The sequence below is a fragment of the Microchirus variegatus genome (assembly GCF_963457635.1).
Source record: "Microchirus variegatus genome assembly, chromosome: 15".
Classification (NCBI taxonomy): Eukaryota; Metazoa; Chordata; class Actinopteri; order Pleuronectiformes; family Soleidae; genus Microchirus; species Microchirus variegatus.
The window spans coordinates 25276297-25564654 of record NC_139816.1 but is presented as its reverse complement, the minus strand read 5'-3'; the positions used below and the strand labels follow the sequence as shown (position 1 = coordinate 25564654).

Here is a 288358-nt window from a genome sequence, read left to right as displayed (position 1 = left end):
CCTGACAGACAGCAGTGAGCTAGACTGGAACACGACGGTTATTTATGCATCGCACAGAGGGAAAGGACATTTATTAATGTCAGAATTAAAGCAAGTGAAAAGAGAGAATGAAAAAACATTGGCATTTTGAGGTAAAAAAAAAAAAAAAAAAGCCACATAAAAGCCATGAAACATCACACCACTGTAGAAAAATGCACGTTTGAACATTTGCCTAAATTGACCATGTTAACAAATACTCTTATTTCTGTGAAGTAACTCAAGTCGGCAGCATTGACTGCAGTTTGATGCTTTGTGCTCGTGTCTCAAAATGCGCAATCAGTTACAGATCTGAATAGGATATTCTATAATGCCTTGCTGATGATTTGTTGATTTGGTGCTATTTCCCTCAGTTGCATGTCTTCCCATCAGGTCCAAAGTTGTGATAGCCCGATGAAAAGACTCTGATGAAAACTCATGGATTGTATAATTTTTGGTGGAGTGCCATGTAGTGCTCTCAGGTTGGTTCAAGATCGAGTGAGGGAAACCTGGCTGTACTTATGGTTCACAGCTGTGTGGCTGGGAGTGCGTGCCAATTCATCACTGTCTGCTGTGTGAGGAACTTGGCAAATTTGAGTGTCTTTACTAGACATTATCCTTTGTCTGCAAATGAATGTATCTGCCTGTTGGCCATCAGTATCCTCTCCTCTCCAGTTTTCTGTAAATGCAAGGTGAAAATATGCAAAAAGAGCTTTAGGTTGCTCAAAAACCTTTCTGTGAATACAACATTAAGAGGAACGTTGACAGTGAATCAGTGTAAAAAGAGAGTTTAAATATAATGCTTCTTTTTTCTTTTTTTTTAAATCACATATATTTTGAGGCCAGTCAGTGAATGTTTTATTATTTTTTTTAATGTTTCATCAAATCAACGAATAGACGATTCCCTCAATTTCAATGTCAGATATAAAAAAAAAGCTCTGACCTGTTAATGCAGTTGACAAGCATATCCTGACCCACTGCCTCCCCTCTCTACCTTACACTGACTACAAAAGATCCGGTGAGTCGGCGGTTTCATTAGAAATGCCTAGATGTTGAGTGCCGTAACCGTACGCTATGAGACACGATGACTAATCTGAAATAAATCTTGCATGGAGCCTCCTCAAAACTACCCTACCTCTCATACTCAGGGGATAAAAATGTCATAAAGTCTGACTGTACGTGCTCACACACCACCAATAGAAACTTGCTAGTTACTTGGTGAAATAGGTTTTCTCAACATGTAATTTGGATCTAAACTTGTTGACCGTTTCATTTAAGAATGAATGACTGAATAATCCCCATCCATCCATCCATCCATCCATCCATCCGTTATCTACCACTTTATCCTCTACCAGAGGGTCACTATCTGTGCCTATCTCAGCTGACATAGGGCGATAGGCGGGGTACACCCTGGACAATTCACCAGTCCATCGCAGGGCCACATATAGAGACAAACAACCATTCTCTCACCTACGGTCAATTTAGAGTGACCAATCCCCAAATCTGCATGTTTTTGGACTTTGGGAGGAACCCGGAGAAAACCCACACACACACACGGGGAGAACATGCAAACTCCTTGCAGAAAGGCCCTTGTTCCAACCGGGGATCGAACCCAGGAACCGGGGTCTTCTTGCTGCAAAGGCGAGAGCGCTAGCAAGAAATTACAATAAGATGAAAGTAGCGTCTTCACCTTCACACAACCACTACACACATTGTTAGAATTCACTACACTTGTTTTGTCTGTTTCTTTTTATTTGCATGTGACTTTACAAGAAACCGGTCACATTCTCTAAATTGTACAAAATAGAAATGTTCTGTATATAAAACCAATTTATGTAAAAATGTAGTACACAGTACACAGAAGTGCAACAGTGCACTACTGTTTCAGTGTTTGTACATAACCAGAACGATATAATGCCATAGTCCTTGTGGTCATTTAAAATAGAAATTAGCTGTCAACATCACTAACAGTAGTAATTATATCTTTTTCAGACCTTTATGAAGCCATTACTCTATTATTTATTGTCATGCCAACTTGTTTGTTGCACTTAACGGAAAGGGATGTCAGGATTCATGAGTGCTGTGAAAGCTCTTTTAAAATGAAAAAAAAAAAAAAGATACCTGAAAATTGCAAATGGCTGGACAGGATGGCCCTTTGACCTTGTGAGGAGTACAGAAGACGCCGAGACCTGTGAGCATCTGAGGGATGGAAATGGATGCAGAGAGGCAGGACACTGAGCAAACATTGGGCGAGCGTGAGACGCGAGGCTCACACACCAACAGACCCGGTGGTGTGACCACGCTGTAATGGTATGAAAGCTAATTTACAGATTGAGAACAGAGGCCGTGTTCTCGCCCCTCAGCAGCCAGAGAGCACTGCTCTGCTCTGAGAGGCCGTTGTGTACGCGCATGTTTTTAATGGCTGCGTCACAAGCGAACCACGCTGCTGCTGCTGCTGCTGCTGCCACTGCTGTGCAACAGTTTGTAACTTTATATTAAAAATGGCCCTTAGATGCTCAAGGGGATGAAAAGCCACTTCTAATATTTGGAAAGGACTTTTACTGTTCATTAGTTACTTTTATGAAATATTGCTGCAGAATGCCTGGGGAGATGTGGGATCTTTAAAGAAAAACTTCAAAAGGTCAGTTCCATTTATAAACAAGTGAGCTTGTATCACAACACACAGCTCACACTCCAAAGGACAATAAAACTAAGCGATATATATATATTTATTACTAAGTCCACCCAAAATGCGGAGAGACAAAAGTCACAACTGCAGAAAAGGATATTTCCACGCATCAGTCTTGTGTAATATGTAATAAAGCCCTCAAGTGTGGTTACATCCATCACCCTGACCCTATGGGAAATGTCTGCCTCAGTCTGGACGGGGTGAAGGTCAGGCCAATGGTGAGACATACCAGTTGAGATACATGGGTGTGGCAGATGCCAGGGCCCACATGGACCTCAAAACAGGGGCAACAAACATCAGGGATATCCCTCCACTATTTCAATCCTTTCTGTGAAGCAATGAGAAGCATGGGATCTTGAACGGGCCAGAGCCGGACGTAATTGCTGCCTCTGCCGAGGCGTGGAGGCATAACCTCTAATTTCCTGTGAATAATGTCCCTGTGTCAGACAGCAAGCCAAAGAAAGTGGCAGTTTCTTTTCTCAGAGGGTTTGTGGCTCAGCTAATACACTCAACTGTGGCTTTATGACCAACAGGCCCGAGGGCCAGGCTCCTGAAAGCAACTCACGACTTCCTCTCAGCCTCTGCCATGAGCTCTGCAAGGTTCAATGTTAGGTTTAGGCAGACGAGTGGAGCACAGTTTATTTACAAATGTTTAAAGAATGATGGAGACTGTTGTAGAAAAGTAGAATTAAGAAATCGAGGATAACTGAGAAAGTCGTCTTAACTTGGCTTGGCTTAGGGTTAGGCCAAAATGAGGATGAGAAAGCACAGCTTGGTCAAGCCAGGTGTAAATGACAAAAGATCAGGACATACAGCTTGAATGTTAAAAACCTGGCATATCCTTGGTCATACATTGCACTTGCTGTGTCCGCATGTGCATACGTGCCTGAGGTTTCATTCATAAGAAACGGGGATCTGCATCATTCTAGCATTCCATGTATGTGTTCTCAACAATTTCTCAAGAGGAGTTTGCCCTCTTGTCCTTATATTCTTTGAGTGCACAGCTGTAAATGGTTGGGTATTGGTGGTCAAGCAAGTGTCTTTACCGTCCTCTTCATTGTCTCTTGCGCATACTTAAGGCCCATTTATATTCTGTGTAGGTGCAGGTATGCTTTATCCACTTAGGGTCCATGTGGACCACCACAGAAAAGGGTTTCATGATTAAACTTACAGAAGATCTTTGTGGACCCAGAAAGTATGACCTTGACATGACTCTTAATTGTTTGCGACTTTTGTCCTTTATCCAAAATTCAACCTGCCCGAGCTCAGTTAAAGTCTGTTTCAAACACAGTTACAGTACGTGACAATATGTTATTATAATGGGGTTCCTATTTTGTTTGTGTAGTTCAAATACACCTGGACAAACATGCCCATACACATGTGAAAAGAGACAGGATTGGGCAAAAGGGACATAACATAATAACATAATGACTTTACCCTGTGACTTGCTACTAAACGCAAGGCAGAAAAACATTAAAAGTGAATGTAAACAATGCAGGACTTTTAATGATTTATGAGGAAGCCAGGCAGGCAGAGACGAGCTGTTTCCCTCTGCTTTCACTCTTGAGCTAACTTAACCACATCCTGATTGTTGCTCTGTACTTAAAACACAGACATGAGTCTGATATTGATTGGATTCATCTCAATGCTCAAAAGTAAGCTAATAAGTTATTCCCCAAACTGTTCCTTTAAATCATTGAAGGTGCCCTAACTAAGACAAATAAAAGGATGAATAAGGAACTCACTGGGGGGAAAAGAAAGGGCAATGCATCCACACAAGAAGAAAACATTGCTCCCTTCTTTGTTTGTTTAACTGACTAAATGTGTTCTCCTTTTAACATTTCTTCAGAATCAGTTTTGACATTGGCCGTGCTGCAGAGGCCATAAAGCCTGCTGTGTAGAATTATAGACCCATTAATCATGGTGAATTTATTTGCTTTGAATAGTTTGGAGACAGTGGCTTCCTTCAGCTCCTTTTTTTTGGAGGAAGTTGCCTCTTCAGAGTAATAAGTTCACTCCTGCACTCTCGTCTGTCCACGCTCCTCTGGTGACCCCCGCGTGCAGCTGGTAGTGTTTAAACTTCAAAGAGTGAAAGAGATTATTCAACCACATATTGTCTATGTTTTACTAATTTTTGATTTTAGCACGTGGCCAATACTAATGATGGAAGTCCCATGAGCTTTTGTGGCAGTGTGTCTGTGGTTACTGCTGAGCATCTGAGATAACTGGGACCAGGACAGCGTGATCAGAGACAGATAGGCTGTAAGGCTAATAGACATGGAAAAGGGCCATGAAGGAGGCTTACAGCCTTTTTTTTTTTATATATTCTACTGAAATCTGCTGTCAAACCTGACATGGTCTGTTTATAATAAACAAGAACAGAAGACAAAAGGACCAGATGATGCCAGATCAGCAGCACTCATTTACTACTGCTGTGTCTAAATCTGTACACTGCTAAAAAACAAACAAAAAATGTGGTAACTAAATACAATAACTACTGTTGGGGGAAAAAAGAGGAGAGTAATTGCTGTATTTTCCAAAAATCCTTCATTAGATTGTTTTGGGCTTGCTGTTGACTGAATGCCATAAAAATGCTTAAAGTGCCAACTGGCCACATATCTACATTATTTTTGTGTTTACTGACAAAAATAATGAGCTTGTTTATTCAAATGTATTTTATTATTTATAATAAATACTCCCACAAAATCTAAAATGACTATAAATAAATTCCGAGTAATGTCGAAAATCCTGATTTAAGTTCAATCCTATACGTAATATCTGTGACGGAGACAGGTCACAGGATTGTTTCTTACCCACTTGTAAAACTACCGTTTTGTGTGTTGTAAAATGTTGTAGTATTTACTGCATACAGAACATTTGTGCAGGGTCTCTGTTTTCAACGTTGGTGCAACAAAACCAAAAGTGAGAATTTATATTTTTGTCTTTTTGCAGATTGCGTGTTTTCTGAGTTGCAAGCACAGCATGTATAAACAGTTCAAGAGGAGACTGAGTAACTGAAACAGATGTGGTCCTTGTTTAGATATTGTGGTCATGTGTGGATTACTTATGGTACGCAGCTTCAGTGTCTCACTCCGATCAACGTATGGGGTCTTTGGCAAAGGACCAAACAAGGAAAAGACACATTTATTTTTATCATCACAGTTTTGGAGCTGAGGCGGTCAGAGAGAAGAGACAATATGGCTTCTTCAAATGTTTGTATGGACTTTAGATGAGGTAACTTGTATAAGGGAAGAGCTCAGGATTCCCAACTGATGTTGGCAATAAAAATATATGCTCATCAAAATAGAGACAAAATATTGTATTTCTCATGTATTTAAGTTGGAATAATTTGCAAACTCAGTTAGTGTAGAACAAGATGTACATCAAGGCAGCCTGTCTATTTTTACTGGTAAGAGAAAAATGATTGAGGTTTTCTGGGTTTTATTGTATTTCTTCATTGTTTTGTATGTCACTCCATGTCATGTCATATTTCACATCACTTCAACAACATTATAAGACTACAACAGAAGAGTTGGACCATAACAACCAGTTTACACACATTGAAATGGAAATATAATGCAGAAACTCCAAATCTGCAACAGAGCTCCTGTCTACATGTGTTCCCTGTTCCCTTGTTCAGTAACAGAGGTCATATCTTGTTCATCCAGCACGCCGTGTTCCAGAAACAGAGAGCAGCTGGAATGTCTGGAAGTATGCAACATTTGGTATGTTTACCGTTATTCTGTGAAATGCTAATTCTACTACTAATGCGCACTTTATTCTGTTACAATGTGATTTTTCTGTTCACACTCTCAACTCAGATCAGAGTTGAGCAGTTAGGGGGAGGAGTGTTGAGAGGAAGGCCCAAAAGCAAACACTGGGGGATGGTCTTTTTATTTTAAAAAGTCAAACATAACGCTCAGCTCGTCTTCCCACCACAGTCATTTTTGTGCAGTCCCTATTGGATTTCAAGATGTTGGAATAAGTGATGGTCAATAAAATAATATGGCCTTCCTATTCGCCACAGCCAGAAGTCGGATGTTGCGTACACAGCCAGCAGCAGCTTCCTGGAGCGTCTCGTCATTAGAGCCCATGATGTGGATGAGGGGCTATGGGAGCAATAGGAGAAAGGTCACAATTATTTCCAACTTTAAAAGCCATTTTCATGCTGAGCATACTGAGACTTTTTGAATACAGGTGGAACCAATTAAAAAGGTGATTAATATTAGTGGATTCTTTTCACCCTGCACCACCCATGTGTGACAAAGCTGTTCTTTGTCTTTGAGATGTATGTGAGATGTTGTTTTTGTATGCACTATGTTTTATGTCTTAAATGTATTTTTCATTTGTTCACTTGTTTCATTTTACTACCATACAGCACTTTGGTCAACTATTAACTGTATAACAACTGTTATTAAATAAGCTTTTTTAAAGCAGACCTAGACCGGAAATTCCAATTAACGCGGTTTTTGTAGTGTGTATCTGCGTCATTACCTTGTTTAAGAAGCCCTGAAGGTTCAAAACAAACAGTTCAGCCACTGCTGAGAATGCTGTGTTTTATTGTAATCTCAGGCTCAGCGAGATCTCTGAAAAAACCCGGTCCGGTTACGTAAACACCGGTTCTCCAGAACAGCAGATCGTCCTGCTCCGGGCACTAGTCCGGGCACATCCGGTTGCGTACATTGAACCGCAGAAGAAGAATATGTCTGTTGTGGAGCTGTTTCACGAGCAACAGTGTCTTCTGACTCTGGGTCTGACTCCGGGTCAAAGTCATCAAAGGGACTGCGGCGGGGAGTCGTGACAAAACTATTTTTAAACATTGTTAAAACAATATTTTGATAATGAGTAGCAGTGCATTCACCGTTCCAGAGGGGGGAGCTGCGCTTCTGAGAGCGGATATGCTGAATATGTCACTTCCGGGTACTGGCCAATCACAAGACAGTTGGGAAGGCTCTACGCCGGCTGGCCAATCACAACACACTCTGTCTTCACGGGGGTGAGATTTATGTCTGAAGTATTGTGGCTCAGGAGAGCGTCAGAAAAGACAGATTTCTATCGGCTCGTTTACAGCAACTAGGAGGTTTTTGACCATAAAAACAAGTTAATTTATGTAAGTAGACCTCCATAACTAACATAATATGTTAGTTATGGAGGTCTACTTACATAGTGCAACAGGACCACTCTATGTGAGCTTTAATAAATTGGTTTGGACTGGATTTTACTTTGGTCATTCGTTCAAACCCAGTGGAGATTGAAAGTTTTAAAGTCAGTAACAAAATTAAATTAAGTACGATGGAATTACCTGCGATGGACAGGCGAACTGTCCAGGGTGTAGCCCGCCTATCGCCCTTATCAGCTGAGAAAGGCTCAGCACCCCCACGACCCTCCGGTGGAGGATAAAGCGGTAGATATTGGATGGATGGAAGATGAAATTACCATTATTGAGCAGTGTCCCAATTTGTAAAAAGGAGTTTTTCTAAAAACATTCATGGCTCATCCCTATGCTAAGAACCATAGCAGGAATGCGCAGCATTGCTTTGCTCCGTAAATGATGCCAGACTAATTCCAATTGGAGCAGAACTCAATATAAACACTTCTGCAATACGTACTCATTTAACCAGGGAGTGAATATCAGGAAAGGGGTATAATACAGCTGTGGAAAAACACCTATAACCTGGATGGTTAGGCTATTGTACATGTGTTGCCATCAGTCACTGCACACCTGCACCAGTGCTGAGTGCAAAGTTCAACAGCACCGTGGCTACTTGGTGACACTTTTAAGCTGCACTGTCACGTGTCCGTCTGTGTGTGTGTGCATGTGTGTATTGTATGTGGGTGTGTGTCCTATTTCCAAACCATGCCTCAGCAAAGGGGTTACAGCTGCAAGCACACATGCTTCTGTAAGTTTGTTCGGATGAAAGGCATGCAGGGCGAGCTTGACATTAAAAACCTGAGCATGAACCACACCACTCGACAGCCTTTCCGCTGCTCCAAAGGTCAGATTATATCCGACTATTAGTGGCTTGGGTAATGGATCTTGTTAGATCTTATTGCAGAACAGGGATTTTTTGCTTTCCAGAAATTCAGAGTTTCCCAAGTTTATTGTTTGGTTTCATAAAAGTGAACATTTAGAAAGATTATTGTACCTTTAAAGAGCAGCGAGTTTATATAAGACTAAGCAACAACAAAAACAAATCCCACAATGGATATTTGGAGTACCGCTGTGTGGCATGTGTTTTAAGGGGTGAGCTTTTTCCCCCCTTTTTATCTGCAGCAAAATCACTACATTATGTATGTGGGCAGTTGTGGGGCTGAATCAAAATAAAACTAAATGTAAGCATAAATACTCTAGTGCAATGGATGAAACTAAATTTTTTCAATGTGTGCTGTGTGGTAAAATCACAATAGTGTGCCACTGAGGTTTCTATAGGCCACACTTTCAATTACTCTGGATCAACTTGTTTACATCCATAATGAGCAGACAGCAACATAGCATCCTTCAGCTAAGCACATAAGGACTCCCTTCTCCTATAACGGAGCCCTGATAAATAAAGCAGAGTGCAGAGACACCACATACAGTAGATGCATCAATGCCTTGTTCTTAACTGGATGGGGGATTTAGAAAAACATTTCCTTAACAAAGAGCAGCAGGCTGACGAGTGGTGTTTGAACACCATCTGGTTAGTTTCTCTGGTTTCTCTGCAGCAATGTCACATTTCTGTTGATCCTCCACAGCAGCACAGACGATAGTACACTGTCAAAGGACTTGAATCAGTGGCTACCACATTTCAACAATAAGAACAACAATAATAATAATAATAATAATGATAATAATAATAATAATAATAATACAAAAAATCCACTCATTTAGATTTATTTTACAGCAGCAGAGTGACTCATTCAAAAATCCTGTTTAGCACTGGCTTTACAAACCAGCAAAAGTGATGAGGTTCCTTTGTCTGTTTCAGACATAATCTGCAATAACATTTTCTGTATAGACAGTTGCTAATGTCTGTCCACCTCTGTCAGAACAGAACCTGAGTTTCCCTTTCAGGTTATCATTGTGTTCAAAATGTGTGTCTGGACGGAGCTGAGGTGCACCAACCACAACCCTTCTCCATGTTACATGCTAAGTTAAAGCGCCACTCTGCACATTTGTGTGGTTAGCAAACAGCATTCCCAGGATTTCAGCACAAAGATAAACAGTAAAAAGGGAAACAGATGAAAGACGAGGTGAGCTAGCTTGGGTATGTGCACGAAAGCTTTGTCAACGTATACGCTGTGATTTCAGTCCAAAATTGAGAAAATAATATCCTTCCTGCTGATTATAATCACAACGTTTTTGGGAAACTGCATAGATCAGTCCAAGATGTCAGCTACTCTCAATGCACCAGTGTCAAGGGGTACATATACGAAACATTTGCCCTCGAGGATGGTTTTATATGATTTTTAAATAGCATCCAAAACGCCTCCAAAAGCAAACTCACATCCACAGGCTCCAGAATACATGCAGCTAACTAGACAAGTATCTTTTGTGAAAAGAGAGGATGCCTGAGAAGTGCCAGAGGCAGCATTTTTGCCAACCTCATAGCATGTTATTCAGACGTAGCCAAATAAGGTCTCCCGAAGCGCACAGCTAGGCTAAGATAAGCGTGTCTCTCTTTCCTCCCCTTTTTTCTACATTGCTCTTTCCCTCCCAGCTGGGAGCTCTAGGAATATAATACGCCACTTGTTAGTTATTCCCTCACTGTGGTAACATGAACACTTGCCCCACGTTTGAAAACTGGATCGTGAGTTTTTGAGGTTTTTTGCACTTCAGAGAGCTCCAGTGAGTCCTGACCTCCAAGAAGGGAGCCAGGGAACAAGCCCCCCACCCTCCTCCAGCTGAGGGGAGAGGGGGAGAAAGCATGTGTGGAGTCTGGGAAGGCTGCACATACTGTTGCATGTACATATACACACACATCCTATCGCACATGGAGGTGTCATGGTGTTAAGTGTGCTCTCTTGGACGGCTTCTGCCTGCAGGAGTTCAAGTTGAAATTCCCCTGTGCCGGGTCTAACAGCCATTATGGCTCCATCACCCCGTCGCCCCCAATCCCAGCATTCCCATGTTCTAGACTTGAGTGTGGAGGCAAACAGCACAGACAGACAGCAGTGTTTAGCTCGGCTGAGGGGAAGTTGGCGCGGGAAGTCAAGGTAAACAACATTCCCTGCTGCCTCCAGTGAGCTGGAGGCTGCTGCTTTTTCTGTGTCTCTAAAGAGGAAGAGGAAAAGAATCACAAAGTCAGGCTCAACCCTGAGTCTGTTCTACCTGAAAAATAGGGCTTGGCAGTAAAGGTCTGGATATAAGGGAAAAGAGGCTCAAGGCTGAAAACATTACACTACATGGATCTCAAAAACACGGTAGTCATAACAGACACACAACGCCTGTGTCATCTGTCCACCACACCCGCAACCTGAAGTTACAAACCAAGACAACTGCACAAGTTAAACCTATGATGTTCTGCTTGGTTTTTACTCCTTCCCTTATATTTGTGTAATTTTGTGCCTCCCACGATGTCTGTGCAAACTTTCACTCCCACAGTCTGAGCTGGTACAGGAGAACAAAATTAAAACCAACACCAACCGTGCTGCAGCCTACGTTTGCTCGTGGCAACAAAAGAGCAAACATTTTTCTCTTTTAGATGAATTAAAGCCTAAAATACATACCAGGACCTGGCAAAAACCACGCTCTGAAATACCCTTGCTTGAAAATTACCAATAATTACCATCCACATTTTTGCAATTTTCATCAATTTACTTCACAAAGCTTTTCTTATGAAAGAGTCTCTTTAATACAAATAGCTGGCTGAAGCTGTCTACAAGGATTTATAGTTTCAGCAAACAATACCCAGTCCTTTGGAAGCAATGAAAAACATGGGGGGTGGGGAGAACGTTTTTGTACATGACACAAAATAAAGCACATCCATACAACTGTGAGATACCAAGATTGGATGTCAATCCAATGGCTTCATATCTTAAATCTCTCTTTGCTGTTCATTTCCTGATAGATAGCTTTATCCAAAACATATTTTAACATAGTTTTTGCATATTTCTGTGGTCACATATTACTCTTGGCATTTGGATTACATAACTAATATACACAATTTGAATGTTTTGGTTGGGACAAAATAAAACTAAAATAAAAGTGGAGCTATGCAGGATTTTTACCCAAATTTAACAGCTTTGGTGTCATTGTGATGGTTAAATGACTTGTGGGAGATTGGCTGCTGTCTCCACTCACTCTACTGCCTGTTATTTGTTTTCGGTGGCCAGTTGGCTGTTCCATTGGCATGTGTTGTTGTTTCGACGAAATGTGTTCGGTATGCACATCGACAGGACAGGGCAAGGAAGGTAAACTTTTTACAACAGTGAGGATAAAGCGGGAGACCATGGCTCGATGGATGTATTGTACTCCAAAATTGTAAGGGCATCTCTGTAGAGAAAAAGGCGAAAAAGCAACCAGACTTGCAAAGTTCCATTTTAACTTATACTATCATGGCTTCCAGGATGAAATATTGGATATTGTAAACATTATTGTATAACTCTTGTTGCATCCTATGAATGCTACAGATTGGTGCTTGAGAGGTAAACTACATTTATATACCAACTTCAGAGTAAGAGGGAAGAGCAGAGAGACATTCGCTCTACATACCAGTGAATATGTTTTGAGAGTTTCACGGACAAAATATGGTTCTAATAATACAAGATGTCCAAAATTTTTCAGTGCCATAAATTAGATGCAGGACGCTCTATCAATACCCAATGAACCCTCTACAACCCATTCAAAACTATTAGAGGCATTGTTCTAACACACTGTGCACTGCTGTGCACACTGAATGGAAGGGAACGAGCAGCTCCAATCCAGGTAAGTCTGAGCCTACCCGTCCAGACCGAGTGAGACTAAGACCAGACTGAACAATGAGGGTGCCTGTGTTGTGTTTCCATGTCTGAGATTAGGAACAAATGCAGTACTGGTGCAGTTACGTGGCCTTTTGTAATTAAGCTCTTTAAAAGTCTAAAAATACATTATGGAGTTGTGTTGCAACTCCTAGCTGGTACATTAATAAGGGCAAACACTGCAGAGACAGATTAAAGAGGGCGGTATGTCTTGCATTTACACACAAACACACACACACACATGCGCGCACACACACTGAGCAAGAAGGAGGACTTGTCCAGTTTTTGTGGCTCAAACTACAAAAAGAATTCATCTTAATTACTTTTGCAAATTGGACATAACTCTTTCAGAACACCCAATGTTCAGTCCAGCTACCAATTATAACAAGTGTTGAACCACATACACTGTAACAGCAGATCAAGCTAAAGTGTACCATTTAACGAACATGGGAAAAAAATATCTGGCTGCAACAGCTGAACCACTTCATAATTTATATTGCAGTTGTTATTTAGAGGGGAAAGAAAGGATTTAAAGGCACTGTGGCCACAGAAAGATTTCTCATGTGAAAGTCTTTCTGTGTGAAACATGACTGAGAGTGATAGCAAGGTTTTCTCCAAATGCTGTATATGGGTACATGACCACCAGTGACATGATATAAATTACAGCACAATCTCAACATAAAATCTCTGCATTGCTGTCAGAGACAAACATAAACATTCTCTTGAGCATGGAAACAGCCTGACAGAGGAAAATGCAAAACATGGCTTGTTTCTATTTGGATGAATGCTACAGAACTGTCATGATGAAGAAAGGCGGCGGATGTAGAAGAGGAAAACAAATTTGGCCATAAAAAAAAATATTCTCCTTTAGCCTTGAACAGCTCTCACCGTGCTCCTTGGCCTGAACCATATCTTTGTTGCATTCTACCCTGATGTCCAGGAACAGCCCTTAGCAACGGTTACCCCCAGCTACAGCCCTTTGACTTGTGCTGTAATGGCATCTAGGGTCTACCAGAGAAATGGCACTTTGCACACACTGAGCTGTTTGCTTTTCTGAATTCCCATGACAGCTAGAAAGTGGAGTCGTGTTTCCGCCACCAAATAAAACCCACTTTGTTTCTGCACCACTGGTCAAAGGCTCTGAAAACAGTCACAGCTTTTCAACGTTTATTACTCAGTACATTTCACACATCACTAAAACAAGAGTGGTGGGAGGCCAGAGCACATTTTTTGCGATGTAATTATGCCAGATATAGTCTCCAAAGCACTAAATAAACTAGATTAATAGCTACAACTGCTACTTATCTGCAAAGAAAAAAGTGGTAAGGGAGGATTAAAACATTCAACTGACCTTGACCACTCCTTTCTCGTGCATTGTGATGCAATTACTAGGGTCCTTGGATAGCTGATACAAGGCCATAGCTGTGCTTTGGTGGACTGGGGCATCTTTAGACTTGAGGTAGCGCACCAGTGGGGCCACAGCTCCGGCTTCACCAAAGGATGCCCTGTTGCTGCCCCACATGCAGCAGTGGCCGATGGCCTCAGCAAGGTGTTGACGGAGCATGTCATCTGTCTGTAGAGAAGAGGACAGGAGGGTATTGGACTTTTGATGCCAGTTTCTTTAAAATGTAGAGAACAACATGCTCTACGTGAGAATCATGGAAATATCTACCAATGTTCTTTGTATTAGTGATATGAGATATAAGATAAAATGCACTGTAAATAGAGTCATTTCTACATTGACAATATTGACAGTGTTCTTGAATAGTACCTTGTTGTTTGTCTCCAGTGGTGAACTCTACTTACTGTGTTAGTCAACTTGGCCAACAACGGCACGACCCCATGATCAGTAAGGACTGCCAGATTCTCCTTGTCTTTGGCTATTTTGGCGATGGCAGCGCAAATGCTTGCCAGCACCTCATTGTTTGTTGACTTCAGCAAATTAACAATCAGTTCCAACCCACCAACGAGGGAGCGCACCATTTCCCCGGCATCCTACAGTCAAAGAGTTTGTTATTAGCTGGTGCTCTATGAAAGTGGACATGGAACATGTTGGGGAAGGAGGGAGTATGATGGATTAGGAAAGAGGGGAAGGAGGCAGATAAATTTAAGCTAGGCAAGCAAAACAAGAAACACTAAATAAGCACAAACAATGTATTTATATCAGCTCAGGCAACACAATCATGGACCCATTATTGCAATTCAACTCATGGAACTATCTTTATCTGTGTAAAACATATGCTTTCAAAAATAAAAACACACTCCTCCATGGTACTACTGTGTTTTGGATGAGCAAGCAATAAATCTGACATCTTTGTAAACCTCTCCTCTCACCCTAGTATGTCATAATGAAGATGAAACATAGAATTTAGAGCTTAGAAGTAACATTTAAATCTTTTGCCCGAGGCTGACACAGTGCAGACTCAAAGTTTCATGGTTTGAATTCACGGCACCAGCTGGTACCACAGGACTCTGAGCCACTTATGGGGCAAAGCCTACCAAACCAAGAGGCTGGTAGGGAGTGCTGAGGGAACCACAGCGGAAGAGCTGGCACACACACTGGATTTAGTATGGCTTGGCACATCAGGCCTCTGTTTAAAATCACAACACACCGTATCGCTGGCCACAGGAGAATACATCAAGGTGGCTGAGTCTGTAATGTTCAGTGCTTTGAAAATAGAACAGAAATTTCCCCAAAAGCATACAATTATGGATCATTGCATGCAAATCACAAAGCATGCTTAATTTGAGTCCATTTCAACATCAATCTACATGACCAGAGCTGTTGTCCGGCACCCTAGTGTGAAGTACAGCTCACAAAATGTATTATGTGCCCTGCATTGTAGTGCTTTGTTTTACAAATTATAGGATTTTATGAAATTCAGCACTAGCACAAAAACAGGAGCTGATTTACAGTTTGAGTATTCAGCGACATTGTGGGAGTGTGATGTACTGCTGTGTTGTCTCAAACAGAGCGCTCACTACTAAGATCAGGTCATGCTGCAGTGTAAAGGTTCTGTGATGCTGTGCCAGAGGATGAGCCATGTATGCAGTACAGGGCATGGAGGGGAGGGATGGGGTATGCCGGGGGCCAGGAGCTGACCCTCCGACACACAGGAAGCCCTTCCTCAGGAATACTGATGATGGCTGACCGGGAGTCCATGCGACAGAGGAAGCTCTCTCAAGCCACCAGCTGCGACAGACTAGCCAGAATCTCTTTCATGGACCAGATCTAAAAACCGCAGCATTATGAGGGAGCGCACGGAAAGGGCTTTATCGCTATCCTCACGCTCCCGTCCTCTTACCCAGGGTGAAATTAAATAGAAAACACATTATCTGCTGAGTGTGATGTGAAGCTGAGGGGAGCAAGCCATGGTAAGAAAGGTGGAGCATGTCCTGACCTCTTCTCTAAGGCAATCAGGCTTCCGTGGCATACATGTATACTAATAAAAATAAATCAAACATCTCACTGCTCCTCTGCATCCAGGCACATTAATGATAAACCCCCATTATTGTTGATCAGGGAATGAAGATGACTGAATGCTTCACTACAAATCTTATGGCATTGCGTTTTGGAACTGTGGGCATAGGACACAGTGTCTGCTTATGGAGAGGCAGCACTGTATGGAGCATCCATCTGATGCATTTATACCATAGCTCTTTCATAAATCCACCATGGAACTACTAACTCAAGCCACATGTTTTTTTTTATCTTAATAACAACTGTACAAAGCAGCTGTATCAGGTTCCTCTGCTCAATGGGCAAAGACCACTATTTAGCGCTTGTCGCTGCCCCAGCCCCCAGCCCAGAAAAATCACCCGTAGAGCATGTTCATGAATTTCCCACAAAATTCGTGCACTGACATCCAGACAAACATTGTCAAACTTTGTTAGGGCTCAATAGTGGGTCCACAGTCCCCCATCTCTCACCATATGGTTGCCATGCATCATTTTTGCTACACTTCTGGGCCAGAGAAATTCCAGCCAGTTAAAAGAAATGCTTCACTCCCAAGACACCTGCCTGGACCCAGTACATGTTAAACCTAACCAGGTTGTCTCACTGACAAGCTGTTTACCTAAATCACAGCGATAATCTAATAGAACAACATTACGTTTGTCGCTGGAAGCGAATCAAGTGCCCGGGAGATCAAAGACCTGCTAGTGTGCAACTGAAATTAGACTTGGTTGACAACATAGCTGTGTAATAGTTTGCTAAAGTTCCAGCTGACGATGGCATAATGACACACATAATGTTTTAAAAGAGAGGTCCAAAGATTTTTGAACTGCACCTATAATAACATCTGATTCACAAAAGTCTTTAATTTATTCCACACATCGCATTTCTTTGTCAAAGCCTAAATTACGAAAAATGCAAGTTGACTGCCAACAGTTCGGTGAAAGAATTGAATGTTACATACAGACTCAAACAGAGGTGAGGAGTGGGTGACAGAGGTCTGGCAAACTCATATTTATCTAACCTCTCACCTCCAGATTGTTTTTTTAAACTGAAAGTGAAGTGACATGTTTTTTTTTTCCAGAGAACATTTATCAGACTGGGGACACAAGGGGCTTCATACAACGTTGTTGTTGTATAAGACGACATGTTTTCTTCAAGAATCTACAAAATGTTATCTTATGCATTGTTATCTAAAATGACATGCAGTAAGTAATACTCAAATGCAGGTTGTAGGTTATTTTTGCTGTATTTTCATTTGAAAAGTGGGTTGATATACGCCTCTGTAACTGTTAGCACATTTGAGAAAAATATTTTCAGCTGAGAATTCAAAAGCCATGTTACAGGATATTGCTGAGTCTCCCTGCCTTTTTCACAATTCACCAATCCCAGTATGCCAAAGAGGCTTCTCTGCTTCATATTAGCTTGAGGTTCATGTAAGCCTCTACTGATGCAGTGCTGCCCCTGCTAACCTCCCAGGAGCAGCAGCACCAGCATGTGAGCTTATTTAGTGGGATAACCCTTTATTCTGACACAGCACAATCACTACAGAACTTTCTGATTTACAAGCTACCTTTGTGCATATGGTGTGCTTCACTTGTACAGACATGGGACAGAAGACGAGGACAAATCTGTTATGTTGTAGAGGAAGCAAGAACATGTGTACTGTACCTTTGCATTCTCAATGCATGGACAAAGGGCCCATGCGGCACTGGACTGAACATCTGCACTGGGGTTTTTCAATAAGGACCACACCAATCGTACTCCATCGAGCTGGTCAATGATTCTGCAGAAAGTGCAAGAGACAGAAAAGATGTGTGAGAAAGGAGAGAAAGGAATGAATGAAGATTTCATTGAGATCCTATCTTAAGAATAACCTTTGCTTATAATTCTTATTATTATTCTTAAAATGTCTAGCAGGCTGAACACTGAGAGGTGTAAATGCTGCCAGTTCGAAGTTCTTAATTATCAGCAGCAGCCTGAATACAACGATATCCAAGCAGGATCAAATAATCGGTTGATTTCAGCATTGCATTTCATCACAACCTACTTTCAGACCTGCTCATTTCCTCTCAAGCCCTAAAACCTACTCACTGTCTGTTCACTCGTGTCACTCTCCATAGAAAAGCTTGACGGAGATATGGTCAAAGGTTAACATGCATAAACCTATGTATAGTGCTTCATACACACATCTATAAATAGAAAGTGAGACAGTCATACACTTTATGTTGGTGATTTGTTTTTCAACCAAAGCAAAAAAAGAGAACCTCTTTCCAAATCAAACAGAGCCAAGACAGGTTGCCCTGTATTTCATAGGGTATGAGTGAAGTTTACTTAAGCATGAGCTATATTTCATGTTGCATACATGACTGTAGTCAAAACTGTAGTCGGAGTCTGGGAAGTCAAAGAATTACAGCACAGTGCACCCGTTGTCTGGTATAAATAACATGTAACGTGTTCCCCATGTGTGCTTCCACCAACAAGGCCGACATTGAATGCTGTCATAATTACTTAAACACTCCCTAATCACAGTATCTCCATGACTGGCAATGGGTGAACACTCATCAGGGACGTCCCCTCGCTCCATCTGTCTTCCGTTTGCACATAAATCAGTCTAGAGGGATCATAACATCAGAATTCAGTCTGCAGGGCCTCTTAAATCCAGACCAAAAACAAAAATGAAACATCATATCATCCACCAAAATAGTTCTTTTTTAGCATGACGTAGGTATATATAAAAAAAAAATGAGCAATGAAGTTGCAGCAGACATTGATGGATTAGAGGAGGAGACCACAAACCCTGGAGGCATTAAACTTTGTGTTCAGTCTTGTAGCTACATAAGATTCACTGGAGGAACTGCTGTGTCATAAAGCACTCACTGCTTACTGGTTGAGAATAAAAACAAACATAGTAGTATTTCTTGGAAAACTTGGAAGCAATCGATGTTTGTCTAGGGCTTTCAGTAGTCATGGATGACCTGAATCCAAATTATGATGACAGAATGATTGTCCTGATCAACTGAAGGTGGTATTTGAGAAAGAGATTTTGTTGGTAAAAAATGAAATGACAAGAACATTGATGGACTGTGTAGTATCATGCAAACATTATATTTGTTAGCCAACCAAACATCATCTAATCTATGGGTTTTTTGCAGAACAGCTCCAGCCATGTTTGCACAAAGTAATCAAATGTGAGCTGTGCTAATTGCTCAGCACATTACTGTACACATACATGCCTCAAAATAAGCCATCACCACAAAATATACAAAAAGCAACCATTGAAACGAGAACTCTCTGTTTACAGCTGTAAAGGCTGAAAGTTTACAAGGTCTGGCCTAAATATACTGTATATGGCGTGAGAAAATATCTAGAACATGATGAACCTATGTAAAACACTTCTCTTGTGTGAAGTTTACCACAGTTAGTGGCTTTATTTTGACATGCTTCACTTTTTAATGAACCTCTTGGTTTTTACCTCCTCACGAGTGTAATAGGCTCATATTAAACATTAAGTAACAATGAGGATTCAGGCATTACGTTGTGTTTGCGTCCAGTACTAATTAAGAAGGGTCTTGTGTTCCATAGCAGCCTTGTAAAAACAATAGGCGTGGATAAAAGGCACAATGTTCTGCAGTATTGCGGGTGAGGTTAAATGAACACAGAACAAAGACTTCTCTGGACTGTGGTTCACTGTGTTCCCCTGCAATGCTGTCTTGGACAGGGCAGGGCTTTAGGTATGTTCGTCTGACCAGCTCAAGTCTTGATGGTGACCGCAGCGCTATAGTAAAACACTGGGAATTAAACCACAACCACATTTAACACAGCAGGTACAATAAACAAAGCTTTTAAAATGTGTTATTAAGCTGGGGATGAAGGAGAAACCTACCTGCAAAATAACACATTAAAAGAACATAGATTTCTCCAAGCGATGGACCATGACAGGGTAATGATACAGGAATTGGTGTCATTCCTTTGTCAAAACAAATGACATCAAGACGTGTTTAAGAGATCTGCTTTCAGCTAATTCAGTAATGCCAGTGGGGCTGTTTGCCTTGTGTAAACTGTACTGCATATGCCAAAGACAATGTTTAGTTGGTTGAAAGATCTGAAGGAGACTCACGCCATGTTGTCCTGGTCTGTGGCACAGGCCCCCACTGTCTTTGTTACATTCACAAGCAGCTCCTGGGTAAATGAAAAAAAAAAAAACAGTCAGAAACTATGCTTTGAGCAGAAAAAGAAACATTTTCAGCAACAAAAGAAGATTTCACGTGCCGGGTTTGTTCCACTGAGCAGGTTAACTAGTGGCTTGATGCCTCCACACTGGCGGATGATAGTCTTGCTTGTAGGTATCTGGGCGAATTCTCCCAGGGCTCCCACAACATTTACCAGCACATCTTCAGGCTGATCAGTCAGCAGCTCAACCAGGGACTCCAGGACTTTGTACTCCTGAAACCTTCTCAAGGTACAAAGGAGGAAGAACGGCAGAGAATATAATCATTATTTGTTTTCACACTGGTTTATTTATATTTTTACATTAATTGATAGTGAACAGGAGACACAATGAAACAGCCATGTTATTGCCTCTAATATTTTGCGTAATTCTTGTGCAGAAGTGCTGATTTACAAGTTGCAATATGGCTGTGACAAAACATCAAAACAGCAATATTGATACCTTGGTATCAATATTTTTAAAATGTAGCAGCAAGAGAGATTTCCTCATCAGTCTGACTCACCAGTGTCAGAACATCATGACTCATACCGGCAGTGTTTTCAGTGGGACTTGGGGTAACGTGGACGGAAATTAAGTCTCAAAAATGTAGATGTATTTGCAGATTTTTCCACACCAAAGGTTTATAGGAGGAAAAGGCAGTTCTCCCCAAAGAGTGATTAAAAAATTTACCCCATGGTGGCACTAAATGAGTAATTACGGATAATAGTTATTTTTCCTCAGAAGAACATGAAGGCTGCATCAAATTTAATGGTATTCATTAATGTCAGCCTCAGTCTGTAGAATCACCTGGGAACCATGAATGTCAAGACCAAAATTGTGACCAAATGGCAGTGTTGAAAAAATAAAAAGGGGGGATCATTCAACACATGATTTACCTTATGGGGATCATGAAATTCATGGTAATTTGTTATTTCTGTAAATCTTGATGTGTAACATTATGGCCCAAAGTGGTGGTTCCACGGGCAGACAGACTGACGGACCAGTGTTTCCATCCCTAAAGCCACACCACTTGTATGGTTTTCAGTAGTCTGACAGGTGACAGGTAGCAGCAACACTGCCCTAAGCCACATGGGGACAGATCTCTTACTGCAACGCAGTGGTACAGGCAGTTTTCCCACGACTGCTCACAGTTGTCCCTTGTATGTATTTTGCATAACCAAAGCTTTGCTGCGGCTTGGAAACTCTCCCTCCCTCTTTTGCTGTGATTTTTGCCTTGTTTGCCAGTGCTATAGAGTGGTAAACTATAGTAAACATTTAAAAAGGATATAATGTGGTCGCAAAAAAACCTCAACAAACCTCTGATGTACAGTTAAGGTCTATGACTGTTTTTATTCACAGTTACGGTTGCTGGCATCATGGTCCGTAAGCTATTGTAGATGGCCAAGGTCATTTGGTTTTGGTCTGGGTCCACCGACATGCAGCCTATTCTTGCAAGTGAAAACACTGCTAATGAACAGAGGAGCTGCCAATGTTAACTTTGGTTGAATTCACCATAAAGGAAAACAATGGTTTTCCTATGCTATCACTGAAGTGTCATCCACAGTTGACTACAGCAGAATTATCTTGTAATCACAGACATAACTTTTGATAAATGAACGGTAAGTCATGTCTGTTTTTGTTAAGCCAGTCCCAACAGGAGTAATTACGTGATGGCAAGAGTAACATTACACAAAGCTGCCTGAAGCGGCTTCTACTGCAAACACTGGGCTCCACACAACTGTAAGCTCTATTAAAGCCTGTCAGAAGACACAGGAACCACAGTGGGGCTTCTGTGCAGCAGAGCTTTATGATTGATTGTCTGCCTTTTCCCTTCCTCATTCATCTGCACTAGTCACACATGAAACTAAGTGCAGAAGGCTTAAATGCTGCCTTTTATACTGGCTATGGTTTTTAACCAGGCCCAAGAGAAAGTAAGACATTTCAGAGAGCCTAAGTCACTAAGCAGTGGTCATGAAGAGAGAGATGGACCATCAATTATCCTGAAATTTAGTTTAATATGTAAAAAAGTAAATAACTTGGTGGTTCCAGTATGTTTGTGGGGTAAGGGCAAGTATAATTTGGAAGGTCAAATATGCTCCACTCACCTTAAAGGTGAAACAGAGGCACTGGACTGCACTCTACCTGTATTTCATTATTATGCTGGCAAATACAGTCAAAGACTTGGCAATTGTGACTTTCCATTGCAAAGTTACTCTGTCACTCTTTTGTTAAGAGTTTTTACTGCATTTTTTCAGAGTTCATAACACCTTTTTATATGGCCTTTCATGGCCACAAACTGATGCATCTATAAATCTGTGCAAAATTATGTTTTAGTGTTTCTTAGTAGGACTTTTACAAAGGCACATTTTGAGTATATAAGCTCAAGTAAAGTTAATTCTGCAAGACTGGGACCAAACTGATATGAAGGTCATTAACATCTTGTGTAATCTTTCAACAAACACACTTAAGTTGTTCAAGTATTCCAGGGACATCGATTATTTTTCATTTTGATGGATCAGTAATCAGGAAAATGGGTAACACATGCGGCTACTTGTCTTCATCGGATGTTTTCCCCCAACCACGATACTGTCCATGCACCATGCAAATCATCAGTCACATAAAAAAAATAATGTTGTTTGCACAAGGTCTCTTTCATTTAAACATATAATTATTGTAGGAAAAGAGGGGGATCAAAGCTCTGCCTGTTGCTGTAAGCAAACGACATTCCAAAATGATTTTCATTTCAGTTCGCCACTCAGTCTATGATTGATTCTGAAATGAGCACATGCCCCTTAAACCCTGTCACCATTAGTAGACTTTCTTTTTTGACAGTAATGGCTCGGTCACTTCATTCCAAGCTTTTTCTCGACCTCGACATTTTAAGTGAGTATGAAAAAAACAGATCCACTTGCACATACAAGCATGTATTGAATCAATTTCTGCCACTGACCTTCATCCACATCCACATCATCCAAAAAAACAAAAACAAAAAAAACAAAATAAAACATAACAGAAAACAAACATATGTTTAATTAAGAGAACGCTAGGTTATTTTGTGTTTGTTAATGAAGTGTAACTAAATGTGGTTCACATGTGACCATTACAATTATTTATATTATTGTTATATTCAGTAGTAGCAGAGCTGTTTTACATCGCAACAGTGTGACAAGTCATTACGTATGGCACGCGGCCTGTACTGGCAGTATTAAGCTGCCACATTACTCATGGTCAGTGCAGTAACTTGTTTCATCATCGTGCCAAGCTGGAGACAAAAGTCTGTGCCAAGGTGTGTGTTTTTTTTCTTTTTGTTGAAAAAGATTAAGTTTTTAACGTGTTGATATTCAAAATGTGAGTGTCGGTGTAAATAGTAACCATGCATTCATCTTTAAAGAATTATTTAAATGATTTACCCAAAATGATATATTTTCATGACGCTGGTTAAATACTGATTTGTTTATCTTGATTTAAAGGACTCCTGTCTTAACTCGATGTGGCAGCAGAGTCTCCAGCTCCAGTTGGGAGGACTTAACTTAGACTTTAAATGTAGGATATTATTCTGTCGTTTGTGATATATGAGGTGCAGAAAGATGTGCGACTGTTGCTGAGTCTTTTTCTAGTTTTTTTTTTTTTTTCCACAGCAATTTGAAATATATAGGTTTTCTGAGTCAGAAGAAAAACAGTCACACATATTCTCTCTGCTTAAATGACAGTCCTCATCTTCAGAATGAATGAAAGGCAATGTCTTATGGCTTTCTTGGCTGCACTGGATAAGAAAGATTTTGAATCGATTAAGATGTTACCAAGGTATAACACAACTCTGTGTGCTTTGCACATTATGCCCCTGGCCACACTGCAAATACAAAAATACAGCAAATCATTCTTTCAAGGGAGCACTCATGGTTGTGTGAAGCTAATGTCTGGGGCTGCCAAGGCACAATCTCATTATTAATTTTAAAGGGAAAATGGCTGACTTAAAAATCATCTGACACTAAAGAGAAAATCAAAATCCCTTCCAAAAATGTGACTGCTGACTAACCAAGCTAAATGATGCTTACATAAACTTCTACTTTACAAGACAAATGATTAAAGGCTCTGTCAGTCTCCATCTTCTGACATTAGATATCCACCATAGCACAGCAGATTCTTTCAGTTTGTCTACGATTGGTTTAATACTAACAGGCCTCGACTAACGAACCAAGTCTCGTAAATCAGCACATTTGTTGCAGTGTTTATTATTGATAAAAAGGAATTCTGGCTGCAAACATTCACATAAAAGATCAGAGCTAATAGAAAAATACTTCAAAAATACTAAACTAAGTAATCATGTCACACAGATGCCATGGTAAAAGAAAGTACATTATGACAGCATTCAAATGGGGGGGAAATGAAAGATAGTGATGAATTAAGTAAGTAAGTAATAGGATAATTCAAAGATAAAGATTATTAATGCAAGTCAGCAGAACCCATGCTTTAACTGTATCCACATGCTGTAAAACTAGCAATTCAGTCCAGCAAACCTATTCTCCAAAGGTTATGTGCACATGTGACTGAAAGACACTGAGTCTAGATTGATGTGCTTACACTACTACAGGTTCCGACCTGGTATTAATGTTTGTCTTCTAATCACGGCCAGATCGCGTCAAGTAAAAGTCTGAATGTGTCCTAATGCATCCTGAATGTGTCCTTTGTCCATATTCCTTGGAATGTAAAAAACACAATCTGTCCTCAGGATGCATTAAAGACCTCTTCCTCAGCTGACCAGTTTTTTTACACTCATCAAGGTAAATAGTTTGCATTCTTATCTTGTTTAACACTGAAAGCTGCTTTACACTACAATTCACCATCCACCTACATTATTTACTCATTCATACAGTGCATCTATAAGTGCAGTGCATTTTTCTATCACACATCTTTCGTCCACTTACAAGTCCAAGGACACATCGGCATGTAGACTGGGAATCGAACCCACAACCTTCCAGTTCAAAGACAACTTGCACTATCACTGGGTTGTACAGCATTCTTAGTGAGGAAACTCACAGACATAATGTATTCCCTGAGCCTGACCTTAGCCAATGCCTAACCCTTACCATATCCTAAACCCATTACTAACCCCAAATCTTAAAACCAAGTCTTAACACTCAAAAAGCGCTTTGGAGTTGTGAGGACCAGCCAAAAGTCCTCACAAGGTCAAAATGTCCTCATAAAGATAGGACTGAATCAAAATGTGTCCTCATAGCCTAAATACATGTAAACACAAACAGATATGTTGACAGCAGGACCATCTGTACAGCCAGAGTAAAAACAATAATATTGTTCTTACGCTGACTTTATGACTGTCAGCAAATATTATTGTGTTCTTGAATGGCAGAGGAATCCCAGATTCAATCATACGTGGTCACAGGAGATGCAACCAGGAAACATTTTAATGCCAAGTGTAAACAGTTGTACTTTGTGTGATCTGGCTGTGATTAGATCACTGAGGACAGACGTTAATACCAAGTGGGAATGGGACCTAAATCATTTGTTAAAGTCATATTAATATGTAAACAATAAATACCAAACACAGGTTAATTCTGAGTGTGACTTTCTGTGTGCATGCAAAACAAGGTGAGACTGTGATTCATACTCAGCCACATTGTCCACACTGATGGAACACTTCCAGATGGCCCCGGTGGCAGCAGCTAGGAGCTGTTTGTTGTTCACCTTGGCAAGCAAAGAAACCAGTGGCTGCAGACCTTTGTACTTACGCACCAGGTCTCGAGTCTGCTTGTCTTCTGCACACTGCAAAGCAAAAATAGAGCTGTAATTTGAGAAATAAAAAAAAAAAAAAAAAAAACTAGTCTGTCATGACAGAAAATAGCCCAAAATGCTTGGAAGTGGTTGCAATACATGAAGTGTGGAAAAGTGATACCTTGAAGATTGCATTTGCGCAATGCATTTGTAGCTCCTCATTGTCACTGTTAAGGTTTTTGACCAAATCCTTGATCATGCCTTCAGTCTGAATTGCAATCCTGTAGCTCTCCTGCATTATAACAGACCAATTATAGAAGGTCTGACTAATGTGAATATATGTCGCATACACTAGTAACCTTTTTATTCTTTTATTTTGAAATGTTTATTCAGGTACACGTCAACAATTAATCTAGTATTAGCTACATCTGTTTTACAGGCCACCGACTAGATCAGCTTTTACCATACTATACTTAACATACATATACATAACACTATAGTAACATAACACTATACTTTTACCATATGGGGATCAACTCTCTGAATATGGCAGTTTAAAGTCTTATAAATAATAAAAAGCTGGGAAAAAAGCTGCATGCCCCAACGTTATCTCTGGGAATGACTGATGTAGACAACCTGTACCACAGAAATTACAACTGTTCACCCCTCTCACCTGTGATGCACACTCCTGCAGGGTGCCCACAACAGGGACAAGCATGTTCTCATGTGGTGACTTGAGCAATCGTCCCAGCAGCGGAATACCACCAGCCTTACGGATGGCTTCCTTATTCTTTGTACATTTGCTGCAGCTCCAGAGTGCTAAAGCTCCACAGCGAGCCACCTCGACATCCTTCTGCTGGTTTGCAGTCAAGCTTGCTAAATTGGTAACACAGTGTAGCAGGTTTACCTGAGCAGAGAGGCAAGGTACACAGACGAACATGTGGATAAACACCCATAAATATGTATCCAGACAAGCAGGCAGACCACACATGTTTAAGCAGCAAACCTCCATACACACATTTACACAAACTTGATGAACTTGACATAAAGTCTAAGACTGTGAAAGATTTGCCTACAGCATTAGGGTGATAATGGATGTTGTCAGATGGGAATAGCAAGATGTTGGCTGTGATTAAAGGTGTAATTAAAATTATATTACCACCAAGTCTGCAAGAATAAAAAAAAACCAGAGATGTTAGCAGTGTAAAACTGTCAGGAAAGATGTTGACTTTAGGTTTGAAAAGCCCAGTGTGAAGGTTTATGGCCATCTTTCAGTGTTCTAATCCATCGTTCCTGACTAGTGAGAAAGAGAAGGCAAAGCTAGTACCCACAGAATAATTCAAAGGTGGTCTTGTAGCATAGCATGAAATTAATCTGCCTACATGAGTGACTCGCACATGAGAACATCCGATCTGGGGCTGAGCAAAATATACAAGACATGCAGGCTTTAATCAGAGGTTCCTTTGTCAACAAACATGAATGCAGGTCAGAGGATGTAAGGGACATTCTATCTGTTTTACCACAACACCTAGTCTGGGTTTTTGTTTTTTGTTTTTTTAAATACAGATAGGGCACAAACTGCCACCTGCTGTACAGCATGTACAGTGGGAATACATTAAATCAAAAGCAAATAGTAATTATAATTTTTGGAAATTCATCATATTCATACAAGTTTCCAACATGTCTGTGGTTTGGTACAAAAATGTTTGTATTGATTCAGTAACTAGTGTCAATTTAGCATCAACATGGAACAAAACATTATTTCCAATAATACATAAGGAGTAAGTTCCTCTTATTACTGAGGGAAGATAGAAACGTTGGACAGTTATGAGATGAACAAACTCAAAGAAAGATGTCCCTTGATTACTTACCAGTTTTTTGATACCACCATAAAGCCTGACTGTTCTCCTTGCTCTGCGGAACCGGGCCACACTGGCAATAGTCTCTGCAGCTAAAGCCTTGAGGTCCTTGACAGGTGAGTCCAGAATCTTCACGATGCTCTGCAGACCTCCCATGTCAACAATGGTCTGACGGATTTGTACGTTGTGACTGATCTTTCTCAGGATTTTCAGAGATCCAATCTAATCACAAACATACAGCAAACACAATAGTGGAGGCAAAGGCATACATGGTAAAAAAAATAAAAAAGAAAAGAAAAGACGGTGAAAAAAAAAAATACCCACACATGTCATTAGGCATAATTACTACCCTGTGTCTTTGAACAGGCACGCTCTCTGCCCAGCACTGGTGTTTCTGTAACTAAAACACAGGCTGGCACACATGGAGGGCTCTGTTCTTGCCTGCAGGACATCCAGGTCTAGCTTTGGCACAGTTACTCACTTTGCATTTGACTTCATCTGTATCCAGCAAGTTAATGAGGACTTCAAGGCCACCTACATCCCGGATGGCCAGTTGGCACGTCTCCTGCATCAAATTAAAGTCCAACATGGCGCATAGAGTGAGCACAGTGGCTGTCTGGTCGCCTCCCTGAAACAATAATGCCAAACATAAGTGAATGAAAATTGGAGACAAAAAGGAGAAAAGAGGAGTAAATTAAACACTAAACAGACAGTTGGAAAAGGGAGAAGGACAGAGAACCCCCACTACACGAGTACCCTAACCTGCCATACCCTACCCTGCTTATCTCTCATAATATGACTGCTTTATTTTGTTTATTGCACTGCCTGGTAAGTGTTTAACTATGTGGTAGAATTCACTGAGAGAAATAACACTGAGCTCACAACACTGATAAGCTCCACAATCATTAGCCACTGACTTAAAGATAGAAAAGGCCTAATAAGCCTAAATATATTAAGCTGTTTTTTGTCTTCACCAAGGGGATTTGGGGAGGATTTCCTGAGGTGTTGCTTTGAGGTGTTGCTTTTCACACATTTTTTGTTTTGTTTTTTTATTATACATTCTATGATACATAGCTTTAACTTAGAGTTGTTATGCTTGTTTGTTGTCCATCCATGTGTCCATCCTCATCTCCTAAACAGAAGATTTGGGTGATCAAAGAGTAAGGACATGACCTTCTGATTATTGAGAACAGCTGGATGATATTTTGTCAAATCTAGCACAAATATTCACTTGGACTTGTTTATTCATCTTAGAGGAAATGAGTCTGGACAGACATGGGTGTAAACTGCAAGTTCACTGGTTGGTGGAGGCGTGAAATCACACAGTAATTCTACTAATTTTTTAAGTCTAGCTACAGACATGTGACAGGAAATGAAGGGTTTCACTCGGTTTTTACCTCAACTTAACTATGATAATGACTAAATCAAGAAATAACAGATAGAGTTAAAATAGTGCATGTGTGGTCACATCCTGACATGTGCTGCTGTGGCAGCAAACCGGAATATTTGACTGTTTTCTTCTAAATTTAGGATCCAAGTGTCTTTTTTCAGAGTCTGCTCACACTGAATAAATCTCCATAATGTCCTATCTGTGGACAGATGCTGACAGCATTATGACACTTAAAACACCAGTCTCACAGTTGGTGCGTTGAGGTGGTTTAACTACTGTCCAGACAGGCAGCAGCATTGTTTTCATAACCATGACCATATTTAGTCTGTATCATATGCAGTTGCATAACACGATTTGTTGACATGCAATGGTTTTGATCACGCAAAAGGAAAAAATCAGTAGTCAGATAAAACAGCGGCAGAGTTAGCTGCAGTAATACTAGACCTGCTTCACAGCTTTGATATGTGACACTGAAATGTCTAGTCAGAAATCTTCTGGCAAGTGAATAATCAAATATTATTTCTTTTTTGCAGTGGTTTAAATGTGCCGCAGATAGAATTCTCATTTTGTGGATTCAAGGACCCCTCCATTCTGCCATGTTTGATATGCTTTTATTAGTTGCACACTTTGCACACAATTTGAGACTTCAGAGCCAGATCATTTCAACCAAACATAGGAATGTAAGATGTCCTGCTATCCCCACATAAGTAGAAAATAGCCCATCACAATATAGAAAGTTGCAGCAGTAATCTATTTCATGCAGCCGTTGGACAGTGTAGCTCATAACTGTAGGACTAGAACAAGGTTTCAAATGGTGTTTGATCATATCTCCCTCACAAAGCAGTGCTCAGACACAGCAGGATAATGGCCATGTGTTCACCATATCATGATGCCTAAATGTGAACCATTTGCCCATTAACAGCAGTGAATCTACTGCTTCCTTTTGTCTCCTACATTCTCAATCTTCAAAGGATTTCATCAGGCGAGGTTCATATCGTGTAAAAACAGCACACACACAAAAGCTATGTTGAGGAGCGATACCTGGGAGAACAGAAAACAGATATATGCTTTCATGTTTGTTGGCTTTGGTCTTGAAATAATGTCAGCATTCTTTAAAACATTGACAACATCTAACGGTCTTTTATGGTGAAAGATCTTTGACATATTCTGAGCATGATAAGGGGCAGATGTTCACAGTGGAATGGATTCAAACACTGTACTACTGCTGAACAAGAAATTTGAAATGTAGTAAATATTTCTGTAGTATCATGGCAGGCACTGAACAGTGTATGCTGCTGACTTGGCATTTCAGTCATCAAAAGTCTATACGATATGCTTAACTTGAACTTCAAATACAAAAATGCAAAGGAAATAGATCTGTGTGATAAACCTCAATGAGCTACTACGCTTACATGTAAATACTAAGATTAACAGTGAATGTTGATTTCACCAGATGCAAAAATAAGATATAAGAGAATGTGCATATAAATATGTGTGTGTATATATTTATGTATATGTATATGTATATATATATAAGATTGATATAATAGATGACAATTAATTTAGTAGTTAATTATAATTGATTAATCGTAACAGCCTTGAAATATTGAAATACATATTACTACAAGCTGAAAGGTATGATCAAAGACCCAAATTCTGGTCAAACTGAAACTAAGACTTAATGATGCCACTACAAAAAAAAAGACAGAGGATGACCAAGGCCATACCAATTAAATCCATAGAAATTGGATTATCTTAAGCATAATCTTTAAAAAAAAAATCGCCCATTTGATCCAATGGATGTCAAAAAAGAAAACCAAAGTCAGTAGGATTAACCCTGTCCAGACCATGAATGTTTGGCAGCACCTATTGAGCACATGGTGTTAATAGAGGGCCAAGACAACGACAGGATTACAGGGTGTAAATTTTACTTTACTTCATGTGAAAAAAGTTAAATCCATGGTGGCAAGGAAAAGTCAGGGGAACACTAAAGGTACAAGGACACACCATCTGGAACCATGAATGAAACAATGAATAACAACTGTGCAAGGTTTTCAATAGATGTCAAGACATTTTTTAACATAATATGTGAGAATGTCCCTTTGTTGGTGGCACCACAAAATATATTCAATGCTCCCCAAAGTCAATTTAATTAACTCCATGATGAGGTCAAGGATGTAAATGTCAGGATATTATGAGAAACCTACTTAGTCTTTTCCAGATGTATACACCAAGAGTCACTGTGTCATTTGAACCAAGCTACTGAAGGAAGTGATAATCACGATCAGAGATAATTAAAGACACTTGTATTAATGCTTTAGCCCTTTGTCTGGTGGAAGTGTACAATGCAAATTGAGTTTCAGAGGATTGAGTTCTATTTGTGAGGTGCAATCTACATAAGCCACTTAAAGATGCTTAAAGCATTTTGTCTCTTCCTTTGCTGCAGGTGTCTTAGGCTGAGCTGAAGCCTTTTGCTTGACTGAATGGAGGTCTTATTCTAGTCTGGCTGCTCTGCAGCAGCATCAGCAGACAGGATTCTCCAGACAGAGCCTGCCCTGGCTGAGCAACTCCAGGCCTATAAATCAGAGCACTAAGCACGTGGGAGCAGATACAGGGTTAACAGGGCTGTAAATGATACCCAATTGACCTCAGGCTCTTTTCGTGATGCAGTTATGTCATGTATATTTTGCGCACAAGTGTGCGTAGCTTGGACCTCACGCCAACACGGGTTACTCTGCATTACTGAATAGAAGTGTTCAGGTAATAGTGTATGTCAGGTAGACTCAGGCCACTGCCAGGGCTTCACAGAGCTTAGAGTGAGACAGAAGCGTCTCGGCAGAGGCTGAACCAGTAGATGCATGAGGTTTCAGACATCTCTGCAGTCTACAGCTGACATACTGAGGCTACTAATGACAAGAACAACCCGACCCCCTGCTCTATTATGGGGAACATGAACGCTCACTGTAGAGACAGAATGAATGATTACTGATACTTCCTTACTTCATATTCGACATAAGATACCCTATAACTTGATCACTTAATAAGCCTTGCTGCCATACAGTAGTGAGTACAGTGCATGCTGAGAGCATGTCCAGTCATGTCTTCAAGTTGAAAAGTTGCTAAAATTGAGAATTAAATGATGCAATTATTCGTGTAAGTAAATTATCCGGATTAGGCAGGTAATAAATGTATTACAAGCTGTTAAAAATAAATGTTTGAACTGTTATTAAAACAAAAAAGCCTGGATACTTACAGCATCATTAGCTACTAATTAAAATGAACAAAAATGAGCTGATATTGGCTGCTGTTCACTGAGGACAGGATCAGCAGCAGTCAGAATGTGTTTCACATGAGCAGATTGGGGCAGTAGTACTTTGACTGCCCAGCAGAGGGGGAGAAACCTTAATGAGGCCTGAGCACAAAAACATGTGTCAGGACCTGGATCAGTTTGTTAATCGATGGTATTTTACACTCAGGGTGAATATATAATTAGATATGCACATTTTTGAAATTTATCAAAAAAGGCTAAACAAAATACAGTATATAATTGAAAAAAAAAAAAAAGGGACAAATATAAATAAATTATGAAATCTGTAAAAATTAAAGAAATCGATTAAAATAAGGTGAACCAAATATTGAAATGTTTAACAGTTAACCAGTAACACATTGTATGTCAGACACAATATTTATATTTTTGAGAAAATTTAAATTGTTTAGTGTTTGGAAAGCCACCAGCCTAACCAAGAGCAGCTGTTGAGTTTTATTTTATTTAAACTCAGACAAAACACTAACATTTTTGGCTTAGTTGGCTAAATAATTATGTGAAGTACTTCAGTCCTAATTAGTAAAACAGGCCTTTCACACTTGAAACATAGCAAAATTGATCATTTGTTTCCATTCTATACCAAGGGCTGACAGTGTATACAACCACATACACACTTAATGCAGCCAATGAATATTAATAATTTTAAATTGCTCATAGTATGGCACAATCACAAACACAATCCACTGAGCACGGCTAAAATACATTCAATCTTCATGTTGGAATTTATGAGAAACAATGTAAGCATTGTACAGATGCAAATCTCCAGCCAAACAGAAATAATAAAAAAACAAATAAACACACAGCCCAAGGCAAATATTCTTCGTAAATATCATTAGAACATAAAACAGATCATCAAACACACTTCATGTAAGTGTTACACTTCCTTGAGTATAAATGGCTGTCTATAGTGCAACGGAAAAGGAGAAAAAAACATCTCCTCCTAAAATAAAACAGATATTTAACTTGGCTCACAGTAAGTTTCAGCGTCTGATGGTAATGATATTATAAAATGACTACTGGACAAAACCCATAAATAACTGTGCTGTGTGGTTTCCAGAGAGATAGAGCGCTGGGACATGTTGGTTACTGCAGTGCCGCATCTTGCTGAAGCAAAAACACAGAAAGCCTAAAGCTCACAATCCAACGAAAAAACTATAAAATGCACAAACCAGTATCTAAATTTGCCTCTTTTGCAGAGTTTACATCATCTTTTTCTCTTTTCTGGAAAAGATAGCAGCCTGGTTTAGAGTGGGAATTTCCTTCCATTATATTCTATTTTACTTAGCTAAAAATATCTACCTCAAATTAAACTTTGCAATGGCATTTTATATAAAAGTTGCACTGTGAACAATCCTATTTAGCACCAAGCCACAGAAATAAGAAAACAAATAATACTAGAATATGTTTGACATATTTGTACGGCTGATCAGAAGAGTCACCTTGCAGCAGGACACGTCCGTCAAAATAAAGTTTCTCTGTAAAAACATTTTGATGATATTGTCCAGATAAACAGATAATAGAGATGACTGAGTGAGGTAGATCATAGGTATTCATATTCAGTCTGGGTCATTGGTGTTTCTGTCCTCTTTTTTTCTTTCCTTTCCATGTTTTGACACATTAATATTCACCATATGCCCTGTCAGACCTATCACAGACTCGCTTCATTTTTAAGCTTCTGCGGTGTGGGCAAACAGTGCGTACAGCTGCTGCCGTCAGACAGCTCTTTCCCCTGTGCCTTGGCTCATGTGCAACCAAACAGGCTTGTGTCAGAAACCAGGAATCTGCGAGCCCAGCCAACCACTTCAATCGGCATCTCCCTGCAAAGCACCACGTTAAATTGGAGCAACGTATACTTTATTTCATCTGGCATCCTTTTTTTTTCTTTTTTTTTTTTATGAGTGGCACCTTGGTATGTCTGACGCAAAACAGAAAGGTGGGATTATGTGATTGGAATATTACTTTATGCGATACTATCAACTCTTAAGTTCTTCCACACATCCATGACTGAATATAATTTTCCACGCTTTGCTGTTCAGACGAGAATTTTGAAATGTAAATACTGATTTAGGTTAGCAATGGAATTCTAGTACAGATGGTAAAGGAGCATGGACTTTACTGTTTTCTCTTAGTCGTGGCCTTCCTTCACCTGCTTAAGTACAAATGTCTGGATTTAAATCAATTTAAACAGCCTAAAAGTCCAGGGTGACATTTCCATACCTTCAGGTACTTGACCAGTTTCTGGATCTGCCAGTATTCAGGGGGCAGGTCAGTGTTACTCTCCAGACGGCGCTCTGACTGCTCTTCTTCCTCCTCACTCTGAGAGGAACTCTCACTGGAAAGCTCCATGGCTCTTGCTGGGGTCTTACTGAGCAGCAAAAGAACAACAACAGTGAATGTTTGATCACAGATAACAATCTACTGTTGTGGGACAGTGTAATGTGTGGACAACACATGGTCAGGAAAGATTTATTTTCCTGTGTTTTGAAAAGAAAAACACCCTTTCTCATCCCACACAGTAAGACTGATTAAGGATGTTGAAATTCATGTGTCAGATTTGAACTTCCTCCGAATCTAAGCAACAGGAACAAGAATAATGTCAAGGGAGGACTGGAGTCATCATCATATACACAGTAAAGGCTCGAGCGAGGCTATTGATGCAGATGGTTTTTTGAAGTTGCTCGGACCGCTTGGATATCTGTATCATGAAAACTGGGCACAGTGGAGTAATGAAATTTGGGACACATGCATATGGGGCCGCTGAGAGACAGTTCTTCTGTACATAGAAATACAATTTCCAGGGGGTGCATATTATCAGATGGAGCCAGCAGATATGAGGGAATGTTTTCCAGGAAGCAACAAGATAAATCTTGAACAAGAACTTCATGAATTTGCCAGGCCTGTGTAATCAAAAGTATGAGTGAGTGAACGTACCCTATGGTCATTTTTGCACATACACCCAAAAACACTAAACAATTGCTAGACTTGATTGAGCATTGATTTCTGATGCTAGCAGAATCTATACATTAGCAGACATGAAGACAGTTTGATAGAGTTATTGCACATTGTAATTAAAAAGTATTCACAATAAGTTGATCATAATTAATACCTATTATCAAGTTAATTGTGAATTGTTAATATTTAATGGGATTTACTTGAAAATGCATTCATACAGCCCCAATTATGCATTGTGAAGTGCCAGAAAGGAGAGCCACCTGAGAATTTGGCAATAACATTGTGAATTATTTAGGTCATGGTAATCGTGTCATTAAGTCTTATTATTGTCCCATTCCCACTGATTAATTCTTTAAAATATTTTTTTGTTCAGAATATGGGTTGATATTTCTGCATGTTGTAGGTCGTGATGAAACAGTTTTCTGTTCTTCTTATATTCTTGTTTAAGTAATTTCACCTATGAGTGCAAATATAATAAATAAATATAAATATGATAAATTGAACCGTAACACAGGACACTTACATTTTCTGAGAGGAGGACAAGTGTCCAGGTAACGAGGACAAGGAAAATTCTGCTTTCATCTTGCTCTTGGCTCCCAATCCCTGCTTTTTCTTCCGTATTTCACTAGACATCTCCATTCCAGAGCTGTTCCTAGATTTCCTTTCCTCGGCTTTACTGTAATGACAGTAAAATATGAGTCATTATGCCTGCTTCTATTTTGAAAATGGTTATTTTTCTAAAATAATCATTATATAACAATTTGAGACTCTGCAGAGTTTTTTTTTAGCAGCTGATACTTTTATCGTGAGCCAGTTTCTTTTCAAATGGGTACAGATATAATATACAGCTGCAACAACTCAGCCCTTGCTAGATCTATTTATCAATCAAAGAACATATGGGATAGATCTTTTGGAGATTTAAAAAAAAAAAACTTTTTCCTATGTTTTCTGTCTGATATTGGGCAGTACGATTCCCCAACTGTGAGTCAGATCATTGTAATTGAAGATATTGTCCTAAAATTTTAAAAACATATTACAATCTCTTTATAATTTGTGACCGCAGGCTTAGAATCACTGTCATCGCACCTCTGCCCATTACACTGTAGGGCGATGATATTTCAGGACACATCTTACAGGGAATTATCACATACCCGCACGGAGACATGAGACCAAGATTCTTCCATCTTGGACATGGCTCATATTTCGTCTTGTTCAGCATATGCTGTTTTCTCGACTTGTCTTGCACATTCTTTTCCTGTTGCTCGTAACACCTTTGGAGTTCGCCTTGTTCTTCCATATCAACCGATTCCACATGCTGGTGGATGATCTGTGTTGATGGAAGTTCTTGAACTGCAGAGGTCTGTTGAAAAAAATGTTTAAAAAATATATTTTTTAATTGCTTGGTGAGATGCTGTAAACTGTACATTTTGTGTGTTAAAATAAAATTGATATGTATTTGGGTTTCCTTGAATTATGCTGAGTAAAACAAGCAAACTATTCAACACTGACTTTCAGGTGTGCTCTTCATGAAGCTGTTTATTGGCCATTTTAATTCAAGAAGAAGCATATTAAAACAACAGAAAAGCATAAGTGAGATATATATAAATACATAAAATCACATAAAACCTTTTACTCAACAATATACAGGCTTGTGTAACAATTTAGCCTTTATTGAGGTACTGGAATTAAATAATACATTCCCAGTGCTTTGCACAGAATGGGTCCCCCTCTGTTAACTGGCTGAACAATATCAAAAAGTTTATTGTTTCTGTCCAGTCCCCCCACCTAAAACCTTACAACATGGCACAGACAAAGTTCTACAAGTCTTTATACCAAACTTTACAACCTATATATGAACGCCAATGAGACGCATATGAATGGTTAGCAGCAGGCAGGAGGGTTTTTAATCACAGACACCTGCTTTGGAGAAATACGTAGCTCAGAATGTCATTGGTTGTTATGGACTCGACATTTTTGAGTTAAGGGAAAAAAATAAAATGTGTTTCTGTGGGTTGTGTTCATGCACAAACTGGAGCCAAGCATTCCCGACCGCTTTTCCAAAGACTTGTTTTTCATAAAGCACAAAGTGAGCTGCTATTGAAAACATACAATTCAATTCACCCAAGCACGGACCCAGAGTCTGACTTCGTTAGGATGACCAATCTTCTTTAATTCTATTACATTTAAAGTAGATAAACTCCATATGCACATGCACATGTTTGATACCTGATGTGCCACGGCAAGATATTCTTTTACAGGTGCCTCTATGCTTCTTAAACTACAAGCCTGCAAACAAACACTGTATTGGGCCAAATTAATGCACTCACATTTGTTTTATAGCAGGTTACATTCAATTATTAGCACTTAAGCATGCATTTGCTTCAAGCATTTAACAAAACAACCTAAACTTCAGCTACTAACATGTACTTGTGGCAGGCTTGGATCTAATTACTTGATCCATACTGATGGAAAATCAGCAGGGACAAAAATCTGAAGCTATTGGCCACGAAACATCTGTCGGTGGCAGGATTCAAGCCGTTTCTGTTGACTGATTGTGACAATGAGGCAGTCCACATTAATTTCAGGATGTGAATAACAAAAACAAATCCACAACCCGCAGAGAATTTGCCTTTCAGTGAGTGTCTTGTGCATGCAAATACACAGCATGTCCAATTTCCAATCATGCAGTGATGTCAAAACAAATCCACAACACAGAACAGAGAAGGCGAGTGTGCTTCCTCCCTGTGTTGCAGCCCTCGACTATCTTGGCTGCCTCTGCTCATTTGACTGAGGCTGTCTAATCTAATAGAACTGTTAAAAACAACCTGCTTCCTCACAGTGGAAGCGAGCAGATATGTTTGGAGATTAGGTGTTGTTATCTTTGGCTGTCGCCTTCCATCTTTGGGCTCTCTGTGCTGCGAGTCAGAGAGCTGAGCTGCAGCGATGTAGGCTTGTGATCCTGACAGACACCTCTGCTTTGGCAATCATTTTCAAGGTGGACTGGATCACGTCAGCTAGAATAACTACAATTACTTAATACCTCACACACAGAAGGCGCATAGCACCATTTAATTGCTGTTGTCAGCAATCAATCAAATACATTTCAAGATGGTGTTTTTTTTTGTTTTTTTTTAAGTTGACACTGTTACATGACGGTGATTAGCCCAAGCAGAGACGGAAAGAAAATACCCAGCAGTGAGAGTGAAACAAATGTTACAGGAAACGACCACGCACATATGAACAGTTAAATAAATCAAATAAAAAAAGACCTTGACAATGCTTTTGTGCTCCACAGACCCATTCACAGTGATATTTGCTGCAGCTGTCCATCACTTTGTGAATGTTCAGACAAAAGGCACCACATTTCAGAGAGGACTCATAAAAAAAACATCAAAATATTCTCTCTTTTTTTGTGTTTTTTTTACACAGTTCTGTCTGACACAGTTCATTGGTTCATCAAAGTCTTCAAAACCTTGACCTCATTGAATGTTGTTATTGAACCTTTAGATCTAGTAAAGAAAGATATGGACCATTTGCTGTTTCATAAGGAAAGCACTTAAGATGCACTCTAAAGGCTAAAGCTGTCAGATATAATTTAATCTCCAATCATCCCCAATTCTATAAAATAAGACACCCATTCCAAAATATAAAAAAAGGTCCACATTTAAACAAAATGGTAAATACAGTATATGGTAAACAGGGTGTGGATGCTTATTCTAAATACCAAGGTCTACATGTTCACATTGCCAACATGGAACCTTTATAAAAAGGTTCTACCTGGAACCAAAAACAGTTCTCTCTATGAGGACAAGCCATATATATATATATATATATATATATATATATATATATATATATATATATATATATATATATATATATATATATATATATATATATATATATATATATATATATATATATATATATATATATATATATATATATATATATATATATATATATTATATGGTTCTACTTAGCACTTTTATTTCTCAGAGTGTATGACAAACCTGGAGATGAAAAAAGTTCCTCCATTGGGCAATGTGAATAGCCATACACAATGTTGAGTCAATCCAATTAAAACATAAAGGTAAAAGTGAAAACTCCCACTGCTGGTGGGAAAAAAAGAAATCAAAAGCCATTAGGAATATTCATTTGGGGACCATATGTTTAATCATAATCCATCTAATAGTTGGGATTCTTGAGTCTGAACCAAAGTGGTGGATCAACAAATCAACCAAAAGAGCCATTATGTTAATGACGTTAATAAATAAAAGAGTGAGTATGAATGGCTGTCAAAGACTTAGGGCAGTCAATGCCCTGCAGTAACGATGCATGGAAAATCCTAAGGAACAATTCAAAAAGATTTTATTTTACTTTGTTCAACTGTTTCTTATGAGTAGACTTTTTGTTCCGAAAGTAACGTGGCATGACTTATGGTCTTTCAGAAGTTCATATTTTTGAATCATTGAGATGAATATGAATGACGGCATGTAAATGAGTACTAGTGATCCTTGCTTTTGGATTTGCACAACACATTATTGTTTTTCCAGCACATTTAAACGAGTAAGACTGACAAAAAAACAAACAGTATAGTCTGCATTGTAAGATAGTATAGAGTAAAATAAGCTTGTTTAAAAGAGTGTCCTTGGCTGGATTGAACTATGGTCTTTTACTTGTATAATACGCATAACCTGCGTACAGAGCAGACAGAGAGCAGTATGTGGACTTTCAAGGCTTTCAATGAGCGAGTGATGATGCCACATTTTCCTACAAACATCAGAGTGAGTGAGAGAGAAAAAAGATTGTACCTCTAAATGATTAACAGATTCTTGAGAGCAGCTGGAATATATTATCAGGGCTATTTGTTATGTCGTCAAATTACTAAAGCAGAAAATAGTACTACTGAATAAATCACGCATATTTCAATGTGTGTGTGTGTACTTGCATTTCTTACCTATTTAGGACATTTTCTGGCATAAACACTAACCTTCTCAGGACCAGTAGTCTAATGGAGACCAAAGTTTGGTCGTAATGAGGCAGTACTTAATTTCTGAGGAACTGCTAATTTCTGAATTGTGGTTAGGTTAAGGTTAGGGTTAGGCATGAACTGGTTCTGGTTAAGGCTATGGATAATACTTTGTTGGCTGTCCAAATGAACTGATATCAATGTAGCGTTCTGAGAAGAATAGCTGTGTGAACCTGTGTGTGTGTCTGTGTGTGGTATGGGGCTCAGCGTTTTTTAATGTTGGAACACGAAGGAGGTCGATTTAGACATTTTTCAAGGCAGTGACAACCAGACACTAGCTCACTAGCATTAAAGACACAGCATCAGTACAGACACTGATTACACTCCAAACTTTGTTTATGAATATGAGTCATACAGCATCAGTGATCAAGTCAGAGGTTTAGAGAGAAAGACCTCGTTCATGGGACAAAGAGGCATTTCAGCGCCCACACTGTCGCTTCAAGAGCTAAAATTCAGGGCTGCAAAAAAAGGTTTCAATGTGTTGATGATAATTGCTTCTGCCTGTATTCTGATGTACCTGCTTGTTTATGTGCTCGGCAAAATATGGAGATCGGCTCTTCAGAAGTGTTAGCAGGTCTTTGTATGTATCACTTGTTCGCTCGTAGCCACTCTCTGCCCCCTCCTGTTTTATGCCCTGTGAAAACAACGTGAAAAACAGTCTCATTAATTCTAAAAACCACAGTTATAATGCAACCCACATGCCAGCTGGAGGAGCTGAAGTTACAAGGCTCGAAGTATCTCTAGCCAGCCTCAGAGAGGAAGTGTGAAACCATGTAAACCACTAAATTTGGTGTAAGACACTGGGGTGTCTTTTGCATCAATGTCACCCATATTGTTTTTTTCACCTTGGTTCACCTATTTCCAGGGAAAAGAAACAGAGACAGGAAACCGACCGCTTGTCAGGTACTGCTGTATCCAAAATCCTATTGAAGAAATTATTGCGCACACATTCTGAATGGCTTGTGACATTTACCAAGTACCTGGAAACTTAAAGAACTATCCTCAAAGAGAGATTTATGTGAGTAACATTTGAATCAATTTAAAGTTGTTTACTGCTGCTCCAAATATTAATTACAATATATGTCTGTCTAATGACAATCCAAGTTGTTTTTTTGTTTTTTTAATAAAGCCATCTGATCTTGGTAAATGCACCAACAATGGATACTGTGAGGAATCATTCAGAACATAATATATGCATTTCACATACAGCACATACATGCTCACTTTCACTTACTTATATTTTCCTTTCACATGTGTTTGTTGTCACTCTCACACTTTCCTATTATTAGGCAAGTGATGAACGATGTCTGGTTTCTTCCAGGCATGAAGCTTGGAATTGATGCTAAACAGTTCAGTCTTGGTTTCATTAGACCAGAGAATCTTGTTCCTCACAGTTTGACAGTCCTTCAGGTTTTTTGCAAACTAGCAAAATTTCATGTGTGAGGCAAGGCCAAATACTGTAGGTGGATTCCTGCAGTGAAGTTTGAACTTCTGGATATATCTTCAATCTCCACATAATTCTGCCTGTAAGCTATGCAGGCAGCTTCACACCCTCATGGTTCGTTTTTGTTCAGATTTGAAGCTATGAATAGACAGTTCTTCTTTTCTTATTCATGCCAAACTAATTGAATTAGTAAAGTCAAGTCAACAAATGTACGTGGGTTTTCTCCAGTTTCCCATTGTAGTCCAAAAACATGCAGAGGTCATGTCGGCTTTTCACACAGCCCCGTCACTCTCATATGGAAGATAAAGCAGTAGACTAAATAAATTAATGAATGTCCCTCTAGCAATTCATACTGTAATTAGCATCTGGAGCTACTTGTGCAGTTATTAGTGATATTTATTGAATTTGTATTAGTTTTCCACCAGTGGCAGACTTGTTTGACCTTGCAAACAATGGCCCACCCTTTCACTCCTTCAACCACCCCATTATAAAGGTTTCCATCCAAAGCCCAGTTGATATTCATGTTTTTCATAATGTTTTGAAAGTATGTTTGTTTCTGTTCGATCCCGTCCAGAACTACATCACATTAAATGTGGAATATAAATGTGCATGTAAACCTATAATCAGCCTGTTATGAGCTATTGATTATCAATTGTATGCACTTTTGTATTGTATGTGGAAAGTGCCTGATTTCAATATATTCGCTACTTTATCACCTGGGAGCAGCATATCCAGCACTTGTCACTCTTCAGGGCATAGTTGGGCACCAGAAAAACATTTAAACATTCTCTGGGCTTTCTCAGAGAAGTGATCCTAATCTCAATGAGACAGCCTGAATAAATAAAGATTTAAATGTAATTTAAATCTGCTGTTCATTCCAAATGGACTAATGTACATGGGACCTAATGTTGGCAGAAGCAGTTGTTTTGCAGGTAAACTCAGGTTAGTCTAAAATGATAGAAGATAGCACTCTTGGACCTTGTGCCTGGTACAAAATGTATTATTTTTTACCTTACTGTTATAGCTTTGGAAACTCAAAACGTTGTTTCTTCTTCATATTCACATAATGAGAAACACAAGAAGAAACACCTTTTTGATGAATCCTTGTCCTTGAAACCTCACATTAGATACATCAACAACAACTAAAATAGAATACTGATATACTGGGGAAAACCGACAATTTAATAAACTCTGACATTTTTTTTCCTTACATTAATTATTGTAACATAGCCTGAACTAGTACTCATCAGACTAAACTTGAACACATTTATTGTGTTCAGAAACAAGCACTAAGAGTCATTTGTTGTGTGCATCAAAGACATTCCTCTCAGCCTGTTTCATGAACTGGGTGTTCTCAGCATTTATCAATCTTCACATGGATTTATTTGTTCACTGTTCTTTAAAAACAACCTTTCCTCCTTTTTTTCCCATGGCATGAATTTATTTATAGCCATCAACTTCAAACATATCCCACGTGTAGCTTCAGTCTCCTCAGAGCCCCTCATTTCCATACCTCTCAATTCTACATTCTCTAGTGTGGATCCAAAATTTGGAATTCTCTATCAGTGCATTTTTTTAAGATATGTCTTAACAACAGATCAAAAAAGAAAAATAATTTATTCTGTGGGCTCAATACTTTCCATGTGGCTTTCCAATATAAACTGAGTCCTGTCCTTTGGATACTGGTTGTTTTTTTGTTTCATTTTTACCTGGTTATTTGTCTCTGAACCTTTTATTTTTTTTACAACACATGAAAGTGTTTTTCCAAATTATTTTCAATGATTTGCTTTGTGAATGCTCCTTGGATGTTTAACCCTATTGTTGTTGTCATGATTTATTGGAGCAATAAGTTTGTCTTCTGATATGACGACATAACTGATATTTATCATCTAAATAATATTTAATAACTATAGTTGTTGCCTGGAGAATGCCAACTTTTTTAGCAAACCTCCTTCACATCCTTTTTGTTGTACTTGTATTTTTTATATGAGAAAATAAATAAAATCAATTAAAGTTAAATACATTAAAAGCTACTTAATAACGATATGGCACAGCATGCGTTTTGACTTTAAGGGGCCTAGATTTTTGTTGGGTTGCCAAATATGTTGTAACTCTTCCTCACTAACCTTGCAGTTGTGTGGCTCTTGCAGTAACGTATCCAGCTGAACCAGTGATCTGAGGAACTACTGTTATTTATGTGACTGTACAATAATGAAATGGTCTATCTTAAATGATTATCCAGAAAACTGGTCTTGTTAAGAAACCACCTTGAACATTTTCTCACACAAAAGGGAAGCATTGCATTGATTACTGGGGCTGATGTAGCTCACAGTGTGTTATCTTCTTACCCCATTTAGAAAAAATCCAGCAGTGCTGCAGGTGATGCAGAGGTTCTCTGTGTCACAGGGCTCAACCACAAGGTAACACACCTCACCATACACCTGTCTCCACGGAGGGGCCCGGCAGCCATTTGAAAATTCAAAATCTTAAAAATGAACAAAGAAAAAGAGCAGATAAACTCCAGCAGTCTTGTTGCAAATGTTAGTATGTGCCTACATGCCAAATCAATATTAAAAAGAGTAGCAGTGGATCCAAAAACAAAATACAAAGTACAACTTAGCAGCACAGAACAGAGCCACGGTTTCATTACAAACTTCCCTTTTACACAGCAGGGCAACACAGTGACCATTATCTTTTAAATCTGGTCTGGGGAGACAACATTTATCACTTGGTGGACACATGCCAATGAATGCTTTGTCAGAGAAGAATAAATAAACTGTCATTAGGCAAAAACATGCACTGACTAATGACTTAGTAAACTTGAATCTGACACATATAATGACTTCCATATCTGTTGTAGTGACAGAACACAGGCATTTTATGCTTTGGAATACTCAGCAATAGTGTTAATAGCAATTGCTTGTCTTGCAACACAGCGAAACGTGGAGATAATTCAAACCTGATGTGTATCGAACCGACTTCAACAACCTCTTCTCCCCTTCGCTGCAGAGCCTTTTCAGCGACTCAATGTCACTCTTTAATGCAGTGGGGTTGAGCTCGACTCTGATGAAAATGTAGAATAACAAAGCAAAACAGACATCTGATTCATCTTGTTCATTCATGTTTGATTTTATAAACCAACTGCCTGTTCCAATCAGAAACAAAAGCATGTCAGAATACATTGTAGTGGATCTATTAGACAGAGCAAAAAGATTAAAGATGGGTTGTAAATCTCATTGAATGCTCAGAGAATAGGAGATAAAAGAGAAGCACCTACTCTATTTCTTCAAGTAGCTTGCCGAGGAGCTGTTTGTCCATATGTTGGAGCAAATGAAATAAGTTGATCTTGACCTCTGGTTCTTTTGCTTGGTCTTTGTCTAGCAGATGCAGCACATCAGTGTGGGAGTCTTCTTTCTCCAAGATGTTAGCAAAGCAGGGACCAAGGACTTTAACCATGGCGTCTTTATTTTCTGAATAAAAAGAGTAACAGATGCTGTTTTGTGTATTCAAAAATGTGAATTGGGTTACTTTTTGGAGTCACAATAAAGCATATAAGTGTTTTCTTTTTTTCCACACACTTTCTTCTCTATAAAACATCTACCAGCAATGAAAATGAGTTATACCATATTCCTCTGTTAGACAAATATATTATATCTCTTTTTAGTAGCAGCCTGAAAGAAAATTCATATCCTTAAAGAATTAGCAATGGCAGGATAATTAGATGGTTGTAGAGAGTAACAAGAAGGACAAACAAATTAAATCTGTGGGTTATGGAGGTATTCATGTGGCTGGACGACTCAGGATGCAAATGATATTCAAACCTCAACTTGTGGTCGTTGTGCTTACCTTCCAGACATGCTCGAAGCTCCTCCAGCTTCTTATCAACTGCCAGATGAACTAGTTTGGAGAACTGACTGAAGCTGCGGACAGAAACAGTAGGAGGAGAGAGCTGCAGCAGTGGTTGCCCTCCAGAGTCTTTCTCATGGGACCGTACATCGATGCCACTAAGGGGGAAAAAAACTGAATAATTGTAAACCTCAATATTATTTCTGTCATCATTTAATTTGTATTAAATTAAATAAACATGGCAAAATGATTGAGGACTATCAGTCTGTATTTTTGTGTTTGGACTTCTGGTCTTTCCAGCCATCAGACTCAAAGCTAACCACAAGCTGAAAGTAGAATTTCTGATGAAATAAAAAGGAATGTCTTGCTGAAGCTGAAAAACAAATTAATTATAGCCTGGTGCCTTGAGCATGGCAAAGGTAAAATACATTTGGACACCATGGTGACAGCATATCCTGCACAGACACGTAATACTGAAAGCACTGGCCAGCCAGCTGCAAGTCTCATGATTAGACGAACCTGATGTCATAGTCTGTTTTGAAATCAGATGCCCCTAAAGTGGTACTCCATCGGAGCGGTTCCTCGAACACATGCTCTGCCTCCTGTGGGTGACGGGAGCTGAACTCCTCCACAAAGCTCAGGAGTTCTTTCAACAGGGACTCATTCATCGGTGTGAACTCCAGTTTGCCAGCAGTGGTCCACTGAGCTGCCTTGGTCAGCGATAGCCCCATCTCACTGGCCCGGGATATTCTGTAACCATACATTAACACAATCTTAATCAGTGTTTGTGGCATAAGAAGGCTCAGTGTGGTACTTCACTTGTCTCTAATTCATGTAAAAACTTGTGAATATGAGATATTAACTTGGTTTGACATTAATAAAAGAATATTTTTTTGTTACCAAGTGCTGTTAATTAAGAGACGGTAGGTCCATCGGTGGAACATTAATTTGCCTCACAATTGAATGAGTCTTACTCAATAGTGTTGACCTATTTTATTATAAATTGTATTCTATTACTTTTAACCATATTTTTGTTGAAACTCCCTCATTCTAACCTGACTATCATGGTATTACCTTTTTTTCTATGGATACAGTGATTAACTGAGCAAACTCAGCAGAAGTTTGTGCTCTTTGTGTGCGTTCTCTATTTTCAAATAATTAAAATTGTACTACAACATGCAAACAACAACACAAACAACAACATACACTTCAGGGAAAAACAACTTGTTACTATGAATCCAACAAAAATTACAAAACTAATAGATATGAGGTTCTAATTTGTCACTCATTTGTGTCATTAATACTTCCTGTAACTTAATTTAACATTTACGTTTGATTAATTCTGCATATTCCAATTATTTGAGCCTAGTAGACAGTTTCAGGTTCACTCACCAGCAAACAAACAGTGTGAGTTTCCCAATAATGTCGCAGTTTTTCACATAGAGTTTGACGTGTTTTAGCAGGAAAAGCACAGGTGTCACTGATAGCATTAATTACGGCTCGGGTTCCGTTCATAATTAATTACGTAATTAATGACAGTGTGACAGGGAGCCAACATAGTGGAACGCCATGAAAAAGTAAGCTACATGAAGTTTGCTCACGTTAGCAAAGCTGATGTTTTAGCAAGAACTATATCCCAAATACAACCGCGTTTTCCTATCATGTTAAAACATGTTTATACATTATTTATGTCGCTCATATACCAATTGAAGAACGAACCTACCGTCAATGTCGATATCTCTCTTTATCTCAAACTTTTACCGACAGGTATTAACGCGTGTCCATAGGAACAACAGGCTCGCTTCCCTTAACACCCCACCCCCGTCCGTTGCTACGATACGGTCAAACACAACGGGCAGTGCTAAGGGTCAAAATAACAAAACGCAAACATAAAAGAAAGTAAAGCAAAAGTGAACAATTAAAGCATTGACACTCTATTGACGTAGGTGTGAGAGTCGATGGTTGTTTGTCTGTAAGTTGAGATAGGCGAAAGGCCCACGTTACCCTCATGTGGGTATCCATCCATCCATCCATCCATCCATCTATCCATCCATCCATCCATCTATCTATCCATTCATCCATCTATCTATCTATCCATTCATCCATCCATCTATCTAACCATCCATCCATCCATCCATTCATCTATCTAACTTCCATTTGACCTAAGAGAGAGCGAGAGAGAGAGAGTTTTATCTACAAAATCCCATCTGTGTGAAGTCTAACTTTGGATATGGTGTGACTTGTGAGGCCAGAGACCCAAAAACCTTTAAATTAAATGTTGTCACAATAATAAAAAAAAATGTATGCCTTCCTACTAGAGTGTCCACATGACCGCATATTTGAGAGACTATTTCCTCTCTCGCTGCTGGTTTGGCACTGTCCTGCAGGCAAACATTGGTTAGTGAAAACAGTCTATTTGAGTGAATACTCTGTTTAGATACAGCAAATGAGTTCACTCAGTTCAAATTTAATAAACTTAACAGCAGTCATCACAAGACGGGGTGTGTTAAACCTTTTTTTCTTGACAGGGAGAAGCAAGGGGAATAAAATTGTTTCCACGTGGAAGTGCCAGCAATACAGAAATCCAGTTTTGGATGTAATGAAAAACAACCTTGTCACAAAATAAATCAACACAATCTTTCCTTTTCACAACAAAATCAATGCTCAATCAATGCTGTGTTGGATTATTTTTATTATTTTTATTATTATTATTGTGCACAGTGAAACCACTCTGAAGTGACATGAAGCAGAGGCAGAAAGACACTGACAGGCCATACAGCAGGCAGCTTGTACAATTTCAAACATACTCCAGGACACACGATTCATAAATAAATAAGTGCAGACTCGTTTTCATTTAATGTGATTAAACTTATTTCCTCCTAAAGAACACATTTGTTTCCGTTTTTGCGAGGCAGCCGCCCAACTATGATGTCTTAAGGCTGACTGACAGAAAAGGGATGTCTCATGACCAGTAAAACCACACATTTCCTCTGGTATATGCCCTGCTTGGCATATACTCTGTCATGAGACCTATTCTTTTCCTGCCTGGCAGCACAGCAGGTGAAAGTGCTTTATCTCCTAAACTGTTTAGGTAAGCTGGACTGAGCGTGCATGTAAATCAATCATCAGAGATCCGCCGGAGGAGAGCGGTAGCTCATCTCTATTACCAAGAGAGATCACTGTGGATGTTGTTGTTTTAAGAGGGCTGGATTTATGCGTTTCTCCTCCCCCTGCAGGTATTTTATTTGGAACAAGGCAAAGGCTGTCTAAATTAGGAAGCAATGAAGATCTGGAAAACGGATGCGGGAGCTGCATGGTGGGACTGAAGGCAGTGGAGCTCAGACATACCAGTGAGGGAATTCAGACTGAGCTGACGTAAAGCGTGTGCATCTGTGCACGTCTGCATTTGTGCCTGTCTGAAGCACTAAAGGAGGGAAAAGAAGTACAGAAGAGGGAAAACTAAAAGAAAAAAAGAGAAGAAAAAGCAGGATAAATGAGGGTCTTAATACATCTAACCAAGGGGCTCATTAGTGAGTCTAATTGCTGTTTGTTAAGGAAGATTAAATGAAACCCTCTTCCCAGTCTGGGTCTTTTACAAAGTAAAACAAATATGCTCTGAGCTCAGAAGCACCTGCTCAGTCTTAGATGTTTCTTTGACTAAAACTTAATACAGCATAATAAACATTACTGTTCTCCATGCTGTTTCTACAGAGCCCGAGTTCAGCCACTGATTAAATTCATGGAAACCGTTTGATGACACACACAGAGAGGTCCTCCAGCCGAGCCTCTTTACACATGGACATCGTGATTGCATCCGTTCACCGTCACTCCAGCCTCCACAACACTCCATTAACACTCAGATTAAACATACACAAAGGCTGTGCGTGACTAACAAGAGTGATGGAGAGGAGGTGCACTAGACTACTGTTCCTGCTCCTGGTCTGGAGAACCCCAGAGAGCGTGTCTCCGGCACTGGATTCATCCACCACAGAGTTCTGTTGTTTTTACAGGCCTTGGGTCAAATCCTGTTCATTGCAGCACAAAGCGGAGCAGCTAAAGCGGGAAAAGAAAGAGGTGATACTGGTCATCGTAATGAGCACCTGTGAAAGATGTGTTGCATTACGTTTCTGAAATAGAAAACAGTAAAAGTGAGGCTGACATGAGGCCATGACCACATCGTCTCGTTATAAAAAAAAAGCTACAGAATGCTCTGTCCTTTTCTCATAATTCTTTGTGTATTTGGGCAACGAGAACAACGGGCATGGACAACTTATAATGAAGACTAAGCTTTCTATAACTTTCTTAAAAAGAGCAGTTGTGGTAATCCACAAATACACTCTCAGTTGCTATTGATAAGTTTATCTTTGCTTGCGTTTTTTAAAATTGGACAGACTCCGATGAGATCATTCATTATTTGTGAGCAACTGCATTGTTTATTGACTGTTTAAATAAGCACTGTGGTTAAAGAGGCCAATGGACAACATGTGTTGGGCTCTGCTCACTCTGAAAAAGAGCAATAATGGAGGCAATTATCCCTCAAACACTAAACTCTGAAACTCATCACCACACTAACCGTGTGTTAATGTGTCAAAGTTCATGAAAGGTCTGCAGGATGAAATTCACGGGATTAAAATTAATCAACATCATCGCTAAATGAGTCTCAACAAACAGAACCTGATACTGTTGGGAATATTCTTTCGCAACAATGTCATTGCTTGAGCGTCTTATGAACATAAACCTGCAATTGTGGCTTTCAAATACTGTGTACAGTATGTATTTCAAGTGGGGATCGCTTAGTGCCAGTGCTTTCCTTGGAGAGGAGGATGCTTGTCAAATATAGAAGTCACAAGAGATTTATGGCCATAGGGCTTCAGGGGGAAACAAAATGACAAAGTTTGTATCTACGTGACCTAAAACACATCTTGTTTATTTTGGTTGTAATTCTGCAAGGCAACACTTGGCTCCTGTAGCAAAATCGCCGAAGCACTTTACAAGAGCTTTTATGTGCTTCCAGAAAAGTGGAAGGAGCAAATGCAGCCACAAAACATATCTTTGAGAAAATCATATTATCATAATCTTGAATATTCCCAGCCCTTGAAATGTACTTTCTTTATATTTACAGGTTGCCATTTAATATACAAATAGAAAAAAACAAAACAAAACAGCCACGTTAACATCGTGGATGTCATGAGGAGATTTTAACGGTGTCGAACAACCTTGTGTTTCTGTGGTACAGAAAAGACTTTCAAATCTGTGTTGGATATAACGTTATTAATGATGTGAAAATTTACCAGCTATTTTGTTGTCTGGCCTGCAGTGGGTTTAACAAGCACCATATAGTTCCTCAATTGATATCACATGTTTTATATAATGTCAGACAGGCTTGTGAGCTCAGTTCACGGTGCTTTAATATTTCCATGGCTGTGGATTTGACCCCTGCATTGGCCAACACCAGGTTTTTTTCTTTTGTTTTGTGGCAGAGTTTCCTTGTGAAAGGAGAGAATTTTCCACCAGCTGGCCAAATACAAAGCATTTTATGCCAAGTAGCTGGTTAAAGCTCCATGTCTTCAAGCTAACACCATGTGCCAGAGTTCTTAGGTAATTTGCTGAATCTCTATCAACACCTGGACAGCGAGCGCTGGCCCTGATCTGCAGAATCCAGCTTCTTGAAGTGAAAAACGAAGAATTTACTACTGACCAAATGACTATGACACACACATAAAGTGAGCTCTTTCAAAAGGTTTTCATCAACACTGTTGTGTTTTTCGGAGGAGCATTTTTTTTCCTTTTTAAACTGTAGTGCATAATTTTAAATATATATAAATTAGTTAAAGCAGAGAACCTAGAACGGACTTGTCCGGGCACATTCGGTTGCGTACATTGTACCGCAGAAGAACGTCCGTTGCGAAAGTGTCTTCTGACTCTGGGTCTGACTCCGGTTCAAAGTTGTAAAAGCGACTGCGGCTGGGAGTCGTGACCAAGCCATTTTTAAACATTGTTAAAACAATGTTTTGATAATGAGTAGCAGTGCATCCACCGTTCCAGAGGGGGAGCTGCGCTTCTGAGAGCTGGTGTGCTGATTATGTGTGATAGGACCACTCTATGGGAGCTTTAACACGATACTGATTAAAGCATCACAATGTAGGATTTTGACCTTCAAATAACGTGTCATGTCTCCTAGATCATTTGGATAGTACACCATCTTACAACAGGGGGAATGACATCCTCGTCAAAACCTGAGCAAGTAAGCATCGCATGTATTGGCACTACGGTACCATGATAAAAAAAGCTATAAAATCCGATACTTATACTTAACTCCAAGCTGTTCTTCCAGCTACATGGGGAAGTAGTGGTTAGCACTCTTACATTTCAGCAAAGAGACCCGGGTTTGTGAACTGGTCTGAACTAGGGCCTTTCTGCATTGAATTTGCATCACCGTGTCTGTGTTGGTTTGCTCTGGGTTCTCCAGTTTCCTCTCACAGTCAAAAAAAAGAGTTTGAAGGAACACTCTTGTCCATAGGTGTGAATGTAGGTGTTAATCTCTGTATGTTGGCCCTGCAATGGACTTGTGGCGGGGTACACATATAGTCTGGACATTAAATGTCCAGACTATATGTGTACCCCACCTTTTGTCATGTGTCAGATGAGATTGATTCCAGTTGACCCACATGAACAAAGTGGTAGACAATGAATAATGGTGTTAATCACAATTCAAATCACAAGTTTTTGCTTCCTCCGTCTATTTATCACAGCTTGAAATTCTCCTTTACTCTCATTCTTATTCCTTTATCCTTCTGGATTCTTCCACTCTCCTAAAGCTCCACTCATCTCCTCAGTCCCATCCTCCTCAACTGATACGCCCTGCAATTTCCCGCCCGATCAGTAGGGGTCGCTGCGCAAGGTTGTTGTGCTTTTGGCTACAGTGAGCAATGCCGTCCGAGAGAGAAAGACTGTTATTGTTGAAACAGTGGCCGTTTCTCACTTTTCTGTGTCACGGAATGTAGTTTTAAGATAATTTGAGGGATAATTTGTCGGCGGTGATCAGCTCCGCCTCTGTGGACGCTCGGTGCGCACTGTGAATCGGCACAGAGCAGCTTCGCTCGGCCTGTCCTGAGGATCAATCGCAGCTCTTGCCGTCTCCGTTGTCCCTTGACGGAGTGACGGACACTTAAAAAATATTTTGTGCAGTCGGAGACGACGCAGAGGCTCTGCGACAGGCTCTTCGTCGAGTATATTACGCAGGAGTATAAATTGGGCTTTATTCAAAGTCATGGACATCACATGTAAGGACGGTACCTATTCGATCCTGACAGGGGTTCTGTCGACAATCCCAAAGTAACTGCTTCAACATCACATTCTTAAAGCAACAACATGCAACTTTAAATCTTAAAATAACAAATTCAAATTCATTCAAGTCATTCAAAATTTAAATTAACTTAAAACATTTTCTTTCATCATTGACTTCACTTGTTTCATTTGCGTGATTGCTACAGCGACAGCATGCCCAGCAAAGGTTACACCGTCAAAAAAAGAAAGAGTGTTTCAGGCACTTCAAACTTGTAAGGTTGTGAGGAAGGAAATAGTTAAAAAGACATTATTATACTGGCTAAATCATGATTAAAATAGCCATTTTTGTCATAGCTCCTCATCAGAGCTTCAAAAACAGACAGCACAGATATTAGCTCACCAATTACAATAAGATTACAATCAGAAATGTTGACATAACCCTGGTAATCAGAAACAGAACAGAATTTGCATAGTGTTGATAGAAAGAAAGTTAGTTTAAGAAAATCCTACCTGGATTTTTGTGTGAAGCACCATGGATAATAGCTTGCGGTCGTGGCCCAGGTCCAGAGTCTGAGGCCCACATTGTGCTGCGTCATCTCTAAAGTCCCATCAAGCATATTTAATTGAAAATACCCAAATATCAAACAGTGCTTATGTGTTGGAATACTCTCACTCTCACTCAGCCAAAGTTATTGTGCGTCAATTGATTTGAGGTAATTGGATTAAAATCATCTTTATTTCATAATATGTACCATGTGAGCACCATATCAAATAGGTAGATTTCTACATAGGCCCTCTCTCTGAGACAGAGCTAACTGGATTAGGAGACTTTTGCAGACTTCAGGGATAAAGCAGACCTTTTTGCTGTTCTCTTTTTGCATGCTTTGTTGTGCTGCAGATTCAATTTTAAATGGGTGAAATTGCTATTTTGCGGTCTGAGTGCTTTCTGAAGCCACTGAAAGTTGTGCCAAATCACTAAAACAACTGTTATTAATCTAATAGCTACAACCAATCGACATGCAGTGAAAGTGTTTGGGCCCAACAAACAAGGGTAGTTGGCCAATTTTGGTCAAGAATGCATGTTGGAAGTCCACTTTTCCCTCGTTTCTGGTTAAGAAATGCCCCAAAATGACTCTTTAAAGCAAGCACGAGAGGTGACTTCACTTGTTTCATGTGAGGATACGTTGCCCCCACCTTGACCTGTTTACTGGATAAAGGCCTCTAAAAAAAATCCATTCTGCTGAACTGATCGCCTTGCCCCCGCTCCCCCTTCCTCTCGCAGGGAGATAACAGCTGGTTCTACTCTTTTAAGACTTTCAGCACACTTAAATAAAAACACAGATCTTCTCTCCTTTACTTTACCACTCCCTTCACCTCGCTGCTCCTCTGTCTCTCTCACTTCATCTCTTACTGCGTAATTATTATTTTGAAAGTGCGGCCTGAGAGCCCGTCCACGTTTGGCACTGCCTCACTCACTAATGCCTGTGGAGCTCTAATCCCATTTGACTTTTGCTTTTAACGTCTCCAGGAAGACATCAGGGGCCCTTTGTTCCTTTCCTCCCCTGTGTCAGGATGAAGAGGGAGCTGAGGTAGCTCCTGAGAACAGGAGAAAGGAGAGTGGCCAAGGCAAGAGGCAATACAGAAAAAGCGGAGAGAAGGGGGGGAGAGAATGGAATGAGTGGTAGGTCTGTTTTTGGAGAGGGAGGTGAAGATGTACACATGGATGAGAAGAGTGAAATGAGATGAAGATAGAAATTGAGTGGATGATGGAAATGGAAAAGGTGAGAAAGGGAGGAGGGAGTGAAAACAGATAGACAGGGAGATGTGTTAAGTGTAGTGAGATGTGAACAAAACAGGAGGCTGGTAGCTTGTCCTCCCATCATAAGAGGAAAACAGTTTGAGACCATTGTGTTGGATCAGCTCCAAGACCTGGCACAGTCAGGGAAAAAGCCAGTCAGAGAGGAACACTGCTTCTTGGGGAATAATGTGACATATAGTACTTCTGAAAGGCAGAAAGTAATAAGACTGTGAACAGACAAATACAATTTAGAGGAAACTTCGCCTGCAGACAACATTGTTGTGCGCAGAACAGTACACCGCTGTCTCTTGTCTGTGAAGACTCTGTAATCTTTTTTGTTCTTCATACGTAAGCAGTCCAGCTGAAGTGAATTTAAACTTTAATACTTATGATTCCCCCCATTTTTACGAGCATTAAAATAATAGTATTAAAACTGTAGTGCGTAACTTTATAATATTGACAAATATCTGTTCTTTATCATTCATAACATTGTCAAATGACTTAACACACTGCTGATAAAGCCTATCAACTCCACACAACTCTCGCTGTGTTTCTCAGTACTAGTGCAGTGCCCGTAGGAAGTATGTATTCCTATATTATAGCTGAAGAAGATTTTTCAGTTATGGTAATGCATGATAAGGAACGTAAAGGCTAACATAATACAAACACTGTGCTACCTCATTAGGCACAACGCAAAATTGTTGATTAGCCTTAGTGTAGCTAGCTGTTGTGACTGTCATCCACGCCAGTGGCCCTACGCTAATGCTAATCGTAGCCTGGCTAGCTTACCTTTGGAAACAGTATCGGCAAGTTAGCCGCAAAATAGTAGCATGCCAATGCTAAATAAATATGTGTTCGCGTATTGGTGAATGGACACCGTCTTTGTCGTTTCAGTATAACACCATGTTCTGTGGTGAACTGTATGAAAATGTCTCACCCACCATGAGAACAGCCTCTTCACTCTCACCTCCCCGCTCTAGGCACCGCAGCTGCTGTTGATGAGCCGCTGCCTGCCTGGTGAAGCGTGATAAATCAGCGAAATCAAGGATGCACACCATCGGGCCATGCTCAACCCATATCCAAAGTCTTAGGGCGATCTGACTAATGGTCAGCGAGATATGCCCGTCACAGACAGACAGACAGACAAACACACAGACACACCTTGCTTTATAGATAGATAGTGGTGTTAAGATATAAACTCATAGTCCCCTATACTACACACAGGAAGTGATTCATTTCATGACAAAAGAGATATAGGAAACAGCAACATTGCATGAGTAAAGCAAGGCAGATTCTAACAGGTCGGAGTATGACTTAAAACACAAAAAAGCACACAAGAAAAGTTTCAAAATTGAATTCTACTGCTTAAAAACTCATTTAGATTTTTTGACTGTATTAATGCTTCTTGACCCCACCTTTCCCTGTGCGATAGCTGTATACACACGCTCCACAGTCAGGTCTGATAGTATTGCTCGACAGTTTGTTTGCAGGTGAATGACGCAGCATGCAAATATTGTTCATTCATTATAATTTTTGTTAAATAAGACCAAACAAAATCAGAATAATAACTAACAAAAAATAACATTAACAACAAGAAAAATCACCAAAGTTTATGCACTGCAGCTTTAAAATGATAAATGATGAAAAGCTGAATTTAAATGTCTGAACTCCAAACTCTGAGAAGAAAGCACACATGAGAACATGCAAACTCCACAAAGGAAGGCCTCAGTCAAAACAGGATTGAAACTTTGATTATACACATTGTGAGGTATCCAAGGCGCCCGTTTAGTGTGATTTACAAACATAAACAAAAGCAAGTCCACAGCAGACATTTGAGCTCCTGCACATCAATGAGTTACCTATTATAAAGCCAATATTTTGTTAATTTATTTTTCTAAATCAAGTTGTAACCAGAAGAATAACACCTTGAACTTCATGTCATCACTATCACTTACCTGTCTTTTGTTACCAAACAGTAGCCTTTCTCAGGCTCAAAAAAAGGACAACTGCGCTTAAGGAGTATCACATTTGTCACTTTGAAGATGAGGAAGTTTGGAAATACTATATGTCTCTCAACAAGATTTCAACAATCCAGGAAAAGGCAGTCTGTGCCGTTCCAATGCTAACAGTGTAGTCTAATCACAAAACTCAGAGGACTAATCAGCCTGTCTGCGGCCTGAGTGTGAGCTTCACCGCTGCTCTGCTGCACAGACTGGGGGGTTGGTTTTTTTAGCCTCGCGGCTGGAGCCCCTCTAGAGGGCTGTGAAACGGTCATAGTGCCAGGCAGCCAGACGTTGGACTGTGGGCATTTCCTCTGTTCAGATGGCTTCAGTTAAAGGGGCGCACCACTCTCTCAACTCTTGGCTGGCTGCAAAGCAGCCCCTGAGGAGCGTCACTCATTAGGGCCTGTCGTCTGAAGCCAAAATCTCAACGGCTCCGTGAGCTGCTAAAGCACCACTCCCTGCCATCAACACCTGCTAACATATGACACACCGGCTTTGGCCCGACTGCTGAGAAGAAGAACTCCCTTCTGCTCTGTCGGATTTGACTAACAAGGCCCCGAGCATGTCTCTCTTTTCCTGACACTTCAGCTTGTCTGTTACTACTTTGTAACATTTTTTTTTTTACCCCAGGCTGCAGTTCCTCATAAAGTTCTGAGTTCTGAAAGTTATCACACTTGTGTGTAAAGCATTTATTACATGGCAAAGGTGAACCACTTAATGGTTTGTTTTTCTTATTGAGCCCTGGAATGTGAGTGATGACTGCTTGACTTGTTCACAGACCTATTCTCTGTCAACCAGGTCTGGCCTGGGCAAGACCCGGTAGCTCAGTCACTTTTCTCCTCGACTCATAATATACAAGCATCCTCACTGGACCTATGGCTCTATATTTGAAATTACATCACCTCATAAAGGGATGTGACCCATTATAAACTCACAGCTTGCTGTTATTCTTCTTGCTCTTTGCACTGCACTCATGCACACTAGAGAAGGCACAAACCGAAACACTGTTCATTCACTTTGAAGCACTGTTCAACCTATAAAGTCACAGCGGAAGCAGTCAAATAATTAATTAATTCATTGTCTACCATTTATTCTCCACATGAGGGTTGTGGGAAGCTGTAGCCAAACCCAGCTGACATAGGGTGAAAGATGGGGTACACCCTAGACAGATTGCTAGTCCATCACAGGGCCAACATACAGAGATTCAAACAACCAACAAACATTCACTCTTGAACTCACACCTACGGTCAATTTAGAGTGACCAATCAACCTCTGCATGTTTTTGGACTGTGGGAGGAAACCCACACACACTGGGAGAAAATGCAAACTCCATACAGAAAGGCACTTTCTGCCCGAGCCCGACCTGGGCCCGACCCAACCCCTCGATCAAGCATTTGTGTCTTTTCTCCCTCGTCGTGTTTGCGTGACATGTTATAGCATGTCGTATTGTTTGAAGGTGTAAAAACCTGTGGCCGTGAAAGCATAATTGGAAAAACCAGGAAGCGTATCGTCATTAGCAACATATGCGTTCATGGAAGCGGATCTCAGCGGCTCTATTATTGTTGTAAATTAGACTGTGGCAGCAGGTACAACAAGCTCCCGCTGTGGGGAGGACATGGACGTACGTGTACATTTACAGCTCACGAATTAAAAAAATTGTTGGGTTTAAATCGGGCTGGGGTTCGTAATTACAGTTAATGGTTGGGCCGGGTCGGTCGATTTTTTGGGCCCCATCTAAGCTCTAACTGGGTGCTAGCCACTATACCGTCATGTAGGACAAAAAAAAACCTCCTGTTTATATGTTTAAGCTCAAGCACTTGAAGGACGTTCTCCCTGTTGTCAGTGTTTTTGCTTTCACATACTGTGCCGATAACAAAGTGATGCATAAATGTAAGTGCACCCTTACTGTTATGTTGCCTACTTTCAATTTTTTCCACCAAGATTTCTTTCAACTCTTTGACCCATCTCAGACCCACATCCGTCCTCAGTGATCTGATCATGTGCAGATCCTACTAATTATAGGTGTGAATGGTCCAAATGCGTCCCAAATGCGTCCCGATTGTGTCCTCAGATCAGATCAGAGAAACCTCCTTTGTGGTCTGAGGACACATGCTCACATTCCTGAGCTGCATGAACGCCATCCATCCTCTGTTTGATGCGATTACTACACTCTTAGAAATAAGGGTTCCAAAAGTGTTCTTCTACCAGGCCTGAGGTTCTACCGAGAACCATTTGTTTTTCAAGGTTCCTTGGTAACACTTACGGTTCCAGTAAGAACCATTTTGATTCAGAGAAACTTTTAAAACCCTTTTCCTGAATAAAGAGTTTTAAAAGGGTTCTTGGTAACACTCTTATAAAAGAATCTACCTGGAACCAAAAAGGGTTCTCCTATGAGGACAAGCCGAAGAACCTTATATGGTTCTACTCAGCACTTTTATTTCTAAGAGTGTAGATAGCCATCGCTCCTACAAAACTACAACAAGCACGTCATCCGTATATCATTGGTCTAACTGGTTGTTGTTCTGTTCAATTGCATACAGAGGCATTTTATCTACGTCCGTTGGTCACTACTCTATGGCTAGATTGCCATATATTTCTATTTCTAATGTTTAGAAATAGAAACATTTTTCATGTTGCAGCAGTGTGTGTAGCGCTTTGATTTACCCAAGCGCCTCTCTCACTTTTTCACTCACACACACACAAACACACTAACATCAGACACATCTGTAAAGTCAGACTCAATAAAAACATAGTTTTGTTCTTGCAAACAGTCATGACAGTGTGTATTTGAATAAAGGGCAGGGATGCCAGATCCGTCCAAGATGCAATTTGAAGCCAGGTATGAGGGCTGTCCACATGCGATCAGGTTCAGATGTTAATACCAGGTCTTAAAGGGCCTTATATCATGCAAGCTTCAATTTTATCTCCCCGGTTGGCAGACCGGTCCACCTAGCACTTGATTTGAAACACAAACAGCATCCACTGAATGTGTGCACATGCACCCAAAGTTGTCCCTCGTCCCTTCATCCGTATAAAGATGACAGTGTTTCAATCATGTAGGTTCAGGGTCTAGAAACAAGCTGAGCAGTACATCTGTGGTAGTCATGAACTGGGTTGAGCACCTGTCAGCGCCTCACCGTGTTGATACAGAGATGCCAAGAGCTCCTAACATGTCACCGTGTTTCCCGGCACACAGCAATAACAATGTGAAATCTACATGTGTGTTACAAGGTCTTGGCATGTAGCAGGAACCCACTTTGATGAAAAGATATACAGTCTATCAACCTCTAGGGTTTCACAGGCAAGTGTATTACGCAGCTTGTTAAGTGTTTTTTTCTTCTTTTTTTCTTAAAGACAGACAGACGACTTTATTAATCCCTTTGGGAGGTTCCCTCAGAGAAATGAACAACTCCAGCATTCACACACACCACTGTTGAATTAAAATCTTTTACAGGAGACAGGAAAGAAAAACACCCCAGGTACCTGACACCATAAAATATAAGATAAAATATTAAATATGCACAGAGTATATACTGTATATGCACACACACACACACACACACACACACACACACACACACACACACACACACGCGTATATACATACATACACATATACATATATAAATAACTTACATATACACACATACAAACAAGCATGCATACATACAGTACATAAATACACATTTACATACATACACACAGGTACCCCATATTGCCCATGTGTTTATTGCACGTTTTCATGTTTTGTGAGTTTTGGTTGTGGTTATTGCACGTTTTGTAAATTGTGATTATGGACCGGTGTAAACAAACAAAATGGCGGAGCAAAAGATGAGTGATAATATTGGTAAAAGGTATGCTGTGTTTTTTTTTTAATTATTTTTGCTGAACACAAAGCAAGAACAAATTCATGGCTGACTGATTAACATTATACACTGACCCTAAATAAACACTATTCTAGTGATTATTTGACATACAAATCTAGAAACTCTTTTGGAAAGGAATGACTTTTTGTATCAATGTTTTCAAGTTTCAGCCGCAAATTCTCTTCATTTTATTGAGTAAAGGCCCATTTCCACTAAACAATTCATTATTCATCGTCTACTTCTTTATCTTCCACATGAGGGTTGTGGTGCTGCTGGAACCAATCCCAGCTGACATAGGACGAAATAGGTTGGACAGGTTGAGAGTCTATCGCAGGGTCAACGTATAGAGACAAACAAACATTCACATACTCACAGCTATGGTCCATTTAGATTGTCCAATTAACCTCTGCATGTTTTTGGACATGTGGACAGAAGCCAAGTTCACATACACATGCAAACACAGACAGGACGTGAACCAGCAACCTTCTTGCGGCAAGGCAATAGTGCTAGCCACGTGCATCATTCTGTGGTCCCCCCTCAAAGTTAAACGTTAGCCAGCTGGTAACAACAGGCTCAAAGTCATGGTAACATTAGCTCTCCTTGATATGAAGCTAGCTACTGACTGAGCGGTAATTATGGATACATACATGCATTTTGTTGGATCCATCAAAATGCATATAAAAGACTTGTTTGTACTTCTATGTTATATTAGATTTTTAAATTCAATTTTAAATCACATAAATGTCACATAAAGCCTTTTAAGGTTTGACAGATCATGTGAGTTTCGACACAGGGCAATACGTGTTTTAGATATCTTGACGATATCCTGGGCTCAGTCCCTGTGGTGTAGCTGCTGCCACATGAAGGTAACTTCAGTGGAATTAATATTAATGGCCAGTGACCAGGGCCTCCTTGTAATCCACTTACCATCATTACACCGGGTCAGTACGGCTACTGCTGCTGGGCTCTCATACCCCAGCTGGACGCACTGCTACATTCCATTTGAGTGGTGTATCGTTGGAAGATGGAGAAACACTGTTTTGATACTTACTTAAGCATGTACTGGACTTTTACAAAGTTGCACGAACTTGTTCAACTGACAGCTCTGTTGGAAGCCTATCAAGGTAACACAGACTATTACAGGAAGGCTTCATTGCAATGAAAACAGACACATTTGGAAAGCAGGTGATATTTTATGCCTTCTTCTAGCACTCAGTCACCCAAACGTCAGGAAATCGTGGCAGTCTTGACTAATTTGTAGCACACGCGAGGAAGGTCCTGAACTTCTCTCGTGACCTCTAGCTTTAAAAGATGACAGTTCAGTGTGTGTGTAATTAAAACTGCTTCAGTGGAGGCCAACAAGGCTCAGGGGAAGGCCGCAGCAAAAGTTTAAGAAAATACAGGTGGACAGCTCCATACTCATCTGACATAGTCAGTGCCTTTGTGCAACCTCAGCCCCTGTACACTGCTTTAGCTCCACATGTGTCACAGGAATTTTCAATGCAGTGGACCCTCCACATGAACTTTTACCCCCTGGACTCCAAATGTACACACAGTGTTGAGTTAACCTGCACAGCCCTGGCAGGCAGTGTATAAATATGCCACCCTGCATTAATGGCCAACTGTGCTATGACTATTAGACTGAGCATGGTGTTATGATTTCCACACCTTCTCATCAGCGTAAAAAAGGTGTTCTCAGGCCGTGGAGGAAAGAAGGGCATCCCCTGTTCACTTTCTCACTCCCCCACATTTCAGATCCTGGAGTCCCGTAATTAAGGACTACAGCTCAAGGTAACATGCCCCAAAGACCTTTGCTTACAGACATGAGGTAATGGTGAGACTAATTAGGCTAAGGAGACAGGGTGGACGGAAGCATCCAGGCTTGAAGCCTCATTGGTCCACAATAAAGTCTATGGTCAAAAACATTTACGGTAGAATGAGGAAAACAGAGTGGCATTGCTGGCTGGCTCCTTTGTCAAAGCCATGGTGATAGACTGAGTCACCACATGAAAGGCTGGGCACAGGCAAGGCAGCAGAGCAGTGGAGAAAAGGCTGGAATGAAAAAGGCTCATTCAAGAAAGAGATGGGAAACCTCAGCAAGAGACATGATGGACAATTTGTCATGTCGTAATGGCAGGATGTTGCATCACGTTGAGCCATATTAAGGATATTGGCCCCGAAGCTGTAATTTTAACGTTGTAAATCAAATTGATTGCAAGGTTTATCATAATGTGAGACAGACATTTAGCTTTAATGGTTTCAGGGGATGCTGTCGGAACACACAGTGACACGTCTCCTGGCCTGGGACGGGATGAGTTTTTGGACTTTTCCCCCTCATCTCCTAAACAATAGGTTCAGTTAACGCATGGATTTATGGACATGGAATTAAATATATCACAGGAGCAAGAAAGAGAGCGATTCATGGGACTAAACTGCAGTGCAACATTAATCACCCTGATCTGAGATGAAAGCTGGACTTAACTCTCTATAAATCGTACGATTCCTAATGCGTTCTGTTAAACCATTACAGTTGAGGAAGAGATGGAGAGCGGGTCTTTGATTTGGTGAACGCCATGTCAGACCTGGAGAAGCCATTGCTCAGTCTTTACTCACATGGCAGCTCACTCATCAAGGGATGGCAGAGAAAGACGAAAAATAAGAGGGTAGAGAGGGAGATTTGTTATCTTAAAGCAGCTGCAGCAAAAACTGAATAGAATTGTATGAAGACTTATGAAAGTGTCTGTTATTGTGCTGCCAATACTTATTGCAGGACGACGCCCTTTACCTTTTGTCTTTCTTCATCACTGACCAAAATGTACACAGCATTTCTCAGCATTACATCATCACTCAAGTACCTTTGCATATGTGGCTGATCCCCGGACTTTTGTTATCCATGTCAGGGGAAATCTAACCTAAGAATGCATGTTTCTGTCTTCATTGGCTGGAAGCAAATGAACAAACTGACTTTGGGCTGTTTTCTCTAACAATAGCGTGGGATCATGAAGGCGCTCTTGACATGTCACAGAGCAGAGAAGCAAAACAGGATGTCCATCACTACCTTCAGTAACATTGTATCAGGCACTGGTCATTAGTTAAAAAAAAAAAGATCTAGGGAGTATCTCACATATGCAGGGTAAATTGAGTGCTATCAAAACATTAGCTCAATACTTTTGACGCCGTAAGTCAGGCACAGTCCAATAAACACAAGGGAAAACCTACAGCAGAAGGAATAGTAGGTTAATGGGTAAAACTAGACCACAGGTGAAACAACACCACAGAAAAAATACATCAATCTAAAAAAATACCTTCACCCTAATCTACCCTGTTTAACTTGTATTAAGGTCCAATTATTTTTATGATTGGAATTTGTATTGATTATTTATTTGACATAGTCACAGCTGTTATATGATGTTGAGTTTGTTACATTAATCATTGTTTTATGTTCTATACCAATAAAAAAATATTAATGTTTGGAAGCAATTCACAAGTTTATGTTTCTAAAGAAACAAACAAATACAGCTTCTACAGGTTTAAGTGTTAAATATTTAGTGTGACAGTATATAGCACAGACCTGGCTCTCTTAAATATGAAGTCGAAGCCTGATTAATGTTCTGTACTGCATGAGTTCAACTCACTGACAGCTGGCTAATATATAAGACCAACCTTCAGTCACATCATTTCAATTCAAATGCCAATAATCACAGTATTTGACACACATAAAAACAACAATGATGCTAGTGCACAGTACTCTTCATATTTTACTCAAATCATTCAGCCCTATAAACAGTATATTTGTATCTTTACAGCATTTGTATATGTAATGTTTTCAGATTGTATTGTATTTTTTTTTTACAATATCCACTCCATGGATTTTGACTAGTATCAGACCTTTAGTGATACTGAATATTTCATCATCTCACCTACCTCTTGTATTACAGTGCGAGTTCATACTTACTCTGAACCTGCACTGTGTCACTGTCCAATCACTTCCTTAAACACTGAACCCCCTGAGACAATGCAGTGTGGCGTTTGTCTTGTATTAAACATGGACCATTGAACTTTGTGGCATTTGGAAGCGGAAAAACCTTGCTCACTCTCTTACTGCCTTAGCTCAGAGGGCACAATGAGCCAGCACTGTGCTTCCGTACCTAAAGCTGGCAGCCTCTGAGTCTCCCCACGTTACTCTGTTTTCCTAATTAGGAGGGAAGACAGAGTGGGACAAAGACACAAAGTGAGAGCAAGGAATGGAGTAGATGGTCTCTCCCTTTAGCTTGAGTGAGTGCCATTACCTCCTCCTGACCTTCTCTGCCACCTCCTCCTCTAACTTACAGCATCCGCCTCAGCAGTAAACCCTCCCCTGCTCCACACAGTCATCAAATTGTACAGTGGAAAAGAGGAAATGTGAAGGTTAGAAGATCTGATTTGGATCAGTGGGGGATTTTTTTTTTTTTTTGGAACTCCATCAAGCAGAGACATGCCGAATCCTCCGGTGTTTTGCTGGCTGGAGGCTGAGCTTCTCTAGAGCCCACTTTCACCACCCCCACTGACCCCACCCTTTCACAGAGCCATGGTTTCCAATGGTCCGGTGACATCTGAGTTAGTGATTTGGCACACAGCTGTAGCAGGACACTGGGGTTTAATTGGGCTGTGCTGCTCTGGTGGTTTCAGCAGTCACGGCATTCAGACCATTTTCTTCACGTGCCAAATCTTCTATGTCTATATCAGGAGCTCCATCTGACTATGCAGGTAACAAGTACACAAGCATTTACAACGTGAAATGTTCATTTGCATTTAGTTTTACTAGTTCTTAAGTAAAAAATTGTTTACAGAAACTAAATATTATTTTAAAAATCCAAAGCAACAGATTTTTTTAAACATAACATTCTTGCTTTGTAATAACATGACATTTACTAATTCTGATTTACATTTTGAGGTGAAGTCAAAACCAAAATCAGCTGTAATGACTCGTAGGTAAGGAAAAAAGCTGTAGCACTGTCATCTTCAAAAAGAAAGGAGTCAGCTCTGTTTCCATAACTCTTGACTTTAGAGAGATCTTCTGTGGAGCAGCTGAAAGATGTTGTGGAAATTTTTTTTGTTCACAAAACTGAAAAAATGTGAATGGCACAAGTCCCACAAATGCTGGATTAATTTACTCACCTGATTCAATTTTTACATCTTACTGTTGACAGATTTTTGACCATTTATAGCCATGAATCACCTTGGAAATAAGTTTTGTTGGATCTTCTTTAATATAAAATGTAGCGGGTGTCAAGAGTATTGTGAATTCAAATGCCTTTCCTCATAAACACCGTTTCATTTACAGCAAGAAATTAAACATCTTTTCTGGAGAATGTACAAATATGATTAAGAACAATAAAACACATACATATGTTTCAGATATTAAGAAATGAACAAGTACAAACATTAAAAGGGAAATTAATGTGATAAACAAAAAAGGAGGGATGCCCTTTAAAAAATGTTTATGATTCCTCATTTTTAAAAATGGCCATATTGTCAGAGGTAAAAGTTAAAATAGAAGATATGATGACGACTTTGGGTGCTGTGACTTGAGATGGACGAGCTTTGTGTAGAGTAGCCAATCAAAAAGAAATAAAAAGAAAGTAATAGTTTGACTTGTGAAACTAGCTTAGCTAGAGTACACTGTGTACTCATTATTGATTTTGAAAAAACTTTGATGACGCACTAATCTACTGCTCTCAGCAAAAAAAAATGTCATCATCACACAGAAACTGAGCCTGATGAGGGATCACAGACTACACTTGTCAAACCGACTCAAGCCAACTGAACACAAACTCTCTTGAGAGATTACATGAGCGACATTTTAAAGAGTAAACAAACATGGATGAGAAATATTTCGCTGTCGTTTGCGCAGTTTTGTTATACCCCCGCGACTTCCTGTCGTCTTTGTCTGACGCTATATTTCCTGGGTCTCACATACTCTTTACACTTGGGTTGGCAATCAGTACACACTATCTGATTGTGTCCAGAGTCGGCTAAAGAAAATTCTCGCATTTCCAAAATTGAGATTTAAGCAGACTTTACATACTTTATGTGTCTGTTCTGCGTCTGAGCGAGCGTCATGCACTACAGGCCCTGAGAAGTATAAACATACTTTAGGCTAACTTAGTACATTTCTATGGCCGTAGCAAGACGACACCATTGGGTTGGACTACAGTGTACAAGTAATTGTGGGAAACTGATTTATTCAAGGAAGTGTGTCTATCGCCACAATACTAAGAGGTGATACATTCCCTTTCAGCTTGTCAAATGGTTTCTGGTTTAGCTGGGAGCTAGTTGTTAGCATTTCAAGTGCCATTCAGAGTCTACTTATCATCATTAAATTCTTTAACCTGCCAGAGTGAAACATCTCCATTTCAGTATACTAAATACACAAGCCTGAATCTCACCATGTTTTAGCATTCATATACATTTACTTCTTGAAATGCTGCTCTTCTAATCCATCAAATTAGGGTGAATTCCAATTATTTGCTTAACCCTCAATCTCAAAAATGCGCGCTCCCGCTAGTGCAAGTACTGTACCGATTCTAAGAAAAATTAAGTTGAGGGGCGAGTTTAAGGGCTGTATCGCCCTCAATATTGAGATTTTCCGAGACCACCCTTGAGAGCAAGGGCTACCCAGAATGCATTGCGTTTTGACAAAACAAAGATGGCGTCGAAAGCAGCGAAACAAGTATGCTACAAATTAAGTATTGTCTTTGTTAATAGAGATATAAAAAAATTATGAAAACCATTGTATTATCTTAGTTTAGGCCCATATTATGGATTACTGACATCATTGTTGTGTAATATGTCTGTGGTTGTGGTATTTGTATGAGTATCATCTTATAACTAACTGACAACCTCATAACTTGACTGACGGGTCGTAATAAATAATCGTAACGTAAATGTGTTCTTCTTCTTCTTTTTTGGAGTTGACAGACTGGACGCAGCTTTCACGTTATTCTGCCCCCTACAGTCTGAAGACGTATCTGCATTTAAGGGGTGTCCCATTTCTAAGTGACAAAATAACCCTCAACACTTGGTTTTGAGGCCAGTTAAGATTAAGGGTTGAGCTTGAGGGTTAAGATAGGAATTGGAATTGGCCCTTACTCTCAGCAACTTTTCCAAACATTAGCATAATAGAAGAATCTACAAGAACTGTAATGATGCTAATGGTAATGACAGAACCATGGAGCATTTAAAATCATTCTCCCAGCAGTTAGAGCTAAGCATTTCTTTTCTATTATAATAATAAATATAAATGTACTGAGGAAAAAAAAAGATTAAGCTAGACTGGGAACTGTAGACTAAAATTAGCAATAAATGTCTAATGCTCATAAAGTCAGGAGCGGCTACTTAGTGTTTCTCTAAATTGAAATCCTGGAAGTGCGCTGCTATGAGGCGACTATTAGCAGCTTTGCTGAAGCCATTTTTATGTGAATAAAAATAGAGCCTCCACCCTTATAAAACAGAATTGTGAACATTTTCTTCTAAGAGACAGCCAAGAGTGTCCAGTTCTGGGGCTTTAAACGGCCAAGCTGTTATGCTGGGCACCTTCTTATGAAGGGTGGCTTGTCAAAAGGCTCCTAAATGGAATATATAACAACTAAATAAAAAAAAAGCTCTTTATGTGCTTTGTAGATGGAAAACTAGACTAGGGTGATGAAATCAAAACATTGGACTGAAAGAGGAGATGCCTTGAGTGTGAAAAGCTGTCAGAGTAGGCTACCATTCAGAACAAGAGAGTTTAGATAAGTGTATAAAAGCTATGCAAATAAAAACAACTGGAAGATATTAGAAAATATATTAATTTCTCTTAAATTAAATTACACTATTTGCCCTTTCTTGAGAGAGTACCTGACAATGTTTTGTTTGGAGAAACAGTCATGAAAGCACAGACGTATAATACAACAGAGGGCAAGTACATTTTCTTTTCTCCTGTTTTACTCCTCAGAATGTGTGTTCTCTCTTCTCAATCCCTTTGGTTTCTAATGCTCTAATGTTATGCACACGCTAAAAAAGGAGTCCTGGTTGGCAAGGAGGCGGATGTGCTGGCAGGACTGCTGGTGATACAAGGGTCCAGGCTCGTTCCACGTTCTGGTTTGGACCAAAGAGCTCCGACTCATGGCCATGGTTGTGTGACCTAAATTGTGATCGAGTTTGATGTCCAAGGCACATATTCTGGAGGGACGCCGTTAGCCTCAGCCCTGTCGGATCTGGTCAGACCTGGAGATTGATTTCCAGACCGCAGCTGAGATCTAAATCCTACCCGACTCCAGGCAAAAATCAATTTTTAGGTCCGTGCAGCTCAGGTATGGCCACACAGTAGTGTGGAGTCTTTTACTCCTTCTATCCGTCCCCACTTCGTATATTTACAGTATATAAAAAAAGATAAAAACCTGCATATTTTTGTCAGAGCCCTTCCCTTTTTTCCTTTTCACAGCATTGTATGCATGGGTCTCAGGAGTGAGTCCAGCTGACTGGAACCCAGTGAGTCTCCATCTCAACTTTCTTTAGTGCCAACCGCAGCTCGCTGAAGGCTGTCGAGAGGTCATCGTTCATGATGACCTTCTCAAACAGATGACCATACTGATTCTCCATGGACTGGGCGGTGCTCACCATCTCCTGAAAGTCCTCCTCCTGCAGAATGTGTGAGAAGAGGGAGAACACGATGGAGGTGAAGATGACAGAAAGGAACAAATACATGCAAAGACCATGAACAGCCATTCATTTCAGGGCTGCACATCTGCCGCAAAGAGAAAGCACCGTAAATGTGAGGGAGAGATAATTCACATACTGTAAACACAAATTGCATGGCCTTGAACACACAAATAAACATAAAGTGGCCCAATACGGAGTCGGTTATAACCTCCCAGAGACATGAACCCGGGCACTGACCACACACTAAAACCTCTCTATACAACAACCTGACCTCAAGGAATTTTCATAATTTCCTTCACAGATTCCACGTGGTCCTGCAAATCAAAAAGAAAACAAAATATCCTCAAAATAAGCAGAAGACAAAACATAACCATAATTTACACAAGACTGACATGTAAGACATTCTGCATTATTGGTAGTCTGGATTTTATGTGACGGGGAAATGACAGCTGGCAGACAGTGGTTCAGTGTCACAAGTGAGTGGTCAAGCTGTGTGAATCTGGGCTTTAGGGGTACCAAATATTCTGTGGTAGCAGAACTCTGACTGACTTGATATTGTCTATGTTTTCAGGTAATGTATATACATCACTTTGAATCAGTCTGGTATCAGCTTTACTAGTTGCTGTGTTAGTAGGACGGGAGATGCATGTGTGGCAGTGGACAAAAGGTAAAATCATGAATGATCCATTTCCAGTATGTGTAAATACTTGACTCAGCAATTGCTGTATCCTCATTAAACATAGAGTAGATCAAAAATTCCATAATAATATTTCAGGATAATGTAGAACAACTGATCTGAGAGAGAAAAACACTTCTGCACCTCGGTCATAATCTGCTCTAATATCAAGCTAAAATTACTTATTACTCTATACTGTATTTTTAATTTACAGTGAACTGTATATTGTTCCAGAGCAAATACAAATACTATATTTTGAAATATCATCACACATATCATATCATTGTTGTGATATCATGACGGGAAATCATGATATCATTTCAGGCTCAGTGGCTCCCAGGTTATGTGAGTTTGAGACCCCTGGTTTACAAGCGTCAGATTGCAGGACAGAGGAAGAGAGAGTGTGCACCAATTGGGTTTTTCACATGCTGCAAGGAAACCTAAACAAAGTAAAAAATAGATGTGATAAAACGTCAAAAGCAGCAGAGTGTTTCAGAGATGGAGAGATGAAATGAGTGAGTCTGTGCTGAGCTGAGGACAGAGACCTGTGATTCCAAAACAGTTGTATTTTAACAACCTGTGGACAACAATCAACTATTTGATGTGATCCTGCCTACTGCAGTTTTCATTCATTTGTATAATAACTATGAAAGTGGCATTTGTTGAATATATGGCATATCATGGCTTTGTATTTGGCACGAACATAAAGTCCAAGACTTGGACTCCACAACTTGGGACCACATGTGATGTTGCAGTTTTGGCCACAGAGTATACCCTTCACCTTCCATTCAACTTCTGCTTGTGTGATGGACAAATTCAAGCAGTTATTAGAAACAATGGAGTTGTAAAAATGTCAAACAAATTCCTCTTTCCCTCTTTCTTTTTTTTTGTAAAATAGGTGATTTTTCTTTAATAACATTCCCAGTCTTTAATGGCTTAACAGTATGGATATGGAGACAGCGATCAAAGGTCAACAAGGCTAATGCAACTACAGTGTGTTAGTGTTTTTTCCGCATTGCATTGCTCATTTTACTCAGCTTTAAATATTAGCAATAAATGTACCGTTTATCAGATACTAACAATGATTCAAAACTTACAGAATCCTTATCTATAATAAGGGCAATGGCTGAACTAGTGGTGCACTTATTTTGGATGCTGTGATCCAGTGAAAACAGATGAGAACATAAAGAGGGAGCTGTATGCAAAGTTTGCATGCTGGCATAGAAGTTTAAACAGGAAATCTTCCAGGGAATAGAGAGTTTTAGAGAGTCAATATGCAAATCTGATACCAGTGTAAAGAATAAAACCACGTGCTAACTGAGAGGAAGAGCCAAATAACACATTTTAAACCAGGTCTGGAGTAAATATGGTCATTTATATAGTATTCTGAAAGGGCCCAGCTATCTCTCCATGGTGGTCCCTCTGAGGCTTTCTGCTCTCAGCTATGTGGGCTCTGGCCGATCCTGCTCTCAGCACAACTGCAGGGCTGAAGTGGCAACTCTCATTTAACACTCAACTTATTTTCCGGACCCTTTGGGACAAATATGGTTTTACAGTGGATCCCTCTGCCAAACACACAATTATAAATACATACAGATGCACATCCATGCAGCGAACAGTCAAAGACACATGTTCCCACACCCACAAACACGCAGGATCAAGCGTACAATGTGTATGCACATAAACACAGCCTTATTTAAAGTGAAAAGTCAGCAACATTTTTGGAGAAGCTCCTTCCAGTCGGGAGTTATTTCACAATGTTTCTAGTGGTTTTTCCGCTTCATAATGAATTAGCTGCGCACCTAAATATAAACACTTATTCAACATGACACTTAGCAAAAGCCCCGTCTCATTTTGTTGCCCAGGGCTGTCTAAAAAATCAACTATGTAGAAGCCAACGCATGCCATCTCACACTCCGATGTCTGTCCTCAAACAACCTCCAAACAGCCACTAGAGTCTTGGCATTAACATCCATCATCTGATAGCGTGAAGAACTGCTCACACCTGTCTAATGCAGTCTTCTGTGACCACATATAGTTGGATCTGGGCTTCCCAGCAATTTACTCAAATATACATTGATCTCGCGATGTTTTCAAGAACAAAATAATATTTATAATGATTCTGATTATACAAAATTTGTTGGCTGTCAGCGGGTTTGTGTGTGTGTGCAAGTGCCAGAGAGGGAGAGAGGAAAAAATAAATAAGAGGAGTTTGAGTGAATGAAATATGATTAATTGGTTTCAGTGTTTTTTTTTTTAGTAATAAAAGCAGAAATATGCAGGATTATTACCTTCATTTGACAGCACTGAGGTAGTTAAATGGCTTGTTGTGGGGAGATTTGGGGGCTGTCTCCACTCCCTCTATTGTCTGTTAGTGGAAAAACAGCCTTGCCTAGCCAGGTAATGACAAGTAAAAGACTGCACTAGTGCTATTTTCTAACCTATGTTCATCATGACAGAATGAGTTGCCACACATGAGTAAACATCAGACTTTTTCTGATTATATCTGCTGCATGCCTCCACCACACTGGATGGATGGATGTTTATGATGGTGTTGTAAAAATATACACCTTAGAAAAAGGCTCTTTTATGTGAAATTTTTTTTTGGTTTCTTTACTCCGTATAACAAAGAAATTATAGAAAAGTGAATTATTTTGGGTTGTGGACAAAACAAGACATTTGAGAACATTATCATTTTGAGATGTGGGAAACACAGACCACACACTTTCAACATTTTCAGACATTTTATGGGCCAACCAACTAACAATCAATAGATAAATCAATCATGAATGTTAGAAAGTTATTGCTGGTTACAGTCCTGGAATCAAAGCTCTCTTCATGCTGAAAAAAGTTCTGATTAGAATGAAAAAAATCCTGAAACCACAACTGGTCATAGGACGTCAGCTAGAGTTGGGTTCTATCATCCTTCCAGAGGATGGGTTGCGTTTCTGCGTGCTAAAGAATGTGGACAAACATCTTCAAACCCCTGCAGAGTGTGCTTTCTGTGTCCTCAAACAACATGATTGGATAACTCAGGGCGGATGTTAATATGTATTAACAGGAGCTTAGATAAAGACTGTTCCACTAAGTGACTATAGTCTCCTCTGCAGAAGTTCCACTTTTGGACCAGGACTTAAAGATGACCACTGTGTCCAGCGCCAGCAAAACAACCCCTCTGACCTGTCCTGGCAACTAAATGAACCTGGAAGACTGAGCTCTGCTTTGTGTGCCAGTGATATTTCCACTGTCCAGCAGCAAGTCTCTGAGTCTGTCTCTAGTTAGGCCATTCAAGGTAAAAGATCATTAATCACAGCAGGAAGCTGCTTTGGGGACAAGGAGCTGGGTAGAGAGGTGGAAAGAAAACCAGAAAACAGAGTAAAAAAGTGAACAAGATAGATGTGGGATGAAACAAAAAGATGAATTTAATGAAGGTAAAAGAGGCCAATGGAAATTTGGGCAAGATGGAGTGAGTGGATATTCTTTGGCATCCACTGATCCGTGCAGGGTCGCTCTCCTCGGAGAGCAGTTTGAGCTGATGCCACCTCTGAAGGATCAAACTGGAGAAGAAAAGCAGCGGGGACTCATTTATCCCAACTACTATTAGATTGCTTAATTTCCACATGAAATGATGTAGTGTCTTGTGCCTGTTGAAGTACTTTGTTAGGCTGTTTAATCTCAGCTTGGTCATACCACTGATGTTTCTCCTTGCTACAGGCTATAAACGATGTAATGTTTTTATGGCTTCTATTTTCACCATTTTCTTTACCGTATTCATTAGATCTGAGTCTGTTTAGCTGTAAATTCTGAGTAAAGTGGAAAAATCTCCTCATGGGACGATAAACCCTTTCAACACTTTCAGCATGTGCCAGCCACAGGTATCACCCCCCCACAAATCGGAATGTTCACAGCAATAAAACACAACTCTATTCCATATTTCAATAAATATCAAACAAAGAGATCTCTACTAATATTTTTTTTGTTGGTGAGTTTCGACATCATTTTTTTTTTCAACTCCCTTCTTGAAAGCCGACTCTGAGTGGTCTCCAGCTAATACAATGGGGCTAAAGTGAGCCTGCTCTGCTGAAACAATGAGATGACTGTTCCTCAGCCTTTATCATTAAAGCAGACCTGTCTCTCTGAGAGAAAAACAGCTGGCGGACGACCCAGTACGTCTGAGACGAATCACCCAACAACAGCTTCTACTTTTAGAGTCTTTCATAGCAAAGCTCTCAAGGCTGAAGTCGTGTCAGTGGACATGACGTTTTACACAGAACCTGATCTGTTATGTGCCGGGAACACAGTACGTCCTTCTGTCTCAGTTTCACACAGGTGTATTTAAATATTTCAGAGAGATGAGCAGAACCTGATAATATGACATCATCGTGTTGCTGAAGATTACAGCAGCAAATTACACTTGTAAATTATGCTAGATGACTTTCCCAAGTCTGTATTGAGGTATTTTTTATGAAGTCAATTAAAGTCACACAGAGTAAATTAAAATCATCTCAACTTTGTACAGTGTGCGACATCCCCTGTTGTCTGGTGTTACCACAGGATGTTTAAGTATCTCATTATGGTTCTTATTAAGGTTTATTTACATTTTTAAATGATTACTTTGTGATCTTTGTTGAATCAGGATGTTGTGGCGGGACATTATAGACATAAAGGCACTGTGCGAAATACAGGGGGGTCTGGGGGGGTTAGACCCCCATGATTAACATTCAAGACCCCCTGAAAGCCTCAAATGCAAAATTTGAGGGGGGTCTAAACATGTTACAGTGTAATTGGAAAGCATGTGTTTTTCCTAAAGATTTTTGTCATTTCAGTTTTATTTATATGATCTACATACATAATACACTTTGCATGCTTTCTTATCCTTTTTAACCAGACAAAATGTCAATCATTTTATTTCTAATTGTGTATTTTTAATGTTTTAATTATTTGCTTTCCAAATGGGGGCCATCGAAAAGGCCCACACAAGCCCACATCTGACAGGGAAGATATCCAATACTGCAGGGTGGCACCTGGGTGGTGAAACAATAATGCGCAATAAATGGGAGATGGGGACCCCCCGATTATTAATGGATATTTCGCACACTGCATAAAGGCATCACTCAAACTATAGGAACACACAAAAAGTGTTGAGCAGAGAGTCCACAGGTCCACTCTTGTATCTTAGGGTCAACTTTAGGTTTAGTTCCTCACTACATTCAGCCTTATTACTGGGTTCAAGGACAAGTGACAGGCTGACATCTCACTGGCTCCTACTGACTGCAGCTGATGTTTAATAGCATATTGTGCTCGTTGCTACTTATTCATTTAGGTCTCTTCAAGTTGACCACATAATATATCACAGTTTTCCTGTTGCTCTCATTGTTGTGGTCACTCCGGCTCACAATAATACACTGCCATAGAAAATGAGCTGAGGCCAGTGGCTACGCCCAACTTAAAACGCTGTGTAAACCGAGTGGTTATGCAGAGAAAGACAGCTTGATTTGTCATAATGAGGAGGATTTCTAAGCTTGCGGTGACTTAAATAGTTGGGACTTTTTCGTGGAGCATGAGATCATGCACTGAGGGTGCAAAGTGTTAAACTTTTTTGGTTTGTTCTTTGCAACTTCTTTTGACTTTGGAAGGTAGCAGTAGCAGTAACATTACAAAAAATCTTCTGTTTTAATTGTAGAACTCGGTAATATAAATAAATAAATATATCACTTTGTCCAAACTGCTATGCCTGAACCCCCAGGTGGCCGCCTCCCCCCCATCACCTCCTCCGCTGTCCCTTTACTGTTGTCCTGATGTGTGTGTGTATGACTCAAATGAAATGCTTGAGGCAGCGTGGATACATCCGGAGCAGAATGTATGCATTTTGAAACATAAAAAAAGTAGTATGGATGTTGTCTAGATCTCTTTGACAGCCGTTGCCTTTCTTTATTTCTCTGCTTCCGTCTCTCCTAGCATTTCACACACACCCCTGGCGGTGTGTTGCCGACTGGGATCTTAGCCTCTTTACGTAGTTGTCTGTAGCGTTCGAAAACAGGCGAGCACAGTGAGCGTTGTGCTCAGTGGGGCTGGGAAAACCATCATCCACCTTCAGTCCAGCGCTCACCCTCCCCTCCTCTGCTCGTCAACTTCACAGCCGCACAGAAACACCGGCTAATTGGTTTCATGTGCGTCCCGGCTGGGCTGAGATGAAGGTGTGTAAGGGATGACCTCATCACTCATACACATCATGTAAACACTGAGTATAAATAGTGTTTGGATGTTTTTTGTCTGTGGCTATACATTTTATATTCCTCTTTATCCAAAGCCCTAATTAGCCATATCCTGTTATTCTTTGCCAAAACTTCCACACAGGTTTCAGACTATTTTCATCTGGCTTAATCTAATCTGTATGTCCATCAATGCAAACATGACCCATGTAGGAGAAGCTGTTTAAACCGCTCCACAAACATATTGTATTGATGAATGTGATTCGGTGTGAAAACTATTTCCTCTCCAGACATTGGCTTACCGTGAGTGGCTTTGTGGATGCCTTGTCCTCCTTGCCCGATAAGGTTCTGGCATTCTTTCGAGTCTCTTGCAATCTCTCGAGTGACGGAGGCTTCACGAACACAACGAAGGGTTTAAACTCTGCTGTCCGCAGGTGCTTTATTGTCTGCATAGAGACAGAGAGAAACACTTCAGAACAAACACAGGAAAAGTGAGTTGTCAAGAGTTGTCATCTGGCAAACAAGAATAGGGTGACACTGGTACAAAACAAGAAAGATGAATTCATGTAATCGACATTTATACATGTCATAAACATGAGAAGAAGGGAATAACAACTTGTAGGGCAACATCATTAAACAATGTTTACTGATAAAACCAGAAGTGACTGTCAAGCAATACTATCAGACCTGACTGAGGGAGCGACAGCAGCAGCGCAGGAGCAAAACACATGTATGGGTGCTTCTTTGTGTTTTTGAGTAATTATCTAACCTGTTTGCAGTCTTGACATAAATTAAATCACTTCCTGTATGCAGCACAAGAATGTCGTGGGAAGACACAAGATCATAACACTAGCATGCTGAGAAACACAGAGAGAGTCGTGTGGAGCTTATTGGATTAATCAGCATTGTGTGAACTCATTTGACAATGGTTTAAATCAACAAACATTGGTTTACAGTAGAATGTTACCCACTGCAGTTCTACAAAATAAAAAAGATGTAAAAAGACCAGAATAGTGACAAGAAAGAACAACAAATATTTCCTCTCATGACAAGGGGTTGCTGTTTGTTGGTTTTAAGGGGTCACAACCCAAAAAGGTTGGGAAGCACTAGTTTAATGTATGGGTGGATGGAACAAATGACAGGCCTTGGCCTGAATAGTGCGTGTGGCTGTTTTTAAAAAAACAGTGGAGCATACGTTTTATGTCCACATCAGTCAGCTCTTTTTGTCTCGCCTTTCTGGTGACAATTGGATGAAATAACACCCTGAATCTGCTGCTGAACGAGTGGTGTAACAGAGAGGTCAGAGATGGTTAGCGGTGGCGTCAGATTCAAGGACCTCCTCTGGCTCTGGCACTGTGACCAGGGCCCCTCACTGTGCTAATAGGCAGTGGATCCAAACCCACAAGTGATGGGAATATGGATGAAAACCTAAGGGTGGGACAGGAGAGGAACCCCTGAGGAGCTTTCATCATGGCTTTCATTAGCTGCTCTGCAAGTCAACATGGGAGAAATAACATGGTTTGACACGGACGCTGATCCGATCCATGAGTCATGTTGGAAAATGAGCATATAGTGGATATATCGTTTATTGTATATCGTTTGATTATAAAAAGTCAATCAGGTAAGGCGACAATTAGTGTTAATGAGGTTTCTTGAATGCATCTTGAAGCCACTTCTTGAAGCTCAGCACACTGTGGACCCTGCTGAAGTGATGAAATTTACCCATGTCCTTGAATGCATCACATAACTGCTCCACCATAGTTCAACATGCTGTGAACCCCACGTCACTAGCTTCTCATGTGCTGGACTTTGTTGTTGTTTGTTTTCTATGAGTGCAGGATTACCCAATTTTGTCGGGAAGTATAAATGCAATTTTGTCTGTCCTGTAGGTTTAAGACCATAGTGAAGATAGTTTGAGTCCCCTGTGACTATCAAATAGCGTTTTTGTTGAAACTCCCATCCCCACTGGAGGTAAGGCCAAACAAGGCCAAAAAAACTGAAATTACATAAATACATACATAAGCACACCCGCATAAGCAAACACAGTTCCTTACACTCCTTACCTGAGGGCTGGATTGAGAACATGCCATGCTAATCTATATAATGGTTTATATATTTTTTGTGCCTGTGTGTCATTATCCAATGAAAAACAAAAGATGGGGGTTTGTTGGGGCTTAGCGACATGCCGGCCATTTGTGTAGAGTCTGATCGCCACCACCCAAGACACATAAGCCAAAGAGGAAATCTCCAAATAGAGGAAATTAGGAGTAATTGCTGCCTCAAAATGTCTCCCTTTAAAAACCTGCTTTTGGTAACTGAAGCTGAAGCAGCCAAGAGGCCAAAAAGCCAGAGAAAATAGATCTGCTTCTGAGATATGCAGAGGCTGAGGTGCCATAAGTCTAAAAGTAGACTAGGAAGTGAGAGATGGTGGGATGCAGATTAGGAGATACAAAGGAAGGGTTTCTGTAACTCACATGAGGCTGAACATCCAACAGGCAAACTTTGTTCTTGGAGAGGATGGATCGAATTGAGTCTAAGCTTGTCCCATAGTAATTGCCTTTGTATTCGCCGTATTCGATGAACCTGAGAGATGAGATGAAAGGAGATTGGAAAAGAGCAGTGCTTTTGTGAAAGAAAACACAATTTTGATACTTTTGTGTGCAGTCATTAGTGTGAATTAATGTCTCGTGGGAGAAACATTATAATCGTGTCCTAGTGTAGTCGACTGTGTCAGCACACCCCTGAGATTCGTTTTAGATGTAATGATAAAAAAAACTACAAATCCACAGATGTAGATTTCTCTTTCAGCCGCTGACAGATCAGAAGATAGCATTCTCTATAGCACAACTTCAAAACCAGACACTTTGGCTGAGCACATTTTCACATAATCTGCTATGCTACACTCTGAATCAGTAACACCTGTTTGTTCCAGAAAGACCAGAAAGCTCCTTCTATCCAACCAGGACTTAAGCAACTGTGAGGGCGCAAGCAATCAAACTGTTTTCCACTAGATAATCCTCCCACTTTCACACCAATCAGATGTCATGAAAGAAAAAAAGAGGCAGCAGGGTGTATTTTTAGCTGAAAACAAGAAGGGAAAAAAGGCAGCGAGCAGAGTAACGACGTGGAAAGAATTTGAAGCTAATAGGACGACGTGGTGTACTCGCAGTCTGCTCAGGACCGGTGTCGGACAGAATGACTGCGTCAGTGTGACCAGTGCCATGCAAAAAGAAACTTTTATGGTAATTCCCCATGTAAGAATTTTCTTTTCCATTTTGAAGGCTTAAAACTCAACAAACCTCTTATTTTGTTCTGGGAAATTCATTACGGCTTACAGTAGCAAAGTTGTACTTTAAAAAAATAAAAATAAAAAAACCCTCACACCTTGCAGCGCGCTTTCCTGGCGTCAGAGGAGAAGATATAAAGATTTTAAAATAAGTCAAGCCTCTGGAGGTTTTGATGCATTGAGAGTATGGATTGTTGGCATTTTGACACAGAACAAGGCTTCCCTTGGGAAAGTTGTTTGAGTTAAACACACGTGTGAGTGTGTGTGTGTTGTGGACCCAAAATTCAGCTCAGAGGGCATTGTTTCTGCTGCCTACAATGAGGCAAAAAACAAACAAGTCCACCTCACCCCTCGTCTCCTCTGCTGCCTTGTAATTTCAGTGTGGAGTGTCCCACGCATCCACGCCACATCACAGCCCTGTCACTCACCCCTCCAACTCCCTGAAAAACATTGCATGTCTCGACCTACACCGCAACATGGCCTAAATATACAGCCCCCCGTCTCTTCTTCTCTCTGCGTGCTCTGACACTCAATACCAGCACCGACTTCCCTCTCATATTTAGCATAAACACATTGTGCGTCTTTGCACGTGTAAATGTTTTTCATATATATGCACCCTACAGTTTATCGTCTCTTTTCCCCACCAGCTTATGTGACACCAGCAGAAAGGCATCAATCATTCTTACGACTATTTCAACTAACTTGCATTTCAATTTTCTGGCCGCAAATGTCAAGGCAGGCCGTGGTGTGGCTGCGCTGAGAGAGAGAGAGAGAGAGAGAGCGTCCAAGGAAAGGAGGAAGTTGTCACAGGAGACCTTGAGGCCAGTGTCTGGATTTGTTACCCAGCACAGTGCCCAGTCCTGTCAACACTAGCTCACACTCAGTAGAAAGACACACAAACAACAGCAAGAGAGGGTTTTTCCTGGGAAGTATAGCAAGTTCAAGATCAGGCAGCTGGTTTCACACAGCACTGCCTCAAGTGGTCCAGATCATAGCTACAGGGAGATTTAGTTGTTTTTTCTCTGGACGAAACGTCCAAAATAGCAGACTTTAAAACGCCATAAGGCTACATTATAAACACAGTATGTGAAAACTTCCTTCTCATGTTATCACATTATTTTAATTTTTTTTTTGATTTCCAATGAATTAATACTTTTATGATTATTATTTATGCTAACCATTGGCCCTGCAATCGACTGGCGAGCTGTCCAGGGTGTACCACACCTACCGCCCTATGTCAGCTGAGCTTGGCACAGCACCCCCCGCAACCCTCCGGTGGAAGATAAAGCGGTAGAAAATGGATGGATGGATGGATGTTCACCCTTCTAATCTTTTTTTTCAATCTTTTAAATGATTACTAAACAATTCTTTAAATGGTTTGTTTCAACACCCAAAAATGTACACATTATACTTCAGAATAGGCCTCCCTATCCAGATAAGAAACCAGAAATACTGTATAATCTCCCCATCTGTTTGTTAGTCACGGTGTTAAATCAGAAAACATCATGCCCCCACCTGCCTGGATGGAAGACAAATCCTAACACAAGAACACTTTCTTTGAAAAGAGATGAAATGAATTGACCACAGTTGCACATTTTGTCCTAGTTGTTTTAAATTGGGAAATTTAGCAGACTGGATTCAATAAGAGATACTTGTTAAAATGCGTGGTATTTGCAGATGGGGGGGGGGGGGGGGGATTACGACAGCATATGGAAGAAGAATTGTGTGACCTTATTTTCACTTGTTTAAACTTGGCCATGTGCACCCTGTCTGAACTGGAAATGTATTGTTCACAAAGTGCAGCACATGCAGTTCTTATCCGTTTCAAATGGTAAATATTGTTATCATTAGTGTCTGCACTCTTTGTCCACTGTTTAAACTCTTTGTGCCAGATTTTGTTTTTCATTTACGTCAAAAACCCGGCTCGAGCCTACTTGTTGTTGTGGATGTCCGCCTCAAAAAGACTTTTGGAGATGAAGTGGTACTCAACACCGTCGCTCTCCTGGCTCCTCTTGGAACGACTTGTGTCTGAGAAAGGAGGAGAGAGAGAGAGAGAGAGAGAGAGAGAGAGAGAGAGAGAGAGAGAGAGAGAGAGAGAGAGAGAGAGAGAGAGAGACAGAGAGATTACCTCAAAACCCAGACTGTCTGACTCACTCCTGAGGCAGGAACCATCTAAACTGAGCCACTCATTAACATCTCTGGAAGTCTGAAACATAGCGCGTCAAACCATGCCAACCCTTGTATGTATGATTGTGTAATAGTGCTATAAAATACACAACCTGTAGTGCTGCATCAAAAAACTCAGACACGTAACTGACATTCAGCAGAGGTTTACTGCTTTTTATTAAATTAGTCTCTTGTTATGTGGCTGCAGTGCCTGTAGGAACAGCAACTGTGGCGTTAGCCGACAGTGTTAGCCACGGTAAGGTAATTGAGTTTGGGAGCTCTCATTAACGTCAAGTCTCTACATTTACTCGGCCATAAAGCTGTGCTGTAAAAGGGCTGGTTGGGTGCGGCACGTGGAGCGAGCGTGAGCAGGCAGTGCTGGTGGATTTGTAAAAGGCCAAAAGGTTGACTCACTCTCAGGAGCACTTCAAAGGTCAGAGGGGCCAAAGGTTCACCCATCTAACACTGCCACCAGCTCCAAAACACACTATTAAACGTTTATCACCTGCAAAAAAAAAAAAACTTGCCAACTTCTGTTTTAGTCCCCGCTGACTCGTTCTATGTGCCAAAGCTGTGCCATCACAGTTATAGTCCATACTGATCAAAAAAGTTCACGGTAATACAGCTGTGAGATTTATGTGAGATTTAAGTGTCACTTGCTGGAGGAGGAAAGAGCAATAACTCTAAGTGCGGTGGAGAAAACACTGAAAGAAGATCAATTACTTTAAGTCATCAGCTCTAGAAAACATTTGGAAAATGACACGACTCAGGCCAGAGGAACCTTTTATGAGATTACATATACAAGACTTAGTTAGAAGTTCAAAATATTTCATTGTGATTTTTCTAAGATACATCAACAATTTGATTTATTGTATTATACATTTAAAAAAGATGGGGCATAAGTTATTGATATGAAATATGAACTACTATTTTATACTCTTCTAATGCAATTGTCTCCAGTGTGTATGTAATATGTTTTTAATTGGCACAGAACAAAAAAGGAATCAAAAACAATTTCATTAGAGCCTTTGATTTTTTTCTAATTGCATTGTTTAAAAGTACAATTTCAATTTGAACCACAGAAACATGTAATGCACTTTGCCAAAAAGGCCCTTGGTGGTATGACCAACACCAGACACCATTATATTTTGGAAATCTGCTTTGTGGCACAGAAAAATAATTACAGCGCAGCAAAAGAATGTGCATCCATTCATTCTAAAATCATGGAAAATATCAGTAAGCTTGGACTGGAATCAAAATGTTTAACCCCTTACTCTGATGGAAATGCTCCTTGTGTTTCTTTGGCGGCTGTTTTACACTTTACAGCAACAAGGGGAGAGAAAGAAAGTGAGAGAAAAAGAGAGAGAGAAAGCCGGTGGTCTCCCCAGCACCGGTTTTTAAATTTGTAAAAAAAAAATAAAAAAAAATGCGTAATGCGTTCAGGTTTAATCTGAAACAACAGCAAGTGTTAAACACATCCATGTGTCCATTGGCAGCAATCAAACATTAAAAAAAGGAGGGAGATGAGATACTTTCCGAGTCTCTTTCCCTTTAATGAGAGCCAGGGCTTGTGCCATACGTCTTCCATACTGGTCACAATCAGAGTGTCTGGGCTCTATTAAACGCAGCATCACAGGTCACATTTGAGAACGATTAATAGTCCTTGTGGAAAAAAAGGCAGAACCAATGGGATTTTAATACCGGGGACATTTCAAGTGTCAGACTTCAGCTGGGACGCATCCATTATGCCACACGGCATGTAACAAACACGGCAATTAATATCAGCGAACCTCGTATTTTCTCAAGCTCATGTCACAGGCTCCCTCCAAGCCACAGATGGTAACAACACAATTACTAATGCTGCTGCCCTGCTTCACTGTATAAATCAAAAAGATTTATTTGTCCCAACATGCTGGCTTCGGGACATCGCAGTGCTACAAAAACTTCAAAAATTCTGGCAAAGTAGGGCCAGCCAGTCATTTGCAGCGGCGCTGGACAGTGTTCAGAATTATGGCACGGCTGTCTTTCAGTCCGTAAAAGGAGAAAAAGGGTGGAGGCTGAGGGGGAGAGAGACAGAGAGAGAGACATAAAGAAAGTGAGAAATAAACTGAGAAAGAAAGGAGAAAGAGAGAAGCTCAGAGCCAAATTGTGAAGCAGTGGAATGGCAAGTCTTCAGACATAGAAAAACGCCATTTCCTCCATCATTTGGAGCTCGTCAGGCAGACTGTGCAAAGCTGACAATTATACAGGAGAACCACGCGGACCGAGCCTGTGCTGCCTCAGACCTGCTCACCTTGTGTGACTATGTGTCTCACATGCGTTGAGTTGTTGGGGGAAAAAAATCCAGGTTGCAATGTATACTCAGAATATGATCTAGCATCTTATGCACTTACATATTTTCTGCACATTTTTTCAGTTTGAGTCGGTGGAATCTGCTCTGGATGCACAAGATGTGTGTGATTGTAAGACAATCTTACAATCTAGTCTCAATTTTACTTTTTTAAACTTGTCATTCTCTTGCACCAAAGTCCATAAAGAAAATAAACAATTTTACATGAAATACAAAAGTTGTTGATTCACTGCTGCCTCGATGACATCACATTTAAACGTGCTATTTTGACTTTGGTGTTTGAAATCCTTTTGACGAGAAACAAAAATGGACCAAACGATGCAGCAGTAGACGCACACTGCTGTTCTGTGTTCACTGATCTAAAATCGATGTTTTTTTTATGGTCTTTGGCACAGGAAAGTGAGTTTACAAAACCATGGAAAGGGCTGTCTAATGGCAAATCAAACCAGTGACTTAAGACCTAAGACAGGCTTGAAGGTCCAGTGTGTAAAAGTAAGGTGAAATTGAAGATAAAAACATTATACATTATATTCTTTGTACATTAAGGGCCTGATTTACTAAGATTCCAAATAGCGAGCGCTAAATTGCGTGCACGAGCATAAAGACTGCGCCTGCTACCGGATTACGTTTTGTGGGTGAACTACTAAGATTGCGGCCGCAATTGACTACAGGCGCAGAAGTGGTTAAGACCGCCCTATTTAAATGAGGATTTTGCGCGAGTCAAGAGTTGTCAACATGGAGAAAGAGCAGACTCAACGGAAGCGCAGAGTGAAATTTGAAGCCACTGAACGTTCTGCGATGAGCGGATAACTGAGATCGAGGGATGTGACATCCTTGTTCCCCTTGTTTTTTTAATATTATTATTATTTTACTCCTGCGTCGGTATGTTGGACAGCTCCATCATTACCTGACGTATCAAACAAAGAAAACTCTGGACTATGGATGTTGCCGTAAAAAAAAAAAAGAAGGTTCTGCGCTCTCCTCCTGACTCACCTGCAGCTCACTGACAGCTGCCAGGGAGCGAGTTCTGCTGTTTCTGTCAAGATTACACATAGGTCTAATTTAAATGGATGAGTGACTTTCTTGTCAATAAGTAAATAAATAAATAAAGCGGATCATCACAACGGCTTTTTTGCCCCAGTCCGTCCCTGGTTTCATCTGTGTTCATTCAGTCGGGGTGAGTTTCCATTACGTGTACCAACAGCCTTTGATCTGACTTCAGAGGCGACGGAACAATCGATATAGATGATATATCTATAGCTGATTCAGATAGTTACATTAAATAGTTGTTGTTGTTGTCATTAATTATTGCATTTAAATGTGTCTGGAACTGTGGAAACCAGCCTGTGAGGTTTTGGTGACGTGTGCGCACTGTGCCACCTGCGCTTCGCCGTGCACCGAGAGTAGACCAGGTTAGAGCTGGACCCGTTAAGGTAAAGCGGGGTTCCCCGTTCCTCCGGTCTTAACCGGGGAACATAGGTACGACCCCTCCTTGAACCACAAACTGCAGACCAAGGTAAGCCAATACAAGTACAAACACATATTTCTCCTCTGGGTATCTATATTTAATTTATTAAGATATACCAAATAAGAAATGAATGTGCGTCATCTGTGAACGTGTAGTTGAACATGCTCTGGAAAAGCGTAATTTCAGTAAAGTAGAAACAATGTATAAAACACACAGAGAGAGAGAAGCAACAGAGAAGAAAATGAGCAGAAAAGAATGACTGGAAGACAAATGGAATCTACCGTAGGATGTTCAGCTAATGTTGGACTTGACCACAGACACACACACACGCACAGAAAGGGTTTGAAAGCCCAGCGAGACGAGTGAACTTACGTGGGATAGTCACACTGAAGTGCTGAGGGTCAGAGATCAACAGTTTCCTCTTCAGCTCACTCAGGCCGACGCCTGTGGGTCCTACACAAACACAGAAACACCTGTTAATGAAAAGAGTCACAGGCCAGAGATACACAGCAACGCTGTAAATGTACAGTGACGGGTAGAAAGGAACTGTTAACATGTGAAACAGAACATAACACATATGATGCACATACATACATGATGAAAGGTTGTTTTGATTATCTGACTTTGATAATCAGCATTGAGTATTATCATACTCTGGGTCCCTGACTGTCATTAAGTTAGACACTTACGAACACCAATAGTGGCCACCAAACTCAGTGAAAGGACAGTGGTTCAGGTGCCAAGTGAGAACCAAAGGTGCACCATTTCCCATGTTTTAAACAGATAGGCAGAGGCCAATCAAAACTTTACTTGCATCTCCGTTCATGTTGAAGCAAAGTCCAATACTTACGCATGTAAATAGAAGGTCAAATCCAGTTCACTGATTTTAATTCCCATATTTCTTAGAGCAGCATCCCAGCCTTTTTTGTTCCTGTTTATATAATGTGCATTATTGTTTATATAATATGCATTGGCCTTTAATTAAGTCAGTCTTGAAATATTGTGACAAGTGTATTTGTATTTATTATGTGCTTATTCCTCTTTCTATTGTATATAATTCTTGTATGTTATAGTCTTAGTATACTCAAGTCATAGGTTGTGAATCTGTTTTTGTTTTTTTTTGTTGTTTTTTTATCTATTTATTTGTTTATTTTTGGTTGGAGTAGCTGTAATGAAAACAATTTCCCTCCAGGGATAAATAAAGTATTTCTGATTCTGATTAATGATTGTGAAGCTGCTGTATAAAGGTAAAATAAAGTTGCTTTAAATTATTTATTTTTTTCGGGGGGTTATTTAATACTCATTAGAACATGTAATTACAACACTAGACCTGCACTTTGTCTGGGATTATATTGTGTATCATCAGTCAATACTTTTTTAAAAATTTTATTTAATTTGATTGGTTTAGTTAACAGGGGCAACGCACATTAATAAACATTACTATAAAGGCACCAGGATTAGCCAATAAGCTATTTTTTATCTGCAGTCCCTGGACTGATGTTAAAAGTCATCATATAAACAGAATAACAATGGAATGATACTATATTAGATTTGGAGTTATATTTAAGAAGTTGTTACATACAACATTATCTCAAACTTGGTGTACTTCTATAATAACATTATTGCTGTTTTTCCCCTGTAATGATACGCTATCAGCAGTTTTTGTTTTGTATTGTTATGTCAAGTCAACCACTGTGTTCATTGAATTGTATATTAAATTAAAACACGATCAACCCTGGTAAAATCACTGCAAAAAACCCCCCCAAAAAGTTGATTAAATATGACAAAGCTGCAGGAATTCTACAGTTACAGGTAGTTTTTAACCACATCCTCTCCCACTGTACTTTGGCAGAGCCTTAAAATTCCAATATAGATTCACAGTGAAGGTAAGAAACCGTTTTCCAGCAATGTCGTGAGTCAGATGGATTTTCCATCTCACTCCCTGTGGGGAAGCCGAGGCAATGACTGAGAGAAGAGAAGGAAGGAGACATTTTTTGAGTATTGACTATTGATGCATTTGTTGTTCCAATTCCAATTCCACATGTTCCAAGTCAACATGTGGAGATGGTTTGGAGGAGTCAAACTGATAAAAATCATTTCAATTTTGATATTATAATACAAAGACAACCTGGTGGCTTTGCAAGTGTTTTAATCATACATCACATGAATACATCCTAATTTCTAATTTCATGCAAAATGTAGTGAATGCATACATACATGATGCATTTAATGAAAAAGTTTGTTAACACTGGTTCTGATATGGTGAGACGGAACTTGTTTTTCTTTCATTTGTATTGTTTTCCCTCCATCTCACTTTCTGCTCTCTGAAGAACCATCCTTCCAGTGTTTTGGTGATGGTTACCAGGCTGCTGTTTTATCCTAATCTAAACTGACTGGCGTAAATGTCTCCAACAAACTGGACATAGAATCAGTTTCGGAGTTACAAGTGAAGTGCATGGCTCGGTGTTTCACCACAGCTCTGCAGCATGTGCACAGTTAGAGATGGCGCACGATCTGGGCTTGACATTCTTTGCATGCCTGACGTTCTGGGCAAAAACTACAATCGCATCAAACCTATTGGAAATTCATTTCAGGCAAATCTGTTTAGCAGGTTGCTCCTCTAATACAAATGGACAATGAGTTCACTCAGTGACGCGGATTAGGAGCAAAGCGAAAGAGAGAAAAAAATAAATGTTTAAAAGTCATTTGAGCTGGTGTAAAGGCTCTGGAATGATGCACAATCTGATAAATAGGTAAAGACAACAAGGCTCTTGAGCATAATCTCTGCTTCAGACACATGCAAATCTAAAAACCATACTCACCCTCCTCTACTGCACCCACAAACACATGGTTGTGGGTGTTTTTGCGCGACAGTTGTTAAGTGATGAAAGCCGTTTCCTCATTGTGCACACACGCACCCACTCACACGGACCCTCTTTGGGGTGACAGCACTAGGCATTTTGTGGTTACCGTCTCACATAAACAAGCACATGGCCAAGCAAAGACGGCGATCAATCTTAGCAGGGGAGAGGGACTTTTTCAGGGAGAGAAAAAGTCGAAAAACCTCGGGGTTGAGGCCTCGGGTGATTTATTAAGATGAGGAAATGGAGTTCAGTTTGAATTTGTTTCGGGAGCTCAGGAGGAATGCGGCAGTGCTGTTTGAACAAGGCTGTGGACCAGAGTTGTTGGAGGTACTGAAGGTGGTAGTGCGTGGTAAAAGAGCCTTTATGAACCCTATCACTGTGGAGTAGAAGGTCCACGCGGCAGGCCGCCAAGCTCCACACCGGCTTGTTTGCTTGAATCTGACCATGAATATTAGAGCTGAAGCACAGGGGATGAACAGAGACATTTGTGCTTCTCTTTGAATGACTAACTGCCCCCTTATGCATGCTTGTAAAAGCATATCCACCTTGTCGATCGCTCCCTGGCTCTTGCCATTTGTGATATCAGCGGCACATGCCAGCAGGACTTCTTGAGAATCCCTCAGATGACAATTAAAGCTCATTCCAGCTGTACCACCGCCTGCCAAGGGGGGCAACAAGCCCACCCCCAGGTATTTTACAAGCAGTAACAATGCTGTTGGTCCTGTTCCACCAACTGACCTCAAACACGTCACCTCTTTGTGCATTGTTTGTGTTTAACGATGCCCCAATAGAACAGTAACTTTATAAATCTATAACAACAAACAATACAAAAAGGCATAACTCAACAATTCCTTTTGGACCATGCTGCAGTATTTACATTCTTTATGTGCTTTTTTTCTGTCCTTCCTCTATCTGTCTCTGTCTCTGGCCCTCTCACTGTACTTCTGGCCTTAGAGATTTTTGTGCCAGTAAAAGTGTCAGACTTCATTACTGCACTCATTACAGAAGCTGACTTTAGTATTGCTGGCTTAATAACTTCCAGGCCAAATGTGGAGTGCATCGCAGTCTGTTTGAGCAAAAAAAGGTTAAGTCCGAGCCCAGCCAGGATCAGCTCAGGGTCTCTAGAGCCTTGACCCGGCCTCAAACCTCCCAGCATGCATGCACATCCAGGACAGGCGATATTACAGCACTTTAAAAGATGACAGTGGTGCAATGTGGTAACAGAGATCATTTACAATCCACTGCTACTACATTTTAAACAGTGAAAAGTCTTAATATAGAGTTGTAGTTTTTTTAGATACCACATAAACATTCACTTAGGCATTAGTGTGTTTAAAATATGTTAAACAATATTTTCATTACTTTCAATTCATCAAAATTTTACTGTAAGTTCAGTGGGTTAAGTTACACGGAAATGTGGAAAAAAGCACACCATTTTGTCAGGTTAAATAATCAGATTTCTTTCAAAACCATCAGCGGTTTGGTCAAGCTACTCATGCAGTGTCTAAAAATATGTTGTGATTGGCTGTCTGATTAAAATGTATAAAAACCCGGATAAGCATCTTGATTTATTTTTGAAATAGATCTCAGGCTCCTTGCTCCGCTCAAGTGTGAGAGGTGGGTAGCGGGTCATTAATTAGTTGGCACTGTGGACCAGCGCGTCCACATAAATGAAAGGCACCCTTAAGGCAGTGGCGAAAAAAGCTTTGGGAGATGTTTGATATAAAAATAATGTTAGGGGGAAAAGGGCTGGAGCAGATGTGGAAAAACTACAAGACTGAGGCCAAGTCAGGCATGGAGGGTTAAATCCTGTCTGCAGTTCCTACAATAACACAGACTTTTAGCTCATGATGCTAATTAAGGCTGCAAGAAACTGTTGTCATTTTAGCAGATAACATCATCGGAAATGGCTGCTTTTGTCTACTTGTCTCCATCTGAAATCAAGGATTGACTGTTTTGAGAATTAGTAAGGCTAGAATATCAATAGTTTCAGGCATTATATATAGAAATAGTCAGCTGCTGGGATTTGAATTTATACAGGCTCTACATTGAGGAGTTTGTGTGTTTGTGTGAAATGGATCTACTATACAACTTTATTCATTTATTATTAAAGCGGAACTCGACCGGAAGTTTCTATTAACGCTGTTTTTTTAGTGTGTATCTGCGTCATTACCTTGTTTAAGAAGCCCTGAAGGTTCAAAACAAACAGTTCAGCCACTGCTGAGAACGCTGTGTTTTATTGTAATCTCGGGCTCAACGAGATCTCTGAAAATCCCGTAATAGTTACGTAAACAGCGGTTCTCCTGAACAGCAGATCGTCCTGCTCTGGGCACTAGTCCGGGCACATCCGGTTGCGTACATTGAACCGCAGAAGAAGAATTACGTCCGTTGTGGAGGTGTTTCACGAGCGACAGTGTCTTCTGACTCTGGGTCTGACTCAAAGTGATAAAAGGGACTGCGGCGGGGAGCCGCGACGAAGCTATTTTTAAACATTGTTAAAACAATGTTTTGATAATGAGGAGCAGTGCATCCACGGTTCCAGAAGGGAGAGCTGCGCTTCTGAGAGCTGGTGTGCTGAATAGTACTGACCAATCACAAGACTCTGTCTTCTGGGGGTGAAAGTTCACTCTGAAATATCGGCTGATGAACATCGTCAGAAAAGAGGATTTCTATCGGCTCATTTACAGCAACTAGGAGGTTTTTGACCATAAAAACAAGTTAATATATGTAAGTAGACCTCCATAACTAACATATATGTGCAACAGGACCACTCTATGTGACCTTTAAGAGGCAACAGATAACTTGAAAGTTGGTCTGTTTGGTCACTGTCCCAAGACACAGCAGTAGCAAGACACTGGTAAAGGGACCAGGTATTTCTTCTTCAAAGAATATATGCATACCACACACAACAGATACCAGGTGCATGTGCAGTTTTAGACACAGAATTACAGTAAGTCATTCCTTTGAGGCATAAATCAAATGGTCGTTCAACTCATTCTACACACATTCTTAAAAAGATTGTGTCCTGGGTGCCAAAGGGATCACATATAAAACTCAAGGCTTATAGGAGGACATTATAAACATGGGGGTTGTTGTTTTTCTATCGCCATTGCACTGTGAAATCAGTTTTAACATCATAATGACAAGGTTAAGCTAAAAAGTTGTCCATTTCAACTTTAAATGAAGAGCAGACACTTATACTTGGGAAGTACGTCAGTGTCCCTGAATAAGAGGAAAAAAAAAAAAACAAGAGCAGCAAGAGAAAAAGGCTGGAAAGAAACAATTTCTAATAAGAAAAATCAAGAGACTCTGGGGAGAGGAGGACGGAGAGAGGGAGGCAGAAAAACATAAAGCAGAGCTTTCCTTGGCCGTCCGCTTCGTTGCATGTGAAATTGTCCATGGGTTGTCCTCCAAATTATGAAAGTTAATTGAGAACATTTACATTAGCATGACAGGTGGGAGAGGTTCAGCATCCTCTGTGTGAGACTGTGACACTGGCAGGGAAATGGGTTTCCTAATTAGTAACATGGCTGATGAAGTCCATGCTCTGTGAGGCACATTGAAGTGAACCAAGGCTTGGCTGACCAGGCTTTCTAACACCACTCTGCAGAAAGCATGTGTGAAAAAAACTAAGTGGTATTTATTTCTAGAATAATCGCAGAAATTAATAAAACTGCAGTGTGCTGTGTAAATGTCTGAAATGAAAAAGATGGAGACAGGTTTTTGAGTTCTCATTCCTTGAGTGCACGTCTTTTCTTGATGAATGGAAATAAACTGGAAGGAATCATCCTGAAGATTTAGGGAATGTTTTGTTCCATCTGTGTCCGGAAAATTCTTGTCATTTTTTTTGTTTCAAGTAACAAACCTAGTGAGGAAATATGTGGAAAATCCTAAAAGTCACTGATGGCACAGTTGGTCCTAAGAAATATTTAACATCTTCATTGCTGCTCCTGGCCTATCATAATGTTCCGCCATTCACTGGCAATTGTAGCCACAAAATACAGAACGAGAAAGTGCTGAATTCATTTCAAGACTTTGGCACGTTCTAAAGCTCTTTGGAAGGCTCCGTAACACCCGCTCCTCCAGTCAAGTGTTAACAATTCCATCAGTTCGAAAAAGTGAAAGGACATTAAGAATGAGGTGTCGTAAATGAAAATATTAAATGTGACTGATTAATATGAGGCCTGCTCTGTCATTTCCAGTGAGTGCTATAAAGTCTCAACTAAGGAGGCCCAGAATAAATAAGTGAGTCCCCGCATTGTGAGGCTCATTTCTGGGCCGGGGGTCATGGGAGGGCAAGGCCAGGCCACCTGGGGCTTCTGGAGCCACAAAAACTCTGAGTCACAGTCCATGTCAATCTGTCACCATGCTCAAGGATGCAAATTTTGATTTTAATTTGTACAGTGCCAGGTTTCATAGAAATAGAGCTCGTCCAAACTGAGAAACACAGTGTGAGGTAAGCAGTTAAGAGTCTTGACTCACCTACGAAGACCACCAGCCTGTGTTTGGCTCCACTCTGCCTGCGGTATTGGGTGACCTCCTCATACGTGGGCACATCAGCCATGTCGTACATTTCACTTTTCTTACACTCGTACATGGACTTGTTGGTCTTCTTCTTGTCTCTCTTGCTGAGCCGGAAGCTCCTCCTGAACCCAGCTGGAGAAGACAGACACATGTTAATCCACAAAAAAAGAACAAGTTTGTTTTTATATGTGTATCAGTGAGGGTGTGTAAATGTGCACATAAGCCAGTGCGATTTATGGTATGTCTCAGTGTCTTGGCAAACACCTCCTCACAGCCTGATGTCCAATACTTCATACTGTATTAGCGAAGTTTCTCAACAGCTATCTGTGCTGTATGTGTAAGAAAAGCAGTGTAACACTTGGCCAATCACATTCCCTGGATATCACTGCGCTCAAAATTCATATTTTCCTTGGTAATGTAATGTAATGAGGTAGTTTTTCATATTTGCGGCATATACACTCATCATCCTGGCGACTTTTTACGTATGTGAAAAGTTACACAAAACCTGGTTGGATGTGCCCGTTTAACTCGTGGCGAGACTGACTCATCCTTGTTCGTTTAGACTGGTTTTGAGAGGTGTGGCGTCTACAGCCACATTTCCTCTCAGGTCACTGTGTAAATCAGGAGAAACTAGACGTTCTTATCATGAATGCTGCTTCACTGTGTGAAATTACTGCTGGTTAGCTAATGGTTATTCACATAAATGTCAGGCTGTGATTTGCATTCTATTGACATTGTAGCTTTTTTAAATTGAAGATAACAGTGAGATATGCATGTGTGTCATTATTTGGCTGGATGTGCACGGGACACGTTTCAGATTGGTTTACAGTGTGCACTGTGAACTGGGCCTGACCCTGCAAAGGTTTCTCACAATACTGATCACATGCCTGGGTGTGATGATCTATGACAGTGTCAAAAGTAGGAATTTAGCCCTAATTTGAGGACTAAGGTTTCATATTTACGACAGATGTTGGTTGAAACTAAAAAGAGGTAAATCTCCAAAACTCAGGATATCTAATATCCTATTTCTGCATATAGTCACGGCTGTTTTCTGCCTTTTATCTAATTTTTTCTCACAAAATCAGTAATTAATGAACGTACAACTATGATCTGACATGCTCGAGTACGATTAGGACAGCATGAAAATTATGGACCGAGAGCAGAAGGGCTGAAACACCTACTGATACCCGTCTCTTAATACTTTCCACAACATTTTCAAACCACTGAGGGGCCGCGCAAACATGCAGTGAAGGGAAAGGGTCTGCATTCTTCACGGCTTGTTCTTTTCCAAACAGTCCCTTAATAAGGAATGGAGCTATGGGCCAATGCTGATTTACAAATGAAACACATTGTAAGTCTCTGGAGCACAATAATGAACTTGTGTATAAATACACGAGGGTACACAAGGAGAGTATATAGTGTTACATCAAACATTTAAGGCAGACTTTGTTCCACTGTGGGCAAATTGTGGCTTACATCGTCTGTGGCATTTTTCTCCTGTGGTTTATCGACTCATTCAACACCCCCCACCCCCTCCACCCCGGGAGTATTAACCTCTGCCACACAGTGGAAAGCAAAGCGCATGCCACTCATCTGCATTTTCTACCATAAAGACATCAAACTGTAACCAGTATCCACAAGGGTCGACATTGTTACAATAAACACACAAATGTAATGTTAACGAGATCCTGCTGAAAGTGAGCCGTCTGAAAAACCTAATACACAAGATGTGGTGAATTGTTCAGCACAACTGAAACATACGCTTTTCTAATTGGGCTTAAAATAATACTTTACAATTTATGTCTGACAAGTTGCCATCTCAGCTCAGGCCAGGTAGCTACTAATGCAAATGCTTCCCATAGTGTACAGGTGTGCAATAATTAATTTCGACGAACAACAGTTATTATATGTGGCTATTTATTTTAGTGATCTGTAGTACCTCAAATTTACTTGAACTCTCCTTAAAAGCTCCGTTCAAATAATGGGGATATTTCTTCCTCCCTCGTCATGGTGCTTCTCAAAAGTAAACAAATACAAGCTTGGTGCATCAGCTAGCAGCAATGCAACCAATTTTTGGGGGGGGGTTTTGCGTCAGCACAGACGGAGACTGAATTTGACAAAGGGTATGGAAATTAATTTGCTCCAGAATTAAGGAATGATTCACGTCTTGCTAAAATGAAGAAAGCCTGTCTGTTTGTCACGGAAAGCCTTGGAACAGCAACATGTTTGTCACAAGACGATCCAAGCAAAACGGGTTGCAAGAGGAGAAGGAATGTAGGATATGTGTGGCACTGAGAGCCACTGAGGCCTGACAGGTCAAAATCAAATTTATTGACAATTGTTCTGTTTTGAATTTCCCTGAAATGAGAGCAGAGTGGTGGCAATTTCTTGTTGTGTTTTCTGCAGAAGAACTTTGTGTATCCAAGGGGATGGAATTAAAGTTTCCCTGCTTAAGACTCATGCACACACGCACCTCATAACGACGTGCACCAGGCCGTGACTGGACAACTGCCAGAGATGAGAATGATAACTTACATTCACACACACACACACAATCACATAGTTGTACCCACGTCCGCACTAACTTTTTGAGTGAAACAGGAACATGAAAAAAAGTTTAGGAAAAAAAGATGAGCATATGTAACCGAGTAAACACAAGCTGTGACTACGCACACACACACAATTGCTTAGACGTCGCCAGTAATCCTGCAAGCCCATTTTCCAGTGTGATTCTATCTTACAGCCACGTAGAAAATCCAGCATCACGTAGACGGTGCCTGGTGTTTCAAACTGCCCACATGGACACTAATATCCTGTGAACTGCTGTGACCCTGCATCTGTAAAAGAAATGGCTTGCGACTGTTAAAGAAAAAAGTACAGTGTAGTAAAGCAAATGTTTTCGAAAAAAAACAAAAAAACATGACAGATGACTCAAAAACACTCGAGTCGTGTATTTGCCAATGGACGTCTGAAAGAGAAGACGCCTGAGAACAACACAAGCATCAGGCCCCGCAGGCGTCATGTGTAGGCGATCAGCAGGATGTCAACGAAGAGAAGAATAAAATATAAGTGCCATTTTCTCTCCAGTGAGTCTTCATTTTTTACCGGGAAAGAGAACAAGACACGCAGAGGAATCACCTGTTGTAAGGTCCCACTGCATTATGGGTCATTGCCTACAGCAGGTCAGCTGACCGCTATAGAGCCATTCAGAGCTTCCCAGTAAAGATCTTCTCCCTTTAGTCTAATGGAGATGACATCTACGGAATTAACCAGGCATGGCAGCTGAGGATTAAGTAACTATTACGCCCTCGGCTCAATGCCGTGCGCTGTGGTTTCAAGCTGTAACACACACAGACCCGTTCGTGGGCACCAAATGTGGGAAGCATTACTAGCTCTCTCAGACTCATTATGTGTGCCCATTACTGTCTTGGTTGGATGGGATGAGGAAGGCTCATGGTCCCAGAGGGAGATGGAGGACGCTTTGTACACTGTCAGCTATTATTACTTCAACAATGAATACAAGGAAGAGAAGTGTTACTGCTCATAATGACAAAAACACAAAAGGCCACGGAAGATTGCTTTAGTGCTTGATTTATTTCCAATTTGTAATTAAAGAAATGTGCCTGCATAATACAAGGAAGCATGCTAGACTGTCATATCCAAATATGCTTGGATTTCTAGAGAGTGAAGATTATTGCAAAGACAGGGATTGAACCATGTCACTGCTTCTCAACGTAATGTAGTACAAAACGCCTCCAGGAGTCAGGAAGGTTTGCGACAAGTGTAGAGGAATACGATGAAGACAGCCTAAATGAGGAGAGGACAGGAATTAGAGAAGGAGATTAATTGAGAAAGAAACTAGGGGAAAGGAGAAGACTCAGGAGAGGAATGGAGATTGTGGGGGGTGAATCTGGAGAGGTAAGGAATTGGGAAAGTTGAAGAAACAGGAGAGAAGAGGAGAGCAAGTGGGCGAGGAATCTGGAGATGCAAGCAAATGAAGAGAAGGAAGAGGATATATCCAGACAAACATGCATGTGTCCTTCAGATGCTCCCTCCACACAGCTGCTACGAGGCATCTGTGAAAATGGTTATGCTACAGTAGTAAAGTGGACTCTGTGGCTGATCTAGGGATATTTGATTGTATAAAGTGTCTAAATGTTTCCGGCAGTGGCGTACATACAGAGTACCTGCTCCAACTGGGGTTCAGCCAGCTGCAATGTACATCACTCATCTGGTAATAAATGCAATCAATGCCAAAGGTGAGGTTTGTTGGTGCGACATTTGAAATATGTACATGCAGCAGGTCACAGCAGTGAACTCATTAAAGTGTTATCTGAGGAGAACACATTCTGGGAGTACTTTCCATGGCCATTGCACTGAGCAGTTGGGAAGTGGCTCCTAATCCAAGTGTTACAGGCTTATACTGTAGCACTGTAGGCCTCTGGCTGCAAGAAGTCCATTTATGTCGAGTGCTATTTGTTTTTCTCCAACGTTTTATCCCAGAGCTCTTTGGTTCTCAGGAATGTCCCGTCTCAAAACGATGCCTGATGCCTTATGTGTAGCTTACCTTTACTTCCACTGGAGTCCTTGAAGCCACTATCAAGATGTCAAAAGGGGCCAAAGCAATTGGGCTAAATGCCTGCTTTCCTGTTTGTCTCATTAGTCTGATGTTCAGAGAAGATGCTCTACACCAAAGTCACGGTCAACTCCACATCCCCTTTTCCTGCTCTTAAAAACGACTGAAATGATTGGCTTCCGAGGCTGATAAAAGCACACCTGTCAAGCCACTGTATGTACCTGTTTTGATAAAAAACATATGTTGGATTTCCATTAAAATGCCTATCATTTCAGTCTTTCAAAGTAAAGTCCCCTCTCTGTTTGGCCCCGGACTGGAAACTCAAAAAACTCAATCATTCCAATGTATTGGCCCCTGCACATCCACAACTACTGAACTTGGAGCCTGATGAACTCATCCAATTATTTTAAATTGAGCATTTTTGTTTCACTTTTTGCATAATTTGGCAGAGTTCCTACACATTTTCCATTTCAAAATTCCATACTTTTCCGGACTCATATTTCTAGACTTCTCTGAGGATTTTTCAGTCAATATTAAACTTCTGAATATCAATTTTTAGATGCTTATTGTGTGACAATGGAAAATAATAAATAAATGAGAATCGCAGTCAGTAACCATGGTAACTCGACATCATTCTACAGCCAGCTTGATTATTTTTATATCATCTACAGGTAGGCTATGTTGCGTTAGTAATATATGACTTTTGGAATTATAATGAGCAGTGATATGAAACTATATCTATACATTTATATCACAGTGAAGGTGTATGGACCGTCTTCTGGTTATAATATAAGCACTGAAGGAACACTGGGATACGATGCATATTCAACAAAAAGAAATGCTCAGTGTCCAAACTGGTGTTTAATGCTTTCTAGAAACAATTGGTAAGAAGGCATCATGGGACACAGTTTTCCTTCCTTTCAGTCTCTAGTCTGCTGGCTTTAAATTCATGCACAGGAATCTGCTCGCCCCCGAGTAGCGCTTGAGGATCACTTTTGGCTACAGACCTTACAGACGTTGCATCACTGAGAGAGGCATGAAGGGAAAACAAACCCTGAAATAAGGACAACAACTGTGTACCCCCTCCCACCGCCTCCATCGTTTCCACATGCAACCTCAGTAGCATTGCAAAAGCATCTGTAAGTTCTAGGATTTCAAACTTTTAGGGTCGGGCCAACATTAAATCATACAACCACATCCAACAGGCAGAAAAGCCATGCAGCAAGTACTCCCATAGACAAGATGTTATTATAACTCACAATTTTTTTCTTCTCCTTCTAGGGTTCTCTCATTTCAGTAAAACCTCGTTCTGGCCTGCTGGAGTCCAAAAATGCTGCTGACCCGCTAGAGTTCTGGACGTTGTTGGGTAGCAAGAAGGAAGAGGAGAGGCTGAGGTCATTGACCCACCGGTGCAGGCAGGGTGACAGTAAGGGCAAGTCTGATGGGGACAGAAAGGAGTGGAAAAAACAAACTGGCATTTGGCATAGTTCAGCCTTGGGAAGTGACCCTGACTGAGCTTGGCAGTCATGGTTCAGACTTTGTATTTATAAACTTGTGTGTGTGCTAACTATCCTGTGAACTGTGGAGAGAGAGAGAAAAGAGACTTGTGGGACGAGTTCATCTCCTAATCTCAATCTCATCTGAATAAAAACCAAACGGGGGAGAGAATGAGGGAGACAGAGAGGAAGAAAAGGAGAATTGCGTTTGAGCCAGTTAAGCTGGCCTGAGGTCCTCTGGAGGGACAATACCTTATGATTTGTCAGGGAAATGACAGTGGTAATAAAAATATGATGGGGAACATTTTCTGTACAAATCACAGAATTGGAAGCAGTTCTCTGGAAAGGGCCATTGAACCAAAGCAAGCCACAGTAATTGTCATTAAGTTTGACTGGGACCACATCAACAAGGCTGGTCCTCGTCTGGAGTTCCAGAACAAAGCCAGGAAAACGAGCCGTCCTTCTAACCCAAATCCATCCAGAACCACTCTCAAAGATGTCTTCAGACCCACAGCAGAGCCAGAGCAGGATAACTACTACATTCTGCGGACCTATGAACAGATCCGCCAGTGCACCCATGTTGTCAGCAAACAGGCAGAAATAGCAAAACGTAGGCTAGTGTTACACCACAGAATTACACTGTGTTTTCACGTTGGAGTCCAAGCTGAATCAGTTGTACTGAAAACACTTGAGGATTTAGAGGAATACGTCAAGCACATTATGAAAATGAGATACCTGTTTTTCTGTGAAGCATGTCACACACAATAAAGGTCAATATATGAAGGGAATGGCTGTACAGTTGTGTGTGTGTGGGGGGGGCACATGGACATTTAACACGAAGATAACTACTGTCATGAAACTGCTACATTTGGTGGAAAGGGAAGAGGAGAGAAGGGAAGACAAGAAGATAGTATCTCTCACCTAGGTGAAATCCGCTAATATACTCAGCATCCTCTGGTGATGAGAAAGGAAAGAAAGGAAAAGCCAGAAGAGAGGCACAATATAATGTTAAACAAATGAGCAGGACATGGCAGAGGCTGGTACCTACCCGTTTTGCACCACACTGGGAATGTAAACCGATAAAAATACATTAAATAATAAACACAACTTAATAGTAAGTTTCCAGAGAAACAGTCACTGATGTAGTGGTAAGAACAGTACTTAACTAAAGTGTTCTTTCTTTTTTATCCTAAATATAAACAATTTACTATTTACTAGCAATATTTAGGGCACCCAACTTTTGAGTAAATCCCAACTCTTCATATAAAATTCCATATGAACTGAAATTGGATTTGTAGTCCACCACATCACTGGCCATTGCTTTGGATGTTCTTTTCTTTTTCTTTTTCTGAATAAATTATTTTTGAAAAGTCAGTCCATCAGGTGAAAAGGTGTGAAGGAATGATTCTCCAGATGATGTTCACTCTCGTGAAAATGGCACGTTAGAGGATGGAGAGCAGAGGTGAGAGGTAGACCTTTCATGACACACAAGTCACGGTTAATGGTTTTACCATTTGTGTATTGTAACACTATAAAGGCCTATCCAATGGGAGATGTGTGACAAGTAGTACCTTCAATCTCCTCAGCTGTGAGTGCAACAGGAATGGAAATGAGTCACGGTTAGTGGAAATGTTTGTCAAAAAGTAAGTTGAGGATGAGATGAGAGAATAAGAAGAAGAAGAAACCTACCAAACTCTACCGTCACATCATCTTAGAAAAGCAAGACAAAGAAAAAAGAGAGTTATGAGCTTGAAGAAACATTATAAACGTGTAATGTGTCTGTGTATAGTATGCAAACTTCAACATTAACAACAGTTATTATTGTTTCTACAGATATCACGACTACATTAATAATCTAGTAGAGGGCAGAATACTATTTTCAAATACTATTACTATTAGGAGTTTCAGCCAAATCTCATGGTCTTCATCACAGACTGGAGAGCTCAAACCAAATCCAGGTTAATGTTATGAAAAGTGAACAAAAAACATCTGCTGATGAAGGCCATGTAAGGCTGTTTGGGGAAAACAACAAAGGACCTTGGGTTCTTTTTTTTTTTCTAAGTCTTATTACGACAATGAACCTTCACACTAAATTCATATTTCTACCTTTTCTGGTTTGATGCACACAATGTTTTATAATCATTTTTACCTAGTGAGACAGTGTTAGCGATACGTGTCTGTGGTGCAACCTGTAAAACTTCACAGAGAGAAAAAAACATTTGAATTCAAAAGCTCCAAAGGGCAACCAGAAATGTTTTATACATTTTGAGCAAACATTTTTCAATTTCAGAGTAAAATCATAATGTGTACGCCTGTTACTGTCTTTTACTATGTCATGAATCAATCACCTTCCTTAATCATGTGATGTTTCAATTAGCAGATAATATTTGATCAGCCTGTGGATGAACACTGTCACCCACGTCTACTCTACTCTACATTATTCGGCTGATCTGGACTTATTTTCTATGTAATCCTGCTCGTCTCCCATTTCCATGTTGCACTTGGAAGTTAAGATAATCAAGTGTTCTCTGAGCAAATGTGATTAACTCACAATGATCTCCAGCTACAACAACCTTGTGTCCATAGACTTCACATCCAAAGATACGTCATCTGTTGCATCACTCTTTATGTGTCTGAAATCTCATATTTCACTGGAGATAAAGTCACATTTCATTGTTTAAGCTCACTGGTATCTGCCATTGTTGGTAATGATGAGTCAAGGTCAGAGTGTCATTTGGGACCAACTTGTTTTTGTTTTTCCCATCACTTTGATCTTATTTATATCTCTTACACAACCAAACAACAATTTAAAGGTGCCATGTGTAAGAATGTGGCCAAAAACGGTTACTACATTCAAATTCAAAATACAGAGGTCTTTTTGGTTCCGTTTTCTGACGTAACTGGCAACCCGTGGTTGCTCGGCAGTTGAGACTCTACCGACTGCAATGATTGCTAGACGGCGGTAGGTGGCGCCACATGCCAAAACATGATTTTAAAACATAAACATGATTTGCAGTCTGCAAAATATTTTTTTTAATGCAAATATTTTGTCTGTACTGTTGTTGTTGGTGAGTTCAGTTTGTTATATGAACATTATTCCTGAGTCTCTGTGACATATTAGGAGGATTTTATGGCCAGTTGCTTTAGATTCATTACATAATGCACCTTTAACTTGGTGAGTCTGTTTGGGTCAGAGTGCTGTTAACATTTGGAGGCACTTATAGATGCTTCCCCCCCCCTCATATGTTCCCATTTGAGCCAAAAAGGGTTAAATCAAAACATACATGACACCATATAACACACAATGGGTTTCACTGTTTCACACTGTGTTCATTTCCCAGAACGTGCTGCAGCTCAAGGAGATGTTGCATCAAGGAGATGTTAACAGCGAGCCAAAACAGCAGTCAGGATCAATCACGACAAAGGTTGCTTCATGCAAGAAAAGTCTGGCCTGAGAGCGGTGATTGTTTTGATGTTAATGTGTCTTGCCTTTATCTGACATCTTGTTTCACATGTTAGTGTTCACGGCAGTGTTCCCACTGATGTTGCCCTCCTCCTGTTGTGATGTGACGTTTTAAGTTGAACCAGCACATAATCCAACATTTGAGAAGGAAGAGAAGATGCTCACGAGACAGAAAGAAAACTTAAAAGAGGGAAAAAATGTGGACAATATGTCAATGATAAAGCTATCTGAACTCTTCCAAATGCTGACCTGATATCACTAAGGAAGGCTTTCATCTAGTGCCTATCTGCCCAAGAGAATGTTCGCATTGCCCAATGGCCTTGTAGCTTTGTATACCAACATTCCCAGTCTAATGAAACACCGTGTGATAACGCTGCAGAATGTAAATCAGTAGGGCACCGTCTAGCTCTGAATTCTTAAATGTTGAGAGCAAAACATTTGTCCTTTCTTTTGTGAGAGTAGAACATGCTTGCCTGCCTGCCTGCCTGCCTGCCCAGGGGCTGACAACGAACTGAAGTCATGATTTGAAGTCGGTATACACAGTATGTGAACGGCCAGGCCTGCAGTGAAGCCTATCATTTCCTAAGCACGGGCAGCCAATTTTCACAGACATGATGCAGTCAACCAATCTACCAACAGTTAGCTTACAGGATGCTTCATGGCGGACAACCCCCCCTGGAAAGGACACACACTTAGAGATATATCACATGTCACACACATACCAGAGATTCACCACAGAGGATGACACAAGGGGTGAGATGAGGGTAGTGTTGGAAAAAGGAAAAGATGGACGGCCAAGAGAGAAAGATGAGCACATGTTGTGTTTGTTAGAGAATATCGGTATTCTTACAGTTGAGGTCTTCTTTTGTACTTTTGGATGCTGTTTGAAGATAACTTTATCCTCATTTATACTCGGCCTGGAAACATGGTCGCGAGAGATTTGTTTGTTATGCAAGTAAACAATGTGTGCACAATGACAGTGAGCACAGTGGGTCCAAGATAAAACAGAGTCAGTCTGTAAACTGTGCTTTTGTTCGTCTTTCTCCTATGCGTAAATTTGGTAATAGGTTGGATAATGCAGTTAGGGACTAAAATGATCTATGGCTGAGGTTGGATGGTTGGCCACGATTAAATCCATCCTTTTCATTCTGCTTACCACTACTAGAGTGTTAATGATAACCAAATTGGACAATTTAAGACATGTGTGTCATGCAATCCATTACAGTCTTATAATTTTAAAAAAATACCTTCATTTTGTTTGATCCTATCCTATTATACTTGGCGTTTGAGCTTGTTGGATTAAATTTGGGGACTGCACGGCTGCACGAAACACATTTAAGTTCTATGCATACATGTGAAGAACAGAATAGGGAATGGCCACGAGTCAGCTCTCTGTAAATAGTCCAAAGAATGGGCTGATGTCACCCTCACTGTTAGCCAGCCTTTTTATTGAAGGGACTGGTCACTGTCACATTCTTTTTCTCTTTTGTTATCTACATCTGATCATCTATTTTTATGAATCAACATGAGAGCGATTGATTTTTCCAGATGACACAGAATGAGATCTTTGTCATGAATGTTTTTGGCGCTGAAAGGCTGAGCTGATTACTGGATGTCCGGAAGAGGAAAGGAATGAAAGACAGAGCAGAGCTGGTCTACATTATAAGGCTATTTTTAAACATTTTTTAAATGTTATGAGTAATTCAGCACTGCGATACTGGCAATAAACCACTATGTAGGGATTTTGAAGGGAAAAGAATAACAGCTTGATCTTTAAAACTTGAAAGATGGTCTCTGTGGGGTTATCTGGCCCTAACCTTTGAAAATAAAATGTAACTTTTTGCCTACACCCATTATATTTCTAAATCGACTCCTGTGTCTGTAAGTGTTTAAACAATGAAATGGACAGCTAAATTGAACACAGGGCTAAGTTCAGGGCCAGTTACGTCCAATCTTGGGTCCCATTTTGAAATGGTTCATTCGCTCAATGAAAAAAGAGAGACAGAGAGAAAGAGAGAGAAACTTAGAGGAATAGTGCCAAAATGTAAAGAGAGAGACAGAGAGAGACCCCAAGGTGAGCGATAAGTGTGTCCACGTGTTTGGCAGACTACAAACCAAAGCAAACAATCAGACAGTGGAGAAGTTTGCATGTCAGACAGAGGAACAGGCTGTAAGAAAGCCCAAAGAGCTGTCAGGATGTTCAGAAGATGCAGATGGGGAAGCTGGTACAGAGCCAGGTATCAGTTGTAGGGAACTGGGGGCAAAAAGGGACGAGGCAGGTATGCCGGGTTGACCTGAAGGGAGGTAAAAATAGTCTCTGCCAAACAATAATTGGGTTTAACAGTGACTCTCTAACTGTGCTTTAAACAGTTTCATAACCGAGGAATGCATCTACGAAAAGTGGCAAAAGCAACAGTCAGGAAAGGGATTATTTATATCTTGCAAATGTCAGGCGTAAACGGACACGGTTAGGCAATGCTTGCCGTAGCCCCTCGCCAAGACCAATATTGTTCCAGCCGACGGAGCTCCCGGGCTGGAAAGAGAGAGAGAGAGAGAAAGAGAGCGAGAGAGAGAGAAAGAAAGGGACCCCCCTCCTCAATCACCACCTCTTTTCTCCACTTGGTAACAGTGGGGTCTCTACGGTATCCTTCAATTAGGTTGTAGTTTATGGCCCCAGGGCCGAGCTTGGCCAGCGTCTATGGGGCCAGGATCCAAATTTTGTTTCCCTCCATCTTGATTTAGCCACCACTGCTCCACCAGTCCACATTTGCTACTGAATGTGACCCCCTCTGCTCCGTCTTTCTCCATCTATCCTCCCTTTAGGCCATCAAGCTTTTATTCACTCTAACTGTTGCTTAAACTGTTGCCTCTGCAAGAACATTAAGTGAGCTGCTATCATTCTCCAGTTAATCAGCAAATACTGGAAGCATCACGTCAAGGGACTGCCAACTACTTCGACACACATTAGCAGGGAAATATTACTGCACCTCAAAAGGTGACTTATATTCCTTTGGTATGAGCTGCAGTAGAATCGGCTTCATTTTACACCTGCCCACTGTGCGTAAGGGAAGCAGAGGGGGGGTAGACTTCACAAATCCCATTACTCATAAAAGGAACTGTGCCATGAAATGAAATAGTAAGAGAACCTTACAGCACTGTCTGTTTAAAACTATTTAGCAGGCTATTTTTGGCGATCCTGCACCATGTATGCCAGTATGCGGTTGAACATGACCAGGAAATGACAACATTCATAACTCAACTGAGGCTTTCAATCTAATGCTAAGTTTAGAGGTGGTCAGTGTAGCTCTGTCAGTTATTTCAAAGCTACATATTGAAATACTCACATTACATTAAGGGCTCACTGCCATGTTGAGGGAAGCAAGAAGTCAAATGGACATGAAAGTGGTAATCTACAGTGAAAAATATGGCCAATAAGAAAAAAAGGTTTTGGTTCAATGGGGTCATTGTGAGACCAGAACAGGCCTATAAAGCCCAGTACAAGCACTATATTTCTGAGTTTATGTTTGGGAAATGCAGAATGAAAGGAAGGAGACAAGATGTTCACTGCAGAGGAAAGCCAGTGTGTTATTTAAGACTATATATATGTGTGATTGACAGCAAGCAGAGTGATTGAAACAAACTATGGGAAGGGATGCGAGGATGGAGAAGAGGAAAAGTCAGAGACTAAATGGTAAGACGTTACACTGTGTGTATTTATAACTTTTACTGTGACAAAGGGATTATGTCTGTTATATTACTCTGCTATTAAAGCTGCACTAGACAAACTTTCCTTTTATTGTTCTTGTTCAAAGATCTTTGGTCAGTGTAGGGCGGGCTGACCCACACTTTCTGTGTGATTTACAGAAAATACTAACCTAGGTTCCTCCTCAGACAGGCTGAAGCAGCTGCACAGTACTGCACAGTCACAATGCCAGCTGGATGGCCTGTCTTTCATTCATTTCATTTGTGCAGTACAGCTCATCATAAAGCAAATGACAGCCATTTGTGAGAGACCTCCAACAAAATGCAACCATGGGTCGTATGCAAAAATTACGACCCATCGGTACATTTTTAAAATAGGCGCCCCCTAGCAGTAATATAAATAACAGCAATCTGTTTCCTTGGGTGTGTCATCATCAAGTAGCTTCTATGATGTTTCAAGGGTTAGGGTTTGTTTGCTGAGTGGTTAAAGTATTGTACTTTGGTGTGATCGACGCAGATTCGACTGCCACGTTATGACACACACATTTTTTTCTATGTCATTGTCTGAAACTTATTGCCTAGCAATGTCTTTTTTTTAGCACTAACACTCTGAAACTAAGTGTGGCATAAACAGCAGCCACAACCAAGTGCAGTCGTTGCAATTGGAGTAGTGTGTCTGGTGTAAGAAATGCTTCCTTCCTTTAAGGGAACATTCCATAGTGCGGTGAGTCCTTGAAAAGAAGAAACGTGAATGCTTTTTACTCAGCAGCAGGACAAAGGATAATGGGTAAACGGCACTCTTTAAAATTATTGTTACTATTTCTGGGAGTAACTAAACCCCTGGTCTGAGACTGACTCCGCCCAATGCCTGATTTTGAAAATCGACAAAAAGTGGGAGGGGATTTATCGGGGAGGGGAAGGAGGGGTGATCGAGTGACACCAATTGCAAATTGCTGCAGCTTGCTGTGTTTTTTCCCGTGGCAGCTTAGAGCTGCATTCAGCTTGAGACACACGTATTTCAATAAGTTCACACACTCACACGCCACAATTAGTAATCTATGAATCGATAATGTGAAGGCAGCTTGCTCTGCGTAGCTCATTCATACAGTTGTCTTGAATTAGCGACCTATCAGCCAATCAGAAAATAGCACTCACTATTGACAGGTAAATACACTGGTTGCAGAATGGACGCGCTGCGGAAAATGTAAATGTAATGGGAGGTGTTTATCCAGAGAATACTTTACACAAAATACCAAGAGTTGGACCTGGATCACTGTATAATATTACTAGATAAACTTATAGTTTTACCCCGTTTAGGGGTTAAATTACTGTATCAAATACTGCAAACACTGAGTCTAATTTCTATACATGACCCAAAACGCAGGATCTGAAGGCCCCAGATATTTTTTTCTGCTGCTGCCCTTTTAATGTGTAACATGGCATAACTTCAAACTCGTCATTATACAGCAATCAGCCATCTTTGATTTATAAGGGTAATTTAACTATAATCCCTCAGTTTCCTGATCACCTACGTCCAGGCTTGTAATAGCACATTTCTACAAAGTACTCCAACTGATGTGCTCACCCTTAGCTCTGCTGTACTGGCAGGCCAGAGCAAGGATGAGGGTTACTCTACAGGCATGCAGTGATGCACATTAATGTGATCCACAGTGCAGCGCAGTACCTCTGTAAGTCTATTATCAGTTGATTAAATTGTCGTTAGGGTCTCTGTGATGTGAAGAGGTGACCTGGATGGGTAAGCTGGCTAGTGTTTCGGCTGGAAGGTGTAAATCATTAGAAAGGCTTTTCCAATGTGCAGACTCCCTCCCTTCACGTTAAACGTTAAACTTGACAACACATCAAGAAATGAAATGGAAAGGCAGGGTGGTAGTGGGAAGTCTGGCAAGAGGCTTGACAACACACTTGGAAAAAAGTAAGGTAAATCCAGACTCAGCACTTCCTCTGACGACAGGCGTGAAACACTGGACAGCAAAGTTAGGCAGTGTGTGTGTGTGAGTGCAGGAATGAGTTTTGACTAACATCCCTTACTTACACACTTGGTAGTTACTATCTCTTCCTCAGTATTATATTCTGTGTGATCTGAGGCATTACAGCAGATAATATTGCTTACATGATCGCTTGCTCGAGGTCCTCTGGAACGGTAGCGTGGCAACAGGTTGTCGCAGTGCAAATCTCCTGGAAGAATAGAGAAGAGGATTACAAGAAATTAGAAAAATAGGAAAATAGGTTTTCATGCCTGCACTGCAGGGAATAACAACCACTACACTTCAAAGAATCCACTCTTACGTATCCACCAGGTTCATTCTTTTAGGAGAAACAAGGAGAAGAAAAGATACAGTGATACAATCGAAATATTTGTGAAATGCACGTTCTCTCCCTTTTCTCTCCTCTCTCCTTCCCTTTGTGTGCATGTTTTCGTTCTTCTTGGGTGCTCAGAATGATGCCAACTGCCTCAGCACTGCTGAGCTCTGTGTTGCACTACGAGTGCAACCACCCAAGCCCACATTGATGTGCAATTTTCCGTCACCTTGCCGTCCAAAGTGGATCGGTACCAGCACTATCAATTCCTGTCATTATTCACTCCAGGCCAGAACTTGTGCAGAAACCCAGACTATTTTGGCAGTGTGAAGCAACAGTAACAGAGGAATAAAAACACATGTGACTGTGACAGCCGTAAAGACAGTTGGGACAGTCTTGTTCAGAAGAACAGCAAAGAGAGGAAGAGGTTGATGACATCGGGGTTGTATCTTACCTCTCCTGGAACTGTTTGGATGGGATTAAGCCCGCTCGAGGGTTAGCATCACCCTCAAATTTGGCCTGCCACCATGTTGCGTCATCTTGGCTCATGATCTGAAGGATGGAGCCCTTCTTGAAGGCAAGTCCAGCCTCCTTACATGGGATGGATTTGTCCTCTTTAGGGTCAAAGTCAAAGAGTGCCTTCACAAACATCTGTAAATAAAGCAACGCAGTGAGACTGAGAGAAATATAAAAAACTGAGGGCAGAAGAGGAAAAAGCAGTGATTTACTGTAAATTAATTTTCCCTCCATTTCATGTCGTGTGAACTCCAAGTCACCACTGCAAACACAGAAGGTGTTTCACCAACACTTTTTCTGGAAAGGTCACAGTAATCAGAAATTAAAACCCTCAAAGACCGGCCAATTAAATCCCTCGCCATGTTCTTCCATCAACACTTAACATGTACTGAGACTTGCGTCTCATGGTGAGACTGAACAAATACTGACTGAGTGAAAGACTCTTTTTTCCTATTGATTTACTTTCATCATAAACACAGGCTGAAATCAGTAGACTTTCTACACCAAGGAACAAACTAAGACTGTTGCTTTCTTTCTTTAAGGAATTGATCTAATATGCTTTGGCAGTGAGGGTGGGGTTCACCTCATCAAAACAAAGGAAGTCGGTTCTTATACGAGAAAAATCTCTTCTGCCAAAATATGTGGCAGTCTCTGATCTCTCATTTGAGATATAGAGTATGAGTCTGGAAAGGGTGTAGTCACCTCCCACTTTCAAAGGACGTGACAAACAGACATAAAAGAAAATGCCTCTGTACACCATTGGATGGAACTACACCCAATCAGACCACTTATCCAGATGACGCACGCAGAGCAAAAGAAAACAAGTAAACAAATGTGCATGTTGTGGTTTTCGAGGAGCAATAGCAATGTAGTAATGGCATTTAACGACATTTGCCAGGGGGAGATTGGAGGAAGTTGCTCAACATGGAAACAACAGCCAAATCAAAAGACAGCTGCCCTTCGGTGCACCATGTTGAATGTATACAAATGCTGCTAGATGTTGCTTCTCTGTCGTCATCGCATTAAGCCTGACTCTAGCACGCCAGAGTTTTGTGATTGGTTCCCTATTTTAGGAGATTCTGAAGCTAAAACAGCCTCCTTTCCAGATGTGTCTGCAGAGTGAAATCAGATCACTGGCAGATTGAGCTGGATTCACCCAGGCTAGGTTTTTGTGATCAAATCTGCATGTGATCGGATCACTCAGGTCGGATGTTAATACCTGGTCTGAATGGGGTCTTTGTTACACATGCATGGTTGGCTGCTCTGTGAACTGCCTTCTAAAACTGCTTTCTACCTTGAAGCTAAAAACAAGAATGGACGAGCCTCTCTCTGCTCCTGACAGATGAGCATGGTAGAAATGGCATATCGATACCTAAGTGGCTGAAAATGATGATGTGTTAGTTGGAGTGACAGTTAAACCACACTTAAAATGGATGGCTACAACATAAGCCTGGTCTTTTCCAAGAAGAAAGGTGAAAGTCTATAGTACGATGTTGCCTAAAGTTCAAGGTAATACCACATGGAGTTGAGCACTACTGGCCCATGACGCTTTATTGTGTTGAACAGTGTTTTACATAATATTTAGATAATATGCACCACTTATTCTGTCCTGTGCCTCTGTGGGATCTGCAACAGCCTTCCTTAGCTGAGCTCAGCTAACAATTCAAATAAACCTGTCACAGAATCGCCATCTTGGACCATCAGTGACAGTGGGTAAATTCTGAACTAGATTTCTCGATTTAAGGTCCCAAAAAGGGCCCGCTGAAATTGATTGTTTACTTCTCATTACAACTGTAGAGTACAGCTCCCCTCTGTACTTCTCCATGTACCAGTTTCTCACTGTGGCTCAAAAACAATGTTCTATGTCCAACAAAAATCCAAAAAAACATCATGCAAGAGCAGAGAACTTCACCTTGCCTTCTTTTTACGTCAACAAATGTAACCTAATCAACTTAACGATTAAGCCAGAGACAGAACCTACCTTTGGCTCCTTGGTTGGTGTCTCTGCCTTCATGGCAGGAACAACTTTAAAAGTAATAGCTCCTTGTGACTGGGCCTGAAATTTGGGAAAGACAAGACAGACACAGCTGGTTTGGTAGGTGGAAAAAGCAGTCATTCTCCTTTGAAAATATTTCACAAAACACCTTATCCAGTGAACAATGCATGTTTGATATTTCAACAATGGATGGTTTATTGGGACTGTATGATTCTGGCTGACGGATAGAGTATCATGTGTGGGGGTGTGGGGATGGGAGGAGGAGTGTTGAGAGCTACTGTCTGCTCTTGAGTTCTTTATGTCTGAGAAGGCCTCGAGACTTTAAAGCTGTTTTAACACATGAGACAATTGGGTCAGGGCATTTTGGCTTGAGTTTGAAGGTAGTAGGACACTTGCCCAATTGCTTGCAGTAGATTATATGTTCTGTTGCATTCTCACGTGAGCACACAATGACATGATATGCAGATTAGACTAGGGAGCGGGCAGGACAGTCCCCAGACCGACGTCTGCAGACATTTGATTTTACACAAACAGCCCTTCTAGATAATGTCCAGATAATGTCTGGACTTCGGCATGTCTAAAAGCAGCACAAGAGGCTCTCTCTTTCCTCAACAGGTGTCCCTCCTGGAACAATCTTGGCCCATGACACATTCAAATCCTGTGGCAAAGCCTGCTTTGAGGAACTACTGAGCATCCATCTAATCCAGGAGACTGTGACGCTCAACACATGCGGTCTGAAGCATGGGGAGGCCTTGTGGACAAAAAGCATTGTTTTGTTTTCAGCACAGTGATAGGAGGCACTGGAGTCCTGGATGAACTAGAGAGTTTTCCCCCCATCACTGAGTTAGTGCAGCTGGAACACATAGGGCAGCACATACTTACTGGGGTTTGAATACAATCAAACGGAGGCGTCTTACCAGAATACGAATGATTTCCCCTGGTTTTTTGTCATCAACAGGGATTCCATTCACCTCCTTCAGTTCATCCCCAACATGAATCAGTCCTACCATATAAAAACAAAAATGTCTGATTTCAACACCGTCTCTGATATTCCATTACATTCTAATATAAGTTAGCTACTGTGTAGTCGTCCAGTGCTTATGAAGCCTGGGGACGTGTACTCTACACCAGATTAATGTTTATCGTCATGATGGTGTTAGAGATTGGCTCCAGTGTGGAAATGCTGAAAAACACACTGGGCATAATGAATACAAACAATTAAACTAAAAATGTGGACTATATGGGCAGAACTTCTGAATCCATTCATTCGCTATTGCATGCTGGACATATTTTAGATGTATTCTAAATCACTCCATATGCCAGACTCATATAACTGAATACATCTGAGAGAGAGTAAAAGATTTGGAACTGACCACTTCTGTCTGCTGCCCCTCCTCTCATGATTCGAGCCACAAGGATAGCTCCCGTGTGGTCGTCGCGAATTATTGTTGCTCCCTGTAAAGGAAAAACAAGAGGAGAATTCAAATATTTTGTCCAAGGGTGGAAAAATCCAAACTAACAGTCACAGTTATATCTGGTTAAAAGTCAAGGAATGGAACTGCACAGAGGAAGCTACTTCTAAAGAGCAAATCTGTTGCGTTTTATTAAAAAAAATGTGACAATGTGCAGTTTCCATTCATGTCTGTATTGTGAAAGGAATATATGCTTTTAACACCTTAACCCTGAAAAGCATGATATTTCCATTTCCTTGCCATAGTCAGAAAATTGTTTTTGAAAAAGATTGTGCGGTACATTCAGGTATAGATCATGTCCAAATGCAAATCAATGCAGTAACAGTAAAGTGACAACAGCTGAAATGTGTCGTCAATCAGTTGCACATTTAAAACTATTTTTTTCTTCATAAACAATGACACATCAATTACAAACAATAACTTTGACCCTGAATGATCTTAAAATGGGATGGAAGCTGTACGTTTACACAATAACACCATAAAGGTTGTATTCCCACTGTGGTCCCTTTGGAGTGGGAGTGACCATTCCAGACACTGGTCAAAAACAAACACATAAACACATACAGTTATTAAAGCCTATCCTGCTTCATGATATTGATGCTCAGCCAAAAAGACACACAGAGCAGAGCATAGTGTTTCAACTACCTTATTTCACTGGGCTTAATGGGTACCAACCTGTCATATCACTCCCGCAAACACCCAAAAGGCACCAGTCTGGCTGGGATTTAGGATGTAACAGGAGAGCAAAGAGTAACTTATTGCAACAACAATGTGAGTGTCATCCTTGCTTGGGCCTGACTCAGAAAGATTTGTTATCTACTCGCGATGTAGTTAGGAGGGGCTGAAACTCATCCTTCCACCTTAGCTGCTATTCCCATCATCCCTAAAGATTGTTTTTATTTCAATTACCCAAAAAAGGAGCAGGGAAGGAGCCATACTTATTCACCCGGTTAGCCAGTCGTGCTTTATTTCAGCTGTCTGAACCCATTGCTGCCCTGGACCATTTGGAGTGCAACAACATGGCTGCACTGCACTGGTTTGTGAGATTTTCCTGTTTGCCTTACACTGACAGACCTGAAGTAGTTCTGGCTACTAGCACTGATGGGAAGCACAGGATAATATATCAAAAGAACCTCCTCAAAGACCAAAGGAGCCTCTGGTTTGTGCCACTTTTCCAATCTATTAGCATGTCATTGTGGTTATTTTCATGACCTATTCACACCTAATGGTTTTCCTCCTAGATAATGGTTTCCTCAAGGCCTTTAAGCTGGGTTTATAGATGAAAAAGGTAGAGACACCAGGATGAGACAGTGGTCTGCTGAAAGTTGTGGACCTAATAGAATAATTGGTGTAATTAAAAAGATGTGAGAGGTTGCAGTGGGAGATAAATCAGTGGAGTGGGTCAACTTGAGGGGAGCGCTTTGTCAGACCCAAGTGTCAGGGTCACATATAACCCCAGCAATATGACTTAAAGCAGCTGTCTGTGATGCAGTGCCCGCAGACAGACAGGGAGAGACCTTATAGTGTGTGTGTCTGAAAGAAAAAAAGTTTTGCAGGGCAGACTATGACAGTCAACGTTGTGAGATGGGGAGTTTGCAGGAAATCTCACAGGAGTTTTCAGACGTGAGGTCATTCATTTTTTTCTCTGCTTTCTTCTTTCTGTCTCTGTTTCTAAGAGCTGACTGATATTCAGTGGTATAATGGATGCTTTTCTTTTAATTATGTCCTCTGGGCTCCCTGGAGGCTGGTGGCAGTGTAAAGGCTAACCAAACAGCAAAGAGGCAACCTTGGACCCAAAGTCTGCAACGACAATGTGCTGCTAAAGCTCCACAGACGTGCTCCGCACCACATGACTATCTATGGAATCTGCTCACATATGGTGTGTAGATAAATTGTGTTTTGACACATATGGCTTAAATCACATGTTGAAACCCTGATGCCATTTGAAAACACCACTTTTACGACTTTTATTGCAAGTGGCAATGGTGATTATAGAGCAGCACATTTAGCATGCAAACACAAAAACTATGGGGTCGTGAACCCAGACCTACGGGAAACGAGTACCATTATATCCCCAGTCAAACCACCATGCTTTATGTGTTTTCTCACCAGAAGAGAAACAAACATCGGTATAAGTGGACAAATTCAACCAAGCTTGTTTCCTTGATATTCACTTTCTTGACTATACCAGGACATATTTAAATCTGGTCATTGAAAAATAGTCTCATCTGACCCATTACCCTCAAACATATTGAGTCCACATAGGTCAGCCAAGCCAGCAGCAAGGGAGCTGTGGATTTATGGAAGGAGGGGGACCGTCCCTTCCAAATGAGCTCTTGTCTGATAAGAAAAACTTAAGGAGGCCAAAACACTCAAGTGGCAACACAAGCGATCCAAACTGGAGGGTAAATGGAAGACCAGAGGAGAGCTGCAGCTGCCAAGGTGACTGGGAAGGTAAGAAAGGCTGGGTACATGAGGGGTTTAGGGCTGAAAAGTTAAAATGGAAAGGAAGGACGATTATAAAAGATATGAGGCGACATCATAACAAAATTGAAAAAACAAGACTGGTCAGAGCCTAAAGGTGTACTGTGTATGCCTGGACAGTGTGTTAATGTGAAAAAGTTAGGATACATCAAGTCTTGTATGAAAACGTGATTAATGTCACCACATCACGTTATGTGATTATTAGCATATTCCTCATGCCCATACCATACAACAGGTGGTCCCTATAAAAGGTGGTGGTGCTATGTTCCTATTATTGTGTTCTTCTGTTTCTGTTTGCACATCAAATTGTGACTGACCATTCTGCCCCTTTATCTATGTAGTATGCCTTAATCAAGAAAGTTAGAACCTGAATATCATGCAATGATAGGTGTTCTTGTGGAGTAAAGGCTCACAGAAGTCAGGACAATGCTTTGTGCGAGTTTTGTGCGATGAGTTACTATAATATTTGTTGCAAGGTATTTTGGGTGTCATTGTAAAAAAAAACAAAAAACTATATATATATATTCATATTGAGCAAAGGCAAAACTAAAAGTGGAACACATATATACCAAGCACTACATATATTATAATACTATATTTTCTTCACTTAAATTGCAGAATGTATATGAAACATGAACACTTAAGACAGGCCAAATTATTGCATATGCAAGTAGAAGAGGGACATTTATATAATTTAGCATATGAAATACCTCATAATGACCCAAATATTTTCTCTTTACCTGTGACCCAATTTCATGACAGTATTTCAGCATTATTAAGATTTAAACATTAACCTCTACTGGGCAACACTAAAAATAACGCCAAAACAAAACAGTTTTTCTTGACCCTTGATTATGGGTCCTTCCATGTCATTAAACACACAGTCCACCTAAATTATCGCAATCCTCAAGTTGTGTTAGAGGCTCTCCTGGAGGTCTGACGAAAGCATTGGAAGCACTGAAAGCAGCTGGATTGAGGGGGCAAATACAACCTCCTGAACTCACCATAACCTTCCCCCGTGCCTTGGTACCCTATGGGTGTTATCAGCATTCAGCCATGCATGACCACTAATGAGGAGCCCCTGCTCTGTTAAACAAATACATAAACAATCATGGTAGAACACAAATAAGCTGGGGAGGCATACATTAGGAAGGTACAACCTAGGTAAAGACCCTCAAGCACCAAGATGGGCTTCCTGGGGTAGAAGTTAAGCATTAGCACACGGTTTATGCCCAGCCTTCAACGCCTACTGGCACATGGAAGCCATTTCATATTTTTCCTTGCACAGAGAAAAAGTGCAGGAAGTCTGTCTGTCAAAGCATGTGCACGCATGAGTGACAGCATGTGTAAGTGTGCTTTTGGATGCACGCAAGCGCATCTGCGTCTGAGTTTCTGAGTGTATAACCGTGGACTTCTACCTGAAGTAAACAGGCCTGAGATAAACCTCAAAATGTAAGACGATAAGAAGATGTAAGAAGATGATGCTGGACGGTCACTGGACCTTATGAATGGGCTACACTAAATTAGCAATTAAGAGACAAGGTGCCAATTAATAAAAAGGCTCCACTATTTCTGCAGAAAAAGAAAAATAACTTTTTAAAATGTTATTCGGAACTGAGTCTGTCTGTTTCCAACCATCACTGCAATTTGAGCAAAAAAAGCTTCTCTTTGCAGAAATAAAACACAAAGATAGAGATGAGAGGGAGTTAATTTTGACCTGAGGAGGGCCTTAAAGTTGTGGTTAATTAGTTTTCAGTAAGGCAATCCGAGGCCTCGACTCCTAATGTGATCAGCTCCATATGCAGCCACCGCTGCTAGCTCTATTCCACAGTTTCTAACACATACGTGCCTGATTGTTATTGTTGGGTTGGCCTGAATGCAGCAGCTCATTCTCTGCTGTGCGATGGGGAGCATTGGAGTGATGCTTGTCCATATCGAGCCATCAAACCTACCAGCGCATGTACTGACTGGCAGACACGTTGACTATGTGATGACAAATGGCTCACACCTCATACGATGTAAAAAATAAAAGAGAAATTTGGATCCTCTCCCGTACGAGAGTGTGTTTATTAGACAAAATGGAATAGAGGCAACACTGTCCAAGAAACTGTCAACGCACAGTAGTGCCATGAAACTTAGCAGATAAGAAAAGTAAGACAAGCTGGATGTTGTATAACTCATCGTGTCAACTTGGCTGGGACTGGCCACACAGAGGTTCTGGTAAGCCAAGTCGTTGAGGGGCAATTAAAGTGCCCTCTGGTTGATGGAGTGAATGGATCGATGGATGGCTCGATGACATGATGGAAGCTGGCTGGCTTGTACTATGGTTGTATGAATGACGAGAGTTCTGGCTAGTTTTCTTCGTCTGGCTCATCATAAGTCTTGGGGTCTACGGCAGGCTATGAATAGCCTAGCTAGTAAATGCCATAGTGGAACAAAATGAGTGTAGGACCTCTTTAACTTAGCCATGGCCACAAGTAAAGCCACTCCACTATTCCTACAAGCACATTGCTCGATTTCAAACACACAGCACTCGGCCCATAACGGCCACTCAAAACATTGCCCTGTGAAGAATACCAAAGGTTTTGGCATTTGACAAACATTATTTCACCCTCCAAATTGACAGTGACAAGGGAAAACAAACACGAGTGGTCTGTGGAGAGAGGCCGACATGTTTTGACATGATGTCACGAAACAGCAAAAGTGTAACGGCGACAATAAACTCCTGCCGACTGCTGTGTTGACTGGTATGTTTAGAGGTATAAATACAAGTGTAGTGGAAACACATGCTGACATTCTTCACACCAGATGTCGACCACAAAAAAAAAAAACACAATACAAAGTGGGAAAGGGCCTCCTGGACATTAAAATACAATTACTTCCAATCATATCTGGTGTTGGAGTGTGTCATTTCATCTTACCTCACTAAGATGGCATAGCGCCCCAGCTTATAAGACACATGACCGTTCCATGCACTGTGCCCAATGTATTTACGATTTATTTCAGACTTTCCCAAACGCTGCAGACTCCAGTGTTGCTCAGACAGGGTAAAAATCATGTACTATTAGTGCATTTGCTCATGATCTAAAAATCCATTTTGTGTTACGGTCACCAATAAAGATTAATACAGTGCTGTAAAGAATTAGCAGGGGGGGCAGAGGAAGAAAAAAGGAGCCTGAGAGCAGCAAGAGGTACTTGAGGTTTTATGTCAAATGTTTTTTTTTCTAGCTGATGCAACCAAGCCTCAAAATGCAGGCTAGTCCCCTTTGTGTGACCTGCTACATGCCTTTCCACCTGTTTGATTGCAAATAAAAGCTACTCACTGCCCCCACCCCTTCTCACTCATTCCTGGTCAGACTCTCAGACTAAGCCAGGCTTGAGTTTCCCTTTTTTATTTCCTTAACCTCGGTCTTGACCTACCAGTCATAATTAACTAGTGTACTGAGAAAAAGGAAAATTGGTCATTATTATGATAATTACAACAAGCAGGAGGGATTTCAGGAGGAGCTGCCAGGTAGTTTAATGCTGAGGGACCTCTGACAGGATGGCTTACCTTCATTTGTCTTCCACCACCCCCTCTTTCCTTTTCCTCATCTGGCTCTTTAAATCTTAATGTTAAAGCAAGTCATTACACTACTGTTGCTATGAAAACACACTTAGCGGCTCACCTCAGTATTTCAAACAGGTGCCGGTGAATCTGGGCTTGTGAACTTGTGTGCAAGCATCTCACCAAATGTGTGTATTTTCTTCTCATACTGTCCACATGAATCACCATGTAGACTGAGTGGAATCACCATCTCCTTGCTATAAGTGGGACAGTGCCAGATATTTAGTCATTATGTACTGTATGAGAATAAGTGTGTGTTCCATGTCCTGCGTGAGCTGTGTGAGTGCACACAAAGAGACAGTTGTGTTACAGGGAGAGGTCTATCTCTACTCTGGGATTGTTTAGCATTTTCCCTGTCATTATCCAAAGCTAAGAAAACAGCACTTTCACATGTCACTTTTCATTTCCAAAGTGCCTGAAAAGCACAGTCGCTGAGGAGCACCCAGCCCGGCAGGCAACAATGCCCACATTCAGCTCCCGAAGCTCTCTGGCTCTCGGAGCACTGAGCAGAACAGAGCAGGAGCGTTGGGATGTGTGTCCATGTTTATGATTACACATGATGGGAGGAAGACGTTGTATTTAAGAGGGCCGTGAGATTAGGATCTGGGAATGCCTCACATGTGGCTTTGGAAGCCGTGCGTGTTTTCACATTCACAACTCAACAGGCTGCGAATTCAGAGTATCAGCAACTGGACATGAGTGCTGTAAAAGCACATGCATAAGTACAAACTCAAGGGCTTTTCCATGTCTGCTTGATGCTACCCTAAATATTCTCAATGAATTTTCCATAAAAATCTCATCTCATACACTGAATATTTTATTTTGCATTATCTTAATTTATATAAAAGCATATGGACATTCATAAATAATTGTGTCCATATCACTCACTCTTATGAAACACCCATACATCCCCCCTGTATATGTACACATACAGTTTATTTTGTATTGCGCTGCAGTGAAGCCACCAAAAGGTAATCCATGGCACCCAATGACAGACTTGATTCAGAGAAACTCTAAACATAAATATAAATCATACTCCCAGACAATGTTTGGCATTTTGCCTCTGTTAAGTAGTGAAATAAGATAAAAGCTGGGCCCCACACATCAAACGTCCAAAGCCATAATCACAACTGTTAAATATGTTTTATTCACTTGATACCTTAAATCCAGTGAAAGGGCCTATAAAATTACATCACCCTTTCAGTAAGTACCTCTTGGCTGTAAGATGTGCAGCCTTAATGGTCTTTTTATTCCCAGCTTGAAGTTTTGAAGTAACTTTGGCTCTGCAGCTAGCAGTAATGTGGACATTTCTGAATTAATTGTATTGCATGTCACAGTGTGCAGTAGGCCTAGTCCTTTAGGGAAGAAAAACTCTATTGAAGTTGTGTGTTGAGCTGTGAATATGAATTCTGAATCGTTCTAATCAGGTCCAGTTATCCATCACATTACATTTACAGGACTTAAATCTCAATCTACAAAGATAGGGGATTAGTGCTCCTTTGTTGGTTTTCCAGCACTGTTGCAAGACACCGTTGTACCTGGTTGCGCCACCAGGTCTATCTGGCTTGAGTAAGGCTGGTCTTGCACTCCGACCGGGAAGTGATCAAGCGTGGCTGGAGTTGAGCAGAGCGGGATAATATTGTGACATTTTTTCCACAAACATTACAAATATATTGAACACAACTGTTTACTGTAATTGACTATTGCAGACGCCAGAATATATTCTCAAAGTTGATTACTAATCATTTAATTGTAGCCGTCCTACTTTAATTCCAGTCCTTGTGTAAAAAATAGTTATATGCTCTATTTTTTTTTTTTCTAAATAAAGACACATTGTCCTCACCAAGAATATAGCAGATACCCCCAAGTGCACACACACACACAAACAGTAATCACTTGCACACGCACATATGCAACTGAACCAACTGCTAGACATGCAACAGTCAAAAAAACACTCTTAGCTAGTATGTTTTCAAATGTGGTGCTCCATCTTCCTTTGCAGCATTCCCCAGACACCACCATGTAATCCATCAAATGGCAGATGTATTGCTTTTAAAGCACATGGATCTATCCGTAAACCACTACCATGTGTGTTGTCTGCTCTAATCTCATTAACTGCTTCATTAATCCCCAGCCAGTGTCATCCCCTTCTCTTTATCATTGCAAAAAAACACAACACACATCTATGTCCTCTTGAGCTTTCTCAATTAAGTGTATGTGTACACTTGTGCCATTGATTGTGCCAAGTCGTTAGAATGTAGATAGGTTTTCATGTTGAGGAGGACACAGAGAGTAACTATCAGAATGAATGTATTTGTAATGTAAAGGCTTCCAGACAAATAGAATCAGAGCTGCCATGATGTGAGCGTCCTAATTGTGTCAGAGAGGAGAGGCTGTCCTGTCTGCTGCAGATGAGAAAAGCATGGCATGTCAAATCGCCAATAAGTCATTCCAACCACTGCCATTCATGGAAAACTAAGCTGAATTGATCACAAGACTTTCCTGTCTCATTGCAATTATCAACTCCCTTATTAGGTAAAGAAAACCCACCAGCATCAATCATGGAGTTGGACCTTTTACAATAATAATGCTGGACATGTCATCTATATTTGTAAATGCACTGACTACTATAGCTGTGCAGTCAAACCAGCTCTATTTGTGGGTCTATAATGAAAAGGCCAGCTGATCCACTGGTATCCAGTGGCTGAGGAGTCCGGGTGGCCGAGCCCAGTTAGCTGTATTGATTGGTGCAAGCTGATGCCAGTCAGGATGCCATGTAGCCTGGCAGTGCAGAATGCATGCAATAGACGCTGCGGTCTGGTTTTTCCATGTAGTTACACCCAATGACAAGCAGCATGATAGGAAAACCAACTCTGAGCAATAACACAGAGCTGAGAGGAAATAAAAGAGGGGAAGGAGAGCCTGAAACATTCTTGCTCGCACTGGTTTTATGGTGGCGGATGATGCTCAACAACCTGAGATGGAAGAATCAAGAAAAGGGTTTCAAAAGGGTCCTTCTAAGGGCTGAGGTTCTACCTGGAACCATTTGCTTCTGAAAAACCCTTTCCAGAAGAAAGAGTTTTAAAAGGGTTCTTGGTAGAACCCTCCAAAGGGGTTCCAGGTGGAACCTTTATAAAAAGGTTATACCTGGAGCCAAAAAGGGTTCTCCTATGAGGACAAGCCGAAGAACCTTATATGGTTCTACTTGGCACTTTTATTTCTAAGAGTGTACTCGAGGTACATTTGCACATAGGTATATTTTGACTCATCAGTCCAGAGCACATGCTGCCATTTTTCTGCACCCAACATCTAATTGAGTCGTAAGTTTCCACGTCGTAAGTATGGCTTTTTGACTGCAATTCATCCTTGAACACCACTTCTGGCCATACTTCTTCATGATGTGTCTTTCATTTGCCACAGGTTTTCTTGACCAACCATTGCATCTACGGTCCTCAACATTGCCCGTTTGTTTGGGCTTCTTCAAAAGAGTTTGAACAGTAACCCCAGTCTGAATTGGAATCTTTGCCTGAGAGAGACCTTGCTGATGTAGTGTAACTACCTTGTATCTTATTGCTGAACTCAGTCTTGCCATGGTGTATGTCCTGACATGTGTATGTCTTCCACAACCCCATCTTGGTAGCAGTCTGGCTGCTGTTCACCCACTTTTAAGCGTTAATGATTGTGATTTAACCTACATATGAAAATTATGATAATTTGCACCTGTTTGGTATAATTGGTAAACCACAAACAATCAAATAATACATTTGTAAAACCTTAAAGCAATAATACCTTTACAAAGCTTCATAAAAAACTTGAATGCACAACAAGGAACTCGATAGAAAAACCAGACAAATTTAAGAGTGGGAGCAACAGAGACTCAGAGAGAGAGAGTGAAAGCATGTTCGTAGGAGGACAACCAAAGATGAGCTGAATGGGAGAAGTGAATGAACAGGGCTCCAACAGTGATGAGGCCTGGCACTGAATGAGTGACACTGATCAAGATGAAAAATGACGTATAAAAGGAACGTGAACACAGTGGGGCATGCAAGGCGAGCATCTCCAGGCCTGCTATTTACATCTGCGTCACTGGGCTTCAAGAACATTCCAATGAGAGGAGCAGAGCTGACCACAGCAGGCTCGTCAGTCTATACTGTTTTCACATCATTGCAACGGTCAACCCCCCCGAGCAGTGGATAGCAGTGGTGTACCCACTTTCGGGCATTCAAAGTCATCTTTTGCTGCTTAACATATTTTTTGCGTGGGGCCTTGGGATTTTCCAGAATACTTTGGGATGACGTATTGGGTTCTCCATGGCAGAAAACTAGTAGTTAACGAATTCTTTAGACAGTATTTCAAACTGTGGGGATTACAAATAGCAACTATGGCATACCACTGCATGAGTGCCAAGAAAATGACACTCAAATGTAGAGAAATGTTGATATAAGGTTTCATTAATAACAACAAATGCTATAACACTATTTTGTGGGTCATGTTTTAGGCCCTTAGCTTCAAGCTCCAAACTCTTGGACATGAATTGTGTAAAACCAGTAAACTCTGGCATCCAAATTTTGTTTTTACATTTCTCCTATTAGTCAGTCTGACCTCAGGCTCTTCATCACCACAGGGAAGCTTCACAGATACACCAACTACACTCTTGTATGTAGCTCTCTCACAAGCAGGGAGAGTAGGGAGTACAACATGGGTGCTGCTATTATTTGCTATAGTTATGCACATTTTTACTGGTACACTACTGGAAATTATAGTAATTTATCAGAACTACTGAACACAAAGCACTCATTCCAATTAACCTGAAGGATGAATCACAAGGAAAGGATCCTGTGTGCTGACTAAACTCCATCTCAGGTTATAGAATGAGAAAAAGGCAAAAACTGAAGGAGAGTGACACAGAAAACACACAAAAAAGCAAATAAGAAGAGAAAAGGAACTTGGATAGTGTGAAACTCCATTGTTGTGATGTCATGTTTGAGAATTTCTGGCTGATTATGTGAAATTTGGGACAACGGTGGGTGAGGACTCTGCAAAACAAGTAGGGTTTTATTGGTTTATTGGTCACCAATAGAGTATTTCACCGGTTGGTTAGAGTAACTGTTCATTAGGGTTTGTTACATTTAAAGGGCTCTTAGGGAGATATAAGGTATAAAACCTTGACTTGTGTAAATGCCACAGTTTTATGTATTTTTAACACACTATGGTGTTAGAGGGGATGGGAATGAGCAGTTACTCTGTGGACACAAGACAGGGAAGAGTCATAGACTCTGCCCAAACGTGGAAATACAAATAGGTTGACAGGAAATGCAAATGTAGAGTCTCGTGAGCATTTGACCAAAAAGAGGCCAGCAATTAAAATTGCCCTTCTATTTGTTTACTCACTACAAATACAAAACCATTACGCATGATATTTCTACGATGGCTCCCTGCCACAATTGTATTCACTGTTTTCTTCTTTAAAAAAAACTGAAAAAAATCATGGCTGGCAGTATAAATCTTACTGCTGTTTACACCATGGTAAGGCCTAAATTATAGCCACAGGAGATTATGGGCAGCAGTTGTGCCCTTTGGGTAGTGAAAGGGCAGCTACATTTCCTAAGAATGAAACCACTCCACAGCAAATGGATAAAAGTTAGTGTATAGTTAGATTTTTGTTTTTATACTGCTTTAATTGTTTGCTATCACCTTTATGGATGAGAACTGTAGACTATTATTTCTAAGGTTAAAGTTATTATTATCTGATTTAATGTTTTTACTGGTGGACATGTTGTGTACTGTATTTGGAGAAATGGAGTAGATCTGACCTCGTGTTCACCCATAGACTTCTTCTTTTTAGATACAGTTTGAATAAACTCTACAGCCAACCAGATTCCTCCCTTAACCTATAACCTAAAGAGCCAGTATCGTACAACAAAAACACTGTATATTCTATAGAATTAACATTTTCAACACTATGTAATTATCACACATCATAAAATGTGTGTTTTAGTTTAACACAGGAGCCAAATCACAGACAAGAATGCATCAGCTCACGTAACGGAATAACACCAGCTACATGATGAAGCTGACTGAGGCGAGTGTAAATCACATTATGGTTTTGGGTAACGTGCTCCAACATCAGGCTTGGGAGAGGAAGCTACCGCGACAATGTGTGTTGTGAGAAAGAGCGAGAATTCCTCCAAGCCACATTATTACGTTCAGCAGCTTCACAGAACATGCAACAGGCAGAAATCCAAAAATGGCTTAGGTGTGTTCTCCTTTCCCCAGGGTGTGGTGAGAGGCGCCGGCCTGGAGCCAAGGTGGTGGTCAGGGTGAAAACCACAAAGAGAAAATAGAGGCGGCTAGGGCCAGAGCATGTCCGGCATAGATCGAAGGTGGGCAGGGCCACGGCACAAAACAAAGTGAAACGATTACAGATTGAGATTTCTCAATCCACTGAGGAGTTGAGAAGTTGATCTTCACACGGAAGTCAGTTAAAGGTATAACGTGAAATTTCTGAATTTAAACATTCAAAAACTGACAAGACTAATGTTTACATTTTTTGGGATTTCTATGCATTTAAACATTGTTTAAATGCATTGCTACTGGCAATGTTGCTACTGGATTTAACATAGGGATTGGCTCTAAAAATTGCCTAATAAATAAATTACTATAAATAAAACACTTCTATTTCCTTTTATGAGGGCTCACTTTTTTTAAGATGGCAAAGTATCGTGACCCAAATCACAATAATTGTTTCGGGACCCAAAACAATATATCTAGTGACCCAACTGTAGGCCCTAACCCAGTGTTTGGAAACTGCTGCTCTCAATGCTCCTTTACGCTCAGTATGATGCCAGGATATGAGGAATATGAGTGACTTTGAGTGAAATGACTGAGAGGAGACCCCAAGAATCATAAACTCACAACAAAGGAACGAATAGTATTAGCATGTAAGACAGCCACAAACAAATGTATTTAAATAAAAGCATTCAGTGTCACTGAAACCGGTACAAACTGAGTTTGGTGTGGTTACCAGCTGACAAGACCAGGGAATGCATGGTATGGCATTCATCTAACAGTTCAGACACCCAGGATGTAGAGGGGGGAGGTGAAAATGAAAATTCCAGCCAAGATGTCGCTCCTGCACACTTAGGGCCCTGGTTCTACCCAGACGGGTGGTTTTTGATGACTGGGACGACGTCTGAGGAGCATGGGCACGAGAGGCACGTTACAATAAGAGAGCAACACTGACCAGGGATAGAAAAGGAAGCCGTTCACAGACACCAAGCCTAGACTGGCTGAAAATACTCATGGCCAAGAGCAGGGCAATTGTGGTTAGCTTTGGTGTGCTTACAACTTCAAGGTTGTGGGTTGGATTCCCACAAGCAAGTACCTCAAAAGCAAAAGCATTTATGGTATTGGCTTGACCTGTGGTGTGGATAGTGCTTTGATACACAAGGTTTTTATGAAATTGAGGGATCAGTGAACCAGAAAAGTATAACAGGATTTTACGACAGGATTTTAAGCCATTCACCATAAATAATGAAAAACCTGATGATAAATCTGTAGTTTTACTGAAAGTTGATAGTAGTAAAGAGAAGGGGAACAATAAGCAGCAAAAGGCCCCCGGCTTTCTCTGACTCAATCCAGGAAAACTGTGGCTCAGAGTATGCATCTTCACATCGCTTTGGGTGAAAAAGGTGCACATAATATTAACTGTTCAACCCCCCCCCCCCAAATCTTCTGGGATCTTCTGAAAACAACAGTGTACAAATCATACGTGATTTCTCCAGATGACTAACAAAGGTACTTACAAGAGGCTCCTTGTTCTTGACCAGTCTAATGATTTTCACTGAATCCTCATCATCGTCAAGGTCATCAGGCAGTGGAGGTAGTTCAGGGTCATAACTCTTCTGGGCAACCGTATCATGGACCATCAGAAGACTCTAGAGCATGGGGGAAATATAGGGATTGATGGGGGGAAGAAACAATAGGCAAGGGTTATCAATCAAAACCAATTAGGACTTAGTTTTACCCTGGTATAATTAGCAAAACAAAGTAGAGCAGTACGTTCTATTAAAAGGTAAATCCATCATTTCTTTATTCTTAATAGAGCAGAGGAAATGCAGAGAGTGTATGGAGGATGGCTGTGAATTGGGAGTCTCCCTCAAGTACAGAGTGATGGATTTGAGAACATTCAGAGCCAGTATTTGTAGCTAAATGCAGTAATTGCCATTAGGCTCAAGCTCCCCTTTCCATACATCTCGCTGATTAAAGGCAACCTGTACTCGAACTGGACCAATGTCCACGAGGAACTGCAAGTGAAGGTGAATTTGTGGTAGTGGTGGTGATGGGGGGGGGGCTCTGGCCACTGTTTTTGGTACCAATCATTTCTAGCGCAAGGTGATGCTCTGCGCTTTACAGCGGCAAACTCAAAGTAATGAAGTTCTCAGCCGCTTCAGATATTTCACACGTTCACAAGCAGACATAAAAAAGAGACGGGACACAGACAAGAATGATGCCATTGAGACATTCATTTTTCAAACTATTTAACAACTCCATGTCCGCACCGAGATGCAGCTGGACGCGTGCAGCTTTTTCCGTGGTTGAAGGGGGAGGGCGAGAAAAACATCTTCCAACTCATGTGCAAGACAAAAAGTAGAGGGAGAGAGAGAGTGAGAGAGCAAGATGGGGAGAAGGAGAGAGACGGAGAGAATGATATGGTGAGAAGAGGAGCTGTGTGTTTTATGACATGGGAGCATGCTGCAGTACAGTGTTCAAGATGTTGCTAACTGGGAGCAGATGAGTGGAGGAGACAGAACTGGGTCTCTGCGGCTGAGATCCACTGACAGACAAACAGATCGGCACACACATTACACACAGATACACAAACAGTTTATCTTCTATACTTGTCAGAACTTGTTTCTATTTTTTTCCTTTTGCCCTGGCTGCAACTTTAAAGGGCAATTCTGGTTTGTCAACAAGTAACTTTTTTGTTTAAACCAAAATTTCTATCAATATTAACACTTCATATTGTACATTAAAGGAGACATATTACACAAAATCAACTTTTTAATCATTTTAATACTTATATTTGGGACTCTGGAGGCCCTATGAGTAGGCGAAGTGTGAAAAAAGATGACTCGCTCATGTTTTTGTGGTCCACCTCAGTCTAAGTACAGGAGATAAAACATGCGGTTTTGACTTTCACACTCATTGTGACGTCACAATTAGGGCTTTAACGTCAAAGTCGACTGGTCGACACGCTCTGGCTCAACCAAAATTGTGATTGGTCGACAAAATTTAAAAAAAAATGTTATGGTGAATTTCATTAGGAGGAAAGTACCACATGCTAACAGGGGTGTTTTACGGCACCCATGCTTCACAGGTAACAGCCTGTCTCCAGAGAACACCCCCCTTGTTATCCTCTATTTTGGTTTAGTCCAGCCCAGTGGGTTGTTGTCGCTCCGTGGCTCATGAGCGACAGACATGGCAGCATTTTTCAAAAGTATATGATGGTAAAAAAGTGGAATGCAAACTTTGCAAGCAACAGTTTGCTTTTCACAGCTCTACTACAAACATGCATATCATTTAAAAACGCTAAGCTAAGGTTGCTCTGTCCGTTTTGAGTATGAATATATCAGAATTATTAGCATATTTCAATGTTTTAGTCTAATAATCGTTGATTGGTTTTATAACTGCAGGCGCTAGGGCTGTAAAATGTAAAGAGTTTCTTTGGTTGATTACAGCCCTAGTCACAATGACACGTTCCTGGAATTATTGTCTCGCGAGGCTCCGCTTTGTTCATTACAAAACGCGAGAATGCAGGCGAGGGCAATAGTATCCGGAAGAGCATAAGTCCGCAAAGTGTTCTATTCTTGGCTGCACAGTGCAGCACAGAGTTCTACACAAACTTCCAGCCTCAGAGGATTTACGTGTCCAGTGGATACATTATGACAGCTAGAGGCTGCTAATGATCGCTTTGTGTACTACGATGTGTATCTACTAATGAGCAGTCAAACAGCAGTCCCAGACTCCTCCTCACTTTAATGGATCCGTCTTCACCACTGGATGCAGGGGCACCTTTTTAGAAAGCTGCAACTCGGTGTCAGAAATCAGTACCAGACCACACCTCCTGCACTGATCCCCACTCTCCCTCCTTCCTTCTCCTCTCCATCACTCAGCTCTCAGCCTGCTTCTTTTTCAAAATCAGGCCATGGGCAGGGTTAGCCTCAGCAAAGGGTATTTAGTTTTAGTTACCCTTTAAGAAAGTATTAAACAGAACTGACTTATTCTCCATATAGCTTCTAATTCTAATTTTTTTACTGCTAAATTAGCCTGGCTAATGCCAGACAATGCATCTCAATCTCATTTGAGATTGGAAAGGGTCTGGAAAGGGTGAAGTCACCAACCACTTGCAAGAGGCAAGGCCGGACAACGTAGATTAAAATGTCTCTGTACGCAACTGGACAGACCTACAGCCAGTCAGACCAATGATCCAGATGACATATGCAAAGTGACGGAAAACGTGTGGTTGTTGTAGTTTTCTAAGAGGGATGGCAATCTAATAATGTCATTTTTTTGCCTGGGGGAGCTCTGTGGAGAATGTTGTTTAAAATGGAAACAGCTGCTCTTCGGTGGTCACCATGTTGGATGTGAACAAAAGCTGCTCGACGGCAGTTCTCTTTTGTCATCGTGTTAAGCCCTCCTCTACCATGCCAGGGGTTTGTGATTGGTTCCCTTTTTTAGGAGAGTCGGAAGTTGGCCAAAACGACGTCCTTGCCAGACGTGTCTACAGAGCGAAATCAAATCGCTGGAAGACTCGGTTGGTTTCACCCAGACTACAGCGAAATAAAATTTGAAACTATCAAAATAGAAATACACACAGATGGTGGTGAGAAACTGTGCCTGTAAACAAGCTGTCAGCACCTCCATAATTTGGTGATGTCACAGTTAAGCCTGGTTTATACTTCATTGCTCAGAGTTTTGATAATTGTTGCTTGACAAAACTTAATGAGTTGCACGATGTTTTCAATATATGCTCCAATGGAAGGTTTCAGTCATCTTCATGGTAACCAACCATACACTGTCGTCGAGCCAGCGTTTCTTGATCAGTTTATCTTTCTGTCTCCTTTTGTATGTGTATTGATATCTGTTCTGCCTTTCTTCATTTTGATGTTGGATGAATTTGATAAAGCTGTTGATGCAGTTATACAATTGACAGCTGGAGATGAAACAGCTACATTAAGACGGTGACTAACAAACACAATCAACTACAGACTATGATGGTGCACGCTTTGTAAGAACATTCTACAGGTATAGGACAGGAAAGTTTCAAGAGACTTTAATGGTGAATTCCAATTCTTTGCTTAACCCTCAATCTCAAAAATGCGCGCTCCCTCTAGTGCAAGTGCTGTCCCGATTCTCAGAAAAATTAAGTTGAGGGGCAAGTTTAAGGGCTGTATCGCCCTCAATATTGAGATTTTTCGAGACCACCCTTGGGAGCAAGGGCTACCCAGAATGCATTGCGTGTTTTCACATAAGAAAGATGGCGTCGAAAGCAGCGAAGCGAGTGCGATACAGAGTATTTTCTTTGTTAATAGAGATATAAAAATGATGAAAACCATTGTATTATCTTAGTTTAGGCCCATATTATGGATTACTGACGTCATTGTTGCGTAATATTTATTTTTTGTCAATAGCCGGTAAGGACAAGCGATCGTTTGCTATCGTTTACTTTTCAATAAGCCGTGGTGTGTGGTAACTGTCAGCTGAATATGTCCGTGGTTGTGGTATTTGTATGAGTATCATCTTATAACTAACTGACAACCTAATAACTTGACTGACAAACGGATCGTAATAAATAATCGTGACGTAAATGTGTTCTTCTTCTTCTTTTTTGGAGTTGACAGACTGGACGCAGCTTTTCGCGTTATTCTGCCCCCCACAGTCTGAAGACGTATCTGCATTTCTAAGTGACAGAATAACCCTCAACATTTGGTTTTGAGGGCCAGTTAAGATAAGGGTTGAGCTTGAGGGTTAAGACTGAGGGTTAAGATAGGAATTGGAATTGGCCCTAATTGTCCATGTCTGTCGCTAAAGACTTGTGTCGGTTGTTGTTACGGGAAAGCAGTAAAGGAAACGCTGAGGGAACCTAAAAGAACGCTCATTTCAACACTGAGCGATAATTTTCCAGATTTTGCAGATATTTCCAAGCTACAGTATAGGCTACATTCCCTTACCTGTGTTTGACCATGGCTATCTAGAAAAGAGAGAGGCTCAGAGCGCCTCTTCTAACATGCTGACTGATCTGTTCTTGTTAGCGCCCCAGAGAGAAGTCTGAGAAAGGAGATCTAAATCTCCACTGAGATGGTAATCAAAAAACAAATATATATATATATTCCTTTGGATATCAACTTTTACCCTTAATCTAATACCGTCATTTTAATCAAGGTTCTTACTCTTAACTAATCCTGTAGACGAGACAAAACATGAAAGAAAAAAAAGGAGAAATCTAAATCCCAGAACACAAATATAATTACACATTTTTCCTCTTACTTTTTCTTTTCCCCCTGAATTTATTTTATTTTCTTTGTCATCTTGTCCAAACTTCTCTCAAACGCCATTAATCCTTTCTCTTTTTCTTGTTTGCTCTTCTTCAGTTTTATCTTTAATGGATTTTTCCCAAAATCTTCCCAGCATCAGTTCGTACATTTCTCAGAAAAGAACTAACAAAGTGTTCCTGGCTTTCGTCTGCACCATACAAAGACACACACTTTTGTTGTGTAGACTATATCTAGGGATACTCTCATTATGGTTATGAAATATTGTCTTGGAACGCTGAAAACCCAAACTGTTTGCAGATGAAAACAATAAAAGCAAACTGAATGACGGCTAGTGCTCAATATAAACACATAAATGATGTTCGGGCAGCATGTTGTGATGAGATCAGTAATGTTACATGCATTCTGATCCTCACATGTAAACATACAACAGTGGTAAAATGAGTGAATGGAGGCAACACTTGATTTAATGCCATAAAATATTCAGATTCTGACCACCTGTTCTTTTTCTTTACCGTGTTTTTGTTTTTCTTCTATAGAGGAACAAGAACATGTATCTGTTGGCATTGGTTCAGATGACTTCACATTTCTTATGAAAACTGGTCAGTAATAATTTGATTAAATTTTAATTGGAAGCTAGATTGGTATGATAGAAATAATATATAGGTATTTGTCAGTCACGTTGCATCTGTGGGTCAGCTTGGCATCCATCAGCTCCACAGCAGGGTAGGATTTACCCTTGCAGGCCAGATGCCCTTGAATCAGAATTACAACAGTTTTATGCTGTGCTGCATTAACTCCTAGAAAATGAAATAGTGCTCAAATGGTTGATATAAATTGATATTTCTATGACACTTTGTCTGATTTCAATTTGTGTGAGAAAACCTCAGCCTGAACTCAACTGTTCGAGTCATAAATCAAGCAACAGATGTCACTTAAATGTCAAAGATTTGTTGGATCCAGCAAAAAGAAATATGAGGCTTTGCTGCTTTCCTCTGTTTTGTATCACAGTAAACTGAAAAACATTTGATTGTGCACTGTTAGACGACCAAACGAGAAAAGTGACCATGTCAGCTTGAGAACAGGGAAACATTGTATCTTAAAGGTGCCATATGTAAGAATGTGGCCAAAAACGGTTACTACATTCAAATTCAAAATACCGTGTTCTTCTCTGTTTCATTTTTTGACGTAACTGGCAACCCGTGGTTGCTCGGCAACTGAGACTCTACTGACTGCAATGATTGGTAGACGGCGGTAGGTGGCGCCACATGCCAAAACATGATTTCAAAACATAAACATGATTTGCAGTCTGCAAAAGATTTTTTTTAATTCAAATATTTTGTCTGTACTGTTGTTGTTGTTGTAATGGCGTGTTTCCACCGGCTCGACTCGCCTAACCTTGGCACGGTTATGTTGTGTTTCGGCGAGCATAGTACTTGTTTTAGTACCTGCTCTGGCGAGTTTCCAAGCGAGCTGAGTAGGTATGCTTGAAGTAGTCAGACTGCCGATCACTGATTGGCCAGAGTGTCGTCACAGGAAGAGATGTCTGACACAAGAATCAAGAACAATGCTGAACTGTAATTAAAAAAGCTTTAACCATCAGAAAACATGGGTTAATCGATTACCAGTTAAACGATTACCAGAGACATGTCTAAAATCTCAATATTTAGCAGAGGATTCTGGTGTATTTAGCGACAGCACTGCTGAATGTGACCGACGAGCAGCATCACAAACCATGCCGCTGTATTTCAGTCCAGTGACCATCAGAGTCTGTGCTCTGGTCATGGAGGAAATACTGAACAAATATTTTTGATTAACTGATTCTAATGATTCAGTTACACTGAAAACAACTGCTTTACAAGACACTAGGCACTCATTTGTGTGTGTCATGTTTACAACAAAGCCGTGCAGCCGAGCAGTGATGACTCTGCCCACGTTGAGTTGGAAAACCAACCTAAACTGTGCCGTGGCGTGCCAAGGCGAGTCGAGGCGAGCTGGGACCATAGCGGAAAAGTACCATATGACTTAAATCAGAGGTACCTTTCTATCTCACAGCAGAATCAAAAGTTGCAAGGTAAGGAACATTTTTGATTCAAAATGTTATTCAGCTCCATCCCTGCATTCATATTTCCTCCTCACGCTAACCTTGACCTTTCCTCCACTAAACTGCCAGTTGCTGTTTCCTCTGAACTCTATCCATCAGCCCTAATATCCTGACCATTGAGTGTCCTCTTACTGATGGCACTTCCTTAAATCTGGCAATGCTCTCTGCCGCCACATTCTCCCCCATGGCTGTGCCTAACAACCTGTAACAGAGCCACAGCTAATTCCTTGTGAAAACTCTCTGGAAAGTAGCAATAACAGCTCTGCACTAATAGAGAGCACATGGTACATGCCCTGGCTGGTGACCACTGACATGGAATACTACACAGGTATGTATGTTTTACACAACACAGTATGTATGGAGGCTTTCTTTCTGGGCTGATGCGAGTTGGTGGGTCTAGTTATCATGCCTCACTGTTGGTGGATTAACTGCCTAATCAAATTTGGAGTTATGTACTTGTGCAGGCCCTGCAGCTCGGAGGAAAGTTGATGGAGAGTGAGAGGCGGAAAGAGAGATGAAGGGAAGCTAAACCACCCTTGTTTTCCAGGCATCCTGTCCTTTCTCGGTTTTCGTGTGTTTGTGTTCATTAGGTATAATAGGGATCCTAGAAAAACAGATCACTGTGCTTGACAAAATAAACCTGCCGTACATTCCATGGCCTTGGCCTCTCATTAAAGCCTCCTGGCCCTGTCAATAGCCCACTCGTTTTTTAGCTGGCAGCGCAGGTTCTGTGCAAGGTAACTGCTCTCCCTGTGCAAGTGGGTGGGACCCTGCATTGGAGGCAATGCTGTAGGCCAGCTGCGATATGACACTGACACCCCCCCCCCCCTCTCTAAACCTTGAAACTCAGCATGCACCACCCTGAGTCAAACACATTCTGCAAGCACAAATGCAGCTGTACACTTACCACGCACTCTGGCAGAAACAGCCAGCGATCATAATTGGCACTTTCATCACTGTCAGTATTAGTCTTGTTGAGGGGGGCTAATACGGTTGAAAGTTGTTTTTTCAAGTGCAAATCGTAAATGAAAGTCGACTGCAAGAAACAGAAAGGAAGAGAAAAGGAGACAGAAGATTTTAAGAACCTGATTTATATCCCCACCCTAGAAATGGATAATTTAAGCCATAATTAAGAGTGATACAGTTACTATCGCACAGAGACGCCATTCAAAGGCAACAGCCATCTGCTTGTGTTTTACAGTCCAGGCCCTGTGATTTACACTGGACCTGGCTGGTATGGTGTCAAGTGCCCTGGAGGACAGATGGAGACAGAAACAAAGAAAAGTTGTAGTGTTTCATTTTTGACGCCCACATTCTGCAGTTCTCCAGTTTGAGAAACAATGACAAGTAAATGGCAAGAGCCTCCATACCTCAGTATGGTACAATAAAAAGCTCTCCAAACCAAGACGCTGGAACCAATCATTGTTGACCCAGTGTTCCCACTAAAGGCAGCAGGAGAATTTAGCTCGGTGGTTTAAGGTTCGCGTGCTCAAAACCTGGGGATGGACTTTAACCAACAAAAAGAGGGGAGGTCATGGAGTTGAGAAAATGTGGAAGTGTGTAAACACGTGCAGATCACTTATCTAAGAAAGCTATTTCATTTCCATCACTTATGTTGAGTAGTATTGGTTCAACTTTGAAAACTACATAAGGAATAACTTTATTAAACACAAAAGCTGAATTTCAGCAGACTCCTGTTCTCTTTGCACTCTTGAGTTTCGACTTCTTTTTTCATATTTTACCCTTGCGAGTGTTTTTGACTTGTTGCAGCACTTTATATAGCAGTGCTTTGATGAGCAGATTCCTGTCCTCCTGTTACTTCTGTGCTTATGACATCTGCTGAGGTGCACAGCCAGCAATGAGGAAGAAGTAGTCAAATATTTTCCATTGTTTCTTGTAGAATTGTTTGGCTGACCCGATTCCGCACTGGAGCTGAGGTCGGCTGAGTGGTGTGTGGAGGTGGTGAGACAGGAGAGCAACAGCATGGAATAGAGAAACCAGGAAAAAAAATAGAGAAGGCTTGGTACCAATGTGTTTTCTTTTAGCTCAGAAGTCATAAAGCTTAGCTTTGTAATGTCTTAAAACATTGTTTATATTATTTGAAATAGTGAAACTATTATTTCACATCCTGATATCCATTAATTAACGAATAATTTTATTTTTTTTTCTTTAAATGGTATCCTTCACAATTTGTCTGATTGACGGCATAATAATTTGTCATTAAGGTGCCCAGAATATTCACAAAAAGCTAAGGATGCTGCCAGAAATATACAGCTCCAGTCACAAACCATGTGGTGGTGGGTCATTGTCTACCACTCCATATGAGATGGAGCCAATTCTCGTTGGACTATGGCAAAAGTCGGGGTACCAGTCCATCACATGTCCAACATATTCACGCTCACATTCACACTTATTTTCAATTTAAAGTGTCCAATTAACCACTGCATGTTGTTGGACTGTGCAAAGAGATCCTATGAGAAGCCAGCTTCTTGTAGCTTTCCCACACTAACTCTAGCATTAAAGTAAATGTAAGTAAGAAATGTATTGCAGTGAGTCATAAAAGGATGATTAAGGATATGTAAAATGACTTTGATTTACATGCCACAAACTCTGTTGATCTCGTCACCACTCACACACACCACTCCCAATAATGAAGTTGGTAGCACCTTGAAGTCTGCGCTGCTATAAGAGATTTAGTCAAATACAGTGAGCTGCTTTGTATTGAAAAAAACAAACTTTACCAAACCTAAAAGGTCTTGTGGACGTTGGTGGATATACAATGGATATCATGATTCACAGGCGGTCAGTGTTGCATTTTCTGAATTGTTTCTGAATTCACTGTCACATTTTAACATTTTTAATGTTAAATGTTCATAAAAAGGAAAGAGAGGGGGCTATTTGTACTGCAGTATATATTGCAGCCTATTTTTAAATACTTAAATGCTGACGTTTTACATATCTTAAATATAGCCCCTTTAAATATGAATTTTAATGGACACTTTTGTCCGTGTATGTGTGTGTATTTACATCTGACCCCCTGGTCCCACGTCCAAACCACGACCTCTTCTCGCTTCATCAATACCAATCTTCAACACAAACGACCTTCACAAGCTCAGTGCTTTGATGGATTGACCATTTTTGTCACGCCAAATACCATCACTGTAAGAACAACCGTGATGATAAATGCTGCATTTCTGACACAGGCATGCTTCATGGCAGAGGCAGTGATCGTTCGCTGCTGCATTTCATTTCAGGCCTGACAGAGACAAAGGAGGTCACAGTGTCTGTACGTAACTAAGTAGGAGAGCAAGACTGTGATAAATGTCAACCATTTGTCTTCAGGAAAGCAGCTGTGTGAGTGTGTCTTCTTGAGTGTGTGTCCAACATTATGCAGCATTGCTATGTGGGACCGTGGGTTGGTTGCTGGCGAAATGTAATGGATTCAGTTAAGGCCCATTTACTGTATACTCCCTACAAACTACCAAGTGTCTTTTACGTTGTATGGACGTTACGCAATACTGTCTCGAGAGGGCAGCCGCCAGTGCCAAGTTGAAAGCATCAACAGACATGGCGAACAATGAAGAGGGTATTTTAGGGCGCTGTCACACCAACAGCAGTTGGTGCGCACCAAACGATCCATTCGAACCAAAAACTCTAGTTCGTTTCGTTTTCGTTGGTGTGAAAGCATCAATCGCACCAAATCAAGCAGACCGAGACCGCCAAAAAGAGGTGGTCTTGGTCCGCTTGACTCCGCACCAAATGTCAGACTCTGGTGCGGTCCCTCTGGTGAGAATGCGAACTCGGGTCCAAACCACATTCTGCAGTAAATGCCATGGACATAGCCTACCTTGTAGGTCTTTGGAGCAATCTTCGTCTCATAGTTAGCACGACCACATTCATGAAAATAGCGCTTCTCCTCTGCCTGAAATGATGCGCTATACGTCTTCGCCGACTCCAGTGCATCAGCACATTGTTCTCCAGATGCAGCCGCGACTCATTCTCAAATTGGATATTTTGCCAAAAATGGCCAATACAGAGAATGTAATAAACGAAGATCAGAGCAAGTAGCAATCTGCGAACGCGTTGCTCCATAGTGAGTCAAAATTGGCGCTTTTCTACCGGAAGATACATACACATTGTTTTGGTTCATTTGCTGGTGTGAAAGCGGACCACACTGGAGTCATATGTTACATAATAACAATTGTATTGCCTGGTGCGGATCAAATAATCAAACTAGTGGTGTGAAAGCGCCCTTATTGCGCTTGAACAAAAATAGACAGGAAATGCAATTCCAAACATTCTACCATTTTTAAATGCCCACATAGACTCTTCTTCATCATTTTCCTGACTGACTGACTATTGACACTAAACTGCCCCCGTATTTTTTTCTGGTGGTGTTGCTCCATTTTGTTCGTCATCGTAAGCTCTGCAGTGATGAATGTAAATTATGGACGAAAAGGCTCTGTCCATCTTTTGCTGACGTTGAGAGACATCGCACATTTACAGTATACATCATGCACCAAAGACGTGTGTATTATGAGAGAGGACTTCACGGTGAGCTGATGTTTCTGGCAAAATCCAAATAATCATGATGACAGAGTTTTAAAAATGAGGCAGCCTAACTCTATTTCTGTCTCGCCATCATCAAGACAGCTCTGTCTGGCTGAAACACCTGGAGGGCTTGATGGATAACCAGAGGTTTGCATTTGAAAATAAAAAGGTGTACATTTATTTTATCGCTGTCTGCTTCTGGCTAACGAGACCAACATCTGCAGCCAAGAAGACCGAAATGAGTGTCTTTTGGTTGCGTGCCTTCACCAACTAGTCAGGCTTAATACAAGTTTGTCCATATTAATGATTTGCGGAATATTCAAATTATGGCCAAACATTTGTGTGGTCACTGTAAAAATAAAATAAAATCCATCAATGTCTGTACTAAATGTAAGGGTGTTTACAGTGTTCCCAAGGCCAAAAACATGTTTTATGTGGTTACACTTACCTCTACCTTTGACCACCATATTACATATAGTTCTTCCCTATATCAAAGTGAATGTTGTGTAAATTTAGAAAAAGACCCTACTCGGATATCACATTCAATAGATTTAGCATGGTTGACAAACCTGAAAAAGCCTCCAAGCATGAATGTATGGACACATAAAAGGCATTGGCCTGAATTTAACAGCTGTATTATTTTGAGTAAAGCTTGACAATTATATAACTTTAATGCCAGAACTATATGAACAGTGTCTGTACTGTAGTTATATGGCAAATACATTTTTTGTTGCTGCTTTTTTTTTAAGACAACACTGATAACGTCCACAGACAGTAGAAAAAAAAAGTATACATAAATTCAAGAGAATGACTACAATGTAAGAAAAAATATATCAGGAGCCAAACTCACCTTGACGTGGGGTTTGGCCAGTAGTTTGAGAAGTTCTTTGATTTCTCCATTGGCCGGTTTCCCTTCCAGCTCCTCAGACAACTAAAGAGGAGAAGACAGATTGCTCAAACACATGCATTTATGAAGCGCAATATAAGGAAAGTCCTATTTAACATGTGGAAAGGAAAAAAAAAAAACAAATATCTAAATCAGTACTTTAAGATTAATTCATCTATTTATTGCATATACTTGTATTGAAATGCTATATACTGTATATATCATGCACCAAAATTTACTTTTACACATTTTGTGAATATGACAGTGTAGCTCCATCTGTGCATGTGCATACTTTATGCTTCATGCAGTTCAGTAAATACAGCATGTTGTATTCCATCTATTTTGTTTTAATTGTGTGAGCAAGAAGAGGTGTTTTTGCCTTTTCGAACAAGACATCACCTGCCGAGTCCTCTCCTGAACTGTCCTCGTCAGAATTTAAGTAGCGGATGATCTGAATGTTGCTTTCTTTTCCAAAAGGCCAATAAAATTGACAGTATAGAGACTTAATACAGGGAGATGACATCCTGAGCAGAATTGTCCTTGCTGCATTTATGGTCAAGATGTACAACAGAGTGTGATAAAACATTGATGTTTATTAATAAATTAACTATGAAACCTTGCACCATTTTTATAACATAGCATCTACACAAAACAAAGTTCTGCTCAGGAATAGCAAAGCTAACCTATATTTAAATGCAATGTTTGAGGAGATGCATAGAGCTTTAAATCTACCTTTATCTATCTACTTTAGATCTACAAACCTAGAAACAGTTTAGTATCCCAGGATCATTTGAATGTTAGGGGTGTTGAATCGAAGCACCAATTGGAAAATAGGAAAGCACTGTTGTTTTACATGTTCCCACCCAAGTTTTTCCCTACACATCAAACTGCCATAGCTGCCTATAAAGGTTATGAAAATGTCAAGTTTTAAAAGTTTTCAGTTCACTCAGGCCTTTTCCCCTGTGTGTTATTTTAAACTATTGACTCGAGTTACACAGCTGAATCTCTTATTTTGAGAAGACAAGGAACTATTCCTCCCTGTGAGGGGAATATGTTGGATCGACGTAAGCCATCGAAGGCTCATGCTAAAAGAACAGTTGTACGCTTCAGGGTACTGGCTGTACTTGTGCGTTCAGGCAGCCAAAAAGCAACAGGGGACCATCACACAGGAAATGAGAAGGTACTTAATCAGGTGCATTGTAGTGGGAGGCAAAATCTCCCCTTGTCATGGGCCCCAGAATGCTTATTTGTTGCCACCTTTCTTTTGATTTGATTTTGTATCCAGCGAAATCATTGTTCTATAGAAATGAGTTAATTCCTGTGAGATGTGAGCTGTGAGCAGTGGGAAATGAGCAATAATACTACATTCATGATGAATGTCTGCTTCTGCAGGCCAGGCCACACTCCTCTGTCTGCACTCTGATTTATGGATGGTCTTAATGGATGCTACTGGATGTGGAGAGGATCAGTGTCCCACACAAAGACCTGCTTGTGTTTGAATGAGATCAGTTTAAGTCACTGAACACAAAAGGGCAAAGACACACATGCAGAGGGTCAGAGGAGAAAGCTATCGCACATTCACAGCCATGTTTCTTCTGTTGCATGTGTGGCATGTCAGCATATGTGTCCAAGTCACGTAAACAGCCTTTACTCCAACAAATGTACTTGTATCAGCTGAGGCACATTCAAATGAAAATTAAATCAGATGAAATTGCAGTGTTTTGGATTGTTGCTTGGGCTAAATTCTGATGAACATGAGCCCTTAGATGAGAGAAAACTGTGATAGACATTTTGAATTACATATGACTGAACTGATAAATGATAAAAGAGGTTTAATAGGGGTCTTAAAAGGGAGACAATATTTAAGAAACAGGAAAATACTTGTTTTCATAAATGAATTCATACATAATCAAGTCACATCTGCAGGAGTTGCTTTCATCATATTATTATATTATATTATATTATTATTACTTTTTTTAATTATTGGAAGAGGTCTGTAACGAATAATCAATTATGCATTGACGATAACTAATTTTTAACCAATTAAGTTTGGTTTGTGGACAAATCAAGACATTTTAGAACCACAGATCATCATTTTCTTAAATTTAATGGACCAAACAACTAAGCAATTAATCGGGAAAATAATTGACAAATTAATCCATTATAAAATAATCATTAGTTGCAGAGAGTTTTTGTTACTAAAACACTGGCTGATATACTGGCCCAATAGATTCATTGATTAAGCTTGACCTCAAATAAGATGCTATGTATTGTATACATCATTAGACGTTGAATATCTAACAAAAAAAAATCAACAATGGGACACCATTCAATAGTTTAAACCATGACTGATAAATCTGAAAGTCAGATAATAAAACCAAACCATCTTCATCACAAAAGGTCCAGGTCCTGCACCTTTAATGCTGGATAACTTTAACCAACACATAATATCGCAGTCTTTAAAGTCTTTGCATGGTGAAGTGTAACAAAGAAACACGAAACACACATGCATCATTTTGGGGGCCATAAGGTGAACATCAAAACCTGCAAACACAGTGTTCTCCTATAAGTTTGTTGCTCCAGCAGAAGATGACAGAGGCTGGAAAAACCTACAGCTGTGTGAGTAATGATGGCAGTGGTTTGGGAATAAGGCAACAGAGGTGAGGCAGTGGTAAGGGCAGACCTGAGGGTCAGAGTGAGGTTAGGGAGGATGCCGTACGTGTCAGTTTACCAACAGAGGAGAATATTTGCATTATTCTGCCACTGCTAAACCAGCAACAAGTCGGCCCAGCAGAAACAGAGTAAACAAATAATATATATATCTTTTTACAAAATGAGGGATTTTCTTTTTTTTTTTTTTCAAAATTATGTACGTTGTAGTTTCGAGGAAGCCACGACATGCTTCAAATCACTGTATAGGGGGTCTTAAAACCATAACATTTTTATTTGAATTAGGGTTGTTTGATCGCTCTCACTTCTGCTAAGCAAGCAGACTTTATTGCTTACGTGTTAGCATTTAAGATAGCTGACTGTCGCTAACATGTCAGCATTTAAGCTTGCGTACTTCATCATCGCAAACTTTCTCCAGAGCTTATTTTTTTGTCTTAAGGGATGCACAATATTATCAGCATAATATTGGTATCTGCAAAAACACCAAGAACCCCTGCTATGACTAATGATTGTGTTCGTGGGCATCACCTATTTCACACCCAACTTTTTATAATGGGTATAATTTTTATAATGGGTGAAGCCACTAAAAAGCACAATCTACACATTCACTGCAAGTGGTTGTTCTGCCATTTTTATGAAGAAAAAATTGCTCAGTGTAGAGCTGCAACTAACGATTATTTTCATAATTGATTAATCCGTCGATTATTTTGTCGATTAATCGATGAATCGCTTGGTCCATAAAATGTCAGAAAATGTTAAAAAACGTTGATCAGTGTGTGTCAAAGCTGTCAAATTATGATGTTCTCGAATGTCTTGTTTTGTCCACAAACCAAAATGATTCAGTTTTCAGCAAAGAAACCAAGAAAATATTCATATTTAAGAAGCTAAAACAATCAGAAATCTTGTTTTAATCATGAAAAAAAGCTTAAAACCGATTATCGATTATCAAAATAGTTGCCAATTAATTTAGTAATCGATTAATAATCGATTCATCGATTAATAATCGATTCATCGATTAATCGTTTCAGCTCTAGCTAAGTGCCTAGGTTATTATAGTTGTTACTATTTTGCATATTTTACCTCTGTCTCTGTTTATATGGTATGGTCCAATTGATGAAATAAATGATACCTGAACCCACTGGGTTTTACATTCCCACTGATGCAGATAAAAGCTGATAAAAACCATCATCGTCATTTGACCCTGGAGTGAATGCCAATTCAACACATTCCCACTGGTGAAAAAAAACAAAACAGTTTAAACCTACAGGTATGTGTGTGTGTACATGTGTGCAGTGTCTGTAATATTTCCATTTATCTCCCACAGGATAGAAGCACAGAAAAAGAGAAATTGAATAGTCACAGTGGTCAAGGTTTCTCAAGCACTACACTCATTCATCACTGCATTAACTTCACTTCATTAAATATGCACAGAGAAAACAAGCTGAGTCTGAAAGAGCCAGGTCAGAGAGGGGGTGATTGGTGTGTCAGAGAGAAAGAGAAGAAGAGATGAGGAGAAATAAGAAAAAAAACCAGAGTTGAGTCAGAGTGAGGGTCTTTAGTGAGGGAGCATCTCTTGCTCTGATGCAGCATTTATCCATCATCTCATCACCATACTGTTTACAGCAGGAAAGGACGGAGAAAAGTACATTTCCACTCCCTCATATTGTCCTATTAAAACACCTCGTCCCATAACTCAGCGTGGACGGCAGATGGGACATCGTTGTCTGCACTGCTCTCGTACCATCAGGTCTCTATCTTAGAGTCACATTTTCCATCCTCAGACATCACAGAAAGTGAGGGAGGGGGTAAAAAAATGATGCTTCTCCCCTCTGGGATTATTTGTATTTCATTTGTTAAATGTCATAGCAGCCTTGACCCTTAACAAGTAAAGCCATCACAACTTTTCAAGTTATTAAACTGATCTTTTTTAATAGTTTTTTTTTTTTTTTTTCAATCTATTGAAATATATTAACCTTTAGTTACACAAAAGTAAGACCTTCATCAGATGGATATAACGCACAAATAATGATTCGATTTCACTGAGTTATGGTCAAAGATATTTTCGTATTATTCAATAAAAAATCTTTATATGTCACGGTTAACATCTTGGCTTTTACACTCTTAGAAGAATAAAACTAAAAAGGAAATAATGAATACATGAATGTGTCCCATGCAGATATTCAAATTATAAAGGGAGTGAGCATCTCTCATTTCTCAAAGTGATTTCAGTCCAAATACATATTTTAAAAGGGTCCTTGTGTAAATACATTTATAATATCACTAATGTGTTTGACTTAAAGGCATATCTGCAGCATGGGCTTTATCAAACATACATTAAAAAAACTAATATGTGAATAAATATATCAGTGACACTAGATGCTGCATGTACTGTAGTGTGTGTGTGTGTGTTCCCTATTAGGGTATACATTGCAGATCAGTGCTCTCCAATGGCACCCAGTGGTCGTCCACAGCACCAGCAGCTGCTTGGTTAATCTAAAGATGTTAGGAAGTTTGCCAGGAGAGTGAAAAGGTGTTTTGAAGGGAGGAGGATACAAAGAAAGACAGTTTAACTCAAAGCAATCGGCACTGTTTTTTGGGGAAAAAAAGGTCTTGTTGTGACATGTTTTTAACTTACACAGAGCTCGCACATGTGTGAGCCTGATTCACCCATTTGAATTACTGTTATCTGGTGTTTTTCAATCCACACTGAGACTTCCGAGAGTTTCTATTTCACTCTTAATGAACCAAGGAAGGAGAGCGAGTGTGGTTTTATAAATGTCTGTGTGTACATCAATGAACATGTGTATGCGTCACTGACATGTTAATAAGTATGTAATACAGCATCTATTGCCTGGGCCCATTATCAATCATATCAAGTTATTTGGAGTGGTAGCAGTCACCTGCTGGGTGTGCTAGACAGTGCAGCCGAGGGCAGACAAGGGTTGAAGTGTCATTTTATGTTAGGCAATAAATTAAGCCTCCATTACCCGTAACCCTAGCCCCAAATGAATTTCATCTAACTGTAGATCTCTCTCATTGCATTGCAGTCCTCAAACACCACTTCAAGTGCGTACATTTGGAGCGGTGACACGGGTGAAAAACTATCCGCTTTAAAAATACAGTGCAAAGCTGCAGGTTGGGGGATTTTCAGTTTTTTGGCCTAGCCAAGGAAGGAGGGGGGGGGGGGCTCTGGATAGCAGTGTGCTCTGAGAGGCTTTGATACACCATCTCTGGGCTTTATCCCGATACATGATAATCCCAGGGAGACGCTTTGCGGGGCATTTACCAGGAAGCATACATTTGAAAGTCTGTAATTTGACAAAAAGAAGGAGAGAGAAAATCTGTAAGGAGGAGGGAAAATGGAAGCTGATTGTTGGGGGGTCTCTTTAATGGTCTATGGACTCTTGCCATGAACTTGGAGGGCAGATCAAGTCTTAGGCAAGAGAAACAAGAGTGTTATTTCACAGTGTGTTGTCTGCTACTATTGTAATTCTAGCGTTATCTTTTTTGGCAAGTGTCCTTTTCCACTACTAACAGAAAGATGGAACAAGCCCACAAAAAAACGAAAAAGAACAATCAAATGTATTCACGAGAATGTTGTGATTAACGTTCATTCAGCCTGATTTGGTTACGGGTCCAGGGAGAACTGGGACTGCCGTCATCTGTATTAGTGAGTGTAAACCTTCCAAGATGGAACGTTCTGGCTCCTGCTCAGACACTTGTGGCCTGCACGGTCCGGAAAACCACTCTAGACCACAAGACGGACTTTCTTTCATGACAGACTCAGGACACTCTGGACTCTCCTGCTCTGGCTTTACCCCAAACGACTGCAAGAACCTCAGCCCCTCGTTCTTGACTCAGTACTAATTAGGATGATGTATGGCTGTGGGTTCTTAAGAAGGGGTGGAATAGTCGGAGGCACTTTGATTACAATAAACAGAGCCGGGGATTTCAAACAAAACCACACACCAGTAAAAGGGCTTTTCCTCCTCTCCACAAACCATGCCAGGCTGGTTCTTGGGTTTACACAGGTGTGTGTGTGTGCATGCGCGTGTGTGTGTCATTGCATAATTATGTGGACACGTGGCTGCGATAAATATCACAGATGAACAACACTGTAACAAATGTCAGCATACTGGACGTCCGTGCAATAAATCATACTAAATATCTTTCACAGCTTGAGGAGAGCAGTTGGGCCAATGGAAGAAAACCATCACCAGTGGACCGATTGGATTCTATTATTGTCTATGAGATGGCTTCTAATTAACAGGTTAAGCGATGGAGAAGAACTGCACGCAACATGCGATGCTGCAGCGGTGCTTCCTCTCCGAAACTAAACATTTCATGAGACGCCTCCTACTACCATGACTTCTGTTTATATGATGGGACTCAATCATTTGTAATTTGTCTGCCTCTGTCATCATGGTGTTCCCATCCACCTTCAGGTCAACTATAAATGATCAGTTTGACTTTGCATAGGTAGTCTATGGTTAGGTGTTTGGGCTGAGTGGGCGGTGAGTGTAAAGGAGACGTTGACCAATACGTTTTTATTCTCTGGCTGATGACAATCACTTGTAATCAGAGCACCCGATGGTTGATATATTATCCTGATTCTTTTGGCCAATAGATTTGGCTGGTGTACTTTTTCCTCCATCTGATAAAATATAACAGTTTAACAATAACAAATGATGCACAAGATTTATGGTCTGTCTCTTCAATCTGCATTTTGTGCCTGCAATGCAGTGCACTTATATATTTCAGTATAAACTTAACATTAAATCAATGAAACAGGTCATTAAAAAACTTTATTTTGTTCCACACCCAGTTCAGAGTTCACTCCAGAACATTTGTGTCTGTTATGCAACCGACGAGGAGCGTGTGTTATTGGTAAGTACGTGTGACTGTACTCTGTGTTACAGTCACCCCAATAAAGAAAAGCTGACATTTCTGCAATCGGTCTGCACAACTAAGCTGAATCTATCTGATTTTGAAGTCATTTCAAGCAAGGTTCCAAACCCAGCAAGTAAGTGAATGCAAGGAGGAAAATACCAAATGTGACTTTGAGTGAAAAATGTAGATATGAGAATATGTTATCAACTACTCTACTAACAGAGACCAAAAACTGAGAGTACAATTTACAAACCTATGGTCTATGAAATCAATTTTACTGAGCTTAATCTCCCTTATTATTAAAACCTTGTGTTTCAGTTGCATTACAAGTTTTACTTCAAAGGACTGTCACTCTGGAAATGTTGCTATAGGCTTGAAAGCAATTTTTGTAAGCAAATGGTTTTGATTAGTAAGCAATCAGTCGAAGGATTAAGTTAATATAATGCAACACAGCTAGAGCTGCAACTAACAATTATTTTCATAATCGATTAATATGTTGATTATTTTCTAGATTAATCCGAGTAATCATTTGATCCATAAAATGTCAGAAAATGTAAAAAAAAAAAAAATGCCGATTAGTGTTTGTCAAACCTGGAAATGTTGATGTTCTCAAATGTCTTGTTTTTGTCCACCAACCAAAATGATTCACTTTGTTATAATGGAGCAAAGAAACCAGAAAATATTGACATTTAAGTAGCAGGAACAACAGAAATCTTGTTTTAATCATGAAACAAGCTTCAAATCGATTAATCGATTTAGCAATTTAGAAATTGATTAATTATTTCAGCTCTAAACACAGCACTGTTACATCCTGATAGAGAAGGTCAGACATAGATTATTAATAAGTGTTATTGTCTTTGCCAATCCCTGTGTCCTAATCAGTTTTAGACAATTCCACATACACAACATTCATCTGTCAAAGTAACCAACCTTCCACAGTTATAGGTTTGGGAAACACAACTTCAACATTATCAAATTTTCTGTATTTTACATACCGAAAAACTCATTCATCGATAAAATAATCAACACATCAGTTAACACCCAGATGAAAAGAAGCCTTTATTAAACAAATAACTCACTTCATGGGCCAGAGCTGCAGTGTTGTCATGGACGGCAGTGGGTTTGCTCTCCTCATAGTGCTGCAGACATTCGTGGATCTGAAAAGACACGTCAGTAAGAAAAAGAGCATGAGATGAGGGGGTTCAACACTGGCCTGCAGACCTGAACAAATACAGATATGTGTGAGCACACAAAGCACACGTGTAAGAAAACATGGTCAGCATCATCTTACACCTCTGCTAGATCCAAACAAAAACCAGTCGCACTTTCAGCGCACACAGATCTTTCACACAAGACTCCATCAACAAAGCACAGCAGAACATCTAAGTATTTCAGCTCGCCCTGTAGTTATGCAAACACTCCGGCTTTCCACCGTGCATTGGATATGCCCCAATGGCCTGGTAAGGATTCCAAATCATTTCAACAGTCTGGTTAAATTGGCTAAACATTTCCTTATCAGACTCAACACTGCGACTGCACAATGTTGAGAGTCAAAGCCGCACCTCGGGAGAGTTACTGAAATGGAAAGTAGGCCCGAGTCATGTGTTAACGTTTACTCGTTTACACACACAGAAACACTTCATCACTCAAAAACAAAGATGGAATAATTTATACACACTTGTGCCCACGCACGCGCAGTCCAACACAGTTGCACACTCGTGCCCCAGCCTAGACACACACACACACACAACACTACAACCATCCCATATGTGATTTAAGAGCAGCTGTGCAGGAATGCGCTGACAGCCTACAGGCTGTTGTCAGGTCCCATCTGAGAACAGACGGGGGTGACTATCCTCAAAAAAAGACGCTCCTGAGTCTCTCCTTAGCCCAGCTTGTTGAAGGGAAGCTGGGCCACAGGTCTGACTGATAGCTGGGCCCTGAGCCGGGAGATCCAGCTGGATGTCCCAGAAAGCATTCCAGCACAATGGCGGAACAGAAGGCCCTCTGGCTGGGTAGAGAATGACAGAAAGACCTGAGCCAGCTAGTCTGTAGTCTAACCTAGAGGGCCAAATGCACACATGTGGGAGCTTAAACACATATGCAAACACACACATACCCCGACATAAACACACACACACAGATGGAGCAGTGACAATTTGCCATGAAAGATTATTCAGTAGGATGGAAATTGACAAGAAAAGCAGTTTGTTTGCTGTCACATTGTGAGCAGCTACAGATGCTGTTCGTAATTAAAACATCTGTTGTAAGACTGTTAAACAAATGTTTTTCTGCTCACGACACAGACAACTAGAGAGAGTGTATACTGTGAACGCTCGGTGGAGTGGGATTTTTGGCAATAACATTTGGTAAAGCACCGATGATGAATAGTGAAAATAAATGCAACCTGCGTAGGGGAGTTCTTTTGTTTAAAGTGGTCATTGATGACCTACAGAGAAGCTGAATCCTGACACATAAATCATGACACTATAATGCAATTTCTGATTTTTTATTTTTATTTTTTTTATTATTATTATTTTTTAAAAGGCTTAAGTACGTCAATGTCTGTGCAGATGTGCGACCGGCCATCAGAATTCTAGTTCACGTGTTGGCCTTGAACAGATTGCCTTTTCAGTATGACTTATCCCCACAGTCTCCGGTGATAAATCACAACCCGATTGAAGAGTACCTTGGCCAAAAGAGCAACCATGTTTCAAAGACAGCTTAGAGGTTCAAATCCTGTGCAAAGCCGGCATTACTCAGCAATAAAACATGGTGCATTAGCCGTGTCGTGGATGTAATCTGTTGAAAGCCTGATGGCTGCTCAGCTTAGCTGTAGACCACAGGAAAACCTGTCACTTGAGGACGCTGGTACAAGACAGCTTAGATGTGAATGAAGAAAAAAAAGTGCAGGAACTTACAACAAAAAGTAGTGATAAAGCTGGAGAATTAGATAAAACTTTGAGGAAGCAAGGAGTGGTTCTTAACTGTTGACAGCAAACCTCATCTTTCATGGTGTTAAATGTCAGCCTGCCACTCTCGGGCAATTCCTGGAAATTTTCATGTGTTTACTTTCACATAGCAACTTCATATTTGAAGAGTGGTGTTCATGAAGTCCCAACAACTCCACCCTGTGCTATGTTCTTCTGTGTGATCTTCTACAGTCTATACAGGCTATAAAAGGATAGGCAGGCAGCTCCAGTTACTTCATCTGTCCCAAATATCTTCTTAAGAAAACAGATGAAACAAATGAGACAGGATACCAGTGACTTTGGCGCTCCAACATACCACAGTACAATGACATCTGCTTAGGTAGTTGCTGCTCCATCACCTCAGCTTACTTAGTTACTGTGGAATTTCTCCTTTGCTCTATGAGCAAATTCAAAATTGACATGCCTTTTATTTATAATTCAAAATACTTGCCAAGTGCCTGTCTATGATGCAGCAATGTATTTTAAAGCCATTACCCCACTTTTTGCATAACGCGTTCTCTGTCCCCTTGATGAGCCAGCAGAGCTGCTGGCAAACAGCAAAAGTGGCCTGGAATTTAAAACAGTGAGAAGCAGTGTACTACAGCCAGGGATGGCTTAGCATAAACTGGAGTGCGGCTCCGGCACACGCGGCCGAATCAAAGACTGGGACTCTGAAGCTCAACTGATGAGAAATGTTCTGCTTCTTCGATGTATGTATACCAGTCGTAGAAGAGCTGGGCTCAAAACATGCAAAGCTCAGAGTGGAGAAGTCCCTCAAGCACAAGCTGGGTAAAGATGAATGAATGTGCACCTTCACAGAGATTGAAAAGAAAAACACGCTACAATAGAAGCAGTGTGTGCCCAGTCTCCACAGACAGGCCTCAGACTACGGTGTGTTTGCTTCCAGAAATATCCCACGTGCTTAAAATACACACAGCAACACACGCAGAGAAAAATATGCAGACAAACACAAACTCAGGGGAAGAGCTGATGTCAATGAGAATACATCCAGAAAACTGGAATAAAAACATTCATCCATCTTCCTCCTCGCCAGACACGAGCTCTAACCAGTGCAAATGACCATGGTGAAGGTGAAGATTTGTTTGTGCTCTTTTCGTGAACATGCAAAAGAAAGAACAATGACTGCCTCTAGTCAGCATTATCATGGAGGTATAGCTAGGGAAAAAAAAAAAAAGAAATGATGGCTTAGGAACACTAATCCAGACACACTGCAGCAAGAGAAGTCTGGCACAGAAAGAGGGATAGAGCGTGCAAAAGAGAGAAAGCTTGATAGATGGAGAGGTTCACTGATGGAAGGAGAAGGAAAGGTCTGGAGATCACAGAACTGGATAGTGTTTCTCTTTTTGAGTCCTGCAAGGAGGCGCAAGGTCTCTGTTTAATGTCCACTGCCCAGAAAACCTAATGTCGCACCGTTTTGGGCTGGCGCTCTTTCTCCCACTCCCTTTTCTGCACCTACCCACTGGAGCAGATCCAGTATCAGGCCTCTATTAATCCACCTGGTTCTGATCTTTTGGTCGGACCGAGAACACCTTGTCAAGCCATCCAAGTCAGACAGACTATACCAAGCCAGGGAGACAAGAAAGGAGCATTAGAGACAGACGTGCAGGGTTACAACTGAAATAGTCGCGATATGATATGTTTACTCAAGAATCATGTGAAGAAAAATGTAGAATTGCTTTCTCTCCCGTCGCAGCAAGTCAAATTGCAAATTCTTGGCTGTAGCAAAAGTTCCAGGACAATGTGCTGTGGTTTGTGAACAATCCTGCAAGTGACAGGACTATTCTCCATCAGTCTGCTGCCAGTACAGCTGACAGTACTGTGATCTGGACATTACCCTGTTCAAAACTACAATCTACACAGTATCATCACGGAGTAGCTGAGAGAGAAATATTACACATACACAAAGAAAAATCCTTTATGTATCTAAAATCTCAACTTCCATGTTTTTCTCTTGTGATGATTGATATACAAAAAATACACTTTTTTTCACATTTACAACAGATTACTGCACAATAAAAAACAATGATATAATTTAATTATAATAATCAGTTTTCAAGAAAAACAGCCAAATACTGCCGTGTAAAGCATCAATATTGACAGGACAGACAGACTTACAAACAAAATGCTACATCTTGGATTTGAATATTGGTCAAATAAATAAAGCAATTTGAAGATGTCACTTTTGTACTTTGGTTTCTACAGACAAATCTACAAAAAAAAAACATCAGGTCGTTGAGCAAAGTTTCCATATGAAAAAAAGGCACAGAACCCCTGCAAAGGTCTGCTAACTGCTGATGGAACTGCTCATGATCCAAAACATACCATCTCATCAGTGAAGCATGGTGGTGGTAGTGTCATGGTGTGGGCATGTAACTGCCAATGGAACTGGTTCCCTTGTATTTATTGATGATGTAACTGCTGACAAATGCAGCAGGATGAATTCTGAAGTGTTTCCAGCAATATTATCTGCTCATATTCAGCCAAATGCTTCAGAACTCATTGGACGGAGCTTCACAGTGCAGATGGACAATGAACCAAAGCAAACTGCAAAAGCAACCAAAGAGTTTTTTAAGGCAAACAAGTGGAATATTATGCAATGGCCAAGTCAATCTCCTGAGCTGAATCTGATTGAGCATGCATTTCACTTGTTGAAGACCAAACTGAAGGGAAAATGCCCCAAGAACAAGCAGGAACTGAAGACTGTTGCAGTAGAGGTCTGACAGAGCATCACCAGAGATGAAACCCAGTGTCTGGTGATGTCTACGCCTTCCGGACTGCAGGCTGTAATTGACTGCAAAGGATTTGCAACCAAGTATTAAACAATGAAAGTTTTAAGTTATGATTGTTTAGTTTGTCACATTACTTTTGGTCCCCTAAAAAGTCATTCTGCATCATATGGATACTGTAGAAAGTGTGGCAATTCCTACACCGTTCACCTGATTTGGATGTAAATACCCTAAAATTAAAGCTGAAAGTGTACCGTTAGAGCACATCTTGTTCGTTTCTTTCATTTCAAAACCACTGTAGTGGTGTATAGAGCTCTGCATGGCACCCTAAATCTCATTTTCCATATTTTGTGTATGGGTCCTACTGTATTCTCCAAGTCCAATTAAGATTGGCTTTGTATTGTATATACCTTCTGGTTTCACTTTTAGACCTTTTTTAAAAAATAATAAAGAATTGGGTCAACCAAAGTGACCTGGAAAAGTGTTTGCTGGCTCAATCCAGAGATTTCCCTTGATTACTGCACAAAAGGTTTGACTGATAGAATGAGGGCTGGTGGCTCAGTAGGCCTTTTCCTCTTATTAACTGATCCTGCTCCTCTTGATTCAAGTCAATGAGTTTTAAATACACAGTATGTAATTTCTGTAGCTCGGGTTAATCGATCAAAACAATAACAAAAGACCTACTTTCATGAGGTGCGTTTGTGCTTATATGGGGAGAGCTTCAGCTAGATAACATGCAGCAAATGGCAATTAGTACTAGTGATTTGTTTGTAGTGACAAAAACACACAATAAAGTTAAAAAACAAAATGTATCACACTGGCTAACAAGTGGTATCAAATGTTCAGGGGGTTGTCCTGTAATTGTATAGCAAAGACAGGTAAAGCAGATGATCATTAAAAGGCGAACAGTCCATTAGCTTGAATAGGGATTTCATGGATTTAAATATTGTTGGGGACATTTTGGCTTAGCACACACCACAACATAAGTGTTGTCATGTTTAGAAATTGCAATGCACATATCATTAAGTTATCGTCAACAAGCCACAACAGCCAGGCACTTGAATAGCTTACCTCTTTCTTTATCCGTTCCCAATCCCAATCTTTATTTTTCTTCATTTTATGTCTATTCATCTGTCTGAATTCAAAGGTGCTTGTTTGGGACAAACCAAAAGCTGATGGTTAGGGTGCATGCCACATGGGCGTGTACGCCTTGAGCATTATGTCCCTGGTTCGTTTGTTTATCTTTTTTATTTTATGCAACAGTCACTCATCAAACCTTTTGAAAACCACACAAAACACTGCAAGCACCAACGTTTATTTTGGATTTTATGTGAGGTTTCCAAATCATAAATTACCACCCAACATGTGTCAAAAAAAAGTATATTTTGGAGCTAAAAATTACATGGTGAACCAAATGCTGCAACCAAATCCTGCTCACAATCCTTGCATTAAAAATCCCTTAACACATGGAATTAACAGGTTCACTTGCTAAGATGGGTAGATTTATATTAAAAATACATTATTCAGTCTTATTCAACACAGAAGAATATCCAAAGTACCCAGCAGATGTTTGCTCGTGTCCCTGTGAAGGTTCCCTTTCCCTGAAATAACAAATGCAGACCCGAGAGGTGACCACAGGATGTTCTGACCACAGAGAGTGCGAGTGGATCTCTGGGGTGATATAGGTTTGCACATAAGTCCTGTACCAGAGATGATTAAGTAAGTCTTATTTCTACATAAAGGGTGTGGGGCTTAAACAACTCACAGAGCTATTTCAGCAGGGTGAGTGGTTTAGAACAATTTCCTTTTTATGATTTTCCTTAATAATAGGGACCAGGAGCAAGGTATGTTTTGAGGTGTGGAAAGAATAAGGTATGTGCTCAAAGGGCAAGTCTAGGGTTTCTTTCATGGCGCAGAGTTGTTGGACACAACAGGGTGAGTCATGAAACTTGGAGGGCTACACCTACAGCTCAATCCAGGTATTCATGCGAAACCAAGACTTGTACTCAAGAAATACAGTCCCAGTTTGTCAGTAAATGAGCTTGTTCATCAAAAATAACTGAGACTTTCCATTTGGGTACAAGTGGCAACTTTAACATGTCATTAAAAGCCTAAAGCACTGGGAAACCCACATCAATATTGCTGTGTAACAATGCAGGTGCCAAGTCTATTAGCAATGAACAGAAGCAGATTTAAAAGTAAACTGACCGACCACAAAATGAGGGATCATAGCGACTGGCTAAAGGCCTGCTGACAGAAACTTGGTTTTAAAAGAGAGCCTCACCTGATGCAGGTGGAAATTGAATATTGTATTATATTTCCTGTGGCTTTTCCAGCAGTGGAAACTTGGCAGTGGAATAGTGAGTCTAGTGGAGTTTATAGAAAGCACTGTTGAGTAAGTCCCTTTAATTGAAAAGAGGCAAATTGCCTGCATAGTTTTAGCCATGCTATCTCTATTATACACCCCAGCACTCCCATTTCACATGTCGGCTCCAATAACGTCTGCAAAATGAGGAGAGCCTATGAGGCCCTGCTGAAAGATGATATTAGAAGATGTTTGTTTCATCTCTGTGACATAATCAGGTTATTGGTGGGACGTGGGAGGCTGTCCCAACCGTCTTGAGAGGGCAGGTGAGGAGAGACAGGACCTAAGTTCAAGTCTTTGTGTGGGTCTCTCTTCTTTTTTTGTAGTATTTTTCCATCTCCGACACCTCTTTTAGTTCCCCTTTCACCCTTTAGACAGACTGACCAGTAACTGATCGTCCGTAATTAACCAGGGGAGGCCTAAGTGTTTCCATATGGGAGACCTAAATTGTGAAGCCTGTCAGATTAACATGATGTGTGCGTGTTTTCTCTCTACTGTTAAGCCTTTTCCCAAAGTATCTCATTCGCAGCCTTGTGGACTAAAGGTGGAGAGTGGTGGTGCATGGGTGTTTAGAGGAAAGGGAAAGTTATAGTTGCATTAATGGTGTGGCACCGACATCATCCATGTTCACCTGAATGCTGCGTCCTGAATGCTGACCGCCGCTGTAAGACGAGATGATTGTTCTGTACTTCTGTATAAGTCGAAGCCTGCATGTCTGTCCACTTGGCTCAGTAGCTGGCTCATGTCTCAGTACCAAGTAGAAAGCAGAGGAAACATATAGTTCTGCTTGTCTGGACTGAAGCAGTTTCCACTTATGCCTCTACATTAACAAAAATAGACGCTAAAAGCAGCTCAGTTTCTCTCCTTTTATAAGAGAAAGAAAATGAAATGGGGGGATGGACTTATTCTGGAGAATAAACAATTTGGCTCTTTGATGTTACAACAGTTCCAATAGACAATTTGGCTGCATAAGCTTAAATCTTTACTGATATGTTTGAACTAATTTGCACTGAAATGTGCCCGACTTGAGGCAAATTGCAAGTAATGTGCTTGAACTTGATCATGTGAGGGCCACTCAAAAGCATTTAAGCCATTCATGACAATTATACATTTTGTGGCATTTAACCCTGGTTAATGCCTGGTTGATGGTCAGCTCTTGATAATGACTATGGAGACGGCAAACTATGTCCAAGAAGTACAAGCATTTTTGCCAATAGGATGGCTGGCATTTATATCTTATTGAAGCCAATCCATCAATCCATCCATCCATCTGCAAACTTGCCAAAGTAACCCAGGCACTCCCTCTCTCTTCCTCCAGCTCCATCTTAAAAAACCACAAAGGCTTTTCTAGGCCAAATGAGACTTCTAATACCTTATTCTCTGAGGAGTGAGGTCTGCCCTGGGCTTTCCTCCCAGCTGAATGTGCCTGGAATACCTCTAATGGGTGGCATTCAGGGAGCATACGAGTGATATGCCTGAACTATAAGAACTAGTTCATTGCAGTATAAAGCGGTAGCAGTTTTAGCTCGTCACCATTTTTGGAGACATGACACACTGCAAAGACAACTAACTTGTAAATCGAGAGCTTCCCTTTCATGATTAGCTTCCCCCTCCTTTCTTTTGTGGTCCATCACATGCACAACATTGCAGATAAAAGTTTTATGCTTACTTGTAAATATTAACTGGAAATATTTCAAGTAAAAAATGGCCACAAGGCGGCATAGTGGGCCTTGTAGCAAAAAGACCCAGTAGGGACAATTAGAGTGTCGGGTAATTGGACACTCTAAATTGACCACATGTTTGTCTCTATAGCTATGTTTCCACTGAGTAGAATGGTTCAGTTTGGTACCGTAAATATTTTTTGCACTTCCATTAGGAATAGTACTAAAATCACCAGCCCCTTCCTTTGGGGTACCAGACTGAAATGGCCATCAGGCACAGCACACACCCCACCTATCAAGTAAAGGCTTCGCCGTTCCAAACCGTACCATACCAAACCGAACAGTAACATGATGGAAACATGGCTTTCCCACGTCCACTCGTTTGCCCCTATGTCAGCTGGGATTGGCACCATCTGCCCCACAACTGTCATTTGGAGGATTAAGCCACAGATGATGGATGGATTTCAACCAAAAAAGATCTCGACTTAAAGCCATGAAGTTGTGCTTCTCTCGTCTGAACAGCACCTGAACTCTCTACCCTTTTAATATTCTCTTGAAAGATTACACAGGTATAATCAGAGGTGTTAAGAGGGCTAGGTAAAGTCTGGGAACTCCACCTGTAGTTCCTGGCAAAATATCACAGTAATATAATGCCATCTTCATTAGCATTAATTCAGTCTGCCCCACACTATGCAGTGTTTTCTTTGGGGCCAGCAAGAATGAGAGCCCAAACATGCACTGGCCCTGCCCATCATTATACACGTTCAATATGCCTTATTCTTTGGCCATCCATAACAATCCAGGCATCAAATTAAACCCATCTGGTTTCCTCAGGCCCCAACATTACGGTTTTACTTCAGCGTCTGAGGTATACCATAGTTCAGATACTTTTACATGCTCACACTGGCACTTTAAACCTTAGATCCTGAACAAACATGCTTACAAAAAAAGATTTCTTTAAAGGGAGGGGATGGAAATCATGTCCATTTTGTTGCTGAGTTGACTTTGTGACATAATTTTTTCTGGCTGGAGAGAGACGGTGTGGAAATATGCCATGCCAGCACATGAAAACCATGTTGGGCATTTAAAAAAAATAAAAATAAAATTGAGTCCATATATAAGGGACACTGTCAAATATAGCACTTTTGGTAAGATGTGTCATAAAGTAAATTCAGTTACATCACAGAGGAAGAGCTGGAGAAGTTGTTAGATTTTCACTAGCCGGACAGTGCTTGAAAAACAAGCTGGTTTACAGTATAAAAAAAAAAAAACCGAAAAAAAATCCTCATGTTCTGTTTCCAAATGCAGGAGTTTGAGAAGGAGTTTGGCTGCAGATCGCAAAGAATCCCAAGTGAAGATGAGGTTAAGGCAGACAGACAAAATGTGTTGCATTCATTACCCTTAGTCTGTCTGCAAGCACATAAAGATATCAAGTGTGCTCATCCTCTCTCCCAACGTTTGCAGCTATCTCGTTTAACAGGCAGTAAAATGGACCACAAGCAGAACTGGATGGGTAGATGGTAGATGAAGTGACGATAAACTTAATATTGTATATTTGTATTTGAACAGCATAGGTCGGCTAATGTGTGGGTTAAGATTTTGTCCTGTCCCACGAGAGGAAGACATGACTGTGAAGACGTGTAACGTCGACAGAGAGGATGAGTGAGGAAAGAGATGAAATTACTATTGAATTTAATAGTTATCATTACCGAACCACCACTCTGACAAAAGTCTAATCACTTATCCATTTTGTAGAAACAACAGCTTATAACCTGACTTTAATTAATCCATTGGTTTTAGAAATGGCTCATATTTATGAAACAAGCCTTCAGGAGTCTGAACTTAAAGTCTCAGACTGCTGCTGGTTATCACAGAAGTAAAAATCACTTCAGACAAAAACCCTAAAACCCTCCCAAATTATGTTTAATATACTAAAATAAATTTGCTTCACTATAGAAAGATTGATCATTTAATGAACACAGAAAGGTCTGATTTTAGTAAGACAAAAGTTTTGTCGCCTACAGAAAGTAATGTGATAATTAAACAAATCGTTTACTTCAAATACAAAAATATGTTGCATATCATCAGTGAATACAGTAGTGGTGCTGTGAGATCCATATTTAATATCTTGTATGACTTCCATGAGCTTGAAGGACCGCATCCATGCAGTTTGACAATGATTCATATAATTTATTGATGAAGTCACCAGGAATGGCAAAGAAAGCAGTCTTCCATGCCTCCCAGATTCATCAAGATTCTTTGGTTTCGTCTTCCATGCTTCCTCCTTCATTCTACCCCAGACATGCTCAATGATGTTCATGTCTGGTGACTGGCCTGGCCAGTCCTGGAGCACCTTGATCTTCTTCGCCTTGGGAAATTTTGATGTTGAGATGGAAGTGTGCGATGGAGCATCATCCTGCAGCAAAATTTGACCCCTTTTTTATGGTTGGGAATGTAAGAGGTAGCTAATACTTCTTGATATTTTAGGCTATTGATAATCTCTTGCACACCGCCATACTGGATGTAACCCCAGACCATGATTTTTACCGCCACCAAACTTAACTGTTCATTAAATGATTAATCTTTCTTCACTGAAGCAAATTTATTTTAGTATATTAAACATAATTTGGGAGGGTTTTAGCTTTGCCATTTCTAAAACCAATGGATTAATTAAAAGTCAGGTTATAAGCTGTTGTTTCTACAAAATGGATAAGTGATAAGACCTTTGTCAGGGACTGTATACATAAGATTGATTACATGGTGGTTTAAGGAAATAAACAGTACAGTAAAATGTATGAAACAATTAATAGTATGCATTTACAAACAACTTAATTGTATCAAACCCAATTACTTTGTAACTTGAAGCATTGAACTCTAAAAGAATAAAGTACTTGTTTTGTTTTACCTTGATCAACGAGTGGAGGCTCCTCTCCCCAAACATGCCCTGGAGGAAGGTGTTGTCCTCTGGGCAGCTGACATGAGGCTGCAGCTGGGAGGGCAAAGCCGCCAGCAGCTCATACAGACCTGGAGAAGAGGAAGAGGAAACATAATGTCAGTGTATAGTGTGGGATCTACAAATACATGCAGTCGTACACAACACAACATGTGCACAGAAATAGACTTCTTTACAATTCCAAGTTTACTGGTACGTAAAAGAGGAGAAGTGCAGGAACACATAACCCAGATCACATAAAAGAGAAAGACATAAGGAAACATGTAAAGATGCATAATTATGATGCATATTTTAGCCACACACACACACACGTTATTTTAAGATACTTTCAGTTATATTGCAGCACGCCAATGAAAGCAAAAAGAATCATAAGCACTATAAAATTTTAGCAACTTCCTTCAATTGTCCCATCTTTTCCTGTTGGTTGAGGAACACTTCTGTAACAACCACACAGATACTGATCATTTGTGGAATATGTTCCACGCTTACAATAAGGGTCACAAGGAATACTAATAAAGGGTAAGAATGCATTAACAGAGGTCAAGTATGCTGAGGTATTTGCTCAACCCAGTGATTTTTGTCACTCAAGGGAGACACATTTTCAACTGACAAAAACCATAAACTCTGAACAAGTATTTCTAACATTAACAGTAGCTTTATAGACCCTTGAGTAATATAACTGCATTTACCAAAAATGACATGAATAAATGGTTAGTTAAAATATTAAGTAAAGTTGATGCATGTAGTCTTAGATGACCAACTAAATTCATGGCACTTCTTCCCCGCTTGTAAATAGTTGATTATTTAGAGAAAAGAGCTGATAAAAAAACTCAGCACACTGGTTTCACAAACATCAGCATTGCTGTAAATTGACAGTTTGGCCTGTACCAGAGCAAAATTCACATCTGCCATTTATTTATTTATTTATTTTTTGTTACTGTATATCTATTGTAGGGCAAAGTGCACAGGTATGCACACTATGCACAAATACTAAGTTAGCGATCTTTAATGTATTTGTATGAATCTACCTGTAGTGGCGAACGTACACTTAATTCCAAAGCCACTAAAACAGTCTTCAGCTGTGGTAAGGTTCTAATAGGCTTGACTTCATCAATCACGAAGGCAAGAGAAAGGGTTTGCACATTTATTTCCACTTGCCGTACATCCAAGTTACATTCCTGTTTGTATGTATCCAGGCCTGTCTAGGATCACCAATGCATAGAAATATTCCTTGGACGTTCCAGGTTGTGAATGACGATCAATAGGTTCAAACAGTACCATATACCATAACCACTCTGATACAAGTGATTCTGATCAGTATTGGACCAATAATGATCCTGAGTATGGTATTGGCTCATCTGCCACAGAAAATGTATATCACTATAGGAAACTATACAATTTGGACGAGGAATGACAATTTTACAAAATTTAAATGTTTCAAAAAAATAGCCTAGTTGGGGTATACTACGCACACGTGGAGGGTATGCGTCTGCCCACTGAAGGTTTTTATTTATATACAGAGAGGCTTAAAAGGAACTAAAGAAAAAAAAACTGATGCCATGAGCTTACATGAACAGCACACTTTCATCCAAACCTATGTGGTCTATACTGTAAATAGATCACCATAGAATGAGCAGTTTTTCAGTGACAGTGAAAAAAAAAAAAAGTTGCATAGATCAGCAGAACTATAGCTAAATCTGAATCTGCCCCAAAAGAAAAAACAAATCACTCAAACCTACAAAGGCCTGTTGGGGTTTACTAACCCTACTTATAAAAAAGTATATTTCAAATTCAGTTTAAAGAGAAACAGACTGGGGAGCTGATGGTTTCAAGATTAGGCAGAAGGGAGGTAAACTCAGAGGGAGACAGAGCACAAAACCAGTAAGTAAGCAGGGTTCCTTCCAAACACAACAGTCCCGCAGCAAAACTGAGCGCGAGTTGTAGCTGTTTGCTGTTCCGCTCGGGCTGTCATCCACTAAAGCAGCAGATACATTAAGGGTCAGACCCATGTTTAGTACAGTGAGGCTGGATTATATGCATGAGAAGACCTCTTCCAGATTCAAACTCCTCAGACACAACCGCACTGAGAGCCTTTGAATGAACACCGATCATGTGACGAAAATATAAACACATTCACGGTGGAGTCATTGAAACATCAAAACAAACTTGAGCGGCTTGGCTACCTCTCTAAGAGTAGCTTTCATCTGAGTGAACGAGAGGAAAGAAAACAACAAGTGTAACTGGAGTAATGCATAGCTGAGAATGAGTGATTGAAAACAATGGCTGACATCGCTGGCAGGCCGTCTGAGAGGGTGAGAGCAAGTGTATGCTGGCAGCTCAGGATGTTTTGCAAGAGAGCCAGTGTCTAACTTAACTAAAGTCATGCACCTCTGCTGCTGGGCAATCAGATAAATATAGTTTATTTAAACAGAGCCTTATTGAGATAAAATAGATAAAGTAGTGACCGCACAGCATCCCACCAGTACAGGATCAAGGACAAAACCAATTATGCAGGTGCAGCTCCCAAAAATGGCCTTGCCAACAAATAAGAAGCAGTTACATCGAAGGAGTCATCCTCTGGATCCTTAAAAATTGACTTAAAGTCCCCACAGAGATCAGTTTTGACAATTTCAGATCACTCTGTAAGTTATTACAAGTTTCAACACATGAGGAGAAACCAGGCCAAGAATAGTTTTATATTAAAAGATCTAACAATGAGAGAGCCTGTGTACATTAAGGAAGCAACGGTACAGTTTTCCCATGGTTCGGCATGCATCAGTGTTTTGGGGCCACGGTAACGGTACGATTTCGATATCTTAATATAAAACTACATCAGACTAGCAAAGGCAATATTGCATTGTAAAAATAATTAAAAGCACAGATATGATCAAACCACAAACTTTATTTAAACAATAGTGCATCAGATCTAATTAAACAGCAAATATAAAAGAGTCGCACTGTAGGTGAATGTGGAGCCAACTTCAGCGTCGTGATGCGAGGAAGACGTTTATTAGCCGAAGCGTCTGTCGAATATCCATCTCAAAACTAACGTCAGTGAGGTGCATAACCGATGCTTGCAACGTAATGCTTGCACACCGTGGTTTGTTTGTCGACAGTCCTTTTCTCATTCTCATTGGAGTCTGCGCTGAATCCAAAATAATCCCACACTTAAACGGACTTAAACGAAGACGGTGCCTCTTCAAACTCGAGTCTCGTTCACTCGCCATTGTTTCTGCGGCATGAGCAGCCCATGGCACTGAGTGCAGCTCCGCTCTCATGTCTCTGCTCCTGAGTGGATCAAAGTTTTGATCACGTTTTGTGATGGGCCGAAATGTACCGAAATACCGTTGTTTGCCGTTGTGTATTGAACCGAACAGAGCGTACCTAACGGTTCGGTAAAATACAGAATACCGTTGCATCCCTAGTGTACATACAAATCTCATTTAAGATTTAGCAATGTATACAGTGATGTGTGATTTCCACAGCCCATGATACAGTACAAAAACAATGGTAGTCATGTGTCTAATTGACTGTTCAGGGGTATTCATAAACAGCAAATCTCCATAATCCAACAGAGGTAAGAACGTTGCTGAAGTACTTCCTTGTGGATTAGTGATGTGTTAAGTGTCATGTGCCACTCTCAAACCTCTTCTGTTTCCATGTGCAGGTGTTTTGTTTGACTTTCAAGAGATCTTTCAGCACACACAGGTTGTATCAAGATATCTTGACCTCTTCAGCTCACAGCACAGATTCCGTGTAGAGTTAGCGCCTCACGCCTCACTGCTTCAAAGGAAAAATAAAAGCCACCAAAGAAAATGTAAGACGTTTAACACACACATGTGGCAGTCTTATTAAATCAACCCCTGTGGTTTTTACACAAGCTTGGTGTGTGATATCGTCTAGGGTATATATTCTTCCTGATGATGGTTCTGCGGTCCTCATCAACAGTAACATTTTAGCTTCAACAAGGCCCGTCTGAGGGCAGTGCTGGGCCCTTCCATCATTTACAACCTGAAACTCCCAACAGAACATCTCACGTTATATATTTGAAAAACAATTTAAAGAGACAGGCAAGAGGAAGAGGTGAGGGGTTTAGGAAGGGTGCAGAAAGTGGGGGGGAAAGATATGGTAATGTCATTACTATTGGCAGGGCTGAGACACAGGTAGGAGGGAATGAAGTGAACGAGGGAGGGAAGGAGAGAGTGAGAGTCATAAGCATATTTCTCCCCAGGTGCAAAGTCTCCCCTCCTGTCTACAGTCTCAGTGACTGAATGCTTTATTCCTTCTGACAACTATTTCTCCATGTCCATGCTAGAAAGGACTCAACACATTGTATCATAAGTGCCAATGGCACATTATGGGAAACGCATCAACTCTGTTACCTGATATGAAATTAGATTATAACGGAGGAGTTGATAACAAACACCTTCTGGGGTCGATGTGTCAGGTTGAACCCTGCGACCCACAGAAAACCCAGTTTCAAACAACAACAAAAAAAAAGAAGCTGTAAGAGCCAGGAGCTAAACAAGGACTCTGCAAAGCTGAAATTAAATTCAAGATTGTATGGGTGGACAAGCGAGGAGGAAAAATGGAGGCAGAGAGAGGGCGAGGAAGCCGGCCAAAACAACAACCACAGCGGTGGTAAAATCACTGTGTGTGTAGACACTATAAAAAGTGAAGAGAGAAATAAATCTCAGGCCAGATGTATGGACATTATGTATAGATGCGCAACATCAGAAACCGTGTCCGGCACAAACAATGTGAGACAAAATGAGAGAGGGGGGAAGAATAAGAAGAAAGAAAATATGATTACGCCAACTCTGTACCACGAAAGGGTGGACCAGCTTCTTCTTTCAGGGCTGGCCTGGCTTCATTTGATTTGTTTTGGCCAGACTACTCCAGACCCTCTCGTGCTGCGGCTGCATGTAAAAGACCTGGCAGTGTTTTGTAGTGGACTACTACATTCTGTTGTGGCTAGTGCTGGACCAGATCAGAGGTCCTGAAGTCCAGCACGATGCTACACAGGTTGGCTGAAAGATTTTTCAGAGAAACCGGAGAGGCTGGGTCCTCCGACGCTTCCCATACAGAGGAAGTGACCCCTTAAACTGCCAAAAAGCACTTTCCCTCTCACTCCCACACCTCCACAGTGGTTAAAGAAAATAACAGTGTTTTTTTTTTTTCTCAGATGCCTTTTATGTAAAACACATATACACGCAAAAATCCCAGACAATGAAATACCTTAAACATTATACCCATCAAATTGCTAGTCACACAGGTCAGCGACCTTAGGGATTTCTCTCAAGTGGTCCAAGATGAGGAAATTACAGAATCTAATCTAACAACACAGTACTGGAAACAGCAGCACTATTTACTTACACACCACATGAGGGGCACACTCGCACCACTCGACTGCTGGGAAATAAAACATGACTTTCGTTGTCGGACACCAAAGGACTTACACTAAGACAAACTGTCCATATGTCTGGTGAAAATTAACTTGTTCAAATGCAGGAAATGAACATTGGGTTCTACTCCCCCACCTGCTCTTAGTCCCAGTTGCTGAATGAGTTACTGACCTTCCTCCTATATAACGTTGATGAGGATCACCAGACTGCTGGGGGAAAGCATCACGATAACGTGGAGGGAGTTTTCTTAGGCTACAGTCGCACTAATATGTTTTCATTTTAAAAAAGCATTTCAAAATGTTAAAGATCTACATCCAGATGAGCGCTTTACCTACTGGATTGAAAACATACAGACCATTCATGTACATTTGGCTTGCATGTGCTACTGTAAACAGGAAGCAGATTGCCAACTTTACAGTTGGTTGTAGAAAAGACTACTAACGAAGAACAAAAATGGCAAAAAGGTTTTGTTTTATTGCTTGGACTAGTAATAAGGTAGAATTGTTACTGAAAGGTAGTGTTAAAAATGCTTGTAATTTGTTTTCTACATTGCATACAGTACTGGCTCCATTTGTAATACCAAAAACATATTTTAGTATTTATGTTATATGACTAGAAATACAAAGTTATCACAAAAATATGTACAGGCCAGTAGTAGACTCGGGAGACAAAAAATCACAAGGAACAAGGATGATACGTTGCAGGAATAGACAAAAGCAACAAAGAAAAGGCAATCCAGATTGTGTGTGGATAGATATTGTCCTTTTTCTGAAAAAATATACATGTTAAAAATATAAGAGGGTCCAAACTTCTCAGTTTCAACAGATAAACAAACAATGCAGAAATCTCAGTTAAGCTTAAAGGTGCATTATGTAATAAATCTAAAGCAACTGGCCATAAAAAAACACACTGAACTCACCAACAACAACAGTACAGACAAAATATTTGCATTAAAAAAAATATTTTGCAGACTGCAAATCATGTTTATGTTTTGAAATCATGTTTTGGCATGTGGCGCCACCTACTGCCGTCTACCAATCATTGCAGTCAGTAGAGTCTCAGCTGCCGAGCAACCACGGGTTGCCAGTTACGTCAGAAAACGAAACCTAAAAGACCTCAGTATTTTGAATTTGAATGTAGTAACCGTTTTTGGCCACATTCTTACATATGGCACCTTTAACTGCATCAGTGTTTGTAATCAAGGGTTTTTTTCCATTATTTTTAGTCATGTTGACTATGATTGACATGCACAGTGTGTGTATATATATCTATATATATATATCTATATATATAGATATATATATAGATATATATAGATATATATATATGGGCAACTCGATGTACTCAGAAAATTTGGTGTGCAACTGTGAAGTTTTGACCCGTTTGTCAATGGGTCACCAATGGTTCAGATGGCTACAAGATGTATTGTTTCATCTAAATGGTTAAAATAAAACAAACCCTGCTGGGTAGTAAGACCAAATTCCATTAGGTGTTGGGACACTTTTTATATTTTGATAATATAAAGGGTATACAAGAGTGGGATGACCATTCCTAGAAAATAAACTTTTCTTGATTTGACCTCTTTTCCCTAATTTTAGAATTTTGTTTTGTTGTATAATTTATATACATTTTTTTATGATTCATTTTAAAACGTGGTGGTCTGGGTTGTGGCATAATTTAATGGCATATTTATGGAAAAGCCTGAAAAATGTAAAAACATGTTATGAAAAATGTAAGGGGTCAAAGGATGCCAGCTGAGTAGGCGAACCTTCATTGTGGCCCAGAATGCATTTGTGTTTATGCGTCTAAAGGAATGTGGCCACATGTGTTTCAGACAATTCCTGAATGTGATCCGAGTGATCAGATCTCAAATGATTCCTACATGTGTCCTGGGTGTGTTCACATCTGTACTCAGAGCTGTCCACTTGTGATCAGATTACTCAGGACAGATGTTAATACCTGGTGTGAACAGGGTCATAGAAGGCCATCTGTGGAGAAAAATTGCAGCAGACAGATGTGTCATCAAGAGGAGCAGCCTGAAGACTGCAGCCATTTACCTCCTCATTCGGCATTTTAGTGAGGAGGACAGGCTGTCTCCATCATTACAAGACAAGAACAGAAAGGAGAGGGGGAGAAAACCAACACAACATCTGATAAACACATTGACATAAATAACATCTGATTAAAGCATGTGTGCAGACATAAAGACTGATGACACTAAATGCACAGAGGGAACCATGAAAAGACAAGGGATTTGTGAGTCTCTGCAACAGCATGAAATAACAATTACTGTGATGATGATGATTGCTGCTTGTAAGCAAACAGGAAGGAGAAAATCTAGGCAGAGAATGCATGACAAGACCGTTCTAAGCAAAAGTGTTAAGTGCCACTTGATCATAGCCAACATTGAACAAGACATGGTACAGTACGGTACAGTTTGGAATGGTTCAGGGGTCAGGCTTGCGTTAACAGTACTTTTACTTGGCAGGCCGGGTGTGGGCTGTACCCAAAGGCCACGTCATAGAAATATGTAGCTTGATGTCAAACCGGTGTGACGACAACGGAAGACAACACCGAAAGGACAACAAAGGAGGACATCCAGCAGCTCTTATCTTCCCTGCGTGGTCGCTGTTTGTCTCAACAAGACAACGCCTTTGTATGAGTATGGACGCAAGGGAGTGACAATTTACCTAATCATCCTTTGGTGGAACTCTAAATTTACCGTACCATTTTACTCTGGTACCCCAGGGGAAAGAAGGCCGAAAATGTAACAGTAGGGGCTGGTTATTTTGGTACTATTCCTAAAAACACCAATACTTACTGTCCCAAACTGAACCGCACGACTCGATCGAAACATGGCTGATGTCATCAGTTCACTATTCCCCCGATGCATCTGTTCTGTCGCGCAGACTACCTTTGCCTGTTCACTTTGAAAACCTTCTTTCTGTTAAAGGAGCAGACTGGAGCATGGAACAAGTATGGTTGTCTGGATTAACTGACCATGTCGCTGGTGTGGCATCAACCTCAAGACATAAAATTATATAGTATTACAAGATGTATTAGCTGAGCAGATGCTGTGATCTTTAAACACAATTTGTAACGGTCCAGCAGCATTCTGCTTGGAATATAACAGTGGGAGACAGTAGAAAAGCGTGGAGAGAGGTAATATATAAGTCTGGCCTCAAGAACACACCAGCAGGAGTCTGAGCTCCATTCAAGCCCACAAGCCTCCCATTACTAGCTCCAAGGTCCAAACCACTTCTCCACATTAAATAAGGTCAGGGGACAGAGCCCTCCAACATCATCTTCAATGATATTCCGGTGTCACGGTCTCTGAATAACTCTGTCGTTTGAGAAAGAAAAAAAGGCAAGAAGGTTTTGCAAGATGTTAGTTGGGGCTCTGCTGCATGGAAAAATGAGTTCAAGTGCTGAGGGCGAGTCCAGGCGCAATCAACCGTCGCTCCAATCATATATCTGCTCTTTCACCGCTGCATGCTGAACTCTGAAAGTTTGTCTATTCAGGACAGACTGAAAAATCCATGGCCCTTGATGAGATCATGCCTGATTCAGGGAGGTAAAAGGAATCGAGGTTGTGGGTCCTTCAAAAAGTTTTTCAGAGCCAGGACAGGCCAAGCCTTTCAAAATGGATTTTAATCTATATTATCCTATTTTTGACATGCCATTTAATATGGCATAGCAAGTACCTCTCCCATCCTCTGCTACGGTATTTGTTACACCTTCTTCTTAAAAGGACTGTCAACACATTGGAAACAGTACTGAGGACAAAAGGACAAGTCTAATCAAGTAAATTGAATGCACACAGCCTGCAGGGTCCATCTGCCACCCGAGGAGCCAGTAACTTTTCAACTACAAACGTTCAGTCAACAATTCCACTGCAGCAGATGCACCTGCAACAAGTATAATAAAGTGATTTAAATGGAACATGGTGTCTTGCCTGAACCACCCTACTACCCCACTTGTCAAAAACCCACACATAACAGTGTGGACAGACAAAAGACGACATCATTTTATGTAGGGATGCACCGATTGCCATTTTTGGGGCCGATTCCGATTTCCCATTTTTCAAGAAGTTTGACCTGTCGATACCGATTTTAGCCAATTCCGATTTAAATTTTTTAAACCACTTTACAGCATACTGAAATATATATATTTTTGCATCTTTTCTTTCATATAACATTTTAACATAGAAATACAATCAGTTCACATCCAATATCCTACTAAAAATACAAAAACGAATCACTACCTGTATGTGTAGTTTATTTAAGTATAAACATATTTCAGAACATATTACCTACACACAAATAAGTAAATGAACTAATGACCAAGAGCTCAGAGCTCACTCTCTCTCGCTCTCTCTCTCTGTCTCTCTCTCTCTGTCTCTGTCTCTCTCCCGCCCCGTGCCAACAATGCCTCGCGCTCTCTGCTCACACAGGTTTAAATGACAAACAAACAAATGCTGATCAAAAGTTTTGTGCAAGTGATTTAAGGTCCTGATTCCTGAGTCTGCGATTTCGGCCGATCACGTGTAAATCGGCCGATTCCGATCACTGGCCGATTAATCGGTGCATCCCTAATTTTATGATTTACAAATGCCCCATTCAGACCTGACCTGGTATTCATCATCCATCCTTGGTGATGTGATAACATGTGTAGAGCACTAAATTTGACTGTCCCCCATCTGGCATTAACATGTGTCCTGGGTGGTTTCCCCGTCGTGTATTCAAAAACATACTGACATTATGTCTGTTTGTGAGAACAAAATTATATTTTTGATATACATATGGCTGTAGAGATGTATCTGACGTCAATGTGTCCCTTTGTGTGTCAGGGCATACTCAGTGACTCAGGGTTCTACTTGTGCTGCTGTGACATGATTTTAACCATTGAAAAAGAAATCATATGGCATGAGAGGTTGCCAGGTGAGGATGTGTTCTCTAATCCATCCTGAGGAGGGGATTGTGTCCATATCTTTATTTATATAGAAATATATACATATATATCTCTATATATGAGAGTGGAAGAATATAGCAGAGTGCCAGTCTAATGCTAGTTCCGTGGTGGGATAGAAAGTCCTGGAAGGTGTGGGGAGGCTAATGTTTGAAGAGGCCATCCAGAAACCCTCTTAGCTTAGATTCTCTATAACATGGTAGACAAAAAGCAGCAGCCACAACAAACCAGCCAGATCCAAATGACCTGCCACCTCTGCTTACTGTGGCAATGGGACAGCAGAAGACGCTCTGTAACAGACCTCCGTGTTCTGCCCAACGATGTGGCCATGCAGCCACTTTCCTTTTAGCATGTCTTCCAGGAATATCAGAGTCAGACATGCCAATTCACCCTCAAATCTTCATTTTGCTCATACACAAATGGCAGCACTTGTGAAAATGTGTGTTTTTAACTTTACTCTAAATCTTTCGGTCTCAGTCTCACAGTTGCAGACGATTACTCAATACTCCATTCCTTGGATGTCACATGGTATGTAAAGCTGTTTTCAGGTTCTTTCGAATGCAAGTGAGCATGTCTTGCCCACCAATGACTGATTTAGTGCCCTGTAGACCCTTGGAAAGGAACAGTGCTGGATGTCATTCTACCTCTGCAAAGAGAGAAAGAATTCTTCATATTCAAACAAATAAAAGTCATCATTCTACTCTCAGTCATACTCACTCAATTTCTTTCTTTTACATCTGCTTCCTTTGACAGTGTTGTTTTTATTTTTTTGGTAAAATGATGTGGAAATTTTCTTTCTGATGTAACTGGAAACAGGGAGCTGTTCCAGTGGCAACAAATCCTTGTGTTTCGGTACTGTATCACCAGGCACAGAGCCGGCTACTGGCCAGGGACCACGACAAATGGCTGGAAGCTCCCGAAGGAACCACCACCCCCAACCTCGGCACAGACAAAAAGTCCTCCCCCAACCCTCCCCAGTGTCTCCCATGAGTTGAAACCAGCCAGGGCCAGATGCTCAGGATTCTTGACATCAGGATGGAAAATTTTACTTTTAACCTTGACAGAGAAAAAAAAGCCAATATGGCCATATCCTTATCACAATGCTCATCTTATTCAGGCATTATTGTAAGAAATGTGTGTTTAACTATGTATTCTTCCTGTTCAGGATATATGTGAGAGCAATAAGAAAATAAGATGACACACATCACCACACAAATATCTGCAGCTCATTAGCCAGTATCATTATTTTGCCATCACTTTCTCCAACAGGGGGTGTTCAAAACTGGAGAGAATAAGATGGCTGGAATCACTCGTCTCTCATTCCCTCACAAACATGCACAGATGCTGCCAGTAAGTTATTAGTGTATCTGGTAAAAGAGTTGTCCCATCGAAAGATTTCCATGTGCAGGCTTTCATGCGAGTGTCGGCAACCTCCTCCGCAGCTGTGCATGGCTGAACCACCCTTATCTTTAAATGCTGTACGGGGACTGTAAACCTTGATAGAACGTGCAGGTACAGCTTGGAATAACACAGTTAACTTTAATAAGGTTAATAAAAGGGCATCAGGGTCTTTAGAAGGGCCTGTTTGACAGTGTCTGTGCAGGGTTTTGTGTGGGGTTCAGGTATGTAATTTCCTTTAAAGGGCACAGTGTAGAAACAGAAATGGCATATGAGGTATGGCATTTCAGCAAACTGTTGGCATTATGGGTAGCAATAATTGAAAGATTCAATATATATCAATATAATCTTTATGCCATTCAAAACACACCTTCGCATCACACATGTAATCATTTGAATTTTTTTTTTCTTCTTAGATATGTGAAATATTTCTGTGTTTAACAAATCTTATAAGCGCAATGGTATGGTTTCACTCGTGGACAAAAAATTGCCTAGAACATCTGACATTTATGATGATAATTATCAGTGTCTTGATAACCTTTTTGGCCATAAGATATGAAAGATCCTGATTAAATTATTCACCGAGTAGAATAGTAAGTTTGTGTGCACTCACAATACCTGTCAAAAATAATTGCAAAAAAAAATTTTCTTGACTATCGCGCAGCTCTCAATATCATCAAATAGTTGATTAGACTTCTTCTGAAACACACAAAGGAATCACTCCTGGAAAGCTAATTGGCCACGAATCCAACTCTACCTCTTCCCTAACTCTATCAAACGACCGCAGTCACCGAATTCCTGAAGCAGGGAAGAAATTGGGCTACAAGCAGCAAACACCCACTCTCACTCCAGGAGGCTGACTGACCTTTCAATGGCATGAACCAGATGCTAAGAAAATATGAAAGCTCCTCATCTGCAGACAGTAAGCTCTCTTTGCTGTACAAGTGTCATTAGAAATGATGGGGCACATCATTATTATCATTATGAATTAACGTTGTATTTGTCTTTCATTTCAGACAGCAGTGAACAAAATCTAATTCTGACTTTACGTACATTTTCTATACATTAGCCATGTTTGAGTCCTTTTGTCTTTGAGGTTGATTGACATTTAGAGAGGTCGAGGTTTATGGTTAAAAAAGATGGACACCCACACAATGCAAAAAAAAAAAAAACCTTAACCTTGGAGCTAATGAAGTTCTGAAGGGAGACACAGGAGATGTTGTGGACCAGACAGAGGAGTGGGTTAGCTGCGTCCATCTGAGGATCCCTGAGCAGCAGCTGAAATATACCGAGGTGAGACGAGCCAAAACTGAGCAGAGGCGTAACAGTTATCTGTCCGTGACTGAGCCCACAACAATACTTCATCAGGCTCGAACAGCAGGGGAGAGGACTAAACTGGAGCTGTCTGGAGGAGACGCATAGAGGTGGGGGTGCAGGTAGTATTCAGTTTAATTAATCTTAATTGATCACCTGATCATCACTGTCCACAGCTATCAACCATGTTTAGTTTCTTCATTGTGAAAAGCTATTTCTGTTTTTGTCACTTTCTGAGAAGTCAAGTGTGTAGATGAATTGCCACATCACAACCTCTTTGAGCATTGAGTTTTCTAGATGTTGAAGGATGGAGAGTCAAGGTTAGACACACAGTGATTTAAACACAAACAACAGAGCCAGCATCAGCTGAAAACCTGTTAGCAATGCACTTCCAAACGCATTATTAAAACAAATGTCACAGTAACACAATCACTACTACAGCATTTCCAACAGTCCCTATGGCCATATTTCAAGGTATTTTCTTCCAATATTTGATTGTATTTCAAATGTGTTTTTTTAATATCTGATTTCATTTATTGGACTGTAATTCACACAGAGGTATGCTGACAGTGAGAGTATTCAGATTAATTAATCTGAGCAGAAGATTAATTTAATATCTGATCATTACTCTCCACATCCCTCACAATTATCAGCCATGTGGAGTGTTAGGGATAGTGAAAAGCTTTATTATTACTATTATTATTATTATTCCTAGTGGCTTTGTGAGAAGGTAAATTCAAATGTCTAGGTGAGAATGTGAGCATTGGGCCATGTTTTCTAGATGTTGAATGATGGAAGAGGTGGAATGGTAGAGGTTAGATACACATAGACAAAAGAGCCAGCATCATCAACTGAAAACCTGTTACCAATGAACTTCCAACACATTATTAAAAAAGAATAAGTCACAGCGGCCCAATCACTACAACGCCATCTCCAAGCAGTCCCTGTGGCCATATTTCTTTTTCCAATATTTGATAGTTTTTTTTCAAATCACTTTCTAAAGATTTGGTTTAATTTATTAGATTCTAATTTACACAGAGGTCTGTTGACCCAGAGAGAAAGACAAGGAGATGGTATGATTTTGCATGCCTTCCATTTGTCTGCTCATGTGTTTGCTCTCCAAACACTCTAATAATGAGCATTTAAAAAAGGCCACACAACAACAACAACAACAACGTGTTCTCCGGCTTCAACCAGGTGATGAAATAGGAGCTCTGCTACCAGTTATATTAATGGTAACATTTTCCCCATTATGTTAAAAAATCTAAGCACAGTACTTCATCTTCTGTGTGTGTGTGTAGCGAGGCTGGTGTTGAGAGGTCGTGAGATGGCAAAATTGCAAGAGAAAAGCACCAAGGCTTCTGGCTGCATGCTGTAATGTCTCTGTGATTACTGGCAGCCACTACATGTGTGGGAGTTATTGTTTGCCCCTGAGGATTTATGCTCATCTGTTGATGTGTTGCTCCCTACACGCCAAAGCTCCAGAACTACGCAGACAGTCCTGCTGTAGCCAAGTCCTCTAAATTCTAAATATCCTAAATAAAACAAGATCAAATAAACACGCTAGCTTATCTAAAGAGTTCACGCCGTGGCCTGACAAAGCACAACATGTCTATGATGGTTTGACAGTCAACACACAAAATGATATTATTTTGATATTTTATACTTCTGTGGTAAAGTAGGTGATTAAGATTTTTTTTTTTATTATTTTAAACAGTCAAGGTGAGAAGTCACTAACTCAATATGAATAATTCCTACACAAAATCTTCAGTGCTTTGTTTACTGGGATACAGAGTGAACACAACAACAGTCCACAACATTTACAAAAACTTCGTTTTTGACTGCTCAGTATCATGAAAAAGATCTTTAATCCAATTAACCCTATGGGTTTTTTTATATATAAATTACTTCTTATTTATTTGAAAAAAATATTTATTGATATGGACTTAATGAATATTAATTGTAGTAGGACTTGGGATCACAAATTGGGCTTAAATCTAGAACAGTCAACTCTGGCTGATTTGGGAACACGCTTTCCTTTACTGCACAGGTAAACTATTATTTGTTATGCCCGTAATCAGGTAAACATGAGGTTGAAAGCCTCTAGCAGAGAGGGTGCTTTATAAAACACTATGAAGCAGATTTTCCACCACCCCAAGGGGATTTTATTCTCAAGTCAACAGCATTATTATGATAACAAGTGTAATACTTTCTGTATTTGGTGTAAACTTTGGCACAAGTTCAGGGCAAGTCCCAATGCCAGGCCAGCCAGTGACCTAATGTTCATCTATATTGTTCATCGTGTTTCACCTGCACATACAACTTCACAGGACCATCAAAGAGGGAGGCAGAGGAGATGGGCCAGGAGTCTTTACGTGTTTTATTTGGAAACCTGAGCCTGTGCCGGTAATTGCCCAAAATGACTCTAATCGTAATTGACGGTCTGGCTTTCTACTTTGTCTGCGCACATTTCCAGAATGACGGGGGCTACAGTAACTCTGTTAAAAGTCTGGACACAGTAACGCACACACTCTTTATCCATCAGAGTAGGACTTTATGTCTGTCCTCCTTTTGTCCTTTTGTGCTTGCCGGGTTGAGTCCGTTTCATGTGTGCGCATGATGATGTAGTCGGCCGTTAAACCACGCGGAGCAGATGATAGTGTTCCTGAGGGGAGAAGTGGCGATTCCTGGCAACTGCCTCAGTGTTGACAAGCCTGACGTGTTCCCAAGTCTGACATCGCATGCTAATTCATAGACTCTTAACAGCTGAGATGAAAAGACAGCCACAGAGTGCAGTGCACACCTCAACATCATTTTTGTGTTTTGTTGTTTGTTTTCACCCACAGTTTTTGTTTTTGTTTTTTAAACTACAAAGCAGCCTTAGGCAAGATATGAGCGATTAACTTCTCATGACTTTAAGTAGTGGGCACACTTAAGACTTATTCATCATAAGACCAGGATTATGCTTGGTGCCAGCAGTCATTTTTTGTGTTTGTGCACAAAATGTCAGACATAAAATTTTCAATTACACTAGCAAAGTGCTTGAGTATATTTTGCAGGGACTACTTTTACAGGTTTCGTGTTATGTGGCAAAGACCGCAACTTACAGATTGTGGTTCTGGCTGAGGGGTACGTACCTGGCTCGTGGCCGGCTCCAGTGGCCAGGGCAGGCATGGCTCCTGCCGGCTGCTTCCTGGTTCCCCTAAGGCTGTGGAAAATGGCAGCAGGGCGTCAGATTGGTAAGCCTCTCTGCAGTTTTCCTCAGGGACCACCTCAAACTAAGGACAGCGTTTATGCCATGGAGCCCTGCAAGAGAACAACATTTTAGAGGCTACTTGTCAAATGGCAGAATGGCCGTGCACACACGTGTGTGTCAGTCAGGTAAGTGTGTTGCGGGGTATCAAAGCTACCCGTAGCCATGGATATGTACATATGTCATACTAGAAAATACTATGCATGTCTGTGCAGGTGAATCAGTGATAAACCGTGAATGACTCACAGAGAGAGTGTTTGAGTTAACAGTACACTGACAGTTGACTCTGGACATTTACAACCCAAGATTTTTTGCCTGAGCTGGTGAACATCATGCTTTGTACATGAGCCAAAATTAACACACATACACACACACCGTTATCCGTCACTTTATTCAGCTTCCAGTGGAAACAAACAAGGGAAACTTTATCCAATGGGAGGAAAGTAAGCACCTGAATGCAATAGACTTGTGAAAAATCAAGCAGGCGTGGAAAAGTGTTGCTTTGTAAATAATGGCGCTCAGGTGAAAAGCCAGATAGAGCAGGAACAGGAAGAGAGAGGATGTTGACCACAAATAGAAAATTTGGTGGCTCACTGTATTCTCCCCTTTGCAGTGGACGAAGACAAACTCCCGAAACACAACACAGTATCATGCATAGCAAACAGACAGGCAGTCTTTGCAGTTGACCTTATTGAGCATTGAAAGGACTACAGCTAACGACTTTTAAATTTCATTAAATACAGAAAAGAAAATGTCAATGTAATACAACACCTGTGTAGTATTTACCTCAAGCTCCCCCCACTACCCTCAGGTTTTCTCTGGGTTCTCTGGTTTCCTCCCACAGTCCAGACTCTGTGTGAGAGTGGATGGTTATTTGCCTCTATGTGGCCTTGTGATGGACTGATGATATGTCCAGGGTGTAATTCCACCTATGTCAGCTTGGATTGGCACAGTGCCCATGGTGACCCTCATGTGGAGGATAAAGCAGTAGAAGATGAATGAGTGCCAATCCCAGCTGATATGGGGCGAAAGGCCCCTGGACAGGTCGACAGTTCATTGCAACACACAAACAACTATGTACTCTCACGCTCACATCCACAGTCAATTTAGAGTGTCCTAAACCTAATCTGCATGTTTTGTGCTAACTCCACTGCACCACCATGCCTTGTACATCTGCTTTAAAATTAGGCCACTAGAAACCTCAAATCGGTCCCTGAGTCAAGCTCAGTCCTGCCAGAACGAATGCTTTATTTAAAAAGGGGAGAATGGAAAACAATTAAGTCTGATCCTTTCAGACCTTTTTCAGCATCCAGCTTAATGATCCATTAAATGTCAGCACTCATGACTTGTGGCCCAGTCACACTGAGTTACCTACACTGCAGGGTCTTGTGGGTGCTGTTAGCAGTTCACTTTGCTGAAAGAAAGTGCGCTCAAACTAAACAGAAGCAGCAACACAAGCTACATTCTGTGCCTCCCATGTTGTTTCGTGGAGTAAAAAGCTGGTTTATTCTGACACAGAAGCACTCAAAAAACACCTGTGATCTTCTTCTAGCTCATTGGTACCTCATCAATGGTCAGATGGACCTTTGTCCATTTTAGGGAGGACAGTGGATGAGAAATGTGTTTCCTGTAAAGAATCCCTCACTTCGACATCTGCACAGGAGTGAATCCTGATGTTTTGCCTCACAAACGTGTGTGTGTGTGCATGCGTGCGTGTGTGTGTGTGTCTGAAGCTCAATTCAGTCAATATGCCTACATAGCAAAAATTGCCACCATGGCAGTCTGTTATACTGTGATGCGAGTCCACCTCAGGGCCAAGCCGAACCCACTGTGGAACCTTGTGGAAACAACATTGTGGCGAAAACACAGTCCAGGAAAGTGACCAGGTAAGCAAGCCACTGAGCGCATATCAGAAAACAAATACTTTTATTCTGGATTGAGGAATACAAAATATGGTGCATTCATCAAAGGAGCGATTTTCCAACGAGAGAACTGGGAGATGAATTCCGAATCCTGCTAGTATGTTGCGCCAGCAGGAATTTGAAGGCCAGAATTGTCAGTTGTCTGCCTAAGCTTTGCAAGAGCATAAAGTACAAATGGAAACCATGGTGAAATCAGACTTCAGTGCCATTCAACCCCTTTGTATACTTCAATTAAACAAGTTAAAATGACAAACAGGGAAGTACAGTGGCGCCTCGAGCTAAGACCACAAAATCTCTCCAGCAGGCCAGTTTGAACAGGGAACCTAACGTAACAGCCACTGGGTTCATGCCAAGGGAACTGACCCATGCTAAATCAGTTCAGTGTTTCACAGAGAGGGCTAAAGCACGGTTTTGTCATAAGACTTTGTGATTGGAATGGCAGACTTAAGGAAAAGACAAGGGAAGCAGGAATGAAGGGGGGCACGAATGCTCTTAAAGTATGTCGTGCTGTAATATCAGTCTTTCACCCTTTGTTGCGTTCAAAGAAGAATGATCACATATTCCCATATCTGCGGAAGGATCCATCTTTCCATTTGGGGAACGTTCTGAAGCATGTTGCAGAGCCGGGAGCACCTGGGACTTTTTACAGGGCCCGATAGGATCATAACAGTGAGAATTAAAGAAACATTCCGCACTGTAAGAGTGCCCTTACTGTGTCTGGACGGAACACACAATATCAGATGGCCATGAAGTAAAAGGGACAACTTACCATGTGGACAAGTGATGGAATACGCTTAATTGCAATGTGATATCCCTTCTACTGCCCCTGTGTGGCCTGTACATACAGTTCTGCCACCATCTAGTGGGATCTCATAGTACTGCAGGGAGTATTCGCCCTGAAACACCATAACTTGTCCTGCTCTAGACAGACACTTGTATGTTTATACCTCAGGAGACACTGTCTGTGTCTGCAAAGACTTGCTCAGTATACAAAACCTGAGGTCAAATGAGTATTTAAAGAGAAAATAGCTCAGGGTGATGGATTGATATGTGGAGAAGTAGAAGAATGTTATTCCTGTACTTTCTTCAAAAACAAGCTTGTCCTTTCAGCCTGGGGTAAGCACGGGCGGAGCCGCCTGACCCTCAGCTGGACATGGATGAAGTTAGTGAGAAAAACAACAAAGTCAGGAGGTGAATGACTGACAGACCCGTCACCTCTAGGCCATAACAACCATCTGAACGTCTGCTTTGAGTTTAAATCCTTGAATTGGTTTTACTATTAAATCTTTTGTTTCTTCCTCCCATGTGTGGACGGGATGGTGGAAAGATCACAGCGGTTGTCCAAAAGGCAACAAGATCCTCATCAGGAAAAAAAGAGAAGGAGTGGTGGGGGGGGGGGGGTTCATGCTTCGAAGCCTTTACAGGTTCTACTAAGTGGAATGGTTCTGCGTTCATGATGCTTCCATCTGTACCTGCACAGGAAGTACAGATGGCGACAGATGTCAATTCTGCCAATCAGTGCAAACAAAACCTCCCTATGGTGCTGTTAATGTGTTGGAATGTTTCTGTTCAGGAAAGCCAGCTTTTCCTGGGCCACCACGGATGTTTCAGATTATCATCATTCCACGACAGTCACTTGACCAAAGCCACCTCCGTCACCTGCTCTGGTAACAGCTCCAAGGACCAGTTTGCTACTAAACTATTGACCAGCGTCAGGACCTGCAGATTCACTCACATCTAATGAGTTTATCTACACTGGTCCATGGTCACATCATTACAGATCTATTCAGCAGTGTCTGTTCAGGTTACCAAGCCTGTGCTCTCTGTTGCAACATTGGGAAGCTCTGGCATTATTTTTAGTCAGTGTTTTGGTTTCCATGAATTTCTACAATCTTGAAGTACTTTGCCCTGCAGAAATAACACTGTAAGATCCAGCTACAGCTGATGCAATATCTAAGTTCCAGAAGTAATACCAAAACAATGCTTGCATCAATGCAAAAAAAAAATGTTCCTATAAAATAAAATTCCACTTCAGAACTGGAAGGATTCTTCTATAAATGCATCTAATGCATATAGATGCATCTAATCAAGAACTACATATGTGTAAAGAAAATAACAAATCTGATTAGATATTCAATGCAATTTTTCAGTACTTTACATCATGCAATATATAGAAAAAACAAAAATGCACCTACTATCAACTGTTATTAGTCAGATCCCCCACTTGAGGACTAATAATTTTATCTGATGCCACTGCAGCACTGCAATAATCCAATACTTTAATTAACACCTTCACACTTTTTCACACATTCTCATTTAGGTACACAAATGAGAAACACTTTTTACACTCAATAAACAGAAACATCCAAATACTTAATGGTTTTATGGACGGGCAGGAGTTTGATGTGAGTAAACAGAATCAAGAAGAGATGTGCAAGACCATGTGGATTTTAAATAATTAATAAAATTGTTCCTTTCATGGAAAACTATGTTGCCCAACTGTTGAGCTTCGGGGTGCCGGTATAGGGTAGCTGTGAAGACAGATTGGATGTAAAATCAATTTGTATTTCAGCTACTCTACATCATATTGGCTTGTAGGGACCACAAAGTGCAATGTCAGACAGACAGAAGTGGATAGAATTACAGCCACATGCACACAGCCATACATGACACAATCATAAGAGTATAATTTCAGTGTATCCAGCTGTGGTAAATGCGAACATTCATTTACACACAGACACACAGTGGAACTGCATTTCAATGGGCTGTGCGTAATTGCAGTGTATTAAACTGTGGTCGGGGGAATGTTCATCCACATGGTATTTTTTCGAAATGGAAATACCTTTTTAAGAAAAGAAGAAAATCAAATCTCCACTTGATGCCAGGGCTTTACACACATCACGCAGCCCTTTTGCCTTTTCTGTTGCTCCTGTGGAAAAAGGCATTGTTGAATAATGTCTCAACTTTGCACTGCCAAAATGTCACAGTGTCGATTCCTATTAAGTGTAATGTGCGTGACGCTAGCAGGACAGGCCTGTGTTTTCAGACGTGTGCCATGCGGATTCTTGTTAATAACCGTTAGCTTTACAAGGAATTGGGGCCGCTTAATTTAAGTCTTCTTGGTGGTAGCTGGCATGGCCAGTGTTCCTGGAATGACTTACTGCTGGAGGAACAGTAATAACGATGAGTGAAGAAAGAAATATATGGATGCGACTAAAAAGCGCGTGGAAACAGATCGTGGAGGAAAATATGGAATATCGATGAACTCGATTAACCCTTGACGAAAAATCAATGCCAATACGAGCATTAATGGTGAAGTGGGAACAGTGAGTCCTCTTCTCTTCTCCATCTCAGATGTTTTATTTTTTGACAGCTCAGTCAGAATCAGCCACATGTTGCTTATAAGCAATCTTTCCACATAAAATACATCTGTATCAGTGTTCTTTGTTCTCACGTACACACACACACACACACAAAAGAGAGAGACATAAATCTATGTTTAGGACAATCCATCCTAGAGGTATTTAAACATCTGATATCCTTCTCTCCTTTCAGTCACATCAACACACAGCTGAAGTGTGAAGGCAAGATTTATTGTGAAGAAAACATCAGATCTGATAGAGTTACATTGCATTTATAAGAGAATGGAAAGATGTATTTCAGGAAATCAGAACTCAGTGTTGTAGGAGAATGTGAGTCAGAGAGCTCAAACGCTTGACACAGACCGAACTGGATATTTATTGCAGAGTGCGGCAATGAATGCTGGAGGATTTGTCAAACTAACTTTGAGATTTGGAAACGTGTCTGTCTTCCAGTGCTCACACCTGTGTGTCAGGTGTCCAACTTTATACTTGAGAAAATCAATAAATCAATATGAAGAATATCAATATAAAATTGGTGAGAACACAACAAGAACAATAAATAATCAAGGTTCAAAGTCACTTTGTCCTAACAACGTTCCTCTATGACAGCAGAAAGACCTAAGGAGCATGTGAAATTACATTCATCAGTGAAAGCAAAGAGCAAGAGAGTCGATCTGATCAAACAAATGAAGGTGATATACAAACACACGTCATTAAAAACAAACAGGAAGATCACAAAAGCTTAGCTGGAACTTACCAGATCACCCACTTCCTGCAACACAGACATAGGTTCACACACAGCAGTGAGCAGGCACACCCTCTCACAGCAGGTGTATCCGCTCACCTGATCAGACCAGAAACTCAAGTTTCCGTCCCTGTCTAAAGGTTCACAGGGCTCCGCCCTCTTTTACTTATACTCAATGGTAAACGGAGTGATAACCAGTGAGACCTGGGACTATTACAATAGCATTTCCTATACCACCTCAAAAGCCGTGTAATTCACAGTGTCCACAATTTGAGGAAACTCTGGTAAACACAAAAAAAGGAAAAAGCTAAGTCTTGAAAAAATACATTAATAAGCCATTGTTTATTGTAATTGCTTGAGGAAACCGCATCAAAATCAGATACTTTGCACATAATCTGCAGCCTGAACAAGTTTAGTGAGAATAAATTGCCACTAGATGGAGCAATCGCTTCACTAAAAAATCTCCACTCAGCGTTGCAGGCCAAAAAAAGGCTATTAAAGAGGGTAGCAGACCAGTGTGTGTGTCAGGCCATGTGTATGTCTTCATCATGAACTCATATGTGACACAGGCTGCCGGGACACCAGTAATCTCATCCTCTGTCTGCCATAGCTCTTTTCTAACCAGTGCCAACCAGGGGCCAGTTGGACTGGTATGATACTGCCACACAGCTTCCTGGTTTGTTTTGTTTGTGACTACACTAACACATAAATAAAAATGACCGAAGTTATAATGTAATCATACCACAATACAGTTTGATAAAAACTGTCAAATTAGACAGAAAATATACATGTTCCAGTTGTTTTACGCAGAGCCAAAGACAACTTTCCACATTGTGGTAAAACTGACCCTGACCCTGACTTAAAATGTTTCAAAAAGCAAGACAATTCCTTTATTTTATTGACACACATCAAATGTGGGGCAGTAAACGGTCTGGCATTCTGCTGTTATTTTGAAACAAATAAATGACTCACTGTATTGTTGGTAAACTATAGACAACAAAAATCTGAAGGCCATTACTTTGTTGGCTCTGAAGAATTCTGATGTCTTTTTCGAATAAAACCCATAAAAACAGTTATATCTATGATTAAAATAACAATTACTTGCAGCCCTACATTGTTGTCACAACCACTTCCGTGACTTAACACCTCGTCCATCCTCTTTGTCCTCCTCCCATCTTGTCTCTCTGGTTCTCATGCAGACACAGCAGCTCTTTGTTTCTCTCTCTGACCCATTAACAAGGAGAGGAGGCACTATCAGTCTCCGCTCACACATTCCTCTCTGACCCCGTCACGCATGCACTCTCACATGCGTCACATGTGGAATTGTAAAAAAAAAAACAATTCACTTCATCCTAGACTCCTAGACAAGAGAATGAGTCATCCTGATAAACTCAACAGGACGACAGAGAAAGAAGAGGGACTAGTGCTGAGAATGAAATAGTAAAATCACACATTGCTTAACCAACAATATCATTAATGTGAGTGCTTCAATGCTTAATGTAAGCACTACATGATATACATGCCTGAATTAGGAGAGGACAATGCCTTCAACCTACAAACAACACATATACATGTAGTCTGTAACTGCACACAACGAGGAGCACAGAGAGAACAGCAGGTAACCATAAGCCTCACTAATCTGAACTCCCCTCTGAATGCCAGAGTTGCAGGGAAACCTACATCCTCAACACAAGTGACTGGATTTACCTGAAACACTCATCACAGCAGTGATGCAAAAGGCAGAGAAGCATTTACTTTAATTTCAGGCCTACTGTACACCCCTTTGGCCATATGGAGGAGTTATGGCTAGCACTGTTGCCTCACAGTTAGAAGGTTGGTAGTGGAGGGCCTTTTTGTGTGTAGTGTGCATGTTCTCCCTGGGTGTTTTTTTCCTCCCACAGTCCAAAAACATGCACAGGTTAATTGGACACTCTAAATTGACTACGCATTGTGGGTGTGAATGGTTGTTGTGTCTCTGTGTGTTGGCCCTGCAGTGGACTGGCAGCAAATTATAAACTGTCACCAAAGCATCTAAAAACGCCTTGTGTGGTTCTACACCACAGAATAAAGAAGACGCATCACAGACGGCGATCGACACTCTGTAACTAATAGTAAATGTAATAAATAATAACTTCATATTCGTAATTTCAAAGCCACTCAAAGTGCATCCACATATATCCAAGCCTCTCTCAGATCAACAACACATGAACATATTCCTTTGATGTTCCAAGTTGGAGATGATGGTTTATAGCTTTAACATACAACATAACGTACAAAAAAATCGCAACCTAGCACAGCTTTTAACACACATGTTGCTGGGAATTATACAAGCTGGGAATTATATGATCACTGCTACTTAAAGGCACCATATGTAAGTATGTGGCCAAAACGGTTACTACACTCAAATTAGATTAGCAAGGTCTTTTAGGTTTCGTTTTCTCTGCTATTGTAGCTCGGACGTAACTGGCAACCTGTGGTTGCTCGGCAGCTGAGACTCTACTGACTGCATGACTGGTAGACAGCTGTAGGTGGCGCCACATGCCAAAACATTATTTCAAAACATAAACATGATTTGCAGTCTGCAAAATATTTTTTTAATGCAAATATTTTGACTGTACTGTTGTTATTGGTGAATTCAGTTGGTTATATGAACATCATTTGTGAGTCTCTGTGACATATTAGGAGGATTTTATGGCCAGCTGTTTCAGATTTATTACATAATGCACCTTTAATATCTATCATAGCTATCATAGCTATCTAAAGTCCACAGTGCCCTTTAGCTAATAACATCAAAGGTCCACAAAACCACATTCATTTTCTCTGAAGAGTAACTACTCAGGTGTGCATGAGGCCTTAAACTGTTGACATGTTTCACTGTAACATGCAATACACTATTTTGTATACACTGCAGGAAGTATCCTAATGGTTTTATGAGTCCACTTCACAAACAAGACAGCTGTTCAACAGGCCTTTCCAGAGTTTGTTTGATTTTGTTTTCACCAACACTCTGCAAACAAGTCCTTTAGCATACGGAATGGTTTGAGCGCAACAAGAAACACTTGGGTCTTGGGTAGAGTCATCAACGGTCATTACTACAGGTCACAAAATAATGTTTCAATAAGCACAGATTGTAAAACATAAAAATAAGTAAAAAAAAAACAGCAGATTCATGATGTGTATTTATTTTCTCTTTATGGAAGCTGAATATTGTGAGCGGCATTGTGAGCATTTCTTTTTTGAAATGGTAATGTCTTGGTGGTAAATATGCCAGCAAAATGTGTTGTTAACCGCTTTATCTTCAAGTTCTGCTAATTGAAAAATAACTCCATCTACAAGAAATAAATGTTTTCATAAAGCGAACAGACCAAGCAAACTCCAAACACAAAAAGAGAATGACAAAGAAAACGAACAGCGAATACAAGTGCAAGAGAGAGGTGGTGTTATCATTGCTGATTGTCTCCACAAAAACAACAGGGTGGCTTTTTGAGATTTCCCCAGTTTACAAAAAAAGTAGCATTTCATTTCTCCCAAAACGCCCGGATTCACCTAGACTCGTGTTCATATAGATACCCCCAAAACATTCACTATACAGCCCTCGTCCTGCTAAGTCCTCTGAAGTGTGATCGGTGTCAGAGCTCAGATGACACAGCTCCTGTGGTGCCTCAGGACAGCCAGAGGGGAGATAAACGGGGTCAAAGTCGGACACCCGGTTGGATTACACTAATGATGATCCAAATATACATATCACTCTCAGCAGCCAGCAAGATAAACATTTAAGTGGCAGTATGAGAGAGGCTCACACTCTCATAATCTACAATCTATAGAGTACTAGAGTCAAAACCTAGATATTTCTCCCAATGACTCTATTAATAAAGTCAGCATCCACCTGCACCAGCTATTGCATATTGTCATCTAAATGCTTTTGTGTACAATAATGTACACCATGTATATAGTAGATCAAACCCATTTCACTCAATTTAATTCACTGACTGATTCTTCTTTTTGTTTTAAAGGCATTTGAGAAATGCTGTGTTTTCTGCTGTATTGTGATGAAAACCATACCTTTGACTAGTTCAGCTTAAAATACAAACATAATGGGATCATTTTCCACTTAGGGTGGTTTCAGTGACCACAGCTAATCTAATAAGTGCTGAGGTAAGTGATGCTACACAGAGGTCTGACCATAGCCAAATGTAGAAAATCCCATAAAATGAACATTTTACATTTGAATGAACCCCCGAGATTATGCATTATTTAAATTAGTGTGTACCTGAACCATCATGTCGAGTTACATCTGCCTATCCAGACTTGTTGAAGACTTTCGTGACATCGCAAAGAGCTTGACCTTTCACTGCCAAAATTGAATCATTTCAGCCTCCACTCCAAGAGAACATTATTCAGCACTTTCCTGATATATTGTTGGGACATACACACACACACACACACACACACACAGCATGAAAACATAATGCCTCTGGCGCATCTGTCAAAGGTGCACAGAGATAACAACTGATCTCAATCTATCCCTGTCCTTGCTAGAGGCTCCTGCACTACTTTTACTTGCTACATATATTGAACCATTTGTTTTTTCCTTGATCACATGTCAAACTTCAGGATTAGGATAGTAAGACATAGTAATTATACCGAAAAGTTGGTCAAAAGTTTATTAATTAATCAAAATGTGTCAAGAAAATTAGCTGCTTTTGACTTTTCATATGACCTTTCCTTCTGATAAATTACAATATATTTGAGTTCTCACAATTCAAATGCTCTTTAAGTCACTGGATATAAATAGACTAAATAAACAATCAATTACTTAACTAGAAAAGCACTCGGAGAGCGCAGATCTCCGCCAAGGCAGCTCAGTGCCTACAAAATATACCCTGCCGGTGCGCAGCGTCTACGGATCACACCCAAAATGTAATCACTTGTTCCTGGTACCATTGCGGACATTTCCTGAAAATTTCATCCAAATCCGTCAGTGACTTTTCGAGTTACGTTGCTAACAGACAGATGGACAAACAAACAAACTCGAAAACATATACCTCCTGGCGGAGTTCAATTAATTAATCTAAAAAATGATTTTAATTATCCTTACATGCTTCTCTCGGCTCAACCTGCGTGTTTTGGCTTGGCATATGAGATGTAGGTCATCCCTCTAACACAGAAACATCACTGATACAGACTGATAATCCTCCTTCTAAGCTGCTTATGACAGAAAACAAACAATTAGTAGATGCCACCCAGCTGGTGGACTTGCATGATTCTGCCAAAGGCTGCAATAAATAGATATCCTGCATCCAGTCAGATACAGTATCAGTAAGAGATTTACCAATAGCTTACAAAGAAAACATCTCATCTGTTAGGTTTGTAATCATGGAAGTTGGTCGACATCATAAAAAGTAATTCATGACCAAAAAAAAGTAATGCAACTAAAAGCAGCTGTAATGAGCTGAAACGAAAAGAACATGTGGTTACGAGAGGAAACTGCCTCTCATAAAACTGCAATTTACATCCTCAAAAACAGGATGAGATGTATTTTCTGCCAAAGTAGACAAACAACAACAGTCATTTTATACCGCACTCATCATCCAGTCATCAAACCCTACAATAGTCTGAAGGTTTTTGTCTCTCTAAACCACCGTGCCACCCACTGGAGCCACTTCTTCCTGTCAGTAACCACACACAATCCTGGGGTTCAAGTCCTGCCCACTCGCCCCCCCCCCCTCCCTCCTGTACGGGGCACAAACACAGGTGTAAATCAACCACAGTTACAGAGGCTCACGTCCACACTCTTACTCACACTAGGAAGATACCAAACCACTAAGCATCCTTAATGCACCCTCAGCAGTTATGAAAGGGGCAGGTTTAAATGATGCCTGTGAAAGATGAGCTGTTATAAAACAAAGACTTTGATAGTTTAGTTGGATACTAACACTGGCCCAGCGAGATTCCACATCAGGCCAAGGCGGAGTTAAAGATGCACTAGGTGGGTTTCAATCGGCCTTTTTATATGCATTTTTGAAATATTTGGTGTAGAGATAGACCCAATTTTTTAGGGCTGATACCAATTATTAGGAGTCAAAGAGGCCGATAACTGATATTTGGAGCCGATATGTTTGCTATATTTGCAGTAAAAGTGAAAATACTGACGTCAAAATTGCCAACACTTAACTTTGTTTAAATGCCTTTAAGCATATGTTTATTAAACAGCTTTTCAGATTTGCAACATGTATCTTAGATAATAGACGTCTTTGTTTTAAAATTCTAACAAAAAGTGTAGGAAGCTCCGATGCTCAGCAGCATGTATTATAAAGTTAAATGAAAACAAAAATTTCAATATTGCTGATATGTTATTTTATCTTTCACCTATCTTGTTCCAAGTTCAAACAAAAACAAAGTGCAGGGAGTAAATAAATAAATGATTAAATAAATTGATCCCTTATCGGCAGATGCTTTAAAATGCCAAATATCAGTGGCGATAATCGTCCTGGCCGATAATCGTCCTGGCCGATAATCGGTCAATCCCTAATTTGGGGCCTGCAATGATGCATCGATTATGAATCTATTACTAAATGAATCGAATATGTTGACAATCAATTACTTAGTGTGTTTTTTTTTTCTCTCAGCTTTTTCAGCTTCTTAAATGTAAAATATTTCTGGATTCTTTGCTCCACATGACAAAGAAATCATTAAAACCAAATAATTTAGGATTGTGCACAGAACAAAACATGTTTCAGTTTCATTTGTTGACTCTTTATAGACCAAAAATCTAATCGACAGATTAATCGATGAGGAAAACAATCATTAGTTGCAGCCCTATTCACTAGATTAAAAATGTGATGGTGCAAATGGAATTTCTTTTTTCTTTTTTTTAAGGACATAACTGAAACATCACTCCAGCTTCCTCATTTCTCTGTGCTGGAAAACCAGCAGTAATAGCAGAAACTGTGGCTGTGAGGAGGTATGTGTGGACTGATGAGGAAACCACAAATTCCTCATCTTAGTGCAAGAGGCAAATATCACTAATATAATATATAGATATATACAGTATATAAAAAAAAGATACAGGGGGAACTATTATACTAAATGGGCATGACTTTTTAAAAGCCTACTTAAGTTTTTTGGGGGGATTAAGTGATTGACATATCTGATATAATCAGGACTAAAATGATGTCTCAAACATTGAATTGCTAAATGACTCATCTTTAAAATGATCAACCCAGCAGAGAAGAGTTCCCTTTGCTGGATTAACCGTACTGCAGCAAAGAAAATTCTTATCTCTAGATGGAAACCCCCTCATTCTTTATCAGTTAATGAAGGGATATCATCACATACTAATATTAGATAATTCTATTGCATGTGAAAACCGTGCCAAAAGAGAAACTCGAGAGGATTTAAAAGAGCTGCTGATCTTGTGTAAAACATATCTGTGATCTTAAATGCATAAAACAAACAATAAACTGATATGATTGCCTTACCTATATATGGACAAGAAGGGTGGATTGGGATAGGTGGGAGTTGAGACTGGAAAATGGGAGGGAGAACAATATCACAAGTTAAGCTATATTTTATTAGAACCCCACGGTCTATAGGAAAACAGTAGGTCTACCATTTTCTTTGTACTTCTCTTCTCCTTTTTTGTTCTTTTTCCTGCGTTTATTTTCACTAAGTATTACCTGACAAATATATGTGATTGTATTTGTTCCATGTTATGAGTGGTATGAAGACAAAAATAAAAACATTGGTCACAAAGAAATAATAGATAAGAGCAGCAATGAAACACCGCCTGTGATCCAACAGCTCCTCTTTCATGATGCTGTGCCTTCTCATACTTCTGTGGTGACCTGAACTTTTGCACCACATAAAGTCAGTGAACTAACACCCTGTATTTGCTTAACAGCAGTGAATGGAAACATGTACATGTCTAGTACTAATACTGTAGCTAATGCTGCATTCACATGTCCATGTTAAGAATTGGCAAGAATTCATTGAATTGCTCAACTAGTTGGAAGTGATGTCATTAAAAACAAACTATATTTAAAAAAAAAAAAAAATCCATTACCACTGGGTGTAATTACCTTCAGAGATTTTGGCTAAGCTGAGCATTCGAGTGAGAGAGTAAGAGTACTGAGAGAAAGCTGAAGAGAAAAAGATTTTCAAAGTGTTAAGAGTAATAATCAGTGGTGGCCCATCAATAGAGGGCGCTAGAGCACCGCCCCACCTGTCTCACATGAAGAAGAAGATGACCTGTGGCGCAAAGATCTTTACCATAGACTCTCATTATAAGTGGTGCATGAACAAATATTACAATTCAAATTTCTGTACTAATGTATTTCTTTCTTTTTACAGTTTTATTTAGTTTTTTTGTACAGAAAGGCACTATAGAAATGTGTATGATGTATAATTATTGATTATTATTAGTATCAGCTCATCACGATATGACAATGTTGTCTCATGTCACGATATAGATATAAAATGAATGTTTTCCAGCCCAACCCTGGTAACAGTTAAGATATATCTTTTTGAAATTAAAATGTTTCTAGCAAGTGATTGGTAAAGATTAGGGAATATCACTAGCAGTAGTATCTCCACAGCTGAATGTACAAAGGCATGAAAAAAAGAAAAGAAAAAAGAAACCTCCCTTTTCTCCTCCACCTCCAGCAGATGCAGCCTCTGCATTTCAACCGTCTTTTTTTCACTTTTAATTCCCCCCCCTCAATGTGGACATATGATCTCATTGATATTAATGAAGCGAGACCATGAGGTGACCCAAACCTGACCCCGGAGAGAACACACAGACAGAAAGACAGATGGGCAGCAGCGACCAGCAGCTGAGCCCCACACTGACCCAAGTGACACAGGGGGAATCTCATGTGTAGGTCCATGCAACCTACACAACACCATGGGTTAGTAGAGGGAAGATAGAGAAACCTGACTTAACTTACAAGGTAGCTACTGGCAGGAATGTGCAGTAGTCTTTAGTTTACTGTTGTAAAGTATGTTTGCAAGTGACTGTAGCTCAATGGTAACACAAAGTTGTGGGTTTGCTTCCTGCCTCTGATAGTCTACATGCTGATGCATCCTTGGGCAAGACACTTTACCCCACATTGCTCCCGATGGCTGTACCAGCAGCATGATAGAAAACATGCTGCACATGATGGGTGTAGTGAATGTGGTGAAACTGTGGAATGTGAGTGAAACTGTAAAGCAGCTTTAAGTGGTCATCAAGACGAGTATAGACTGCTATATACAGTAAATAGTAGGGCTGGGACATTATCATGATTTTGCAGTATGCCGAGAATTACGATGTCTTATAGTGATATATAATCATATTTTTCAACTGAAAAAAAACATTTGTCAACCATTAAAACAAAAGATTCAATCTATTCATCTACCTCCAGAAGTTTGATTTAAACTTTGTTGGCACATTTCTCAGTTCTTTCTCTGGCAGCACGTCTCCATCATTCGTGTTTATTTCTGCCGTCTTCCCTCCAGCCAAAATCTTGCAAGTCACACAACAGCTATAGGAGCAATTGGCACAATGTAGTGGACTGAAACGTCACTCACTGTTTTTATTCTAATACAAAAAAGGTTCATGTTTACATACTTGGTGCCTCACAAGCAACTTTTCGACTTTCTCCCCACCCCTCGTAAATACAGACCATTTACCACTTACACAAGAACATCACACACAACAGAGTCCATCAGTCGAGTAATACACATAATTATGCAACATTTAACACAGCATGCTTTCTGTAAAACACAGTGAAGCTTGTGTCTGACAATGAAGCTGATGCAAATCATTTCAGACATTTGTATGAGCTTTAATATGACGACATGTTGGCATGCAAACTATTAGATTAGCATGCTTCAATAACTAGTCATGCTTTGTTTTCAGGGTAAATTTGGATTATTGTTCACTGCATATTGGCAAGTGAAACTATGCAGTGGTGAAACACTGTGCAGGGACACACAAGAGAGTTTATGCACTCAGACAATGACGCTGAATGAGAAAGCATTACTTCATTTATTAATAACTCACCACATACACACATCCTATTGATTAAGCAGTTCCATAAGCTGATGACTACACATCTACTACACATTGACTAAACACAATAAGTGCAGACTATTGAATAACTTTTTATGGCACTGAATGAGATGAAAAACAACTGCTTGTTTAGTGAGCCAGGCAACCATATTTGATTTACAAGCCTGGTATTTTTATTACTTAAAAAAATAAAATAAAATAAAATAAAATAAAAAATGTAATGTGGACAGGATGTGGTTCTTTCAAAGGGGTTTTTCCACTGACATATCACAGCAAAAAAGAACAACCTGACCTGTCCTATGTTATACTGGACGCATGTGCCTTTCCTATTGTGACAAGGTGAATTGTACATTTTCATTAAATTAACATTACATTTATTTCTACCAGCATGCGCTGTCAGTAAAATATTCTAAATTCAATAACATAATCAAATTGTCAAAAAACAGGTTATTCAATAAAGTGTCACTGGTTGGTCCTGAAAGGAGCAAACACAGCTGTGTGGATGGCAGAGAGTTCACAATCCAAGTTCAGGAACAATGGATTACACAGTGAGCAGTCTCTAAACTCCCATTTGGAAATACTTTGGAATTTGGTCAGTCAACATCAAAATTGTGGAACCTCTAGATAAAGTCAGTCTGTACGAGCTTAAAGGGGACGTATGCAAAATCACCTTTTCAATCATTTAAATCATTATGTGGGACTCTGGAGGCCCTATCAGTCAGTGTGAAAAAAGATGACTCAGTGTTTTTGTGGTCCTCCTCAGTCGAAATACAGGAGATAAAACATGCAATGTTGACTTCCGCACTCATTGAGACGCCACAACGCGCTAAATTCCTGGAATTGTTGTCTCGCGGAGCTCCGCTTTGTCCGAAAAACACGCAATAGTGCTGGCGAGGGCACAGCAAAACACTGTTTGAGAAAGACCCTTTTTAACAATGCATATCACATGCTATGGGCTGTAGCAATTGGGGCCAATCTGACATACGGCAAAAGGCAGGGTAAACACTCGACAGGTCAAAACTCCATCACAGAGTCAACAACCATTCACTCCTACAGGCAATTTAGAGAGCTCAATTAACCTTCGCTTGTTTTTGGACTGTGGGAGGAAACTATAGTACCCAGAGAAAACCCACTCACACAAGGGAGAACATGCAAATTCCACACGAAAAGGCCCTTGGTTGGACCGGGTCACACTTCCCAACTTTTCACCGTTTTTACCCATTTTGAAAAGGCTAACTCACTGGTTTCAAGATATTTTTTTATTTTTTTTAATGACGGCTGAAAGACTGGGGATCACACATTTAACGACCACCTGATGAGGGCACACAACATGATTTGTCAAACCAACTGAAGTCAACTGAACGCAGTGACACATACAGTCAAACTATCACCAGAGAGTCAACAAGAGTGACAGAGCGAAGGGTAAACAAACATGGGCGACCATTTTGTCATCCATGACAGGTATAGGTGAGGTCATGGAGGAGCCGACGTTGGCGTCGTAGTTTAGATATTCCCATTACTTTCTGTTGTCACCTATTCATTGGCTGTTGGCAGCACTTACTGATAGCATCCAGAGTCGGCTAAAAAAATCAAACATGTTTGATGTTTGATTGCTGAATGGAGCAGAGTCTGCTGTACTGTATAAAATTGTGTCACCATCTTTCAGCAACGGTGCTAGTGTCTATGTAGCTGTGTGTTCACCATTCAACATATTTAAAGCAAATCAGACTTTGGTCATAGGACTGTCAAGTCCTACAGTGTGTGAGGACACATGACACTGTAAATAAATGGGGCAGTGGCACGGAATCATTCATGATCACTTTATATCACAAGCAGACACACAACTTGACCTTAAAGACTGCAAGTGCAGCACTTTAACTGCACAGCATACACTGACTGCACACACAGCTGTTAGAATAGAAGCCTGCTGGCACAGTGACAGCAGCAATGATGTCAACAATAAACACTTCCCAAATTATCAGCACGCACAGGTCAACCAGCAACCAAATACTCCATATTTGTCATGGTTTGTCTGTGTGTGTGTGTGTGTGTGTGTGTGTGTGTGTGTGTGTGCTAAGCTTTCCGTATTAACCATCTCCTTGACTCTGATTACGTACCATTCCAGGAACCCTCACAGAAGCCATTACAAAGTCATTAACTGCTGTGATTTTTCCCAGCGATTACACATGCTTTGTACCTACGCGTTCATGCACGACTGTATGAAGCAATGCCAAGTGCAACGAAAGGTCAACAGTTACAATTTGACCTTTGTGTCAAACATCTTATACTCTGTTGCCTCGAGTTAAAGATGTTCGACATTCTCCTTTCACTTGGAAAGGTAAAGCAGGTCTTTGACAATGCAATTTGATTTACGGTATCATTTTTAAGTCAAACTTAAGATTTCAAAAATGATAAAGCATTACTTCATGATCAAAATGCTACTCTATATATAAAACTACTTTATATTCTACTGCAAGGATGATAACCTCTGTAGGTAGGCTGGTAGGTAGGTAGGAAGTTAATTCAATTTCTGTATGTGCACAAGGACATATCTTGCGCAGTTGTACATGAATAAATGTGACGCCATACCATGGGTTTTTAAATTCTTATGGGTGACGTTACGACCGGTTGCCAATTGGGCTCCAAGAAAGGCTTTGGCCTGCTTTTAGAGTCAGAGGAGCATTGGAATAGGGTTGCAGGGTAAAACTGTTGATGATGGAGTTGATAGTGACTCTGTATATGTTCGTTCCTTTTTAGCCACAGAGACCTGCCCTCCTGTTTCTTGATTAAATCAGTGCAAAGCATCAACGGTAGATGTTGAGAGCCTTAACAGAGCCTGTCAGAGTAAGAGAAGATGATAGGGTCAACTGAACATCTATTTGACTCCTCCAGAAATTGTTACAGCATTGTTGGTTTGTGCAGGCTCTAGATAAAAATCTATATTAAAATATTTTCCTGTAAGCACAGATGTCTGTAAATGGCCTGTAAAAACAGGTCTGTGTGCAGCAGGTTGCACAAGGCAGTTTGTTCAGTGCATAAAAATAAAGAAGCATCAACTATTTAACATTAACCTTGTAGTTAAAAGTTCTCTTTCTGTTTTATTTCAGGACATTGCAGATGAAAAATCCAAATAATTAATAATTCTCCAGTTGTAGAAGTGTAACCTAAATATGGTGGATAAAATATAACTCTGGAATACAAACAACCTTTACAAATTTCTAAGACTAACCCAAAGCATTGCGGTGCATGTCTCATCTTAAGCCTTTCTTTCCTGTGTTTGCACTTTCTGCTGGTAATTGAACACCAAACCTACTCCGGGCAAGTTATTACATGCAATTATCAGTTAGACTGTTAAGACGGCGTGAAGTTCAGCGAGAAATACAAGCAGCGGTGTTTACAAAGAGATCAGTCGAGGTTTGAGTAAAGTAGTTCAACGGCTTATGGCTGTTGGGAAAGTGTGTGTATGATGGATACACTTGAGGCAGAATGGAGGAAAGAGAACAGGATGATCCACTGACAAAAGACCTATTTTATCTCTTCATCACTTCTAATTAACGCATTCCACCACATTGCTATACAGTACTCTGGACAAAGGGCTCATAACTGATTAAAACAAGGGTGTGTGTAACCCCATTTCCTGGTACCCCCAAGTCATTTTGCATGAGGTTTGGCTGCTGGGAATAGGGGAGAGGATAGGGTTGAAGTGTGGTGGAGGGGGAGGGCATGAGTAACAATGCCTCACTGAGTATCCCAGAGTGGTGTCCCGAACTCAAAATGTGACCCACCTCATTTAAATACCATTTGAAGTACCATAAGTGACAGGACACTAACAATGCAATGACAGAGGTTATGTAAGGACTGTGGATCACTGTGTGACTCTGTTGAATGCAAAATTCAGATGCTCCATTCACTGTTCCTGTAAGGTATTTGCATGCAGGTCAATTCATGTTTGAATGTTCTGGGCTGAAAGACGTTTCGTCCAGACAATATTTAGGCAGAACTTTGACAGGCACTAAAGCAGCACTGATCAGCAGCATCCTACACATACCTCTCCATCTTCACTCTCTCCTCCACATTCCCAACATACACACACTCTGACATATAGTCAGCACTTCCTCCTCCACTCGAAGACAACCGTATCACTTTCCAGCACAGTCTGCATCTCATCCCTCTGCTGCTTTGTCAGTGAAAGAGAAGACATGGAAAGGGAGTTTGAGAGATAAGGATAAAAAACAAGTTGCTTGAGCAGCATAATAACTTAAAGCGTTTTCAGTAAACACAGCACTTTTTCACATGTCTTCATCCACACCAAACCCCAACAAAATGCTATATGCCAGGCTTGTACTTGTGTCTATTGTTGCTACACCAAAACCAGAGACACAGACGTAGCACACGCACAAACACAAACTTCCTTTATATTTGTTCAAATAATTATTCATTACAATGTATATGATCACAGAAAAGAAAGCCAATGGTGACTTAAAGAAAATAAAAGTTATCATACAGCGAACAGACCAAACAAACTCCAAACACAAGAAGAGGCAGATGACAAAGATAACCGACAGTGAATGATGCAAGCACAAGTGAGGCAGGATTATAACACAGCAAACTAGCATATTTGGTTATCCACATGGCTTTTTGAGATGTTCCCCCTCTGGATTGTTCCAGGGCTCCCAAAAAGCTATTTCCATCTGGATAAATGCAGAAAAAAATTTAAATACAGTGGATTCTGTGTTTGTGTCTATGTTCTTTGGCTATGTGATGCCGATTTAGAATGATTTGATTTCAAACACCCCATAGCCAAGTGCCAATTAATGTCTTAAATGCAGTTAAAACAGTGGAACTTTTAAATATTGATGGATATCCATTACCCCAAAGCCATTGCCAGGTTCTTTCACACAATGGTGATACAGCCCATTAGCTCCACCTGACTGTCTGTGTTTTCCAGTATAGCAGTGTTTTGTTCTTCACTGCACAAAGGAAGTATTTCTTTTTTATGTGTTTAGCATAAAACTTCTGTCACCTAAAATTTTGTTGAACTTGACTGCCATTATTTTTGACCTCATTCAGGGCAGAAGACTCATACTTCTGATAGTACTTAAACCTGCGATTAAGCAGAAATCAACAACTTGCTCATGAACTTTGCAAATGATAAACAAACCAGCAAAACTCTTTTTATCTGATGTCAGTGGAAAGAGAACAACGTCAGGACTGAGTTTAGTACCCTTTGAAAACATGAGGGATAAAAAACCAAACTCCATGTAAGCCACAAATCCACAAAAGAGTAAGCAGTACTGTAACACACTGATACTACTTTCCTGTTTGTGGATAACATCGTCTCAGGAATTCCCTCATGCTGTGGCTGAAAATCTCAAGATAACGTTTCATAAGTCAGCGGAGTTGTACCTGGCTCCTGTCAGCCTGCGAAACTGAGGAAATGCAGTGCTGAGAAATTAGCAAATTAAAATGGAAATGTAACCTAATCTAGGCTGCACAGGAGGGGAAAAATGATAAGAAAATGTCCCTTTCTTTCCACATCTGGAGTTATCTAACTTAAAATAAGAGGACTGCATTTAGCTGTCAGTGACAGGTGAGTTTCAAAGCGCAACTCCTCACCAGCTGAGCTAATGGGGGTGACAAATGACTGAGGTCGATTTGTTAGTCCAAGTCCTACCCATAAATAATACATTATTGTGCGTGTTCAAACAAACTTTGGATATGCCTGTCTTAGAAACTCTGAGCATTGTGTAACAATTTGTGAGTAGTAATATGAAATGCAAGATCAGACTCCAAATGGCTGTAAATTACTTTTCTTGACCTCCTGAAGGGATTTTGAATTTCATTTTACATAAGAGACTACAGTGCATTTTATTTAATTTGTTTTAATTTCACGTTTATTTTACCGGGATAATAATAATAATCCCACTGAGATTGCAAATCTATTTTCCAAGGGCGTCCTAGCCAAGAGGCAGCAGTAATAAAAAACTCTGACAACTCTTGACAACAGCCAAATTACAATAAGACAATAACAGACATTATAGAGCCTAAAGACAAAAGCCTAAAAACAGTGACAGTGTTCATTTTAAATTCATTCTGAAGGACTGAGAATCTAAATCACTGGTCTGATTTAGATTCTCAGTCCTATTTTGCAGTTTGAGGGTGTTCTGTAGATTGTTCCAGTCTGAAGCAGCACAACACTGGAATGCCTTTTTTACACATTCTGTTCATACACTGGGGATGGAGAGTGTGTATAAAAGTCCTGGGAGCGCAATGAGTAGTGTCCATCAATTGTTTGGTGAAAATGCATATTCAAGACATCCCTATAGTCCAGCACAGGCAGAAATGTGACAGAAAAAAGCCCTTTCTGGGTCACAAAAGAGAAACATAAGTTATTTCTGAAACCAAATATGAGTCTCAATTTCTTCACAAGACATTCAACATGTAGTTTAAAGGTAATAGAATCATCTAATACAATACCCAAACAGTACATTCATTAATGGCCAATTAGGGAAGAGTTTGTGGCCTCCTTTTGGATTTAGAGAACAGCATATGTTTAGTCTTGGTCTTCAGTGAGCACCATGTGCTATTTCATCTTGGATATTAATTTCATACACTACAGACGCTTAGCTCACCGTTTGTTGATCCCTCCCTCATGCTGAAGTTGCAACACTCAGCAAAATCCACTGCTACTGCATCTGTTTGGAATATAGTTAACGCTGTGCAGGGCCATGACAATTAATAACACATGGTAAGCTCACACAATAAACGGGTTTGAAACCCAAGCCAATGGAAACTAGCTGACCTTTCTGCTTTAGCTTTAACACATTGGTCAGCGGCAACAATTAATAACTGATACTGGGGATTATTTTGATAAACATTTGATGAATTGATTTCTTTGGACAAGGACATAAACATAAAACAATCAAAATGTATCTGACTTCAGTTTCTTGTGTGAACACTGAATATCTTGAGTTTGAGGACAAAACAAGACATTCAAAGATGGTGTGGTTAAAGGAACATTGATTTACATTTATTTTATTTGTTTAACAGTTTAATGGACCAAACAACTAAGTGATTAGCAGAAAGGATAACTGACAGATTCATTAATGATAAAAAATAATCCTTTAGTTGCAGCCTTGGAGAGTCGATTAGACAAAATAAGCATTTACCAAGTCACATACGATCAAGTAAAACCAAGTTATTTGAAAAAAGTCTATTGAGACTTTGATAAAGTGACACATGGATTTCATCCATCATCAACTCCAGGTTAATTTGTAACCTTAAAACTGACATGCATACTGCTGTAACTTCACCTAATTCATTGACAACAGTATATCAGCATATTGTTGTGGTGTATGATACACAATAGTGGTCGGCAGATATTGTTTGTTTTATGAGATGATATTGATACCAATGATTAGCTAATGAGGCTAATAACCCATAATTAGAACGGAAAAATGTACATTCCATTTGATAATGGATTCTAATTAGGAATAATAGCATTTATGTAATTACGTTTAATTGAATTGATTAATAATATTATTAAAATAATATGCAGACATCGATAATTGGCCATCGGAAGGGCCGATCATAAGTCAACCCCTAATACGCACAGTCAGGTACTCAGGTTTAATTTCTACAGCACATGCAGCATCAGCCAGTCTCAGCCTTCTGTGTTGTCTCTCCGTTACGTGTAAATATACCCAGAACAACTTCTGGACTGAGATAAGTGTGAGGTGTGTGTGTGTGTGTGTAAATCAGATGTTTTACATTTATCTGCCAACACCCTGTCCATCCACAATCCACAGTCCATAAATGTTTCAAACACTCGTGGAAAAACCTGGGTCATCTGAGACTCAGATTGATTAACAAAGCCGCTTGTATCTACTCTGTCCTTCTTTAAAGATTAATACACACTGTTTACCTTTCGTGTGTAGCAGTAGCTACGGCCTTTCCAGAACAAAGTGAGCTGCAAACTACAGATAGAGGTTTCATTTTGAATGAATAACCGCAAATTAAGGCTAAAGCTTATACCATGAGACTAAAGTATATTAACTAAGTTATCACCTTTCTTGTAAAAATCCTTTTGCTGCTCCAACTCACAGCAAAATCCTGTGGCACTGATGATGATATTTTACATGACTTTTACCACTGTTTCCTATCAGATCAGCAGCCATAAATCTGCAGCCATGTTTTTAAGGGGTAATTAAACCCCCTTTTCTGATGCAAACTCCGTCCAATCACCTGTTTTTCGAGAGTGGAGAGGCGCGCAGGGGGTGTGGTCTGGTAGTGAAATGTGATACTTGGTGAGACGAGTCTCTCATTTGCTCACACTGTGCTTCAAGTGACGGATAGAGAAAGGCAACAAAGAGACAGGAGGATTCTGGGACAAGAGGGTGATGAAAGTGTGTCCCAGAGATGCAAGAGTGGACTAAGAAAGCCAACATTTGAACGCAGTAGCTGATGTTTGACCAGAGAGGCAGTAGATATGCTGATTTTCATTACATGTATAATTTCAAGACTAAAACTGTAAAGATTTACAACTGGATCTGCAAATAAAATGACTAGATACCCATATACACTGGTTTTTCACCAGAAAAGAGAGGTTTAGGGGTTTAGTGAAGGCCATTGTAGGCCTTTACAACCAAGAATCACCTAGCAAGTTCATGAATTTTTCACTGCTTTATCCTCTCGAGAGCTGGAGCCGATCCCAGATGACGCAGGACAAATACTTTAAATCCTTAGCACCATACTCAATATTTCAGTCCTTTAAAAAATTGTGCATTTCTTAATATAATTTCTCTATCTTTATTTTCTTTTCAGGTGTAAGGTTGATCATTTGAAATTCTGGTGCTTTAACACCACTTTAACCATGTAAAGAAGTGGTGTGTTGCACAGTGACCCACTGGCACACAATACTTCTCTGTTCACCAGATGCAAAATGATCCAGTCATCACCCTCTGTGCCACCCCTCCACACCCCGCCTTTGCTATCTATATCAGCCTTTCTGTATCAGTCTTCCCCTGACCGGCACAGAAGCTGCTGATGGTCAGTCAGATTAGCATCCAGCCGCTAAAAGGACGACTCCTAAACTGACAGAGAAAGAGCTGCTTTGTCTTTATCTGGTGCCGATGACGCCGGAAGTAAGAGAGGAAACTGGGGGCACAGAAAAAGCTTTTACAATAAGCAACTGTGAGTGACTGGGTTTCGAAGAGTATGATATTGATAGCTATGATGCATTACATCACATTAGACCTCTCAAAGTACATAACTTACAAAACTATTCACAAGAAGCATAAGTTTATTGCTTGTTACAAATCAACTACTCAATTAAGATTGCATCAAACAAAACGATAACCTCAGGCATAGAAATTCTCCATTTCAGTGAACAAGCAACAAGCTAAAAAAATGGAAGAATATGGAATATGGAGCATCAATGTACACTTACTGTACGTAAATGGACACCACTGACAGGTCCCCTTTGTGGACCTGGCAATTTCTATCCATCTTTGGACTGAACACGTGAAATTAAAACAAGGACATTTATTTGAGGTATAAGCCAGTAATATTATGTCAAGCCAACAAACTCCCCATTAACATCCATCCATTATCTACCACTTTATCCTCCAGTGGAGGGTCGTGGGAGGTGCTGTACCAATCTCAGCTGACATAGGGCGATAGGCGGGGTACACCCTGGACAGATCGCCAGTCCATCACAGGACCACATAAACAACCATTCACCCTCACATTCACGGTCAATTTAGAGTGACCAATTTACCAAATCCCCATGTTTTTTTACTTTGGGAGGAAGCCGGAGAAAATGTTCAAACTCCACACAGAAAGACCCTTGTTCCAACCGGGGCTTGAACCCCGGTCTTCTTGCTACAAAGGCAAGAGTGCTAACCACTACACCAACCATGCGGCCCCCCATTAACATCCTTTTAAAACAATTGTTTTTGTCTTTACTTATTGTGTGATCAAGGTGATAAAAAATGGTACATCTGTTTTATTCCAAGATTTCGAGTTAACACAAAACTTCACCACAACATTTTAATATGTATACACTATCTTTGACAATTAAGGAAGAAAAAAGAAAAAAAAAGATTCTGCTGTTAAGGAGGACATATCTACTAAAAATGAAAACTGACCACATGTACAGAAAATGATAGACCTAAAACTTAAATGACAGGATGAATAACAATTAGAATAGTGTAATCTAACCCTATATTTCTGAGTTCTGATCCATTCTTCCACTGTGTGTGACAGAAATACTTTTCTAGTACTATTCTAAATAAAAACTTAATAGACTATTCCCAAATATGGATAACTCAGATGAACACTATGTGCTCATTCCAACATAGCTGATGCAAGTTTTAGTTTGATGAATAACTACAGAAGAATTTTTATACTTTGTCCAATGTACTCGACCAAATCTTGATTCTTTTCCAGAGAGGTGTTTCTTAAAATGCCAAAATGGGTCAAACTAACCTGTATTGTAATGAGTCAATGCTGTGGTATGATGTCCTTATCTAGACAAACGTTTGTGAAATTTTACCATTTAAATTTACATATCAATCAGGCCGAAGACTCACACTTAACTACACAGACACAGGGTCAAGAACATAATTCAAACAGGCTTCTGCTCTGAAGACAAAGTGCTGCTAACCACTGCACAGAAACTGAAATGCGTAAAATATTAATACCATCTTTTAGGTACAGGCATGAATATTCAACTATTAAATTATCCATTTGATTATAAAAAAGTATTTCCATAAATGTGCCTATTAGGGTTGCAATGATTAGTAAACAACATTGATTAAAAATGTATCAACCGGAAAACTTAATATCAACATGTCATGAACCTGTTCAATTAAAACACTGTATCTTGCAAAACATGTTCAATAACTGCAGGATGTGCTGGAGGCAGAAGGTCAACTTATCCCATTGTATACACCAGGGGTGCCCAAAATGTGCTATAGCAGGTAAAGTTAAGTTGTGCTACATTGGCTACAACCACAACAATGTGCTTTTTTTTCCTCCTCTGGTACGCCTGCAGGACTTCACACTGAGGGCTTGGTTAAATCCCTAACTCCATGTTTGCTTTCGAAGGTCGAGATTGTAGCGTCGTTTCGAGATCGACACCCCTACTGCTATCTATGCAATCTTGAAAGAATACTGACAGGCTCACTACATTTTTTTGCAAATTATAAATAATATTTAAATGCACCAGCATGTATTGTCTTTCAAAAGTATATATTTCTCTACTGAGTTTTTATGTTGTGGGTTGTTTTGATTTCTTTTCTTAAAACACACTATATAAACACATGTCCCCATTCACCATAAACAAACCCTGTGACCCAGTGGACCTCGAAACCAAACCGCAGCTCCACCCTGCTCAGTGAATTTATTCAAACTATTCAAATCCAAACTGACTCACAGTCTACATGACACTGCAGTGACATGGTAAACTACTCTTACAATAGACATGCTGCATGAACCCCACATGCCTTCTCTTATCAACTCCTAACAATTCAAAGCAAACTATAAATATCACACTTTAATTTCATCAAAGCCAAAAAAAGCCTCCGCTCCAAGGCCTTTTCAGAGGGTTACTTTGCAATTAGTGGTCAACTAGGAGCCAAGTTAGCAGCAGAGAAGCCTCTCCTTTGATACAAGGGTATCATACAGGCAGCCGGGACTGATTACAGCTGTTAAAACTTAAGTAAAAGCTTAAGTAAAAGGCAAATACAAAATTACACCTGTGGCAAGTTTAGGTTCAAATTACAGAAGCTATACTAATTCTGCTACAGTGTTATCTACGACTAAAGATGGGTTTGAAAATTTTATTGCTGTTGCTTCTTTAATCCAAAACTGATTAGTACCCAAGTAACCGGGCACCTAGTAATTTAGTATAGCACACTAAAATGGGCTAGAATGGGCAGCCCATGGCCAAGAGAGTCCCCACCAGGTTCCTAAGAGAAGATTGGTTAAATACAGAGAAAGAATTCCCCTAAGGGGATTCAAAAAGTATATAAAAAAATAAAAACATGCAAATAATTTAAAAAAAAATATCACCAGTATGACAAAAGCGTATATCAAAAATAATGGAAACTAATTCCTGTAAATACAGAAAAACAAACAACAGACAAGACATATTATTTATTATACAGAAATACACAGTGAATAAATAGGACTATACCAGTCAAACACAGCAGACATTAACAGACTGATGAACACACCCAAACAGACAAAGACATCAGTCATCCATCAGGAAGGTTGAAAAATGTGCAAACAATGTTTCTGTATGATTTTACGGTTTGTGCGGCTGAGCATTGGAACACGACTCTTCAGCTGATTACACAGAAAAACATGTCTACATTCAAGGAGCTGCTGCATTCAGACTTTTCATCCCATTTTACAGGCCTATTTTCAAGGGATGAGCTTCTACGAAACGATACTAAATATCCAATACTGGTCAAAATCACTGGATCAGATATCAGAAAAGACAAATACGCAAACTCAAATACAATCCAGTGATACTATGCATGCTGCAAAAATGTAAATAAAAACCAGCAACAATCATGTTGTGGACTGTTTCTCCTTTATGAGATTAGAACATTTGTACCACAGTTCGAGAATTGTGTCTTGGAAATATTGCATCATCTACTAATGGCACTTTTCCAGCATTTCCAGCACTACTCAGCTCGACTGTACTTGGTCGCTTGCCTAGGTTGAGGAGGTATAGTAATAATGGAAGAGTGAAAACTGAAACATTAGAATCAGTTAATTAAAAAGGTAAGTTCAGGACTTCCTTCATGACCAAAGTACAGAACTAAAATATGGCGAAACAGGTTGTGATTCTGCTCATGATTGCCCTCCCTACCAAGTGAAGGTACTGTTCTCAGTTGAAGCGTAAGCCTGACCCAGGGCCTTTCCATTCCAAACTGTACTGTACTGTACCAAACCGAACAACAAACATAGCATAATGGGCAACTTCCATCATACAAAAGTACGTTGATTGACAGCACAATACAGTACACAGTCTCATTACCAGTTTAGATAGCTCACAGTCCAATCTCCTTGACTACCATCATACTGAGTGAATGGTTTTAATCACATAGGCCACATCATCAAAGAGCGATGATTGCATCATAAACGGCTATAATAGGCTGTTGTGAGGGGGTTTTCACAGTCTAATTGCTCTAATTGCTTTCAATGAGCAACAGGGGAATAGGCACAGACTGGGTCTATACTGTTCACAAGATGAATGGATGCCTGTCCAATACATGCACACACAAACATAAACACAGAGGCTGCAGAACATGTTTTCAACTTCAGAAACAAAAGTGTGTATTCACACACAGAGTGAGAGAGAGTGAGGCACACAGGCCTCCCTTTGCTGACATTTTACTTGTTGTAGGCTGCAGTCGAAAGGCAAATAGGGGGCTGAGAAGAAAAGGCAAATTAAAATTCAGCCTTACGGGCCTGCAGCCACAAGGAGGTAGCAAGAAAACACAGCAGCAAGTGTACAGAGCCACAGCTGACACTACTTGAGTCGCCCCAACACACAAAGGTGGGGATTAAATGAGTGAAAGCCAGTGTTGTCGTCTGAAAGGTGTCCTCACCAACTGAAAAGAAACAGACTGCTGTAGAGAAATCCCTCATTCTGAAGGGCTCAAGGTCTCTGCAAGACCCCACCCATCAGAAAGATCCGAGCATACCAACCTACTCTGTCTCCTGTCTCATGTCAGTCATCAAATCATTGCTTATACTTCGGCAAGGTCATGCATGGAAAACTGTATCTGGCAGTATGCAGGCATAATTGTCATGATTTAGCAAACTTGATCAGATTAATGAAGAGGTTATGATGCATAAGAGCAGTAATCAACGCTTAACCATCTGCACTTTCAGATGGTTAAATGATTGCATATGATATCAAACACTGCAGCAAGAAGGCCAAGTGAGGTCATGTGGTTGAATGATATTTTACCTGGAGGTGATTCCTAAGATCAAGGCAGCAGTAGAGAGGAAAGGGGATCTAACGAGCAAAACAACTAAAATTGGGTCATTTTCATTCCTGAATGTTACTTTCCATGTTTATCATGGCAGGTTTGTGTGCAATGTTGCAATAAGCACATGAGAAAAAGTACAATTTCCCACACAATAAAAGTGGCCACATATGTTCACCACAGCAAAAAGAAAAAAATCCTTTCACCATGTACTTGACCATGTTTTTTTTTTTTTCAATTCAATATCAAATAGGGTTTTTTTTCATTTCTTAACCAAGAACCCCCAACAATTCCAATTGTTTCCTTGGAATACACTATAAAGTCATTTAAGAGCTATTTTAGCTCACTCAGATACTGTCACATTGAAATTCATGCACATATAATAAACAAAAAAAGACCCCCACTGTCAAATAACAAAAATGGATGAATTTGGAAAGTTTTACTGAACCCCCCCAGCAGTGTGCCACAGACCCCTATATGAGAACCACTGGTCTAAACCATGTGACCATTAAATGTGCAATGCTTGCAACAGACGAAATTGCATTGCTATGTGATATGAGCAAAGGTTCCAACAAAGAGCAGATGGTAGTGACATCAGTGTTCTTTCTTTCTTTCTGTGTGTGTGTGTGTGTGTGTGTGTGTGGTCTACATCTTCAGTCACCAAGGCAAGAAAGGAATATATGAAAACAGTCACAGGATCAGTGTGTGGCATCCCTGCTCCTACATATCAACACCAGCTGTTTGAATATTGCAACCTCATGGTGCATTAATGTAGCACCGGATACCCATCACTCTGTGGTGACATCATGCTGACAGAGCATACTTGAAGCTGTGGGATCAAATGACAAAGATGGCTAATTCTTTTTCACTCAGTGGCTTACTCTCAAATCGACTGCATTTGATTACAGTCAGAGAAGTCAGCCTTGAAGTCAACTCTCCATCGCCATGAGGAACAAAGGCATAACTTAAATAGCAGAACTACACAAATACTCGGTGGTTGCTGTGATTTACTGAACAAAACCACCAACAAGTACACACACTTTTGGTCTATTTTGGTTCTGTTTCGCTCCCAGAATGCTAAATTATTCACAGGGCTGCCCTGAGTGGAACAGTGGAAGAAGGGAAGATAGTAATGCTAAAGAGTGGCCACGCATGGAAAACCCTCATAAATAAAACAGCATTAGACAAATAAGCTTGACATCAGTGAAGTGAACTCCCCCTTCTCTGAGAAAAAACAGCGAGTTGTCTTTCAACTAAAAAGGTTGTGGGTTTGATTCCCGGCTCCACTAGTCTACATGCACTTTTCTGTGCCGGCACAGATTAAGTGATCTGAAATGTGCACGTAGATAGTATGAAACAGTAAAACAGCTTTGAGTGGTCATCAGGACTAGAAAAGTGCTATATAAATTCAAACCATCTACGATATGTATGGGTAATGATTCGATAATATAGTATTCAGTATGTTGCAGTGTTCTGTTTGGTTTTCAAGAACAAAAACTATACAACACTATTTGTAAACCTTGAGTCCTTCACAGAGCCAGTGCTATGGGCGGGCCTCAAGACCTCACCTTTATTTGTCTGACACTTATCATGAAATAGATTTGGCCATCATTTTTTACCATGATAAAAACATGTCATATCGTGATACAATGTCTGTGGTGACAAAAAAAAATGCAATAACTGTATTTTTTGACACAATAACATGCATAAAAATAGGCCTTTCATGAAAACACTGAACAAAACATCTAAAATGATACTAAACGGAGAGTCATTTGGGAGCAATAAGAGCCGAGCCAAAACAGCCAAATCTTTGAAAAGGGGTGTTTATCTAATGACGCTTTTCCACTACCAAGTCCCAGCAAAAATATTTATAATTAACTTAAGTCACTACTTTGTGTGCGTCGTGTATAAAACAAACTGCCGCCATGCTATGATGACTCTGCCCACGATGAGAAGGTAGTAGAGTAATGGAAAACCATGCCAAGTCGAGCTGCGCTGTGCCATGCCGAGGCAAGGTGTGCTGGTACTGCATAGTGGAAAAGCACCATAAGGAGTAGGGTAGTGACACTAGCAGTATTTAAGCGAAAAAGTTACACACTGGAGCGGTCCTCTTTTAGTCCCTCTACTTTCTGTATCAAATGATGACCCCCTGCGAATCAAGAGGGCAGCGTGTCTGCACAGTGAGCGTGGCATTTCATGTACATGAGCTGGAACAGAATGCAACCAGCATCCGGTGTCTGATGGCCATCATCTGCGAGCTGGGCTCATTCCGGCGCAGCACTGCAAAGGCTTAGCTGGTGCTGAGAGAAACCCTACACCTCTGTGAGGCAGGCAAGAGGCAAAACAACACTGCATCACTACTGGTGATGCTTATCAACTGTGTCCATGCCAAGTACATGACTTTAATCTCTCTGTCTGGGATCAGCAGAGCAGCAGGAGGCTCAAAAGTCCCCTGTAACCTCATAACAGAGATTAGTGATACCATGGAGTAGATGTGATTAAGCATAGAAAGAATAGCATTGACAAATGAAATGAGGGGTTTGGCGAGTGAGAAAATAAATGAAATATGAAAAACAATTTGATGAATGGAAGGATGACTGGATAGACTCATTAATATATTGCCATATATTCTGATCAGTTCTCCCCCAACATAGAGTGCATGTACATGAACACTAAAAAACTGATTATTATCTGGTTATTCAAGTGCTCATGTAAACGGAATAAACTGATTTCATTATCAGTTTATTGCCGTTATCGGTTTTTGAATAAACCGTTTAACACACCTAGGTTTCTGTCAATAATCTGATTTCTTCTTCACATTTGTTAGTGTAGTTCCTATACGCTTCTTTAAAATAACACCATCATGTTGCAGCTCTCAATTTTACCAAACAAAAGGACAACACTGCACAAGTGTAAGCAAAGAAAAACCTCAGACATGTAATAATAAGCAGTGCATACATAGCTTTGATCCATCTGTCGTCAAACTTTAGAACTGGATTCAGCCACAACTTTTAGTCTTATTTAATTTGTTGCCAAGTTTAGCAATTGTTGGTAGTAAAAGTATGTTTACCTCAGTTCATCAGTGGGCAGTGCTGAGCTCAGAATCCATGACTCAAAGCTTTATGATGGAGCAAACTCACTCACAACACACCACATAAGTGATACAGAGTGAGTGAGTATTAAAAGCAGCCAAAGCACTATCGCAATGTCTCTTTATATTCTCTGGCTCCAGGAGGATTTTAGTTCAGAACAGTTGCGGAATGACTGCATTCCTTTATTTGTTAATGCTTGCACTGGAGCTAATATAGAAGACGACTGATTGTCGTGGTTTGTCTTTAGACAGGCCACATCTTGTGATTCCGCGTTAGCTGACAGTCATCCAAACTAATGCTCAGATTAAGAGTCTTAAGCCACTGTATCCTACCCACCCTTAAGCTCCAAGAAAATAGCCCGGCCATGAACAGTGCAGTGGCTTTGCTGACAGGTTCCTCAGCAACACAAACCAGGCAGTTGCAATGACAGGGAGTGTTTGTCTCAACAAGCAGGTCACGCAAACTAATTTTGAGTCGAGCCTTGTGTACATAGCATTCCTGGTTCCCACACCTTCCTCCCTCTACTCAGTGACCCTCCAAGCCAAGAACAAAACCCTGGGAATGCAAGCTATGTGGCGCTGCAGCACCAAGACACCTGTTCAGACAACCACCAAGAGACAACGTCTCTGTCTGAGCTGCTACAGCTGACCATAGAACTCACACAAGAAATTCAAAAATGGCTACACCTCCCAATGGTGGTGACTCTGCAATGGAATTTGGATTATATCCAAACTGTACTCAAAAAAATGGAAAAACTGATATAAGACCTGTCTGATGAACGATATTTAGTCATCAGTGGGTGAGTTGTTTTCACTGAATTTTTCCTCTTCATTTCTTGTGCGTGTATGTTATACGTTTGATTTTCAATTTATGTTGTTTACCTATTTAATGATGATATCAACTACGATGATAATAACTATAAAACCTGTATACAGACAAGTAGGGCACCACCTAACTAGTTCCCTATTGATAATTCAAATGATTATTTTATTATCTATAATCTATTAATATAACAATGAATTTATGTCATGTCTTCCTTATGGGGACAAAAATCAAGTCCCCGTCACTTAGATTACTACAATTTTAAGGTGACATGTTAAAGTTAGGCTGATGTTAGGGTTAGGGCACTAGTGTGTGGTTCATTACATTGTAGTGTTGAAGGTGTTCAGAGGGCTCATCTGCAGGGATGTCTGTATCACCAATAATCGCCATTTTGGAAAAAAAAAAGCCAGGGCCGATTTTTTTTGTGCCAGTCCAGCCCTAAAAAAACACTTGTAAACAGTGGCACCAGCATCATCCTGTACAATTAAATATGATAAATATGAATATGATGTGTCGTGCCTGTCATGCATGACATCACAGTCACGCACATAGATGCGCAAACATTCTCCACTTTACACACCAAGCACATCAAGGTGATAATACATCCATCAAAAAAAAAATCCTTTGGAGCATTTGGGCATCATGTCCGACCTGGACACCGTAGGCTTCACTGTGAGGTGCAACCAGTTTGCCACTGGTGCAAAAAGAGGAGATGCTGCAGGATCGGGAAATCCTACATTTAGAGAGTCGTGCTGACTTGTTATTACTTCCCTTGGAGAAATGGTCATGGACTTTAAGGCTCTGGCCGGAGGGGAGCTGGTAATACCAGTATCGAGTGTGGTATCTCCCTTGATGCGTTTGATTACGCTGAAGCGAGCACAATGTTAAGTCCCAGCACAGCAGGCGGAAGGTTCATTTAGGGCACTGAGGGCAGGCTACAGATGGTCATCCAAGTACACTTTGATATTGTGATTTTCTAATTCTGTATGCATCGTTCTTTGCCGAGACTGCCTTGTTTTCGTGGACTCCCTCCGCTGTCAAAAATGTAATCGAATAAAGTTCTGTGCCCGACAACTTTAAGCCCTGTTGATGGGATAGTTTTTGAAAATTAAATACCATTAGATGAAGAGATGGGGCCGATCCGATCCAGTATCAGTATCAGGTTCCAATAAAGACGTAACTGACGTATCGGAAATATCGGATCCAACTGTAGAGATGTCCCGTCCGATAAGTCTGCTTTAATGTTGTCTGCTGAAATGTCTCCACAAGTGATACCCGACTGCTCTGCTAGCAGGCTGCAAAAAGTGGAATGGATTTCCGATATGGAGGCTTGTCTCAATGATGCGCGGAGTGATGATGCGCGATCCATTCAGGAAATCCATTGCACAGTTTACAGCCAGCTAGCAGGCAAGCATGATTGACCAGGAGTTAAGAAAATCAGCTCGCCTTGCAGGTCCTCTAGGAAGTGAAAAATAGTGGATCGGTGCATCCCTAATTAGATATATTCTATATTTCATAATCAAAATTAAAATGACCAGGGCGCAAACCAGCGACCTCTTGCTGTGATGCTGTGAAATAATTTGGTCAATAAGCACAGCAATCTACTAAGCCATCAATCTGTTGAAGTTGAATGTAGTCTTATCTGCTAAATGCTTAAATGTAAACGTTATGGTGTAAGCCAAGGGTAAATACAATGCGTCATCACAGAATGACACCGTGACGTTGTGGACATCTTCATTTGAAATCCAGCTCAATCTAAAATCATCAGATGACTCACACCTAACTTGGCACCACGTGCATAAAAAGAAACTGGCAGTGAAGAATCTGTGAAATGAAGGCATAATGGACCCGTCATAGACTTTTCATGAAACTAAGCTGCTGGCCTCCTGAACATAAACCAGGGATTATAAAACCGAAACACTTATAATCAAGGTCTCCTGAGAGACTCACCCTGCACAGCTGGAATTCAAAGTCAAGGCCTCCCACCTTTTACTAAGCAAGGTTTACAAGAAGAACTAGGCTATTCCCGCTGTCAGCAAAGGAGCTCTCCAAAACTACAGAGTAACCACAGAGTATTCTGAGTTTACACAGAAAAACGATGGCTCTCTGGAGATTCCCCCACTGTGGCATTCAGATACATGGGAGAGAAGGTCATCTCTCATTTTCTCACAGTCACATCACCATAACAGTGCTAGCAATGAGCTCAATAGTAAACAATACGGGAGAGTATATGCATATCACTGTACACAAAAAAAGGTACATTAAACAATCTTGTTATGCTGTGCAACAAAGCCATTTTGCTTTGTGGTGGATGATTTCTTGTAAAGATGCTAATTTAGCTTTAAGATACACAAGCCAATAAACAACTGAGGGTTTTTTCCTCACACCTCTCTCATATGCTGAATGACAGCAACGAATATGCAGAATGCCACAAGGAACAAATGACTCCATGCAATGAAACATAATATCATTTCTGCTTGCAATAAATTATTACTGACATCTTGGGTCTGTCTGTGTTTTTACCACATAAAGAAGCAAATAATATTGTGGCTTTTGAAGGGTTTATGTGGCAATTTCATGTTAAAGTATACACACACATCAGCCTGAGACTATATCATATGCCAATGCCTCAATTACATAATAACTGGGGAAAAAAATGGTGCAACATCATTATGACATACAGAGTTAAACGGGGCTGTGCTAGGATGTGACCAAGTGCTGAGTCTCCCAGAGTCCTTCTAGCTCAGAGGTTTGTCACTGTCAGCCTGTGACAAGCTCCATGTCACCACATACAACTTTCCAGGCCACAGGGGGTTGAATGCTGCATTCCATTTTTAGTCGGAACTTGGAATTTCTGAGGTCGGGGCTGTTCCTGCACTTGAATTTCCAGATCGAAACTCTGAGCAACCTCACATACCCTGTGTAAGGATTCCAAGATGGCTGCACCCACACAAACACTGTTTCTTTTATCGTTTATATCACTTCTGTCATACTTGTTTCACAGTAAATAAGTTGTATGCACAGTAATGGGTTTTTTTAATCTGTGGACATGTCGCTACACTGTTAGTGTGCCAAATACTATGTAGAGGTGGTTATCGACTGGTATTGGTAACAATGACATTTGCGTCATGTTTTTTTTCTATGTTTTATGAATGTGTGAGTGAATGGGTGAATGGCAAAACTATAGTGCAGATTTCCTCACTCCTGGTCCTGAGGAGCCACTGTCCTGCATGTTTAAGGTGTTTCCCTGCTTCAACACACCTGCTTCAAATAAATAGGTGGTTATCAGGCTTCAGCAGAGCTTATCGACTTTGAGCATATTTGAGCAGGGAAACATCTAAAGCAGGGGTCTCAAACTGGCGGCTCGGGGGCCACATGCGGCCACCCAATCAATTACATGCAGCCCCCTACTTAATATCATGTTATAATGAAAACATGGCCCATGACCTCACCATCTTTTAAACACAGTGTGTAGCTGAGGCACAGCTGCCAGCGAGGTAATAGAATATAGTATATGTTTCCTATCAATGCTTTTAATAACAGTAATAATTAGACATTTGGTCATAATTTTCCCATTATTAAATGTATCATATACAACATTCAATTACATATAGAAATAACGCTTGTTTGGGCCCGAGCCACGGAATGGCAGTGGCCGAAACGGCTCCTGGTACGAATTGTAATTAGTTATCCACACTATTATTTAAGTCATTTAAAAAAAAAATTCTGTTTTTTGGTATTAGTACATTCATTTTACATCATAAATAGTATTATTAAGCATCTGTGTGATATCATGATGCAATATTGTAAACAGTTGTTTTTTCCCACTTTTTGTTCTCCATGCCGGCCCGCTCTTGACCACAATAGATGGGCATTGGCCCCCAGGTCATTTGAGTTTGAGACCCCTGATCTAAAGCATGCAGAACAGTAGCTCCCCAGGACCAGGAGTGAGAAACCCTGCTGTAGTGAAAAGCTGCAGCTTTTAATGGTCATCGGGACTAGAAAAGTATTCCCTCAGCTTCCCTGTCTTCTCTCTGTATTCTGTATGTGAATTTCATCCTTATTCCTTCATCCACCCTCAGTTTTCAAACCACACTTCCCTGTGTAGTCCAGCCACATTACACTTCATTCCCTGAGTAGTACCATTGTATCTCCTCTACATTCCCTCATGCGATCTGTATTCCTTGAGTATTTTCCTCAGTATTCCCCTATCCACCCTTTGTGGAAACGGGAATCCCCCTGTACTCCCATCTACCCTCTATATTCCCAGTGTATTCCCCGTACCCCACTGTATTCTTTCTACATTCCCCAGCCTGATGTCTGCAATCCCACTGTACTCCTTCAGAACTCCCCTGTCTAGACTCTATATTACCTCTGTATTCCTGCTCTATTCCCCCCTGGAGAAGCGTCTCATTGACACACTGTACATCCTGGATGAGCTGCTGATGCGTTCAGGGTGTGGGTGTTTTGTGGAACTTCAGAGTTGTGTCACGAGGAAGTTGTGTCAGCGTGTGCTCCAAAGTGCATCTTCTAACCGGCTGTACCTTCATTTGGTTGAACGCCACACACTCTCTGGAGTGACACCGTGTCGAGTGAGAGCCTCTTGGCTTTAACACAGCCTCACAGCAACATTATGTCACTTTCTTTCACTTTGATATGAACTACGAAGACAAACGAACTCGCTCAGTAAATGTCACTTTGACACTATGGACCTAAGCACGCTGGTGTGACACGCTGTATTGTAGCTTGATATTCTCTATTAAAAGCACTTTAATAACATTAGAAACTAACTGGAAATTCCTTGTACGTTGCCAAATACAGTACAACATGTTGGTACTCACTTTGCATCGGAGGTCGGTGTTGAATGACTTCTTGCTGTGTACTCCAGTGGTTCCTTCGAGAATAAAAACTTGACTTAGGTGGCAGACAGAACTTGAACCAAAAGAGAGCTATCCCAATTATTTTTTTTTAAACTACTTTTTCTCTCTACAACTCATCCACGCTCTCAATGTCTACTATGTGCTGTAGTCAACCTTTCAAAATGTAACGCCTCGGCTTCACCGCAGGACAAATACAGCGCCCTGTCCAAGCACTGACTTGGAAACGGTTTGTTTGTAGGTTTGCAGGGATGTGACGACACATGGCTGATCTTAGATCTGCACCGGACAGAGCGTTCAACGCACACAGAGGCGTTGCAAATAGACCGCCTAATCTCTTCTCCCATTGGTGACTAACTCTGCAAAGACGAGCCCTAATTCACTGCTGCCTTTTCATTGGTTAGTACTACTGTCAGTCGTCTTGTAGCACCGCCCCTGCAAGTTTTCCTGCCTGTGTACGGGAGAAAGTAAGACATCCACACCATGACAGCACGTTTCTCTTCGAAAAATAAAATAGACACGCTATTGTCTATTGTCTTTGAAGTATTCCAAATATTCATTTTGAATAGTTAATTTCTATTTGATTTTAAGAACCTAATTTGGGACAGTTGATTCAGCATGAAATGCATCTAATGTGTTTGTTTGGTTTGTTTGTTTGTTTATTTATTTATTTATTTTACCGCCTGTCCCTAATTTCGAAAATATATTTAAATCAAACTTGAATCTACACAGCTCTCTCCCTCTTTATTTGTTGCTCTTATTATTAGTAGTAGTAGTAGTAGTAGTAGTAGTAGTATCATTATTAGTATTATTATCAGAATATAAAGTATTTATTGCCATTGTACAGGTACACAGACGTTACACTATAATTGTTATTGTTATTATTATTATTATTCAGGTAAAGCCGGTAAGAGAGTGCTGCTTTTGTACGAAATATTTAAAAAGTGATTTGATAGCTCCCTCTACAGGCAATGTTAAGAAACAACAAGTGGCCAATGATCTGAGAAGTCACTTTTTCGAAGGACACTGGGGGATCTTACCTGAAAATATTCTAATAAATTACTTAATACATAAAAATATGAGTTGCGATTGCTGCTGTTGGTTCAGAGTTGTGTAATCTGTCTAATCACCGATTATTAATGATTATTAAAGCATACACCCATGGAAAGAATCGAAGACATATGTATATGGACTCACAAAAATCTATTCTGTGTGAACTTGTTCCAGAAATGTGCTAACAATGAGAGCGCCCCCTGACATGCCCTCTTGTCCCCACATTAAAATGCATTGTGTGCCAAAACGCTGAACTGCAGTTTCTTTTGTCCTCAGCCTCGGATCTGATGTGGGACTTTATTCTCCAGGGACAATGGAGCCCAGTAGCCCTTTCCTGACAGATACTCGCCCCTGAACCATTGATTCAACCACAACATGTGAATAGGCTACTTTGCATTACCAGTTTTCATTTTCCTTGCTATTATGCTTGCTCACTAACTCATGTATGGCAATGGCACTGTAGTATTTTGGATAATTCCTATATCATTCACTTACTGATTTTAATTAATATGTATTTCCTTTTTATCCTGTACAGTGTTTTGTAAATGTTCTTCACAAATACATTATTATACGTTATTTTAGTACAATATGGTCCTTTTTGTGTACATTTAAATTGAGCTCTTAAAGTTTAATTTAATATTTTTGTATTTTTATGTAGAAAACTATTCTGTCTGCGCTACCTGCGATATCGCCGTACAGGCACTAGATGGCAGAAGAGAACAAGTCACTGCCTGCCACCTTCACGTAGTTGTTTACAATACAAATCGGCAGCGCTTCCTTCCTACTAAATAAACAATTTGGATGTTGCAACATTACAAGTCAACATACATATGTTGACATGCAATGACAGTTTAAACTGAACAATATGTTAAACAAGTTTTTAAGACTGTTCCGTTCAGCCAAGGTGTCCCGGATGTTGACGTCGGAAGGGGGTGGAGGAGCCTGCAGTCAAGGTTGCCAGATTTGTCAACTATACACACTGTCAACCGAATTTGATGAGTATTATCCCAAATATTGGATTTGTTTGACCAAGTATGGACAGATAATCAAATCTGGCTGGCACTAGAGGATTTTGTTATTAAAGTCATTATTAGTCTTCCTGAGAAAATCTGGTAACTGTTTAGGAATAGTGAATCAGCTTTTCCACCTATATTATTATTATCATTATTATTATTATTATTATAAGCAGTCGCTATTGTCTACCTTTTCAACCGATTTTGACAATTAATTAAAACATTCTGCTCATTCGAAAAAATGATTACAATGTGTTATAGCTGTTTTACTGTTATTTTATTTTGATGTGTATATGTTTTGACATATGTACATTTTTCTGCAACTTTTACCCAAAGGAAATGAAGTGAGTGGGTGGATTAGATGCAGGTATAAGAGACATGAGTACCTATTACTGAATGGATTTCTGGGGAAGTGCATATATTCTAGTATTATTTTGTATAGGAACACATCCATATACAAACATGTGCACATGAATGTGTTTTATGTATGTGAAGCTGGCCACAGTGTCATTGTCAATAAACCCTTTCTCGTTTATTTGTCAAGCCCCAGTGATGTTATGAAGGCTCTCTGTGTATGTGGCTTTCTGATATCTGGCAACCAATCCCGTAGCTCCACTGCTACGTTTTCTCGGCAGTTGGATACGTTGGTTCAGGTTGTGTGTGTCTGTCTGAGTGGGAGATGGACTGAGTGAGGGCGCTCTTTCGACCAGTGCTGCCGATAGCATTGAATTGCCCATAAGCTAGGTTGAAATAATTGACGATTCCAGGTCGCAGAATCCACCAGAAAAACCCAGTACCATTATCAGTCTTTCACATCCCACTCCAAACACACTAACACGGCATTGATGGTAATGTATGCAAGGAAACAACCGAGACTCGGCGATGGGTAAACATCTTTTTTTAACGATACTTATTCAGATTTTCTTTTCCTCGGCAGCTGCGCTTTGACAATCCGCCATTTTTACTGAAACCAAAATAAGTGTCTGTAAACTTGTGTGTTCCGCTGTTGCAGTACTTCTAACCATTTCTCAGCTTTGACATTTTAAGTTGTGTTCACCTTCGTTTTCTTTATTGTTTTGCAGGTGCGACCGAAGAGATTCTCAGCCCTATCAGGTACTTGTTAGCTAACCGTAGCTTGCTAGCAGCAAATAAGATTAAAATGGACACTCTAGTTCAGGCTTCAGGGGAGCATAACAGGCCCCAGTCAGTGCGGAAAATAAGTGCAAAGTAGGGGGATTTGTTTGCAGTTGCCACAAAAACGACAGCCAACATGTCCTAATGTAAACATTGTGATGTAAATAAACGACAGACTGAGCGTATTCGTCGAATTCAACGGTTTTAGAAAAGGGTATGAGCAAGTTATTTTGCAGCTCAAAGCTAATGATAGCCTGTTACTGTTAGCTTGCCTGCTAGCCATTCCGATTAGGGCCTGACCGCAGTCTGTCATTTGAAGGATTCAGCCAACAAAGACTCTCGAAATATCTACATTTTCGAGATGTGTACCACAATGTCTGACTTTATGTTTAAATTCACTTCTTGACAATTAAATTGGGTGATAATTAATTTGATTGAAACTTGTTGTCTTAATCGTCGTAAGATTGTTTAATGTAGTAAATATGACATTGTCTCCAAGTGGGAAATTGTTAAACAGTCATGTTAGTAAAACTAAACGTATAAACTAATAAACTCTTATTTATTAGTGTTTCACAGTTGGTCTCTAATCATTAATGTTAAGCTCCATGGATGTGATTATTTCTTTAAATTATATGATAACTTTTTCACATATGTACTTGGACATTACATTTCTTTATGTTACATTATGGACAAGCTGAGAGGTTCTCTTCTGATAATAGATAATAGTAAAACATACATACTGGACGATAGTAAGGTGGCTTTGTGTCTGCATGTCATGTGTTTACAGACTCTCAAATACTCGTCCAAGAGCCATCCAGGAGGGGACCACAGGCATGAAAAGATGCGAGACTCTTCAGATGTCACTCCTCCTTGCAAAATGCTTCGGAGGTCTGACAGCCCTGAAAACAAACATATCGACAACACAGGGCACAGCAGAGCAAAGGCTGTCCATGCACACCGGGCCAGAAACAGAGATGGAGGTGAGAAGCAGTGGTTGTTGAAAATAAAATTGGTGCAGATTTAGGACGTTTTGCTAACTTGGATGGCCACAGGTATAATGGCTTAATGTAAGATTTAGGTGGTGGTGTTTTCTGTCCCTTCCAGTGTCCACTTCATGCCAGACAAGAGCTTCATCAGAATCTTCACCACTTTTTTTTTTATTTATGACCTGCTTAATTTGTAATGCTTTCAGCTTTTGGGTATTCCAGTTAGTTATTGTAGTTTCTCTTAAAATAAGCACTATAATGACTTCTTGAAATCTCACCAATAAGTAATGTTTTAAATCTTTTTAGATTATACACATGAGGAAACAGAGTTTCCTCCAAAATTTGGTCACTTATGTCAAGCTGTGCCAACTATGGTTTATGAGAAACCATTTGACTAGTCAGGTTTTTTTGGAGAGCACTCTATTGAGTTCAAAAATTTGTGTTGCTGTGATTTAAACCTGAAAACCTGATGAAATATTTGGAGGACTAATGTTGAACTACGAAGGTTACTTTTTGTGAGTGTAGTAATTATCTCTTGGTAAGAGATCATTGGACAACTACGATGAATGGAGAGGCCTGTAACACATGCTCCCTTCAAGGTTGGTCACTTTGTAGTGAGAAAAATGAAAATATATCCCTAAGGACTACAAACAAGGTTACTGAAATTTGTTTTTGCAGATTTCTATAAACCTGTTTTATATGTTGGGTCTATGGCCGGGTTGTTACCTAACAACTTTTTCATGTGGTTTTGTTCAAGGCAAACCGAAAAGAGCGTTAAATAGTAAACAAAAGTTATGTGCACAGAAATAACATTCTGTTGTTGGTGTAGACAGATATGTAGGCTGGGGAAAAAGACAAATACCTTTAAGGTTTTACATCATGTAGCATTAATGGGGTAGTGTTCATTTGCCCTGCTGCACTAGTGATGAGCAGCACTCGGAAGGTCGCCAGGTGGTCGATGAGCTGGTGTGGTGGAGAGGCAATAATCATGGTATTCTCATCCATGGTTCCATTTCACAGTGACAATAACTACTGGTGGTGAGTGGCTGGCTACACGGAGTTTAAGTGAATCTGCCTTGTGAGGGTTATCATATCATGGTTTCATCCTCACTGAAACTGAGAGCCCAGAAACGCAATTTTATTGGAAACTGATCCCAGAGTGGGAAAATCTCAAAACGCCACCCTTGCATTTTCGTATTGACATTACAACCAATAGAACTCAGGATGTCATGTGGCTGACATGCCCACTGGCAGGAAAGAATGCAGCTCACCCCATAGAGTTATACAGAAGGCCACACATAAATGTACCATCTCAGAAAACATGGATGCAACATGGATGCCAGGATGCAAAAACACAGGCTAACGGGAGAACATTTTACCAATTTACGTAGGAGAATCATTGTTATGAAATGCGCTCACAGCAAGCAGTAGACGGCAATGAGATTTAACACAGGCAATGGATTTCATGGTTTTCTCGGTTAGATGGACTCTATTAATAATGAACTAATGAACATACAAGTCTGCAGTTATTTACATTACACTGCCAATTGCTAATGTGTGACACTTAATGTTGGCATCCTTAAATGCAGCAAAAATGAATGGGACCAGTGTTCTGGATTTAATCAGAGGTCACTGCACACTTACAATCTATGTAGATCGACCGATACGTCGCAAAATTTGACACAGTAAACCTATCTGAGACTTATAACGTCCCTGGCATGCTTTTTATGAGTTTAGAAAGAGCCGGAATGGACATTATTACGGACCTGAAGTATCCTGACATTTTCAACTTCCTGATTAACTTCCTTTCGTCTTACTCCAGAAAGTCACTGAAAGTTTACAAGAGCCTAGAGGGAAACAAATGGACACAATCTGGCTTTGTGAAGAACATGCAACTGTGGAGTCTTCCAGCTAAAAAATAGCATTGTTTTCACTCGTGAAAGTGACTCGTTAGCATTCGCAATGGGCAGTGTAATAATAAAAAATATTATTATTGTTAAAATATTACTGTTAACATTGCTGTGCAGACTTGGATGTCAGTTAGACTGGGTCTGTTGTTTACAGATTGTGTTTGTTCCCATCAGAGTTTACACTAGCAAATGTTTTTGATGGCCCATGTGGCCGTTAATATTTAAAAATTCCAGCCATGTATATTTAATGCTGGACATACAGTATTCTAAGGCCATGCCCAGACGGAAATCGCATATACATGTATATAATATATATTTTTATAAGTTTTCAAAAAGTTCCCAGTAAAGACATCATCTTTTCAGGGAATTTAAAATGTGCCAGGACTGTAAGTTGTGCTGTAACGTTGCACTGAAAAACACAATAAGACGTTGTAAACATTAGATATAATTACAGAAAACTGCGACAGAATGAACCGAGCCAGAGGAAAGAAAGGGAAATAATGTCTGTTTGTATGTATCGTGCCATTTCCGTATGCATATTTAGCAACTCTACAGACCCCTGGTGACCTTTGAAAGGAAATTTAAAAAGCGACAAATCTAGTGACTTTCTCATAAACCTAAAGGAAATGAAAAGGAAATGCACAATTCTGTCGCACGAGTGAGATCATCTAACTGTATTACTGTGCTGCAGCGCACTTAAACTGAACATGAACAAGTCGTAGATGTGCAGCCGACTGTGTGTGGAGCAGTCGCTGATCTGTTTTGTTTATTCAAGTAAAAATAGCTTTTGTTTTCTCTTTTTATTTTACGATTGAACTTTTCATTGACAGAAGTTGGTCAAACAAATCAAATGATGATTTCGTAGTTGCAGCAAGCAGAAGTGACTATTTAATTTAAAGTAGTAGCTTATTTCTTGTGTTAACGTAGAAATATATAATGGAAATAAGTGTAATGTAAGTAAATGCACAGCTCAGTTCATATGTCACAATTCTCCTTTTGTCAGCTTGCGTCTGTGTTTCATTGGACTTAAGTGTTCGGCTGTATTTGTGAAATCAAAATTGTCCAAGTCTTTGTGACAACATGCGATCCTCATCAACCTCGTCACTTTTTCCTCTTGACGGATTCTTTGGCTCTGCGGCTGTTGTGATACAGTTTCGGAGCGAGAGGAATTATGGTGGCTATCTACCCCAGCGTCGCACCAGTCAGGTTAGATTTGCCCAAATCCCTTTGCCTTTTTAACGAAAAACTGGCCCACAGACATGTTTAGTGCTAGAAATCCTGTTCAGTTTGTCAGCAAGCTGATGCACACAATACCTGGAGCTGTTTGACTTTCACACTGTTACGGCACCCTCGGACACATAAGCTATCTACAATCATCACTTTTGTGATGAAAATTCTACCTGATTTATGTGCGGTCTTTATAAGTCAATGGGATGAGCCTCAATCTTTCCTGCTAGTGGGCGTGTCGGAGGCGGTACCTTGGTTGTGTAACGTCAGCTAGTACAGCTACACGGTTTTTGGAAAGCGATATCATAATCCCACCTCTCTCTTGCCTTGGTATTCACTGACACAATCTCCGTCGTCTTCCTCTTCTTGTGCTGGGAGTTTGTTTGGTGTATTTGCTTTACAATGGCATTTATTTTATGTGTTCTGTTTTGTTTTACTTTTTTTAAAGATGGACCTAAAGAGATACTACTAAACTGAGTTTTCTGAAAATGGCCCTTTTGGCAGGGTGATTGAACTGCTGTTCATCAAAGACTAAATGATGACTTGTATATCTAATATCAGTTTTCGGACATGAAGCTGCTCTCCTATGTTCAGTCTCACTCTGTATTCCTCAACAGTTATTGTGCTGATATTACAAGTTGACATAGTACATTATTTTCGGATATCACGGGCAATGCTATTGCGCAGATGAACGTAATGCGAAACTCTGTCAGAGCCGTCAGACTCTGGGGGCTTTTCAAATTAAGAGCTGTAGCCGCACAGGTGCTTTGCGGCTGCGGTTCTTTTCAAATTAAAATAGCAGCAGTCGCAAAGCACCCACCCCACCTCCCGATTAGTCGATTTTTAGTCGAAATTTCAGGTCTTTAGTCGACCAAGAGTTTCTTTAGTTGATTACAGCCCTACATCACAGACCCCAATATTCCACTTGTCACTTCAAATGTGTATTTCACATTTTTGTTTTGGCTGAAACTCATTTGAGAGACGATTGTCAAGGTCCACGTGTCGATTTTTCTTTTTTTTTTAAGCACCAATGCGGGGGTGATAATAAAAATGAGGGGCAAAAAAAAGCGGAGCGGAGAGTTTTCTCTCTGCTGGCACAGGTATGTCGCCAGACGGCTCGCGTTTTTGAACCTGCTTATTGTTGTGTCCACCCCAGTCCTAAACATTAGCGCGAGCTTGTTCGCACTGCACACAAACACACACAGCCACTAGAGAGAACAGCTGTTGTCACCATGTAGGCTAACGTTACAGGTGACTCGCCACACACTCATCCTACAAACCAGCCTTTGAGCACCACAGACAGCGGCTGAAGCTCCATAGTTACCTTACCGACCCGCCCTCACCTATTCCATTCACAAAAACGGGCCGAAGACTCGTCCTCCTCAATGCACGCACCATCATCTGAGAGCGCAAGGAGCCTGGACAGCAGGCTCACCTTTTAGTCCACAGCTTCTTTAACCTCGTTAGTCATGAACTTTACGTGTTTGTGACACTTCGACTTGTTTAAATTAAATGTTATTTTTTTTGTCGAGGTGCACACGTTTCGATTGTCGATTGTTTTGTCGACAAAAAAGTCCCATCCCTAATTGGTGTTTTATATACATTGAAACAGCCTTTAGAGACTCTGACTCACTCTGGCTTTATTCATTCTCTTTCTATGATTGTACTTATTAGAAAAATATGCCATATGCACATTCTCAACAACTTAATCAGCAGGGTTTTAGCTATTACATGATGTGCAGCCCACATGCAAAATTGAGGATGTTACGCTATTTTTCAATCAGCGTAACTGTATTTAAGATGCATGATTCACCCCATTTTCCTTAAATGTGGCGATCACTCTGCTCGTAACCCCCCACTAAATTGCATTATTTTTATTAAAAGAAACAAACTTAGAATTAGTTGGAAGCTTGCTGCATGCTGCTGTGTGGAAGATGTCAAATTCACCAGTGCATTTCTGGCACGTGCCACAGGCATTAGCTGGGTATTGAGCTTCTATGGACGTTTTAGAACATTGCAATTTCAAGTCCCTGTTGCAGGGATGTTTGGTCTTTATCACAGTAAACTATGCGTAAATATAAAAAGTAAAACCCCTTTTATCAGATATTTTACCAAGTTATCTTAGCTAAAGTCAGAGTGTTATCCTGTCACATTTTTGAGATATCTTTGTAATGAGATAAGATTTGAGCTGTGGACCAAATCCAAGTAGTACTGGTTTGCTTTATGATGTTTTGAATGATACATTTGTTCGCTCTGTTTTTGGGTGGGACAGGTTTTTGGGGTTTGAGTTTAAATATCTTGTTTCGAGGTCCTTTGTGAAGGTTACACACTGCCAAGATACAAAGGTATAAACAATACTAACCAAGAATATATGGTGTTAGAAGATCATTGTTCCCCTTTGTGTACTCTTAATGAATGGCCAATTGTCACCTAAAATTTCAGTTTGGCGTAGCAGTACTACAGTGCTATGTACAGGCCTAGCATAATTATGTACTACCACATTTATGTACTCCCGATGGCCTTGGTGATGGAGAGCACTGACTCATGTTCTTCTCTCCGAGTATGTCGTTGATGCATCTGGCAATGTTTTCGGCAGTGTGGCTCATCATTCCTCGTCTATGAAATGTTTGGTGACTGTCACGTAATAATTTCATTTTTATGATAATGATAATGATAATAATAATAATAAGTCTGTGATAGTCACACGGCTAGGAACCGTGTAGAGGTCATTCTTGCCTGCTCTGACTTAATCTCAGCTAGTTTGCCAGGTTGCAGTGTTGGCAAGTATCCCCTGATGTTGCTCATTGTCGAGTGATACTTGATTTCGATGTTGCATATTCCGCAGATTACGATATCCTTATTTGTAGTTTTTAGTTTGTTGATGGAAATCCAAAAACTTTCCACACAATGCTTTTTAGATGGTCAGGAGTGGTTATCTCCTTGGGTCTATTATCGCCGTTGTTACTGACTGAAAGTGAGATTGTTGCGATTCAGAAAACTTAATTGTTCTTTAAGGGTCATACGTGACCAAAGCGTTTTGTTTGTCACGCGTGGATAGGCAGAAGGATAGAGGGCCAGGCTTGATTCGCCACGATTTAACATGTGTAATAAAAAAATAAAAAAATACACACTTGAACAGTAATTACAGCACTCGATTATTATTTATTTTGAATATTGAATATTGGCATTATATTCAATTCCTCAAATTTGTTCCAACAGCACTAGTTGGTACAGTGGTCAGAAGAGGCATCGCCAATCAAAGAAAATAACTCCATTAGTCACAGTACTTTATAGTATTTGAGAATTCTCATTGTTGCTCCAGTCTCAGTGCTTTATACCATATACCACTAACAAAGATATACATTTTTAAATTGGTGAGAAAAATGCTTCATTAGATAACATCATATTATCTTGATCTTATGAATGCTACTTCAGGGATTAAAATGAACACCGTCCTGTCGTCCCGGGGACGTAATTAATTGTCATCGGGACGATCAATATTCTCTCTCGGGACGACCACGGGACGGAAGAGAATTTTGACTGACTAAATGTTTCTGTTTAAGTTTTTAACACTTTCTGTGAACCAGAACGGGTTCGTGGTCAGTGAGAAATACTTATGTGAAAAGGTAAATGTCTGCGCGCTCATGTTTGTGTTGTTCATTGAGACGCAGAAACTGCTCCTCTCTCACTGTGCGCCGCTCGAGCCGCAGCGCGGCTGTCTGCTTTGCGCGCCCGCACTGCATGTAAACATTTCATTAATGTTGACATGTTTGTTTCAATCACTGAATGAAGCCCCACCAGGCTTAGCGTTGCTTGTTTATTTATTTAAAATAGATTTTTTTTATACACCACGGCTTTTTCTATATCCCGGGGAACAAGAGCGCATGTTCCCCCATGTAATCAGCGCAGCGCACGCATGTCCAGGTGCCGATTGAAACCCAAGTCACACTATCAAGTGCGTCATTAGTACGGTTACATCGCTCTTGTCAATAAAGATGTTATATTTAGGGATACACCGATAATTCGACGGTCGAAACAGCGAGTTCACTGTGGAACAACACCTGTTAAACGCTGGAAAGTCTCTGCGCAAAAGGCTTGGCAGATCAAAGTAAAACTTGATTAAACTAAACAAGCCATCCATGTCGTTATAAATCGAACTCTCAATAAAGGAGTGAATGTGTTTATTATTTCAAATGCTCTCTAAACTCAGAAAAAAATTACTCCGTAAAACAGAAAAAAAATTACTCCGAAAAACTGAAAAAAAATTACTCCGAAAAACAGGAAAATAATTAGACAGAAAAACAGGGGAAAAAAATATTAGTCAGAAAAACAGAAAAAAGATTATTCAAAAAATCAAACCGAAAATTAATTAGTGAGAAAAACAGGATTTTTTTTTTTCAAGTGAATGCAATACGCTTCCATAAGTAACAACTCAAAATGTAAAAAAAGATATTCGGGACGGTTCAAAATGTTTTTCGGGACGTTTCCGGGACGGTGGTGAAAAAAGTTAGTTTTAATCCCTGCTACTACTGCTAGGAGGAGGTGCTCATTTGTTCGTAATCTAATTTAGTGTACTCCTGAACGTGTCACATACTGTTGCAGTCACTGTATGTATTGAGATTGATGAGATTGTCATTGAGTGCCCCTATTGAGGCATATATTGATAAATTTAGGGCACTGGTGCCCACCAGAGGGCTCTCATTCAAGTGTGCTTTCCTCTTAATGGTTTTCCCCACTGATTACGCATAATTATATCCCCAAAGCAATTTAGAAGATATTACAAATGTGCACTATTTCAAGCCACAAGTAGTGTAGTGGGCAGAGCTTAGAGAAAAGCATGAGCACCAGCATGTTTAGTCTTGCCATTTACACCAAACTGAATTCATGATTCTACATTGATCGTATTTCCTTTCTAAAAACATCATATACAAATGACTTAAAATATTTTAACATGAATATACCCTCGGTTTTGAATTCAACCAAACATAAACCTGCCTGCTGGTTTTACTTGCAATTGCATTTCAGTGCCTGATGCTGTGAAACGGAACCAGTTTCGCACTTCTGGAGAGCCTGGGTCTGGGCCTTTTTTAGGTAGAAATTATTCACCGTTTGCTGCCATCTTGTTAGTTTTTCTAAGGAAATTCCAGGAGGAATTTCCAACAAAGTCTTAATTGTCCAGCCCTACCATCTACATTTGTAGATGTATGGGTGGCAGTGTTTACGGTTCTAGTGCTATAATGGCAGCCCAGTACTGGGCCGGGTTTTTTTTTTCCCACTTGAGACAAATGGGTTAGCAAAGTAGAGTGAGATGTATATTGTCATGTAGTTGTTGCTTTCATATCAAGACATTTTTGAAAAGAGCATCTGACTAAACATGAAAATAATTCAATATAAATAGGCTTATATGAGTCCAAATACGTTTTTATTCTCAGCTGTTACTTTTGTTGTGGCTGATGTTTTCTTTTCCTGTTCTTTTTGTTTTGTTGCAGGGACCAGTTATTCCCCTCAAGAAAATTCTCACAACCACAGCTCCCTTCATAGCTCCAACTCCCATTCAAACCCCAGCAAGACCTCAGACACAGTAAGTGTAGCCTCTGCATGGAGGCAGGTGATCCATTAAACATTGTTTTTTTTTCAGTACCCTGCTTTGAATTTTTTTCCTGGCTCTCACTGTTGTACATTAGTGTCACAGCTTTTAACATTATGTTATTTTGAGTCCTGTAAAGACAAACGGTAACTCTTGGTGAATGTTATGTTGTTAAAGGTTTAATTGTTATTTAATTGTACTATATTTTGTTAACGATCAAATCATTTTATACCAGAAGACTGAGTTATCAAACATTTTCTTAGTTTCCACATGCTTGAACATGCGCACACACAAACGGAGTCAGAGACAAGCTGTGAATTCTCAATCTCCAAACACAACGCAAGGCATGCGTTTTGAGAATTTGCCACTCTGGGAGGCGTTTAAAAAAAAAAAACGTAAACCCTGGCTTGGAGGAGTTTGATTTTCATTGTTTTTATGCCGCTGTTAGTACTGTTCTCATCAGCGAGCAAGCGTTTTAAAACGGTGACGGCTGGGATTATGTCAGCTGCAGAAGGTTGCGCAGCTGATTTTCTCCTGGTCAATAATACTTGCCTGCTAGCTGGCTTGTAAACTGTGCAATGGATTTTCTGGAGGGGTTGTGTATCATGACTCCGCGCCTCATAAAGACACGCCTCCATTCAGGAAATCCATTCCGCTTGTTGCAGCCAGCTAGCAGAACATTCAGGGAATCAGTTGTGGAGACATTTCAGTAGACAACATAAAAGCACAGACATATCGGATTGGAAATCTCTACAGCTGGATTGGAAATTTCCGATGTGTGAATTACTCTCTCTCGCTCAACCACTTGGTCAATACAGACACGCACTCAACTATGCCTCTCACTGGAGCAGTCGCTCAGGGTCATGCATAAAAAATGTAATTGTATAACATAACATTTAGAAAAATCCCAAGATGTATTTTTTTTGTCATATCCCCCAGCACTAATTGTTGTAAGATTCATTGTATTAGTTTGAGCTGGATGTAGCATTGCAGTTCTACAGTCTTGTGCAGAACCATTTCAAAATTTTTAGGCACAGCTGTTGTCTTGACTTGTCTTAACGCTGCTGCTGTAGCTCATTGGGAAACCGTAGTTTTCCCAAACCACAGCCCTGAAGGAGCTTGGTGGCTCACCTCTGGCTTCTCACTTGCATTGAACACATAGGTTGATCTACCGAAACTTGAAATAATTCACACACAACACCGACAGTAACCACCCAACAGTGGAGCCGGCAGCCGGAATCCTCTACAATTTAATATGATCCTCGTGCTTGTCCGGCACTCAAGCAAGTGCTTGCAGGATCGTGAAATACCACATTTAGGGCCCGTCCACACGGAAATATTCCAAGCTCTCTCTTGCGCTGTCATTCATTGTCTTGTGTACCTGACTGCAAGATAAGTTTCCCTTTTAGGACAATAAACTAAACTGAACTGAACTGTGTTTGGAGATTGTTTGACAGTTACAGATGGACTCTAAACGATAATAAAAAATGTAAGGTATTTGTCCATTCTTTAATTAATTTGAGTTGTTCTTTGAAATGTCTTAAATGTTTGCCTTAAAACGACCTCAACTGGAATGTTTTACACCATAAAAGCTTTGCAACAGTGTAAAAGGCCACCACTGAGCACAACGCTTTCGTTACAATACAGTGGTATTTAAAGAGCAAAGTGCTTAACTTTAGTTACCTGAACATTATGAAATTTCTGTTGAAATTGAAACTTAAACCTAATCTATCATATCTTTTGAGCATCAAGCTGTCATCCAGCAGACCCTGTAAACACCTTTGCATGCTCTTTATTTGCCCTCATCTTATAAAACAATTGTTTATTATTTTTCAGTCTCACGAACCTGGTGATGACTGGTCCGAGCACATCAGCTCGTCTGGAAAGAAATACTATTACAACTGCAGGACAGAGGTGTCCCAGTGGGAGAAGCCCAAAGAATGGCTCGAGAGGTAGCTCGAAATATTTACTAATGGAGTTTAGAATGACTATATGATTATATTCACATATGAAGGATATTCGACTAATACTTTTATTTTGCAGGGAGCATAGGCAAAAGGAGTCAACAAAGACTGCGGTTGTCAACAGTTTCCCCAAAGACAGGGACTACAGAAGGGAGACTATGCAAGCAACGGCAGCCCCAACTGGTTCCAGTAAGTGCCGCTCCTTTAAACATCTAAATTGAAATTTTAAACCAGTAAAGCAATGTTTATTCTATGTTTGCAGTGAGTCTAACATGCTTTTTCAATCATATTTATATTTCCATTGCTTGACCAATTCAAAATATTATGCATGAACTCTCTCCATCTTTAAGTGTATCTTATTGTCTCAGAATAGGCACTTGCCTCAGTAAAGCAAATGCAGAGTTTCTCCTCTTCACACATTTTATGTTGTGGTGGCTGAGAACATGGAGACAACTTGGCTGTGGAGTAAGGAATTGTGAAGTTAAGACTGAAATCGGTTTCTCTCCAGTGTTCTGTTCGGATAGTGCCTGACCACTTGTACATACAGGTGTAAATACACCCGAGGACGGATTATCTGATCTGCCAAACCTCTTCACGAGTGTGACTACATCCAACAGAAGTTTAAATGCATCTCCGGTGTGTCCCCGCTCCACTCACAACAACTACGTGAATGGAAATATTTTGGTGCCTCTGACTTGTGGCAACAAAACTTCAGTGTCCTTTGCTTTCGTTGGTTTTCCCCTTATCGCTTGAAGTTGCGCTATTGTATGGACTCCTCTTTGCTACAATAGAATACAATACTATACAGCAAAGATGAGTCCGAAAGTTGTTGCTGTTGATATGGCAGTGCACGAAAGGGGAGGTGAAGTAAGGGGGGATGACTGATCTCATAGCAGTTGGATCTCGATGTGGAACGCATGTTAATACCGGGTGCAAATCCATGTGGTGAAGTGTATGATCACAGAAAATGTGTCTTTCCTTGATGCAAAAACACACAAAAGATGTGCTGCTTCATTTAAAATTCCTAAATATAAGGAAAAGTAGGGAAGAAGAACATAATAAAAGAGCAAAGGCCTGCTGTGAGGCTACAGATACTGCTGATAGGGTAATAGAGGAGGGCAGGACTGTAGCTAAACCATTTCAGATGGAGAGACAGAGTTTTTTAATCATTCAAATTTGGCAAGGTTGTTGGTAACACTGCCCTGTGGGGTGATCAAGTCAGAAGAGATATTTTTCATCACTTTATCTGGGCTACAAGTAATGTTTTTAAGACGATGACGAATGTTGTTGAGCTGACCTTTGGCTGATGAATGCTAAGGAACTGCTTACCAAAAGACTGAGACGACAAATGGTTGAGTCATGCTAGCTGCTGTAGCTTTAAGCAATACACTATTGCTGTGCACTAAAGTTCGATGACCAGAGCCGGCCCATAACATTATACACATTAAAGAAATATATATATAGCTGTGTATTAGGGCTATAACGATACACAAACTCACGATTCGTTTCGTATCACGATTTTTGACCCACGATTCGATACATTCCACGATTTTTTTAAATTTAAAAAACATTTTATTTAAACATTTAATTATATAGCAACTTAAAGGGACAATATGTAGTATTTATGGGTTTATATTACCCAAAATCCACTTTTGTATACATATTATGTGCTCCTGCATTGTCTAGTCGCTGTATAATATTCTATGTTTCATTTTCGTAGTGTTTCAAAAAGTCATTTAAAATAACATGGTCGCGGGACGCGGTCGCATAGCCACTGTTAGCAGCCAGAAGCCATGTTTCTGCCGGAGCCTGTAAGGACAAACGCGAGAGAACAAATCAAGCGTCTCTTTACTTGTAGCGGAAGTCCCGCCTCCACTCTCTCCGCCTCGTGTGCTACGGCCGCGGTAGCTCGCCCTCTCCCTCGCCTCACGAACCTCATCTGCTGACACGGAGAAAGACAACGAGGACGACATTTGACCAGCTGCGGATACCGTAGCGCTCAGGGAAGGGAGGGGGTGAGCAGAGCAGCAGGTCTTTGTTGTAAATTTCAGCCTCTCCTCTAGATGGCACTATAAACTACTTACTTCCCCTTTAATGTAACATTTAATAACAATATTTTGGAACACTGTGAACAGATTTGAACATAAATAAATAACCAAAGATTTCTCTCTTTTCTGTAACAAAATAATACTGTTGAAAAATACAAAGTAATGATCAATCAGACTGGGATTGGTCCCCAAAGCATGCTGGGAAGTGTAGTTCTTTATTAGAAGCAGTTTTGTTCCAGTGGAAATAACTTGTTTTGATAAACAGCAAAGGTAAGACAACATTTCTGCTTGTATTTCTTCAAAGTCAGTTGTTGCTCTTATTTTGGGGCTGGATCCGTGAATCTTGTTCGTAGAGTGATAAAAATCTGTGAATTCTCCGCTGTTTACATAATCAGGCTGACGCTCCGGTGCCGCTTTTGTGTGTGCTGGAACGGGTTTTTTCCGCTCCTGCGGGTTTGATCCGTCGGTGTTTTAACTGTGTTTGGTGAACATAAGAGTGGTTTATATGAGCTTTTAGCTGAGTTTCTGACCTTTCTGTGGGTATGCATCATGTCTGTGTTTGTTAAAGTTAGACATGGTTTTATGACGTTTTTGTCGCTGCGTCTGACGATGGCCCCGGTAGCGGGGACATCAGTGAAGAAGAGATTAACGCGATAAAAAAAATAACGCGTTAATGATGACTGGAATTAATTAATCACAATAAACGCGATAATTTGACACCCCTAATAAAAATAAGTTTGGTAGCACTAATGGCTTGTATCATGTGGCTGACTGGAAAAATAACTGGGAGTTAGAAAGGGCGTTTCGCGATTCTGCCTTCTCACATCGCGACACAGGTTCGTGGCTCTTGAGTATCTCGATTTCGATACGCATAACGTTACAGCCCTACTGTATATGTATAGATATAGATGGCAACTGTATTTTATTGTTTTGGATTCTTTTTGGTTATATTGGTTTTATATGTAAATAGTGTTTAGCTTAATTAAGTTATTTTATTTTGGAGTGGTATGTGGCTCATTTAGTGCATTTGCACATCATTTGCACATCTGTTTTAAGCTTTAAGATGACTTATTATTCTCTGCGCATCCTTAATTTGTATTTTAGACAATGTGCCTTAGCTGTTGGTCTTGTCCATATCGAAAGCTCAATTGATAACTTGGTGGATTTGATTGTTCACTAGCCTTATTAAAAAGTTAGAATTGGCTAGTTAAATCTGCTTTTCCTTATCTCACACTTAACCTCTCAATTGGCAGGAGTGGATTTACTTTACTCCTCTTCCTTCATTTGTCATTTGATGTTGATGCTGAGTCAGCAGTTTTTTTTTGTTTTTTTTCCACAAATTAAGATGTTGTAGAACAAACTGACTTCATATTATTTACTATCCAGCAAGTTGGGTTTCATCTTCATTTGGTGAAAATTAAATATTAGCCGTAAAAGACAAAGGTGAATTAATTTCATGTTAACACGTTAGTCTGACTAAAGTCAAGCTAATCTTGGGTGGACTATACCTATACCATACCTTGATGATGCGATTCATAGTCCGATTACACCTGCATAGATGCGTATAGTCGGACTGGAGTCGGACTTGATGTTCAGCACATGCACCAGAATTTACTTTCTGGTCTTTGACTCGCAAGGAGACAACATAAATTGCAGTACTGTTTGATACTACTGTATCATGTGGCGGCAGCATCTTTTTTAGGACCACACCACATCAGCAACCATTGAGCTATGCTAAATCTGATTTGTATCACGACTAGCGTGTACAGCAGGTATGAAACATGCAGAACCACAGCATGATCCATCTCACTGTTCACTGTTTGTTTTTTTCTGTGACGTACAATTCAACAGGAAAGTAAATTAATATGCACCAACTCAAAGAGATACAGTGCCACCTATGGGGGCAGAGTCAAACATACAGGGCTTATAAATTGATTTTCTCTTCTGCGTGTGTACTCTGACTCGGCCAATTGACGGACTTAGTCGGACTACAGACTTGGCTCAATTAAACTGTGCCTGTAAACATACTGACTGTCTTCCTGCTCATGGATCATACTGACAACCTTCCAGCTTGAAGCCAACCTGCTCTATCACTGAGACACTGGGGTTGTTGGAATAAATATATATTTATTTTAAGATGAATTGCTTTGCGAACACAAATAATTGCATTGATGCGGTCACAGCACATACTCAATGTGACCCCTTCTCCCGTAGGTGGTCTGTCAGTCTGCTATAAAGTTCAGAATGTACTGTGAGAGGATGATTTTTACATCAACACCTACTACTGGACATTTGCAACCAGCTATGAGAGTAAGCACGGTTAGCAGGAAATAAATGTTAGGATTGCTACCAAGGCAGATAGCATGGCTAATTTATGAGTTTATATCGCCACAATTTCAGAGAGGAGCACAAGTCGACATACAAAGTCGCTATCTTCTCCACCCCTCTTGTGTGTGTTCTTGTATGTGTTACCTCTGTAGGACCTTTTCTGACATAAACACTGACCTTATCAGGACCAGTAGGGGCCCAAACCTGGTCCTAATGAGGCAGCACCTCATTTCTAACGAAGTTTAGGGCTACGATTATACCTGTGGGTAGGTTAAGGTTAAGTTTAGGCATTAACTGGTTATGTTTAATATTAGGGGTAAGGTTTTGATTAGGCTGTTCAAGAGAATGGAAGTTGCTGTAGACTCCTTAAAAAGATATATGTTGCTATGCATACCTGTGTATAAAGTAAACAGAGATGACTCACTTGCCCTCTCGCTCTCGATCTTAAAAAAATCTGACTCGTCAGACAACAAAACACATTTATCTTTGAGTCCATCTCAAATGAGTTGGGGCCCGGAGAACAGAGAATGAGACTTTGCTGCACAAAATTGATATATTGCTCCCCCCCCCCCTTTGTGTAATACAGTTTCAGGCTGTATTTCTAAAAGTGGCAGTTAAGTTATAATGACTTTTCAATGTACTCTTGAGCTCACATGGATATGTACATCACAGTGACTTAAAGGACTAGATAAGCAGCTCCTGCTTTCCCTTTCGGCCATGTGTATGAATTAAACTAAGATGATGTGTGATGATGTTTGATCTAACTGACATGCCGGAAATAAACAAATAAACTAATTTCTCATATGATAAAGCCTAAGGGCTCGAAGTCCACCTTACACTCTGTATTTGAATGTGAATTGTTTTTTGGAGCCTTCCATAAACTGCCTGACTTGTCGATCTACAACTTATTGAGTATTGAGTATATATTTTTTAAAATATTTATTTTCAATGTACAATTTGATTTCTCATGTAATGCATCGAAATAATTCTCCGTGTACTCTTATCTGTTGATTTTAAGTAATTCAACAAATTACAGACTATAGTTCTTGCCTAAGCACCAAGTGGTGCTCTGGAAAGGGGTTTGTAGACTATTCACCTGTCAAAAAGTAATAAGATGAATTTCTTAAACTGCCTATCAACTAAATCCTTCTTTTTGCTGACTACACAGAGTCATCCCAAGTGGAGAAGCCCCCAACGACTATTGCTACCCAGTCCCAGTCATCCTCCTCCAGCTCAGGGAGCTTGAATCCCTCATCTGGGCCCGCTGGATCCTCAGCATCCACAGTGCCTGTCTCTCCAGTCCTGCAGTCATCAACTCCTCCACTACTCCAGGACCCCACCCTTCTTCGCCAGCTTCTCCCAGCACTTCAGACTGCTCTGCAGCTCAACAATGCAAGTGTGGACATGGGGAAAATCAATGAAGGTAATAAAAAACAGATCTTTAATGCAAATAGATCATTCTGGATGCTTTGGTGTCTTTGTTTAACAAGCCATAGTTGTGGGTTATTTGTATTGATTGCTCTGTGTCAGAGACTTTGTCATGATAAAAGAATCTGTCCCACTGTTGTGGGTGCTGTATTGAATCTTATTTTATGAAATCTCTATAGTATGATGCGGTTTGTGGTGGCGGAGAATTCCCCCATGGTTGATGTTTTCCTTGAAAATAACTTGTTTGTACAGCAGGGCTTATTGCCATGACTGAAGGCAAAACTGTTAATATCTGTTCAAACTGCTGCACTTGAAGATGGGAGTAAAAGCCACCTGTGAGAGTAGTGATACAGTCATTGTAAATAAGGGGGTAAAAATGGTCTCTCGGATAGTCTGTCCCAGAATGCTGCTGCTGAAGGGCCTGAAATCATGCCACATGTATTTGCAGGCATGGGTTGTTGGCACAGGCTGTGACGGTGTTCATGTATTGTCAGTTTAGCATTTTGCTGTTCTTATGTGAGAGAAAACCCAAAGCTCACTGGTAGTTAAAGGCATAGTACAGGTTGTTTGAGGTGTGATAGTATGATGTACAGACACATAGGCGAAGGGGGTGCGCACAGTAGTGGAGACTTAAGAGAACCAGGACACGGGAGCTGCTGGTTTCAAACACCCTAAGACACAAAATTATGCATATGAACTTACTGGTGATAGCAGTGGATCAACACCTGTTTGTTGTACTAAAATATAATGGCAGATTTTCTCTATGGATTGAAGTACAGGGAGTGAGTTCATAAGGTGACACAAATTTAACTTTACAGCCTGAAAATGCTGTCTAACAATGAGATCGAGGTGGCAGACATTCTCAAGACGCTTCAGCTGGTGGAGATTTTTTATTATTTGTTAAGTAGCTTAGAGCGATCCTGCAAGTTGCCACAGAACAGTACACATACATATGCAGTCAGCTCTATGTGATGGTACGTGAGTAAGCACTGAAATTTAATGTAGATTAAATTAATGGATATAAATAACAAAAATTAACGAGCAGCACCAGCATGGCATTGTCATGGACACCAGCACAACAGCACCACTGCCTAAAAACATCCTAGGGGACACACTCCAATGTGTCTGTGCACAAGGTAACGGTTTGTCTTTTTACCTTTCCATAGTCCTCACAGCTGCTGTCACACAAGCTTCATTACAATCGATGCTCCATAAGATCCTCACTGCTGGACCATCGGCTTTCAATATCACTACTATCCTCTCTCAAGCTGCCCAACTCTCCAACCAAGGTAATCAAAGCTGACTTAGCAGTGACGGTATATTTTCCTGTCATTATTGTAGTGAAAGCATCATCTCTATTTGTGACAGTTTTTATATTGTATTGGCATTCATAGATCCATGTTGCCACTTATCATTTGCATTTTAGGATAGTATTGATTCTTTTGTGTTTCTGTCTTTGTGTTTCTCCAGCAGCTCAGCAATCGAACCAGTCACCAATGTCGTTAACATCGGATGCCTCATCCCCTAGGTCCTATGTTTCTCCAAGGATCAGCACACCGCAGACGAATGCTGGTCATCTAAAGCCCCTTCTCAGCACGCAGTCTATCATCTCGCAGACAAAGGTAAATTGAAACAAATCAAGTGTCCTCAGTCATGGTTTGGGTTATCCAGGATGGCAAAATTTAATAGCTGTGAATTTTGGGGGAAAAAATTCTGTGGCTTTAGTGAGTATAAAATACTCTCCGTTGAAATCTAAGCAGATGTCTTCTATTGTGTAAAACCTGAAAGGCCTTTTAAATATCTGAAGTTGGCAGCAGTTTTTGCATATATTTGCTAAAATTGTATATGCCAGTTAAAAGACTGCATAGATATAACTGTGCAGTATTATTTTAATGTCATGAATGTTCAAGTAACAAAATGAGTCACAGATGGAAAAACAAATAACAGCTCCATTGCTCTCTGTGATACCTTACAGTTACTAGTTTGGATTTTTGTCTTGCTCTCTCTTTAAATCAAAACTTTAAAATTGAAAATAAATGTAGTCATTGTCTCTTCCACCCTTTTTGGGTTTATTTACAGGTCTTACGATTTGATTTTGATTAATCATTTCTGTCTTGCTGTGTTCAGGTGAGCACACCAGCAGTCAAGCAGGCGTCTCATCCACAGCCCACATCCCAGCAGCCCCTCTCAAGCGACAAGCAGCACAGTTATGATACCACCACGGCATCCCCGCGCACACTGCATCGCCAAGGGTAAGTATCGTCACACAACTCAATTAAGTTTAACACAGTCAAGTACAAAGTTAAATAATAAACTGTCTGCGTTGCGTCTAAGCTGGCTGTTTATAAGCGGTCTGTTAGTTTGAATTAATTCATATATTGTTATTCCTGGTTAATTCACTGTGCAGTATGTCATTGGTGGAGTGTAAGATATGCGCTGTATAAGAGTTTGTGTGTTGCTTTATTTTTCTGCTCATTAGTGGAAATAATGTTATGAATATGGGACTCCATTTCCATCAGCTCATGCTGGTGTTTCTTTGACCAATTTCCTTGTTTAGTGTTGTGGCACCATCTGTTGGTCAGTAATGGAACTCATGGCTGTTTACTTTCATTCATTATTTTCCGGCAAGATGATGATGTTTGACCACTTTTGGTAGGCCCCAAGAAAAAATACCTTTCAGATCATATACAAGGAAGGGAACGAATGCAGGATTCTTTTAACTTGAGATGGCGTGGTGTTCTTTTTACATTTCTAATGAAATGAAACACTGATTTTTTTTTTTTTTTTGTATTATTTTTTAAATCAAGATACTTGTTGAGTGCTAATATCTATTGACGGGTACAAATGTTTTAGAGGGTTTATCTTTTTTTACTAAGTGCACAGTTGTTGGGTTGGTTGTTGATTATTAGTGGTTCCCAAACTTTTTTCCCAGAAACAACCCTTGCTTGTGTCCTAGATGAGTCAGATTAACATACTGAAACAACACTACGACATGTCATGCAGGTGTTGCCTTCCATGTATGATAATGTCAAGGAAGAAGGTGCGAGCAGTGCAGCCTTAACAGATTGCTGGACATTCAGAGCAACACAGAGCTACATGACTTAGTTAGTTTCCAATTGACTGGCTATTGTTATGTTCATATTGTTATCGATTGCTTAGTGTGTTAAATTGAAAACAGATGATGGACATTATATGACTCATGACACCATGCATGCAGACAATTAAAATGGGAATAAAAAAAATAAATGAGTTATCATGACATTAAACCAATGATCCTGAACTAAAAAAAAAAAGTCAGATCCATCTGCGCTAAATTAGGGGAAAATTTTGTCCTGAAAAGACACCACAAACTGAACAGCAATAATGTAACAAATTCATACATTGTTTACTCTGTTAATTCATAAACTAATGGTAACCTCAGGCTTGCATACCTCCAAGACCAAGAATGTGATGTCAGGTGTTATGGTCTTGGTGGATTATAGTCTGTCTAGGCTGTTGTTTTTATTGTTACAAGGGCACTCTGATGTCTCAGTGTGGTGAGGTGGTGAATGATAGAATAACCCTTGTTGCTGTGTGTTTGGCCAGACTTTGTCCTTTGACAATTCAAAACTTTTTGTACCCATTGTCCTGGAAATGTTTTGTTGTTTTTTTAAACCAGCATGAAGGTCACAAAGCTCATCTTCACAGTTGAGGTATTAAGAGTGGAAATGTAGGGGTCATCAGTCGGGTAAACTCTTTGGGTAAAGATGCATGCCCAGTACCATCAGACTGCTTCAGCAGCAGTGGAAAGTGCTGCATGCAGCAACACACCTTTTCACACCTTTTACACTCTGTACTCCAGTTTAAAAAAAAAAAAAAGCAACAAGGCATCAATTGGTCTTTGCACTGCTTGACTTTTGATTCCAGTCCCTGCATCCACATGTTTCTCATTATGGTGTGTATGCTGTGTCCATTATTTATGCCCCATTGATCCAAAATTTGTCAGTCAGCTGTTCTCACAGTTGATGCCGGTGACTCTTCACAAATTCCTGCTTCTTCTTTTTTTCCCTCCTTTTTTAAGTTCCAAAAAAGTGTTTAATGTGCTGCAGGCAGGTGGGTTTGATGAGCTGCTCTTCAGTGTTGTGTGGCTTTTTTAGCCTTGGCAGTTAACAGCAAACAGAAATGATGCCTCTATGGCGCCTTATAAACCTCTACCTGCTTTTTTATAAATGTTCCCAACTTTAACCAATAGTTGTGTAGTGTTTAGTCTTCTGGTGGCACTTGGCTTCATGCTGTCGATAGATAGTTTCTCACCAAAAATTTAACAGCCCTGTGTTTCCATAAAGCAAAAAAGGCAACTTTTTGCCTTGTTTTCTTTTTTGAACCTGATGAGTCAGTGGTACTGGGGATGGGACTATTACACTTTTAGACCTTTTATGAACTATGAAGCCGTTAACACATTTGAGTCACAACTGTGTTACAAATATTGTTACGTGCAGTCTGCACGTCACTGCTTAGTCCAGTATCATTTGGCATGGTTTACATTCTCCTTCTCACTTTGCAGCAGTCAGAGGAGTCCTTCTCCAGGTCACAACCATGTCGCCTCCAGCAGCAGCAGTGCCTCAAACTCTGCCTCGGCTCCTCCCACCACCTCATCGGCTCGGCCCTGCTGCTCCTTCACCCCCACCACCTCATCAGCTCGGCCCTGCTGCTCCTTCACCCCCACCCTCGCTGCTCACTTCAATGAGAATCTTATCAAACATGTGCAGGGTTGGCCTGCTGAACATGCGGAGAAACAGGTCTGTACCTGTACTGTACTTGATTTATTGCGCTTCATTTATATGAATTTGTTAAATAATGTTCTTCTTGCTCATTTTTGTTCTTCATTGTGTTATGAAAATGATGATGAAGGCATCAAGACTACGTGAAGAGGCGCACACCATGGGGAGCATCTGCATGTCTGAGAACTGTACTGAGCTCAAAAACCTGCGGTCTTTGGTTAGAGTCTGTGAAATCCAAGCAACATTGCGTGAGCAGAGGTAAGAAAACACTTCGAAGTCTAGAAGTGAAATGAATGTGAAATGATCCATAAAACAACTTTGTTTTGTCTCTTTCCCACAGGATACTGTTTTTGAGACAGCAAATCAAAGAACTTGAAAAGTTGAAGAATCAGAATTCTTTCATGGTCTGAGGACTTCTGGTGGAGCGATAGAGGGGGGAAAGACCCATTGCACACAGTTGGAAGCTGGCAAGAGAGCAGCTGTTCAGTTCCTCTTGAGCCCAGTCTTAACACACACACAGGAGCTGTAGTTGGGTTGCCTTTGGACCGCTGGGCTGGGAAAACCAAGTGGAGGGGAAAAAAATGAAGAGCTGCTGTGGAAGAAGGGGGAGGATGGGGTTATTTACATGTTTTGTAAAAACCCTTGTCGGGGGGGAAAAAATGTAGATTTCTTGTAGATGTTATTATCTATGTTGTAAATATGTTTTGTAGATTGAAGCCATGGAAAGCCATGCCTATCAAAGCTTTTGACATCCAAACTAATCAAAACAAGGCGGCTACGTTCAATAGCTAGCCCTGTCTTCATGTTAACACGTCTGCAGACTTCAAGCTTCGTTCTCTCCGTTCATAGATCATTGAACCATTGAGCATGTATGTGTGACCTGCATGTAAACAGAGGAGGATGTTTGAAGCCATTTATTTACACAGAAGCCTAGCATAAAGCATAACACACTGGTGTCAAAAGTGTCCCCCCCCCTCAAGTCTCTGTAAACTGACAACTGTCTAGATTCTCTTGCTGTGCCCTCTCTGGCTGAACTGTGACATGTACTCAGGCGTGGTAAACACCCCCCTCTCTGCAGGTGTGTCCTTACTGCTCTTTATGGTTCACTGATCTATTTGCAGCTTCTGGTGGCCCTGCATTTCCCAGTCTGAAAAAAAAACAACAGTGCCTGGTGGTGTGGTGGAGTGACTTATTTAAAAAAAAAATACAAAACACACAAAAGAAATTAGATGTGATGGCGTGCTGCTTTGGACCATTCCTACTGCCCTGCCCTGCTGCACTATTTCCTCAGGCTACATCCATACTACAAAATGTTCCTTTAAAAACACAAATGTCCACTCTCCAGACATTTAAAAACGGCTCCATTTTTGTTTGAAAGGGTTAGAGCTGCGTTTTAATATATACGGTCAAAAATGGAGACCTTTGGGAATGAAGACCGTTCCCTGCATTCACTTGAACCTGATTGGTTCTTATAGTCTACGACTCAACTATCAGCTGTTAAAGAAAAGCTCCGTTATAACACTTATTTTCAGTTTCAGCTCTCGCAATGGGAATCCTTGTTCTATTTTTAACCATCGTTTTCTCGTAAGCAATTTTAGGCAAATTTGTATGGACTTTATTTCTGAAATGAAGTTAAAAAATGCTTGTCTGTATGCAGATCTTGTTTTATCTGAGAAGTAAAACTATGTTTTTAAGAAGCAGAAGCGTAGTATGGATGTAGCGTCAGACCTCCAACACTTCACACCCTCCTGTTGAGGATGTTTATCTGTGTGGGTGGGTGTGCGTGTGTGTTCTTCAACAGTTTTTGTTCTCCCCCCTCGCCGACTTTCTAAGCCGAGGTGTTACCACTGGTTCATTCCTTTGTACAGTCGCTAACGTTTAAGAGGATGCAGAGCGAGAAGGTTTTATTTATAACAGTCGTAGTGATAAATCACAAAGATGTCATGCATTCTCATTTGCGCCCGGTTCAGGTGTGTTTATCACAGGTGTTCAGAGAGACCGATGTTCAGTCAGCGCAAGACACAGAAGTTACGAGGTCAAATGTGAAATGTATGTATTGTAATAAAGATATTAAACTAAAGCGAGCACTGGTTATTTTATTGGAATATTAAGTTTGGTCCATACGTTAGTGCCTTGTTGTAAGTCTTAAGCCTCATGCACCTAAAAAAAATAAGTCTCACTCTTTGTTTTCACCTCATTGACCGACAACAAATCTTCAACAAGCATGTCAGTCAAGCACACGGTTGTTTTTGTAGCACGTCCCAGCCCTCTGATTTGTTCCCACTGATGAAGACCAGGATCCTTTATGCTGTGCTCTTTTGTTTTCACAATTGACTCTATAACTGAACTGGCACCACGCATTCAGTAAAGGTGATGACCACGTTGCTTTGTATATTGTTTCCTGAAGTATATTGACAAGTGAAATAAAATATGCCTCTCCAGGGTCACGTTCTTCGGTGTTTTGATGGTTGCTTTTACATGGTTAGAACTGAACTTCAAAACTGTAGTGTGACATTTTTGAACATGCATTCTGTTTGTTTCAAACCCTTGTCACAATGCTGATTGAGCCTCTCCACTCCATGCAGTGAATGGTTTAGTATCAGAACATGGAGGCAACAGTGACGTATGAGAGAAGGCTGAGCATGATTCAATGGTCAAAATGTGGACTGTTTCAACAATGTCTTCCCTATGGTCTTGATGTCAAACTCGAGGCCCGGAGGCCAGATGTTGCCCGCCACGTCATTTTATGTGGCCTGCGAGTGATTAATTTGTCTTAAAGGGGAAGTAAGTAGTTTATAGTGACATCTAGAGGAGAGGCTGAAATTTACAACAAAGACCTGCTGCTCTGCTCACCCCCTCCCTTCCCTGAGCGCTACGGTATCCGTAGCTGGTCAAATGTCGTCCTCGTCGTCTTTCTCCGTGTCAGCAGATGAGGTTCGTGAGGTGAGGGAGAGGGCGAGCTACCGCGGTCGTAGCAGACAAAGCGGAGAGAGTGGAGGCGGGACTTCTGCTACAAGTAAAGCGACGCTTGATTTGTTCTCTCGCGTTTGTCCTTACAGGCTCCGGTAGAAACATGGCGTCTTGCTGCTAACAGTGGCTATGCGACCGCGGCCCGCGAGCATGTTATTTTAAATGACTTTTTGAAACACTACGGAAATGAAACAAAGAATATTATACAGCGACTAGACAATGCAGGAGCACATATGTATAAAAAAGTGGATTTTGGGTAATATAAACCCATAAATACTACATATTGTCCCTTTAAAAATTTGTGTTAAAATAGGTCTATGCTGCTTTAAGGCATGCGTTGACCTCAAACTACATTTCCCACAATGCATGGCGTTTGCATTACCCGCAAAGTGACGGCATCCTGTCACTAGATCGCAGTGTATCATTGCATATGCATCATGCGAGGAGTGAAATTGAGATTAAGACTGTGATCGCAGCAGAATGTGTTCTCAAAAGCCACAACCAAAAACAATGTGGCAGTGAAAGCTCGCTTTATTGTGGCTGAAGAAATCACCGGTGCTTCAAAGTCTTTTTCTGAGGTTGCGATTTTGAAGCAGTGCTGAAGGTGTGTGAGCAGGTCTGTCCCGACCAGATACAGACTCTTAAAACTGTTGGTTTGTCAAGAAACACCATCGTGGACCGGGTTACATATATAATGCATAACATTTGTAACTTGAGTAAGTAATAAATACAGGAAGTTATTTAGCAATATGTTACGGAGTAGTTACCTTTAGTTTACATAATATTTGGTTACAATGAGTTACATTTATTCTGTAGGACAGCTACATCTGGCCCTTTGAGGGTAACCATTATGCTGATGGTTTCCCTCAGTGAAAATAAGTTTGACACCCCTGATCTAGATCAACAGCACTTACAGTAGATGACCTTGTTATAGAAACTCCTGATCCTCAAGAATGTCCTCGACAACAAAAAATACCACTGCCTTTTGTCTGTGACTCAAAGTGATGGACCCAACACTAATCCTCGGTTAGGAAACGTTCAGGAAGCTGGATCTGCTTCAAAACATGCTGAGTTCTAATGCGACGAGTTGTGGCACCCACAAGGTGGAAACCTTCAACATACCATCAATGGTTGTGACTATGTAACTTGGGTCATCTTCAAGGCTTGTCCCTACCCTTCTTGAATTCACCTGCCCACAAATGCATGAAATTTAAGTAGCTGGAGCATCATCCCCAAATGTCCTTGGTGGCTAAGCCCCTTATTCTGCCGATGTTTGGTAACAGCTTGGTCCAAATTCACAAAGTCCTAAGTGACACTGAAAAAAATTGAATCGCAACACTTGTTTTTTGCTCCCATTTTTTTTTTTGCTCCAATGAGCTGAACTCAAAGATCTAAAACATTTTCTAGTTTTACTTTCTTGGGGGGGTCAGAGGGGTCAGAAAACCAGTCAGTATATAGTGTAGCCACCATTTGCCATAAAATTAGGGAAAACTGTAAATGCATTAGTCTGTAAGAATAGATAGACTAGATCTGGATGGGAAAAAATATTTTATTCTTTTATATTCATCAGTTTAAAGTGTGCACTCTGCTGACCTCTACTGGTGGCATTCTGCTTTGCACTGCAGACTGTGGGAACTCTGGCCTCCCCTCCACAAGATCTGATGTTATCAGATGAAAGATAACTCGCACATCCTGCTCTTGTCTCAGCTTGCAAAGCAGCGTCTTTGTGCTTCCACAGCGTGACATTTTGGACACAACATTACACACTCATACTGTCCTGCAGGGATTTACAGAGGTTACAGTGACGGCTTCGATGTAAAAATCACTGTTTTTCATGGAATATGTTTAAATTCCAGCAGTGGAGATGGAACATCTGATAGTGAGGCTCAAGAAGAAGAGTGAAGAGTTTAAAACCCAGACTGAATTCATCGGAGTCAACTTCTAATCCAAAAAGCAGGGAAAGCACCGAAAGCTCACCACAACACATATTTACCAAGTGCTTTGAAATGTTTACATTTAAATGTGCAAAAAAAATAGTGTTTTGTATTGTAGTTTTCAGTGAGAAAACATTGAAAAATACATAATGTCGTACAGAAAACCCATAATATTAAAATAATAATTCAAATATACATATGTGCCAGTACTGTACAGTATGCAGTCCCAACTCTTCTTAGTTTTACTATTTTGAATACTCACACTTTTTATTTGTGTACCAGCACTGTCAGTGCAAAAGTCATTATTATGGCTTAGAATAATAATTTCCCAGGGTTCAGCCATTCATGTCTCAAGAGAGTCTAGTGTTTGTTTCTTAAGTTGAGTGTTTTTTCTTTTAAATGTATTTTTATAGTTAAACAAGAACAATGTCTATTGGAAGTATTTAAAAAGTTTCACCAATGTTTAGTTATATCCACTGACTAACTATAAAGGGAGTTTTTGCACTTTTTTTTCATTATTCCTTTTTTTTGGGGTCTTAATAGTTCTCTGAGGTTTTGATTTGACAGAAAGACCAGAGTAGTTCCTTACTTCACCCAATACGATATGTTATATATGTTTTCATTTTCGCGCTATTTCCATATTTATGTCGTTGTTTCACTGCGTATCAATTTGATTTGATTCGTTATTTCAGCAATTACAAAGTAAAGTGACACACCAATACATCACAATAATGACTGAAAACATCTTAGCTGAACATTCAGATTTGGTGCACGTCTTGGATGCATTTTACTGCATCAAACCCTTCAGAATGAGGATTCCCTGATATCAGCTCACACAGAAGCAGCATAGCTTGATAATCAGCTCTCCTGATAATCAAACACACATTATCTCTAAAGTCATCTATGAGGCGAAGAACACAGAGTACAACTGGATTAATTCTCTGCATAAAACAAGTGAAAACAAAGGTGGATGTTATCAGTTTCCCATCTCAAAGAACTCAAGATAACGTCTGTGTATGTGTGTGTGACATCAAAGCTACTGTGAGCAGTTTTCCTGTCATGAGCTGCAGAATCTGTGCTCCAGTATCTGCTCAGAGAAGAAAGTAGATCACAGAGGAACAGGAGACAGTCTGCCTCCTCTCTGATTCTTCAGAGACGTTGATATGGCTCACATCAAAGACGGGGGAGAGGAAGCCGGGAGGTGTCGCAGGAAGTCTGTCTGACCTGATGCATATCTTCATGTGTCATGGATGGGAACGCTTTTTAGGTCTTCATATTTTGGGGGGTAATTATGCACATATTTTGACTTTTAATGACTCCTTGAAAGAAATGTATGCGAGCTGGGTGGGTTGTGTTTATTGCTTGTTTTGTTGCCTACTATCTACTATCTCACTTGGGTTGACTTCTGGGCCGCCCTCCCCCTCCTCCCCACCATCAAGCCCCCACTCCAGCATCTAGCAGAGGCATCGTTGTCCTGACAGCAGGCTGCTTTTGTTAAGCAAAGTCCCTCCTGTCTCTTCCAGGTGACACCTTTAAGCGTCTGCTAATGTGTGAAAGCAGACGCAGCCTGTGGGGTGTGATCCCTCCCTAAAAGCCCACTTACACGACCCCACACACACACACACAAACACACAAACCCACTCTGTGTTTGTCGACGCTCATCCTCTCAGCATGCAAAGACACACAGTTTTCTTTCTCACGTGTTCCAGTCTGAATGCTCTGAGCAGATCATCGTCCTCAGCTTCCACAGGGGGTTTTCCTCCTCTGCAGTCACAGAGAAATGAGGATTAAAGAGACAATCCGCTGGTTTTTGTCTTGAGGACAGTAATTTAGCGTGCTTTGGCATCCTGTGCCGAGCTTAAAAGAAAAATATCAAGACAATTCATTCTTATGTAGACTTCTCTGTGTGTGTTACGATCAACTGCTTATGGTCTTGTTTCTGTTTTCCCTCCGTACATTTGGCTGCTGGTGTGTTTGTCCTGTTGTCCAAAAGTGTTGGAAATCAACAAACATACCTTAAAAAGAAAGAAAGAAAACTATCTTGTGAAGCCTGTTACCAAATGTCGCATTTGTCTATGCATGTCTGGAAATGATCCCTGATCGTGCCATGGGGTATCAATGTAAAGCTGGTTTTACAAATTACGTGCACTCAATTTAAGATGTTTTGCAGCAGTGACAGTGCTACACAAGACGGGTGTAACACAATCCTGTATTACCTACATATCTGTCAAATTCTGTGATCACTGGCATTGGGATTGGAAGGCTGTGACTGAACGTTGGTCTTATAATATCAGAATAATAATAATAATAATATTATTAGCAAGTTGTAAAGGAAACATATGTAATGCTAAAGTCTCGAATAAACCTGGTGTAATAGACCTGTTTTTTTATATAGCAGATAAAATAGTATTAATGCAAATGTGTTATTATTATTGTATTTATTTTTGTTAATCTGTTTTACATTATAGTGGTACTTTTTGTGCATATAGTTAATGTCACTGCCTCATATTTTGAAAGTAATTATAATTGTAGACCTATTTATTTATTTACTGCTATAACTTTCTTGTTTTTATCTGTGAGTTTAAAAAAAAAACCCATTTAAAAAGAAATGTACCGTTCTCGTCTCATTTTGTATAACACAGAGTTTTGTATCACCTTTGACCACTAGATGGTGCTGTTGGACCAGCCATCACGTGTGAAGTCAGGTCTGCGGCGATGAGACTTGCAGCTCGCGATCTACTAAAGGGCCATTTCCCATCCTATTGAAGAAGTATACAAACAGAAAACCCCAAAGAAGTTCACATGTCACATGTCGTGACAGCTTCAATGCGCTGATAACTTAACCGTGTCACAGCAAACAACATCACGGTGCCACGTGATGATGACGCCCCAGGCGCGTGCGTGCGCTTTGAGACGGACAATTGCACGCACAGAATGATCATGATGGAGACCAGAACAAGTCATATGGGTCATGAGAATGACGTGATGTGGCCCCAAACAGTATTTTCTTTCTGTCTGTCTGTCAGTCTTCAGCCCTCCAGCTCTCACTATAGATAAATGAGGTAACGCCAGTATTGGACTGGCGCCTCAGTGGAGCTGCACATAATTACTGTAATTGCAGTGTGTAAATTGTGTGCGTTCCCCTTAAAGCTCACTCACCCAGTTTGTGTCTGTCTGTTGGACACAGTTAAGGCCTGAGGAAAGACTACTTTATTTCTACAGGCGTGGGGGAGTGGGTCTTCCACACACACACACACACACACACACACACACACACACACACACAAGCCTTTTAAGGGGTTAAAGAAGGTGAGGACCAGTCAGTATTATATTCTCACTTTTCCAAAATATCCTCACTCCCTATTGTTTACAAGGTTTTTTTTTTATCCTCAAAAAGATCACACACACACACACCAATTAATTATTACCATTTTTGTTATTATAAGACAATTGTAATTTGTAGTCTTGTGTCTCTGTCATGTCACGTCTGATACAGATGGCGCACGCACGTATGTTTTGCATGGTCGATTGTTAAAGGGCGGTGTGTGTGTGTGTGTGTGTGTGTGTGTGTGTATCTCGGTGGCGCCATGCCTTGCTCATTTGTGTGAACGTCTGTCTGCAGCAGCAGCAGCAGGAGCAGCAGCAGGCTTGTTGCCTGAATTCGAAACGGCTCAGCGCGGCGTCAGCCTGGCGGTCAGCGGGACAAATGATGACGTTGCAGGTAAACGGCTGCTCCCCACGAGCCTACCTGTTTGACAACTGGGCACTCACTTACTTACTTAATAATAAAACTATAGTCCCTGAGATGACCTCGTATTCACATACACACACACACAGCCTAAATATAGACTACATGGTGTGTTATTTACATAAGTAGATATTAACTCAAAGGTCTGCTGGTTAAACATTTAACATTTATTCCCTGATGGTACCTCAGAGGGGAAACGGTTTATGTTGAAAACATGTCCTTATTTCACATGACACACATAGGTTAATTAAGAAATGATAAAGGTTGGGTTAATAAAAAGGAAAATAAATCAAACAGTTATACAAATTCATAATCAACGAAGATATAGCTAACCCGGCTTCAGTAAGTGGGCTTAACACAAAATAAAAAAATATTTATATAAAAAAGTAGAAGTAACATCTCAAATCGAATTTCTCTGTAAATTCACTCTGAGACACTTTGTTGACCTAGTGGAGTGACTGCCCCCTTGACCAATGGCATCCCATGCTGACATATGGAGGACGGTATTATGGAAATAAAGCACCATGAATGAACGGATTGGCTTGACCTGAATTGTCAAGTCAGAAAGTCAGGGGCAGGACGAGACAGGAAGAAGAAGTGATGAGGCCAGGAAAATAAAAGTTTGTCCCTTGGGGTAAACCCTGGACTTAGCATAACGGTTACGACGGGAGATTCTATTTAGAAACTACAGCTGCATTTTAAGTATATGTAAATAATAGCAACAAGTGAGTGCCACGAGTTGTTGTCTTGTTATTTATTATTTTTTTCCAGCTCACTTAATGGAGCTGGATGAGCTACATAGACTCAATTATTATTGTTCTATTCATTTTGTTTTAAAACTATACTCTAAAGGCGAGACAGAAAAGGCTTTATTTTGAAAGGGTATACCGGAGATCACGTTGTTACTTATCCTGACTAACTTCCCCCCCGGTGGATCCACCAATCAGGTTGCAGGGGGCGGGGCCTGATTAGACCGTAGCTATGACTTCTGCTAGCTGAGGCGTTTTCAGAGTCTGTGTTTCAGCCTCTGGTCTCACAAACTTCTCTATCTTTCGGTAACAATTGTCTGTCCAGGAAAACTTAAGTGATGCTCGACGGTGAGCGGCAACTCAGAGAGACAGTGGAGGAACGGCGCTGACAACTTTGGAACACGTTTTTCTGTCTTTTAAGGAGTATATTTGACATATTTGTCTCCGTTTTGTCTCCGTTTCGACTTGAAGAAGGAGACGCCGTTTAATTTTTTTTTCCGCGTCTCATGTCATGTCGGGCCGCTTTTAAAAGCAAACCTGCTCACTTTTCTGTGTCCATGCGGGTGAGGAAACATCTCCGGTGTTGTTCCTGACCGCCTCCTGTCGTCGTGTGGATTGTGGGCTGTCGTCTTTGAGCGCAGGAATGCCTCACTTTTCACCGTAGCTTCATGTAAAAGCTCTTTGTCGTCCGACTCTTTCCTTGCTGCGACTGGATATACAGGACTGTTCCTGCGCACTAACTTAGTGTAAATGGATCGTCAGTCCAGTTTCATTTCCATTTGGCTTCAACTGGAACTCTGTGCTATGGCTGTTCTTCTCACCAAAGGTACGTACAGTGTATATATGCATCCTGTGAACTTACTTTTATACACCGCTGCTTTATATTTAGCTTATATAAGTCTAGTGTAACTACCAGTGGGGAAAAAAATCAAAACAATACTTAACTCAACTGTTAATTCTTAACAAATATTGCTACTGTACTTGAATACTGACCTTAAACAAAGTTTTACTTAGTAACTTACAGTAATGGAAACAACTAAAATGAACCCAACCACGACTTCTATGTTCTTCTCTGAAGAGCCGTGCTTTCATGTGAAAGCATTTTTTTCCAGTCATAACCCCTTAAATGTTATGTCCAAACTCTGTGTAATACTGTTAGCAAGACTCCAACACACAATAGATTTAAACGCCAGTCTCACCACTGAGCTAACTCATGCTTAACTTAGTTTTGAGGCTGGCTGCCATTCATGCAAAATTAAGTCGAGCTAGAAAGCCTCAGTGCTCTGGCCCATTTCTCCCTCTTAGCCCACAAAGGGGCCTCTCCTTTCTAATGAAATATTCTCCAAATGACCTGCCCGGGCCCTGCTGCTCCAGTCCTTCATCGGGAAAACACTGATCTGATGAATGTGCCTCTGAGATACATGTCAGTGTGGCCACATCGTTACAAGTTAGTGTGTGAAAGCTTTGTAGTACGCTGTGTTTTTTAGCTCAAAGTTAAAGGAGATGCAAACACGAGAGAAAAACATAGGACTTGGCACTTATTTCATTATGTCCCAAGATTTTAAAAGTCAATTCATAAAGCAGAGCAATCACTGAGCCAACAGCGCCTATATAGAAATCCTGCAACATATAAAGGAATACACATTGTTGAGAATTTTGTGCTGTAAAATGGCACCAGGTATCAGATTATGGTAAAAGAAAATGAGTAGTTGTCAAAAGAAGTAATTAAAGTTGTGATTTGGTTTCGTTCCTTGGCCTAGATTTATGTTTTTCAAAGTGCTTGTTATTTATTTTATTTTTTTAAGTGAAGCCATGGATGAAGTAATGAGTGGGCTTGTGTAAAAGCAGGCAGCCATAATGATAAGGTTGCTGGAAGCTCTTTAGATGGGACCTCAGTGCACCCTGTTCCCCCTCAGGCTGTCCTGACCACAAGTAATGCTCCGGGTGGTGGTGGGGGAACTCCTGCATCACCCCCACCCCCATTGCAAGTTTCCATTTTGGTTGAAAGAAATTGACTTTGGCAAATAAACCACTAATTATAAGCTCACAGTTCCTGTTTTATAATGCAGACAAGAAGGAGCATTTGCTCGAGAAGCTCTCACATGAAGGAGAAGCTGCTGAATGTGTGAAGAAGTGAGGAATAATCTCACAAGGTCTAACCTCTAAATTACCTGGCTGCTCGGTGCAGGCATTTTAGAAGCTACTTTCAGAGCGAGGACATCTATAAATGAAGTTGTAGAACTCGTTTCGAGTAAGAAAACGGCTGAAAACCATAAAAACGGCACCAGAAAAGTAGTTTTACTTTCAAATGGGGGAAAGTTGTTGATATAAAACGGTAAAATAAACCTTAATGACAAGCAGTATCAGGTACATGTCACAAATAAACTGTTTTATGCACACATTTCCTTAAACCTGTCTTTTCTTGTCCCTCTGCCTCTCCAGGAGAAATACGATGTTATTGTGATGCACCGCACTGCGTAGCCACTGGATACATGTGTAAATCAGAACTGAATGCCTGCTTCACCAAGGTCCTAGACCCACTCATCGCAAACTCACCCCTCACGCATGGGTGTTTAGACCCCGTCGCCAATGCCGTAGACATCTGTAGCAGTGGCAGCTCGAGGGCGGTGGATGCCCTCAGCGGCGCCTTGTCCACAGCACTGGAGTGCTGCCACGACGACATGTGCAACTACAGAGGCCTTCAAGACCTGGCACACACCAGAGACTCGACAGGTAAAAAGAAACTAAACAACAACACAACATCACCTGCTGTCAGGAGGGCTGTTTTTTATACCGCAACTGCGAAATGAAATGCCCCTAAGCAGCTTTTAAAATGATTTGACTCTCCGGGGGATTTTACGATTCCTCCTCAGCAAATATGCACCATTTTCCTCTTTCCTGCTCCAGAAGCAATAAGTCGAGCTGTAGGCTTCTTCAAATACTTTGCTGTTTATGGACATACAGGCCACACTTACATCCCCCACCCCCCACATACTCTCTTTTTTTTTTCTTATTCCCAGCTTTACAAAACTTCAGTTTAACTTTTAATGGGATCCAGCTCTGGGAAGGCAGAGAACAGCCAGTTTACCTAAAGCACTTGGAAAGACATCAAATATATTTTTTTTATTATGTGTGCACCATGTAATTTTCCCACTGAGTAGGAATGTGCCTCGTATAATGAATATTCCCCGACCAATCTGCATGTTGGGCAGAAATACTAGCATAGGGACTTATGAAAGGATGCATAGAGAGTGAGAGAGACATACGGATCCTTCTGAGGGGCTTTTCTGATGTGACCCTCATGAGAGCAGTCCAGAGTTTATTAGCTCAAATTAATTTTTGGATCTGAAGCTGGGACAAGGTGACTCATTTGTTTTTACCCAGGCTGCACTTTCTCACTCTTGTGTGACTCTCTTTCTGTGGTTACTGCAGTGAGTGTAAAGCAGAATTTGGTCAGTGAGAGCAGCAGTTCAGATGCTGGATTATACTGAAATCTAGATCATTTATGTGTATGGAAAAAACATGACAGTGAGCACAGACACAGCAGCTCTTTGCTCTCTCTGACACTTTCATTTCCTCTCTTTTTTAAAGGTCTTATTGTTATTAGTGTTTCAAATGTTGGATTTTTATTTGCACTTTTTCAGAAGTAGAATTTTCCTTGATTGAACAATGACAATTTCTCTCATCCTTCTTGCAATATAGTAGTTTATGCTATTATAATGTGTATAATATGATAATTTATTACACAGTAAATACTGAAGATTTGACTAAAAAAATTAACTCCAAATTGCAACTGCAATACATGCCAGAAAAATCTCAATTAGGTATTTCCCCCAAATCGTTCAGCAATAATGTGAAGCAGTAAAATCATGAGAGAGCATATTTTAACAGATGTATATCTCTGTGTGAACAGATAGCCGGTTCCAGCCGGAGAGCAACAACAGGAACCTGGTGACCCGCGTACAAGAGCTGGCCTCGGCCAAGGAGGTGTGGTTCCGGGCAGCGGTGATTGCTGTGCCAATCGCCGGCGGCCTCATCCTGGTGCTGCTCATCATGCTGGCACTGAGGATGCTGCGCAGCGAGAACAAGCGGCTGCAGGACCAGCGGCAGCAGATGCTGTCACGACTCCACTACAGCTTCCATGGCCATCACACTAAGAAGGGTCACGTGGCAAAGCTGGACCTGGAGTGCATGGTGCCGGTCACCGGCCACGAAAACTGCTGCCTGACCTGTGACAAAATGAGGCAGGCGGAACTAAGCAATGACAAGATCCTGTCTCTGGTTCACTGGGGGATGTACAGTGGCCACGGCAAACTGGAGTTTGTATGACTTCCTGCTGGGAACTATGTGACTGTCACCTCACAACCTGTCAGGACTGCTTCAAAATAGCTGGCTTTCCTTTTCCTTAAAAAGACATTCCCATGTTTTTGGTCCATTGGATTGTTTGGTCTACATTTTCAAACTTTTTAACTAGTGGCAAAAACAAATACGAGACTGATCTCATGCCGTGTGGTTTTTACTAGAGGAGCACTTTACTTGAAAATGAAAGGCAAAGCAGAGAGAAGCTGTGTGTTGAAGCTTGAGAGGACAGGACTGAGGTTGAGGGAGCGAGCTCCACTACTGCTCCTGTGGATCCTGGACTTTTACACTGAGCGCTGAAGGATTCCTAATCTGTCTTATTTGCACATTTGTAAAAAAAAAAGAAAGTCGTCATTGCTTAAAAAAAAGAATCTTACACTGACACCAGGGTACAAAAAAGGACTTGTGTGAGGAGTAAAAAAAAAACGTCAGTGTTTGACTGTAGGGTGTGCACACTCCTCTGTCTACGTTTCATGATTCAAGCTTATTGTAAAGATTTTAAATATATAAATATATTTTTGTCTGAGAAAACTGACTGGTGTGTGTGTGTGTGTGCGTGCGTGTCTTGTTCTGGGTGAATGTCCAACATCTCTCTGTGATCAGACTAAGCTTGATTGTGAGAGTGAAAGAAAAACTTTCAATAAAAGTGACTTTTTATTTATATCATGATTCACTCTTGTGCTTTTATTTATTTTTGCTTTAAAATGATAAAAAATTATTAGGAGAATAAATACAGTTTGTGCCTTTTACACCTGTCGAAGCTTGTGCTTCGTAAAAACAGAAGCATGTGAAGACGAGCTATGACGTTTTCAAAGCCGCAGTGTCGTTGACGGGCTCCTAGTGTTTGTTTGTGTGTCGTGTCTTGTTTAGCGAGGCCTTGTCTTACAGAGGAGCAGCTCTGTCTGTCTCTGTTGCTCTTGAACCTTCTCCACAGGTCAGGTTTCAGCTTCAAATAACTGTCCCCCCCATTTGCTGGATTTATCCTGGAAGTAATAACACTCTTTATTTAATACTTGCTCTAATGCCAGTAAGTGCTGAGTGTAGTCTGCCCCGGTCAATGTCAGTGGAAACACTGTCTCTCCCGAATGTCTCTAAACTTGAGTTTGAATATTAATTTTGTTTGGTTATGGATTACCATTCTGCTATTGGCTAGGAGACCCAAGATAAACTTGATATTGACAGTTATGATAGTTTAAATCATTGTTTAAGTCTTTTAAGTCTAAAGGTTGACTACATGAAAGAAGCACAAAAATATGTTTCATTACAGCATTTTATCAATGTACAGTACATTGATATGTTGTTGTATTGATGGTGATCATTTTTTGTTGACTGGAGCATCATTAAATACCTTAAATCCAAGAATGAATGAATCCTCACAAGTACAGTGTGTGTGTGAATCTAAAACATAATGTATCATACGCTGTACATACTGCAGTTTACTCTGAACAGAGAGCACACGTCCTATTTGAGGCATTTAACTGCAACAAACCTTTGATTCCCCGCAGTAGTTATGTATATTGTGAAACGTTTTTTTTTCCTGTGTAATTAATCTTCAGTAGGCAAGATAAGAGGCAGATAACTGTAAGCATCTCTGAACGGCTCTGATTACATGACTTAAATAGCATTTATATTTCATTGCTTTTTCCATTCTTTAGGTTGCTTTGCAGCATATGCAGCTGTTGTCAATGCATACATGTCACTTGACTTATGGGTCAAAGGTCAATTCAAATTATTGACAGCCACATCAAATTAAATTTACAAGTTGTTTTTTGACACACAAAACTCGAGGTGAAATATATTTTTTCAAATTGAAATTTGACTGGTTTTAAAATTACTCTGCAAATAAACACACACACACATTTGTTTACTTGGCATTTTGCAATATTCTGAATTTTGTCGCTAAAACACAACTATTTTAAGCTTAAAAAGCTATTTGCTAGTCATGTGACATGTTCTGACATAATTAAAAGTGGCCCTCAAAACTTGTTTTTCATGTTTAAATAGTAGATAATTCACCCTTTCATAGCGTGATACCCCAACTTACACTGTCTGTCACTGTGTTTTTTCTCTATCTTGCCTAATGTAGCTTTAAGTGATCTACTTAAAAGAAAAAAAAGTCTGTTAAAGAACTGATAGGCACAGTTTTAACGTCGGTGTCAGAGGTAGAATCTGGCAAATCGTGTTTGCAAACATCAAGCAGTGAAACCTTTTTTTTTGTTTCTGACAGTTTTGTTTGGCGACAGGGTTCAGTTTTCTTTTGTGCTCATTCTTCAGGAGTCTGTATTTACATTTCTGGAAGACCAAATGTCGCAGTGGTTGTGACAGGGCAACAGTTGGTGCATTATGCGCCGTCTGTGTCACACAAAGCGAGATGGGACAGTTTGGGGTTGAAAAGTTCACACCCTACAATGTCCCTCTGTCGCCGGGGCAACTGTAAGAAAGACATCCTGTAAGCAGTTTAAAGTCGAGGTCCGCTTCACTGAAGTGCCTGTGTCTCTCTGTGCTGAGCGGTGACCCTTGTTTCTTTCCATTAGGAGGACAGGAAAACACTATTAGCGTATAACCACTTAACGGCAGCTTGCATTAGCGTGGCTCAGCCCACGCTTGGGGCCTCCCTCAGGTCTATTACACTTGTAATAATAACAATGTCCTCAGCGAGGCTGGCCTAATGTGACTGCTGTTTTCTTTTGCCAGACTCCACTTTGCTGGTTCACCCACTGGTGTCAGGTGGCTACAGAGCCCCGAGGAAACACACAAAGGTTGAAAGGTGTTTGTTTGTGTCTCTGCACGGGGACAGTTGTGTCGAATGTGAGACAATGACAAGGACGCAAACTCGTAATTTGCTCTGCATGTGACTGCTTTGTGCATTTAAGGCATACATCAGGTTATTTAAAGTGTTGCTGTGTCAGGTACTGTTGAAAAGCAGTCAACAACTAATGTGTGTTCTACTTGTTCAACGGAATGCCCCCCAAACTCTGATTTCAAACTTGGAAACTCGGAGCAACCTCACCAACCCTGACTTAGCATTCCAAGATGGCTGCCACCACACAAATGCTGCTACTTTAGCACTTCTTTTGCATTTATTTCACTGTAAATCATTCATACATCATATTGTTTAATTTTTAACCATTGACATTTTGCTACATCATTTGTGTGCACAAAATACCATGTTGAGCATCGTTAAGCCTAATTTATACCCCTGTGTAAAGTGCTCTACGTAGGTTACACAGAGCCCTCTGCGTCGATGGAGAGCGTCTCCGACTGCACAAAATATTTTTTAAGTGTCCGTCACTCTGTCAAGGGACAACGTAGATGACAAGGGCTGCGATTGGTCCTCAGGACAGGCCGGGGTAATGCTGCTCTGTGCCGGCCACAGTACACACCGAGCGTCCACAGAGGCGGAGCTGATCACCGCCGACAGCATCGCTGCCAAACTATAAATACACAAACCACATGTTTAGACTCTAAATGGCTAATTTCTCGCCTCAAATGATCTTAAAACTGCGTTCTGGGACAGAAAAATATTTATTTCAGGTGAGAAATGGCCAATGTTTCAATGTTATTCAGCTGCAACAACAACAACAACAACAGTCTATCTCTCGTGGATGCCATTGCTCACGAGGGGTCTTACAATAACGCATTACGCAGTCAGAGAAGTATAATGTGGCCTTTATTGACTGGTATTGCTAACAATGGCTAGCCCAAAATACAACTGGAACACAGTGAGTGATGTCACTCCCAGTTCTGACTTCTGAGATTCAATGTAAATGGAACAAAGGATGAGACCCGGACACTCACTGCAAACATGGCTCCCAGTGGAGACTCAATTAAAACATATTTTGGCATCTGAACCAAAGACTCACCTAATAAAATGAATTCCATTCAAATTGATACATACATACATATAGTGAAATGGTTTTGCATCTGTACAAACTCACCCTAAATGATAAGAAAAATTATGTTTAATAAAAACCACCAATCAAACGTTAGATATATTCCAAAATAGATTGAAGATGGACGCTGCTCTATTAAAAAGTGTAGGAGAAGATTTTGTTTTTGATATCTTAAGAATAATTTCATTGGTTTATCTCACCATCAGACAACCTTTTCTGGCTTTACTAACTCATTGTACCAAAGCATAAAAATATGTAGTTTTAGCTCACAGGGACATGAGAACTGGCCCACTACTGCCTCATTTGATAAGTTTTTGCCACTTGAGTAAATCTGAACAAAGCATTTCAAACACCAAAGTCACAAAATACTGTATTCATACTTACTGTGGAGGGCAGCAGGAGATCAACTCCTGTGTGCCATGATGTAAAATTGTTATTTTTCTCTATGGACTTTGGTGTGGTGAGTGAGTGAGTGAGTGAGTGAGTGAGTGAGTGAGTGATTTACAAACCTCAGCTCAATTTCACGCACACACCAACTGAATAACCACTGCGTGCACACACACTCACTCACTCACACACACACACACACACACACACACACACACACACACACACACACACACACACACACACACACACACACACACACACACACACACACACACACACACACACACACACACACACGCCAAAGTCTGCAGTTGTAACCAGGCGTCCTCATGTCCTCAATGGCTTCCAGTGGTCACAGCTCACCCTCCACAATAGTCTGAGCCAGCAGTGGCAGCACAGTCATTAGTATCGGCCATTTTGTTCAGCACTAGGTGGTCAACTTGTTTGTATTCACATGCAAATTTAATGAGGTGGCCGAGCAGCCGCCATCAAAAGAGCCCCAATTTGTTTTGAAGCGACTTCAAGTCCCCCCCCCCACCACCACCACCCCTCCACACTAACAGTTTTTTTTTTATTGTTGCTGATTTCCAGCAGAAATCTTTTACAGCTTCATCGCCGAGGCCTTCAACCTGCGGGCCGTAATGTCCTCCTTCCTCGGGGGTACCATTCCTTGAGCAGAGTTTACAGTGATCTGAATGTGAGGTGCTGCCACTGTGTTGTTGCTCCCCTGCTACCCTCACTATAATGCTGTAATGGCCCAGAGGGGCCTCGTATCCACTGTGACAGCAGCAGCATGTGGAACAATATATGAAGTGTAAACACACATGGAACCTGTTAACACCTGAGCACAGTAATGGATGCACACCTCCCAGGCCTTTTTAAATCCATGTATGTGTGTTTTCCTTGGTTTCCTTCCCTCCATGTTCTCACCGTGTTTCTCCAGCTTCCATTTTTCCCCCATTTAAGACACTCAGATTTGCTTTTGTTTGGATTTGATACAAGGTGAAATTTTAACCACTCAATCGACTGAAAATCAATAACTTTGATGAAATAATTGTAAACATTTAAGCATCTGAGACATCCTGGAGGTGACTTACCAAATGAATACACATGTAAATGTGGCAAACTATAACCAAATTCCATTTACTCCACTAAAATGGCATACACAACATTAACAGTATGGGCATCCAGTAGCCTCCTGGCTGAAAATCAAAAGTCAGTAGACATAACAGGTCTTGTGTTCAATGTAAGTCCTAGTGTTAAACAGCCTTTTCTGACTGGACACTTACTTACGTTTGTATATGTAGACCTGTGGCTTTTATTTTCATTCATTTCTATGTGGACATTACAATGTTGATGTTGTTAAAAAAAATAAAATGTTCATGAAGTGTAAATTTGTTTAAAATTAGTTGGATTAAAACATGTTAAAATACTAACTATATTATATACAGGTAAAAGTCAGAAAAAAAGAGTGGTGTTAGTCCTAAAAATAATGTATAGTTGGTTGTGTGCACAAATACCAACTATAAACTGCATCTTGCCTTTTGCCCTTTCCCCATCTCATCTTCATCTCTGACTGTTGCTGCAGTCGTGAGCACCCTCTAACACTTTGTGCTGGTTAAACCCACTGAAGTGGCCATTTTGGACATTCCCGGCCTCCACGCTCACACACATCGACTGCAATGTTTTTCTTTACTTGTATTTGAGTGTGGGCTGTGTACATTTGAGTTTTCCTTGTCATTTTGAGTTGACCTTTTCTCTTTGTGATTTATCACGTGTCAAGTGTCAAACCTGCCAGTGCAGAGTATCAGAGTTTTTATTATTGCGTACTTGTACTTGTACTTTGTAAGTTATGAAACAGGTTGAAGTGAACTTTTAATTTAAAGGGGAAATACCACATTTTGTGTTTACTTCTTAAAAGTTATCGGAGTCACCGCCAAGTTATTTTACATCACTATCACAGTTATCACAGGTACATAGCGCCATCTTCAGATGAACTCAGGCCCCGTCCCATTGTACTATATCACCCTAATTATCTGTCAGTCAATATTTACTAGCTATATGGGGCTGGGGTTACATATAGCTTTGTAAACAGGTCACTCCCTGTACCAAACTCCATGGATAAAATCAACAATTTTATATCACAGCACACAATAATTGCTCATCCACTGCTGCCCCATCAATACATTCAAATGTGTTATTTTGTAACCTGTAAATTCATTTGGATGAATCAGCAGGAGATCAGCAGCTCATGTGTCTCTACAAGCTATAAATGCTGTCTGGCACACAGGAGTGAGCAATTTAGTCATTATGTACATGTAATATTCTAGTGCCTATGGATGTAAATTTGCATTCTTTCTGTAACCCAGCTTAAGTGCATATTGTGTTCAGAGGCGCAGTTTGTGAACAGGCAAGGCAGGCAACTGCTTGGGGCCCCGAGCTGATAGGGGGCCCCTGACACTCGGAGCCTGAGGGTTGTTTTTACTGAAATGTGCAGTGAGCAGCCGCCTCCCCGCCCCCCTTAAAAAACAATGGGCGATTTGCAATGACACCTCAGTAGGAAACCTCCCTAAAGGGGCCCCACCTCACGTTAACCTGTGTGAAGTTATCGTTCTGCACGTTGGAAAATTAAGAGGATTATTTAAAGTGTAATGCATATGTTTTTTTTACTCAGTTTATATATATATTGTTTTCAGTTATTTACAGAATTTTATTGTTCTATATGTTTATATTGTTTTTATTTTTAACTCATACATTTTTCGTTGGTGTCAGATTATTTATAACATAATGGTGATGAACACTGGTTGGAAGGGCCCCCTGGGAATTTTTGCTTAGGGCCCCTACAGACTCTAGAATCGCCTCTGATTGTGTTCACCGCTGATGCTCATTAACTTCTGGATGTGAGAACATTTGAGAATGCATGTAGATTAACTGAAGCTCTGCAGCTTCTGTCGAGGCTATGTGTGTGAAGTAGTCATGGTCTGAATCGGTTCACTGATACTCGAAGTTTCTTTAGCATTTCCCAATCACAAACAAACATAGACATTTGGGAATATATACACAACTTGTCATTTCAAATATATATGAAAAAGAGCTGATGAATCTACATGGCTGCAGAGACAATCCTCAATGCTGACAGACATCTATGGGAATTAGACACAATCTAAATATTGAGCCAATTTATTTCCTTCCAGTGGCTAAACCGACGGCCTCACTGCATGTACCCATCTTCCCTCCCCCATCTAAACATTTATCCCAGTGTGTTGTCAACATTTAGATCTAAATCTGCCCCGAATGAAAAATAATAATGTTGGGAATGTTTACACGACAGCCTGGGCTTCTTGAAGCTGAATGTCACAGTGTGTAAATAGTGAAAAAGTTTTGTTATGTTCCCAAAAGATGGATTTTCAGCACAGGAGTCTAAACAAAAGGGCACATACTCGTGTGCATGTCCACTGGCCTGTGTATATCACACACGCGCACACACACACACACACACACACACACACACACACACACACACACACACACACACACACACACACACACACACACACACACACACACACACACACACACACACACACACACACACAGGCTTTTGGTCCTTAGTGTCAGGTGCAGGTACACTTTTTCAGCATAGAGGTGATTCGAGTTTCCATTAGTCATAGTACTAAACCACCCAGCCCCTACCATTCCATTTCTGGAACTTGCTCCTGGACTTGCTACCATCCATGATAGTCAGTTGATTGCAAAAATAATTCAGTTTTAATGGAACTCTATAGGAAATAGGTCTTACTTCTCACACATTTTCCTAAGTAGTTATGATCTCAGTCACATTGTTTCAGCAAAAACATGATGGAGATTTTGTAAAATATGTTCCTGTTAGGAGGAATGTAAATATAGTCAATGAAGTATGGCACATGAGTGGACACTTGTTGGACTGAAAGTTGGTATCATCCAATCGGAGCCTGGTTTCAAATAACCAAAATACCGAACTGGAGGCTTCAAAAGGAGAGTTCAAAATCCAGTGGGGCGACATCATGGTGAGTTGACTCTTAAAATTTATATTTTTTCATGACGTTGTCAGCACCAATATCTATCATGGAATCATGAATGAGACTTTAATAAACAGGAATTGCAAAAGGAATGGTACCTGGGGGTTTGCCAGCCTCCGAGAACTTCCATTCTAACAGTCTGCCTCAAAGCCTCTGGGCCTGGCACCATGCCAGTCCTCTCCCCCTGACAGAGCTGTGCACCTTGAGCTGGCAGCGTGGCCTTGAGGCCTGATGCTAACTGGCTGTGTGTTCATTGTTCCAGTAGATCCCAGGGATTACCGGGCTGAAAGCAGAGATGTCTGACAGCTCCTCTGTGTGAGCGAGGCTAAAACCACTATCAGAATTTAGGAAGTGGTCTAAAATAACATGCGGTTTCGAGATTGTGTCTAATCCCACGCCAATACAGAGAGATTTTAGTTGTCACACACCACACACTCTCTCTAGAACAGCTTCATGAACACATCAGAAAAATTATAATAGATTGGAAGGTTCGTTGAGTGAAATTACTAATGAATGTTCCAAAGATGGAGCTTGATTGACAAACATTGGTGCCCATTTTGTCTAATTTCCTGTTATGGTATCACTAAATATCACTAGCTGCAAACAGCATAGCATAAAACATAGAACTGTAGCACAGAACTGATTGCATTTTCCATTTTGTACATTAAATATTTTAATTATTCTGATATATATATTTATTGTATAAATAAAATGCAGAAGCAATTTGGGTCTTTAGTTAGTTAATGTAAACATATAAAAACGTATGCATAAAATGCAGTTCAACAAATCAAATAGAATGACCTGATGTCCTGAATAGCTCAGGAAGAAAACGGTCAAATACATTATTACATTATAGAAACAATCTACAATAGAAGAATATAGAGGATTTTAGCAGAGCGTTTAGGCACAAAACAAACAGAAGCACTATTCCCTGGATTAATATAGATATTTTAAAACTAATGAAAGAATGTGATCTTGCCTTAAAAACTGCAAACAAAAATGTAATTCCTGACAGATAAGACTTTTCTGCATAAAGAAATGAAAGAAAAGCGAAGGCTGATGTTTTTAATGAACTATAATAGAAAAGGCAATAGGTGATTCCAACGCAATTTGGGAACAGTTGAAAAAACTAACAGGAAGTCACAATAAACAGAAGCTGCTTGAATTTAAAGTAAATGGCAAGCTGACAAACAACTCCGCTAAAGTACCAGAGGATCTTAACCACTACTTTATTGATTCTGTAGCAAACATTGCAGTGTTTTTCATCTGCAATAACAAACATTTATTACGCTTTCGGCATCAGGATCATTAGTGAATTAGAGGTTATGAGGATAACTGGGTCTCTTAAACCATACAAAGCAAAGGATATTGGTATGTATATTTGATACAATACATTGAGAGAGCTGTGTACAACAATAAATAGTCGTGTTACCCAAGTTATTAACATATTGATTTCTCTGTGTTTTTTTTGGACATGTGCTTGTAAGTGTAATTGATCTCAGTGTGTCAGAGTGCAGAATCAGCTACCCTCCCCTTATCCACTGGTGTTACACAAGGATCCATCCTGGGGCCATTGCTATTTACTGTATGTATACATGAATGATCTTCCGTCTGTTTGTCCTGACACCACTATCCATCCACATGCACACAGATGACGCAGTAGTTTATTTACACGTTAACAGTAAAACACAAGTTTCTCGGGAACTCACAGACTCCATGGTTCATGTGACTGAGCCAGATGTTTATGTATGAGAAGAGCAATTGCAGTTTGTTGATCAATACAAGTACGTTGGATACCGATTAATTCTCTATCTTACTTTCAAGGCTCAGATTAGAAGAAGTCTGCCACTGGGTCAAAGTCAAACTTTCTAATTATTGGTTACAGAGAGATGTACTTCTATGGCAATGTCAACTACTGTTAAACAACATTGTCACATATTTGAGAATTAAAAGTTGTAAATTAAAAAAACTGAAATGAGTTTATTAACTACTTTTACATATTGTATCCCTCACAATAATTAGAATTGCAATAATCATTTGCTTCAACATTAAGTACCTATATTAAGTAGTAAAATAACTTTCCGAATACTGACAGTTTTCTCTCGACTGGAGTAAAAAATAAACTGCACCCAAAAAGTTGACTTGTTCTATCAGTTGAGTGGAGTCCAGGACAACAGCAGGCCACTGTGTGCTCTCACAAGGCTGTGTACTGTTTGTAAACTGCAGAGTGCAGAGATAAACACCAGTGTCTCTGCTTATCTGTCCTGTCTGCTGTGAAGCAGTTACCTAGAATCCTTTGGGGGTTAAACTGGCGTCCGTACGGTCAATGGCAGAGGCAGAGCGGCGTGTTTCTTTACTCTGTGGTGCTGTGGCTGCTTTTCTAGGCAGGTTTTATGCAGCCAGTGGTTTTAGTGTTAAATTACCTCACCTTAACCTCGGTGTTTGAGCCTCTCAGCAGGATGCCTCTTAGAGGTGTGCAGTGATCAAGACAATTTTCAGTTTTCAGACAAAATCTTTGATTGTGTTCAAAGTCTTTGAACACGATCTTATCCACTTGCTCCACACTGGGTGGATGACTTTATAAAAAGCCAGACCTTCCCCTCTGATAAATGAATGAATGTAAAAACAGCTCTTCTAAAAACCCCAGGGTGCTTCTATTTTCCCTTGGACAGAAGGGGGGGGTTGACTGACTTCCAGACATAAATATGTCAGGACATGGGCTTATCTCTAGGGATTGCCTCTGAACAGGTCAACCAAAAGTAAACAGGGACCTTCCTCTGTCCACTCATCATTGAAGCAGGAGTCAGGAGGTTCCCTGTAGCTAACAGAGCCTCACAACACTCAACTCCATCAGTCAATGAAGATGTGTGTGTTCATTTTTTTTTTTTTTCCAGTGAGAGTTAATGATTACTGAGCTGAGAGACCTTTTGCTATGTTATTTTACAACTGCATTCAACCAGAAACATCTCAAATTCATTTTCATTACCCCTGCAAAGGATATAATTTAGATCTTAGTTATGTTCCACATCCAGGTTCAGGACACTTTCAAAACAACTGTTGATCTTAAGATACGGAAGTATATTGACACTACAGGATAGCCTGGGCAAATATTTGCGCTTTCTGAGTGCTTGCAAGGTATACAGTAAATGAAAATCAAACAAGACTGGATGAGATATATCATACTGAATCAAATCAAATCGTGCTTTATTTATAGTGTAGCACCTTCCATGCATTATTGCCCGTAACTGGAAGGTCTCTGGTTCAATCTTGGGATGGACCAAAGGCTGGGGTGCCCCTGAGCAACGTACCCAATCCCATTGCTCCCTGCTTGTGTCTTATAACCTTTAAAAGACACTATTTACCACTTTCCCAAAGTTCTTTTTGCACATTTTAATCCATTCATAGTTACATGCACGTGGAACAAAAAGGGCAACACCCCTCTTATATCACCTAATATCAGCGCTCCATGTCTGGAGCGTCCAGCTATTCTTTAATATTGTGTAATCTGATCTTGGAATGAGGCTAGTGAGTCAACTCTAATGTAAATAATACCTTATCACATTGGTGACATAGTAGAAATTTTTTTTTTTTGCTTATTTAGCCTTTGCTGTATTTATTCGGGACTATTTTAAGCTGTAGATTTAACAGACGTGTGGTGTTCTTGTGAGTGTCTCTGGAAGGAACACAGTATACGTGCGAGCGAATCAAAAAATAAACTACAGTGTGCGTGTTTGTGCTAATGAAGGAACATGTCACTCAGAGCAACAGTATGGCTCATTGATGTGTTTTTCCAACAGTGGAACATTACGGCTCAGGAATAAGGTATAGCAATATTTAACCACACAGTATTTGTTTTCATAGGACCTATTAACTAACGGTTGCTCTTAGTGGGTTTTTGTTTCCACAACCACAAAAAATGTAACATTTCCAGTGTTAATTGCAACGGCAAAAGTTTGGTTATCTCAGACTTGACCTGTTCTTGTGTTGGAGTAGGAACGGAGAAGCAGGGAGATGGAGGGAGAGCAGCATGCGTTGCCTCCGTGCCCTGCCCGAGCTCTGCTATTCATCATCAGGTGGAAAGACTGTTTACTGCCGGGGTCAAGGTCCCAGGCACATGTTTACGGGTGCTCTCAGAAGAGCCATTGTTGTTAAAGCGCACCCTGAGCGTGCAGCAGCCACACTGAAGATCATATCTAACAGGGCCCCTCTGCCCTGGGGCCAAGAGGAGCCCATTTAACCAGATTCATAAGTTCAAGCCACGAAAGGATATTTAAAACCCATTTAGAGTTTCAGGATAAGACATCCGCCACGCTTGGTTATCTATCTCCTGTGGCCTCAACAAACCTTATTTACTCCACTAAGTTGATGCAAATGTCCTTTTATTTAGCTTTAGATTTCCCGTGAGACATGTTGAATTAAACATAACATTATATTTCCATGGCTACTTTATAATTCCATAACCTGTGAGGCTGGGAACAAGACCTCTGGCATTCATCTGGTGTTTCTTTTCAGTGTGGGAGGTTACGTGACCACTCTAACCTTTTTAACATTAAAGTTTTTTCCCCCCACCGAAAAGATCGCCTTGATAATCCACTCCTTCCCTCCGTCTTTGTTCCTTTGATTCCCCTGTGGGGTGTACAGGAAAAATGCTTTTACTGCAGACTTGCGTCTCTACTACCCGTCACTTCTCTCCTCTCCTTTCAAGCCCATGCAACACCTAACTGTTCCAGAAACCTTGCAAAGGCTCAGCCAGGAGCCAGGAACGTCCTGTGTGGTTAGAGCTGATGCTGGCGTCCCTCGTCTGTGGAGCATTAAGAGTGAGAAGCAGATTAAGGCTGTCTCCCCAACACTGGGCAGACCTCAGCAGAGAGGGGGTGAGGACATGGTGGGAGTAAAAAAAAAAGTTTTTTTTAGGAAAAGTTTTTGCTGTTTGTGTTTAGGTTTTTAGTCTTCACTAATATCATGTCACCTTTTGTAATGTGATTCTGTTTAGTTGATATAATATAGTTTTATCAGGCACAGTGTACAAAATACATTTACAGTAAAGACTTAAAGTGACACTGTGTAGTATTTGTGGGTTTATATAACCCAAAATCCACTTTTGTATACATATTATGTGCTCCTGCATTGTCTAGTTGCTGTGTAATAGTTTTTGTTTCATTTTTGTAGTGTTTCAAAAAGTCCTGTAAAATAACATGGTCGCGGGCCGCTACTGCATTGCCACGACGCCATGTTTCTACCGGAGCCTGTAAGGACAAACGCGAGAGAACAAATCAAGCGTCTCTTTACTTGTAGCTGAAGTCCCGCCTCCACTCTCTCCGCTTTGTCTGCTACGGCCGCGGTAGCTCGCCCTCTCCCTCACCTCACGAACCTCATCTGCTGACACGGAGAAAGACGACGAGGACGACATTTGACCAGCTGAGGATACCGTAGCGCTCAGGGAAGGGAGGGGGTGAGCAGAGGAGCAGTTCATCTAGAGGAGAGCCTCTCCTCTAGATGGCACTATAAACTACTTACTTCACCTTTAAAAGCTAATAAGGAAAATTTAAAATTTAACAATTACTTTTCAGTTCATTAAAGGTTGAGTGGGTAAGAATTTCTGATAGGCCAGTACTGTCCAGTATGCCGTCTTAATTTTACCGACACCTCTCACAAGAAGCCGGTGATCCCCGAAAGAGAGAAGCTGAAAGAAGAAGTTATTTATTTTCACTAATGTTATATTCATTTTGACATTTGTGTCCTGGTGGACAGCATAATAACAGGACACCAAATAAATGGCCTGTCTGATTGAAGTTTAAATAATCATAACGATATTAGAAGATGTTGTGAACATCACTACCATCTTTTAATATTTTTTATTTACTGAAGATTTTCATAACTTACTGTTTAATTATTTAGTTATCACTAGTGTAGTGATATACATACATGATATGGATAAGGGGAGTACTGGCACTTATCTTTTCCCACTGGTGAAGAAACAAGCACTGGTGTAAGTCTTCTAACAAAGACAAGACTTTATCAGTCACTGCTCAATTTCCCAAGACCTACATTGGCCTTTTAGTACCAGAAAGTCATTCTTCTTACAGTTTGCTGAGTAAGCTTCTGCTTCAAAATGTAAAATGCATGATCTGGTTTGTCTGTTTGGGCCGCTGTAGAAAAATTGTAGCATAAGATGACACATAAAGCAAGGCCCTTGTCTAAAGTATATAAAAGGCTTACTTATGGGTAGCACTAGAAACCCTAAATATTTGTGATTTACTTTTTCTGTTCATTAAAAGGTATACAGCAAAAAAATTCCCAGCCTACTTACAAGGATTACTTTGACGGTTTGCCAAGAAGTAGTACTTCAGCTGTACACTTCATTCTGTGCCTGGATTAAACAAACACGATGTGTTAATGTGTGAACTTTCACTTCATGGTGAATTTAGGTTCTTTAAGACACGGGCATGACTGTTTCAAGCCGCTGCGCTCAGCATAGCTAAACAGCTGCATGTCGTAGCTTTGTTTTCAGTCGCACAACGCAGACAGGGACATTTCAAGAGACTTTAGAGACCCCTGGCAAATAAGAGTTGGGTGGCCCTAAATTAGACCAAACCTTTAGAATGTTCCCCAAACAGTTTGTTGCTGCAGTCTCATACACAGTCAACGATAAGGAGATACTTACAAAACATTCATTGTTGTTCCATATTTTAATTCATTTCAATTATTTATATTTCAACATATTGCCTTAACTGGAGCCATGGACATGTACAGTCCACACTGTCACAGGACATGGACATGAAGACGTTTACATCACATAGATCAGCAGACCTCAGGGGACTCAAATGCTGTTTCAAGTTGATTAAAGCTACAGTGAATTAATCGGCACAGAATCCCAAGTGTATATTTATAATAATAATAATAATAATAATAATATTTTAGTCGATGACCATAGTGAGGAGGTTACTGAGAACCATAACTCATTCAGCTTACGTAAACTAACCCCAAAATCTGTCTATCGTTTGAACTTATTTTTAACCCTGTAATTTTACCTCCACTGAGGTGAATGTCCACAATGTTCCCGTAAGTCTCTGCTTGAGCGGGGTATCTGGTAATCTTTCAAGCTGCACGTTGGGGGAGTCGTGACAGAGGGAGGGATGTGGGCATGGGGCTGATGTCGTAGGAGGGAGAGAGTGAGGGTTAGTGTGGTAGTCTGGGACAGACAGACATAATTTAGACCAGAGGTGGAACCTGAGAGCCCCACAGTCAGACAGGAAGCACTGGCTTAACTCCTGTCCCTTTTTAGATGACAGGAGACCCGGCCCGGCCTAGTACAGCTTGGCTTTGATGGGATCTGGCACTTTAGCACTGATCAAATGAGGCTCAACTGCACAGTGTTTTGCTTGTTTTTTTTGTTGGTATATTTACTGTATGTGTGTATTTATTGTTTCTTAGCATTAAACAGCATTAAAACAATATCTCATTTTAAGACCTGCTTACTCATTGTCTATATCTACAGTATGTAATTTAAAATCAATTTATAAATGCATGCAAATTTAAAAAGTAAAAAGAACGAGACTTAGTAACGTTAGATGTTATAAATAAGTGTTATCGATAGAATTGTTTTAATATCTTGTTTTATTGTGAGAGAGGAATTAGCGATAAAGAGCATAATACTGGTGTTTAGGGCTGCATTATCATTAATCTGATGATTATTTTCTCAATATAATGTAATTTGTTCCATCATGTATCTGCCATCAATCATTTCTGAAGACAGTTGGCAATTAATTCAGTATTTAATGACTAACTGATTAACCAATTCATTATTGCAGCCCTACTGGTCTTTCATTGGTGGTTGGCATCATCAATATTTATACTATATATATATATTTATATGTGATTGATAATGCATTTCAACGACAGCTGGAATGATGTAGATATATACAGTACTGTGCAAAATGTGAGCCAATGTAAGAAAAATCTACATCAAATCAATATTTGGCATGAACTTTTATGTGGTTTGTAAAGTGATCCTTTTTAGTAAAGAAACACAACAGCACAGGCATTTAAAAAAAATGTTTTTTTATGGAAAAGCACCAGTGTTGCTGATCGAATTAAAGACTACTCTGTTCAATTAATGTTGCTCAATGCATTTCGCAGCATTGTTTAAGGGAAGACAAACCAGCTCTCCCAATTATAAAAACAAATATTGTATATTTAAGTTACATTCACAAACTCGTTACTGGTTTAAGTGTTTATTAATGTGAGTTTGAACAGCATTTAACAGCAGCTCAAGGCCTTTCCCTGACTAAAATAAGGATAGATGGGCTCCATCTGAGGGAAAAAACACACAACTTTGTCGCTACCTCTCTGTGAAACTCTGCTACTGATCTACTGAGTCAGTCTGAGCTACTGACACCATCACCGACACTCTTGTTAATAAGTTCATAAACACTGCGAGCTGACAGACTGGTACCGTGTCAGAGCCTCAGTCTGGCAGAGTGGGGAAAAAAAACAAAAACATGAAGGCTTTTTTTTTTTAAACTACATCTGCTTTTAATTTGTCGTTGCATGGAGAAGTTGGTCCTATTAATTTAAAATGCTGCATTTACAGTTGAGCTGTGTTGACTCGGAAGCATGAAGAATCTGGTTTACGGAGACACAGCAGTCACGTAAAAATCTGCTTTGTGAATGTAGGCCATGTTTTGTCAAGACCAGACGTCTCCTGTGTGTGTGTGTTTTTTTTTAAAAATTTCCACCAGTTTTTAACAGGTTAGTCTTGGCGGTTTCATTAAAGAGATGTATCATTACATTTGGAAAATGAATGGTTACACACAATCTGTCAAAGTTCATATACGTCCATGCAAAGACATGCAAACATTACCTCTATAGTCTCATGAACTTCAGTGCCAACTCTCTGTTCCTTTGTTTGATTCATAAAATGTCAGAATAGTGAGGTGTGTGTGTGTCTTTAAGCATTTTGGTCACTTATTCGATCACAGTGTAAATGTGAATGAGAGAACAACAATGTGCCCCTGAGTGTGTGTGAGAACCATATCCGCTGTTGGCAGGAGCTGCGTGTTCTCACAGCAGCGTCCAGGAATTTTTCATCGACTGTTTCCCTGTTTTCGTGACTCAGGGCGTGTGATGTCACCTCCGTGAATATCAAACACTATGACGGCTTTTCCCCTCTGGTCCTTTTTTGCACATAACCCTACTGTAAAATCCTAATGAAAACTGGCTGCGCTGGGCTTTTTATCGTTACATATGATCGTGCTAATGCTGTTAATACGCTGGTTGCCCTCCACCCCACTCGCCTTTTTAGGTTTTACTCTTTTGTTTACATCGTCTTCCACCATAGCTGTGTCCAATTACATGCAGCTGCAACAATCCAGCTTCACCACAAGAATCATTAAAGTTTCATCTAATCTCGACTCAGCGAGGACCGCATTATTGCAGGAGGCTTTGTGTGTGTGTGTGTTGCTTGGCTGAGGAATGGCAAAACACCATGACAGCTCTATGTCCTGTCGTCACATCCTTTGAGCCAAACTTGACTTGTATGTGCGTACAAGTGCAGGCGAGTGGCAGTGGTGAAATCATGAGCGAGGTGAGTGAGAAATGGCAGCAGCTCTGTAAAACTGTAAAACTAGAACCACATGAGGTGTGATTAGCGCTGACAGATAGACTGACCCCTCGAGCTCTGGAGAGAAGTGACCATAGACTTAAAACCAGTGGCGGGTGTTGGTCTTTCAAACAGGGGAAGCTCATTTGAGGCCCGGTTATTTATACATAAATTATACCTCAAACGGGAGTAAAAAGAATTAAAATAATTAATGAACGAACAAATAACGAATGAGAGCGCTAGAACAAGGAAACACAATAATTATGTAAAAATTTAAACTGAAACAAGGCAATAAACAATAGTGTATTTTATATAATATGTATCCTATGTACAAATGGAAATGGGCTATAATCGCTGTTCAAATAACATCTCAGCACCCATGTCGACTCACTGCTCCGTTGACTCCCAGAGACCCTGAGCTTCCCTGGTCACCAATAAAAAAAGCTATTCTGTGCTACCTTGTAGAGATAAATTGAAGCTGAGCTTCAACTGGTTCTAATGTGCCGCACTGCTAAGGGAATGTATGAGAAGAACATTGCATCTGTAAACAGTACATCAGTACATATGTGACAATTAATTTTATGACAGTTTAGAGGAAGCAGAGCTTCCTTTGCTGTTTTATGCTGTGTTGCCTTCGTGGTAAATTTTGGCTTGGTACAGTACGATACGGTTTGGAATGGTAAAGGCTTTGGTCATGCTTGTGTTTGGACTGAGAATAGTATTTACTTGGTGGGTGGGCCGTGAGCTGTGCCCGATGGCCATGACCGTATCGTGACATTGAACACGACACAACGGACAACAATGGAGGACACCCTGCATCTCTTTTTTTCTTGCTCAATTTATGGCTGATTGTCTCAACAAGACATCAAGCTTTGTATGAAAATAGGCGTTTGCTTCAACTTCCATTGGATATTTACACCGATCTGGAGTAACTGTTGTGGGTGGAGCCTATTTAGCTCCATCCTGACCATACCATACCATTTTACTCAGGTACCTCAAGGGAAGGGTGCCAAAGAATGGAATGATTTTGTTGGTAAACATGAAAAAATATGTACCTTAAGTACCTGCCTTTGATGCAAGGGAGCAGTGCTAGCCATTACGCGTGTGTACGTGTGGCTATAAATGACCAGTGGCTTGCTCCAAACTCGTTTTGTACATATGATTGATGTTTCTCATGAGCTCATTAAGCCGTGTTTCCACTGAGTGGAAATGGTTTGGTTTGGTACTGTATGTATTTTTGTGCATTTCCATTAGGAATAGTACCAAAATAACCAGCACCAACCGTTCCATTCTTTGGCACCCTGCCCCATGTCTGCACTTCTGTTTCCTTACTCAAACTGTGTCTCAAACTACACAGAGAGAAAGAGGAAAAGGAGGAACAGCTCAAGCAAGAGAGGAAGTTGTCCTTTATTACAGGAAAGACTGAGGGCTGGTGGGTTGATGGGCTTTGTGCAAATGCTCATGGAAACGACAACACCAGGAAACTTTTTTTTTTTCAGGTTACCTCAAAAAACCCACAAAACTGTTGCCTTGTTAACATGATATCTTAGGAATGCTATGAGATGTTTTCAACAATGCTGAGATGACTGACATTGTCTGGAACTTCAAGGTGGTGAAATTAGTTGTTACTACTTATTACTGTCACGATAAAGATCCTTGGTCCATGAGGGTTGTTATCTGTGTGATCTCATCAGAAGTATTGACTTTGTGTAACAGGCTGACACACCTCTCATTCATTACTGTTGGATAAACGTTTAGAAAGCACATTATTGTGTTGGAACCTCCTCTGTTGATCTATCACAGTCATTACGTCATAACGGTGAAACACAACTTGTTAAGTCAGCGCCAGAGTGCAATCAGCACGTGATCATGTAAGGGTAATTACTAAATTACTAGAGATCACAGGAAAACAAATGATGAGAAGTAATCATGGCACGCCTTCCATAATTAATTTCACCTCTTGTTTGTGTACATACCACACTCTTACACACATTTTGGAATTTTAGCTTAGCTGAAGTAGGTACCTTTTCTTGAAACAGTCCGAAGTGGCTGTGTGCAAGAATCAGAACTTTTTTATTAAACTCCTCCTCCCACCTATTTAGTCACATTTCCAGAAACTGTTTGAGTAATCGTACGTGAGAACACAGCAGGAAAATCCCCGCAAAAGTCACGACGAGTGCGTGGGCAAGTGTCCTTGAACCAGGCCAACCCAGGCGTGTTGTTCCATGGAATTTTCGTGCTTTTGTGAATGCACCTGAATGGATATTCATCTGCTGCATTCACACAATGTTTAAACCCACTTATCTGGACATTTTCAGTTCATGTCAGTTCAGACTGTAGCTACAGCCAATGACTGTGACAATGAATGATGGCGTGCATCACACCACCACAACCCTTGCATGACATGTGTATCACACAGGGTAAACTGCCAGGTAAACAACACCTTAAATACCACATTCACGTGCCCATGATGATTACCTTGCGCATGCAACCTTTGTTTAGAGCACTGGCTGGGCATGTCCTCAGAAATGAATGGTTTGTGCCTGTAAGATGCAATTAAATGAAATTAAAGACAAATTGTCGTGCAGTAGTAAAAAAAAAAGGCGCCACGAGGGAGGGAACTGAACGTTAAGAAAAAGAATAGATAGACAATCAATAAACACATAGACAAGTTATTTGTCATTTTGGAGAGTTGTTGCCACTTGAGACTGATGAGTAGGTTTAGGTTGCATCTCCACAACAAAAAAGTACAGACTCAAAATCAGCTCAGTAAAAGTATTATTTCAGTACGTTATTCATAACCAGAGCACAGACTCTGTCTGACACAGTCTCTGGATTGAAATACACAGACAATTCCCTGGTAATTGTTGGAGATTAGGATTGTGTTTTCGGATTGTTAAGTCTTTTTAACTGATCTACAGTTTGTCATTGTTTGGCTTGATTTTTGTGTTGGACGTCTCTTCCTATGATGGAACTCTGGCCAATCCGTGGCTGACAGTCTGACGATGTCACGCAGAGTATCTACACTCTTAGAAATAAAAGTGGTAGAACCATATAAGGGTATTTGGCTTGTCCTCATAGGAGAACCCTTTTTTGGGCCCAGGTTGAACCTTTTATAAAGGTTCCATCTGGAACCCTTTTAAAACCCTTTATTCAGGAAAGGGTTTTAAAGGGTTCTCTGGATCAAAATGGTTCTTACTGGAACCATTAGTGTTGCCAAGAATCCTTGAAAAACCCTTTCTCCAGGATGCTCCGACAGAGCAGATACTAACAAAAGTACCTAGCACCAGGTACTATGCCAATGGAAATGCATCTTAATCAAGCCATGCCAAGGTTAGGCGAGTTGAGCCGGTGGAAACACACCATAAGGCTACATCCAAACTACTATACTTTCATTTTAAAACAGCATATTCAGATGAGAGGAGAGTTTCAGCACTTCCTGTTTGTATGTGCTAGTGTCAACAGGAAGCAGATTCCCTCCTCGGCAGTTGTTTGCTTTGTTTCAGAAAGTAGTACTAACAATAAACAAGAATGGTGAAGAGTACAAACAAGGATAAATAAAACTTGAAAATGAAATAAAAGTGATTTTGTTCACAGCTGAATCTGCCTGTTATGGAACGGGCAATGTTTTACGTTCTGCTTTCAGGCCTAATAAAACACTGTGTGGATGATGATTGTTTGTTTTAAAATGAAAATGTAATCGTCTGGATGATGATCAATTTGATAATTTTAAGAGAACCACAAACCGATTTTCACTGGAAATAAAAATGTTAAATGAGGAGGTAAAAGTATGCTCAACCTAAAGAAATTCAGAGAGACAATGGAGGGAGGGCTAACAGGGAGCTTTGCTGCAGGCACAACGTCTCAGGCAGAGCAGAGACAGGAAGAAATGCCCAGCAGGAGGGCCGACTCATTATGATATCCAGTTACAGCCTGGAGCAGCCTACCAGCTACAGCTTTTACAGGCTCTGTCTCTCTCTGTCTCGGTCCTGTGTGAAACAGATGCAAGGACATAAGAATTAGCACAAAACAGGAAGGGAAAGATGCCGAGGTTTATTTTTTTTAATCATTTAAAATGGTTGCGTTCGTTTTCATTCCAACTTAACTTTAAAAAAAAAAAAAAAATGTTTTCCACATACTGCACACTCCCCCTTCTTTGTCAGAAGCTCCCTCCTCCCTCCTTCCTGGTTTGTGTTCTCCACTGTTTTTATTGTGCACGATGATTATACATCATTGAGGCTGCCCTACCTTTTCATTTCCACAGAACCAACTCCCAATTACGCTCATCAAAGTTGGGCAGTGGAGAAGGGTGGGGCGGGCGGAGGGGACCACGTTTTGGTTACAGTTTCAGACGCCATTAGACTTCCTGCTGCCGAGAAAGAGTTAGAAAAGCTGAGGGAATGCATTTTCCTTCGCCCTGTGATAAAAACCAGTGTTTTCCAGACATGACATGCATCTCTAAAATGGCTGTTCAAAGAATGCAGTAAAAGTCTGTCACAGATGCAGCACAGCACAGTGAATGCTGCTGTGTTTGGACAGAGAGACATCAAGGCCCCTGCTAAAAATGGTCATTACACCATCACCGCAGAGGCAACATGGCGTTTAAGACTGCAGGGGGAAGACAGACTTTTGAATGAAGTTGCTCTTTTTTAGAACCCCAAATGAAACATTAACACACCAAAAGCTTTAAATTGCGAGGGTCCACTGTACTTCAGCGATGAGTCACCAGCACTAAAGCATCACTCTTCTTTTTCCTTACCTTGTGTCTCATCATGGAGAGTTTACAGCCGCATGCTCACGAGAACACGTACCACACAGCAAGGCACACTCGGGGCCACGTTGTATAAATTCTGTGCCCCCGATTTGTTCCCACAAACGCCAAACCAAAAGTATAATTGCATGCAAGTTTATGGGGGGGGGGGTGATTTGGCAAAAAAGTGTGTACAGTACAGCTGAGTATGGGTATGATATGAAAGTCTCTTCTAACTGCCTGAAATGGACACACCCACACAGACAGAAAGGCATTAAAAAAGGCTGGCTGTCTGTATGTGGGAGGCGTCAGAGCAGAGTGAAACTGTGTCTGCCCTGTCTGTGCTTTCCCTCATTTACTACCTAATTATGCATAATGGTTCAGAGTTTGATTAATTCAAGTTGTGATTTGGGTTTCACTAAATACCATCCATCCACATCCAACAGCCAGTGAGAGCGCTAACCAGTGGTATATTGTTGTGGCTGTTGCCATCATAAAATCTTCTCCTGAAAATGAATTTTGTTTGAACTCAGATGCAGAGGTCACACAGTTCTGGGTGTGATGTAGCAGTTTGTACAGTGTACACTGCAAAATGGTGCTGCATTAAGTGAATTAAGGTGTGGATAGGAGTGGCCATTTTGGATTTGATGAAGACTGACAAGCTAATTATATTGCTCAGTCATTTGACCAAAAAGCAGCTCTAGTATTAAAGTGGAACTTTGCTTAGCTGACTTTTTTCTGCTTCTTTTTCCCCAGCTTTGGCTATGATGAGCATCTAGAACAGGGTTTCTCACTCCTAGTCGTTATCGCTGCCTTAACATTAAAGCCAGGCTGGGAGGCATAAGTGTAGTTGTGTAAGGCAATTTGTCACAAGTAGGGCCGGGACTCGATTTAATTTTTTGTTAAATTAATTAATCGAAATTAATCGCATTTTAATTGCATATAAATATTTGACCTGAGAACAGTGAGAAGTATTTTTTTTTCACATGGATTTTCAGTATACCATTGAGTAATGACTGAATACATAAGCTTAAGCAACAAAAATAGTGTTTATTTTTGTTCAAGTCCAACAGACCAGTGCAATTTTTGCCATTAAGTGTAGCAATAGCATATTAAGAAATATAGTACATTTATATTACACCTTCCTTTTCATTGTCATAAAGCTGCTGGACTCTTTTTGTCACTGTCTTTCTGCATGGCAGCTCGTATGTTGCGTCAGACGACGCAATCCGTAGTACCTTTTGCAGGCCCTTATCTTCTACCACTCCAAGTGGTCTGCAGTCAAGTGCAACCCAGTAAGCCAGGGCGTTGGTTATTTTGTCAGACGTGGACTAAGTTACCCTCATCCTCAAACCAGTCAACTGGTGGAGTGTGGGTTGGGTGTGTTGGTACTTGTTGGGCTAACGTCCACGTTAGCTGCTATATGTTTTGCATTGAGGTGATACTTGAGGCTCGATGTGCTGCGGTGATATGCAAATTCCTTGTTGCATAGCTTGGTGCAAAAATAAGTGTGATTAAAATGCGTACATTTATTTAACGCGTTCATTAAGATTAATTAATTATACAATAATTAACACGTTAAAATCCCAACCCTAGTCACAAGATCTCCTGATTTTGGGTCCGTGTTTTTGATCCTCAAGGAAATTCTCCACAAGCTGCTCGTTGACTGTCATATTATGAGCTTGCTATCAGGCAAACTGGTTTGTGACACCTCTATGTGGACACATTTATCTCCCTGCTGCTGTTTTCTGTGCCTCACTGCCAGAGGCGATAATGTTTAATGCCACTACGGCCTGGGAATGGTTTACCATTGTAATTAGTGTTTCTAAGTGGTACTAAAAAAATAAGAAACACGTGATTGTCAGCCAACATTCTCTCTCTAACACACACACACACCTGAGGAGTGTGAGATGCATCTGGTTTCCAGTGCTGCATTTTGCTGTCTCGTCACAAACACAGGGTGACCACCTTCCCCGGGACAGTAAATCGGGATGTGACAGACCTGACACTCCTCGCGCTCACCACGCCCCTCCACAACATGAAAGTGTTTGAACAATGACAGTTACTGCAATCATTTTCTGTGAACAGAAGCTTTCCACCAAACTGTGTAATCCCCGCAGTTCCAGACTTGTCATTTAACCCCCAAAACTGGTTTCAACCAGCTCAACGGGACTTTCTGACTGCTCTGAGACAACCAAGAAAGCACTGCCTTCAGATCCATTGTGGGTTGACCTGGACTTGTCAAGTGGACAAGTCGTTATTTATCTCAATAATCTACTTACACTGGGAGGAGGGAAGACTTCACAATTCTTTTAGGAATGGACAGTCACTTGTTTCTGGTTTGTGAAACAGAAAAAAAGTTTCCTCTTTTTTTCATCAGGAATAGTGATGAACTGCAACTGTCAGCACATTACAACATGCAACAATTCTCTCAACATTAGTTTTCATTCTTGTTTTCCAACACCTGCAGGGTCAGTGGCAGCTCAGCACTGTGGTTGGTTTCACATTATACAACACAGAAACAGAACTCTCCCTACATATTGTTTTTCTTTTTCATTCTTCAAAAGTTTTCTGTGTACTGTGTACTTGAAGTACTTGGCCCTTCAATAAAGGCCTTCATATACACAAAAACACCAAAACAAGTCTAAACGCTGTAGGAAATAGTAAATGTTTTGTATATATGTATATATATATACATATATATATATATATATATATATATACATATATATATATATATATATATATATATATATATGTATATATATATATATATATATATATATATATGTATATATATATATATATATATATATATATATATGTATAGCACTTTTCTAGTCTTGATGATCACTCAAAACTGCTTTATACTACAGTTTTGCCATTCAACCATTCACTCACACATTCATACAGCGCATCAATGTGCAACACATTTTTCTATCACTCATCTTTCATACCCATTCAGCCGTAAATGGGCAACGTGAGGTTAAGTACACATCGGCATGTAGACTCGCAGAACCCGGAATGGATCCCACAACCTTCAATTTTGTCAACTCACGGTGAGTGAGTGAGTTTTCTGGGTTGTGCACATGTTAGGCCTGTGTGTTGCAATGCTGCCACAAAACTAAACCAAAAATGGAGACATTGAAGCTTGCACATAAAGCTTTTGCACTGTGTACAAACCTTTTGGATACAAAACTTTTGCAGATTCTCCTAAACTCGTTCCCTGTGTACAGGGTGTTGGGCAAACAACCCCAACCCTTCCTATTCAACTCATGAGGATTCAACGGAAACGTAGGGAAATGTACTGTAACAGCTGGCCTATAACCTGCATGGGTTTGTCCCGAGACTAAAATTATTCAGTAATCATGATTTATTTAGCTATATGGAGCAAATAATCCTGACTGAAATCTGAGAGCTTGTTATCTATCTATAAAGCAAGTTGTGTCTTTCTGTGTGTCTGTGACAGGCATATCTTGCTGACTGTTAGTCAGATTGCCCTAAGACTTTGGATATGGGTTGAGCATGGCCTGATGGTGAGCATCCTTGATTTTCAAATTTTTATGAGGATTTTTAATTTTCGCTGATTTATCAGGCTACACCAGCCAGGCAGCGGCTCATCAGCAGCAGCTGCGCTGTCTGGCGTGAGGAGGTGGGAGTGAAGAGGCTGTCCTCACGTGGATGAGACATTTTCACACGGTTCACCGCAGAACATGGTGTTATACTGAAACGATGAGGTCGGTGTCCATTCACCAATACGCACGCACATATTGATTTAGCATTAGCATGCTACTACTTTGCAGCTAACTTGGTGAACCTGTTTCCAAAGGTAAGCTAGCAAGGCTATAATTAGCACATAATTAGCCACTGGCCTGGTGAATCGAAAAATGAAAACATTTGCGTTGTGCCTAATGTGGTTGCACAGTGTTTGTGTTTGCTCCCACGATAGGAATACATTCCTACGGGCACTGCACTAGTAACTATTTCAAATAAAAAATACTCACTATCTTTCTTTCAGTTGGTATAATTTCAACCAAAACAAATGATATGAAACCTACACTGAGCACACATTATGTGCCACAATCAAGGGTGACATTTTTAAAACATTACCCACAAACTGTGGACAAACAAAACACTCATCCTCTGCCACCGCTGACAGACTGAGTGTCCGGGACAGCTTTTGTTATTCCCAAACACCCTGTTATTTGAGCCTTGAGAAACTGCTCATCTTCCCTCTGCTTCTACGCTCTTTTTATCCTTAGGCTCTGTTCCAACGCCAACTCATAATGGCCAGTAAACACAGATCCCTGACGTTTACACAGACAGAGACAGGAGTGAACATTTTCATGTGCTGTTGAGTGGGTGATAAAAGGAGGTAAAGTGTGAGAGCGGCCTGTAGGCAAAAATCCACAGCAAAGGCTCTGTTTATCTTAAGCTGTAATGTATGAATACACTTGGTTCTGATGACTACAGGGTTTAGCTTTTGCTAAACCAATATTCAAATTTTGCATGTAATGTGTCATAACAGTAGATAATTACAGTACACAAATAGCATTATTTGGAGAAGGACACATTCTGTACTGTGGCAGTTATTCAGCCTGTAGTAAGCGTTGGCTTATAGAAGGCTGTGACTCTGCTCATAAACTCAATGTTTCCATTCCAGCAGAGAATGATGTCAAAGCCTGAGGAGCCAAAAATGACCATTATAGTGTTTAAACCTGTGAGACTCGAAAAACTTAAATATACAGTCAATGCAAAGTGGGGTTTTTGATCACCAAATTATATGAACGTGTGATTTAAAGTCAAAAGTGTGGAGCAGGGCATCGCTACAATAGCCTGACAGAAGTATTCAGTTTTTTGAGGGGGTTAACATGCATAAAAACTCTTGAAATTTGGCATGGAGGTCGGTTAGGTAATAAATGCGATAGTGGCATAGAGCCCCAACCTGTGCCTAGCCACAGGCCTCTATAGCGCCCCCAGAAGTCAGGCTATGATCAGACAAAGGTAGTCCAATCTGGATGAAATTAGGCTTAGTCCAAATTTTCTTGAGGTTTTTTTGGGGGAATTTTTGACGCAAGATAAAGTGGTCAAATTTGCATAAAATGCTCACTCACCCAGAAGTCAGCCATTTTTAAAAACTTAGTACATATTATAGACAAGTTAAAAATTAATAATAAAAAAAAGCTTTTATATAACTCAAAAGGCATGGCCTCAGCGCTCCAACAGTTGACCTTTAAGTTCCAATTTAAAAAAAAAATCTTTAACGTGAACAAAACTACATGATATTTCGGAGCGAGGGCCCTTTCATGACTGCGAGCCTTACGAGCAGTCCTAATATTATCATCAGTCCTCAGGGGTATTTTATTCTGTTCTTTGAGCCTTGGATTTTCTCTTTTGGACTTTTGCTCTTCAGTTTGCACTTGCCTGTTTTTTTTGGGGGTTTCAGGCGTTTTTTGTTTTATTATGTAATGCACAGGTGTCTAACTGGTGGCTCGTGGGCCACATGTGGCAGCAATATTTTCATTTTGCAATAGTAATATAATAATAACATATTTGGTTGGAATTATCACTTTATTAACTTTAAATATATAAATCCTGTATATAAAAGCTTGGTCGGTGTCTTTCGACAGTAGTTTTTACTTTCTTTTTCAATTTTGTTTTTGCTATTTATTATTATTATTATTATTATTATTATTATTATTATTATCAGATTGTGATTATGAATACTTTACTGATATCATGACACAATATTGTTATAATTCTAAGCTCATATTGTTTTTTTCCCCACTTTTTCTTCTAACCCAGCTCCTCTTGACCAGACTGGATGCTCCTTGGCCCCCAGGTGATTTGAGTTTGACACCCCCGATGTAATATATTGTGTGTTGTGTCTAGTTTATGCTTTATTTGTGTGTGTTTTATTTTGCTGTCATGGTCCTGCCCACATGTGTTTTCCCCTGTTTACTCACACCTGACCCTAATTGTTTTCATCTGTCTCATTACCTCACTTTTGTTTGTCTTTCTGTGTTTCCCTCTGTTCATTAATGTGAGTTCATCTTTTGTTCTAACATCAAATGTCGCAGCACTCTTGTTGTTTACGGCGTGCCTTTGATTTTTGCCCCACTCAAACACAGTTTTCCTTCCCCACACGTCTTCCATTAAGGTCCTCATCTTCAGAAGACATTTTAACACATTTTGTCAAACGTAAACAAGTGGAAAAGCAAAAATGAATCCATCTCTGTTGTTATATAGTAATGAAAATAAAGTTCAAAATGCATGTTAAGACTACTAAACCCACATGACTAGTGCAAATATAAATTAAAAATATTAAAATAAATGTAGCAGAAATATCCATGATAAAAAAACAAAAGATTTTACATAGACTTTTATGGGCTGAAATATGTGCCACCAGAAACTGAATTTGAATCATTTATATTTGAATTTAAATTACAAAACTTGAATAATTGCTTTAAAAAACTGAATTTGAATCACATAATTTGAATTTGTATTGTTTAATTTGAATCATTGCACTGGAAAAATTCTATATTCTATATTTTCACATTCAGTTCTCACAATTCAATTTCAATTTACTGTGTACTAGTAAAGGAAGAGCAATCGAGCGCAGATACACAGGCCTGGGCCTGGGACAAATATGATAATTGCAGTTTACCATATATTTTAAAGATCTTTTTTTTGTCTGTTGTTAATGTTAGTACTTCTTCCTCCGACCATCAATGTGGGACACATCGGCATATAGACTATGGGAGCCGAGAATCAAAATCACAAACTTCCAGATGAAAGACGACTCAGTCTACCACCTGACCCACTGTTGTCACCCATACGTTAGTAGACATACAGTATAATCATTCATTTTATACAGCTTTATTATCCAATCACTGCTGTAACAGATCCCAGCTGACACAGACCAAAAAGCACTGTACTCCCTGGACAGGTCAGATATTCACAAATGTCCTCTTGAAAACCCACATGCACATGGGGAGAACATGCTAACTCTTTCGGGCAGTTTGTCACTTCAAAACTACCTAAGATGCAAAGAATAAAATTGTGTCTTCGCTTAGTAAATAAGTGTAATGTGCATTTTGGTGCAGCTGCTACATTCCCAATATCCTGTGTGTGTGTGATGCATAACATGTGTTTAAGCTTAACAAGCGGCTCTTTGAATGTTTACCCTTTGCGTTTTTGTTTGTCCTGCTGGCTCCTCGCTTTCATTCTCTGTTTGCACAAGAATGAAAAAGAAAGAAGAAGAGGGAGTTTAGGGATGATGGGATTCCTCTGCTCGTGTCAGCAGAAGAGTACAGATACAGATATAGGACAAATATTTACTGTGCTGACCGCTGGACTTTCTTGGAGGCCTGTTTAATGATAGAAAAGAGGTGGTCAGAGGAGGCGTGCAGCTGTTCAATTAGCAGCTCCCACCATCAGACAGTAGTTTGTGTACAAACACTGCTACTGTGGTGCTGGGAGGAAGGAGACTGTGTGGGTGAATGTGTGCTGAAGATGTGAGTGTAAGTATGTGTTAATTAAAGTGTTCATTTTAATTCTGCGAGTGGCATTTTTCAGGGTGGGCCTGTGGTTTTGGAAGCTTCACTGGATCTGGGGGGATGTGGTGATGGGTGTGTGTGTGTGTGTGTGTGTGTGTGTTCATTATGTAAACAGTGTTCATGTTGTCTGTCCACTGACAACCCCCACAGGGATGTTTGAACTGATGTATTCATCAATTAACGCTAAAGCCATTAGCACCAGACACAAACACACACAAACACGCACACAAACACAAACACACACACATTACAAAACAGTCCACGCAGATGCAAATGTGTGCAAACCGTACAAACTCACTTTCATTCTTTGTAATATATATCCTATATTTAATCAGTTAAAAGCTTCCTTGAGATTGAGATTAACTTTTTCTGACACACATGAGCTGAGACAGACTGTTGGTGCTGGAAACTGGAAAATTACATTTTCTTTAGGTGTGTAATCTGTCAGGGATGTTGAATACACTATTGCAACTTTGTGATCCCAGCATGAGTTTTGGTCGCTTAATAACAGGAATGACAGGAGCATATCACGCAAGCAACTTCATTAAAAACACAGATCATTTCAGCTCTGTTGGATCAATGTAAACTGAAAAACTTGACTTGAAAAGCTTTTTTTGAAATGTTTCTCTGGAATGTAAATTTCTCTGTGTCGTGTTTTGTTCACAGAAGAGCAGAATTCACTTTTCTGGCTGTCCAACAGACAACACACCAGCATCATCTAAAGGTATTTCATACACTTTTAGATGCTGCGTCTGAGTGACCCCTACGGGAGTAGAAAGTTAAATTAAATGAGGAGCCACACTCACTTGCCAACTCCAAATAATCCTCATGTGTGTGTCTGAATGAATGAGTGTGTGCTGCAAGGAGGGAGGTGATAAAGCTTTACCTCACAATTCTGATAATAACAACTCTCTCATAGGCCCATAAGGCCTCCATTTTTCCAACAATACCATTCTCTATGTGTAACTGTGCACCAGGTTTAAGATTGTGTTTCCAGAACTCATTTCCCTAATGTTAAATATAACCATACTCGCACAGCGCTCTATAAACGGCATCACAAACCGCATACATAGAGCATGCCTGATTTCTCTAAGGGAATGATGGCTGTTTAATTTCTTCAGGGCACATTTAGACATGAGAGGACAGTTGTCTGTTCTTGATACCCTTTGTTGAGTAACTATTACATGTTAGGCTGTTGCTGCTCAAGCAGAGCAGTACACACAAGTCACACTGGGCAGGGGAGAATAAAATCTAATCTAAAAAATGTTACTTGGAGGAAAAAAAGAACTTAAAGCTCACATAGAGTGGTCCTGTTGCACATATGTTATATGGAGGTCTACTTACATACATTAACTTGTTTTTATGGTCAAAAACCTCTTAGTTGCTGTAAACGAGCCGATAGAAATCTCTGTTTTCAAATGCTGTCCCAGATTTCAGACTGAAATCTCACCCCCAGAAGACAGAGTGTGTTGTGATTGGCCAGCCAGCATAGAGCCTTCCCAAATGTCTTGTGATTGGCCAGTACCCGGAAGCGACATAATCAGCACACCCGCTCTCAGAAGAACAGCTCCCCCCTCTGGAACGGTGGATGCACTGCTACTCATTATCAAAACATTGTTTTAACAGTGTTTAAAAATAGCTTCTTTACGACTCCCCGCCACAGTCCCTTTTATGACTTTGACCCGGAGTCCGCTTTAAATCAGAGATCATTATTGTGCTCTGACACAATAGAAGACATTTTAGAAAATGATGCTGCAGTGGTGAGCACTTATGCCTCACAGCAGGTTCTTAGTTTTAATCCTGGTTTGATCACAGTATTTCATAATTTCTCCACGCCTGTGTGGGTTTTCTCTCGAAACTCCGGTTTCTTCCCACAGTTCAAGCAGATGCAGGTTGGGAATTGGAGACTAGTGTGAACGTGTGTGTGTGTGAATAGTTGGTGATCTTGGTATGTTGGTGCTGTGATGGAGTGCATCCTGCCTCTTGCCCTATTGTCTTTATGATAAAAGTATGAACAATGTAGAATATGGATGCATGAATGGATATGTCCGACTGTCATGGAGCAAGCAGGTCAAATGAAGAAGGAACACAGGATGATCTGGGCCCAATGAAAGAGGTCAACTTAACAAAATTCTACTCAAATATACTGCAAAACAAAACAATGCACAAACTCAACAAACTGTCTTGACAAAGGAGGAACATATACAGGCAGATAAGACCATTTTAAAACAAGAGGTTTAAATGTGCGTGCTTCAATTAGAGTACCGAGTACTGTCAAATTAGACATTTTATCCCAATGTAATTCATCAATTGAAATGAAGAAAGCAGGAAAATAAGAACTAACAGCCAACTCTTGATGTAATGATCCAGATGGTGTAGTGAAAACTGATTAAAAACTAAGGTTTACCTTTAGGGAACCCCCCTAACTCAAGATAATCTTTTCACTTCCACCTCTGTCTGTTTGATCCCCAGTTTCTGCAATGCAGCAGTGTTTGAATGATCACCAGCATCTTTCAGTGATGTTTAACTGATGTGTGATCGAAAAACAACAATAATCCATCGTGCGAATGGGTGAATATAGCGTGCAAAAGGATGTTTTAGAAGTGCAAGCAGGTTGAGTGTTGGGCCTGTGATGATGCATGAGCTCACAGCAGCAACCATACTACTCGTGTGATGCCACCATAACTCTTACATGCATGCACTGACTCACGTGCAGCACCTGCAGAAGAGAATTAAAAACTGGATTATGGGAGATGAAAGCATTTCAAGAGATGCCAAATAATTTAAGTAGAGAGGCCCAACGCTTGCCTTTCTCCAGTTTTTGTCTAGGTTCTTATCGTGGTGTGGAGTCTCTCAGTGGAAGAGTTTATCTATTTTTTTCTGGAACTCTTCCTCTGTCCTTCATTACGTTACACTGACAAACTAACCTTAACCATTACTGCCAAACCTGAACCGAACCCTAACCTGAACCTAATCATGTCTTGACTAACATGTCTTCAAATGAATATGTGATCATTTACATTATGGGGACTCAATGTTTGTCCAAATAAGGAAGACTTATATAAGTTACTAATGTGACTGTGTACACACACACACACACACACACACACCATGTTGCGTGCTCTCCTTGTGTTTAGTCTTAAAAACTCCAGGAAATGCCCCTCCTTTGAAGCTCCTAAGAAGCTTTAGCATGCCTTCCAGCATCTCCCCCCTGCTCTGGGTTTAGAGTGGCTGCAGCCTATATGGATCCAGTTAGAGACTCACTATAGGCACGTTCATATTTTGTCTTTATGGGCATGTAAAACATTCTGTTTATATTATAATGCACCACAGAATGGTCTATTAGCTATAATAGGCTCCTTGGCAAGCCTCCAAATAATGAATAAAATAAACAATGTGTGTATTCATCCCTGTCACAAAAATGGAATAACAGAGAAAGCCTGAGACATGGGTGATAAAAGCAGTTTTCAAGTAATTCCATGTTTTAAATTGAATTACCGGTGTAGCCCCAGGCAGAGCAGAGAGAACACATAAAACATGAGATGTGGCAAATTCACCGCTGGGACTGCTCAGATTTGTTCAGGCAGTTCTCCCACAGATTTTTTTGTGAATACTAAAGCTTGTTCTTTTAACGCGCTACTGTTTTTGTTCTCCTTAATTCAGAGGAAGAATTATTTCTCTGCCTTAACAAAAAAATACAGGACTATTCTTTTGTTGAATGTTAAACAGGTCAGATATCAGAGTAGCTCAGATACATGTGTTCTCTCTCTTCGATTATATTCTTGGTCGTCTACAATGATTAAATATTGTGTCTAATTGATAATAATAATAAAAAGTCAGTCATTAAAGCCTCATGCTGATATGTGACCATGTGGCGACAGATTACCACACAACAATAGTTTCCAGCTTATTAGTCAGTGATTTGTGCGTTGATAACCAGGTTCTCCACAATTAAGAAATGTAATCCTTAATTTAATCCACTGATGAGGCAAACAGGTTATTGTATAGGAACACAAGTGGCAGCGAACTATCACTTACTAGTCCAAAACAAGCACATTTGGCTCCAGTTACTACGAACAGGTAAGCAGAAACAACTAACCATAAAACTGCTTAGCAGGACACATCTGCTTTCTCACCTAATTAGTATGTTTCTTTTAAATGAAAGCACGTGCGTTTGCCAGTTTGCTTTTAAGGCTGTCAGTCAAACTCTGGTGTGGACTACATAATTGATCCTATAAGCGATAAGTCAATCATTAAACAACCTTGTAAACAGTACAAGTTACCTATGGTTTCCCTGTTTGTTCCTTTTAGTCATTAATATGCCTCTTTTAAGCCAAAAAAAGTATTCACAATTTCTTTGAACATGGATAAAGATTTTAAAAAGAGGCTTTTGACTCGTTTCCCATCGCCAGCAGAGGAGTTAGTTATCCTCTCTGATGTCCTACATGCAACACACAACAAAAAGTACCAGAGCTCTGACATTGTGGTTAGACTTTTATGTCTTTCACTTTGGTCCCTCTTTCAAAGTCAGCAGTGTCTGAATTAATTTAGAGAGCAGCTTGAATGGTGCACGTCATAATGTCACGCAGGAAAAAGTGCGTCGTATGCCCACTGCAGACAAAAGCCAGATGTTAGTG

The 288358-nt window shown here is 40.4% G+C and overlaps 4 protein-coding genes across 5 annotated transcripts; 2 read left to right on the top strand and 2 right to left on the bottom strand.

The window, feature by feature from the left end:
* Window positions 1-6696: 6696 nt before the first annotated feature.
* odad2 (outer dynein arm docking complex subunit 2) lies at window positions 6697-45427 on the bottom strand (the record flags this gene model as incomplete). Its single annotated transcript, XM_083901840.1, has 17 exons — window positions 45317-45427; window positions 44999-45102; window positions 44388-44524; window positions 41113-41229; window positions 36715-36920; window positions 34829-34976; window positions 28378-28524; window positions 27909-28118; window positions 26711-26944; window positions 26219-26329; window positions 25934-26088; window positions 20370-20550; window positions 20218-20279; window positions 17769-17883; window positions 14450-14638; window positions 13995-14216; window positions 6697-6813 (listed from the first exon to the last, which is right to left on the bottom strand). Exons 1-17 carry the CDS (start codon window positions 45355-45357, stop codon window positions 6697-6699), a joined length of 2496 nt encoding a protein of 831 aa, XP_083757966.1. The 5' UTR covers window positions 45358-45427.
* Window positions 45428-69320: 23893 nt separating this feature from the next.
* On the bottom strand, window positions 69321-214369 carry mpp7a (MAGUK p55 scaffold protein 7a; the record flags this gene model as incomplete). The annotated part of the gene is made up of 20 exons (XM_083901285.1): window positions 214237-214369; window positions 175274-175442; window positions 159004-159122; window positions 147433-147510; window positions 138758-138838; window positions 126504-126635; window positions 112509-112590; window positions 112053-112138; window positions 111121-111195; window positions 109078-109274; window positions 108436-108500; window positions 100829-100849; window positions 100711-100725; window positions 100061-100093; window positions 93026-93199; window positions 86052-86132; window positions 81630-81723; window positions 78884-78992; window positions 76712-76855; window positions 69321-69500 (listed from the first exon to the last, which is right to left on the bottom strand). Exons 2-20 carry the CDS (start codon window positions 175308-175310, stop codon window positions 69321-69323), a joined length of 1803 nt encoding a protein of 600 aa, XP_083757411.1. The 5' UTR covers window positions 175311-175442; window positions 214237-214369.
* A 2653-nt stretch (window positions 214370-217022) lies between these two features.
* Window positions 217023-242141, top strand: waca (WW domain containing adaptor with coiled-coil a). Of its 2 annotated transcripts, none has more exons than XM_083901316.1 (13): window positions 217023-217224; window positions 217421-217451; window positions 218260-218452; window positions 227085-227176; window positions 229019-229134; window positions 229226-229335; window positions 234691-234945; window positions 236117-236239; window positions 236424-236572; window positions 237078-237202; window positions 239494-239728; window positions 239841-239968; window positions 240051-242141. In XM_083901316.1, the coding sequence occupies exons 1-13, from the start codon at window positions 217184-217186 to the stop codon at window positions 240118-240120; spliced, it is 1668 nt and encodes a 555-aa protein (XP_083757442.1). In that variant the 5' UTR covers window positions 217023-217183; the 3' UTR covers window positions 240121-242141. The 2 variants fall into 2 exon arrangements, with proteins under 2 accessions (XP_083757442.1, XP_083757441.1); XM_083901315.1 differs by having other exon boundaries at window positions 236421-236572.
* Window positions 242142-249861: 7720 nt separating this feature from the next.
* bambia (BMP and activin membrane-bound inhibitor homolog a) lies at window positions 249862-253716 on the top strand (the record flags this gene model as incomplete). The annotated part of the gene is made up of 3 exons (XM_083901692.1): window positions 249862-249937; window positions 251554-251844; window positions 253025-253716. 3 exons carry the CDS (start codon window positions 249862-249864, stop codon window positions 253438-253440), a joined length of 783 nt encoding a protein of 260 aa, XP_083757818.1. The 3' UTR covers window positions 253441-253716.
* Window positions 253717-288358: the final 34642 nt, after the last annotated feature.

Coding starts and splice junctions, on each gene's coding strand:
- waca (XM_083901315.1), top strand. CDS start 217,184: ATGGTAATGTATGCAAGGAAACAACCGAGACTCGGCGATGG. Junction 217,225..217,420: donor CAACCGAGACTCGGCGATGG/GTAAACATCTTT, acceptor ATTGTTTTGCAG/GTGCGACCGAAGAGATTCTC. Junction 229,135..229,225: donor CCCAAAGAATGGCTCGAGAG/GTAGCTCGAAAT, acceptor TTTATTTTGCAG/GGAGCATAGGCAAAAGGAGT.